General features: G+C 42.5%; 3 protein-coding genes and 3 long non-coding RNA genes across 7 annotated transcripts; 2 read left to right on the top strand and 4 right to left on the bottom strand.

The window, feature by feature from the left end:
- Window positions 1–41,724: 41,724 nt before the first annotated feature.
- LOC130357996 (uncharacterized) lies at window positions 41,725–56,960 on the bottom strand. The gene is made up of 3 exons (XR_008889361.1): window positions 56,855–56,960; window positions 55,279–55,467; window positions 41,725–41,757 (listed from the first exon to the last, which is right to left on the bottom strand). It is a non-coding gene; the product is annotated as an uncharacterized LOC130357996 (long non-coding RNA).
- A 47,843-nt stretch (window positions 56,961–104,803) lies between these two features.
- LOC130357995 (uncharacterized) lies at window positions 104,804–110,546 on the top strand. The gene is made up of 3 exons (XR_008889360.1): window positions 104,804–104,976; window positions 108,531–108,701; window positions 110,084–110,546. It is a non-coding gene; the product is annotated as an uncharacterized LOC130357995 (long non-coding RNA).
- A 33,136-nt stretch (window positions 110,547–143,682) lies between these two features.
- MKS1 (MKS transition zone complex subunit 1) lies at window positions 143,683–215,192 on the bottom strand. Its single transcript, XM_056558639.1, has 18 exons — window positions 215,008–215,192; window positions 214,822–214,931; window positions 201,728–201,795; window positions 198,175–198,330; window positions 197,032–197,129; window positions 188,267–188,395; window positions 188,014–188,118; window positions 183,250–183,358; window positions 178,690–178,746; window positions 176,825–176,867; window positions 173,648–173,710; window positions 165,805–165,875; window positions 165,108–165,177; window positions 164,925–165,029; window positions 161,350–161,483; window positions 155,667–155,749; window positions 153,592–153,689; window positions 143,683–145,870 (listed from the first exon to the last, which is right to left on the bottom strand). The coding sequence occupies exons 1-18, from the start codon at window positions 215,082–215,084 to the stop codon at window positions 145,764–145,766; spliced, it is 1,683 nt and encodes a 560-aa protein (XP_056414614.1). The 5' UTR covers window positions 215,085–215,192; the 3' UTR covers window positions 143,683–145,763.
- On the top strand, window positions 163,076–229,403 carry LOC130356734 (uncharacterized). The gene is made up of 4 exons (XR_008888976.1): window positions 163,076–163,371; window positions 164,916–165,051; window positions 165,133–165,191; window positions 228,598–229,403. It is a non-coding gene; the product is annotated as an uncharacterized LOC130356734 (long non-coding RNA).
- BCL7B (BAF chromatin remodeling complex subunit BCL7B) lies at window positions 225,517–243,195 on the bottom strand. 2 transcript variants are annotated; one of them, XM_056558641.1, is made up of 6 exons: window positions 243,009–243,195; window positions 236,263–236,338; window positions 230,904–230,982; window positions 229,411–229,563; window positions 227,755–227,834; window positions 225,517–226,558 (listed from the first exon to the last, which is right to left on the bottom strand). In XM_056558641.1, exons 1-6 carry the CDS (start codon window positions 243,098–243,100, stop codon window positions 226,469–226,471), a joined length of 570 nt encoding a protein of 189 aa, XP_056414616.1. In that variant the 5' UTR covers window positions 243,101–243,195; the 3' UTR covers window positions 225,517–226,468. The 2 variants fall into 2 exon arrangements, with proteins under 2 accessions (XP_056414616.1, XP_056414617.1); XM_056558642.1 differs by lacking the exon at window positions 243,009–243,195 and adding an exon at window positions 242,599–242,634.
- Window positions 243,196–262,710: 19,515 nt separating this feature from the next.
- TBL2 (transducin beta like 2) lies at window positions 262,711–282,227 on the bottom strand. The gene is made up of 7 exons (XM_056558640.1): window positions 282,099–282,227; window positions 278,608–278,735; window positions 271,774–271,958; window positions 270,654–270,802; window positions 270,222–270,348; window positions 269,345–269,497; window positions 262,711–263,244 (listed from the first exon to the last, which is right to left on the bottom strand). The coding sequence occupies exons 1-7, from the start codon at window positions 282,205–282,207 to the stop codon at window positions 262,788–262,790; spliced, it is 1,308 nt and encodes a 435-aa protein (XP_056414615.1). The 5' UTR covers window positions 282,208–282,227; the 3' UTR covers window positions 262,711–262,787.
- Between the last annotated feature and the right edge of the window lie 6,131 nt (window positions 282,228–288,358).

Raw genomic sequence — 288,358 nt, 5'->3', positions numbered from 1 at the left:
AGATTTTTTTTCTTTTTTATATAAACATATTTATTTTTGTAGGGGTTGTGTTGGGGGTGAATTATTTTATAAATTGTTAATTTTTAACTTTCTTTAGATAGGATCTGTGCAGATTACATTGCCATCTATGGGGGCGGTAATGTACGCTGGGAACCTCCGGCACTAGTTGTTCCAGCTGAAAATTCCTCAGTGTGTACCTAGCCTTTAAGTTTTTTTTTATAAAGGGGACTTTTAACAGCGATCTTTAGATTGCTCACATAGTAGGTTGCACTAGTATTAAAGTGCAGTTTATTATCCCCTTCAGCATTATTTTAACAGGCTATGTGTTATTTTGGCTAAAGTCTTTTTTTTATACATATATATAATTTATTATTATTATTATTATTTTTATATTTATATATTTGGAGCAATAAAAAAACTAATTATTGATTTTTCTTTATAGTACAGTTATGTCCTAAATCTGCAATGTCTGTCTAAAGTAAACTTGTAAACTATTCGGTAAATTGAGTCTATTCTATTAAATATTGATAAAGGGATTCCTACAAAAAAAAAACAGAGATTAGGGATCATAAACGTTCCTAACCTCTGTACCTGAGACATGGTTGTGTTATATATGAAGCTGTCTATAGACGATATACTTATTAACAACACATATATATACATGTATAAGGAAGAGATTATGACATCTCTGCAGGTCTAGATATTACATCTAGCTTGATTGTTATCAATAATTAATATAGATATCAATTACCTGTATCATGCATCCTCTCTTGCAGCTGACGGAAGTATAGGTCCCGTTCCCCTTCTCATCTGGCATCAGTCACCTGTGAAAAGACACAGGTATGATAACATGTTCCCGATACATGCTACAGACGCTAATAGATATAACACTCTAGGGCCAGAACTACTTATCTCAGGGATTAAGAAACCACATAAGGAAAAGGAAAAAACAAACAGATGGAACAAATTGGGATCTAGATGATGGGGATTTTTATTTCTATAGTAGTGCAGTGCATTATGACTCCCAGAAGGATGTTGACAGAGACCATTGACAGGTTTTTGTGGGTTTAGTTTTTGCAATGTTTGAGACATGTGTTAATTTTTATTTATTTATTCATAAATTTTATGGTCCATATATGTTTTTTTATTTTTTGGAGAAGGGGGCAGGAGCAAAATATTTTATAAATTATCCATGTTTTTAGTTTTTCAAAGCATCTTTGCCTTTCTATTGATTTTTTCGGGGGGGGGGGGGGGGGTCTAAACACCATTTTATTACACTTTTACTTCATGGGTTTTTTCTGTTACCCATATTCCCAAAAGAGGGCAACCTTTTACCAGTGATCTGATTGTTCGTATAAAACACTGCACTACCGTTGTAGTGTAGTGTATTATTCTTTTCAGCATTATTCTGAAAGGCAGTTTATGGTTATGGCTATCATGAAGGGCTTTTATAGGATTATAAAGTTGTTTTGAGCATTTTTTATATATTTTATCTTTTTTCTTTATTTTATATTTCATACCAAATATGTTTTTAAAGGGATATTTTTGTAGAGGTGGGTTTTAATACATTTTTTAAATATTATTATTATTTTTATTTTATTACCTTGATTTTTTCTTTTTAGTTTTTAAAGGAAATCTGTCACCAGTGTCAACTGCTCTAACCTGTCGGTACCGACAGATATTGCAGGTGACACTGAAGGCAATGGTACTTACCTTGTTCCGTTCCGTGGCGGGAATCTCCGTTAATCTTCTCCTTTATGCTTTAGCTCCGGCCGGCATGGGCACGGGCGGAGCTTAGTGACATCACCGCTGCTGTTCTCTAGCAGCGGGACCCCGCAGGGAGCAGCACCGGTGACATCACTAAGCTCCGCCCATACCCCAAGCCGCTGCTGCTCTCTGCTGTCTCTTTCAGCAGCGGTGACGTTACTAAGCTCCGCCGGTACCCCAAGCCGGGCCCAGAGTTGAAGCTTAACGGAGAAGATTACCAGAGATCCCTGCCACGGAAGAGGACAAGGTAAGTACCATTGTCATCAGTGTCACCTTCACTATCTGTCGGTACCAAGAGGTTAGTGCAGGTGACACTGGAGTGATTTTCTCCTAGCAACCAATCATAGTTCAGCTTTCACTTTACCACAGCTCAATAGCTGAGCTTTGACTGGTTGCTGTGGAAAAATCTCTCAACTTTTTCTCTCACACAGTTTGATAAATCTGGGTCAATGTTTGGTTACACTATTGTCAGGGGTTTTATTGTGGGTTTTAGTTTCTTTTTCTTTTTTTCTTGTATGTTTTTTAAGGTTTCTCTCTTTAATAATTATTTTTAACTTGATTTTTTTTTGTTCTTTTTTTACTAATACCATGAGAGGGCTTTCACCAGTTATCTTCTGATCGCTCATATAATATATTGCACTAATATTACAGTGCAGTGTCTTATGGCTGTCAGCATGATGTTGACAACCAGTGTTTAATTATGGCTAATGTCAGGGGAGAATTGCGTTATTTTTTTATTTTTTGGGGGTTAGATTTAGATTTTTTTCTTTTTTATATAAACATATTTATTTTTTTTAGGGGTTGTGTTGGGGGTGAATTATTTTATAAATTGTTAATTTTTAACTTTCTTTAGATAGGATCTGTGCAGATTACATTGCCATCTACGGGGGCGGTAATGTACGCTTGAAACCTCCGGCACTAGTTGTTCCAGCTGAAAATTCCTCAGTGTGTACCTAGCCTTTAAGTTTTTTTTTTATAAAGGGGACTTTTAACAGCGATCTTTAGATTGCTCACATAGTAGGTTGCACTAGTATTAAAGTGCAGTTTATTATCCCCTTCAGCATTATTTTAACAGGCTATGTGTTATTTTGGCTATAGTCTTTTTTTTAATAAATATATATAATTTATTATTATTATTATTTTTATATTTATATATTTGGAGCAATAAAAAAACTAATTATTGATTTTTCTTTACAGTACAGTTATCTCCTAAATCTGCAATGTCTGTCTAAAGTAAACTTGTAAACTATTCGGTAAATTGAGTCTATTCTATTAAATATTGATAAAGGGATTCCTACAAATAAAAAACAGAGATTAGGGATCATAAATGTTCCTAACCTCTGTACCTGAGACATGGTTGTGTTATATATGAAGCTGTCTATAGACGATATACTTATTAACAACACATATATCTACATGTATAAGGAAGAGATTATGACATCTCTGCAGGTCTAGATATTACATCTAGCCTGATTGTTATCAGTAATTAATATAAATATCAATTACCTGTATCGTGCATCCTCTCTTGCAGCTGACGGAAGTATAGGTCCCGTTCCCCTTCTCACCTGGCATCAGTCACCTGTAAAAAGACACAGGTATGATAACATGTTCCCGATACATGCTACAGACGCTAATATATATAACACTCTAGGGCCAGAACTACTTATCTCAGGGATTATGAAACCACATAAGGAAAAGGAAAAAGCAAACAGATGGAACAAATTGGGATCTAGATGATGGGGATTTTTATTTCTATAGTAGTGCAGTGCATTATGACTCCCAGGAGGATGTTGACAGAGACCATTGACAGGTTTTTGTGGGTTTATTTTTTGCAATGTTTGGGGTATGTGTTAATTTTTATTTATTTATTCATACATTTTATGGTTCATATATGTTTTTTTATTTTTTGGAGAAGGGGGCAGGAGCAAAATATTTTATAAATTATCCACGTTTTTAGGTTTTCAAAGCATTTCTGCCTTTCTATTGTTTTTTTCTGGGGGGGGGTTCTAAACACCATTTTATTACACTTTTACTTCATGGGTTTTTTCTTTCACCCATATTCCCAAAAGAGGGCAACCTTTTACCAGTGACCTGATTGTTCGTATAAAATACTGCACTACTGTTTTAGTGTAGTGTATTATTCTTTTCAGCATTATTCTGAAAGGCAGTTTATGGTTATGGCTATCATGAAGGGCTTTTATAGGATTATAAAGTTTTTTTGAGCATTTTTATATATTTTATCTTTTTCTTTACTTTATATTTCATACCAAATATGTTTTTAAAGGGATATTTTTGTAGAGGTGGGTTTTAATACATTTTTTTTAATATTATTATTTTTTTTATTTTATTACCTTGATTTTTTCTTTTTAGTTTTTAAAGGAAATCTGTCACCAGTGTCAACTGCTCTAACCTGTCATTACCGACAGATATTGCAGGTGACACTGATGGCAATAGTACTTACCTTGTCCCGTTCCGTGGCGGGGATCTCCGTTAATCTTCTCCTTTATGCTTTAGCTCCGGCCGGCATGGGCATGGGCGGAGCTTAGTGGCGTCACCGCTGCTGTTCTCTAGCAGCGGGACCCCGCAGGGAGCAGCACCGGTGACATCACTAAGCTCCGCCCATACCCCAAGCCGCTGCTGCTCTCCGCTGTCTCTTTCAGCAGCGGTGACATTACTAAGCTCCGCCGGTACCCCAAGCCGGGCCCAGAGTTGAAGCTTAACGGAGAAGATTACCAGAGATCCCTGCCACGGAAGAGGACAAGGTAAGTACCATTGTCATCAGTGTCACCTTCACTATCTGTCGGTACCAAGAGGTTAGTGCAGGTGACACTGGAGTGATTTTCTCCTAGCAACCGATCATAGTTCAGCTTTCACTTTACCACATCTCAATAGCTGAGCTTTGACTGGTTGCTGTGGAAAAATCTCTCAACTTTTTCTCTCACACAGTTTGATAAATCTGGGTCAATGTTTGGTTACACTATTGTCAGGGGTTTTATTGTGGGTTTTAGTTTCTTTTTCTTTTTTTCTTGTATGTTTTTTAAGTTTTCTCTGTTTAATAATTTCTTTTAACTTGTTTTTATTTTTGTTCTTTTTTTACCAATACCATGAGAGGGCTTTCACCAGTTATCTTCTGATCGCCCATATAATATATTGCACTAATATTACAGTGCAGTGTCTTATGGCTGTCAGCATGATGTTGACAACCAGTGTTTAATTATGGCTAATATCAGGGGAGAATTCCGTTATTTTTTTATTTTTTGGGGGTTAGATTTAGATTTTTTTTCTTTTTTATATAAACATATTTATTTTTGTAGGGGTTGTGTTGGGGGTGAATTATTTAATAAATTGTTAATTTTTAACTTTCTTTAGATAGGATCTGTGCAGATTACATTGCCATCTATGGGGGCAGTAATGTACGCTGGGAACCTCCGGCACTAGTTGTTCCAGCTGAAAATTCCTCAGTGTGTACCTAGCCTTTAAGTTTTTTTTTTATAAAGGGGACTTTTAACAGCGATCTTTAGATTGCTCACATAGTAGGTTGCACTAGTATTAAAGTGCAGTTTATTATCCCCTTCAGCATTATTTTAACAGGCTATGTGTTATTTTGGCTATAGTCTTTTTTTATAAATATATATAATTTATTATTATTATTATTTTTATATTTATATATTTGGAGCAATAAAAAACTAATTATTGATTTTTCTTTACAGTACAGTTATCTCCTAAATCTGCAATGTCTGTCTAAAGTAAACTTGTAAACTATTCGGTAAATTGAGTCTATTCTATTAAATATTGATAAAGGGATTCCTACAAATAAAAAACAGAGATTAGGGATCATAAATGTTCCTAACCTCTGTACCTGAGACATGGTTGTGTTATATATGAAGCTGTCTATAGACGATATACTTATTAACAACACATATATCTACATGTATAAGGAAGAGATTATGACATCTCTGCAGGTCTAGATATTACATCTAGCCTGATTGTTATCAGTAATTAATATAAATATCAATTACCTGTATCGTGCATCCTCTCTTGCAGCTGACGGAAGTATAGGTCCCGTTCCCCTTCTCACCTGGCATCAGTCACCTGTAAAAAGACACAGGTATGATAACATGTTCCCGATACATGCTACAGACGCTAATATATATAACACTCTAGGGCCAGAACTACTTATCTCAGGGATTATGAAACCACATAAGGAAAAGGAAAAAGCAAACAGATGGAACAAATTGGGATCTAGACGATGGGGATTTTTATTTCTATAGTAGTGCAGTGCATTATGACTCCCAGGAGGATGTTGACAGAGACCATTGACAGGTTTTTGTGGGTTTATTTTTTGCAATGTTTGGGGTATGTGTTAATTTTTATTTATTTATTCATACATTTTATGGTTCATATATGTTTTTTTATTTTTTGGAGAAGGGGGCAGGAGCAAAATATTTTATAAATTATCCACGTTTTTAGTTTTTCAAAGCATTTCTGCCTTTCTATAGTTTTTTTCTGGGGGGGGGGGGGGTCTAAACACCATTTTATTACACTTTTACTTCATGGGTTTTTTCTTTCACCCATATTCCCAAAAGAGGGCAACCTTTTACCAGTGATCTGATTGTTCGTATAAAACACTGCACTACTGTTTTAGTGTAGTGTATTATTCTTTTCAGCATTATTCTGAAAGGCAGTTTATGGTTATGGCTATCATGAAGGGCTTTTATAGGATTATAAAAAAAATTTGAGCATTTTTATATATTTTATCTTTTTTCTTTATTTTATATTTCATACCAAATATGTTTTTAAAGGGATATTTTTGTAGAGGTGGGTTTTAATACATTTTTTTTTATATTATTATTTTTTTTATTTTATTACCTTGATTTTTTCTTTTTAATTTTTAAAGGAAATCTGTCACCAGTGTCAACAGCTCTAACCTGTCATTACCGACAGATATTGCAGGTGACACTGATGGCAATGGTACTTACCTTGTCCCGTTCTGTGGCGGGGATCTCCGTTAATCTTCTCCTTTATGCTTTAGCTCCGGCCGGCATGGGCACGGGCGGAGCTTAGTGACGTCACCGCTGCTGTTCTCTAGCAGCGGGACCCCGCAGGGAGCAGCACCGGTGAAATCACTAAGCTCCGCCCATACCCCAAGCCGCTGGTGCTCTCTGCTGTCTCTTTCAGCAGCGGTGACGTTACTAAGCTCCGCCGGTGCCCCAAGCCGGGCCCAGAGTTGAAGCTTAACGGAGAAGATTACCAGAGATCCCTGCCACGGAAGAGGACAAGGTAAGTACCATTGTCATCAGTGTCACCTTCACTATCTGTCGGTACCAAGAGGTTAGTGCAGGTGACACTGGAGTGATTTTCTCCTAGCAACCAATCATAGTTCAGCTTTCACTTTACCACAGCTCAATAGCTGAGCTTTGACTGGTTGCTGTGGAAAAATCTCTCAACTTTTTCTCTCACACAGTTTGATAAATCTGGGTCAATGTCTGGTTACACTCTTGTCAGGGGTTTTATTGTGGGTTTTAGTTTCTTTTTCTTTTTTTCTTGTATGTTTTTTAAGGTTTCTCTGTTTAATGATTTTTTTTAACTTGTTTTTTTTTTTGTTCTTTTTTAACTAATACCATGAGAGGGCTTTCACCAGTTATCTTCTGATCGCCCATATAATATATTGCACTAATATTACAGTGCAGTGTCTTATGGCTGTCAGCATGATGTTGACAACCAGTGTTTAATTATGGCTAATGTCAGGGGAGGATTGTGTTATTTTTTTAATTTTTGGGGGGTTAGATTTAGATTTTTTTTCTTTTTTATATAAACATATTTATTTTTGTAGGGGTTGTGTTGGGGGGGGGATTATTTTATAAATTGTTAATTTTTAACTTTCTTTAGATAGGATCTGTGCAGATTACATTGCCATCTATGGGGGCGGTAATGTACGCTTGGAACCTCCGGCACTAGTTGTTCCAGCTGAAAATTCCTCAGTGTTTACCTAGCCTTTAAGTTTTTTTTATAAAGGGGACTTTTAACAGCGATCTTTAGATTGCTCACATAGTAGGTTGCACTAGTATTAAAGTGCAGTTTATTATCCCCTTCAGCATTATTTTAACAGGCTATGTGTTATTTTGGCTATAGTCTTTTTATAAATATATATAATTTATTATTATTATTATTATTATTATTTTTATAATTATATATTTGGAGCAATTTAAAAAACAAATTATTGATTTTTCTTTACAGTACGGTTATCTCCTAAATCTGCAATGTCTTTCTAAAGTTAACTTGTAAACTATTCGGTAAATTGAGTCTATTCTATTAAATATTGATAAAGGGATTCCTACAAATAAAAAACAGAGATTAGGGATCATAAATGTTCCTAACCTCTGTACCTGAGACATGGTTGTATTATACATGAAGCTGTCTATAGACGATATACTTATTAACAACACATATATCTACATGTATAAAGAAGAGATTATGACATCTCTGCAGGTCTAGATATTACATCCAGCCTGATTGTTATCAGTAATTAATATAAATATCAATTACCTGTATCGTGCATCCTCTCTTGCAGCTGATGGAAGTATAGGTCCCGTTCCCCTTCTCACCTGGCATCAGTCACCTGTAAAAAGACACAGGTATGATAACATGTTCCCGATACATGCTACAGACGCTAATATATATAACACTCTAGGGCCAGAACTACTTATCTCAGGGATTATGAAACCAAATAAGGAAAAGGAAAAAGCAAACAGATGGAACAAATTGGGATCTAGATGATGGGGATTTTTATTTCTATAGTAGTGCAGTGCATTATAACTCCCAGGAGGATGTTGACAGAGACCATTGACAGGTTTTTGTGGGTTTATTTTTTGCAATGTTTGAGGTATGTGTTAATTTTTATTTATTTATTCATAAATTTTATGGTTCATATATGTTTTTTTATTTTTTGGAGAAGGGGGCAGGAGCAAAATATTTTATAAATTATCCACGTTTTTAGTTTTTCAAAGCATTTCTGCCTTTCTATTGTTTTTTTTCGGGGGGGGGGGGGGGGGTCTAAACACCATTTTATTACACTTTTACTTCATGGGTTTTTTCTTTCACCCATATTCCCAAAAGAGGGCAACCTTTTACCAGTGATCTGATTGTTCGTATAAAACACTGCACTACTATTGTAGTGTAGTGTATTATTCTTTTCAGCATTATTCTGAAAGGCAGTTTATTGTTATGGCTATCATGAAGGGCTTTTATAGGATTATAAAGTTTTTTTGAGCATTTTTATATATTTTATCTTTTTTCTTTATTTTATATTTCATACCAAATATGTTTTTAAAGGGATATTTTTGTAGAGGTGGGTTTTAATACATTTTTTTTAATATTGTTATTTTTTTTATTTTATTAGCTTGATTTTTTCTTTTTAATTTTTAAAGGAAATCTGTCACCAGTGTCAACAGCTCTAACCTGTCATTACCGACAGATATTGCAGGTGACACTGATGGCAATGGTACTTACCTTGTCCCGTTCCGTGGCGGTGATCTCCGTTAATCTTCTCCTTTATGCTTTAGTTCCGGCCGGCATGGGCACGGGCGGAGGTTAGTGACGTCACCGCTGCTGTTCTCTAGCAGCGGGACCCCGCAGGGAGCAGCACCGGTGAAATCACTAAGCTCCGCCCATACCCCAAGCCGCTGGTGCTCTCTGCTGTCTCTTTCAGCAGCGGTGACGTTACTAAGCTCCGCCGGTGCCCCAAGCCGGGCCCAGAGTTAAAGCTTAACGGAGAAGATTACCAGAGATCCCTGCCACGGAAGAGGACAAGGTAAGTACCATTGTCATCAGTGTCACCTTCACTATCTGTCGGTACCAAGAGGTTAGTGCAGGTGACACTGGAGTGATTTTCTCCTAGCAACCAATCATAGTTCAGCTTTCACTTTACCACAGCTCAATAGCTGAGCTTTGACTGGTTGCTGTGGAAAAACCTCTCAACTTTTTCTCTCACACAGTTTGATAAATCTGGGTCAATGTTTGGTTACACTCTTGTCAGGGGTTTTATTGTGGGTTTTAGTTTCTTTTTCTTTTTTTCTTGTATGTTTTTTAAGGTTTCTCTGTTTAATGATTTTTTTTAACTTGTTTTTTTTTTTGTTGTTCTTTTTTAACTAATACCATGAGAGGGCTTTCACCAGTTATCTTCTGATCGCCCATATAATATATTGCACTAATATTACAGTGCAGTGTCTTATGGCTGTCAGCATGATGTTGACAACCAGTGTTTAATTATGGCTAATGTCAGGGGAGAATTGCGTTATTTTTTTATTTTTTGGGGGTTAGATTTAGATTTTTTTTTCTTTTTTATATAAACATATTTATTTTTGTAGGGGTTGTGTTGGGGGTGAATTATTTTATAAATTGTTAATTTTTAACTTTCTTTAGATAGGATCTGTGCAGATTATATTGCCATCTACGGGGGCGGTAATGTACGCTTGAAACCTCCAGCACTAGTTGTTCCAGCTGAAAATTCCTCAGTGTGTACCTAGCCTTTAAGTTTTTTTTTTATAAAGGGGACTTTTAACAGCGATCTTTAGATTGCTCACATAGTAGGTTGCACTAGTATTAAAGTGCAGTTTATTATCCCCTTCAGCATTATTTTAACAGGCTATGTGTTATTTTGGCTATAGTCTTTTTTTTAATAAATATATATAATTTATTATTATTATTATTTTTATATTTATATATTTGGAGCAATAAAAAAACTAATTATTGATTTTTCTTTACAGTACAGTTATCTCCTAAATCTGCAATGTCTGTCTAAAGTAAACTTGTAAACTATTCGGTAAATTGAGTCTATTCTATTAAATATTGATAAAGGGATTCCTACAAATAAAAAACAGAGATTAGGGATCATAAATGTTCCTAACCTCTGTACCTGAGACATGGTTGTGTTATATATGAAGCTGTCTATAGACGATATACTTATTAACAACACATATATCTACATGTATAAGGAAGAGATTATGACATCTCTGCAGGTCTAGATATTACATCTAGCCTGATTGTTATCAGTAATTAATATAAATATCAATTACCTGTATCGTGCATCCTCTCTTGCAGCTGACGGAAGTATAGGTCCCGTTCCCCTTCTCACCTGGCATCAGTCACCTGTAAAAAGACACAGGTATGATAACATGTTCCCGATACATGCTACAGACGCTAATATATATAACACTCTAGGGCCAGAACTACTTATCTCAGGGATTATGAAACCACATAAGGAAAAGGAAAAAGCAAACAGATGGAACAAATTGGGATCTAGATGATGGGGATTTTTATTTCTATAGTAGTGCAGTGCATTATGACTCCCAGGAGGATGTTGACAGAGACCATTGACAGGTTTTTGTGGGTTTATTTTTTGCAATGTTTGGGGTATGTGTTAATTTTTATTTATTTATTCATACATTTTATGGTTCATATATGTTTTTTTATTTTTTGGAGAAGGGGCAGGAGCAAAATATTTTATAAATTATCCACGTTTTTAGTTTTTCAAAGCATTTCTGCCTTTCTATTGTTTTTTTCTGGGGGGGGGTTCTAAACACCATTTTATTACACTTTTACTTCATGGGTTTTTTCTTTCACCCATATTCCCAAAAGAGGGCAACCTTTTACCAGTGACCTGATTGTTCGTATAAAATACTGCACTACTGTTTTAGTGTAGTGTATTATTCTTTTCAGCATTATTCTGAAAGGCAGTTTATGGTTATGGCTATCATGAAGGGCTTTTATAGGATTATAAAGTTTTTTTGAGCATTTTTATATATTTTATCTTTTTCTTTATTTTATATTTCATACCAAATATGTTTTTAAAGGGATATTTTTGTAGAGGTGGGTTTTAATACATTTTTTTTAATATTATTATTTTTTTTATTTTATTACCTTGATTTTTTCTTTTTAGTTTTTAAAGGAAATCTGTCACCAGTGTCAACTGCTCTAACCTGTCATTACCGACAGATATTGCAGGTGACACTGATGGCAATAGTACTTACCTTGTCCCGTTCCGTGGCGGGGATCTCCGTTAATCTTCTCCTTTATGCTTTAGCTCCGGCCGGCATGGGCATGGGCGGAGCTTAGTGGCGTCACCGCTGCTGTTCTCTAGCAGCGGGACCCCGCAGGGAGCAGCACCGGTGACATCACTAAGCTCCGCCCATACCCCAAGCCGCTGCTGCTCTCCGCTGTCTCTTTCAGCAGCGGTGACATTACTAAGCTCCGCCGGTACCCCAAGCCGGGCCCAGAGTTGAAGCTTAACGGAGAAGATTACCAGAGATCCCTGCCACGGAAGAGGACAAGGTAAGTACCATTGTCATCAGTGTCACCTTCACTATCTGTCGGTACCAAGAGGTTAGTGCAGGTGACACTGGAGTGATTTTCTCCTAGCAACCGATCATAGTTCAGCTTTCACTTTACCACATCTCAATAGCTGAGCTTTGACTGGTTGCTGTGGAAAAATCTCTCAACTTTTTCTCTCACACAGTTTGATAAATCTGGGTCAATGTTTGGTTACACTATTGTCAGGGGTTTTATTGTGGGTTTTAGTTTCTTTTTCTTTTTTTCTTGTATGTTTTTTAAGTTTTCTCTGTTTAATAATTTCTTTTAACTTGTTTTTATTTTTGTTCTTTTTTTACCAATACCATGAGAGGGCTTTCACCAGTTATCTTCTGATCGCCCATATAATATATTGCACTAATATTACAGTGCAGTGTCTTATGGCTGTCAGCATGATGTTGACAACCAGTGTTTAATTATGGCTAATATCAGGGGAGAATTCCGTTATTTTTTTATTTTTTGGGGGTTAGATTTAGATTTTTTTTCTTTTTTATATAAACATATTTATTTTTGTAGGGGTTGTGTTGGGGGTGAATTATTTAATAAATTGTTAATTTTTAACTTTCTTTAGATAGGATCTGTGCAGATTACATTGCCATCTATGGGGGCAGTAATGTACGCTGGGAACCTCCGGCACTAGTTGTTCCAGCTGAAAATTCCTCAGTGTGTACCTAGCCTTTAAGTTTTTTTTTTATAAAGGGGACTTTTAACAGCGATCTTTAGATTGCTCACATAGTAGGTTGCACTAGTATTAAAGTGCAGTTTATTATCCCCTTCAGCATTATTTTAACAGGCTATGTGTTATTTTGGCTATAGTCTTTTTTTATAAATATATATAATTTATTATTATTATTATTTTTATATTTATATATTTGGAGCAATAAAAAACTAATTATTGATTTTTCTTTACAGTACAGTTATCTCCTAAATCTGCAATGTCTGTCTAAAGTAAACTTGTAAACTATTCGGTAAATTGAGTCTATTCTATTAAATATTGATAAAGGGATTCCTACAAATAAAAAACAGAGATTAGGGATCATAAATGTTCCTAACCTCTGTACCTGAGACATGGTTGTGTTATATATGAAGCTGTCTATAGACGATATACTTATTAACAACACATATATCTACATGTATAAGGAAGAGATTATGACATCTCTGCAGGTCTAGATATTACATCTAGCCTGATTGTTATCAGTAATTAATATAAATATCAATTACCTGTATCGTGCATCCTCTCTTGCAGCTGACGGAAGTATAGGTCCCGTTCCCCTTCTCACCTGGCATCAGTCACCTGTAAAAAGACACAGGTATGATAACATGTTCCCGATACATGCTACAGACGCTAATATATATAACACTCTAGGGCCAGAACTACTTATCTCAGGGATTATGAAACCACATAAGGAAAAGGAAAAAGCAAACAGATGGAACAAATTGGGATCTAGACGATGGGGATTTTTATTTCTATAGTAGTGCAGTGCATTATGACTCCCAGGAGGATGTTGACAGAGACCATTGACAGGTTTTTGTGGGTTTATTTTTTGCAATGTTTGGGGTATGTGTTAATTTTTATTTATTTATTCATACATTTTATGGTTCATATATGTTTTTTTATTTTTTGGAGAAGGGGGCAGGAGCAAAATATTTTATAAATTATCCACGTTTTTAGTTTTTCAAAGCATTTCTGCCTTTCTATAGTTTTTTTCTGGGGGGGGGGGGGGTCTAAACACCATTTTATTACACTTTTACTTCATGGGTTTTTTCTTTCACCCATATTCCCAAAAGAGGGCAACCTTTTACCAGTGATCTGATTGTTCGTATAAAACACTGCACTACTGTTTTAGTGTAGTGTATTATTCTTTTCAGCATTATTCTGAAAGGCAGTTTATGGTTATGGCTATCATGAAGGGCTTTTATAGGATTATAAAAAAAATTTGAGCATTTTTATATATTTTATCTTTTTTCTTTATTTTATATTTCATACCAAATATGTTTTTAAAGGGATATTTTTGTAGAGGTGGGTTTTAATACATTTTTTTTTATATTATTATTTTTTTTATTTTATTACCTTGATTTTTTCTTTTTAATTTTTAAAGGAAATCTGTCACCAGTGTCAACAGCTCTAACCTGTCATTACCGACAGATATTGCAGGTGACACTGATGGCAATGGTACTTACCTTGTCCCGTTCTGTGGCGGGGATCTCCGTTAATCTTCTCCTTTATGCTTTAGCTCCGGCCGGCATGGGCACGGGCGGAGCTTAGTGACGTCACCGCTGCTGTTCTCTAGCAGCGGGACCCCGCAGGGAGCAGCACCGGTGAAATCACTAAGCTCCGCCCATACCCCAAGCCGCTGGTGCTCTCTGCTGTCTCTTTCAGCAGCGGTGACGTTACTAAGCTCCGCCGGTGCCCCAAGCCGGGCCCAGAGTTGAAGCTTAACGGAGAAGATTACCAGAGATCCCTGCCACGGAAGAGGACAAGGTAAGTACCATTGTCATCAGTGTCACCTTCACTATCTGTCGGTACCAAGAGGTTAGTGCAGGTGACACTGGAGTGATTTTCTCCTAGCAACCAATCATAGTTCAGCTTTCACTTTACCACAGCTCAATAGCTGAGCTTTGACTGGTTGCTGTGGAAAAATCTCTCAACTTTTTCTCTCACACAGTTTGATAAATCTGGGTCAATGTCTGGTTACACTCTTGTCAGGGGTTTTATTGTGGGTTTTAGTTTCTTTTTCTTTTTTTCTTGTATGTTTTTTAAGGTTTCTCTGTTTAATGATTTTTTTTAACTTGTTTTTTTTTTTGTTCTTTTTTAACTAATACCATGAGAGGGCTTTCACCAGTTATCTTCTGATCGCCCATATAATATATTGCACTAATATTACAGTGCAGTGTCTTATGGCTGTCAGCATGATGTTGACAACCAGTGTTTAATTATGGCTAATGTCAGGGGAGGATTGTGTTATTTTTTTAATTTTTGGGGGGTTAGATTTAGATTTTTTTTCTTTTTTATATAAACATATTTATTTTTGTAGGGGTTGTGTTGGGGGGGGGATTATTTTATAAATTGTTAATTTTTAACTTTCTTTAGATAGGATCTGTGCAGATTACATTGCCATCTATGGGGGCGGTAATGTACGCTTGGAACCTCCGGCACTAGTTGTTCCAGCTGAAAATTCCTCAGTGTTTACCTAGCCTTTAAGTTTTTTTTATAAAGGGGACTTTTAACAGCGATCTTTAGATTGCTCACATAGTAGGTTGCACTAGTATTAAAGTGCAGTTTATTATCCCCTTCAGCATTATTTTAACAGGCTATGTGTTATTTTGGCTATAGTCTTTTTATAAATATATATAATTTATTATTATTATTATTATTATTATTTTTATAATTATATATTTGGAGCAATTTAAAAAACAAATTATTGATTTTTCTTTACAGTACGGTTATCTCCTAAATCTGCAATGTCTTTCTAAAGTTAACTTGTAAACTATTCGGTAAATTGAGTCTATTCTATTAAATATTGATAAAGGGATTCCTACAAATAAAAAACAGAGATTAGGGATCATAAATGTTCCTAACCTCTGTACCTGAGACATGGTTGTATTATACATGAAGCTGTCTATAGACGATATACTTATTAACAACACATATATCTACATGTATAAAGAAGAGATTATGACATCTCTGCAGGTCTAGATATTACATCCAGCCTGATTGTTATCAGTAATTAATATAAATATCAATTACCTGTATCGTGCATCCTCTCTTGCAGCTGATGGAAGTATAGGTCCCGTTCCCCTTCTCACCTGGCATCAGTCACCTGTAAAAAGACACAGGTATGATAACATGTTCCCGATACATGCTACAGACGCTAATATATATAACACTCTAGGGCCAGAACTACTTATCTCAGGGATTATGAAACCAAATAAGGAAAAGGAAAAAGCAAACAGATGGAACAAATTGGGATCTAGATGATGGGGATTTTTATTTCTATAGTAGTGCAGTGCATTATAACTCCCAGGAGGATGTTGACAGAGACCATTGACAGGTTTTTGTGGGTTTATTTTTTGCAATGTTTGAGGTATGTGTTAATTTTTATTTATTTATTCATAAATTTTATGGTTCATATATGTTTTTTTATTTTTTGGAGAAGGGGGCAGGAGCAAAATATTTTATAAATTATCCACGTTTTTAGTTTTTCAAAGCATTTCTGCCTTTCTATTGTTTTTTTTCGGGGGGGGGGGGGGGGTCTAAACACCATTTTATTACACTTTTACTTCATGGGTTTTTTCTTTCACCCATATTCCCAAAAGAGGGCAACCTTTTACCAGTGATCTGATTGTTCGTATAAAACACTGCACTACTATTGTAGTGTAGTGTATTATTCTTTTCAGCATTATTCTGAAAGGCAGTTTATTGTTATGGCTATCATGAAGGGCTTTTATAGGATTATAAAGTTTTTTTGAGCATTTTTATATATTTTATCTTTTTTCTTTATTTTATATTTCATACCAAATATGTTTTTAAAGGGATATTTTTGTAGAGGTGGGTTTTAATACATTTTTTTTAATATTGTTATTTTTTTTATTTTATTAGCTTGATTTTTTCTTTTTAATTTTTAAAGGAAATCTGTCACCAGTGTCAACAGCTCTAACCTGTCATTACCCACAGATATTGCAGGTGACACTGATGGCAATGGTACTTACCTTGTCCCGTTCCGTGGCGGTGATCTCCGTTAATCTTCTCCTTTATGCTTTAGTTCCGGCCGGCATGGGCACGGGCGGAGGTTAGTGACGTCACCGCTGCTGTTCTCTAGCAGCGGGACCCCGCAGGGAGCAGCACCGGTGAAATCACTAAGCTCCGCCCATACCCCAAGCCGCTGGTGCTCTCTGCTGTCTCTTTCAGCAGCGGTGACGTTACTAAGCTCCGCCGGTGCCCCAAGCCGGGCCCAGAGTTAAAGCTTAACGGAGAAGATTACCAGAGATCCCTGCCACGGAAGAGGACAAGGTAAGTACCATTGTCATCAGTGTCACCTTCACTATCTGTCGGTACCAAGAGGTTAGTGCAGGTGACACTGGAGTGATTTTCTCCTAGCAACCAATCATAGTTCAGCTTTCACTTTACCACAGCTCAATAGCTGAGCTTTGACTGGTTGCTGTGGAAAAACCTCTCAACTTTTTCTCTCACACAGTTTGATAAATCTGGGTCAATGTTTGGTTACACTCTTGTCAGGGGTTTTATTGTGGGTTTTAGTTTCTTTTTCTTTTTTTCTTGTATGTTTTTTAAGGTTTCTCTGTTTAATGATTTTTTTTAACTTGTTTTTTTTTTTGTTGTTCTTTTTTAACTAATACCATGAGAGGGCTTTCACCAGTTATCTTCTGATCGCCCATATAATATATTGCACTAATATTACAGTGCAGTGTCTTATGGCTGTCAGCATGATGTTGACAACCAGTGTTTAATTATGGCTAATGTCAGGGGAGAATTGCGTTATTTTTTTATTTTTTGGGGGTTAGATTTAGATTTTTTTTTCTTTTTTATATAAACATATTTATTTTTGTAGGGGTTGTGTTGGGGGTGAATTATTTTATAAATTGTTAATTTTTAACTTTCTTTAGATAGGATCTGTGCAGATTATATTGCCATCTACGGGGGCGGTAATGTACGCTTGAAACCTCCAGCACTAGTTGTTCCAGCTGAAAATTCCTCAGTGTGTACCTAGCCTTTAAGTTTTTTTTTATAAAGGGGACTTTTAACAGCGATCTTTAGATTGCTCACATAGTAGGTTGCACTAGTATTAAAGTGCAGTTTATTATCCCCTTCAGCATTATTTTAACAGGCTATGTGTTATTTTGGCTATAGTCTTTTTTTTTTATAAATATATATAATTTATTATTATTATTATTTTTATATTTATATATTTGGAGCAATAAAAAAACTAATTATTGATTTTTCTTTACAGTACAGTTATCTCCTAAATCTGCAATGTCTGTCTAAAGTAAACTTGTAAACTATTCGGTAAATTGAGTCTATTCTATTAAATATTGATAAAGGGATTCCTACAAATAAAAAACAGAGATTAGGGATCATAAATGTTCCTAACCTCTGTACCTGAGACATGGTTGTGTTATATATGAAGCTGTCTATAGACGATATACTTATTAACAACACATATATCTACATGTATAAGGAAGAGATTATGACATCTCTGCAGGTCTAGATATTACATCTAGCCTGATTGTTATCAGTAATTAATATAAATATCAATTACCTGTATCGTGCATCCTCTCTTGCAGCTGACGGAAGTATAGGTCCCGTTCCCCTTCTCACCTGGCATCAGTCACCTGTAAAAAGACACAGGTATGATAACATGTTCCCGATACATGCTACAGACGCTAATATATATAACACTCTAGGGCCAGAACTACTTATCTCAGGGATTATGAAACCACATAAGGAAAAGGAAAAAGCAAACAGATGGAACAAATTGGGATCTAGATGATGGGGATTTTTATTTCTATAGTAGTGCAGTGCATTATGACTCCCAGGAGGATGTTGACAGAGACCATTGACAGGTTTTTGTGGGTTTATTTTTTGCAATGTTTGGGGTATGTGTTAATTTTTATTTATTTATTCATAAATTTTATGGTTCATATATGTTTTTTTATTTTTTGGAGAAGGGGGCAGGAGCAAAATATTTTATAAACGATCCACGTTTTTAGTTTTTCAAAGCATTTCTGCCTTTCTATTGTTTTTTTCTGGGGGGGGGGGTTCTAAACACCATTTTATTACACTTTTACTTCATGGGTTTTTTCTTTCACCCATATTCCCAAAAGAGGGCAACCTTTTACCAGTGACCTGATTGTTCGTATAAAATACTGCACTACTGTTTTAGTGTAGTGTATTATTCTTTTCAGCATTATTCTGAAAGGCAGTTTATGGTTATGGCTATCATGAAGGGCTTTTATAGGATTATAAAGTTTTTTTGAGCATTTTTATATATTTTATCTTTTTCTTTATTTTATATTTCATACCAAATATGTTTTTAAAGGGATATTTTTGTAGAGGTGGGTTTTAATACATTTTTTTTAATATTATTATTTTTTTTATTTTATTACCTTGATTTTTTCTTTTTAGTTTTTAAAGGAAATCTGTCACCAGTGTCAACTGCTCTAACCTGTCATTACCGACAGATATTGCAGGTGACACTGATGGCAATAGTACTTACCTTGTCCCGTTCCGTGGCGGGGATCTCCGTTAATCTTCTCCTTTATGCTTTAGCTCCGGCCGGCATGGGCACGGGCGGAGCTTAGTGGCGTCACCGCTGCTGTTCTCTAGCAGCGGGACCCCGCAGGGAGCAGCACCGGTGACATCACTAAGCTCCGCCCATACCCCAAGCCGCTGCTGCTCTCCGCTGTCTCTTTCAGCAGCGGTGACATTACTAAGCTCCGCCGGTACCCCAAGCCGGGCCCAGAGTTGAAGCTTAACGGAGAAGATTACCAGAGATCCCTGCCACGGAAGAGGACAAGGTAAGTACCATTGTCATCAGTGTCACCTTCACTATCTGTCGGTACCAAGAGGTTAGTGCAGGTGACACTGGAGTGATTTTCTCCTAGCAACCGATCATAGTTCAGCTTTCACTTTACCACATCTCAATAGCTGAGCTTTGACTGGTTGCTGTGGAAAAATCTCTCAACTTTTTCTCTCACACAGTTTGATAAATCTGGGTCAATGTTTGGTTACACTATTGTCAGGGGTTTTATTGTGGGTTTTAGTTTCTTTTTCTTTTTTTCTTGTATGTTTTTTAAGTTTTCTCTGTTTAATAATTTCTTTTAACTTGTTTTTTTTTTTGTTCTTTTTTTACCAATACCATGAGAGGGCTTTCACCAGTTATCTTCTGATCGCCCATATAATATATTGCACTAATATTACAGTGCAGTGTCTTATGGCTGTCAGCATGATGTTGACAACCAGTGTTTAATTATGGCTAATATCAGGGGAGAATTCCGTTATTTTTTTATTTTTTGGGGGTTAGATTTAGATTTTTTTTCTTTTTTATATAAACATATTTATTTTTGTAGGGGTTGTGTTGGGGGTGAATTATTTAATAAATTGTTAATTTTTAACTTTCTTTAGATAGGATCTGTGCAGATTACATTGCCATCTATGGGGGCAGTAATGTACGCTGGGAACCTCCGGCACTAGTTGTTCCAGCTGAAAATTCCTCAGTGTGTACCTAGCCTTTAAGTTTTTTTTTTATAAAGGGGACTTTTAACAGCGATCTTTAGATTGCTCACATAGTAGGTTGCACTAGTATTAAAGTGCAGTTTATTATCCCCTTCAGCATTATTTTAACAGGCTATGTGTTATTTTGGCTATAGTCTTTTTTTATAAATATATATAATTTATTATTATTATTATTATTTTTATATTTATATATTTGGAGCAATAAAAAACTAATTATTGATTTTTCTTTACAGTACAGTTATCTCCTAAATCTGCAATGTCTGTCTAAAGTAAACTTGTAAACTATTCGGTAAATTGAGTCTATTCTATTAAATATTGATAAAGGGATTCCTACAAATAAAAAACAGAGATTAGGGATCATAAATGTTCCTAACCTCTGTACCTGAGACATGGTTGTGTTATATATGAAGCTGTCTATAGACGATATACTTATTAACAACACATATATCTACATGTATAAGGAAGAGATTATGACATCTCTGCAGGTCTAGATATTACATCTAGCCTGATTGTTATCAGTAATTAATATAAATATCAATTACCTATATCGTGCATCCTCTCTTGCAGCTGACGGAAGTATAGGTCCCGTTCCCCTTCTCACCTGGCATCAGTCACCTGTAAAAAGACACAGGTATGATAACATGTTCCCGATACATGCTACAGACGCTAATATATATAACACTCTAGGGCCAGAACTACTTATCTCAGGGATTATGAAACCACATAAGGAAAAGGAAAAAGCAAACAGATGGAACAAATTGGGATCTAGACGATGGGGATTTTTATTTCTATAGTAGTGCAGTGCATTATGACTCCCAGGAGGATGTTGACAGAGACCATTGACAGGTTTTTGTGGGTTTATTTTTTGCAATGTTTGGGGTATGTGTTAATTTTTATTTATTTATTCATACATTTTATGGTTCATATATGTTTTTTTATTTTTTGGAGAAGGGGCCAGGAGCAAAATATTTTATAAATTATCCACGTTTTTAGTTTTTCAAAGCATTTCTGCCTTTCTATAGTTTTTTTCTGGGGGGGGGGGGGGGGTCTAAACACCATTTTATTACACTTTTACTTCATGGGTTTTTTCTTTCACCCATATTCCCAAAAGAGGGCAACCTTTTACCAGTGACCTGATTGTTCGTATAAAATACTGCACTACTGTTTTAGTGTAGTGTATTATTCTTTTCAGCATTATTCTGAAAGGCAGTTTATGGTTATGGCTATCATGAAGGGCTTTTATAGGATTATAAAGTTTTTTTGAGCATTTTTATATATTTTATCTTTTTCTTTATTTTATATTTCATACCAAATATGTTTTTAAAGGGATATTTTTGTAGAGGTGGGTTTTAATACATTTTTTTTAATATTATTATTTTTTTTATTTTATTACCTTGATTTTTTCTTTTTAGTTTTTAAAGGAAATCTGTCACCAGTGTCAACTGCTCTAACCTGTCATTACCGACAGATATTGCAGGTGACACTGATGGCAATAGTACTTACCTTGTCCCGTTCCGTGGCGGGGATCTCCGTTAATCTTCTCCTTTATGCTTTAGCTCCGGCCGGCATGGGCACGGGCGGAGCTTAGTGGCGTCACCGCTGCTGTTCTCTAGCAGCGGGACCCCGCAGGGAGCAGCACCGGTGACATCACTAAGCTCCGCCCATACCCCAAGCCGCTGCTGCTCTCCGCTGTCTCTTTCAGCAGCGGTGACATTACTAAGCTCCGCCGGTACCCCAAGCCGGGCCCAGAGTTGAAGCTTAACGGAGAAGATTACCAGAGATCCCTGCCACGGAAGAGGACAAGGTAAGTACCATTGTCATCAGTGTCACCTTCACTATCTGTCGGTACCAAGAGGTTAGTGCAGGTGACACTGGAGTGATTTTCTCCTAGCAACCGATCATAGTTCAGCTTTCACTTTACCACATCTCAATAGCTGAGCTTTGACTGGTTGCTGTGGAAAAATCTCTCAACTTTTTCTCTCACACAGTTTGATAAATCTGGGTCAATGTTTGGTTACACTATTGTCAGGGGTTTTATTGTGGGTTTTAGTTTCTTTTTCTTTTTTTCTTGTATGTTTTTTAAGTTTTCTCTGTTTAATAATTTCTTTTAACTTGTTTTTTTTTTTGTTCTTTTTTTACCAATACCATGAGAGGGCTTTCACCAGTTATCTTCTGATCGCCCATATAATATATTGCACTAATATTACAGTGCAGTGTCTTATGGCTGTCAGCATGATGTTGACAACCAGTGTTTAATTATGGCTAATATCAGGGGAGAATTCCGTTATTTTTTTATTTTTTGGGGGTTAGATTTAGATTTTTTTTCTTTTTTATATAAACATATTTATTTTTGTAGGGGTTGTGTTGGGGGTGAATTATTTAATAAATTGTTAATTTTTAACTTTCTTTAGATAGGATCTGTGCAGATTACATTGCCATCTATGGGGGCAGTAATGTACGCTGGGAACCTCCGGCACTAGTTGTTCCAGCTGAAAATTCCTCAGTGTGTACCTAGCCTTTAAGTTTTTTTTTTATAAAGGGGACTTTTAACAGCGATCTTTAGATTGCTCACATAGTAGGTTGCACTAGTATTAAAGTGCAGTTTATTATCCCCTTCAGCATTATTTTAACAGGCTATGTGTTATTTTGGCTATAGTCTTTTTTTATAAATATATATAATTTATTATTATTATTATTTTTATATTTATATATTTGGAGCAATAAAAAACTAATTATTGATTTTTCTTTACAGTACAGTTATCTCCTAAATCTGCAATGTCTGTCTAAAGTAAACTTGTAAACTATTCGGTAAATTGAGTCTATTCTATTAAATATTGATAAAGGGATTCCTACAAATAAAAAACAGAGATTAGGGATCATAAATGTTCCTAACCTCTGTACCTGAGACATGGTTGTGTTATATATGAAGCTGTCTATAGACGATATACTTATTAACAACACATATATCTACATGTATAAGGAAGAGATTATGACATCTCTGCAGGTCTAGATATTACATCTAGCCTGATTGTTATCAGTAATTAATATAAATATCAATTACCTGTATCGTGCATCCTCTCTTGCAGCTGACGGAAGTATAGGTCCCGTTCCCCTTCTCACCTGGCATCAGTCACCTGTAAAAAGACACAGGTATGATAACATGTTCCCGATACATGCTACAGACGCTAATATATATAACACTCTAGGGCCAGAACTACTTATCTCAGGGATTATGAAACCACATAAGGAAAAGGAAAAAGCAAACAGATGGAACTAATTGGGATCTAGACGATGGGGATTTTTATTTCTATAGTAGTGCAGTGCATTATGACTCCCAGGAGGATGTTGACAGAGACCATTGACAGGTTTTTGTGGGTTTATTTTTTGCAATGTTTGGGGTATGTGTTAATTTTTATTTATTTATTCATACATTTTATGGTTCATATATGTTTTTTTATTTTTTGGAGAAGGGGGCAGGAGCAAAATATTTTATAAATTATCCACGTTTTTAGTTTTTCAAAGCATTTCTGCCTTTCTATAGTTTTTTTCTGGGGGGGGGGGGGGTCTAAACACCATTTTATTACACTTTTACTTCATGGGTTTTTTCTTTCACCCATATTCCCAAAAGAGGGCAACCTTTTACCAGTGACCTGATTGTTCGTATAAAATACTGCACTACTGTTTTAGTGTAGTGTATTATTCTTTTCAGCATTATTCTGAAAGGCAGTTTATGGTTATGGCTATCATGAAGGGCTTTTATAGGATTATAAAGTTTTTTTGAGCATTTTTATATATTTTATCTTTTTCTTTATTTTATATTTCATACCAAATATGTTTTTAAAGGGATATTTTTGTAGAGGTGGGTTTTAATACATTTTTTTTAATATTATTATTTTTTTTATTTTATTACCTTGATTTTTTCTTTTTAGTTTTTAAAGGAAATCTGTCACCAGTGTCAACTGCTCTAACCTGTCATTACCGACAGATATTGCAGGTGACACTGATGGCAATAGTACTTACCTTGTCCCGTTCCGTGGCGGGGATCTCCGTTAATCTTCTCCTTTATGCTTTAGCTCCGGCCGGCATGGGCACGGGCGGAGCTTAGTGGCGTCACCGCTGCTGTTCTCTAGCAGCGGGACCCCGCAGGGAGCAGCACCGGTGACATCACTAAGCTCCGCCCATACCCCAAGCCGCTGCTGCTCTCCGCTGTCTCTTTCAGCAGCGGTGACATTACTAAGCTCCGCCGGTACCCCAAGCCGGGCCCAGAGTTGAAGCTTAACGGAGAAGATTACCAGAGATCCCTGCCACGGAAGAGGACAAGGTAAGTACCATTGTCATCAGTGTCACCTTCACTATCTGTCGGTACCAAGAGGTTAGTGCAGGTGACACTGGAGTGATTTTCTCCTAGCAACCGATCATAGTTCAGCTTTCACTTTACCACATCTCAATAGCTGAGCTTTGACTGGTTGCTGTGGAAAAATCTCTCAACTTTTTCTCTCACACAGTTTGATAAATCTGGGTCAATGTTTGGTTACACTATTGTCAGGGGTTTTATTGTGGGTTTTAGTTTCTTTTTCTTTTTTTCTTGTATGTTTTTTAAGTTTTCTCTGTTTAATAATTTCTTTTAACTTGTTTTTTTTTTTGTTCTTTTTTTACCAATACCATGAGAGGGCTTTCACCAGTTATCTTCTGATCGCCCATATAATATATTGCACTAATATTACAGTGCAGTGTCTTATGGCTGTCAGCATGATGTTGACAACCAGTGTTTAATTATGGCTAATATCAGGGGAGAATTCCGTTATTTTTTTATTTTTTGGGGGTTAGATTTAGATTTTTTTTCTTTTTTATATAAACATATTTATTTTTGTAGGGGTTGTGTTGGGGGTGAATTATTTAATAAATTGTTAATTTTTAACTTTCTTTAGATAGGATCTGTGCAGATTACATTGCCATCTATGGGGGCGGTAATGTACGCTGGGAACCTCCGGCACTAGTTGTTCCAGCTGAAAATTCCTCAGTGTGTACCTAGCCTTTAAGTTTTTTTTTTATAAAGGGGACTTTTAACAGCGATCTTTAGATTGCTCACATAGTAGGTTGCACTAGTATTAAAGTGCAGTTTATTATCCCCTTCAGCATTATTTTAACAGGCTATGTGTTATTTTGGCTATAGTCTTTTTTTATAAATATATATAATTTATTATTATTATTATTTTTATATTTATATATTTGGAGCAATAAAAAACGAATTATTGATTTTTCTTTACAGTACAGTTATCTCCTAAATCTGCAATGTCTGTCTAAAGTAAACTTGTAAACTATTCGGTAAATTGAGTCTATTCTATTAAATATTGATAAAGGGATTCCTACAAATAAAAAACAGAGATTAGGGATCATAAATGTTCCTAACCTCTGTACCTGAGACATGGTTGTGTTATATATGAAGCTGTCTATAGACGATATACTTATTAACAACACATATATCTACATGTATAAGGAAGAGATTATGACATCTCTGCAGGTCTAGATATTACATCTAGCCTGATTGTTATCAGTAATTAATGTAAATATCAATTACCTGTATCGTGCATCCTCTCTTGCAGCTGACGGAAGTATAGGTCCCGTTCCCCTTCTCACCTGGCATCAGTCACCTGTAAAAAGACACAGGTATGATAACATGTTCCCGATACATGCTACAGACGCTAATATATATAACACTCTAGGGCCAGAACTACTTATCTCAGGGATTATGAAACCACATAAGGAAAAGGAAAAAGCAAACAGATGGAACAAATTGGGATCTAGACGATGGGGATTTTTATTTCTATAGTAGTGCAGTGCATTATGACTCCCAGGAGGATGTTGACAGAGACCATTGACAGGTTTTTGTGGGTTTATTTTTTGCAATGTTTGGGGTATGTGTTAATTTTTATTTATTTATTCATACATTTTATGGTTCATATATGTTTTTTTATTTTTTGGAGAAGGGGGCAGGAGCAAAATATTTTATAAATTATCCACGTTTTTAGTTTTTCAAAGCATTTCTGCCTTTCTATAGTTTTTTTCTGGGGGGGGGGGGGGGGTCTAAACACCATTTTATTACACTTTTACTTCATGGGTTTTTTCTTTCACCCATATTCCCAAAAGAGGGCAACCTTTTACCAGTGATCTGATTGTTCGTATAAAACACTGCACTACTGTTTTAGTGTAGTGTATTATTCTTTTCAGCATTATTCTGAAAGGCAGTTTATGGTTATGGCTATCATGAAGGGCTTTTATAGGATTATAAAAAAAATTTGAGCATTTTTATATATTTTATCTTTTTTCTTTATTTTATATTTCATACCAAATATGTTTTTAAAGGGATATTTTTGTAGAGGTGGGTTTTAATACATTTTTTTTTATATTATTATTTTTTTTATTTTATTACCTTGATTTTTTCTTTTTAATTTTTAAAGGAAATCTGTCACCAGTGTCAACAGCTCTAACCTGTCATTACCGACAGATATTGCAGGTGACACTGATGGCAATGGTACTTACCTTGTCCCGTTCCGTGGCGGGGATCTCCGTTAATCTTCTCCTTTATGCTTTAGCTCCGGCCGGCATGGGCACGGGCGGAGCTTAGTGACGTCACCGCTGCTGTTCTCTAGCAGCGGGACCCCGCAGGGAGCAGCACCGGTGAAATCACTAAGCTCCGCCCATACCCCAAGCCGCTGGTGCTCTCTGCTGTCTCTTTCAGCAGCGGTGACGTTACTAAGCTCCGCCGGTGCCCCAAGCCGGGCCCAGAGTTGAAGCTTAACGGAGAAGATTACCAGAGATCCCTGCCACGGAAGAGGACAAGGTAAGTACCATTGTCATCAGTGTCACCTTCACTATCTGTCGGTACCAAGAGGTTAGTGCAGGTGACACTGGAGTGATTTTCTCCTAGCAACCAATCATAGTTCAGCTTTCACTTTACCACAGCTCAATAGCTGAGCTTTGACTGGTTGCTGTGGAAAAATCTCTCAACTTTTTCTCTCACACAGTTTGATAAATCTGGGTCAATGTTTGGTTACACTCTTGTCAGGGGTTTTATTGTGGGTTTTAGTTTCTTTTTCTTTTTTTCTTGTATGTTTTTTAAGGTTTCTCTGTTTAATGATTTTTTTTAACTTGTTTTTTTTTTTGTTCTTTTTTAACTAATACCATGAGAGGGCTTTCACCAGTTATCTTCTGATCGCCCATATAATATATTGCACTAATATTACAGTGCAGTGTCTTATGGCTGTCAGCATGATGTTGACAACCAGTGTTTAATTATGGCTAATGTCAGGGGAGGATTGCGTTATTTTTTTAATTTTTGGGGGGTTAGATTTAGATTTTTTTTCTTTTTTATATAAACATATTTATTTTTGTAGGGGTTGTGTTGGGGGGGGGGGGATTATTTTATAAATTGTTAATTTTTAACTTTCTTTAGATAGGATCTGTGCAGATTACATTGCCATCTATGGGGGCGGTAATGTACGCTTGGAACCTCCGGCACTAGTTGTTCCAGCTGAAAATTCCTCAGTGTTTACCTAGCCTTTAAGTTTTTTTTATAAAGGGGACTTTTAACAGCGATCTTTAGATTGCTCACATAGTAGGTTGCACTAGTATTAAAGTGCAGTTTATTATCCCCTTCAGCATTATTTTAACAGGCTATGTGTTATTTTGGCTATAGTCTTTTTATAAATATATATAATTTATTATTATTATTATTATTATTATTTTTATAATTATATATTTGGAGCAATTTAAAAAACAAATTATTGATTTTTCTTTACAGTACGGTTATCTCCTAAATCTGCAATGTCTTTCTAAAGTAAACTTGTAAACTATTCGGTAAATTGAGTCTATTCTATTAAATATCGATAAAGGGATTCCTACAAATAAAAAACAGAGATTAGGGATCATAAATGTTCCTAACCTCTGTACCTGAGACATGGTTGTGTTATATATGAAGCTGTCTATAGACGATATACTTATTAACAACACATATATCTACATGTACAAGGAAGAGATTATGACATCTCTGCAGGTCTAGATATTACATCTAGCCTGATTGTTATCAGTAATTAATATAAATATCAATTACCTGTATCATGCATCCTCTCTTGCAGCTGACGGAAGTATAGGTCCCGTTCCCCTTCTCACCTGGCATCAGTCACCTGTAAAAAGACACAGGTATGATAACATGCTCCCGATACATGCTACAGACGCTAATATATATAACACTCTAGGGCCAGAACTACTTATCTCAGGGATTATGAAACCACATAAGGAAAAGGAAAAAGCAAACAGATGGAACAAATTGGGATCTAGACGATGGGGATTTTTATTTCTATAGTAGTGCAGTGCATTATGACTCCCAGGAGGATGTTGACAGAGACCATTGACAGGTTTTTGTGGGTTTATTTTTTGCAATGTTTGGGGTATGTGTTAATTTTTATTTATTTATTCATAAATTTTATGGTTCATATATGTTTTTTTATTTTTTGGAGAAGGGGGCAGGAGCAAAATATTTTATAAACTATCCACGTTTTTAGTTTTTCAAAGCATTTCTGCCCTTCTATTGTTTTTTCTGGGGGGGGGGGGTGGGTTCTAAACAACATTTTATTACACTTTTACTTCATGGGTTATTTCTTTCACCCATATTCCCAAAAGAGGGCAACCTTTTACCAGTGACCTGATTGTTCGTATAAAACACTGCACTACTGTTTTAGTGTAGTGTATTATTCTTTTCAGCATTATTCTGAAAGGCAGTTTATGGTTATGGCTATCATGAAGGGCTTTTATAGGATTATAAAGTTTTTTTGAGCATTTTTATATATTTTATCTTTTTTCTTTATTTTATATTTCATACCAAATATGTTTTTAAAGGGATATTTTTGTAGAGGTGGGTTTTAATACATTTTTTTTAATATTATTATTTTTTTTATTTTATTACCTTGATTTTTTCTTTTTAGTTTTTAAAGGAAATCTGTCACCAGTGTCAACTGCTCTAACCTGTCATTACCGACAGATATTGCAGGTGACACTGATGGCAATAGTACTTACCTTGTCCCGTTCCGTGGCGGGGATCTCCGTTAATCTTCTCCTTTATGCTTTAGCTCCGGCCGGCATGGGCACGGGCGGAGCTTAGTGGCGTCACCGCTGCTGTTCTCTAGCAGCGGGACCCCGCAGGGAGCAGCACCGGTGACATCACTAAGCTCCGCCCATACCCCAAGCCGCTGCTGCTCTCCGCTGTCTCTTTCAGCAGCGGTGACGTTACTAAGCTCCGCCGGTACCCCAAGCCGGGCCCAGAGTTGAAGCTTAACGGAGAAGATTACCAGAGATCCCTGCCACGGAAGAGGACAAGGTAAGTACCATTGTCATCAGTGTCACCTTCACTATCTGTCGGTACCAAGAGGTTAGTGCAGGTGACACTGGAGTGATTTTCTCCTAGCAACCGATCATAGTTCAGCTTTCACTTTACCACAGCTCAATAGCTGAGCTTTGACTGGTTGCTGTGGAAAAATCTCTCAACTTTTTCTCTCACACAGTTTGATAAATCTGGGTCAATGTTTGGTTACACTATTGTCAGGGGTTTTATTGTGGGTTTTAGTTTCTTTTTCTTTTTTTCTTGTATGTTTTTTAAGTTTTCTCTGTTTAATAATTTCTTTTAACTTGTTTTTTTTTTTCTTTTTTTACTAATACCGTGAGAGGGCTTTCACCAGTTATCTTCTGATCGCCCATATAATATATTGCACTAATATTACAGTGCAGTGTCTTATGGCTGTCAGCATGATGTTGACAACCAGTGTTTAATTATGGCTAATGTCAGGGGAGAATTCCGTCATTTTTTTATTTTTTGGGGGTTGGATTTAGATTTTTTTTCTTTTTTATATAAACATTTATTTTTGTAGGGGTTGTGTTGGGGGTGAATTATTTTATAAATTGTTAATTTTTAACTTTCTTTAGATAGGATCTGTGCAGATTACATTGCCATCTATGGGGGCGGTAATGTACGCTGGGAACCTCCGGCACTAGTTGTTCCAGCTGAAAATTCCTCAGTGTGTACCTAGCCTTTAAGTTTTTTTTTTATAAAGGGGACTTTTAACAGCGATCTTTAGATTGCTCACATAGTAGGTTGCACTAGTATTAAAGTGCAGTTTATTATCCCCTTCAGCATTATTTTAACAGGCTATGTGTTATTTTGGCTATAGTCTTTTTTTATAAATATATCTAATTTATTATTATTATTATTTTTATATTTATATATTTGGAGCAATAAAAAACTAATTATTGATTTTTCTTTACAGTACAGTTATCTCCTAAATCTGCAATGTCTGTCTAAAGTAAACTTGTAAACTATTCAGTAAATTGAGTCTATTCTATTAAATATTGATAAAGGGATTCCTACAAATAAAAAACAGAGATAAGGGATCATAAATGTTCCTAACCTCTGTACCTGAGACATGGTTGTGTTATATATGAAGCTGTCTATAGACGATATACTTATTAACAACACATATATCTACATGTATAAGGAAGAGATTATGACATCTCTGCAGGTCTAGATATTACATCTAGCCTGATTGTTATCAGTAATTAATATAAATATCAATTACCTGTATCGTGCATCCTCTCTTGCAGCTGACGGAAGTATAGGTCCCGTTTCCCTTCTCACCTGGCATCAGTCACCTGTAAAAAGACACAGGTATGATAACATGTTCCCGATACATGCTACAGACACTAATATATGTCACGATGCCGGCTGGCAGGTAGTGGATCCTCTGTGCCAGAGAGGGATTGGCGTGGACCGTGCTAGTGGACCGGTTCTAAGCCACTACTGGTTTTCACCAGAGCCCGCCGCAAAGCGGGATGGTCTTGCTGCGGCGGTAGTGACCAGGTCGTATCCACTAGCAACGGCTCACCTCTCTGGCTGCTGAAGATAGGCGCGGTACAAGGGAGTAGGCAAAAGCAAGGTCGGACGTAGCAGAAGGTCGGGGCAGGCAGCAAGGATCGTAGTCAGGGGCAACGGCAGAAGGTCTGGAAACACAGGCAAGGAACACACAAGGAACGCTTTCACTGGCACTAAGGCAACAAGATCCGGCAAGGGAGTGCAGGGGAAGTGAGGTGATATAGGGAAGTGCACAGGTGAACACACTAATTGGAACCACTGCGCCAATCAGCGGCGCAGTGGCCCTTTAAATCGCAGAGACCCGGCGCGCGCGCGCCCTAGGGAGCGGGGCCGCGCGCGCCGGGACAGAACAGACGGAGAGCGAGTCAGGTAGGGGAGCCGGGGTGCGCATCGCGAGCGGGCGCTACCCGCATCGCGAATCGCATCCCGGCTGGCAGCGGAATCGCAGCGCCCCGGGTCAGAGGACGTGACCGGAGCGCTGCCGCGGGGAGAGTGAAGCGAGCGCTCCGGGGAGGAGCGGGGACCCGGAGCGCTCGGCGTAACAGTACCCCCCCCTTGGGTCTCCCCCTCTTCTTAGAGCCTGAGAACCTGAGGAGCAGACTTTTGTCTAGGATGTTGTCCTCAGGTTCCCAGGATCTCTCTTCAGGACCACAACCCTCCCAGTCCACTAAAAAAAAATTTTTCCCTCCGACCTTTTTGGCAGCTAAAATTTCTTTGACCGAGAAGATGTCCGAGGAGCCGGAAACAGGAGTGGGAGGAACAGATTTGGGAGAAAAACGGTTGAGGATGAGTGGTTTGAGAAGAGAGACGTGAAAGGCATTAGGGATACGAAGAGAGGGAGGAAGAAGAAGTTTATAAGAGACAGGATTAATTTGACACAAAATTTTGAAAGGACCAAGATAGCGTGGTCCCAACTTGTAGCTAGGGACACGGAAGCGGACATATTTAGCGGAGAGCCATACCTTGTCTCCAGGGGAAAAAACGGGGGGAGCTCTTCTTTTCTTATCCGCGAACTTCTTCATGCGTGATGAAGCCTGTAAGAGAGAATTTTGGGTCTCTCTCCATATGATGGAAAGGTCACGAGAAATTTCATCCACAGCGGGCAGACCAGAGGGCAAGGGAGTAGGGAGGGGGGGAAGAGGGTGACGGCCGTACACCACGAAAAATGGGGATTTGGAGGAAGACTCAGAGACCCTGAAGTTATACGAGAATTCGGCCCATGGGAGGAGATCTGCCCAGTCATCCTGGCGGGAGGAAACAAAATGTCGCAAATAATCACCCAAGATCTGGTTAATCCTTTCTACTTGTCCATTGGACTGGGGATGATATGCAGAAGAAAAATTTAATTTAATCTTGAGTTGTTTACAGAGAGCCCTCCAGAATTTAGACACGAATTGGACGCCTCTATCCGAGACAATCTGCGTAGGCAACCCGTGAAGACGAAAAATGTGTACAAAAAATTGTTTAGCCAACTGAGGCGCAGAAGGAAGACCAGGAAGAGGGATGAAATGTGCCATTTTGGAGAATCGATCAACGACCACCCAAATAACAGTGTTGCCACGGGAAGGGGGTAAATCAGTAATAAAATCCATACCAATCAGAGACCAAGGCTGTTCGGGGACAGGCAGAGGATGAAGAAAACCAGCGGGCTTCTGGCGAGGAGTCTTATCCCGGGCACAGATAGTGCAGGCTCGCACAAAGTCCACAACATCCGTCTCCAGAGTCGGCCACCAATAGAAGCGGGAGATGAGTTGCACAGATTTCTTGATACCCGCATGACCTGCGAGATGGGAGGAGTGACCCCATTTGAGGATTCCGAGGCGTTGGCGAGGAGAAACAAAGGTCTTTCCTGGAGGAGTCTGCCTGATGGAGGCAGGAGAAGTGGAGATCAGGCAGTCAGGTGGAATGATGTGTTGCGGAGAGAGTTCAACTTCTGAGGCATCCGAGGAACGAGAGAGAGCATCGGCCCTAATGTTCTTATCGGCAGGACGAAAGTGAATCTCAAAATTAAATCGGGCAAAGAACAGAGACCACCGGGCCTGGCGAGGATTCAGCCGTTGGGCAGACTGGAGGTAGGAGAGGTTCTTGTGGTCGGTGTAGATAATAACAGGAGAACTTGATCCCTCCAGCAGATGCCTCCATTCCTCAAGTGCTAATTTAATGGCTAGAAGCTCTCGATCCCCGATGGAGTAGTTCCTCTCCGCTGGAGAGAAGGTCCTAGAGAAAAAACCACAAGTGACAGCATGCCCGGAAGAATTTTTTTGTAGAAGAACAGCTCCAGCTCCCACTGAGGAGGCATCAACCTCCAATAGGAAGGGTTTGGAAGGGTCAGGTCTGGAGAGGACGGGAGCCGAAGAAAAGGCAGACTTGAGTCGTTTAAAGGCGTCTTCTGCTTGAGGAGGCCAGGACTTGGGATCAGCATTTTTTTTGGTTAAAGCCACGATAGGAGCCACAATGGTAGAAAAATGTGGAATAAATTGCCTGTAATAATTGGCGAACCCCAAAAAGCGTTGGATAGCACGGAGTCCGGAGGGGCGTGGCCAATCTAAGACGGCAGAGAGTTTGTCTGGATCCATCTGTAGTCCCTGGCCAGAGACCAAATATCCTAGAAAAGGAAGAGATTGGCATTCAAACAGACATTTCTCAATTTTGGCATAGAGTTGGTTGTCACGAAGTCTCTGAAGAACCATACGGACATGCTGGCGGTGTTCTTCTAGATTGGCAGAAAAAATTAGGATATCGTCCAGATATACAACAACACAGGAGTATAACAGATCACGAAAAATTTCATTGACAAAGTCTTGGAAGACGGCAGGGGCGTTGCACAGTCCAAAGGGCATGACCAGATACTCAAAGTGTCCATCTCTGGTGTTAAATGCCGTTTTCCACTCGTCCCCCTCTCTGATGCGGATGAGGTTATAGGCGCCTCTTAAGTCCAATTTAGTGAAGATGTGGGCACCTTGGAGGCGATCAAAGAGTTCAGAGATGAGGGGTAAGGGGTAGCGGTTCTTAACCGTGATTTTATTAAGACCGCGGTAGTCAATGCAAGGACGTAGGGAGCCATCTTTTTTGGACACAAAGAAAAATCCGGCTCCGGCAGGAGAGGAGGATTTACGGATAAAGCCCTTTTTTAGATTCTCCTGGACGTATTCGGACATGGCAAGAGTCTCTGGGGCAGAGAGAGGATAAATTCTGCCCCGGGGTGGAGTAGTGCCCGGGAGGAGGTCGATAGGGCAATCATAAGGCCTGTGAGGAGGTAGAGTCTCAGCTTGTTTTTTGCAGAAAACATCCGCGAAGTCCATATAGGCCTTAGGGAGACCGGTTACTGGAGGAACCACAGAGTTACGGCAAGGGTTACTGGGAACCGGTTTTAGACAGTTCTTGGAACAAGAGGACCCCCAACTCTTGATCTCCCCAGTGGACCAATCCAGGGTAGGGGAATGAAGTTGAAGCCAGGGAAGTCCAAGGAGAATTTCCGAGGTGCAATTGGGGAGGACCAAAAGTTCAATCCTCTCATGATGAGATCCGATGCTCATAAGAAGGGGCTCCGTGCGGAAACGTATGGTACAGTCCAATCTTTCATTATTTACACAATTGATGTAGAGGGGTCTGGCGAGACTGGTCACCGGGATGTTGAACCTGTTGACGAGAGAGGCCAAAATAAAGTTTCCTGCAGATCCAGAGTCCAAGAAGGCCACTGTAGAGAAGGAGAAGGCAGAGGCAGACATCCGCACAGGCACAGTAAGACGTGGAGAAGCAGAGTAGACATCAAGGACTGTCTCACTTTTGTGCGGAGTCAGCGTACGTCTTTCCAGGCGGGGAGGACGGATAGGACAATCTCTCAGGAAGTGTTCGGTACTAGCACAGTACAGGCAGAGGTTCTCCATACGGCGTCGTGTCCTCTCTTGAGGTGTCAGGCGAGACCGGTCGACCTGCATAGCCTCCACGGCGGGAGGCACAGGAACAGATTGCAGGGGACCAGAGGAGAGAGGAGCCGAGGAGAAGAAACGCCTCGTGCGAACAGAGTCCATATCTTGGCGGAGTTCCTGACGCCTTTCGGAAAAACGCATGTCAATGCGAGTGGCTAGGTGAATAAGTTCATGTAGATTAGCAGGAATTTCTCGTGCGGCCAGAACATCTTTAATGTTGCTGGATAGGCCTTTTTTGAAGGTCGCGCAGAGGGCCTCATTATTCCAGGACAATTCTGAAGCAAGAGTACGGAATTGTACGGCATACTCGCCAACGGAAGAATTACCCTGGACCAGGTTCAACAGGGCAGTCTCAGCAGAAGAGGCTCGGGCAGGTTCCTCAAAGACACTTCGGATTTCCGAGAAGAAGGAGTGTACAGAGGCAGTGACGGGGTCATTGCGGTCCCAGAGCGGTGTGGCCCATGACAGGGCTTTTCCGGACAGAAGGCTGACTACGAAAGCCACCTTAGACCTTTCAGTGGGAAATAGGTCCGACATCATCTCCAGATGCAGGGAACATTGGGAAAGAAAGCCACGGCAAAACTTAGAGTCCCCATCAAATTTATCCGGCAAGGATAAGCGTATGCCAGGAGCGGCCACTCGCTGCGGAGGAGGTGCAGGAGCTGGCGGAGGAGATGACTGCTGAAGCTGTGGTAGTAACTGTTGTAGCATAACGGTCAGTTGAGACAGCTGTTGGCCTTGTTGCGCTATCTGTTGTGACTGCTGGGCGACCACCGTGGTGAGGTCAGCGACAACTGGCAGAGGAACTTCAGCGGGATCCATGGCCGGATCTACTGTCACGATGCCGGCTGGCAGGTAGTGGATCCTCTGTGCCAGAGAGGGATTGGCGTGGACCGTGCTAGTGGACCGGTTCTAAGCCACTACTGGTTTTCACCAGAGCCCGCCGCAAAGCGGGATGGTCTTGCTGCGGCGGTAGTGACCAGGTCGTATCCACTAGCAACGGCTCACCTCTCTGGCTGCTGAAGATAGGCGCGGTACAAGGGAGTAGGCAAAAGCAAGGTCGGACGTAGCAGAAGGTCGGGGCAGGCAGCAAGGATCGTAGTCAGGGGCAACGGCAGAAGGTCTGGAAACACAGGCAAGGAACACACAAGGAACGCTTTCACTGGCACTAAGGCAACAAGATCCGGCAAGGGAGTGCAGGGGAAGTGAGGTGATATAGGGAAGTGCACAGGTGAACACACTAACTGGAACCACTGCGCCAATCAGCGGCGCAGTGGCCCTTTAAATCGCAGAGACCCGGCGCGCGCGCGCCCTAGGGAGCGGGGCCGCGCGCGCCGGGACAGAACAGACGGAGAGCGAGTCAGGTAGGGGAGCCGGGGTGCGCATCGCGAGCGGGCGCTACCCGCATCGCGAATCGCATCCCGGCTGGCAGCGGAATCGCAGCGCCCCGGGTCAGAGGACGTGACCGGAGCGCTGCCGCGGGGAGAGTGAAGCGAGCGCTCCGGGGAGGAGCGGGGACCCGGAGCGCTCGGCCTAACAATATATATAACACTCTGGGGCCAGAACTACTTATCTCAGGGATTATGAAACCACATAAGGAAAAGGAAAAAGCAAACAGATGGAACAAATTGGGATCTAGACGATGGGGATTTTTATTTCTATAGTAGTGCAGTGCATTATGACTCCCAGGAGGATGTTGACAGAGACCATTGACAGGTTTTTGTGGGTTTATTTTTTGCAATGTTTGGGGTATGTGTTAATTTTTATTTATTTATTCATAAATCTTATGGTTCATATATGTTTTTTTATTTTTTGGAGAAGGGGGCAGGAGCAAAATATTTTATAAACTATCCACGTTTTTAGTTTTTCAAAGCATTTCTGCCCTTCTATTGTTTTTTTCTGGGGGGGGGGTGGGTGGGTTCTAAACAACATTTTATTACACTTTTACTTCATGGGTTTTTTCTTTCACCCATATTCCCAAAAGAGGGCAACCTTTTACCAGTGACCTGATTGTTCGTATAAAACACTGCACTACTGTTTTAGTGTAGTGTATTATTCTTTTCAGCATTATTCTGAAAGGCAGTTTATGGTTATGGCTATCATGAAGGGCTTTTATAGGATTATAAAGTTTTTTTTGAGCATTTTTATATATTTTATCTTTTTTCTTTATTTTATATTTCATACCAAATATGTTTTTAAAGGGATATTTTTGTAGAGGTGGGTTTTAATACATTTTTTTTAATATTATTATTTTTTTTATTTTATTACCTTGATTTTTTCTTTTTAGTTTTTAAAGGAAATCTGTCACCAGTGTCAACTGCTCTAACCTGTCATTACCGACAGATATTGCAGGTGACACTGATGGCAATAGTACTTACCTTGTCCCGTTCCGTGGCGGGGATCTCCGTTAATCTTCTCCTTTATGCTTTAGCTCCGGCCGGCATGGGCACGGGCGGAGCTTAGTGGCGTCACCGCTGCTGTTCTCTAGCAGCGGGACCCCGCAGGGAGCAGCACCGGTGACATCACTAAGCTCCGCCCATACCCCAAGCCGCTGCTGCTCTCCGCTGTCTCTTTCAGCAGCGGTGACATTACTAAGCTCCGCCGGTACCCCAAGCCGGGCCCAGAGTTGAAGCTTAACGGAGAAGATTACCAGAGATCCCTGCCACGGAAGAGGACAAGGTAAGTACCATTGTCATCAGTGTCACCTTCACTATCTGTCGGTACCAAGAGGTTAGTGCAGGTGACACTGGAGTGATTTTCTCCTAGCAACCGATCATAGTTCAGCTTTCACTTTACCACAGCTCAATAGCTGAGCTTTGACTGGTTGCTGTGGAAAAATCTCTCAACTTTTTCTCTCACACAGTTTGATAAATCTGGGTCAATGTTTGGTTACACTATTGTCAGGGGTTTTATTGTGGGTTTTAGTTTCTTTTTCTTTTTTTCTTGTATGTTTTTTAAGGTTTCTCTGTTTAATAATTTTTTTTAACTTGTTTTTTTTTTTGTTCTTTTTTTTACTAATACCATGAGAGGGCTTTCACCAGTTATCTTCTGATCGCCCATATAATATATTGCACTAATATTACAGTGCAGTGTCTTATGGCTGTCAGCATGATGTTGACAACCAGTGTTTAATTATGGCTAATGTCAGGGGAGGATTGCATTATTTTTTTATTTTTGGGGGGTTAGATTTAGATTTTTTTCTTTTTTATATAAACATATTTATTTTTGTAGGGGTTGTGTTGGGGGTGAATTATTTTATAAATTGTTAATTTTTAACTTTCTTTAGATAGGATCAGTGCAGATTACATTGCCATCTATGGGGGCGGTAATGTACGCTTGGAACCTCCGGCACTAGTTGTTCCAGCTGAAAATTCCTCAGTGTGTACCTAGCCTTTAAGTTTTTTTTTATAAAGGGGACTTTTAACAGCGATCTTTAGATTGCTCACATAGTAGGTTGCACTAGTATTAAAGTGCAGTTTATTATCCCCTTCAGCATTATTTTAACAGGCTATGTGTTATTTTGGCTATAGTCTTTTTTTTATAAATATATATAATTTATTATTATTATTATTTTTATATTTATATATTCTGAGCAATAAAAAAACTAATTATTGATTTTTCTTTACAGTACAGTTATCTCCTAAATCTGCAATGTCTGTCTAAAGTAAACTTGTAAACTATTCGGTAAATTGAGTCTATTCTATTAAATATTGATAAAGGGATTCCTACAAATAAAAAACAGAGATTAGGGATCATAAATGTTCCTAACCTCTGTACCTGAAACATGGTTGTGTTATATATGAAGCTGTCTATAGACGATATACTTATTAACAACACATATATCTACATGTATAAGGAAGAGATAATGACATCTCTGCAGGTCTAGATATTACATCTAGCCTGATTGTTATCAGTAATTAATATAAATATCAATTACCTGTATCGTGCATCCTCTCTTGCAGCTGACGGAAGTATAGGTCCCGTTCCCTTTCTCACCTGGCATCAGTCACCTGTAAAAAGACACAGGTATGATAACATGTTCCCGATACATGCTACAGACGCTAATATATATAACACTCTAGGGCCAGAACTACTTATCTCAGGGATTATGAAACCACATAAGGAAAAGGAAAAAACAAACAGATGGAACAAATTGGGATCTAGATGATGGGGATTTTTATTTCTATAGTAGTGCAGTGCATTATGACTCCCAGGAGGATGTTGGCAGAGACCATTGACAGGTTTTTGTGGGTTTATTTTTTGCAATGTTTGGGGTATGTGTTAATTTTTATTTATTTATTCATACATTTTTTGGTTCATATATGTTTTTTTATTTTTTGGAGAAGGGGGCAGGAGCAAAATATTTTATAAATTATCCACGTTTTTAGTTTTTCAAAGCATTTCTGCCTTTCTATTGTTTTTTTCTGGGGGGGGGGGTCTAAACACCATTTTATTACACTTTTACTTCATGGGTTTTTTTTTTCACCCATATTCCCAAAAGAGGGCAACCTTTTACCAGTGATCTGATTGTTCGTATAAAACGCTGCACTACTGTTTTAGTGTAGTGTATTATTCTTTTCAGCATTATTCTGAAAGGCAGTTTATGGTTATGGCTATCATGAAGGGCTTTTATAGGATTATAAAGTTTATTGAGCAGTTTTATATATTTTATCTTTTTTCTTTATTTTATATTTCATACCAAATATGTTTTTAAAGGGATATTTTTTGTAGAGGTGGGTTTTAATAAATTTTTTTTAATATTATTATTTTTTTTATTTTATTAGCTTGATTTTTTCTTTTTAATTTTTAAAGGAAATCTGTCACCAGTGTCAACAGCTCTAACCTGTCATTACCGACAGATATTGCAGGTGACACTGATGGCAATGGTACTTACCTTGTCCCGTTCCGTGGCGGGGATCTCCGTTAATCTTCTCCTTTATGCTTTAGCTCCGGCCGGCATGGGCACGGGCGGAGCTTAGTGACGTCACCGCTGCTGTTCTCTAGCAGCGGGACCCCGCAGGGAGCAGCACCGGTGAAATCACTAAGCTCCGCCCATACCCCAAGCCGCTGGTGCTCTCTGCTGTCTCTTTCAGCAGCGGTGACGTTACTAAGCTCCGCCGGTGCCCCAAGCCGGGCCCAGAGTTGAAGCTTAACGGAGAAGATTACCAGAGATCCCTGCCACGGAAGAGGACAAGGTAAGTACCATTGTCATCAGTGTCACCTTCACTATCTGTCGGTACCAAGAGGTTAGTGCAGGTGACACTGGAGTGATTTTCTCCTAGCAACCAATCATAGTTCAGCTTTCACTTTACCACAGCTCAATAGCTGAGCTTTGACTGGTTGCTGTGGAAAAATCTCTCAACTTTTTCTCTCACACAGTTTGATAAATCTGGGTCAATGTTTGGTTACACTCTTGTCAGGGGTTTTATTGTGGGTTTTAGTTTCTTTTTCTTTTTTTCTTGTATGTTTTTTAAGGTTTCTCTGTTTAATGATTTTTTTTAACTTGTTTTTTTTTTTTCTTCTTTTTTAACTAATACCATGAGAGGGCTTTCACCAGTTATCTTCTGATCGCCCATATAATATATTGCACTAATATTACAGTGCAGTGTCTTATGGCTGTCAGCATGATGTTGACAACCAGTGTTTAATTATGGCTAATGTCAGGGGAGGATTGCGTTATTTTTTTAATTTTTGGGGGGTTAGATTTAGATTTTTTTTCTTTTTTATATAAACATATTTATTTTTGTAGGGGTTGTGTTGGGGGGGATTATTTTATAAATTGTTAATTTTTAACTTTCTTTAGATAGGATCTGTGCAGATTACATTGCCATCTATGGGGGCGGTAATGTACGCTTGGAACCTCCGGCACTAGTTGTTCCAGCTGAAAATTCCTCAATGTGTACCTAGCCTTTAAGTTTTTTTTATAAAGGGGACTTTTAACAGCGATCTTTAGATTGCTCACATAGTAGGTTGCACTAGTATTAAAGTGCAGTTTATTATCCCCTTCAGCATTATTTTAACAGGCTATGTGTTATTTTGGCTATAGTCTTTTTATAAATATATATAATTTATTATTATTATTATTATTTTTATAATTATATATTTGGAGCAATTTAAAAAACAAATTATTGATTTTTCTTTACAGTACGGTTATCTCCTAAATCTGCAATGTCTTTCTAAAGTAAACTTGTAAACTATTCGGTAAATTGAGTCTATTCTATTAAATATTGATAAAGGGATTCCTACAAATAAAAAACAGAGATAAGGGATCATAAATGTTCCTAACCTCTGTACCTGAGACATGGTTGTGTTATACATGAAGCTGTCTATAGACGATATACTTATTAACAACACATATATCTACATGTATAAAGAAGAGATTATGACATCTCTGCAGGTCTAGATATTACATCCAGCCTGATTGTTATCAGTAATTAATATAAATATCAATTACCTGTATCGTGCATCCTCTCTTGCAGCTGATGGAAGTATAGGTCCCGTTCCCCTTCTCACCTGGCATCAGTCACCTGTAAAAAGACACAGGTATGATAACATGTTCCCGATACATGCTACAGACGCTAATATATATAACACTCTAGGGCCAGAACTACTTATCTCAGGGATTATGAAACCACATAAGGAAAAGGAAAAAACTAACAGATGGAACAAATTGGGATCTAGATGATGGGGATTTTTATTTCTATAGTAGTGCAGTGCATTATAACTCCCAGGAGGATGTTGACAGAGACCATTGACAGGTTTTTGTGGGTTTATTTTTTGCAATGTTTGGGGTATGTGTTAATTTTTATTTATTTATTCATAAATTTTATGGTTCATATATGTTTTTTTATTTTTTGGAGAAGGGGGCAGGAGCAAAATATTTTATAAATTATCCACGTTTTTAGTTTTTCAAAGCATTTCTGCCTTTCTATTGTTTTTTTCTGGGGGGGGGGGGTCTAAACACCATTTTATTACACTTTTACTTCATGGGTTTGTTCTTTCACCCATATTCCCAAAAGAGGGCAACCTTTTACCAGTGATCTGATTGTTCGTATAAAACACTGCACTACTGTTGTAGTGTAGTGTAATATTCTTTTCAGCATTATTCTGAAAGGCAGTTTATGGTTATGGCTATCATGAAGGGCTTTTATAGGATTATAAAGTTTTTTTGAGCATTTTTATATATTTTATCTTATTTCTTTATTTTATATTTCATACCAAATATGTTTTTAAAGGGATATTTTTGTAGAGGTGGGTTTTAATACATTTTTTTTTTAATATTATTATTATTTTTATTTTATTACCTTGATTTTTTCTTTTTAGTTTTTAAAGGAAATCTGTCACCAGTGTCAACTGCTCTAACCTGTCGGTACCGACAGATATTGCAGGTGACACTGATGGCAATGGTACTTACCTTGTCCCGTTCCGTGGCAGGGATCTCCGTTAATCTTCTCCTTTATGCTTTAGCTCCGGCCGGCATGGGCACGGGTGGAGCTTAGTGACGTCACCGCTGCTGTTCTCTAGCAGCGGGACCCCGCAGGGAGCAGCACCAGTGACATCACTAAGCTTCGCCCATACCCCAAGCCGCTGCTGCTCTCTGCTGTCTCTCTCAGCAGCGGTGACGTTACTAAGCTCCGCCGGTGCCCCAAGCCGGGCCCAGAGTTGAAGCTTAACGGAGAAGATTACCAGAGATTCCTGCCACGGAAGAGGACAAGGTAAGTACCATTGTCATCAGTTTCACCTTCACTATCTGTTGGTACCAAGAGGTTAGTGCAGGTGACACTGGAGTGATTTTCTCCTAGCAACCAATCATAGTTCAGCTTTCACTTTACCACAGCTCAATAGCTGAGCTTTGACTGGTTGCTGTGGAAAAATCTCTCAATCTCTCAACTCACACAGTTTGATAAATCCGGGTCAATGTTTGGTTACAGTATTGTCAGGGGTTTTATTGTTTATTTTTATATATATGTATATATATATATATATATATATATATATATATTTTTTTTTTTTTTTTTAAGGGTGCTCTTTTTAATTATATTTTTAACTAGTGTTTTATTTTTGTTCTTTTTTTAACTAATACCATGGGAGGGCTTTCACCAGTGATCTTCTGTTCGTCCATATAATACATTAAACTAGTATTATAGTGCAGTGTCTTACGGCTGTCAGCATTATGTTGACAGACAATGTTTAATTATGGCTAATGTGAGGGGAGGATTGGGTTATTTTTTTTTATATTTTTGGGTTAAATTAAAACACTTTTCTTTTTTTATATAAACAAAATATTTTTGTAGGGGTTTGGTTGGGGGCAAATTATTTTTTAAATTGTTTATTTTTAACTTTCTTCAGATAGGACCCGTGCAGAGTACATTGCCATCTATGTGGACGGTAATGTACACTTGGAACTTCCGGCAATAGTTTTTCCGGCTGGAAAAGAAAAAAAAATTTAACATATGACATATTGGTTTTCTTTTGTATAGGGATGTGTAAGGATAGGCAATCATTGAAATTTAAAAAAATCAACTCTTCAAAACAATAAAAATACATAAATTTCCCAAACATAAAAATATGTTTATTTTTAATTTATGCATTTTTATTCTTTTGATTGGTTGAGTTTTTCAAATTTAAATGATTGGCTATCCTTATACTAGGCCATTATTTGCTGATAGGCAGGATACTGACACCCAGCACACCCTTTGATCAGCTATTCAGCTCCCCTTACTACACAGTAAATGGGGCCTGAAGCCCCGGGCCTTTCTTTCTACAGTGTTGGTACCAGCCAACTGCAGCTCAGCTCCCACCTACTTCAGTGAGGGCCATGCTGCTGTTATTCAGCACAACCACTATATAATGAAGAGCGTAAGTCTTTCGTCCCCAGTTACTGTATAGTGCATCGCATTGAACAGCAGTTGAGGGGCTATCCTTTGAATAGACCTGCAATCACAAAAGTCCTGAAAACCCCCATTAATTCCAGTACTGTCTAAAAGTAAAAGGCAAAACAAGAATGTAATGTAGAGAAGTTCCAGAACGTCTCCTCATTATATTCGAACATATTTCTGTTCTGGTATAAAGAAATTTCCGTGTACGCGTTTCTTTTTTTATGAATCAGAGTGAAAATGAACCAAGCAGCAGATTTTATATTTTGTAATGCTTGGCAATGCATTATATGAGCCAAAATCTTTATCCTCGCCATCCCTGGGAGGCGTTTTTTACCCATAGGGATGGTGAGGCTATGAAGTTACTAAGTCCCCCCCGGCCGCTCGGTAAGTAGTCCCTTGGGCAGGGAGTTATACTTACTGAGTCCTTTCACTCCGGCCATGATGCCGCCCCCTCAGCTTGATTGATGGCCTGCATCATCATTTTGCTCACTAAGCAGACAAAGCAGAGTGGTGACATGAGACATCAAGCCGAGGGGGCGGGAGCACAGCCGGATCTACAAGACCGGTAAGTATTATTCTCCTCCCAGATGACTACCTACAGGGCGGCCGAGGGGGACTTTATAACTTCATATCCTCACCATCCCTGGAGGCAAAAACATCTTCCGGGGATGGTGAGGATAAAGATTTTACCATATATAACATATTTACCAAGCGTTAGATATGTTAAAATCTACTGCCTGGTTCTCTTTAACCTGTTGGGGACGAAGGGCGTATGCATACGCCCTTGCGTCCTGGTACTTAAGGACGAAGGGCGTATCCATACGCCTGTGGGAATTTCGGCCCCCACCGCGCGCCGGGCGGGGACCGGGCCGGGGTGACTGCTGATATCTATCAGCAGGCACCCCGTGCAAATGCCCAGGGGGGTCATTAGACCCCCCCATGTCGGCGATCGGCGCAAATCGCAAGTGAATTCACACTTGCGATTTGCGCCGATTCCGGGTCATTACGGGTCTATGGTGACCCGGTGACCCGGAATAGAAGGGGGATCGCGGGTGTCTAAGACACCCACGATCCCCCTAAAGCGATAGGAGTGAGGTGGCAGAGTTGCCACCCCTCCTATCTCTGCTATTGGTGGTCTAGACGAGACCACCAATAGCAGATCTGGGGCGGAGGGGTTTACTTTCGTTTTCCCCGTCCTGCCCTCCCACAATAGGCGGGGCAGAACGGGGAAAACGAAGAGGACCGGGCGCCGACGTCCACTTACCCCTCCGGAGGCAGCGGAGCGACGGGGATCGGCGGCGGCGACGGAGATCTGCGGCGCCGTGCGGCAGAAGAGGACGGCTCCCGGATGCGACAGAAGCCGGTGAGTAGTTGCATAGCAACATCTAGAGGGCTACAGTCTGAGACCACTATAGTGGTCTCTAAACTGTAGCCCTCTAGATGTTGCAAAACTACAACTCCCAGCATGCCCAGACAGCTGTTTGCTGTGTGGGCATGCTGGAATTTGTAGTTTTGCAACAGCTGGAGGTCTGCAGTTTAGAGACCACTGCACAGTGATCTCTATACTGCCCTCTAGATCTTGCAAAACTACAACTCCTAGCATGCCCACACAGCTGTTTGCTGTCTGGGCATGCTGGGAGTTGTAGTTTTGCAACATCTAGAGGTCCACAGTTTGGAGATCACTGTTCAGTGGTCTCTAAATTGTAGCACTCCAGATGTTGCAAAACTACAAATTCCAGCATGCCCACACAGCAAACAGCTGTCTCGGCATGCTGGGAGTTGTAGTTGCGTACCTCCAGCTGTTGCATAACTACATCTCCCAGCATGCCCTTCTGTGATCAGACATGCTGGGAATTGTAGTTTTGCAACAGCTGGAGGCACACTGGTTGGAAAATACTGAGTTAGGTAACAGAACCCAACTCAGTATTTTCCAACCAGTGTGCCTCCAGCTGTTTCAAAACTACAACTCCCAGCATGTACTGACAGACCGTGCATGCTGGGAGTTGTAGTTTTGCAACAGCTGGAGGCTCACTGGTTGGAAAATACTGAGTTAGGTAACAGAACCTAACTGAAGGTTTTTCAACCAGTGATCCTCCAGCTGTTGCAAAACTGCAACTCCCAGCATGTACTGACAGACCGTGCATGCTGGGAGTTGTAGTTTTGCAACAGCTGGAGGCTCACTGGTTGGAAAATACTGAGTTAGGCAACAGAACCTAACTGAAGGTTTTCCAACCAGTGTGCCTCCAGCTGTTGCAAAACTACAACTCCCAGCATGTACTGACAGACCGTGCATGCTGGGAGTTGTAGTTTTGAAACAGCTGGAGGTTTGCCCCCCCCCCCATGTGAACGTACAGGGTACATTCACACGGGCGGGTTTACAGCAAGTTTCCTGCTTCAAGTATGAGCTGCGGCAAATTTTTCGCCGCAGCGCAAATTCCTAGTGTGAATGTACCCTAAAAACACTACACTACACTACCACCTAATAAAGAGTAAAACACTACATATACACCCCCTTACACTGTCCCCCCCAATAAAAATGAAAAACGTATTGTATGGCAGTGTTTCCAAAATGGAGCCTCCAGCTGTTGCAAAACAACAACTCCCAGCATTTCCGGACAGCCACTGATTGTCCAGGCATGCTGGGAGTTTAGCAACAGCTGGAGGCACCCTGTTTGGGAATCACTGGCGTAGAATACCCCTATGTCCACCCATATGCAATCCCTAATTTAGTCCTCAAATGCGCATGGAGCTCTCTCACTTCGGAGCCCTGTCGTATTTCAAGGAAACAGTTTAGGGACACATATGGGGTATCTCCGTACTTGGGAGAAATTGAACTACAAATTTTGGGGGATTTTTCTCCTTTTACCCCTTATGAAAAGGAAAAGTTGGGGTCTACACCAGCCTGTTGGTGTAAAAAAAAAATTTTTTTACACTAACATGCTGGTGTTGCCCTTTACTTTTTATTTTCACAAGAGGTAAAAGGAAAAAAAAATTGTAATGCAATTTCTCCTGAGTACGGAAATACCCCATCTGTGGGCGTAAAATGCTCTGTGGGCGCACAACAAGGCTCAGGAGTGAGAGCGCACTATGTACATTTGAGGCCTAAATTGGTGATTTGCACAGGGGTGGATGATTTTACAGCGGTTCTGACATAAACGCAAAAATATAAATACCCACATGTGACCCCATTTTGGAAACTACACCCCTCACGGAATGTAATAAGGGTTACAGTGAGCATTTACACCCCACAGGGGTCTGACAGATTTTTGGAACAGTGGAATGTGAAAATGAAAAATTAAATTTTTTTGTTTGCACAGCCCACTGTTCCAAAGATCTGTCAAACGCCAGTGGGGTGTAAATGCTCACTGCACCCCTTATTACATTCCATGAGGGGTGTAGTTTCAAAAATGGGGTCACATGTGGGGGGTTCCACTGTTCTGGCACCACGGGGTTCCACTGTTCTGGCTTTGTAAATGCACATGGTCCCCGACTTCCATTCCAAACAAATTATCTCTCTAAAAGCTCAATGGCGCTCCTTCTCTTCTGAGCATTGTAGTTCGCTCGCAGTGCACTTGACGTCCACATATGGGGTATTTCCATACTCAGAAGAAATGGGGTTACAAATTTTGGGGGGCATTTTCTCCTATTACCATTTGTAAAAAAGTAAAATTTGGGGAAAAACCAGCATTTTAGTGGAAAAATATTTTTTTTTTCATTTACACATCCGACTTTAACAAAAAGTTGTCAAACACCTGTGGGGTGTTAAGGCTCACCGTACCCCTTGTTACGTTCCTTGAGGGGTGTCGTTTCCATAATAGTGTGCGATGTGGTTTTTTTTGCTGTCCTGGCACCATAGGGGCTTCCTAAATGGGACATGCCCCCCAAAAACCATTTCAGAAAAACTCACTCTCCTAAATCCCATTGTTGCTCCTTCACTTCTGAGCCCTCTAGTGCACCCGCCGAACACTTGACATACACATATGAGGTATTTTCTTACTCGAGAGAAATTGGGTTACAAATTTTGAGAGGATTTTTTTCCTTTTACCCCTTGTAAAAATTCAAAAACTGGGTCTACAAGAACATGTAAGTGTAAAAAATGAAGATTTTGAATTTTCTCCTTCACTTTGCTGCTATTCCTGTGAAACACCTAAAGGGTTAACACACTTACTGATTGTCATTTTGAATACTTTGAGGGGTGCAGTTTTTATAATGGGGTCATTTATCAGGTATTTCTAACCAGAAGACCCTTCAAATCCACTTCAAACCTGAACTGGTCCCTGAAAAATTCCGATTTTGAAAATTTTGCGAAAAATTGGAAAATTGCTGCTGAACTTTGAAGCCCTCTGATGTCTTCCAAAAGTAAAAACTCGTCAATTTTATGATGCAAACATAAAGTAGATATATTGTATATGTGAATCAATATATAATTTATTTGGAATATCCATATTCCTTATAAGTAGAGAGCTTCAAAGTTAGAAAAATGCTAAATTTTCAAATTTTTCATGAAATTTTTGCATTTTTCACCTAGAAAGGATGCAAGTATCGCCGAAAATTTACCACTAACATAAAGTAGAATATGTCACGAAAAAACAATCTCGGAATCAAATTTATAAGTAAAAGCATTCCAGAGTTATTAATGCTTAAAGTGACAGTGGTCAGATTTGCAAAAAATGCTCCCGTCCTTAGGGTCATAATGGGTCTCCGTCCCCAAGGGGTTAATGGTCATTACAAGATCCAGCATTATAATGGTTAAGCATACATAATGTGAACATAAATTCTTGTTTTATGCTACAACAGGAGGTGTGTGTCTCCGCTGGACGTGTCATGTTGAAAGTTCAGAGATCTCTGATATTACTTTCCTATCACCCCTGTTACTATGTCACATACACTGAAGATATTTTGACATTTAAGTGATTTTACCTTTACATGTATGCCACACTACAAATATGAATATACAATACTTCCACTCCGACCCTTTGTGTAATAGAATTGAATAGAAAGTATGTATGAATAGAGAGGGGTGAACTTGCACTCACCGTCCGTGTAGTTCATTAATTCACGGGACCTCCATGCGGCAGGGAGACGTTAGATGAGAGCGCTCAGACCCTCTGAGCACTCTCATCTAACATCTCCCTGCCGCACGGAGGTCCCGTGAATGAATGAACTACACTGACGGTGAGTGCAAGTTCACCCCTCTCTATTCATACATTGGATTCCACTTCTATTCTTTTCATAACTTAGCACCCCGACACTAGTAATATTTAGCAGCTGTTACGCCGAGCGCTCCGGGTCCCCGCTCCTCCCCGGAGCGCTCGCTTCACTCTCCCCGCGGCAGCGCTCCGGTCACGTCCTCTGACCCGGGGCGCTGCGATTCCGCTGCCAGCCGGGATGCGATTCGCGATGCGGGTAGCGCCCGCTCGCGATGCGCACCCCGGCTCCCCTACCTGACTCGCTCTCCGTCTGTTCTGTCCCGGCGCGCGCGGCCCCGCTCCCTAGGGCGCGCGCGCGCCGGGTCTCTGCGATTTAAAGGGCCACTGCGCCGCTGATTGGCGCAGTGGTTCCTATTAGTGTGTTCACCTGTGCACTTCCCTATATCACCTCACTTCCCCTGCACTCCCTTGCCGGATCTTGTTGCCTTAGTGCCAGTGAAAGCGTTCCTTGTGTGTTCTTTGCCTGTGTTTCCAGACCTTCTGCCGTTGCCCCTGACTACGATCCTTGCTGCCTGCCCCGACCTTCTGCTACGTCCGACCTTGCTTTTGCCTACTCCCTTGTACCGCGCCTATCTTCAGCAGCCAGAGAGGTGAGCCGTTGCTAGTGGATACGACCTGGTCACTACCGCCGCAGCAAGACCATCCCGCTTTGCGGCGGGCTCTGGTGAAAACCAGTAGTGGCTTAGAACCGGTCCACTAGCACGGTCCACGCCAATCCCTCTCTGGCACAGAGGATCCACTACCTGCCAGCCGGCATCGTGACAGTAGATCCGGCCATGGATCCCGCTGAAGTTCCTCTGCCAGTTGTCGCTGACCTCACCACGGTGGTCGCCCAGCAGTCACAACAGATAGCGCAACAAGGCCAACAGCTGTCTCAACTGACCATTATGCTACAACAGTTACTACCACAGCTTCAGCAGTCATCTCCTCCGCCAGCTCCTGCACCTCCTCCGCAGCGAGTGGCCGCTCCTGGGATACGCTTATCCTTGCCGGATAAATTTGATGGGGACTCTAAGTTTTGCCGTGGCTTTCTTTCCCAATGTTCCCTGCATCTGGAGATGATGTCGGACCTGTTTCCCACTGAAAGGTCTAAGGTGGCTTTCGTAGTCAGCCTTCTGTCCGGAAAAGCCCTGTCATGGGCCACACCGCTCTGGGACCGCAATGACCCCGTCACTGCCTCTGTACACTCCTTCTTCTCGGAAATCCGAAGTGTCTTTGAGGAACCTGCCCGAGCCTCTTCTGCTGAGACTGCCCTGTTGAACCTGGTCCAGGGTAATTCTTCCGTTGGCGAGTATGCCGTACAATTCCGTACTCTTGCTTCAGAATTGTCCTGGAATAATGAGGCCCTCTGCGCGACCTTCAAAAAAGGCCTATCCAGCAACATTAAAGATGTTCTGGCCGCACGAGAAATTCCTGCTAATCTACATGAACTTATTCACCTAGCCACTCGCATTGACATGCGTTTTTCCGAAAGGCGTCAGGAACTCCGCCAAGATATGGACTCTGTTCGCACGAGGCGTTTCTTCTCCTCGGCTCATCTCTCCTCTGGTCCCCTGCAATCTGTTCCTGTGCCTCCCGCCGTGGAGGCTATGCAGGTCGACCGGTCTCGCCTGACACCTCAAGAGAGGACACGACGCCGTATGGAGAACCTCTGCCTGTACTGTGCTAGTACCGAACACTTCCTGAGAGATTGTCCTATCCGTCCTCCCCGCCTGGAAAGACGTACGCTGACTCCGCACAAAGGTGAGACAGTCCTTGATGTCTACTCTGCTTCTCCACGTCTTACTGTGCCTGTGCGGATGTCTGCCTCTGCCTTCTCCTTCTCTACAGTGGCCTTCTTGGACTCTGGATCTGCAGGAAATTTTATTTTGGCCTCTCTCGTCAACAGGTTCAACATCCCGGTGACCAGTCTCGCCAGACCCCTCTACATCAATTGTGTAAATAATGAAAGATTGGACTGTACCATACGTTTCCGCACGGAGCCCCTTCTTATGAGCATCGGATCTCATCATGAGAGGATTGAACTTTTGGTCCTCCCCAATTGCACCTCGGAAATTCTCCTTGGACTTCCCTGGCTTCAACTTCATTCCCCTACCCTGGATTGGTCCACTGGGGAGATCAAGAGTTGGGGGTCCTCTTGTTCCAAGAACTGTCTAAAACCGGTTCCCAGTAACCCTTGCCGTAACTCTGTGGTTCCTCCAGTAACCGGTCTCCCTAAGGCCTATATGGACTTCGCGGATGTTTTCTGCAAAAAACAAGCTGAGACTCTACCTCCTCACAGGCCTTATGATTGCCCTATCGACCTCCTCCCGGGCACTACTCCACCCCGGGGCAGAATTTATCCCCTCTCTGCCCCAGAGACTCTTGCCATGTCCGAATACGTCCAGGAGAATCTAAAAAAGGGCTTTATCCGTAAATCCTCCTCTCCTGCCGGAGCCGGATTTTTCTTTGTGTCCAAAAAAGATGGCTCCCTACGTCCTTGCATTGACTACCGCGGTCTTAATAAAATCACGGTTAAGAACCGCTACCCCTTACCCCTCATCTCTGAACTCTTTGATCGCCTCCAAGGTGCCCACATCTTCACTAAATTGGACTTAAGAGGCGCCTATAACCTCATCCGCATCAGAGAGGGGGACGAGTGGAAAACGGCATTTAACACCAGAGATGGACACTTTGAGTATCTGGTCATGCCCTTTGGACTGTGCAACGCCCCTGCCGTCTTCCAAGACTTTGTCAATGAAATTTTTCGTGATCTGTTATACTCCTGTGTTGTTGTATATCTGGACGATATCCTAATTTTTTCTGCCAATCTAGAAGAACACCGCCAGCATGTCCGTATGGTTCTTCAGAGACTTCGTGACAACCAACTCTATGCCAAAATTGAGAAATGTCTGTTTGAATGCCAATCTCTTCCTTTTCTAGGATATTTGGTCTCTGGCCAGGGACTACAGATGGATCCAGACAAACTCTCTGCCGTCTTAGATTGGCCACGCCCCTCCGGACTCCGTGCTATCCAACGCTTTTTGGGGTTCGCCAATTATTACAGGCAATTTATTCCACATTTTTCTACCATTGTGGCTCCTATCGTGGCTTTAACCAAAAAAAATGCTGATCCCAAGTCCTGGCCTCCTCAAGCAGAAGACGCCTTTAAACGACTCAAGTCTGCCTTTTCTTCGGCTCCCGTCCTCTCCAGACCTGACCCTTCCAAACCCTTCCTATTGGAGGTTGATGCCTCCTCAGTGGGAGCTGGAGCTGTTCTTCTACAAAAAAATTCTTCCGGGCATGCTGTCACTTGTGGTTTTTTCTCTAGGACCTTCTCTCCAGCGGAGAGGAACTACTCCATCGGGGATCGAGAGCTTCTAGCCATTAAATTAGCACTTGAGGAATGGAGGCATCTGCTGGAGGGATCAAGTTCTCCTGTTATTATCTACACCGACCACAAGAACCTCTCCTACCTCCAGTCTGCCCAACGGCTGAATCCTCGCCAGGCCCGGTGGTCTCTGTTCTTTGCCCGATTTAATTTTGAGATTCACTTTCGTCCTGCCGATAAGAACATTAGGGCCGATGCTCTCTCTCGTTCCTCGGATGCCTCAGAAGTTGAACTCTCTCCGCAACACATCATTCCACCTGACTGCCTGATCTCCACTTCTCCTGCCTCCATCAGGCAGACTCCTCCAGGAAAGACCTTTGTTTCTCCTCGCCAACGCCTCGGAATCCTCAAATGGGGTCACTCCTCCCATCTCGCAGGTCATGCGGGTATCAAGAAATCTGTGCAACTCATCTCCCGCTTCTATTGGTGGCCGACTCTGGAGACGGATGTTGTGGACTTTGTGCGAGCCTGCACTATCTGTGCCCGGGATAAGACTCCTCGCCAGAAGCCCGCTGGTTTTCTTCATCCTCTGCCTGTCCCCGAACAGCCTTGGTCTCTGATTGGTATGGATTTTATTACTGATTTACCCCCTTCCCGTGGCAACACTGTTATTTGGGTGGTCGTTGATCGATTCTCCAAAATGGCACATTTCATCCCTCTTCCTGGTCTTCCTTCTGCGCCTCAGTTGGCTAAACAATTTTTTGTACACATTTTTCATCTTCACGGGTTGCCTACGCAGATTGTCTCGGATAGAGGCGTCCAATTCGTGTCTAAATTCTGGAGGGCTCTCTGTAAACAACTCAAGATTAAATTAAATTTTTCTTCTGCATATCATCCCCAGTCCAATGGACAAGTAGAAAGGATTAACCAGATCTTGGGTGATTATTTGCGACATTTTGTTTCCTCCCGCCAGGATGACTGGGCAGATCTCCTCCCATGGGCCGAATTCTCGTATAACTTCAGGGTCTCTGAGTCTTCCTCCAAATCCCCATTTTTCGTGGTGTACGGCCGTCACCCTCTTCCCCCCCTCCCTACTCCCTTGCCCTCTGGTCTGCCCGCTGTGGATGAAATTTCTCGTGACCTTTCCATCATATGGAGAGAGACCCAAAAATCTCTCTTACAGGCTTCATCACGCATGAAGAAGTTCGCGGATAAGAAAAGAAGAGCTCCCCCCGTTTTTTCCCCTGGAGACAAGGTATGGCTCTCCGCTAAATATGTCCGCTTCCGTGTCCCTAGCTACAAGTTGGGACCACGCTATCTTGGTCCTTTCAAAATTTTGTGTCAAATTAATCCTGTCTCTTATAAACTTCTTCTTCCTCCCTCTCTTCGTATCCCTAATGCCTTTCACGTCTCTCTTCTCAAACCACTCATCCTCAACCGTTTTTCTCCCAAATCTGTTCCTCCCACTCCTGTTTCCGGCTCCTCGGACATCTTCTCGGTCAAAGAAATTTTAGCTGCCAAAAAGGTCAGAGGGAAAAATTTTTTTTTAGTGGACTGGGAGGGTTGTGGTCCTGAAGAGAGATCCTGGGAACCTGAGGACAACATCCTAGACAAAAGTCTGCTCCTCAGGTTCTCAGGCTCTAAGAAGAGGGGGAGACCCAAGGGGGGGGGGTACTGTTACGCCGAGCGCTCCGGGTCCCCGCTCCTCCCCGGAGCGCTCGCTTCACTCTCCCCGCGGCAGCGCTCCGGTCACGTCCTCTGACCCGGGGCGCTGCGATTCCGCTGCCAGCCGGGATGCGATTCGCGATGCGGGTAGCGCCCGCTCGCGATGCGCACCCCGGCTCCCCTACCTGACTCGCTCTCCGTCTGTTCTGTCCCGGCGCGCGCGGCCCCGCTCCCTAGGGCGCGCGCGCGCCGGGTCTCTGCGATTTAAAGGGCCACTGCGCCGCTGATTGGCGCAGTGGTTCCTATTAGTGTGTTCACCTGTGCACTTCCCTATATCACCTCACTTCCCCTGCACTCCCTTGCCGGATCTTGTTGCCTTAGTGCCAGTGAAAGCGTTCCTTGTGTGTTCTTTGCCTGTGTTTCCAGACCTTCTGCCGTTGCCCCTGACTACGATCCTTGCTGCCTGCCCCGACCTTCTGCTACGTCCGACCTTGCTTTTGCCTACTCCCTTGTACCGCGCCTATCTTCAGCAGCCAGAGAGGTGAGCCGTTGCTAGTGGATACGACCTGGTCACTACCGCCGCAGCAAGACCATCCCGCTTTGCGGCGGGCTCTGGTGAAAACCAGTAGTGGCTTAGAACCGGTCCACTAGCACGGTCCACGCCAATCCCTCTCTGGCACAGAGGATCCACTACCTGCCAGCCGGCATCGTGACAGCAGCTCTGGCCACTGAACATGCATGGGACTGTGTTACATAATATTTGTTAGGTCTGCTAATTTATGACTGTGCCCTCTGTCCAAAATTTTTTTGAATAGAAAGTATATACTTGGTCACTTGTAAACATCAGCAAAGTGTATAGTTAAATAATTAGATTGAAAACAATTTACATTAATAATTTGACACATTATATTTAATAGATCTAGTCTTCAATTGCAAATCTATAAATCAGATCTATTCTGACCAATATTAAGGATTTATTTTTACCTCTCCTGTGTCATTGTATCCTCGTCCTCATCTCCTCCTGTTTGCATGCGCTTCCTCTTTTTAATAACCATGAGCAAACTCTCATGTATTCCTTAGTTTTGTTGGGTCTGTTGGTTTATTTCAGGGTTCTGACAATTTTACATGGCAAGAACCACCCATGATTGTCATGCAGAAAAATTTCTCCTTGATCTGTTGGTAATCAACATTCCACATAATTTAATCCAGTACTGTCTAATAGTCAGGTGTAATACATAAATGTAGGGTGCAAGGAGGCTGATCTAAGCTACTCAAGTGCCACAGCCTGGCACACCCACTTACTTGCTCCCCCCTCCCAGCTCCTTCTTCATTGACAAACAGGGCTCTGAACATCAATCAAGGAGGGCTTGGGAAGTGGGAGCAAGCGAAAAGGTATGGCAGGCGTTGGCACTTTAGCAGTTTAACCCCACCTCTTTGGAACTTGGCTGAAAAATAGAAAACTTATTTTATAAATTTGGCAACTATTATCAGCTCCAGAAAAAGTACAATTTTATTTTATTCCCTGTCAGCTATGCAATAGGGTCTGCAGTTCTTTGGAGCAAATAGAGATGATAAATTCCCTTTAAAGTGGTACTCCGCCCCTGAACATTTTATCCCCTATCCAAAGGATAGGGAATAAGATGTCTGATCGGAGGGGTCCGGCCCCGCGATCTCTGTGCCGTCACTCCCCCTCCAATAGACATGAATAGAGGGGGGTGTGGTTTGACATTATGGACACCATGTTGCCCCAAGTTTTGTGTTCAGATTTCTGCAGAGTCGGCCCGGATAACGCGGGGGGCCCCAGCAGCCAGACCCATCCCCCCCACCATCAGACATCTTATCCACAATTCTTTGGATAGGGGTTAAGATGTCTAGGGGCGGAGTACACCTTTAAAGAAATTGTCCAATTTAAAAAACAAATAAACAAAAGTTCTATACTAATGCATTATGTGAAATTTAACATATTTAAATGTACCAGGATTAAAATATTGTTTGAGAGATATAACATTACTAATCTTCCATTTACCTGCAATGTTTTGATAACTGTTGCCCTTGGTTACGACCCACTATGTCGGGGTAAGGGTGGGTTCAAACCACGTTTTAGCCATACGGAGGACCAAATCCAGCTGGGGGGAGTGAAAACCGGGCACTCCCATATCCCAGCCATACCCGGCCCCCTTCTCATTTATTTGAATGAGCTCAGGGCTGGTGTAAGGATTTTGCCACCCTAGGCAAAACCTCATTTTGCCCCCCTCCCCAACCCTTGTCCGATCTGTAAACATGTGTTCCCCCATTTGTGAATAATACCACCAGGGCCAGACTGGGACCAAAAATAGGCCCGGGCATTTTAGACTAAGCAGCCCACATTGGTCATGGGTGTGGCCGTGTGAAGGTGGAGCCAAAAAGGGGATTATATGCAGAACCATGTAGAGGTACATACCAGCTGTACACAGGATAAATACCATATAAGGGATTATATACAGGACCATATAGAGGTACATAGCAGCTGTACACAGGATATATACCATATAAGTGATTACAGCTACATGAAGGAACTCACAGATCATGTCTTTTCTGATCAGCGTTGTCCTCTTTCCTTTTCTTCTCTGTCCGACTCAGACCGCCAAGATGTCTTCTTTCAGCCAAAACTTTATCTCTCTTCATCTGCAGGACAAACATCTTAGAATCTGCATTTTCCCATTGCTCTCCTTAACACTACACAATCTCCTCATCTATATAATGTCATAATGCCCCCCCCCCCCCCCCGTGGTGTCCCGCTCAGTAAAAGAGCAGGTTGCCAGATATGTAGGTAGGTCACCGTTCCCCAACCATGGTGCCTCCAGCTGTTGCAAAATTACCGCTCCAAGCATGCCCAGATGGCCTCTGGCTGTCCGGGCATGCTGGGAGTCATAGTTTTGCACCCTGGTAGCCAGGAACATAGCTAGTAGGGCTATACAATATGGGGAAACTGTGTGATTGCGATTATGGACCTAAATATTGTGATTTCGATATAATAATGAAATGGTGAAATCCTCCCATTTCATGTCTAATCTCCCCCCATTTCACATCTATCCCAACCATTTTATATCCAACACCCATTTCACATCTTCCCCATTTCATTTTCATCCCCTCCTAGTCAAAATCCCCCATCACATTCTCCCCCCCCCTCTGCTGTCACATACTACTCACCCCCGTTGTCACATCTTTCCCTTCCCATCCCTCCCCCGTTTCATCTCCCCCATGTCACATGCCCCCCATTTCAGATTAACCCCCAATAGGCAGATAGTATCCCCCAATTAACTCCCTCCCAGTAGGCAGGTAGTACCCCCAGATTAGACCCCCTCCAGTAGGCAGGTAGTGCCTCCAGAATAGACCCCCCAGGAGACAGGTAGTACCCCCAGATTAGACCCCCTCCAGAAGGCAGGAAGTACCCCCAGATTAGACCCCCCAGTAGGCAGGTAGTACCCCCAGATTAGACCCCCCACCCAGTAGACAGGTAGTACCCCCAGATTAACCCCCTCCCCCCAGTAGGCAGGTTGTACCCCCAGATTAACCCCCTGCCCCCAGTATGCAGGTAGTACCCCCAGATTAACCCCCTCCCTCCCCCAGTAGGCAGGTAGTACCCCCAGATTAGACACCCCAGTAGACAGGTAGCACTCTCAGATTAGACCCCCCCCCCAGTAGACAGGTAGTACCCCCAGATTAACCCCCTCCCCCCACAGTAGGTAGGTAGTAGCCCCACAATAGACACCCCCGCAGTAGACAGGTAGTACCCCCAGATTAGACCCCCCCCCAGTAGACAGGTAGTACCCCCAGATGAGCCCCCCCCCAGTAAACAGGTAATGCCCCAGATTAATCCCCTCCCCCCAGTAGGCAGGTAGTACCTCCAGATTTACCCCCTCCCCCAGTAGACAGGTAGTAGCCCCAGATTAGACCACTCCAGTAGGCAGGTAGTACCCCCAGATTAACCCCTTTCCCCCAGTAGGCAGGTAGTACCCCCAGATTAAACCCCCCAAGTAGGCAGGTAGTACCCCAGATTAACCCCCTCCCCACCAGTAGGCAGATAGTACCCCCAGATTAACCCACTCCCCCCAATAGGCAGGTAGTACCTCCAGATTAGACCCCCCAAGTAGGCAGGTAGTACCCCCAGATTAACCCCCTGCCCCTCAGTAGGCAGGTAGTACCCCAGATTAGCCCACCCCAGTAGGCAGGTAGTACCCCCAGATTAACACCGCCCCCCCAGTAGGCAGGTAGTACCCCCAGATTAGACCCCCCAGTAGGCAGGTAGTACCCCCAGATTAAGGCCCTCCCCCAGTAGGCAGGTAGTACCCCCAGATGAACCCCCTTCCCCAGTAGGCCGGTAATACCTCCAGATTAGACTCCCCCAGTAGACATGTAGTACCCCCAGATTAGACCTCCCCAGTAGACAGGTAGTACCCCTAGATTAACCCCCTCCCCCCACAGTAAGCAGGAAGTACCCCCACATTAGACCCCCCACTAGACAGGTAGTACCCCCAGATTAGACCCCTGCAAGTAAACAGGTAGTACCCCAGATTAATTCCCACCCCTAGTAGGCAGGTAGTACCCCCAGATTAGACCCTCCCCAGTAGGCAGGCAGTACCCCCAGATTAACCCCCTCCCCCAGTAGACCCCGTTCCCCAGTAAGCAGGTAGTACCCACAGATTAGACCCCCCCCCCAGTAGACAGGTAGTACCCCCAGATTAGACCCTCCCCAGTAGGCAGGTAGTACCCCCAGATTAACCCCCTCCCCAGTAGACCCCCTTCCCCAGTAAACAGGTAGTACCCCCAGATTAGACCCTTCCCCAGTAGGCAGGTAGTACCCCCAGTTTAACCCCTTCCCCCATAGGCAAATAGTACCCCCAGATTAGACCCCCCAGTAGACCCCCTCCCCAGTAAACAGGTAGTACCCCCAGATTACACCCCCCAGTAGGCAGGTATTACCCCCAGATTAACCCCTTCCCCCAGTAGGCATTTTGTACCCCCAGATTAGACCCCCCAAGTAGGCAGTTAGTACCCCCAGATTAACCCCCTCCCCCAGTAGACAGCTAGTACCCCCAGATTAACCCACTCCCCCCACTAGGCAGGTAGTACCCCCAGATTAGACTCCCCAAGTAGGCAGGTAGTACCCCCAGATTAACCCCCTGACCCCCAGTAGGCAGGTAGTATCCCCAGATTAACCCCATCCCCCCAGTAGGCAGGTAGTACCCCCAGATTAGACCCCCCAAGTAGGCAGGTAGTACTCACAGATTAACCCCCCCAGTGGGCAGGTAGTACCCCCAAATTAGACCCCCAGTAGGCAGGTAGTACCCCCAAATTAGACCCCCCCCAGTAGGCAGGTAGTACCCCCAGATTAACACCCCCAGTAGGCAGGTAGTACCTCCAGATTAACCCCCTCCCCCAGTAGACAGGTAGTACCCCCAGATTAACCCCCTTCCCCCCAATCGGGAGGTAGTACCCACAGATTAGACCCCCCAGTAGGCAGGTAGTACCCCCAAATTAGACCCCCCCAGTAGGCAGGTAGTACCCCCAGATTAACCCCATCCCCAAGTAGGGAGGTAATACCCCAGATTAGACCCCCCAGTAGGCAGGTAGTACCCCCAGATTACCCCCCCCCCAGTAGGCAGGTAGTGCCCCCAGATTACCCCCCCCCAATAGGCAGGTAGTATGCCAAGATTAGATCCCCCCCCCCCCCCCCAAGTAGGCAGGTAGTACTGCCAGATTAACCCCATCCCCTCAGTAAGCAGATAGAACCCCATGATTAGACCCCCCCAGTAGGCAGGTAGTACTCCCAGAATAACCCCCCACCCAGTAGGTAGATAGTACCCCCAGATTAGACTGCCCCCCCCCAGTGGGAAGGTAGTACCCCCAGATTAGACCCCCCAGTAGGCAGGTTGTACCCCCAGACCCCCAGTAGGCAGGTAGTACCCCCAGATTAAACCCCCACAGTAGGCAGGCAGTACCCCCAGATTAATCCCCTCCCCCCCAGTAGGCAGGTAGTACCGCCAGATTAACCCTCTCCCCCCTAGTAGGCAGGTAGTACCCCCAGATTAGACCCCACAAGTAGGCAGGTAGTACTCCAAGATTACCCCCCAGTAGGCAGGTAGTACCTCCAGATTAACCCCCCTGTAGGCAGGTAGTATACCCAAATTAGACTCCCCCCAGTAGGCAGGTAGTACCCCCAGATTACCCCCCCAGTAGGCAGCTAGTACCCCCAGATTAACCCCCCAGTAGGCAGGTAGTACACCCAGACTAGACCTCCCCCCTCCCCGGCTGGTACTTCTGCAATTGCCGGGGATTCAGGGCAGCATCTTCCTCCAGAAAAGGGCCTGGTCTGGAAGTAGTGACGCCTCCCCTTGAATTCTGGGCGCTTGACATGAGCGAGCATCAATATGCAGCAGATGCGCATAGGCTGTAAGTGATTTAACTGGGGTTGGGGCTACCCTGAGTCCCGAAGGCGGAGCGGCATTAGTCTCTGCCTCCTGCTCCAGGCTCTCGCACTGCCGGCCTACTTGTGACTGATTTCACCAGTTTCTTTGTATAGGGTAAGATCCAAGGTGAATCTGCAACAAAATCCACAAGTAATGCATGCAGTTTTTGCTGCATATTTGTGACAGATCTGCATTATAAAATAGGGTTTGAGGTAGATTTTCATCAGAAATTTGCTGCCAAAAATTGGGGCACAGAGAGCCTGCCCCCTTTCAAACTCACAGCAGAAAACATGGGGTTGGCTTTCTGGGCATGCTGAAACTTGTAGTTTTGAAACATCAAGAGGGCCACCGTTGGGTGACCGAGTGGCCTGGAAAAAAGTGCAACAGCCAGCAGGAGTGAGGTGGCACAACCAGGGCCGGCCTTTGGGGTGTGCGAGCTGTGCGGCCACACAGAGCGCCATAGCAACACACAGCATGCACTGTAACAGGCCGGCCGGAGCCGCGCTGCGGCTGCTCCGTACTTGCAGTGTGAGTGAGCACCGCAGGAACGCCATCCACGGCAGGCCGGTGGGATGACATCACATCATCATGCCGGCGCCCGTAGATCACGTCCCCGTGGCTCTCACTCACACTGCAAGAACGGAGCAGCCGCAGCATCTGAGAAAGGTGATGGGTGTGAGAAAGGGGGGGGGGGCGCAAATTATAAGTGAGGGGCACATGACAGGGGGCATTATATGTGAGGGGCAGAGGATATGGGGTATTATATATGAGGGGCACATGACAGGCCCACCCCCTGTCATGTGCCCATATAATGCCGCCCTGTCATGTGCCCCTCATATATAATGCCCCATGTCCTCTGCCCCTCACATATAATGCCCCATTTCCTGTGCCCCTCACTTATAATTTGCCCCCTGAGGGGGCAGGACAGGGGACATTATATGTGAGGGGCACAGGACAGGGGGGCATTATATGTGGGGGCACATGACAGGGGGGCATTATATGTGGGGGCACATGTCAGGGGGCATTATATGTAGGGGCACATAGATTAGCTCGCACAGGGCACCTGAACAACTTAGGCCGGCTCTGGGCACAACTACAACTCTGAGCATGTACTTTGACTGTCCATGCATGCTAGGAGTTGTAGTTATGCAACAGCTATAGCACACAAGCAAGTTTTCAGTAAGTTTCCCGATCCGAGTTTGAGCTGCGAGAAATTTGCCGTGGCTCACATTTTTACCAGAAACATGTTGTAAACCCAACTATGTGTACGAACAGAAAAAACACTTACACTAAACTAGCACAAAAATAAGGAGTAAAACAATACATATACACACACCCTTAAACCGTTACCTCACGACACCCCCCCCCCCCAAATAAAAATTCATAACGGCTCATACTGTACTGTTTCCTAAATGGAGTCTTCAGCTATTGCAAAACATCAACTCCCAGCATAGCCAAACTGCAATTAACTGCCCAAACATGCGTTGCAACAGCTGGAGGCATCCTGTTTGGGAAACACTGCTGTAGGGTATTTTTGGTGGAGGAGGCAAGCACAATGCTTGTATACGAGTCCACTCTTATGCAAATCCCTAATTTATGCCTCAAATGAGCATAGAGCTCTCACCGGAGCCCTGTCATATTTTAAGGCAACAGTTTAGGGCCACATATGGGGTATTTCCGTACTCGAGAGAAATTGTGTTGTGAATTTTGGAGGGCTTTTGCTACTTTTACTCCTTATAAAAAAGAAAAGTTGAGGGCTACACCAGCATGTTAGTGTAAAAGAAATTCCCCTATACCTTTTATTTTCACAAGGAGGCAAATGGAGAAAAAGACCCCTTCACAATTTCCCCTGACATGGCTCAGGAGTGAGAGAGCAAATCTACATTTGAGGCCTAAATTGGTGATGCCCCCAGACCCCCAGTGGGCAGGTAGTACCCCCAGATTAAACCCCCACAGTAGGCAGGCAGTACCCCCAGATTAATCCCCTCCCCCCCAGTATGCAGGTAGTACCGCCAGATTAACCCTCTCCCCCTAGTAGGCAGCTAGTACCCCCAGATTAACCCCCCCAGTAGGCAGGTAGTATCCCCAAATTAGACTCCCCCCAGTAGGCAGGTAGTACCCCCAGATTACCCCCCCAGTAGGCAGCTAGTACCCCCAGATTAACCCCCCCAGTAGGCAGGTAGTACACCCAGACTAGACCTCCCCCTCCCCGGCTGGTACCTCTGCAATTGCCGGGGATTCAGGGCAGCATCTTCCTCCAGAAAAGGGCCTGGTCTGGAAGTAGTGACGCCTGCCCTTGAATTCTGGGCGCTTGACATGAGCGAGCATCAATACGCAGCAGATGCGCATAGGCTGTACGTGACTTAACTGGGGGTGGGGCTACCCTGAGTCCCGAAGGCCGAGCGGCATTAGTCTCTGCCTCCTGCTCCAGGCTCTCGCACTGCCGGCCTGGCCGGCCGACAGGGCGAGCGGCCGAACTGCGATAAGGGGAAATGGCCGGTGTGCCCGATGGCCAGTCTGGCCCTGTATACCACCATACAATGACTGAATAACACAGCCATACCAGAACAGAACAATACCGATATACCATGACTGGATAACACCAACATACCAGAACAGAACAATACCACCATACAATGACTGAATAACACCAACATACCAGAACAGAACAATACCGCCATGCCGTGACTAAATAACACTGCCATACCAGAAAAATACCGCCATACCATAAATTAATAACAATGACATACCAGGACAGAAAAATACCCCCATACCATGACTGCATGACACCACCAGAACAAAAAAATACAGCCATACCGTGACTGAATAACAATGCCATACCAGAACAGAACAATACCGCCATACCATGGCTGCATAACACCGCCACACCAGAACAGAACAATACCGCCATACCATGAATGAATAACACCAACATACTAGAACAGAACAATACCGTCATACCATGACTGAATTGCAGTTTTGCAGAAGCTGGAGGCACCCTGGGAAACACTGGTGTGTGTGTGTATATATATATATATATATATATATATACATATCAACATTTCCCAACAAGAGTGCCTCCAACTGCTGCAAAACTACAACTCCCAGCATGCCCAATTGCAGTTTTGCAACAGCTGGAGGCACCCTGGGAAACACTGGCATGTGTGTATTTATATATATATATATATATATATATATATATATATATATATATATATATATATGTAGAAGAAAGAGGAGTCCAGCGTCCAGAAACTCGGAGGAAAATATTTATTCACCAGATGGTCATACAGGAACACAGGGTACAGTGACGCGTTTCGGCTTTACAACAAAGCCTTAGTCATACACAAATTGTACTACAAAAAGACCGGGTTTTGTACATGTGGGTGGGCGGATATGACGTAAAGGCACACCTGTACTGACAGGTGGACGTGACGTCAAGGCCACACCTACACACAACTGGAAGTTTTGTCCCGTGGACTTTCTTTTGCCCCCACATGTAGATTTGATTTATTCCGGACTTTACATTTTGTTAATATTGAGAAAATACCGCATCTGATGTTACTAATACTTTTTCTAGTGATGCTGTTGTATCGGATGTGTCCAATATAAATATCTCTTTGCATTCATCTCAAGTCTCTGGGTTCTCGCATGTATCCCCATTGAGCTCCACGGCCAGTTTTAGTTTTTCTGAACTTGCCCTGGCGTCCAATTTACAGGATCAATGTGATACCAGTTTTTCAACTGACATCCCTGACTTTGTCACTTCCAATAGGGACTTTTATCCCATCATGTCCCGCACCCCAGCACTAGATAATTTTCAAGATGCTGTGGAGTCAGATTTGACTATGCTGTCCATGCAAAACCATTCTGTTAAATATAATTTATCATTCAAACAAAGAAATGCTCTCAAAGAATTGGAAAACATGGACAACATAGTCATAAGACAAGCCGACAAAGGAGGAGCGGTGGTCATATTGGATAGGGGACTCTATAGCAAGTTAAATATGGAAATGCTAAATGATCTAGATACATACAGACCCCTTCCAGGTGACCCGACTCCGAAATTCAAGAAGATCCTAGAGTCCCTTGTGCATCTTGGTGCAGCGAATGGATATATTACAGAAAGTATTGCTAAATATCTAATTATTGATAGCCCTGTTATACCTATATTCCATTCGCTGCCCAAGGTGCACAAGGGGGTATTTCCCCCTCCACTTAGGCCTATCGTGGCGGGGATTTCATCTCTCAATGAACGGTTGTGCGAGTGGATCGACTCACTTCTACAGCCACTCATTCCTACTATCCCAGGTTACATAAGAGACACTAAACATGTGTTAGAAATGCTGGACTCGATACAATGGCATGAGGAGTATCAGTGGGTGACAGCTGATGTCACCTCACTGTACTCTGTCATACCACATCATCTTGCTTCATTAGCCTTATCCTGGTTTCTGGAAACCTATTCTCGATACCCCGGTGGTCTCCGGGAATACATGCTATTGGTAGTAGATTATTTGTTAAAGCATAATTTTTTTATGTTCAATGGCGTGTTTTTCCTGCAGACCACCGGTGCATCGATGGGGGCGAAGTTCTCCCCCTCTCTCGCCAACATCTACATGTGTTGGTGGGAGAGGGGGATTCTCTTCGCCCCCAATAATCCCCACAGTCACGCTTTGGTGTGGTATGGCCGCTACATTGACGATCTCCTCTTTATTTGGAGGTCCGATGTAGCGGCCATACAGGAATTTTCGGAATACCTCAATCAGAATGAGTTGAATTTAAAATTCACTGTAACTGTGGAGACAGAGGTGATCAATTTTCTGGATTTGCGTCTGTGGGGTGACAGAGAAGTCGGCCAGGTTATAACATCTACCTATAGGAAACATACTGCAGTGAATTCCATCCTGCATGCCGATTCCTGTCACCCCAGACACGTTATAGAGAACCTCCCAACCGGTGAGCTCATTAGAGCTCGGCGTAATTGTACCCGAGACGCTGATTTTAGTGGGGAGGCAGTTTCCATAGGCAACCGCCTTAGAGCAAGGAATTATCCACAGTGGACCATTGAAAAAGCCCTTGCGGTTGCCAATGGTAAAGATCGCAAGTCTTTGATGGGTATCACTTCTGATATGCACGGTGAAACACATAATGGTGACGATAGAAATGTCATTCATAGCTATAGTCAAAATAGAAACATTAAGTTTGATAACAGAAACAATTCACCAGTAGTGTTTTCTACCCAGTATAGCATAGAGTTTCACAAAATTAAGAAGGTCATCAATAAGTATATGCCGATCTTAAGTAGTGATCCAGATTTTAAACAGGCTTTGATAGGGGGCCATAGATGTGTGTCTAAGAAAGCACCCACTATTGGCCAACGTCTCTCTCCTAGCCTGTTCCAGGATAAGGCCTCGACTAAACCCACTTGGCTGACATACATTGGATCATTCAAGTGTGGGGCTAAAAGGTGCATTTGTTGCAGCTATATTTCTAATTCTACTACATTTGTGTCTGCAGTTAACCATACTAGTTTTCCAATCAAGCAGTATGTTAACTGTAACACTACTGGTGTCGTATACCTGTTCACATGCATTAGCTGTCAGGTACAATACGTAGGCTGCACTACAAGTTCTCTGAAAATGAGGATTCGGAAACATATTTCCGATGTACCACATTTCCTATCTAGGAACGTCTCAATGGTATCCAAGCACTGCGCGGAGGCGCATGCTGGGGATACCTCCGGCCTCCGGCTTCAGGGGATTGAAAGGGTCACGGTTCCAATTAGAGGAGGTAATCTAAAACATAAGATCCTAGACCGTGAGATCTTTTGGATCCTGAAGCTGGGGACTAGATATCCTCAAGGTTTGAATAAAAGAATGGACACGATCCTACATTACTGATATAATTTCTTGATTTTTTTGTATTTTTTGAGTTCATTACTTTTTTGAGTATTTTTGAGTTTTCTTTTTCCCTCTTTTTCTTTCCTCTTCTCTGGGTCACTGCCCCTTCCCACATTAACCTTTCCCTCCTTCTCCCTTCCCCTCCCCCCCTGTTCGCCCCCCCCCCCCCTTTTTTTCCCACCTCCCTCTTTTTCCCCCCCTTCTTATCTGTTTTTTCTTCAATGACTATCATGGTTCTAGCTGTTCCACTTTTGTAGTGCGATAGCATAATTCCGCACCACACTCATTTATATAAACCATGAGTGTGAATGCTTCATGGATATGCGGTTTTTCTTTTATTACTATGAGAAATAGATTTCTGTATCTTACAAATGATGTTGATATCTTTCTTCTCTTTTATATTTAAGATATTTTTGTAATAAAGAAATTGTCATATTTATGTATGTTAATATATTATAAAATATTTTAATACTGTTTTCATGTAAAAGCGTCCATATTTGATAAATCTTAGATAAAAAATTCTTTTGGTTTATGTTTTGCATGTCTTGCAGTGGCGGTTGCCATTGGTTTCTACATGTGGGTGGTTATACCATCTTGTGTAGGTGTGGCCTTGACGTCACATCCACCTGTCAGTACAGGTGTGCCTTTACGTCATATCCGCCCACCCACATGTATAAAACCCGGTCTTTTTGTAGTACAATTTGTGTATGACTAAGGCTTTGTTGTAAAGCCGAAACGCGTCACTGTACCCTGTGTTCCTGTATGACCATCTGGTGAATAAATATTTTCCTCCGAGTTTCTGGACGCTGGACTCCTCTTTCTTCTGCTGTTCAATTGGGCGAGGTCCGCGCTCTGTCCGTGCGCACCTGGGGTGAGCTGAAGCATTGCTGTTTCTATATATATATATGTATATATATTAACGTTTCCCAATCAGGGTGCCTCCAGCTGCGGTCCTTGCTTGCAGTAGTGGGACGTGAAGGGGGAAATGGAGTTGTGGCAGGTGGGTGTTCTTTGCGTTACTCACAGTATCCACAATTTCGCGCCAGGGCTGGGGGGTGGTCTGGCGGGAGGATTGGCAGGTGTTTGTTGCGTGCCGCATATTATCCACAATTCACAAGCTTGGGGGGGGGATGAGGCTAGCGCACAGGAGCGGCAGGATGGGAGGTGGGGCGGTGTGCCGTTTGTTGAGCGCTGCTAACACAGTTGCGGGAGGTGGGGCGGGGACAATAACTTCCTTGCTGCGGACAGAGCAGCGCCCCCATCAAGAGGGTGCTCTAGGCAGCTGCTTACTCCGCCTATAGGAGGCGCCGGCCCTGAATGAACCATATCCAGTTTTCTCAGCATGCCATGGCTTTCAGTCCAGTCAGAAAACCGATACGGGGCAAAGATAAGCCGACCAGTGTCACCTGCACTAACCTCTTGGTACCGACAGATAGTGAAGGTGACACTGATGACAATGGTACTTACCTTGTCCTCTTCCGTGGCAGGGATCTCTGGTAATCTTCTCCGTTAAGCTTCAACTCTGGGCCCGGCTTGGGGCACCGGCGGAGCTTAGTAACGTCACCGCTGCTGAAAGAGACAGCAGAGAGCAGCAGCGGCTTGGGGTATGGGCGGAGCTTAGTGATGTCACTGGTGCTGCTCCCTGCGGGGTCCCGCTGCTAGAGAACAGCAGCGGTGATGTCACTAAGCTCCGCCCGTGCCCATGCCGGCCGGAGCTAAAGCATAAAGGAGAAGATTAACGGAGATCCCCGCCACGGAACGGGACAAGGTAAGTACCATTGCCATCAGTGTCACCTGCAATATCTGTCGGTACCGACAGGTTAGAGCAGTTGACACTGGTGACAGATTTCCTTTAAAAACTAAAAAGAAAAAATCAAGGTAATAAAATAAAAATAATAATAATATTAAAAAAAATGTATTAAAACCCACCTCTACAAAAATATCCCTTTAAAAACATATTTGGTATGAATTATGAAATAAAGAAAAAAGATAAAATATATAAAAAATGCTCAAAAAAACTTTATAATCCTATAAAAGCCCTTCATGATAGCCATAACCATAAACTGCCTTTTAGAATAATGCTGAAAAGAATAATACACTACACTACAACGGTAGTGCAGTGTTTTATACGAACAATCAGATCACTGGTAAAAGGTTGCCCTCTTTTGGGAATATGGGTGAAAGAAAAAACCCATGAAGTAAAAGTGTAATAAAATGGTGTTTAGACCCCCCCCCCCCAGAAAAAATCAATAGAAAGGCAAAGATGCTTTGAAAAACTAAAAACATGGATAATTTATAAAATATTTTGCTCCTGCCCCCTTCTCCAAAAAATAAAAAAACATATATGGACCATAAAATTTATGAATAAATAAATAAAAATTAACACATATCCCAAACATTGCAAAAACTAAACCCACAAAAAAATGTCAATGGTCTCTGTCAACATCCTCCTGGGAGTCATAATGCACTGCACTACTATAGAAATAAAAATCCCCATCATCTAGATCCCAATTTGTTCCATCTGTTTGCTTTTTCCTTTTTCTTATGTGGTTTCATAATCCCTGAGATAAGTAGTTCTGGCCCTAGAGTGTTATATATATTAGCGTCTGTAGCATGTATCGGGAACATGTTATCATACCTGTGTCTTTTTACAGGTGACTGATGCCAGGTGAGAAGGGGAACGGGACCTATACTTCCATCAGCTGCAAGAGAGGATGCATGATACAGGTAATTGATATTTATATTAATTACTGATAACAATCAGGCTAGATGTAATATCTAGACCTGCAGAGATGTCATAATCTCTTCCTTATACATGTAGATATATGTGTTGTTAATAAGTATATCGTCTATAGACAGCTTCATATATAACACAACCATGTCTCAGGTACAGAGGTTAGGAACATTTATGATCCCTAATCTCTGGGTTTTTTTTGTAGGAATCCCTTTATCAATATTTAATAGAATAGACTCAATTTACCGAATAGTTTACAAGTTTACTTTAGACAGACATTGCAGATTTAGGAGATAACTGTACTGTAAAGAAAAATCAATAATTAGTTTTTTTATTGCTCCAAATATATAAATATAAAAATAATAATAATAATAAATTATATATATTTATAAAAAAAAAAGACTATAGCCAAAATAACACATAGCCTGTTAAAATAATGCTGAAGGGGATAATAAACTGCACTTTAATACTAGTGCAACCTACTATGTGAGCAATCTAAAGATCGCTGTTAAAAGTCCCCTTTATAAAAAAACTTAAAGGCTAGGTACACACTGAGGAATTTTCAGCTGGAACAACTAGTGCCGGAGGTTCCAAGCGTACATTACCGCCCCCATAGATGGCAATGTAATCTGCACAGATCCTATCTAAAGAAAGTTAAAAATTAACAATTTATAAAATAATTCACCCCCAACACAACCCCTACAAAAATAAATATGTTTATATAAAAAAGAAAAAAAATCTAAATCTAACCCCCACAAAATAAAAAAATAACGCAATTCTCCCCTGACATTAGCCATAATTAAACACTGGTTGTCAACATCATGCTGACAGCCATAAGACACTGCACTGTAATATTAGTGCAATATATTATATGGGCGATCAGAAGATAACTGGTGAAAGCCCTCTCATGGTATTAGTAAAAAAAGAACAAAAAAAAAAAAACAAGTTAAAAAAAATTATTAAACAGAGAAACCTTAAAAAACATACAAGAAAAAAAGAAAAAAAAACTAAAACCCACAATAAAACCCCTGACAATAGTGTAACCAAACATTGACCCAGATTTATCAAACTGTGTGAGAGAAAAAGTTGAGAGATTTTTCCACAGCAACCAGTCAAAGCTCAGCTATTGAGTTGTGGTAAAGTGAAAGCTGAACTATGATTGGTTGCTAGGAGAAAATCACTCCAGTGTCACCTGCACTAACCTCTTGGTACCGACAGATAGTGAAGGTGACACTGATGACAATGGTACTTACCTTGTCCTCTTCCGTGGCAGGGATCTCTGGTAATCTTCTCCGTTAAGCTTCAACTCTGGGCCCGGCTTGGGGCACCGGCGGAGCTTAGTAACATCACCGCTGCTGAGAGAGACAGCAGAGAGCAGCAGCGGCTTGGGGTATTGGCGGAGCTTAGTGATGTCACCGGTGCTGCTCCCTGCGGGGTCCCGCTGCTAGAGAACAGCAGGCGTGACGTCACTAAGCTCCGCCCGTGCCCATGCCGGCCGGAGCTAAAGCATAAAGGAGAAGATTAACGGAGATCCCCGCCACGGAACGGAACAAGGTAAGTACCATTGCCATCAGTGTCACCTGCAATATCTGTCGGTACCGACAGGTTAGAGCAGTTGACACTGGTGACAGATTTCCTTTAAAAACTAAAAAGAAAAAATCAAGATAATGAAATAAAAATAATAATAATATTAAAAAAATGTATTAAAACCCACCTCTACAAAAATATCCCTTTAAAAACATATTTGGTATGAAATATAAAATAAAGAAAAAAGATAAAATATATAAAAAATGCTCAAAAAAACTTTATAATCCTATAAAAGCCCTTCATGATAGCCATAACCATAAACTGCCTTTCAGAATAATGCTGAAAAGAATAATACACTACACTACAACAGTAGTGCAGTGTTTTATACGAACAATCAGATCACTGGTAAAAGGTTGCCCTCTTTTGGGAATATGGGTGAAAGAAAAAACCCATGAAGTAAAAGTGTAATAAAATGGTGTTTAGACCCCCCCCCCAGAAAAAATCAATAGAAAGGCAGAGATGCTTTGAAAAACTAAAAACGTGGATAATTTATAAAATATTTTGCTCCTGCCCCCTTCTCCAAAAAATAAAAAAACATATATGGACCATAAAATTTATGAATAAATAAATAAAAATTAACACATATCCCAAACATTGCAAAAACTAAACCCACAAAAAACTGTCAATGGTCTCTGTCAACATCCTCCTGGGAGTCATAATGCACTGCACTACTATAGAAATAAAAATCCCCATCATCTAGATCCCAATTTGTTCCATCTGTTTGTTTTTTCCTTTTCCTTATGTGGTTTCATAATCCCTGAGATAAGTAGTTCTGGCCCTAGAGTGTTATATATATTAGCGTCTGTAGCATGTATCGGGAACATGTTATCATACCTGTGTCTTTTTACAGGTGACTGATGCCAGGTGAGAAGGGGAACGGGACCTATACTTCCGTCAGCTGCAAGAGAGGATGCATGATACAGGTAATTGATATTTATATTAATTACTGATAACAATCAGGCTAGATGTAATATCTAGACCTGCAGAGATGTCATAATCTCTTCCTTATACATGTAGATATATGTGTTGTTAATAAGTATATCGTCTATAGACAGCTTCATATATAACACAACCATGTCTCAGGTACAGAGGTTAGGAACATTTATGATCCCTCATCTCTGTTTTTTATTTGTAGGAATCCCTGCATCAATATTTAATAGAATAGACTCAATTTACCGAATAGTTTACAAGTTTACTTTAGACAGACATTGCAGATTTAGGAGATAACTGTACTGTAAAGAAAAATCAATAATTAGTTTTTTTATTGCTCCAAATATATAAATATAAAAATAATAATAATAAATTATATATATTTATAAAAAAAAGACTATAGCCAAAATAACACATAGCCTGTTAAAATAATGATGAAGGGGATAATAAACTGCACTTTAATACTAGTGCAACCTACTATGTGAGCAATCTAAAGATCGCTGTTAAAAGTCCCCTTTATAAAAAAAAAAAACTTAAAGGCTAGGTAAACACTGAGGAATTTTCAGCTGGAACAACTAGTGCCGGAGGTTCCAAGCGTACATTACCGCCCCCGTAGATGGCAATGTAATCTGCACAAATCCTATCTAAAGAAAGTTAAAAATTAACAATTTATAAAATAATTCACCCCCAACACAACCCCTACAAAAATAAATATGTTTATATAAAAAAGAAAAAAAAATCTAAATCTAACCCCCAAAAAATAAAAAAATAACGCAATTCTCCCCTGACATTAGCCATAATTAAACACTGGTTGTCAACATCATGCTGACAGCCACAAGACACTGCACTGTAATATTAGTGCAATATATTATATGAGCGATCAGAAGATAACTGGTGAAAGCCCTCTCATGGTATTAGTAAAAAAAGAACAAAAAAAAAAAACAAGTTAAAAAAAATTATTAAACAGAGAAACCTTAAAAAACATACAAGAAAAAAAGAAAAAGAAACTAAAACCCACAATAAAACCCCTGACAATAGTGTAACCAAACATTGACCCAGATTTATCAAACTGTGTGAGAGAAAAAGTTGAGAGATTTTTCCACAGCAACCAGTCAAAGCTCAGCTATTGAGCTGTGGTAAAGTGAAAGCTGAACTATGATTGGTTGCTAGGAGAAAATCACTCCAGTGTCACCTGCACTAACCTCTTGGTACCGACAGATAGTGAAGGTGACACTGATGACAATGGTACTTACCTTGTCCTCTTCCGTGGCAGGGATCTCTGGTAATCTTCTCCGTTAAGCTTCAACTCTGGGCCCGGCTTGGGGGCACCGGCGGAGCTTAGTAACGTCACCGCTGCTGAAAGAGATAGCAGAGAGCAGCAGCGGCTTGGGGTATGGGCGGAGCTTAGTGATGTCACCGGTGCTGCTCCCTGCGGGGTCCCGCTGCTAGAGAACAGCAGCGGTGATGTCACTAAGCTCCGCCCGTGCCCATGCCGGCCGGAGCTAAAGCATAAAGGAGAAGATTAACGGAGATTCCCGCCACGGAACTGAACAAGGTAAGTACCATTGCCTTCAGTGTCACCTGCAATATCTGTCGGTACCGACAGGTTAGAGCAGTTGACACTGGTGACAGATTTCCTTTAAAAACTAAAAAGAAAAAATCAAGGTAATAAAATAAAAATAATAATAATATTAAAAAAATTTATTAAAACCCACCTCTACAAAAATATCCCTTTAAAAACATATTTGGTATGAAATATAAAATAAAGAAAAAAGATAAAATATATAAAAAATGCTCAAAAAAACTTTATAATCCTATAAAAGCCCTTCATGATAGCCATAACCATAAACTGCCTTTCAGAATAATGCTGAAAAGAATAATACACTACACTACAACGGTAGTGCAGTGTTTTATACGAACAATCAGATCACTGGTAAAAGGTTGCCCTCTTTTGGGAATATGGGTGAAAGAAAAAACCCATGAAGTAAAAGTGTAATAAAATGGTGTTTAGACCCCCCCCCCCCCCAGAAAAAATCAATAGAAAGGCAAAGATGCTTTGAAAAACTAAAAAAATGGATAATTTATAAAATATTTTGCTCCTGCCCCCTTCTCCAAAAAATAAAAAAACATATATGGACCATAAAATTTATGAATAAATAAATAAAAATTAACACATATCTCAAACATTGCAAAAACTAAACCCACAAAAACCTGTCAATGGTCTCTGTCAACATCCTTCTGGGAGTCATAATGCACTGCACTACTATAGAAATAAAAATCCCCATCATCTAGATCCCAATTTGTTCCATCTGTTTGTTTTTTCCTTTTCCTTATGTGGTTTCATAATCCCTGAGATAAGTAGTTCTGGCCCTAGAGTGTTATATATATTAGCATCTGTAGCATGTATCGGGAACATGTTATCATACCTGTGTCTTTTTACAGGTGACTGATGCCAGGTGAGAAGGGGAACAGGACCTATACTTCCATCAGCTGCAAGAGAGGATGCATGATACAGGTAATTGATATTTATATTAATTACTGATAACAATCAGGCTAGATGTAATATCTAGACCTGCAGAGATGTCATAATCTCTTCCTTATACATGTAGATATATGTGTTGTTAATAAGTATATCGTCTATAGACAGCTTCATATATAACACAACCATGTCTCAGGTACAGAGGTTTGGAACATTTATGATCCCTAATCTCTGGTTTTTTTTTGTAGGAATCCCTTTATCAATATTTAATAGAATAGACTCAATTTACCGAATAGTTTACAAGTTTACTTTAGACAGACATTGCAGATTTAGGAGATAACTGTACTGTAAAGAAAAATCAATAATTAGTTTTTTTATTGCTCCAAATATATAAATATAAAAATAATAATAATAATAAATTATATATATTTATAAAAAAAAAAGACTATAGCCAAAATAACACATAGCCTGTTAAAATAATGCTGAAGGGGATAATAAACTGCACTTTAATACTAGTGCAACCTACTATGTGAGCAATCTAAAGATCGCTGTTAAAAGTCCCCTTTATAAAAAAAACTTAAAGGCTAGGTACACACTGAGGAATTTTCAGCTCGAACAACTAGTGCCGGAGGTTCCAAGCGTACATTACCGCCCCCATAGATGGCAATGTAATCTGCACAGATCCTATCTAAAGAAAGTTAAAAATTAACAATTTATAAAATAATTCACCCCCAACACAACCCCTACAAAAATAAATATGTTTATATAAAAAAGAAAAAAAATCTAAATCTAACCCCCACAAAATAAAAAAATAACGCAATTCTCCCCTGACATTAGCCATAATTAAACACTGGTTGTCAACATCATGCTGACAGCCATAAGACACTGCACTGTAATATTAGTGCAATATATTATATGGGCGATCAGAAGATAACTGGTGAAAGCCCTCTCATGGTATTAGTAAAAAAAAGAACAAAAAAAAAAAACAAGTTAAAAAAAATTATTAAACAGAGAAACCTTAAAAAACATACAAGAAAAAAAGAAAAAAAAACTAAAACCCACAATAAAACCCCTGACAATAGTGTAACCAAACATTGACCCAGATTTATCAAACTGTGTGAGAGAAAAAGTTGAGAGATTTTTCCACAGCAACCAGTCAAAGCTCAGCTATTGAGTTGTGGTAAAGTGAAAGCTGAACTATGATTGGTTGCTAGGAGAAAATCACTCCAGTGTCACCTGCACTAACCTCTTGGTACCGACAGATAGTGAAGGTGACACTGATGACAATGGTACTTACCTTGTCCTCTTCCGTGGCAGGGATCTCTGGTAATCTTCTCCGTTAAGCTTCAACTCTGGGCCCGGCTTGGGGCACCGGCGGAGCTTAGTAACGTCACCGCTGCTGAAAGAGATAGCAGAGAGCAGCAGCGGCTTGGGGTATGGGCGGAGCTTAGTGATGTCACCGGTGCTGCTCCCTGCGGGGTCCCGCTGCTAGAGAACAGCAGCGGTGATGTCACTAAGCTCCGCCCGTGCCCATGCCGGCCGGAGCTAAAGCATAAAGGAGAAGATTAACGGAGATTCCCGCCACGGAACTGAACAAGGTAAGTACCATTGCCTTCAGTGTCACCTGCAATATCTGTCGGTACCGACAGGTTAGAGCAGTTGACACTGGTGACAGATTTCCTTTAAAAACTAAAAAGAAAAAATCAAGGTAATAAAATAAAAATAATAATAATATTAAAAAAATGTATTAAAACCCACCTCTACAAAAATATCCCTTTAAAAACATATTTGGTATGAAATATAAAATAAAGAAAAAAGATAAAATATATAAAAAATGCTCAAAAAAACTTTATAATCCTATAAAAGCCCTTCATGATAGCCATAACCATAAACTGCCTTTCAGAATAATGCTGAAAAGAATAATACACTATACTACAACAGTAGTGCAGTGTTTTATACGAACAATCAGATCACTGGTAAAAGGTTGCCCTCTTTTGGGAATATGGGTGAAAGAAAAAACCCATGAAGTAAAAGTGTAATAAAATGGTGTTTAGACCCCCCCCCCCCCAGAAAAAATCAATAGAAAGGCAGAGATGCTTTGAAAAACTAAAAACGTGGATAATTTATAAAATATTTTGCTCCTGCCCCCTTCTCCAAAAAATAAAAAAACATATATGGACCATAAAATTTATGAATAAATAAATAAAAATTAACACATATCTCAAACATTGCAAAAACTAAACCCACAAAAACCTGTCAATGGTCTCTGTCAACATCCTTCTGGGAGTCATAATGCACTGCACTACTATAGAAATAAAAATCCCCATCATCTAGATCCCAATTTGTTCCATCTGTTTGTTTTTTCCTTTTCCTTATGTGGTTTCATAATCCCTGAGATAAGTAGTTCTGGCCCTAGAGTGTTATATATATTAGCATCTGTAGCATGTATCGGGAACATGTTATCATACCTGTGTCTTTTTACAGGTGACTGATGCCAGGTGAGAAGGGGAACAGGACCTATACTTCCATCAGCTGCAAGAGAGGATGCATGATACAGGTAATTGATATTTATATTAATTACTGATAACAATCAGGCTAGATGTAATATCTAGACCTGCAGAGATGTCATAATCTCTTCCTTATACATGTAGATATATGTGTTGTTAATAAGTATATCGTCTATAGACAGCTTCATATATAACACAACCATGTCTCAGGTACAGAGGTTAGGAACATTTATGATCCCTAATCTCTGTTTTTTTTTTTGTAGGAATCCCTTTATCAATATTTAATAGAATAGACTCAATTTACCGAATAGTTTACAAGTTTACTTTAGACAGACATTGCAGATTTAGGAGATAACTGTACTGTAAAGAAAAATCAATAATTAGTTTTTTTATTGCTCCAAATATATAAATATAAAAATAATAATAATAATAAATTATATATATTTATTAAAAAAAAAGACTATAGCCAAAATAACACATAGCCTGTTAAAATAATGCTGAAGGGGATAATAAACTGCACTTTAATACTAGTGCAACCTACTATGTGAGCAATCTAAAGATCGCTGTTAAAAGTCCCCTTTATAAAAAAAACTTAAAGGCTAGGTACACACTGAGGAATTTTCAGCTCGAACAACTAGTGCCGGAGGTTCCAAGCGTACATTACCGCCCCCATAGATGGCAATGTAATCTGCACAGATCCTATCTAAAGAAAGTTAAAAATTAACAATTTATAAAATAATTCACCCCCAACACAACCCCTACAAAAATAAATATGTTTATATAAAAAAGAAAAAAAATCTAAATCTAACCCCCACAAAATAAAAAAATAACGCAATTCTCCCCTGACATTAGCCATAATTAAACACTGGTTGTCAACATCATGCTGACAGCCATAAGACACTGCACTGTAATATTAGTGCAATATATTATATGGGCGATCAGAAGATAACTGGTGAAAGCCCTCTCATGGTATTAGTAAAAAAAAGAACAAAAAAAAAAAACAAGTTAAAAAAAATTATTAAACAGAGAAACCTTAAAAAACATACAAGAAAAAAAGAAAAAAAAACTAAAACCCACAATAAAACCCCTGACAATAGTGTAACCAAACATTGACCCAGATTTATCAAACTGTGTGAGAGAAAAAGTTGAGAGATTTTTCCACAGCAACCAGTCAAAGCTCAGCTATTGAGTTGTGGTAAAGTGAAAGCTGAACTATGATTGGTTGCTAGGAGAAAATCACTCCAGTGTCACCTGCACTAACCTCTTGGTACCGACAGATAGTGAAGGTGACACTGATGAAAATGGTACTTACCTTGTCCTCTTCCGTGGCAGGGATCTCTGGTAATCTTCTCCGTTAAGCTTCAACTCTGGGCCCGGCTTGGGGCACCGGCGGAGCTTAGTAACATCACCGCTGCTGAGAGAGACAGCAGAGAGCAGCAGCGGCTTGGGGTATTGGCGGAGCTTAGTGATGTCACCGGTGCTGCTCCCTGCGGGGTCCCGCTGCTAGAGAACAGCAGGGGTGACGTCACTAAGCTCCGCCCGTGCCCATGCCGGCCGGAGCTAAAGCATAAAGGAGAAGATTAACGGAGATCCCCGCCACGGAACGGAACAAGGTAAGTACCATTGCCATCAGTGTCACCTGCAATATCTGTCGGTACCGACAGGTTAGAGCAGTTGACACTGGTGACAGATTTCCTTTAAAAACTAAAAAGAAAAAATCAAGATAATAAAATAAAAATAATAATAATATTAAAAAAATGTATTAAAACCCACCTCTACAAAAATATCCCTTTAAAAACATATTTGGTATGAAATATAAAATAAAGAAAAAAGATAAAATATATAAAAAATGCTCAAAAAAACTTTATAATCCTATAAAAGCCCTTCATGATAGCCATAACCATAAACTGCCTTTCAGAATGCACTTTAATGCACTTTAAGTACCATTGCCTTCAGTGTCACCTGCAATATCTGTCGGTACCGACAGGTTAGAGCAGTTGACACTGGTGACAGATTTCCTTTAAAAACTAAAAAGAAAAAATCAAGGTAATAAAATAAAAATAATAATAATATTAAAAAAATTTATTAAAACCCACCTCTACAAAAATATCCCTTTAAAAACATATTTGGTATGAAATATAAAATAAAGAAAAAAGATAAAATATATAAAAAATGCTCAAAAAAACTTTATAATCCTATAAAAGCCCTTCATGATAGCCATAACCATAAACTGCCTTTCAGAATAATGCTGAAAAGAATAATACACTACACTACAACGGTAGTGCAGTGTTTTATACGAACAATCAGATCACTGGTAAAAGGTTGCCCTCTTTTGGGAATATGGGTGAAAGAAAAAACCCATGAAGTAAAAGTGTAATAAAATGGTGTTTAGACCCCCCCCCCCCCCAGAAAAAATCAATAGAAAGGCAAAGATGCTTTGAAAAACTAAAAAAATGGATAATTTATAAAATATTTTGCTCCTGCCCCCTTCTCCAAAAAATAAAAAAACATATATGGACCATAAAATTTATGAATAAATAAATAAAAATTAACACATATCTCAAACATTGCAAAAACTAAACCCACAAAAACCTGTCAATGGTCTCTGTCAACATCCTTCTGAGAGTCATAATGCACTGCACTACTATAGAAATAAAAATCCCCATCATCTAGATCCCAATTTGTTCCATCTGTTTGTTTTTTCCTTTTCCTTATGTGGTTTCATAATCCCTGAGATAAGTAGTTCTGGCCCTAGAGTGTTATATATATTAGCATCTGTAGCATGTATCGGGAACATGTTATCATACCTGTGTCTTTTTACAGGTGACTGATGCCAGGTGAGAAGGGGAACAGGACCTATACTTCCATCAGCTGCAAGAGAGGATGCATGATACAGGTAATTGATATTTATATTAATTACTGATAACAATCAGGCTAGATGTAATATCTAGACCTGCAGAGATGTCATAATCTCTTCCTTATACATGTAGATATATGTGTTGTTAATAAGTATATCGTCTATAGACAGCTTCATATATAACACAACCATGTCTCAGGTACAGAGGTTAGGAACATTTATGATCCCTAATCTCTGGGTTTTTTTTTTGTAGGAATCCCTTTATCAATATTTAATAGAATAGACTCAATTTACCGAATAGTTTACAAGTTTACTTTAGACAGACATTGCAGATTTAGGAGATAACTGTACTGTAAAGAAAAATCAATAATTAGTTTTTTTATTGCTCCAAATATATAAATATAAAAATAATAATAATAATAAATTATATATATTTATTAAAAAAAAAGACTATAGCCAAAATAACACATAGCCTGTTAAAATAATGCTGAAGGGGATAATAAACTGCACTTTAATACTAGTGCAACCTACTATGTGAGCAAACTAAAGATCGCTGTTAAAAGTCCCCTTTATAAAAAAAACTTAAAGGCTAGGTACACACTGAGGAATTTTCAGCTCGAACAACTAGTGCCGGAGGTTCCAAGCGTACATTACCGCCCCCATAGATGGCAATGTAATCTGCACAGATCCTATCTAAAGAAAGTTAAAAATTAACAATTTATAAAATAATTCACCCCCAACACAACCCCTACAAAAATAAATATGTTTATATAAAAAAGAAAAAAAATCTAAATCTAACCCCCACAAAATAAAAAAACAACGCAATTCTCCCCTGACATTAGCCATAATTAAACACTGGTTGTCAACATCATGCTGACAGCCATAAGACACTGCACTGTAATATTAGTGCAATATATTATATGGGCGATCAGAAGATAACTGGTGAAAGCCCTCTCATGGTATTAGTAAAAAAAGAACAAAAAAAAAAAAACAAGTTAAAAAAAATTATTAAACAGAGAAACCTTAAAAAACATACAAGAAAAAAAGAAAAAAAACTAAAACCCACAATAAAACCCCTGACAATAGTGTAACCAAACATTGACCCAGATTTATCAAACTGTGTGAGAGAAAAAGTTGAGAGATTTTTCCACAGCAACCAGTCAAAGCTCAGCTATTGAGTTGTGGTAAAGTGAAAGCTGAACTATGATTGGTTGCTAGGAGAAAATCACTCCAGTGTCACCTGCACTAACCTCTTGGTACCGACAGATAGTGAAGGTGACACTGATGACAATGGTACTTACCTTGTCCTCTTCCGTGGCAGGGATCTCTGGTAATCTTCTCCTTTAAGCTTCAACTCTGGTCCCGGCTTGGGGCACCGGCGGAGCTTAGTAACATCACCGCTGCTGAGAGAGACAGCAGAGAGCAGCAGCGGCTTGGGGTATTGGCGGAGCTTAGTGATGTCACCGGTGCTGCTCCCTGCGGGGTCCCGCTGCTAGAGAACAGCAGCGGTGACGTCACTAAGCTCCGCCCGTGCCCATGCCGGCCGGAGCTAAAGCATAAAGGAGAAGATTAACGGAGATCCCCGCCACGGAACGGAACAAGGTAAGTACCATTGCCATCAGTGTCACCTGCAATATCTGTCGGTACCGACAGGTTAGAGCAGTTGACACTGGTGACAGATTTCCTTTAAAAACTAAAAAGAAAAAATCAAGGTAATAAAATAAAAATAATAATAATATTAAAAAAATGTATTAAAACCCACCTCTACAAAAATATCCCTTTAAAAACATATTTGGTATGAAATATAAAATAAAGAAAAAAGATAAAATATATAAAAAATGCTCAAAAAAACTTTATAATCCTATAAAAGCCCTTCATGATAGCCATAACCATAAACTGCCTTTCAGAATAATGCTGAAAAGAATAATACACTATACTACAACAGTAGTGCAGTGTTTTATACGAACAATCAGATCACTGGTAAAAGGTTGCCCTCTTTTGGGAATATGGGTGAAAGAAAAAACCCATGAAGTAAAAGTGTAATAAAATGGTGTTTAGACCCCCCCCCCCCCCCAGAAAAAATCAATAGAAAGGCAGAGATGCTTTGAAAAACTAAAAACGTGGATAATTTATAAAATATTTTGCTCCTGCCCCCTTCTCCAAAAAATAAAAAAACATATATGGACCATAAAATTTATGAATAAATAAATAAAAATTAACACATATCCCAAACATTGCAAAAACTAAACCCACAAAAAAATGTCAATGGTCTCTGTCAACATCCTCCTGGGAGTCATAATGCACTGCACTACTATAGAAATAAAAATCCCCATCATCTAGATCCCAATTTGTTTCATCTGTTTGCTTTTTCCTTTTCCTTATGTGGTTTCATAATCCCTGAGATAAGTAGTTCTGGCCCTAGAGTGTTATATATATTAGCGTCTGTAGCATGTATCGGGAACATGTTATCATACCTGTGTCTTTTTACAGGTGACTGATGCCAGGTGAGAAGGGGAACGGGACCTATACTTCCGTCAGCTGCAAGAGAGGATGCACGATACAGGTAATTGATATTTATATTAATTACTGATAACAATCAGGCTAGATGTAATATCTAGACCTGCAGAGATGTCATAATCTCTTCCTTATACATGTAGATATATGTGTTGTTAATAAGTATATCGTCTATAGACAGCTTCATATATAACACAACCATGTCTCAGGTACAGAGGTTAGGAACATTTATGATCCCTAATCTCTGTTTTTTTTTTGTAGGAATCCCTTTATCAATATTTAATAGAATAGATTCAATTTACCGAATAGTTTACAAGTTTACTTTAGACAGACATTGCAGATTTAGGAGATAACTGTACTGTAAAGAAAAATCAATAATTAGTTTTTTTATTGCTCCAAATATATAAATATAAAAATAATAATAATAATAAATTATATATATTTATAAAAAAAAAGACTATAACCAAAATAACACATAGCCTGTTAAAATAATGCTGAAGGGGATAATAAACTGCACTTTAATACTAGTGCAACCTACTATGTGAGCAATCTAAAGATCGCTGTTAAAAGTCCCCTTTATAAAAAAAACTTAAAGGCTAGGTACACACTGAGGAATTTTCAGCTGGAACAACTAGTGCCGGAGGTTCCAAGCGTACATTACCGCCCCCATAGATGGCAATGTAATCTGCACAGATCCTATCTAAAGAAAGTTAAAAATTAACAATTTATAAAATAATTCACCCCCAACACAACCCCTGCAAAAATAAATATGTTTATATAAAAAAGAAAAAAAATCTAAATCTAACCCCCACAAAATAAAAAAATAACGCAATTCTCCCCTGACATTAGCCATAATTAAACACTGGTTGTCAACATCATGCTGACAGCCATAAGACACTGCACTGTAATATTAGTGCAATATATTATATGGGCGATCAGAAGATAACTGGTGAAAGCCCTCTCATGGTATTAGTAATAAAAGAACAAAAAAAAAAAAACAAGTTAAAAAAAATTATTAAACAGAGAAACCTTAAAAAACATACAAGAAAAAAAGAAAAAAAACTAAAACCCACAATAAAACCCCTGACAATAGTGTAACCAAACATTGACCCAGATTTATCAAACTGTGTGAGAGAAAAAGTTGAGAGATTTTTCCACAGCAACCAGTCAAAGCTCAGCTATTGAGTTGTGGTAAAGTGAAAGCTGAACTATGATTGGTTGCTAGGAGAAAATCACTCCAGTGTCACCTGCACTAACCTCTTGGTACCGACAGATAGTGAAGGTGACACTGATGACAATGGTACTTACCTTGTCCTCTTCCGTGGCAGGGATCTCTGGTAATCTTCTCCGTTAAGCTTCAACTCTGGGCCCGGCTTGGGGCACCGGCGGAGCTTAGTAACATCACCGCTGCTGAGAGAGACAGCAGAGAGCAGCAGCGGCTTGGGGTATTGGCGGAGCTTAGTGATGTCACCGGTGCTGCTCCCTGCGGGGTCCCGCTGCTAGAGAACAGCAGCGGTGACGTCACTAAGCTCCGCCCGTGCCCATGCCGGCCGGAGCTAAAGCATAAAGGAGAAGATTAACGGAGATCCCCGCCACGGAACGGAACAAGGTAAGTACCATTGCCATCAGTGTCACCTGCAATATCTGTCGGTACCGACAGGTTAGAGCAGTTGACACTGGTGACAGATTTCCTTTAAAAACTAAAAAGAAAAAATCAAGGTAATAAAATAAAAATAATAATAATATTAAAAAAATGTATTAAAACCCACCTCTACAAAAATATCCCTTTAAAAACATATTTGGTATGAAATATAAAATAAAGAAAAAAGATAAAATATATAAAAAATGCTCAAAAAAACTTTATAATCCTATAAAAGCCCTTCATGATAGCCATAACCATAAACTGCCTTTCAGAATAATGCTGAAAAGAATAATACACTACACTACAACAGTAGTGCAGTGTTTTATACGAACAATCAGATCACTGGTAAAAGGTTGCCCTCTTTTGGGAATATGGGTGAAAGAAAAAACCCATGAAGTAAAAGTGTAATAAAATGGTGTTTAGACCCCCCCCCCCCCCCCAGAAAAAATCAATAGAAAGGCAGAGATGCTTTGAAAAACTAAAAACGTGGATAATTTATAAAATATTTTGCTCCTGCCCCCTTCTCCAAAAAATAAAAAAACATATATGGACCATAAAATTTATGAATAAATAAATAAAAATTAACACATATCCCAAACATTGCAAAAACTAAACCCACAAAAAACTGTCAATGGTCTCTGTCAACATCCTCCTGGGAGTCATAATGCACTGCACTACTATAGAAATAAAAATCCCCATCATCTAGATCCCAATTTGTTCCATCTGTTTGCTTTTTCCTTTTCCTTATGTGGTTTCATAATCCCTGAGATAAGTAGTTCTGGCCCTAGAGTGTTATATATATTAGCGTCTGTAGCATGTATCGGGAACATGTTATCATACCTGTGTCTTTTTACAGGTGACTGATGCCAGGTGAGAAGGGGAACGGGACCTATACTTCCGTCAGCTGCAAGAGAGGATGCACGATACAGGTAATTGATATTTATATTAATTACTGATAACAATCAGGCTAGATGTAATATCTAGACCTGCAGAGATGTCATAATCTCTTCCTTATACATGTAGATATATGTGTTGTTAATAAGTATATCGTCTATAGACAGCTTCATATATAACACAACCATGTCTCAGGTACAGAGGTTAGGAACATTTATGATCCCTCATCTCTGTTTTTTATTTGTAGGAATCCCTGCATCAATATTTAATAGAATAGACTCAATTTACCGAATAGTTTACAAGTTTACTTTAGACAGACATTGCAGATTTAGGAGATAACTGTATTGTAAAGAAAAATCAATAATTAGTTTTTTTATTGCTCCAAATATATAAATATAAAAATAATAATAATAATAAATTATATATATTTATAAAAAAAAGACTATAGCCAAAATAACACATAGCCTGTTAAAATAATGCTGAAGGGGATAATAAACTGCACTTTAATACTAGTGCAACCTACTATGTGAGCAATCTAAAGATCGCTGTTAAAAGTCCCCTTTATAAAAAAAAACTTAAAGGCTAGGTACACACTGAGGAATTTTCAGCTGGAACAACTAGTGCCGGAGGTTCCAAGCGTACATTACCGCCCCCGTAGATGGCAATGTAATCTGCACAGATCCTATCTAAAGAAAGTTAAAAATTAACAATTTATAAAATAATTCACCCCCAACACAACCCCTACAAAAATAAATATGTTTATATAAAAAAGAAAAAAAAAATCTAAATCTAACCCCCACAAAATAAAAAAAAACGCAATTCTCCCCTGACATTAGCCATAATTAAACACTGGTTGTCAACATCATGCTGACAGCCATAAGACACTGCACTGTAATATTAGTGCAATATATTATATGAGCGATCAGAAGATAACTGGTGAAAGCCCTCTCATGGTGTTAGTAAAAAAAGAACAAAAAAAAAAAAACAAGTTAAAAAAAATTATTAAACAGAGAAACCTTAAAAAACATACAAGAAAAAAAGAAAAAGAAACTAAAACCCACAATAAAACCCCTGACAATAGTGTAACCAAACATTGACCCAGATTTATCAAACTGTGTGAGAGAAAAAGTTGAGAGATTTTTCCACAGCAACCAGTCAAAGCTCAGCTATTGAGCTGTGGTAAAGTGAAAGCTGAACTATGATTGGTTGCTAGGAGAAAATCACTCCAGTGTCACCTGCACTAACCTCTTGGTACCGACAGATAGTGAAGGTGACACTGATGACAATGGTACTTACCTTGTCCTCTTCCGTGGCAGGGATCTTTGGTAATCTTCTCCGTTAAGCTTCAACTCTGGGCCCGGCTTGGGGCACCGGCGGAGCTTAGTAACGTCACCGCTGCTGAAAGAGACAGCAGAGAGCAGCAGCAGCTTGGGGTATGGGCAGAGCTTAGTGATGTCACCGGTGCTGCTCCCTGCGGGGTCCCGCTGCTAGAGAACAGCAGCGGTGATGTCACTAAGCTCCGCCCGTGCCCATGCCGGCCGGAGCTAAAGCATAAAGGAGAAGATTAACGGAGATCCCCGCCACGGAACGGAACAAGGTAAGTACCATTGCCATCAGTGTCACCTGCAATATCTGTCGGTACCGACAGGTTAGAGCAGTTGACACTGGTGACAGATTTCCTTTAAAAACTAAAAAGAAAAAATCAAGGTAATAAAATAAAAATAATATTAAAAAAAATTTATTAAAACCCACCTCTACAAAAATATCCCTTTAAAAACATATTTGGTATGAAATATAAAATAAAGAAAAAAGATAACATATATAAAAAATGCTCAAAAAAACTTTATAATCCTATAAAAGCCCTTCATGATAGCCATAACCATAAACTGCCTTTCAGAATAATGCTGAAAAGAATAATACACTACACTACAACAGTAGTGCAGTGTTTTATACGAACAATCAGATCATTGGTAAAAGGTTGCCCTCTTTTGGAAATATGGGTGAAAGAAAAAACCCATGAAGTAAAAGTGTAATAAAATGGTGTTTAGACCCCCCCCTCCCAGAAAAAAACAATAGAAAGGCAGAAATGCTTTGAAAAACTAAAAACGTGGATAATTTATAAAATATTTTGCTCCTGCCCCCTTCTACAAAAAATAAAAAAACATATATGAACCATAAAATTTATGAATAAATAAATAAAAATTAACACATACCCCAAACATTGCAAAAACTAAACCCACAAAAAACTGTCAATGGTCTCTGTCAACATCCTCCTGGGAGTCATAATGCACTGCACTACTATAGAAATAAAAATCCCCATCATCTAGATCCCAATTTGTTCCATCTGTTTGTTTTTTCCTTATGTGGTTTCATAATCCCTGAGATAAGTAGTTCTGGCCCTAGAGTGTTATATATATTAGCGTCTGTAGCATGTATCGGGAACATGTTATCATACCTGTGTCTTTTTACAGGTGACTGATGCCAGGTGAGAAGGGGAACAGGACCTATACTTCCGTCAGCTGCAAAAAAGGATGCACGATACAGGTAATTGATATTTATATTAATTAATGATAACAATCAGGCTAGATGTAATATCTAGACCTGCAGAGATGTCATAATCTCTTCCTTATACATGTAGATATATGTGTTGTTAATAAGTATATCGTCTATAGACAGCTTCATATATAACACAACCATGTCTCAGGTACAGAGGTTAGGAACATTTATGATCCCTAATCTCTGTTTTTTTTTTGTAGGAATCCCTTTATCAATATTTAATAGAATAGACTCAATTTACCGAATAGTTTACAAGTTTACTTTAGACAGACATTGCAGATTTAGGAGATAACTGTACTGTAAAGAAAAATCAATAATTAGTTTTTTTATTGCTCCAAATATATAAATATAAAAATAATAATAATAATAAATTATATATATTTATAAAAAAAAAAAAGACTATAGCCAAAATAACACATAGCCTGTTAAAATAATGCTGAAGGGGATAATAAACTGCACTTTAATACTAGTGCAACCTACTATGTGAGCAATCTAAAGATCGCTGTTAAAAGTCCCCTTTATAAAAAAAACTTAAAGGCTAGGTACACACTGAGGAATTTTCAGCTGGAACAACTAGTGCCGGAGGTTCCAAGCGTACATTACCGCCCCCATAGATGGCAATGTAATCTGCACAGATCCTATCTAAAGAAAGTTAAAAATTAACAATTTATAAAATAATTCACCCCCAACACAACCCCTACAAAAATAAATATGTTTATATAAAAAAGAAAAAAAATCTAAATCTAACCCCCACAAAATAAAAAAATAACGCAATTCTCCCCTGACATTAGCCATAATTAAACACTGGTTGTCAACATCATGCTGACAGCCATAAGACACTGCACTGTAATATTAGTGCAATATATTATATGGGCGATCAGAAGATAACTGGTGAAAGCCCTCTCATGGTATTAGTAAAAAAAGAACAAAAAAAAAAACAAGTTAAAAAAAATTATTAAACAGAGAAACCTTAAAAAACATACAAGAAAAAAAGAAAAAAAAACTAAAACCCACAATAAAACCCCTGACAATAGTGTAACCAAACATTGACCCAGATTTATCAAACTGTGTGAGAGAAAAAGTTGAGAGATTTTTCCACAGCAACCAGTCAAAGCTCAGCTATTGAGTTGTGGTAAAGTGAAAGCTGAACTATGATTGGTTGCTAGGAGAAAATCACTCCAGTGTCACCTGCACTAACCTCTTGGTACCGACAGATAGTGAAGGTGACACTGATGACAATGGTACTTACCTTGTCCTCTTCCGTGGCAGGGATCTCTGGTAATCTTCTCCGTTAAGCTTCAACTCTGGGCCCGGCTTGGGGCACCGGCGGAGCTTAGTAACGTCACCGCTGCTGAAAGAGATAGCAGAGAGCAGCAGCGGCTTGGGGTATGGGCGGAGCTTAGTGATGTCACCGGTGCTGCTCCCTGCGGGGTCCCGCTGCTAGAGAACAGCAGCGGTGATGTCACTAAGCTCCGCCCGTGCCCATGCCGGCCGGAGCTAAAGCATAAAGGAGAAGATTAACGGAGATTCCCGCCACGGAACGGAACAAGGTAAGTACCATTGCCTTCAGTGTCACCTGCAATATCTGTCGGTACCGACAGGTTAGAGCAGTTGACACTGGTGACAGATTTCCTTTAAAAACTAAAAAGAAAAAATCAAGGTAATAAAATAAAAATAATAATAATATTTAAAAAATTTATTAAAACCCACCTCTACAAAAATATCCCTTTAAAAACATATTTGGTATGAAATATAAAATAAAGAAAAAAGATAAAATATATAAAAAATGCTCAAAAAAACATTATAATCCTATAAAACCCCTTCATGATAGCCATAACCATAATCTGCCTTTCAGAATAATGCTGAAAAGAATAATACACTACACTACAACGGTAGTGCAGTGTTTTATACGAACAATCAGATCACTGGTAAAAGGTTGCCCTCTTTTGGGAATATGGGTGAAAGAAAAAACCCATGAAGTAAAAGTGTAATAAAATGGTGTTTAGAACCCCCCCCCCCCCCAGAAAAAAACAATAGAAAGGCAGAAATGCTTTGAAAAACTAAAAACGTGGATAGTTTATAAAATATTTTGCTCCTGCCCCCTTCTCCAAAAAATAAAAAAACATATATGAACCATAAAATTTATGAATAAATAAATAAAAATTAACACATACCCCAAACATTGCAAAAAATAAACCCACAAAAACCTGTCAATGGTCTCTGTCAACATCCTCCTGGGAGTCATAATGCACTGCACTACTATAGAAATAAAAATCCCCATCATCTAGATCCCAATTTGTTCCATCTGTTTGCTTTTTCCTTTTCCTTATGTGGTTTCATAATCCCTGAGATAAGTAGTTCTGGCCCTAGAGTGTTATATATATTAGCGTCTGTAGCATGTATCGGGAACATGTTATCATACCTGTGTCTTTTTACAGGTGACTGATGCCAGGTGAGAAGGGGAACGGGACCTATACTTCCGTCAGCTGCAAGAGAGGATGCACGATACAGGTAATTGATATTTATATTAATTACTGATAACAATCAGGCTAGATGTAATATCTAGACCTGCAGAGATGTCATAATCTCTTCCTTATACATGTAGATATATGTGTTGTTAATAAGTATATCGTCTATAGACAGCTTCATATATAACACAACCATGTCTCAGGTACAGAGGTTAGGAACATTTATGATCCCTAATCTCTGTTTTTTATTTGTAGGAATCCCTTTATCAATATTTAATAGAATAGACTCAATTTACCGAATAGTTTACAAGTTTACTTTAGACAGACATTGCAGATTTAGGAGATAACTGTACTGTAAAGAAAAATCAATAATTAGTTTTTTTATTGCTCCAAATATATAAATATAAAAATAATAATAATAATAAATTATATATATTTATAAAAAAAGACTATAGCCAAAATAACACATAGCCTGTTAAAATAATGCTGAAGGGGATAATAAACTGCACTTTAATACTAGTGCAACCTACTATGTGAGCAATCTAAAGATCGCTGTTAAAAGTCCCCTTTATAAAAAAAACTTAAAGGCTAGGTACACACTGAGGAATTTTCAGCTGGAACAACTAGTGCCGGAGGTTCCAAGCGTACATTACCGCTCCCGTAGATGGCAATGTAATCTGCACAGATCCTATCTAAAGAAAGTTAAAAATTAACAATTTATAAAATAATTCACCCCCAACACAACCCCTACAAAAATAAATATGTTTATATAAAAAAGAAAAAAAATCTAAATCTAACCCCCAAAAAATAAAAAAATAACGCAATTCTCCCCTGACATTAGCCATAATTAAACACTGGTTGTCAAAATCATGCTGACAGCCATAAGACACTGCACTGTAATATTAGTGCAATATATTATATGGGCGATCAGAAGATAACTGGTGAAAGCCCTCTCATGGTATTAGTAAAAAAAGAACAAAAAAAAAAACAAGTTAAAAAAAATTATTAAACAGAGAAACCTTAAAAAACATACAAGAAAAAAAGAAAAAAAAACTAAAACCCACAATAAAACCCCTGACAATAGTGTAACCAAACATTGACCCAGATTTATCAAACTGTGTGAGAGAAAAAGTTGAGAGATTTTTCCACAGCAACCAGTCAAAGCTCAGCTATTGAGTTGTGGTAAAGTGAAAGCTGAACTATGATTGGTTGCTAGGAGAAAATCACTCCAGTGTCACCTGCACTAACCTCTTGGTACCGACAGATAGTGAAGGTGACACTGATGACAATGGTACTTACCTTGTCCTCTTCCGTGGCAGGGATCTCTGGTAATCTTCTCCGTTAAGCTTCAACTCTGGGCCCGGCTTGGGGGCCCGGCTTGGGGCACCGGCGGAGCTTAGTAACGTCACCGCTGCTGAAAGAGATAGCAGAGAGCAGCAGCGGCTTGGGGTATGGGCGGAGCTTAGTGATGTCACCGGTGCTGCTCCCTGCGGGGTCCCGCTGCTAGAGAACAGCAGCGGTGATGTCACTAAGCTCCGCCCGTGCCCATGCCGGCCGGAGCTAAAGCATAAAGGAGAAGATTAACGGAGATTCCCGCCACGGAACGGAACAAGGTAAGTACCATTGCCTTCAGTGTCACCTGCAATATCTGTCGGTACCGACAGGTTAGAGCAGTTGACACTGGTGACAGATTTCCTTTAAAAACTAAAAAGAAAAAATCAAGGTAATAAAATAAAAATAATAATAATATTTAAAAAATTTATTAAAACCCACCTCTACAAAAATATCCCTTTAAAAACATATTTGGTATGAAATATAAAATAAAGAAAAAAGATAAAATATATAAAAAATGCTCAAAAAAACTTTATAATCCTATAAAACCCCTTCATGATAGCCATAACCATAATCTGCCTTTCAGAATAATGCTGAAAAGAATAATACACTACACTACAACGGTAGTGCAGTGTTTTATACGAACAATCAGATCACTGGTAAAAGGTTGCCCTCTTTTGGGAATATGGGTGAAAGAAAAAACCCATGAAGTAAAAGTGTAATAAAATGGTGTTTAGAACCCCCCCCCCCCCCAGAAAAAAACAATAGAAAGGCAGAAATGCTTTGAAAAACTAAAAACGTGGATAGTTTATAAAATATTTTGCTCCTGCCCCCTTCTCCAAAAAATAAAAAAACATATATGAACCATAAAATTTATGAATAAATAAATAAAAATTAACACATACCCCAAACATTGCAAAAAATAAACCCACAAAAACCTGTCAATGGTCTCTGTCAACATCCTCCTGGGAGTCATAATGCACTGCACTACTATAGAAATAAAAATCCCCATCATCTAGATCCCAATTTGTTCCATCTGTTTGCTTTTTCCTTTTCCTTATGTGGTTTCATAATCCCTGAGATAAGTAGTTCTGGCCCTAGAGTGTTATATATATTAGCGTCTGTAGCATGTATCGGGAACATGTTATCATACCTGTGTCTTTTTACAGGTGACTGATGCCAGGTGAGAAGGGGAACGGGACCTATACTTCCGTCAGCTGCAAGAGAGGATGCACGATACAGGTAATTGATATTTATATTAATTACTGATAACAATCAGGCTAGATGTAATATCTAGACCTGCAGAGATGTCATAATCTCTTCCTTATACATGTAGATATATGTGTTGTTAATAAGTATATCGTCTATAGACAGCTTCATATATAACACAACCATGTCTCAGGTACAGAGGTTAGGAACATTTATGATCCCTAATCTCTGTTTTTTATTTGTAGGAATCCCTTTATCAATATTTAATAGAATAGACTCAATTTACCGAATAGTTTACAAGTTTACTTTAGACAGACATTGCAGATTTAGGAGATAACTGTACTGTAAAGAAAAATCAATAATTAGTTTTTTTATTGCTCCAAATATATAAATATAAAAATAATAATAATAATAAATTATATATATTTATAAAAAAAGACTATAGCCAAAATAACACATAGCCTGTTAAAATAATGCTGAAGGGGATAATAAACTGCACTTTAATACTAGTGCAACCTACTATGTGAGCAATCTAAAGATCGCTGTTAAAAGTCCCCTTTATAAAAAAAACTTAAAGGCTAGGTACACACTGAGGAATTTTCAGCTGGAACAACTAGTGCCGGAGGTTCCAAGCGTACATTACCGCTCCCGTAGATGGCAATGTAATCTGCACAGATCCTATCTAAAGAAAGTTAAAAATTAACAATTTATAAAATAATTCACCCCCAACACAACCCCTACAAAAATAAATATGTTTATATAAAAAAGAAAAAAAATCTAAATCTAACCCCCAAAAAATAAAAAAATAACGCAATTCTCCCCTGACATTAGCCATAATTAAACACTGGTTGTCAAAATCATGCTGACAGCCATAAGACACTGCACTGTAATATTAGTGCAATATATTATATGAGCGATCAGAAGATAACTGGTGAAAGCCCTCTCATGGTATTAGTAAAAAAAGAACAAACAAAAAAAAAAGTTAAAAAAAATTATTAAAGAGAGAAACCTTAAAAAACATACAAGAAAAAAAGAAAAAGAAACTAAAACCCACAATAAAACCCCTGACAATAGTGTAACCAAACATTGACCCAGATTTATCAAACTGTGTGAGAGAAAAAGTTGAGAGATTTTTCCACAGCAACCAGTCAAAGCTCAGCTATTGAGCTGTGGTAAAGTGAAAGCTGAACTATGATTGGTTGCTAGGAGAAAATCACTCCAGTGTCACCTGCACTAACCTCTTGGTACCGACAGATAGTGAAGGTGACACTGATGACAATGGTACTTACCTTGTCCTCTTCCGTGAGAAGGGATCTCTGGTAATCTTCTCCGTTAAGCTTCAACTCTGGGCCCGGCTTGGGGCACCGGCGGAGCTTAGTAACGTCACCGCTGCTGAAAGAGACAGCAGAGAGCAGCAGCGGCTTGGGGTATGGGCGGAGCTTAGTGATGTCACCGGTGCTGCTCCCTGCGGGGTCCCGCTGCTAGAGAACAGCAGCGGTGATGTCACTAAGCTCCGCCCGTGCCCATGCCGGCCGGAGCTAAAGCATAAAGGAGAAGATTAACGGAGATTCCCGCCACGGAACGGAACAAGGTAAGTACCATTGCCTTCAGTGTCACCTGCAATATCTGTCGGTACCGACAGGTTAGAGCAGTTGACACTGGTGACAGATTTCCTTTAAAAACTAAAAAGAAAAAATCAAGGTAATAAAATAAAAAAAAATAATAATATTAAAAAAAATGTATTAAAACCCACCTCTACAAAAATATCCCTTTAAAAACATATTTGGTATGAAATATAAAATAAAGAAAAAAGATAAAATATATAAAAATGCTCAAAAAAACTTTATAATCCTATAAAAGCCCTTCATGATAGCCATAACCATAAACTGCCTTTCAGAATAATGCTGAAAAGAATAATACACTACACTAAAACAGTAGTGCAGTGTTTTATACGAACAATCAGATCACTGGTAAAAGGTTGCCCTCTTTTGGGAATATGGGTGAAAGAAAAAACCCATGAAGTAAAAGTGTAATAAAATGGTGTTTAGAACCCCCCCCCCCCCAGAAAAAAACAATAGAAAGGCAGAAATGCTTTGAAAAACTAAAAACGTGGATAGTTTATAAAATATTTTGCTCCTGCCCCCTTCTCCAAAAAATAAAAAAACATATATGAACCATAAAATCTATGAATAAATAAATAAAAATTAACACATACCCCAAACATTGCAAAAAATAAACCCACAAAAACCTGTCAATGGTCTCTGTCAACATCCTCCTGGGAGTCATAATGCACTGCACTACTATAGAAATAAAAATCCCCATCATCTAGATCCCAATTTGTTCCATCTGTTTGCTTTTTCCTTTTCCTTATGTGGTTTCATAATCCCTGAGATAAGTAGTTCTGGCCCTAGAGTGTTATATATATTAGCGTCTGTAGCATGTATCAGAAACATGTTATCATACCTGTGTCTTTTTACAGGTGACTGATGCCAGGTGAGAAGGGGAACGGGACCTATACTTCCGTCAGCTGCAAGAGAGGATGCACGATACAGGTAATTGATATTTATATTAATTACTGATAACAATCAGGCTAGATGTAATATCTAGACCTGCAGAGATGTCATAATCTCTTCCTTATACATGTAGATATATGTGTTGTTAATAAGTATATCGTCTATAGACAGCTTCATATATAACACAACCATGTCTCAGGTACAGAGGTTAGGAACATTTATGATCCCTAATCTCTGTTTTTTATTTGTAGGAATCCCTTTATCAATATTTAATAGAATAGACTCAATTTATCGAATAGTTTACAAGTTTACTTTAGACAGACATTGCAGATTTAGGAGATAACTGTACTGTAAAGAAAAATCAATAATTAGTTTTTTTTATTGCTCCAAATATATAAATATAAAAATAATAATAATAATAAATTATATATATTTATTTAAAAAAAAAGACTATAGCCAAAATAACACATAGCCTGTTAAAATAATGCTGAAGGGGATAATAAACTGCACTTTAATACTAGTGCAACCTACTATGTGAGCAATCTAAAGATCGCTGTTAAAAGTCCCCTTTATAAAAAAAAAACTTAAAGGCTAGGTACACACTGAGGAATTTTCAGCTGGAACAACTAGTGCCGGAGGTTCCAAGCGTACATTACCTCCCCCGTAGATGGCAATGTAATCTGCACAAATCCTATCTAAAGAAAGTTAAAAATTAACAATTTATAAAATAATTCACCCCCAACACAACCCCTACAAAAATAAATATGTTTATATAAAAAAGAAAAAAAAATCTAAATCTAACCCCCAAAAAATAAAAAAATAACGCAATTCTCCCCTGACATTAGCCATAATTAAACACTGGTTGTCAACATCATGCTGACAGCCACAAAACACTGCACTGTAATATTAGTGCAATATATTATATGAGCGATCAGAAGATAACTGGTGAAAGCCCTCTCATGGTATTAGTAAAAAAAGAACAAAAAAAAAAACAAGTTAAAAAAATTATTAAACAGAGAAACCTTAAAAAACATACAAGAAAAAAAGAAAAAGAAACTAAAACCCACAATAAAACCCCTGACAATAGTGTAACCAAACATTGACCCAGATTTATCAAACTGTGTGAGAGAAAAAGTTGAGAGATTTTTCCACAGCAACCAGTCAAAGCTCAGCTATTGAGCTGTGGTAAAGTGAAAGCTGAACTATGATTGGTTGCTAGGAGAAAATCACTCCAGTGTCACCTGCACTAACCTCTTGGTACCGACAGATAGTGAAGGTGACACTGATGACAATGGTACTTACCTTGTCCTCTTCCGTGGCAGGGATCTCTGGTAATCTTCTCCGTTAAGCTTCAACTCTGGGCCCGGCTTGGGGCACCGGCGGAGCTTAGTAACATCACTGCTGCTGAGAGAGACAGCAGAGAGCAGCAGCAGCTTGGGGTATTGGCGGAGCTTAGTGATGTCACCGGTGCTGCTCCCTGCGGGGTCCCGCTGCTAGAGAACAGCAGCGGTGACGTTACTAAGCTCCGCCCGTGCCCATGCCGGCCGGAGCTAAAGCATAAAGGAGAAGATTAACGGAGATCCCCGCCACGGAACGGAACAAGGTAAGTACCATTGCCATCAGTGTCACCTGCAATATCTGTCGGTACCGACAGGTTAGAGCAGTTGACACTGGTGACAGATTTCCTTTAAAAACTAAAAAGAAAAAATCAAGGTAATAAAATAAAAATAATAATAATATTAAAAAAATTTATTAAAACCCACCTCTACAAAAATATCCCTTTAAAAACATATTTGGTATGAAATATAAAATAAAGAAAAAAGATAAAATATATAAAAAATGCTCAAAAAAACTTTATAATCCTATAAAAGCCCTTCATGATAGCCATAACCATAAACTGCCTTTCAGAATAATGCTGAAAAGAATAATACACTACACTACAACAGTAGTGCAGTGTTTTATACGAACAATCAGATCACTGGTAAAAGGTTGCCCTCTTTTGGAATATGGGTGAAAGAAAAAACCAATGATGTAAAAGTGTAATAAAATGGTGTTTAGACCCCCCCCCCCCCCAGAAAAAATCAATAGAAAGGCAGAGATGCTTTGAAAAACTAAAAACGTGGATAATTTATAAAATATTTTGCTCCTGCCCCCTTCTCCAAAAAATAAAAAAACATATATGGACCATAAAATTTATGAATAAATAAATAAAGATTAACACATATCCCAAACATTGCAAAAACTAAACCCACAAAAAACTGTCAATGGTCTCTGTCAACATCCTCCTGGGAGTCATAATGCACTGCACTACTATAGAAATAAAAATCCCCATCATCTAGATCCCAATTTGTTCCATCTGTTTGTTTTTTCCTTTTCCTTATGTGGTTTCATAATCCCTGAGATAAGTAGTTCTGGCCCTAGAGTGTTATATATATTAGCGTCTGTAGCATGTATCGGGAACATGTTATCATACCTGTGTCTTTTTACAGGTGACTGATGCCAGGTGAGAAGGGGAACGGGACCTATACTTCCGTCAGCTGCAAGAGAGGATGCACGATACAGGTAATTGATATTTATATTAATTACTGATAACAATCAGGCTAGATGTAATATCTAGACCTGCAGAGATGTCATAATCTCTTCCTTATACATGTAGATATATGTGTTGTTAATAAGTATATCGTCTATAGACAGCTTCATATATAACACAACCATGTCTCAGGTACAGAGGCTAGGAACATTTATGATCCCTAATCTCTGTTTTTTATTTGTAGGAATCCCTTTATCAATATTTAATAGAATAGACTCAATTTACCGAATAGTTTACAAGTTTACTTTAGACAGACATTGCAGATTTAGGAGATAACTGTACTGTAAAGAAAAATCTATAATTAGTTTTTTTTATTGCTCCAAATATATAAATATAAAAATAATAATAATAATAATAAATTATATATATTTATATAAAAAAAGACTATAGCCAAAATAACACATAGCCTGTTAAAATAATGCTGAAGGGGATAATAAACTGCACTTTAATACTAGTGCAACCTACTATGTGAGCAATCTAAAGATCGCTGTTAAAAGTCCCCTTTATAAAAAAAAACTTAAAGGCTAGGTACACACTGAGGAATTTTCAGCTGGAACAACTAGTGCCGGAGGTTCCAAGCGTACATTACCGCCCCCGTAGATGGCAATGTAATCTGCACAGATCCTATCTAAAGAAAGTTAAAAATTAACAATTTATAAAATAATTCACCCCCAACACAACCCCTACAAAAATAAATATGTTTATATAAAAAAGAAAAAAAAATCTAAATCTAACCCCCAAAAAAGAAAAAAATAACGCAATTCTCCCCTGACATTAGCCATAATTAAACACTGGTTGTCAACATCATGCTGACAGCCATAAGACACTGCACTGTAATATTAGTGCAATATATTATATGAGCGATCAGAAGATAACTGGTGAAAGCCCTCTCATGGTATTAGTAAAAAAAGAACAAACAAAAAAACAAGTTAAAAAAAATTATTAAACAGAGAAACCTTAAAAACATACAAGAAAAAAAGAAACTAAAACCCACAATAAAACCCCTGACAATAGTGTAACCAAACATTGACCCAGATTTATCAAACTGTGTGAGAGAAAAAGTTGAGAGATTTTTCCACAGCAACCAGTCAAAGCTCAGCTATTGAGCTGTGGTAAAGTGAAAGCTGAACTATGATTGGTTGCTAGGAGAAAATCACTCCAGTGTCACCTGCACTAACCTCTTGGTACCGACAGATAGTGAAGGTGACACTGATGACAATGGTACTTACCTTGTCCTCTTCCGTGGCAGGGATCTCTGGTAATCTTCTCCGTTAAGCTTCAACTCTGGGCCCGGCTTGGGGCACCGGCGGAGCTTAGTAACGTCACCGCTGCTGAAAGAGACAGCAGAGAGCAGCAGCGGCTTGGGGTATGGGCAGAGCTTAGTGATGTCACCGGTGCTGCTCCCTGCGGGGTCCCGCTGCTAGAGAACAGCAGCGGTGATGTCACTAAGCTCCGCCCGTGCCCATGCCGGCCGGAGCTAAAGCATAAAGGAGAAGATTAACGGAGATTCCCGCCACGGAACGGAACAAGGTAAGTACCATTGCCTTCAGTGTCACCTGCAATATCTGTCGGTACCGACAGGTTAGAGCAGTTGACACTGGTGACAGATTTCCTTTAAAAACTAAAAAGAAAAAATCAAGGTAATAAAATAAAAATAATAATAATATTAAAAAAATGTATTAAAACCCACCTCTACAAAAATATCCCTTTAAAACATATTTGGTATGAAATATAAAATAAAGAAAAAAGATAAAATATATAAAAAATGCTCAAAAAAACTTTATAATCCTATAAAAGCCCTTCATGATAGCCATAACCATAAACTGCCTTTCAGAATAATGCTGAAAAGAATAATACACTACACTACAACGGTAGTGCAGTGTTTTATACGAACAATCAGATCACTGGTAAAAGGTTGCCCTCTTTTGGGAATATGGGTGAAAGAAAAAACCCATGAAGTAAAAGTGTGATAAAATGGTGTTTAGACCCCCCCCCCCCAGAAAAAAACAATAGAAAGGCAAAGATGCTTTGAAAAACTAAAAACATGGATAATTTATAAAATATTTTGCTCCTGCCCCCTTCTCCAAAAAATAAAAAAACATATATGGACCATAAAATTTATGAATAAATAAATAAAAATTAACACATACCCCAAACATTGCAAAAAATAAACCCACAAAAACCTGTCAATGGTCTCTCTCAACATCCTCCTGGGAGTCATAATGCACTGCACTACTATAGAAATAAAAATCCCCATCATCTAGATCCCAATTTGTTCCATCTGTTTGCTTTTTCCTTTTCCTCATGTGGTTTCATAATCCCTGAGATAAGTAGTTCTGGCCCTAGAGTGTTATATATATTAGCGTCTGTAGCATGTATCGGGAACATGTTATCATACCTGTGTCTTTTTACAGGTGACTGATGCCAGGTGAGAAGGGGAACGGGACCTATACTTCCATCAGCTGCAAGAGAGGATGCACGATACAGGTAATTGATATTTACATTAATTACTGATAACAATCAGGCTAGATGTAATATCTAGACCTGCAGAGATGTCATAATCTCTTCCTTATACATGTAGATATATGTGTTGTTAATAAGTATATCGTCTATAGACAGCTTCATATATAACACAACCATGTCTCAGGTACAGAGGTTAGGAACATTTATGATCCCTAATCTCTGTTTTTTATTTGTAGGAATCCCTTTATCAATATTTAATAGAATAGACTCAATTTACCGAATAGTTTACAAGTTTACTTTAGACAGACATTGCAGATTTAGGAGATAACTGTACTGTAAAGAAAAATCAATAATTAGTTTTTTTTATTGCTCCAAATATATAAATATAAAAATAATAATAATAATAAATTATATATATTTATAAAAAAAAGACTATTGCAAAAATAACACATAGCCTGTTAAAATAATGCTGAAGGGGATAATAAACTGCACTTTAATACTAGTGCAACCTACTATGTGAGCAATCTAAAGATCGCTGTTAAAAGTCCCCTTTATAAAAAAAAACTTAAAGGCTAGGTACACACTGAGGAATTTTCAGCTGGAACAACTAGTGCCGGAGGTTCCAAGCGTACATTACCGCCCCCGTAGATGGCAATGTAATCTGCACAGATCCTATCTAAAGAAAGTTAAAAATTAACAATTTATAAAAATAATTCACCCCCAACACAACCCCTACAAAAATAAATATGTTTATATAAAAAAGAAAAAAAAATCTAAATCTAACCCCCAAAAAATAAAAAAATAACGCAATTCTCCCCTGACATTAGCCATAATTAAACACTGGTTGTCAACATCATGCTGACAGCCATAAGACACTGCACTGTAATATTAGTGCAATATATTATATGAGCGATCAGAAGATAACTGGTGAAAGCCCTCTCATGGTGTTAGTAATAAAAAAAAAAAAAAAAAAACAACAAGTTAAAAAAAATTATTAAACAGAGAAACCTTAAAAAACATACAAGAAAAAAAGAAAAAGAAACTAAAACCCACAATAAAACCCCTGACAATAGTGTAACCAAACATTGACCCAGATTTATCAAACTGTGTGAGAGAAAAAGTTGAGAGATTTTTCCACAGCAACCAGTCAAAGCTCAGCTATTGAGCTGTGGTAAAGTGAAAGCTGAACTATGATTGGTTGCTAGGAGAAAATCACTCCAGTGTCACCTGCACTAACCTCTTGGTACCGACAGATAGTGAAGGTGACACTGATGACAATGGTACTTACCTTGTCCTCTTCCGTGGCAGGGATCTTTGGTAATCTTCTCCGTTAAGCTTCAACTCTGGGCCCGGCTTGGGGCACCGGCGGAGCTTAGTAACGTCACCGCTGCTGAAAGAGACAGCAGAGAGCAGCAGCGGCTTGGGGTATGGGCAGAGCTTAGTGATGTCACCGGTGCTGCTCCCTGCGGGGTCCCGCTGCTAGAGAACAGCAGCGGTGATGTCACTAAGCTCCGCCCGTGCCCATGCCGGCCGGAGCTAAAGCATAAAGGAGAAGATTAACGGAGATCCCCGCCACGGAACGGAACAAGGTAAGTACCATTGCCATCAGTGTCACCTGCAATATCTGTCGGTACCGACAGGTTAGAGCAGTTGACACTGGTGACAGATTTCCTTTAAAAACTAAAAAGAAAAAATCAAGGTAATAAAATAAAAATAATATTAAAAAAAATTTATTAAAACCCACCTCTACAAAAATATCCCTTTAAAAACATATTTGGTATGAAATATAAAATAAAGAAAAAAGATAACATATATAAAAAATGCTCAAAAAAACTTTATAATCCTATAAAAGCCCTTCATGATAGCCATAACCATAAACTGCCTTTCAGAATAATGCTGAAAAGAATAATACACTACACTACAACAGTAGTGCAGTGTTTTATACGAACAATCAGATCATTGGTAAAAGGTTGCCCTCTTTTGGAAATATGGGTGAAAGAAAAAACCCATGAAGTAAAAGTGTAATAAAATGGTGTTTAGACCCCCCCCTCCCAGAAAAAAACAATAGAAAGGCAGAAATGCTTTGAAAAACTAAAAACGTGGATAATTTATAAAATATTTTGCTCCTGCCCCCTTCTACAAAAAATAAAAAAACATATATGAACCATAAAATTTATGAATAAATAAATAAAAATTAACACATACCCCAAACATTGCAAAAACTAAACCCACAAAAAACTGTCAATGGTCTCTGTCAACATCCTCCTGGGAGTCATAATGCACTGCACTACTATAGAAATAAAAATCCCCATCATCTAGATCCCAATTTGTTCCATCTGTTCGTTTTTTCCTTATGTGGTTTCATAATCCCTGAGATAAGTAGTTCTGGCCCTAGAGTGTTATATATATTAGCGTCTGTAGCATGTATCGGGAACATGTTATCATACCTGTGTCTTTTTACAGGTGACTGATGCCAGGTGAGAAGGGGAACAGGACCTATACTTCCGTCAGCTGCAAAAAAGGATGCACGATACAGGTAATTGATATTTATATTAATTAATGATAACAATCAGGCTAGATGTAATATCTAGACCTGCAGAGATGTCATAATCTCTTCCTTATACATGTAGATATATGTGTTGTTAATAAGTATATCGTCTATAGACAGCTTCATATATAACACAACCATGTCTCAGGTACAGAGGTTAGGAACATTTATGATCCCTAATCTCTGTTTTTTATTTGTAGGAATCCCTTTATCAATATTTAATAGAATAGACTCAATTTACCGAATAGTTTACAAGTTTACTTTAGACAGACATTGCAGATTTAGGAGATAACTGTACTGTAAAGAAAAATCAATAATTAGTTTTTTTATTGCTCCAAATATATAAATATAAAAATAATAATAATAATAATAATAAATTATATATATTTATAAAAAAAAGACTATAGCCAAAATAACACATAGCCTGTTAAAATAATGCTGAAGGGGATAATAAACTGCACTTTAATACTAGTGCAACCTACTATGTGAGCAATCTAAAGATCGCTGTTAAAAGTCCCCTTTATAAAAAAAACTTAAAGGCTAGGCACACACTGAGGAATTTTCAGCTGGAACAACTATTGCCGGAGGTTCCAAGCGTACATTACCGCCCCCATAGATGGCAATGTAAGCTGCACAGATCCTATCTAAAGAAAGTTAAAAATTAACAATTTATAAAATAATTCACCCCCAACACAACCCCTACAAAAATAAATATGTTTATATAAAAAAGAAAAAAAATGTAAATCTAACCCCCCAAAAATTAAAAAAATAACGCAATCCTCCCCTGACATTAGCCATAATTAAACACTGGTTGTCAACATCATGCTGACAGCCATAATACACTGCACTGTAATATTAGTGCAATATATTATATGGGCGATCAGAAGATAACTGGTGAAAGCCCTCTCATGGTATTAGTTAAAAAAGAACAAAAAAAAACAAGTTAAAAAAATTATTAAACAGAGAAACCTTAAAAAACATACAATAAAAAAAGAAAAAGAAACTAAAACCCAAAATAAAACCCCTGACAATAGTGTAACCAAACATTGACCCAGATTTATCAAACTGTGTGAGAGAAAAAGTTGAGAGATTTTTCCACAGCAACCAGTCAAAGCTCAGCTATTGAGCTGTGGTAATGTGAAAGCTGAACTATGATTGGTTGCTAGGAGAAAATCACTCCAGTGTCACCTGCACTAACCTCTTGATACTGACAGATAGTGAAGGTGACACTGATGACAATGGTACTTACCTTGTCCTGTTCCTTGGCAGGGATCCCTGGTAATCTTCTCCGTTAAGCTTCAGCTCCGGGCCCGGCTTGGGGACCCGGCAGAGCTTAGTAACGTCACCACTGCTTTGAGAGACAGCAGAGAGCAGCAGCGGCTGGGGGCATGGGCGGAGCCTAGTGACGTCACCGCTGCTGCTCCCTGCGGGGACCCGCTGCTAGAGAACAGCAGCGGTGACGTCACTAAGCTCCGCCCGTGACGGCCGGAGCTAAAGCATAAAGGAGAAGATTAACGGAGATCCCCGCCACGAAACGGGACAAGTTAAGTACCATTGCCATCAGTGTCACCTGCAATATCTGTCGGTACCGACAGATTAAAGCAGGGTACACTGGTGACAGATTTCCTTTAAAAACTAAAAAGAAAAAATTAAGGTAATAAAATAAAAATAATAATAATATAAAAAAATATATATTAAAACACGCCTCTACAAACATATCCCTTTTAAAACATATTTGGTATGAAATATAAAATAAAGAAAAAAGATAAAATATATAAAAATGCTCAAAAAAAATTTATAATCCTATAAAAGCCCTTCTTGATAGCCATAACCATAAACTGCCTTTCAGAATAATGCTGAAAAGAATAATACACTACACCACAGCAGTAGTGCAGTGTTTTATACGAACAATCAGATCACTGGTAAAAGGTTGCCCTCTTTTGGGAATATGGGTGAAATAAAAAAACAATAAAGTAAAAGTGTAATAAAATGGTGTTAAGACACCCCCCCCCCCAGAAAAAAATAACAATAGAAAGGCAGAAATGCTTTGTAAAACTAAAAACGTGGATAATTTATAAAATATTTTGCTCCTGCCCCCTTCCCCAAAGAATAAAAAAACATATATTACCCATGAAATTTATGAATAAATAAATAAAAATTAACACATACCCCAAACATTGCAAAAACTAAACCCACAAAAACCTGTCAATGGTCTCTGTCAACATCCTCCTTGGAGTCATAATGCACTGCACTACTATAGAAATAAATGTCCCTATCATCTAGGTCCCAATTTGTTCCATCTCTTTGTTTTTTTCCTTTTCCTTATGTGGTTTCATAATCCCTGAGATAAGTAGTTCTGGCCCTAGAGTGTTATATATATTAGCGTCTGTAGCATGTATCAGGAACATGTTATCATACCTGTGTCTTTTTGCAGGTTACTGATGCCAGATGAGAAGGGGAACGTGACCTATAATGCCGTCAGCTTTAAGAAAGGATGCACAATACAGGTAATTAATATTTATATTAATTACTGATAACATTCAGGCTAGATGTAATATCTAGACCTGCAGAGATGTCATAATCTCTACCTTATACATGAAGATATATGTGTTGCTAATAAGTATATCGTCTATAGACAGCTTCTTATATAACACAACCATGTCTCAGGTACAGAGATTAGGAACATTTATCATCCCTAATCTCTGTTTTTTATTTGTAGGAATCCCTTTATCAATATTTAATAGAATAGACTCAATTTACCGAATAGTTTACAAGTTTACTTTAGACAGACTGATTGCAGATTTAGGAGATAACTGTACTGTAAAGAAAAATCAATAATTAGTTTTTTTTTGCTCCAAATATATAAATATAAAAATAATAATAATTATAATAATAAAAAAATATATATTTATAAAAAAGACTATAGCCATAAAAACACATAGCCTGTTAAAATAATGCTGAAGGGCATAATAAACTGCACTTTAACAGTAGTGCAACCTACTATATGAGCAATCTAAAGATCGCTGTTAAAAGTCCCCTTTATAAAAAAAAAAACTTAAAGGCTAGGTACACACTGAGGAATTTTAAGCCGGAACAACTATTGCCGGAGGTTCCAAGCGTACATTACCGTCCCCATAGATGACAATGTAATCTGCACAGATCCTATCGAAAGAAAGTAAAACATTAACAATTTATAAAATAATTCACCCCCAACACAACCCCTACAAAAATAAATATGTTTATATAAAAAAAAATTTTTTTAATATAACCCAAAACATTTAAAAAAAATAACCCAATCCTCCCCAGACATTAGCCATAATTAAACACTGGTTGTCAACATAATGATGACAGCCATAAGACACTGCACTATAATATTAGTGCAATGTATTATATGGATGATCAGAAGATAACTGGTGAAAGCCCTCTCATGGTATTAGTTAACCCCTTAAGGACTCAATTTTCCACCTAAAAATCCATATTATGGCTTATTTTTTGCGTCACCAATTCTACTTTGCAGTAACATTAGTAATTTTACCCAAAAATTCACGCCGAAACAGAAAAAAAAATCATTGTGCGACAAAATTGAAGAAAAAATGCCATTTTGTAACTTTTGGGGGCTTCCGTTTCTACCCAGTGCATATATCGGTAAAAATGACACCTTATCATTATTCTGTAGGTCCATATGGTTAAAATGATACCCTACTCATATAGGTTTGATTTTGTCGTACTTCTGGAAAAAATCATAACTACATGCAGGAAAATTTATACGTTTAACAATGTCATCTTCTGACCTCTATAACTTTTTTATTTTTCCACGTACAGGGTGGTATGAGGACTCATTTTTTTTGCGCCGTGATCTGAAGTTTTTATTGGTATGATTTTTGTATTGATCGGACTTTTTGATCACTTTTTATTCATTTTTTAATGGTATAAAAAGTGACCAAAAATACGCTTTTTTGGACTTTTTTGCGCGTACTCCATTGATCGTGCAATTTATTAATTATATATTTTTATAGTTCGAACATTTACGCATGCGACGATACCACATATGTTTTTTTTTTATTTACACTGTTTTATTTTTTTTATGGGAAAATGGGGTGATTCAAACTTTTATTAGGGAAGGGGTTAAATGACCTTTATTAACACTTATTTTTACTCTTTTTTTTTGCAGTGTTATAGGTCCCATAGGGACCTATAACACTGCACACACTGATCTCTCATGCTAATCACTGGCGTATATTGACATGCCTGTGATCAGTGTTATCGGCGCTTGACTGCTCCTGCCTGGATCTCAGGCACGGAGCAGTCACTCGTCGATCGGACACCGAGGAGACAGGTAAGGGCCCTCTTGGTGTCCTGTAAGCTGTTCGGGATGCCGCAATTTCACCGCAGCGGTCCAGAACAGCCCGACTGAGCAGCCGGGATACTTTCACTTCAGACGCGGCAGTCAGCTTTGATCGCCGCGTCTGAAGGGTTAATACAGGGCATCACCGAGAACAGTGATGTCCTGTATTAGCCGCGGGTCCTGGCCGTTGATAGCCGCTGGGAACGACCCGATATGATGCGGGGACGCCGCGTGACCCCGCGGCATATCGCGGGAGCCGGCGGAGGACTTAAATATACGTCCTGCGTTGTTAAGGAGTTAAAAAAGAACAAAAAGAACAAGTTAAAAAAATTTATTAAACAGAGAAACCTTAAAAAACATACAAGAAAAGAAAAAAAGAAACTAAAACCCACAATAAAACCCCTGACAATAGTGTAACCAAACATTGACCCAGATTTATCAAACTGTGTGAGAGAAAAAGTTGAGAGATTTTTCCACAGCAACCAGTCAAAGCTCAGCTAACAAGCTGTGGTAAAGTGAAAGCTGAACTATGATTGGTTGCTAGGAGAAAATCACTTCAGTGTCACCTGCACTAACCTCTTGGTACCGACAGATAGTGAAGGTGACACTGATGACAATGGTACTTACCTTGTCCTCTTCCGTGGCAGGGATCTCTGGCAATCTTCTCCATTTAGCTTCAGCTCCGGGCCCGGCTTGGGGCACCAGCGGAGCTTAGTAACGTCACCGCTGCTGCGAGAGACAGCAGAGAGCAGCAGCTGCTTGGGGCATAGGCGGAGCTTAGTGATGTCACCGCTGCTGCTCCCTGCGGGGTCCCGCTGCTAGAGAACAGCAGCGGTGATGTCACTAAGCTCTGCCCGTGTCCATGCTGGCCGGAGCGAAAGCTTAAAGGAGAAGATTAATGGAGATCTCCGCCACGGAACGGGACAAGGTAAGAACCGTTGCCATCAGTGTCACCTGCAATATCTGTCGGTACCGACAGGTTAGAGCAGTTGACACTGGTGACAGATTTCCTTTAAAAACTAAAAAGAAAAATCAAGGTAATAAAATAAAAATAATATAAAAAACAAAATACTAAAACCCACCTCTACAAAAATATCCCTTTAAAAACATATTTGGTATGAAATATAAAATAAAGAAAAAAGATAAGATATATAAAAATGCTCAAAAAACCTTTTTATTCTTATAAAAACCCCTCATGATAGCCATAACCATAAACTGCCTTTCAGAATAATGCTGAAAGGAATAATACACTACATTACACCAGTAGTGCAGTGTTTTATATGAACAATGAGATCACTGGTAAAAGTTTGCCCTCTTTTGGGAATATGGGTGAAAAAAAAAAACATAAAGTAAAAGTGTAATAAAATGGTGTAATGACGCCCCACCACAAAAAAACAATAGAGAGGCAGAAATGCTTTGAAAAACAAAAAATGTGGATAATTTATAAAATATTTTGCTCCTGCCCCCTTCCCCAAAAAGTAATAAAACATATATTACCCATAAAATGTATAAATAAATAAATAAAAATTAACACATACCCCAAACATTGCAAAAACTAAACCCACAAAAACTTGTCAATGGTCTCTGCCAACATCATCCTGGGAGTCATAATGCACTGCACTACAATAGAAATAAAAATCGCTATCATCTAGATCCCAATGTGTTTCATCTGTTTGTTTGTTTTTTTTCTTTCCTTTTCCTTATGTTGTTTCATAGGGGGAGATTTATCAAAACCTGTGCAGAGGAAGAGTGGTGCAGTTGCCCATAGCAACCAATCAGATTGCATCTTTCATTTTCCAAAGGCCTCTTTAGAGGTGACTGATGCCAGGTGAGAAGGGAAACGTGACCTATACTTCCGTCAGTTGCAAGAAAGGATGCACGATACAGGTAATTAATAATTATATTAATTACTGATAACAATCAGGCTAGATGTAATATCTAGACCTGCAGAGATGTCATAGTCTCTACCTTATACATTAAAGGACAACTGTAGTGGTACACTTTTATAAATGCCCGTGGCCGGGCCTCAAAAATAAACAAAATAAACTCATACATTCCTTCCTACGAGCCCCCGTTGGTCCGGCACAGGCCTCACGGTCCGGCAGTGCTGACGTCATTCCACTTCCTGGGGACGCCCCAGAGCCGTCGGCGTATCACCGGCCGTAGCGATGTCCCGCCCCGGTCGGTGATAGGCTGAGCCCACTGTCATGTAAGAGGCCCGCCAGAGCTCCTTACATGACAGTGGGCTCAGCCTATCACCGACCGGGGCAGGACACGCCGACGGCTCTGCGGCGTCCCCGTCCCCAGGAAGTGGAATGACGTCAGCACTGCCGGACCATGATGCCTGTTGCGGACCAACGGGGGCTCATAGGAAGGTATGTATGAGTTTATTTTGTTTATTTTTGAGGCCCGGGCACGGGCATATATGAAAGTGTACCACTACAGTTGTCCTTTAAGTATATTGTCTATAGACAGCTTCTTATATAACACAACCATGCCTCAGGTACAGAGATTAGGAACATTTATGATCCCTAATCTCTGTTTTTTATTTGTAGGAATCCCTTTATCAATATTTAATAGAATAGACTCAACTTACCGAATAGTTTACAAGTTAACTTTTGACTGATTGCAGATTTAGGACATAACTGTACTGTAAAGAAAAATCAATAATTAGTTTTTTTTGCTCCAAATACATAAATATAAAAATAATAATTATAATAATAATAAAAAAACATATATAAAAAGACTATAGCCATAATAACACATAGCCTGTTAAAATAATGCTGAAGGGCAAAATAAACTGCACTTTAATACTAGTGCAACCTATTATATGGGCATTCTAAAGATCGCTGTTAAAAGTCCCCTTTGTAAAAAACTTAAAGGGGTACTCCACCCCTAGACATCTTATCCCCTTTCCAAAGGATAGGGGATAAGATGTCTGATGGCGGGGGTCCCGCCGCTGGGGACCCGGCATTCTACCATGCGGCACCCACCTGTAATGGCTTCCTGAACCGCTGGAGGCCCTCAGGCTAATACCATCCCGACCACGAGAACGGAAGATTGTGACGTCACGCCTCCGCCCCTGTGTGACGTCACACCCGCCCCCTCGATGCAAGTCTATGGGAGGGGGCGTGACAGCTGTACCTACCTACTGAAGAAAGGGCCGTGTTTGACAAATAAGAGCCCTGAAACGCGTCTAGGTACATTCAAGCTATTTTTATACCACTGTTACCTATCCATAACGTATCTACCTGATCATTCCGATCCAGCCTTTTAAAGTTCTTTGCCAAACCAGCAGCACTATCCAAATCCAGCTTCCAGGTAGCATTGCCAAGCCTCTGAGACATCACATGCCATAAGGATACCACGAGGTCTGCACTAATACATCGCTTGATACCATCCACTGCGAAAGATCTTGGGAGCGGCTTCAATTCAATCCTGTCTGTGGCAGGCAGACCGCCGTGGTGACGCATGCCAGCGTCTTATCCCATCCAATACTTGCGGACCTCACCATCTATCCTCAGGTGACGTTTGTTTAAACACACACAAGGGTGGTAACTATATTCTAACTATCCATCTTACATTTGCCATATCGGAATCCCATACTATTTGCGGGACTTTAGATTATTTCTGGACTATCAATTGCCAGATTATTGAAAGTTACATCAATTTCATTTTAATCTACCTGTGTTAGATATATGTTCTTATATAATTTATGCTTTATACTTCTTTCTTCAGCACAAGAGCCCTGTGCTGCGAGGTCAAATTGCATTTAATTTATAATATATTTTAAATAAAAAAGATTTTTAATGATTTGTATCTTATGATTGAAGCACGATCCAGTTTCTCATTACAATTATTCATCTCATTACAATTATTCATCTATGTATCAGGCAACTGATACTAGTCTTGAGGGGTTGGTTACTGTTTAATAATAGATTTGTAAATTACTTCTATTAAAAATCTTAATCCTTCCAGTACTTATTAGCTGCTGAATTCTACAGAGGAAATTCTTTTCTTTTTGGATTTCCTTTCCGTCTGACACCTCTGTTCTTATCAGGACCTGTCCAGAGCAGGAGAAAATCCCCATAGCAAACATATGCTGCTCTGGACAGTTCCTAAAATGGACTGAGGTGTCAGCAGAGACCACTGTGGACAGACAGAAAAGAAATCCAAAAAGAAAAGAATTTCCTCTGTAGTATTCAGCAGCTAATAAGTACTGGACAGATTAAGATTTTTTTTTAAAGAAGTCATTTACAAATCTGTTTAACTTTTTGGCACCAGTTGAGTTAAAAAAAATGTTTTCCACTGGAGTACCCCTTTAAGGGCCAGGCCAATTTTATTTTTGCATTTTTGTTTTTCCTCTTTGCCGTCTAAAAATCCTTCCACAGACCCATATAAGGGCTTGTTGTTTGTGCGACCAATTGTCCTTTGTAATAACATCACTCATTTTACCGTAAAAAGTATGACGCAACCAAAAAAATATTATGTGTGTGGGGAAATAGAAAAGAAAATCGCAAATTTAGCAAATTTTGAAAGATTTCATTTTTACGCTGTTCACTTTATGGTAAAAATTACTTTTTTTTTTTATTCTGTGGGTCAATTGATTAAAATGATATCCATGGTTACACGCTTTTCTATTATTGTACTGCTTTAAAAAAATCTAAAACTTTTAAAGAAAATTTGTATGTTTCACTGTATTTTGACCACCTATAACTTTCTCATTTTCCATATACGGGCTGTATGAGGGCAAATTTTTTGCGCTGTGATCTGTAGTTTTTATAGGTACCACTTTTGCTTATATGTAACTTTTCAGTTGCTTTTTATTAAAGGAGTACTCCAACACTTATTTTCTTCATTTTATCGTGCTCGGGCTGCAAAAAAAACAAACCTTAATTCATCCCATTGCTCCACCGTTGTGCTGCAATCAGTCTTCGGTCCTCCGGTCTGGTGTTCTTCCTGCTTCCGTGTGCACGGATCGTCACACTACGGTCAGCGTATCGCCAGCCACAGCGATGTCCCGCCTCGGCAGGAAATAGGCTGAGCGCAGTGTCATGTAAGGAGCCTAGGCTCCGCCTCTCCCTGCTGCCCAGGCTCCTTACAGGACACTGCACTCAGCGCTCGGGATATTGCTGTGGCTGGCGATACGCTTAACGCAGTGTGACGATCCGTGCACAGGGAAGCAGGAGGAAGACCGGACCAGAGGACCGAAGACCGATAGCAGCACAATGGGGAAATGAAGGACAATTAGTTCAGGTTGGTTTTTGTTTTTTTGCAGCCTGGGCACAATAGGATAAAGAAAACCAGTGTTGGAGTACTCCTTTAATTTTAAAGTTAAGTACTAACGCATAAGGACATACATTTACATTTGTAAATGTTAAAGGTAAACTCACAGCAGGTACACCCATGCTAACCTGAACATATAGGTAGACAGAGTGGGTTCTATTGTTTCTTTCCAAGCAAAAGTTTGTGCAGTCGTTCAGGAGATATTAGTCTTGTTGCCAATATGGTATTATCTTTTTTACACAATGGAGGCTGCTGCTGTATGTGTCATGCTTTCTCCCATCCTCTACAGCGATACCGCCGCCCCTTCACAGACATTCTGAGGTAGAGGGATGAATATTTATGAAGGGGACAGGGTTATCGCTGTTGCGGGTGGAAAAAAACATTACACATACAGTAGCAGCCTGCCTCCTTTACGCAGAAAAATAAATTACCATAATAGGAACAAGATGACTCTCCTGAACAGGTCCACAGATTTTAACCTGGTAAGAAGCGTTAGAAACAAGGTCACCTGGACTATCTACCCGTATGTTCAGGTTAGTGCAAGTGACCCTGCTGTCAGTTTCCCTTTAAAGGGTACCTCTCATCAAAAAAAACTTTTGATATATTATAGATTAATGTATGCAGAATAACTTTACATTTGCATGTTATTAAAAAATATGCTTCTTTCTATTTAATTTTCCACTTTGAAGAAATAACCACTAGGGGTCTCCCTACCAGTTCTGGCAGCAAGCATTTCAGACTCATGCTGGAGTCCTAAACACTACGACCTGCCTGTCTGCTTTGTTCACAAAGGAGAACACTCAGAGCTGCCAGCCTGCTTTGTTCACAGCCTGTTTGGCTGTGAACAAAGCAGGCTGGCAGCTCTGAGTGTTTAGGACTCCAGCATGAGTCAGAAATGCTTGCTGACAGGACTGATCGGGAAAAATACAATAGAAAGAAGCATATTTTTCATTAACATGTTATTGGACAGTTATTCAACATTCATTAATCTAAAATATATCAAAAGTTTATTTGATGAGAGGTACCCTTTAACATCAAGAAATAGGAGTTTACTGTTGGGCACTGCTGTGCTGTCAACTTCCTCATGAATTTGGTGCACATGAAATGCTGGTATTAGTAAGACACTCTATGGGACTAAGCATGGTATTTAAGTTGTATAGTTGTCATGTTTTACTTACAACATGATAATTGGTGTTGGTCACTGTTCTCATTCTTCAGGTTAGACACCTAGAATATAACCATGTTACGCTTAAAAAGCTTTCCCTTTAAAAATATCACTAAAGTATGTCAAATTTAAATATGGAATCTAACTACAGTATTGTATAACACTCATCAGAAGCTAATGTACTGCACAGAAAACTTGGCCTCCTTCTTTGCTAGTTCCACCCAAACTGCTACGATCAAGAACATAACCAAGCAGTCACATCCTGAATGACCAGGCACTTTTTTCCACTAAGCACCACCTATTTTTGGTTCTATGAATAGGGGCTGCCCCTGCTATGTGATAGATTTACTGCAATTACTTTTTAGGTATGCCTTTGTCATTATAAATTGGTTTGCAAAGGATGTCAGAATGTTCATCATCATAGGGAAGGGGGTCATTCACGACAAACAGAAAACATTGTGTTCACTGAAGTCATTGGGAAAGTGAAAGTGATGAATTGAGGCAACAGATGTCATGGGTGAGATCAATACTTTTCCCCTTTTCATCTTTTTTTCCTAGAATTTTCAGTGTATCCACCAAGATCACTGGTGAAAATGTAGATGTTCCCTTTTCTTAGCATTACATATGGCAATTTTAATAATTAATTAAATAATTTTAATCATTTCTGAGGGCTGATGAAAAAGGGAGCAAAGCCTTAGTAGAGTAAAATTCATGGGAACTGTACCATGACTACATTTTACGGATGTGTTTATATTGTCAATTAGCTATATGCAGGGCCGGCCTTAGGGGTGTGCGAGCTGTGCGGCCACACAGGGCGCCATAGCAACAGGGGCGCTGGGCAGCCGACACAGCTAGCACCAAGTGTATATAATTTGTATTGCCCGACGCCCGGGATTTAGCCCTGCTTCGGGAAAGCAGCGTTTAATGTCGGTGTATTGAAGAAAACTGTGCCCCACCCCCCCCCCCGCACAGGGACACAATTTTCTGCTTTGCGGGCCGCTCCCTCTCATTACATTCCCACTACCCTCCCTCAACTGTGTCCCTATGCGGAGGGTCACATTCCACTTCAGGGCACAGTTTTCTTCATTACACTGGAAGGCTTCACTTACCCCGCCCTCCTCCGCGTCTCCGGTTGGCTGGCGGCCGGAGTCTGAAGAGGGACGTTGCGCATGTGACGTCCCTCCGCAGACCCGCACAGGACGTCAGTGACGTCAGGCCGCCGCCGGAGAGAAGAGAAGCGCAGCGCAGGTCAGGTAAGGTTGTCTATGTGTATGTGTGGGTGTCTGTCTGTGTGTGTGTGTGTGTGCATGTGTGGTTGTCTGTCTGTCTGTGTGTGTGCATGTGTGCTTGCCTGTCTGTGTGTGTGAATCAGGGGGGGGGGGGGCTGGGGGATGGAGGAACGACAATGCTACCGAATTTGGGGAACCTGCTACTATCTAATGTGGGGAACCTGCTACTACCTAATGTGGGGAACCTGCTTCTTCCTAATGTGGGGCTATACTGCACCTAATGTGGGGAGCTATACTGCACCTAATGTGGGGAACTATACTGCACCTAATGTGGGGGAGCTATACTGCACCTAATGTGGGGGAGCTATACTGCACCTAATGTGGGGAACTATATGACACCTAATGTGGGGGAACTATACTGCACCTAATGTGGAGAACTATACTGCACCTAATGTGGGGAACTATACTGCACCTAATGTGGAGAACTATACTGCACCTAATGTGGGGGAGCTATACTGCCAACCTAATGTGGAGAGCTATCCTGCATCTAATGTGGGGAACTATATGGCACCTAATGTGGGGAACTATACTGCATCTAATGTGGGGAAGTATACTGCACCTAATGTGGGGGAACTATACTGCACCTTATGTGGAGAGCTATACTGCACCTAATGTGGGGAACTATATGGCACCTAATGTGGGGAACTATACTGCATCTAATGTGGGGAACTATACTGCATCTAATGTGGGGAACTATACTGCTCCTAATGTGGGGGGAACTATACTGCACCTAATGTGGGCGAACTATACTGCACCTAATGTGGAGGAACTATACTGCACCTAATGTGGGGGAACTATACTGTACCTAATGTGGGGGTACTATACCGCACCTAATGTGGGGGAACTATACTGCACCTAATGTGGAGAACTATACTGCACCTAATGTGGAGAGCTATATGCACCTAATGTGGGGGAACTGTACTGCCAACCGAATGTGGAGAGCTATACTGCGCCTAATGTGGAGAACTATACTGCACCTAATGTGGGGAACTATACTGCACCTAATGTGAGGAACTATACTGCATCTAAAGTGGGGAGGTATACTGCACCTAATGTGGGGGAACTATACTGCCGACCTAATGTGGGGGAACTATACTGCACCTAATGTGGAGAGATATACTGCATCTAATGTGGGGAACTATATGGCACCTAATGTGGGGAACTATACTGCTCCTAATGTGGGGAACTATACTGCTCCTAATGTGGGGGGAACTATACTGCACCTAATGTGGGCGAACTATACTGCACCTAATGTGGGGGAACCATACTGCACCTAATGTGGGGGAACTATACTGTACCTAATGTGGGGGGACTATACCGCACCTAATGTGGCGGAACTATACTGCACCTAATGTGGGGGAACTATACTGCACCTAATGTGGAGAGCTATACTGCACCTAATGTGGGGGACTATACTGCACCTAATGTGGGGGAACTATACTGCACCTAATGTGGGGAGCTATGTTGCACCTAATGTGCGAGAACTATACTGCACCTAATGTGGGGGAACTATACTGCATCTGATTAAGGGGGGCAGGGGACTGGTGATACTATACTGCATCTGATTAAGGGGGGCAGGGGACTGGAGCTATACTGCACCTAATGTGCGAGAACTATACTGCACCTAATGTGGGGAAACTATACTGCATCTGATTAAGGGGGGCAGGGGACTGGTGATGATTAAATATTTAAAAAAAATATTTGTTACAAAGATTTTTTTCCTCTTTGTGTATGTTTATGGGGTAATTAGGGGGGGGGGAGCGCCACAAGGTTAGCTCGCACAGGGCGCCTGAACACCTAAGGCCGGCCCTGGCTTTATGCCTTTGGGAAAAATTTTGGTGCAAACAGCAAGCATATCCATAGACTCCAATTACTTGACAGAGACCAGAGAAATGTCATTTTGGCTTCTATTTGGGTGGTTTCTGTCTACGTTTGCGCTTTTCTGCTGGATTGTTGACGGTTTCGGTTTTTTTTAACCTTATGTCAAAGTACCGTTTTAACTCCTTCTAGAATGCACATATCTATCATGGTGGGAAAGTAATTATCCTCTATGATTGATATACCTGAAGCTGAGTGCACAGGATTAATCCCACACAGTGAACATAGTATAGATATAAAATGCAAAATTAAGGATTTTGGTCACCTTGCCTCCGAAAAGGTGGAATAAAATATACCGATGAAATCTACAGCTCGTCACAAAAAACAAGCACTCATATATTGCTGTGGAGAAAAAAATAAAGTTTTGGGTGTCAGAATATAACAACACAAAAAGCTACTGTGCAAACCCAATATGGTTCCTTGAAAAAGACCCCAAGTACACACTGGATTTTCTGTGAGTTTTCCACTAATTCACGACAGGTTGCACTAGGGTCACAAACCTCCCCTTTTCTTTAATTCCTGTGAACCACCAAAAAAGATAATAACGTTTATAAATCCTGTTTTGAATTCTTTGAGATGTGCAGTTTAAAATCAGATGATTTATAGGGGTCTCAAATCCACTTCAGAAATTAATTCAGAAAAAGTATATATATAATTATTATTTATTTATCTATTATTTTTTTCATGTACATTTAAAAAATTGCTGCTGAACTTCTTAGCCCTCTAACAGCCTAAGGGTACGTTCACACGAGCGGATTTTGCAGCGAATTTTCCACTTGAAATACTTTGAAATATGTTGCTGACCTGTTTCTGCGTATTTTCATGCATAAAATCCACACATGTGCCATTTCTATGTGCTGTGGATTTTCTGTTGCGGATTTTTCATCTGAATTTCTTTCCCTGAATTTTGGCTTTTTCGCTTTTTTAAATAAAATGTTGTTGAAACTCCTGGGAAGAAAAATGGGCCTCTTTTAGCTGCACTTGCTTAATTCATACACCACAAACTTGTTTGTTGCATCACCATGCTACCTGCTGTGGCTGCCATATTCGGCTACGCAGGCCAAATTTACGCTTACTTTTAAAATTGGCTCTTAGGATTATTCAACGTTCCTTACACGTTATTTTTTTCTTGTTATAATTTTGTTTTTAATTTTTGGGTTTTCCTGTTATTTTTTTTAGGGGGCTAGGAGAAAAAGATTGTGGGTTCACCCCTTGATACTGCCCCATGATAGTAAGGGGTGTTTTTATAATTTGAATGCTGATTTGAAGATGTAATTTCTTATATTTTTTATTGTTTCGAATTGTTGTAATTTTGTCCCAATTTCCTATTGTCCTTTTTGTTGTTGTACCCTTAGGTACCCTCATAAATTTATAATGTTTTGTCGTTTGACCATTTTTGCTTTTGATAATTTGATGGACCCTGTTCGTCCCGAGCTAACATATGAGGATACCATTATGCATAGTGCCATCCCTGCAGAGGAAAGGCTGCTCATCACCTCGAGGTAATTACATTTTTATCTTTTATTTTTTGTCTTTCCTCTTTATTGTTTTGGTGATGTGATATGTATTTTTAACACCATATGATGTTTTTTTTATTTTAGTCATCATCAATTGCTGCTGTTCTACATTATGGATTGGTCCACGGCTGATGATAGCAGACATAACCTGCTGTGCATGATACCTGCTGTGCTCTGTTACTTGTGTTTATGTACATGACGTTAATGTATGAACTTGTGCGCCAAGTAACGGCACATCAGGCTGACATTGTCGTCCACCAGTCATTATGTTTGCAAATATATGTTTGTCATTAGTCTACCAATAGATTTTGTTATGGTTTTTACAGCTACAGTGAAAGTGATTACCTTTTTTGATTAACTTAACCCCTGCAAATAGTTAATGATATTTTCATTTGATGTTGCCCTTGCAATGTTTCCTCAAACATTTGCTTTCCTGTAGTTCTTCAGGAAGGTGATGTTGCAAATCACGCTTTGAGCACAGAAAAACAATACCCCTCATGTGTCCTATTAGAAGACATGGATTGTGGCTGTTAAACTATGCGTCTGTTTACACATCCTCTTTGTGTGTCCTTTTTTTGGGTACCATGGTTAAATATTGATGTTGCAACTGGTGTTTGACACACATGCATTATGTTTTTTATGCATATATTTTTATTGTTTTTAAATTGTGCTTTTCCATCTGTACTTAATATTGATATTTGTTACAAATTTCAAATATATCTAGCAGCCCCAGGTCTGCTTTTGACATTTTTCCCTCAATTACGCCACTCTTTTTAGGGGTTTATCTTTTTCACACACATTGTCTTGCTATTGTTTATTTATTTGGATTACACAACTTAGATGATAGTGGTTTTTATTATGTTGGGTTTTTTTTTATTTCTGTGCCTTATTTCCATACTTGATTTTAGAAATAATGTTTTTTGTGCATGTTTTTACTAATGTGTTTTGACATTACCACCTTACCTTGCTAATCATCTTTTTTTCCTTTTGTCTTGTAGGTTTCTTGCCACAGGAGAGAGTTTTGCATCCCTTTATTTCCAATTCCAAGTTGGTAAGTCTACCATCTCTGGAATTGTGAAATGTACATGTCATATGATCTGGCAGAAGTTGCAGCCCATGGTGACTTGGCAGCAGGTGGCAGCAGGCTGTCAGACTGTTGCTAATTTCCCCAACTGCATAGGTGCCGTTGATGGCAAGCATGTGAGAGTGCAGCAGCCACAGCACTCAGGATCACTTTTTTTTTATTATAAAACATTTTATTCCGTGGTCCTGATAGCGGTGGCTGATGCACACCACAGATTCATTGCCATCGATGTTGGTAACTATGGCAGTACAGGGGATTCTCGGGTGTTGCAAACATCACAAATTGGTAGGCAAATTCTCCGAGCTTGCATGACACTCCCAGCTCCCCAACCTCTTCCTGGGTCCTCACTTCCAGTACCCTTCGTGATGGTATCGGATGAGGCTTTCCCGTTGCTTCCAAACCTGCTGTGCCCATACCCACAAAGAGGCCTTGATGCCAGGAGGAGGATTTTTAATTTTTATTGGCTGAGCAGGTCATGAAGACCTGTGGAGTGCACCTTTGGCATCATGGTGAGTCAATGAAGGATCCTGAACACAGCATCATTTTGTTGCTTACGAAACTGGTCCCTTACCGAGCGCCAGCGATTTTTCACATCTTCCACTATGGGCAAAGGAAAAAAAGAACATGAAAAGATAAGCAACCTTTAAGTTTATATACAAGAGAAAAAACAAGACCAAAACAAAAAAAAAAGCAAAAAACCAAAAAATTTTAAGCATTTTCTAGAACATAATTGAAAACACAATTACAAAATGCACATGAAGATAAAACATTGCACCAACATAAACAAAACATCACAAACTTACAAATCTGAGTCTGTAATTTTTTGGATAATTAATCCCATTCAGGATAGAGGGTATGACAGATCTGGGTCCATATTTCAGCCTTTACATTCCGATTACTGAAGCCATCAGCAACTGGATCCCACAATGCAGGATCGGCTTCAATCTGGACACATAACAATAAAGATATCCACAATTTTAGAAACACAATAGTTGTTTAATGTATTTTATAATTAAAAAAAAGGTTTTTAGAAGTATTGAAAAAGAAAAACAAATGCCCAAAAACAAAGAATATGTGAAAAAAAGTGTACTACTCCAAATTATTTGGAAAAAAAAAAACACAAGACAACATTAACCCCTTAAGGACTGAGCCTTTTTTCACCTTACGGACTCAGCCCTTTTTTGCAATTCTGACCACTGTCCCCTTATGCATTAATAACTCTGGGATGCTTTTACCGATTATTCTAATTCTGAGATAGTATTTTCGTGACATACTCTACTTTAACAGTGGTAAATTTTCATCGTTACTTGCATCTTTTCTTGGTGAAAAATCCCCAAATTTCATGAAAATTTTTTAAATTTAGCATTTTTCTATCTTTGAAACTCTCTGCTTGGAAGGAAAATGGATATTCCAAATAAATTATATATTGATTCACATATACAATATGTCTACTTAATATTTGCATCATGAAGTTGACATGTTTTTACTTTTGGAAGACATCAGAGGGCTTCAAAGTTCAACAGCAATTTTCCACAAAATTCTCAAAATCTGAATTTTTCAGGGACCAGTTAAGTTTTGAAGTGGATTTGAGGGGTCTTCTTATTCGAAATACCCCAAAAATGACCACATTATAAAAACTGCGGAGTGGAGTGCACCTTTGGCATCATGGTGAGTCAATGAAGGATCCTGAACACGGCCATCCAGCTGAAGACCACTACAGTTGATGCAGTAATCAAGGCCTTTTGTGTTCTTCACAACTACAGTTGGACCTTAAATCTGACTGTAGAATTTGGAGCACAACAGGATACCTTATGTTTAAATGATTTTTATTGAGGATTTTTAAGAAATTACAACATGAAAATCAGGCCATTACAATTTCATGGCCCTACAAGAAGTAACATAGAACTAACAGGATAACTTAGATTCTGCCATCAACTGAAGTGTGTCAGACCTGGGTGATGATGGTGGCCCTGTTCAGGAATCCTTCACTGACTACTTCATGTCTGCCGAGGGTGCCGTGCTCTGGCAATATTCCTGTGTCGGTGAGGAGCATCCTTCTGCAGGGTCTGTGGCCCAATGAGAGGCCCCTGAAGACACCTTTTGTGTTAACACAAAAGAAGATGGCAGAGTTCCACCCCTCTAATTTTTGCAACAGGAGACATGCAGTGGACTCAATTGCCCGCCCTCATGTATGTATCCCCTACCACTGTTTAATATGTTTACCATACTTTTTTTAACCATATATTTCTTCATGAATTTGTGTTGTCTGTTTGATAAATTTTATGAATATATTGTATTTTTATTAAATTTTACATTACATGTGTGTGTCTTTTTGTTTTTACTTATGTCTCTATGTTGACATTTTCATACCAAAAATTTGCTATACCTATGTTTCATTGTAATAAATTTTTTTAATTGTGTCCCGATTTTATGTTTGAGATTTGTAATTTAAATTTTTTTGTGTTTTAATGTTAACAATGTAACGTATGCATATGTTATGCCTTTGGTTTTTTTTTGTCAAAAAATGCACTTTACTTTCAAAAAGAAAATCTTTATTTTGAAAAAAAATGTTATTTGTGTTTATTTAAAGACAAAGGTAACTAAACATGGGTAAACATTTTTGCACATACACACATACATTGCGCACAAAGTTTAAGTTTTGACAAATAAAAAGCTAGGGTCCCTGAAGCCGCGTGACATTTTATAAGGTATTTGTTTCTAGATTTGTTGGATTCCTAGACTCCCTTGTCAAATTTGGAGGCTGCTGACATGGTGCTTCAGTACCTCTACGGCAACATGAGTTATGGATATATTGCAAAATCTCAAGATTATCAGGAAGTACCTCAGAGGATACATATAAATCCATGACTTGAAAAATTGCAGACACATAGCGCCATTGTCGATTATCTGGCATATTTCTTAGACGTGCTGCAAAAGAATATGCCAGATGATCCCAATGGTTTTCCCCATCCACCCGGTGAATTAAAGCTAAGGTTTCAGATTCTACAGTGTAATCTGTAGCTGAGGCAACATTACGGTGCCTTGACCCTATTAGCTGTGTGTTAGTTTGACTGGATGGGGCATCCATCTCCTGGTATGATGTTGAGGGGTTGCTTTCATTTATAAGCTCTCCTGGACCAAATTGTGTGGATGCTTCAAGGTCTGAAGAAGATGCTGTTGTGTTCAGCTAGTTTCCTTCTTGGCTCCCCTCTTGGCTTGGCTGTGGGATGTTTCCAGATGACCTAACATTAAATACATTACAAATAACTTGGCAACGAGGAAAATGGACATAGACTTTGTGACTCCAAAATAAGTAATAAACATAAACATGTCCATGGGAGTTAACACACAGTGAAGTACCTTTATATGTAAAATAACAGACACATTAGTCTTCTCGCATTAATGAAATCAGAATTCAAAAAAGTTTGTGATAACACCTAGACAAGTTTACCTATAGAGAAAGGATAGAGGGTAACACGTATGAATGTGGGTGTGTGAGAAACCAACAATGACAAAATCAACAACACCTAAACATGTAAGTGTAGTGTTTAAGCAAACTTAATTTTTTAAAATCACACACAACCACTATGTTCATATCTAGGTCAGGGGGCATGAAGGCAAGGTGAAGAACTCAACACACCCTACTTTGCCCATTACTCGTGTAACACTCTGCTGGTATTTAGGAACTGCAATTGGTCAGAGTAGGCAACTTTCCCTTTTGATGGAGAGGAACCACTTTTCTCAGCATCATTTTGTTGCTTACGAAACTGGTCCCTTACCGAGCGCCAGCGATTTTTCACATCTTCCACTATGGGCAAAGGAAAAAAAGAACATGAAAAGATAAGCAACCTTTAAGTTTATATACAAGAGAAAAAACAAGACCAAAACAAAAAAAAAAGCAAAAAACCAAAAAATTTTAAGCATTTTCTAGAACATAATTGAAAACACAATTACAAAATGCACATAAAGATAAAACATTGCACCAACATAAACAAAACATCACAAACTTACAAATCTGAGTCTGTAATTTTTTGGATAATTAATCCCATTCAGGATAGAGGGTATGACAGATCTGGGTCCATATTTCAGCCTTTACATTCCGATTACTGAAGCCATCAGCAACTGGATCCCACAATGCAGGATCGGCTTCAATCTGGACACATAACAATAAAGATATCCACAATTTTAGAAACACAATAGTTGTTTAATGTATTTTATAATTAAAAAAAAGGTTTTTAGAAGTATTGAAAAAGAAAAACAAATGCCCAAAAACAAAGAATATGTGAAAAAAAGTGTACTACTCCAAATTATTTGGAAAAAAAAAAACACAAGACAACATTAACCCCTTAAGGACTGAGCCTTTTTTCACCTTACGGACTCAGCCCTTTTTTGCAATTCTGACCACTGTCCCCTTATGCATTAATAACTCTGGGATGCTTTTACCGATTATTCTAATTCTGAGATAGTATTTTCGTGACATACTCTACTTTAACAGTGGTAAATTTTCATCGTTACTTGCATCTTTTCTTGGTGAAAAATCCCCAAATTTCATGAAAATTTTTTAAATTTAGCATTTTTCTATCTTTGAAACTCTCTGCTTGGAAGGAAAATGGATATTCCAAATAAATTATATATTGATTCACATATACAATATGTCTACTTAATATTTGCATCATGAAGTTGACATGTTTTTACTTTTGGAAGACATCAGAGGGCTTCAAAGTTCAACAGCAATTTTCCACAAAATTCTCAAAATCTGAATTTTTCAGGGACCAGTTAAGTTTTGAAGTGGATTTGAGGGGTCTTCTTATTCGAAATACCCCAAAAATGACCACATTATAAAAACTGCACCCCCAAAGTATTCAAAATGACATTCAGTAAGTGTGTTAACTCTTTTGGTGTTTCAAAGGAATAGCATCAAGGTAAAGGAGAAAATTCTCGCATATTCTTGTAGACCCAGTTTTTGAAATTTTACAAGGGGTAAAAGGAGAAAAAGCCCCCTAAAATTTGTAACCAATTTCTCTCGAGTAAGGAAATACCTCATATGTGGATGTTAAGTGCTCTGTGGGTGCACTACAAGGCTCATAAGGGAAGGAGCGACAATGGGATTTTGGAGAGTGAGTTTTTCTGAAATGGTTTTTGGGGGGCATGTCACATTTAGGAAGCCCCTATGGTGTCAGAACAGCAAACAAAACCCAACATGGCATACTATTTTGGAAACTACACCCCTCAAGGAACATAACAAGGGGTCCGCTGAGCCTGAACACCCCATAGATGTTTGACGACTTTTCGTTAAAGTCGGATGTGTAAATGAAATTTTTTTTTTCACTTAAATGCTGGTTTTCCCCCAAATTTTAAATTTTTACAAGGGGTTAAAGGAGAAAATGTCCCCCATAATTTGTAACCCCATCTCTTCTGAGTATGGAAATTCCCCATGTGTGGACGTCAAGTGCTCCGCTGGTGCACTACAATGCTCAGAAGAGAAAAAGTCACATTTGGCTTTTGGAAAGCAAATTTTGCTGAAATGGTTTTTGGGGGGAATGTCGCATTTAGGAAGCCCCTATGGTGCCAGAACAGCAAAAAAAAAAACACATGGCATACTATTTTGGAAACTACACCCTTCAAGGAACGTAACAAGGGGTACAGTGAGCCTTAACACCCCACAGGTGCTTGACAAATTTCTGTCAAAGTTGGACATGAAAATGAAAATGTATTTTTTTCACTAAAATGCTGGTGTTACCCCAAATTTTTCATTTTCACAAGGGGTAATTTGAGAAAAAGCCTCCCAAAATCTGTAACCCCATTTCTTCTGCGTATGGAAATACCCCATAAGTGGACGTAAAGTGCTCTGCAGGCGAACTACAATGCTCAGAAGAGAAGGAGAGTCATTGAGCTTTTGGTGAGAGAATTTGGTTGGAATAGAAGTGGGAGGCCATGTGTGTTTACAAAGCGCCCCGTGGTGCCAGAACAGTGGACCCCCCACATGTGACCCCATTTTGGAAACTACACCCCTCACAGAATTTAATAAGGAGTGCAGTGAACATTTACACCCCACTGGCATTTGACAGATCTTTGGAACAGTGGGCTGTGCAAATTAAAAATACAATTTTTCATTTTCACGGACCACTGTTCCAAAATGGGGTCACATATGGGTATTTATTGTTTTGCGTTTATGTCAGAACCGCTGTAAAATCAGCCACCCCTGTGCAAATCACCAATTTAGACCTCAAATGTACATGGAACGCTCTCACTTCTGAGCCATGTTGTGCGCCCGCAGAGCACTTTACTCCCACATATGGGGTAGTTCTTTACTCAGGAGAAATTGCGTTACAAAATTGTGTTACTAAAGTATGGGGCAACACCAGCATGTTAGTGTAAAAAAAAATTTTTTTACACTAACATGCTGGTGTAGACCCCAACTTTACCTTTTTGTTAGTGGTTAAAGAAGAAAAAGCCCCCAAAATTTGTAACGCAATTTCTCCCGAGTACGGAGATACCCCATATGTGGCCCTAAACTGTTTCCTTGAAATACGACAGGGCTCCGAAGCGAGAGAGCACCATGCGCATTTGAGACCTAAATTGGGGATTTGAATCTGCCACAAAAATACCCTATGGCAGTGTTTCCCATACTGGGTGTCTCCAGCTGTTGCAAAACTCCCAGCATGCCTTGACAGTCAGTGCCTGTCCGGCAATACTGTGAGTTGTTTTTCAACAGCTGTTTTTGGAAACAGTGACGTACAAGACTTTTTTTTATTGGGGGGGGGGGGACTGTGTAGGGGTATGTAGTGTTTTACTTTTTGTGTCGTGTAGTGTAGTGTTTTTAGGGTACATTCACACGTGCAGAGGTTTACAGTGAGTTTCTCGCTGGGAGTTTGAGCTGAGGTGGAAGATTTGCCGCATCTCAAACTTGCAGCAGAACTCGCTGTAAACCCGCCGTGTGAATGTACCCTGTACATTCACATGGAGGGGGCAAACTTCCAGCTGTTACAAAACTACTTAAACTACTTAACTCAGTGTTTCGCAACCAGTGTGCCTCCAGCTGTTGCAAAACTACAACTCCCAGCATGTACAATCTCTCAGTGCAATCTCTCAGTGCAACAATCAGCATGCATTGACAGTCGAAGGGCATGCTGAGAGTTGTAGTTTTGCAACAGCCGGAGGCACACTGCTACAACTCGCAGCATACCCTTTGTTAGTCTGTGCATGTTGGGAGTTGTAGTTATGCAACAGCTGGATGCACACTTTTTCATAGAAAAAATGTGCCTCCAGCTGTTGCATAACTACAACCCCCAGCATGCACAGACTACCAAAGGGCATGCTGGGAGTTGTAGATGGAACTCCAGATGTTGCAAAACTACAACTCCCAGCATGCCCTTTGGCTTTGCATGCCGAGAGTTGTTGCTAAGCAACAGCAGGAGGTAAACAGGCCTCACCTCCTGCTGTATCCTGCCGCCGGGACCGCCGCCGCTGCCGCTACTGTTCCTGCTGCTCCTGTCGCCACCACCGATCCTGAGGGGACCCCCGCTGGACCAGGGTAAGGTAGGAGACCCCTGCCGGCCCCGATCGCCACCATCATCGCCGTCCCGATCACTGCCCAGCAGGGTCGTGATTGGTCACCTCACTCCTGCTGGGTAAGGGTGAATGAGGCTGTCTCGGACAGCCCCATTCACCCTTTTTTTCCGGGTCACCAGAGACCCGATTGACCCAGAATAGCCGCAAATCACTGGACTGAATTGACCGGCGATTTGCGGTGATCACCGATATGGGGGGACCTCAGAAGCCCCCTGGGTGATATGCCGGGATGCCTCCTGAATGATATCAGCAGGCATCCCGGTCCGGCCCCTGCCCGGTCCTTGAGGACTCGGAAACGGGGCATATGGATACGCCCTGCGTCCTTAAGAGGTTAAATGTGACCATGTGTGTATACATCAATACTGGTGACAAATAACTAGTTAAAAAAAAATAGGCTAATTAAAAAAAATTATAATTACAAACAAGCTGCAATAGCAACCCTAAAATATAAAAAAATCAATACACTCGTTGCCACAAATATGCCCCAAGTATACTCCTAATATAACATAGACAGCTCTTATACACATTTAAATCACTCACCAACAAGATTAATTTGGGGACATTCAGGCTCATCCGACTGTAACCCACCATCATCTTAAGGCTAAGTTTCTACTTGTTTTTTTTGTCCTGCGTTTTTTGGTTGGAAAAAAATGCACGAAAAAACGCCTGAAAAACGCAGTATAATTTCCTGCAACTGGCGTTTTTTCATTTGTGTGACAATTGCATTTTTGGCCCCTTTGGCTTTTTTTTTTGTAGTTTTTTGGTACCCAAAAAAAAAAAAAGGATACAGCATTGATGGAAAAAAAATTATTTAACAACATTTTTATATTTTTATAACAAAATTGTAATACATTTTTAATAAAGTGTATGTGTTTAACTTTTTTTCTCAATTTTTTAAATTTTTTAGGTAGTACTACTACTCCCTGCATGGGACAGACTGTTCCATGATGGGAGTAGTAGTACCTGTACTAATAGGCTTATCGCCCCGGGTATCAGTCGTGACACCCGTTGCGATCGTCCATAATATAGCAGAGCGGCTCAATACAGCGCTCACATCTCTGCTCTGTACTCCGGCCAGTGATGTGAATAGAACATCACTCATTCATATTTTCCGCCCAGAGTGGTGATTGGCCGGATGGTTGCAGCCAATCACAGCTCTCAGCGGGAAATATGAATGAGTAAGTGGCCGGGCGGAGTATAGTGCAGAGATGCGAGCGCTGTATAGAGCCGCTCCGCATCTCTGCAATAGACAGGACGATGGCAGCGGATGTCAGGACTGATAACTGCTGTGATCTGTTCTTACCTGCAGGTACTACTACTCCCAACATGGAGCACACTCTGCTCCATGATGGGAGCTGTAGTACCTGTATTAATAGACAGATCACAGTGAGTGTAACTTCTGACACATGTTGCGATCTGTCTATTCATGCAGGTACTACAGCTCCCAGCATGGAGCAGAGTCTGCTCCATGTTGGGAGTAGTAGTACCTGCAGTTAAGGAAAGATCAAAGCGGATGTCACTCCTGACACCCGCTGTGATCCTCCTGTATAATGTATAGATGCGGCCGGCCGCTCTTCTATGGTCTCCTTCACTTACGTATATATACACCTATTCATATTTCCCACAGAGAGTTGTGATTGGCTGGAACCATTGGGCCAATCACAGCTCTATGCGGGAAATATGAATAGGTGTATATATACGTCAGTGCAGGGGACCATAGAAGAGCGGCCGGCCGCATCTATACATAATACATAGTAACATAGTTCATAAGGTTGAAAAAAGACTGGACTCCATCATGTTCAACCTATAACCCTAATGAGTCCCTACTGAGTTGATCCAGAGGAAGGCAAAAAACCCTCATACTAGAGGGAAAAATTCCTTCTCAACTCCAATATGGCAGTCAGAATAAATCCCTGGATCAACGTTCTTTCCCTATAAATCTAGTATACATAATCAGCAATGTTATTATTCTCCAAAAATGCATCGAGACCCCTTTTGAACTCTTTTACAGAGTTCCCCATGACCACCTCCTCTGGCGGAGAATTCCACAGTCTCACTGGTCTTACAGTAAAGAACCCCCGTCTGCTGTAGAAACCTTCTTTCCTCTAAACGTAGAGGATGCCCCCTTGTTATAGATACAGTCCGGGGTATAAATAGATCATGGGAGAGATCTCTGTACTGCCCCCTAATATATTTATACATAGTTATTAGGTCTTCCCTAAGCCTTCTTTTTTTCTAAACTAAATAACCCCAATTCTGCTAATCTTTCTGGGTACTGTAGTCCTCCCATTCCCCGTATTACTCTGGTTGCCCGTCTTTGAACTCTCTCCAGCTCCACTATATCTTTCTTGTACCCTGGTGCCCAGTACTGTACACAGTATTCTATGTGTGGTCTGACTAGTGATTTGTACAGCGGTAGAATTATTTCCTTGTCGTGGGCATCTATGCCCCTATTGGTGCACCCCATGATTTTATTTGCCTTGACAGCAGCTGCCCGACACTGGTCACTACAGATAAATTTACTATTACAGGGCAGGTACAGTGGTAATAATGGGAGATTTTAACTATCCAGATATAGATTGGGGTCGGGGGGCTGGCTAAAAGTACAAAGGGGCGACAATTCCTAAATTTATTGCAGGATAATTTTATGGGCCAGTTTGTGGAGGACCCAACAAGAAGTGATGCCTTGTTAGATCTGATCATTTCCAACAACGCAGAGCTGGTTGGTAATGTAACTGTGCGGGAAAACCTTGGTAATAGCGACCACAATATAGTTATTTTTTACTTAAAATGTAGAAAACAAAGACAGACGGGGAAGGCAAAAACATACAACTTTAAAAAGGCAAATTTCCCTGGGCTGAGAGCTGCACTACAGGACATAGACTGGGGGGAGGTGTTCTCAAATACTGATACAGAAGGTAAATGGGACATCTTTAAATCAACTCTAAATAACTATACAGCTAAATATATACCAAAGGGGAACAAATATAAACAATTAAAACTAAATCCTACATGGCTGACAAATGATGTTAAAAGAGCAATAAACAACAAAAAAATAGCCTTCAAAAAATACAAATCTGATGGGTCAGCTATAACATTTAAACAGTACAAGGAGCTTAATAAAATCTGTAAAAATGTAATAAAAACAGCAAAAATTCAAAATGAGAGACAGGTGGCCAAAGAAAGCAAAACTAATCCTAAATATTTTTTTAGATATATAAATACAAAAAAAACAAGGACAGAGCATGTAGGACCCCTTAATAATGATAATGGGGAGGTTGTCACGGGCTATCAAGAGAAGGCGGAGCTACTGAATGGGTTCTTTAGTTCTGTATATACTGTGGAAGAAGGAGCTGACATTGGCCAGGTCAGTGCTGGTAACACATCATGTAATGTACTGAACTGGCTTAATGTAGAGATGGTACAAGGTAAGTTAAGTAAAGTAAATGTACGCAAATCTCCAGGACCGGATGGACTACACCCAAGAGTTCTTAGAGAGGTAAGTTCAGTAATATCTGTACCCTTGTTCATGATATTTAGAGATTCTCTCGTGTCTGGTATTGTGCCAAGGGACTGGCGCAAGGCGAATGTGGTGCCAATCTTCAAGCAGGGCTCTAGGTCTTCGCCAGGCAATAATAGACCGGTAAGTTTAACGTGCATTGTGGGTAAATTGTTTGAAGGACTTATAAGGGATTACATACAGGAATACATAGGGGATAATTGTATTATAAGTGATAGCCAGCATGGGTTTACTAAGGATAGAAGTTGTCGAATCAATCTAATTTGCTTTTATGAAGAGGTGAGTAGAAGCCTTGACGAAGGAATGGCTGTGGATATAGTGTTTCTGGATTTTGCTAAAGCGTTTGATACTGTCCCTCATAGACGTCTGACAGGTAAGTTAAGGTCTTTGGGCTTGGAAACTTTAGTTTGTAACTGGATTGAACACTGGCTCATGGATCGTACCCAGAGAGTGGTGGTCAATGATTTGTACTCTGGTTGGTCCCCGGTTGTTAGTGGTGTACCCCAAGTTTCAGTACTGGGACCGCTGTTGTTTAATTTATTTATCAATGATATAGAGGATGGTATTAACAGCTCTGTTTCTATCTTTGCAGATGACACCAAGCTTTGTAGCACGGTACAGTCTATAGAGGATGTGCATAAGTTACAAGATAACTTGGATAGACTAAGTGTCTGGGCATCCACTTGGCAAATGAGGTTCAATGTGGATAAATGTAAAGTTATGCATCTGGGTACTAATAACCTGCATGCATCGTATGTCTTAGGGGGGATTAAACTGGCAGAGTCACTGGTAGAGAAGGATCTGGGTGTACTTGTAGATCACAGACTACAGAATAGCATGCAATGTCAGGCTGCTGCTTCCAAAGCCGGCAGGATATTGTCATGTATCAAAAGAGGCATGGACTCAAGGGACAGGGACATAATACTCCCCCTTTATAAAGCATTGGTACGGCCTCACCTGGAATATGCTGTTCAGTTTTGGTCGCCTGTTTATAAAAGGGACACTGCGGAGCTGGAAAGGGTGCAGAGACGTGCTACTAAACTAATATGGGGCATGGAACATCTTAGCTATGAGGAGCGATTAAAGGAGTTACAATTGTTTAGTCTTGAGAAGAGACGTTTAAGGGGGGATATGATAAACGTATATAAGTATATAAATGGCCCATACAAAAAATATGGAGAAAAACTGTTCCAGGTTAAACCCCCCCAAAGGACGAGGGGGCACTCCCTCCGTCTAGAGAAGAAAAGGTTTAGTCTAAAGGGGCGACACGCCTTCTTTACCATAAGGACTGTGAATTTATGGAACGGTCTACCTCAGGAACTGGTCAAAGCAGGAACAATTAGCAGCTTTAAAACAGGGTTAGATACATTCCTGGAACATAATAACATTAATTATGCAGAATTATAAAACTACATCCCTTCCCCTTACACCCTTCCCTTCAATTCCCTGGTTGGACTTGATGGACGTATGTCTTTTTTCAACCATACTAACTATGTAACTATGTAACTAGGACTCCTAAATCCTTTTCCATGTCAGTCGTCCCAAGTGTGCTCCCATTTAATACATAATCCCAGCCCGGATTCTTCTTCCCCATGTGCATTACCTTACATTTATCAGTGTTGAACCTCATCTGCCACTTCCCAGCCCAAACCTCCAACCTATCCAGATCCATTTGTAACAGTGCACTGTCCTCTATAGTGTTTACCGGTTTACAGAGTTTAGTATCATCTGCAAAGATTGCTACTTTACTATTCAACCCCTCTACAAGGTCATTAATAAATATATTAAATAGAACAGGACCCAAGACGGACCCCTGTGGTACCCCACTAGTAACAGTCACCTAATCAGAATAAGTACCATTAATAACCACCCTCTGTTTCCTATCATTGAGCCAGTTACTTACTCACTTGCACACATTCTCCCCTAGCCCCATCCTTCTCATTTTATGCACCAACCTTTTATGTGGCAGATTGCAATGGGCAATCTGTCAATTAGTAACGGTACTACTACTCCCATCATGGAACAGTGTGTGTTCCATGCTGGAAGTAGTAGTACTACATAAAAAAAAATGTTTAAAAAAAAAGTGAAAAACACACACACCCTACATTTTTATTATTGCTGGCTACATTTTTAGGTCCCTGCCCACACACATAAATTGATCCCTGTTTAAAAATGAATACAAATTTTGTAATAAAAAAGATAATATAAAAAAAAATTTAAATGGTACCCTACGAAATTTTATTAAAAAAGGTATCTCCATCACTTTTTTGGATCTCTAAAGTCCAAAAGAGCATGAAAAACACCTGAAAAAACAGCAAAGTTAAAACCCACATGGCATTTTTCTTGGCATTTTTTTTTACTCCCATAGACTTCTATGGGAGAAAAACACCATGATTTCAGGGAAAAAAATGCCAGTGGCTCATCATGCTGCGATTTTGTATAACCACCAAGGAGCTGAAAAACGCCAAAAACAGTGTGAAAAAACACCAAAAGGATTAAAAAACAACACCAAACTGAAAAACGTCAAGTGGAAAAAGAATTTTGCGATTTCTCATTGATTTACAGCTAACATCTGGCCGCAGCGTTTTTTGGCCGAAAAAACGCCATGCGGCAGAATTGGCGTTTTTCTTGGTGTTTAAAAAAAAAAAAAAACAAGTAGAAACTTAGCCTAACAACAAGTTGTGAGGAAAACTTCTCCACACATGCTGCGATCTCGTCTGTGAAGAAATGTAAAAAATAAATAAATAAAAACACTTCCTGCCCCAGCCCATGCAATAAACTTTATTTCAAAACAGACAGAAATGACACAGCGGAAAATCCGCATGAGAAAACGTGCAAATAAAAGTTCAAGAACTTGGCCCATAGAAAAGAATAGGGAAAATCCGCAATACGCAGGAAACACGCAGCAAACTGGACAGAAAAAATGCAACAGCGCTTGAAAATACGCAACAACGGACAAATCAACTGTGTATTTTACGCAACAAAACACACTGTGTGTGAACAACCGAAAGTAAAAACACATTGACTTGGCTGGAAAACTCATCCGCAACGGATTTGACCCCGCCCAATCCACAGCGGAAAATCCGTTACAAAATACGCTTGTGTAAACGTATCCAAAAAAAGTAAAAGAGCGTTTACCGAATGTCAACAGGAAGTAGACCTTTGTATAACTTTGAATTACTAACTCATTTTTGCAGCATAACATTATTACTTGCATGCAAAGAATTTAACATTCAGAAAAATGCTAATTTTTTTTTCAAAATTTTTGCACAATTTTGGAGTTTCTCCACAAATAAACCGCACCACTGCGGTTCTGAACACAGAAGCGCCAAGTTTCCGTGTTTAGAATGTCGTGTGGCCGGACCCATAGACATGAACAGAGGGGATGAGGCATGACGTCACAAACACGGAAGCCCCAGGCTTTCGTGTTCAGAACACCGTGATGTTGACCCAGTGGCCGGACCCCCCCAATCAGACATCTCACCCCCTATTATTTGGATAGGGGATAAGATGTTTAGGGGTGGAGTACCCCTTTAAGCACATAAGCTGTAAAGACAATTGTGAGATAAGTTGTTTGTAAAGTTTCCTTCACAGAACTAAATGTATACTTACTTAATCAGATGGGCTTTAAAAACAATAGCTTTTGAAATCCATGTTGTGGTGAAATATATCTATGGTTGCATCAAGTTCTGTCTCCAAGCAATAATCATATTGCACAACCATATACACACATATATATCACACTAGCTAATTGTAAGTGTGTGTGCAAACAAGTTTACAGGGGATTACTAGCCTAAATACTTAGTAGGAGACAGAAGGAAAACTGCCCGCTACATGCATTTGAGAACAGCATTTTAAAAAAGATACAGAGAAATGTCAAAGGTTTTTATTGGTCAGGGTCTCAGTACTGAGACCTCCACAGATCAGGAGAGTGAGCGGAAAAAAACACACTTTACTCCCCGGTTTTCTGTAATCTTTGTCTTTCTGCTTCATTATAAGTCTATACTCTAGCTATAAGACCTGAGGAATATAGGAATAAAGGGCGCTTATCCCCTCTTACTCTCTTGATCGGTGGGAGTCTTAGCACTGAAATCCTGACCTATAAAAACTTTTGACATGTCTCTGTTTATTGAGATGTAGTAAGGAAAATGGTGTGTTTACAGCTTGTAAGCTTGTGCTGAATAATGCAGCGGAGCAGACAGGGAATAAATACAGCAGGTGCTGCAGACTTGCTTTGTGGAGAGAGAGTCTGCTCTGTAGGTTGGCAGGAGTGCTGTGACAAAGACCTTAGGGAAACCATGCATTCTGGGAATTGTAGTACTGAACAACTGCTGAATCATAAAACACAGTGGTTATCAGGATATTATAACGGGTCTTTAACCCCTTAAGGACCAGGCCATTTTACACCTTAGAACCGGAGCGTTTTTTGAACATTTGACCACTGTCACTTTAAACATTAATAACTCTGGAATGCTTTTACCTATCATTCTGATTCCGAGATTGTTTTTTCGTGACATATTCTACTTTATGTTATTGGTAAAATTTTGTCGATACTTGCATCGTTTCTTAGTGAAAAATTTCAAAATTTGCTGAAAAAATTGAAAATTTTGCATTTTTCTAACTTTGAAGCTCTCTGCTTGTAAGGAAAATGGATATTCCAAATAAAAAAAAAATTATTCACAAATACAATATGTCTACTTTATGTTTGCATCATAAAATTGACATGCTTTTACTTTTGGAAGGCACCAGAGGGCTTCAAAGTTCAGGAGCAATGTTCCAAGTTTTCACAAAATTTTCAAACTCGCTATTTTTCAGGGACCAGTTCAGGTTTGAAGTGGATTTGAAGGGTCTTCATATTAGAAATACCCCACAAATGACCCCATTATAAAAACTGCACCCCCCAAAGTATTCAAAATGACATCCAGTCAGCGTTTTAACCCTTTAGGTGTTTCACAGGAATAGCAGCAAAGTGAAGCAGAAAATTCACCATCTTCATTTTTTACACTCGCATGTTCTTGTAGACCCAATTTTTTTATTTTTACAAGGGGTAAAAAGAAAAAATGTATACTTGAATTTGTAGCCCAATTTCTCTCGAGTAAGGACATACCTGATATGTCCATGAAAAGTGTTCGGCGGGCGCAGTAGAGGGCTCAGAAGCGAAGGAGCGACAAGGGAATTTTGGAGAGTACGTTTTTCTGAAATGGTTTTTGGGGGGCATGTTGCATTTAGGAAGCCCCTATGGTACCAGAACAGCAAAAAATCCCCACATGGCATACCATTTTGGAAACTAGACCCCTTGGGGAACGTAACAAGTGGTAAAGTGAACCTTAATACCCCACAGGTGTTTCACGACTTTTGCATATGTAAAAAAAAAATTTATTTTTTCACTAAAATGTGTGTTTCCCCCCAAATTTCACATTTTTGCAAGGGTTAAAAGCAGAAAATACCCCCCCAAATTTGTAACGCCATCTCTTCTGAGTATGGAGGTACCCCATAAGTGGACCTGAAGTGCATTACGGGCGAACTACAATGCTCAGAAGAGAAGGAGTCATATTTGGCTTTTGGAGAGCAAATTTTGGTCGGGGGGCATGTCGCATTTAGAAAGCCCCTATGGTGCCACAACAGCAAAGAAACACTCACATGGCATACCATTTTGGAAACTAGACCCCTTGAGGAACGTAACAAGGAATAAAGTGAGCCTTAATACCCCACAGGGGTTTCACGACTTTTGCATATGTAAAAAAATATATATATATTTTTTCACTAAAATGTGTGTTTCCCCCCAAATTTCACATTTTTGCAAGGGTTAATAGCAGAAAATACCCCCCAAAATTTGTAACCCCATCTCTTCTGAGTATGAAGGTACCCCATAAGTGGACCTGAAGTGCACTACGGGCGAACTACAATGCTCAGAAGAGAAGGAGTCATATTTGGCTTTTGGAGAGCAAATTTTGCTCGGGGGGCATGTCGCATTTAGGAAGCCCCTATGGTGCCAGGACAGCAAAATAACCACCACATGGCATACCATTTTGGAAACTAGACCCCTTGAGGAACGTAAGAAGGGGTACAGTGAGCATTTACCCCCCACTGGTGTCTGTCAGAACTTTGGAACAGTGGGCTGTACAAAATTTTTAATTTGCACAGCCCACTGTTCCAAAGATCTGTCAGACACCAGTGGGGGGTAAATTCTCACTGCACCCCTCATTACATTCCATGAGGGGTGTAGTTTCCGAAATGGGGTCACGTGTTTTTTTTTTTTTTTTGCGTTTGTCAAAACCGCTGTAACAATCAGCCACCCCTGTGCAAATCACCTCAAATGTACATGGTGCACTCTCCCTTCTGGGCCTTGTTGTGTGCCCCCAGAGAACTTTGCGCCCACTTATGGGGTATCTACGTACTCGGGAGAAATTGCATTACAAATTTTGGGGGGCGTTTTTCCCTTTTACCTCTTGTCAAAATGAACAGTATAGGGAAACACCAGCGTGTTAGTGTAAAAAATTTATTTTTTTACACTAACACGCTGTTGTAGACCCCAACTTCACCTTTTCATAAGGGGTTAAAGGAGAAAAATCCCCCCAAAATTTGTAACACAATTTCTCCCGAGTACAGCGATACCCCATATGTGACCCTATTATGTTGCCTTGAAATATGACAGGGCTCCAAAGTAAGAGCGCCATGCGCATTTGAGGCCTGAATTAGGGATTTGCATAGGGGTGGACATAGGGGAATTCTACGCCAGTGATTCCCAAACAGGGTGCCTCCAGCTGTTGAAAAACTCCCAGCATGCTTGGACAGTCAACAGCTGTCCAGCAATACTGGGAGTTGTTGTTTTGCAACAGCTGGAGGCTCCATTTTGGAAACAGTGGAGTACCGGGCGTTTTTCATTATTATTGGGAGGGGGGGCTGTGTACGGGTATGTGTATATGTAGTGTTTTTTTACTTTTTATTTTATGTTAGTGTAGTGTAGTGTAGTGTTTTTAGGGTACTACAAAATTTGCTGCATCGCAAACTTGCAGCCTGATACTCACTGTAAGCCCCCTGCCCATGTGAATGTACCCCGTACATTCACAGGGGGGGGGGGACCTCCAGCTGTTACAAAACTACAACTCCCAGCATGCACAGTTTATCAGTGCATGCTGGTAGTTATAGTTTTGCAACAGCTGGAGGCACACGGTTGGGAAACACTGAGTTAGGAAACAGACAATGTTTCCCAACCAGTGTGCCTCCAGTTGTTGCAAAACCACAACTCCCAAACATTCTCAGGCATGCTGGGAGTAGTAGTTCGGCAACATCTTTAGAGCCAGATGTTGCCGAACTACAACTCCCAGCATACTGGGAGTTGTAGTTTTGCAACATCTGGAGGACTACAGTTTGCAGACCACTAATACAGTGGTTCCCAATCTGTGCCCTTCCAGATGTTGCAAAACTACAACTCCCAGTATGCCAAAACTGTCCAGGCATGCTGGGAGTTGTAGTTCTGCAACATCTGAAGGGCCAGATGTTACAGAACTACAACTCCCAGCATGCCTGGACAGTAAGGGCATGCTGAGGATGTGTAGTTTTGCAACATCTGGAAGGGCACAGTGGTCTCCAAACTGTGGACCTCCAGTTGTTGCAAAACTGCAACTCCCAGCATGCCCAGACGCCAAGGGCTGTCTGGGCATGCTGGGAGTTGTAGTTTACAGGGTCCCATTACAGCAATGCATGTCGTTTTACGGCCCGACCGCGGCTGAAGATCTACTCACCTGTCGCCGCCGCCACCATCTTCCTCGCCGGGATCCGGGTCTTCAGGGACGAGGTAAGTACCGGGGCCGGTCCCCAGCACTCCCCCGTCCCCCGCCGCGTCCTCCGGTCTTCCTCCCGTCCTCTCCGGACTTCAAGGGGCCGGGCAGGACGGGAGGAAGTAACCGCCCCCCCCCCTTGCGATTGGTCGGTTAGTTAACCGACGGATCGCAGGGGATCGGAGGAGGTGGTAGGCTTGCCACCTCGCTCCTAGGCTCCAGCATGGTCCTGGCTGTCTGTGACAGCCGGGATCATGCGAAATTACCGGGCGGTCGGGTCCCAGAGACCCGATCAGCCCGGTATCGCCGCAGATCGCAAGGGCGATTTCCCTTGCGATTTGCGGCGATCGCCGACATGGGGGGCCTACATGGCCCCCCTCGGCGTTTGCCCTGGATGCCTGCTGAAGGATTTCAGCAGGCATCCAGTTCCGATCTCTGCCCGGCGAGCGGCAGAGACCGGAAATACAACAGGACGTTCTCTAACGTCCTTGGGCATTAAAGCCCAGGTAGTGAGGACGTTAGAGAACGTCCTATGTCCTTAACAGGTTAAACGGAACAATGAAATGAAATAGTTCTCACGGAAAAGGATTGCAGTAACACATGTTTTGACATATACATGTTTATTCCCTTTGTGTGTATTGGAACTAAACCAAAAAAGGGAGGGAAAAAAGCAAATTGGACATAATGTCACACCAAACTCCAAAAATAGGCTGGACAAAATTATTGGCACCGTTTCAAAATTGTGGAAAAATATCAACAATCACAAGATTACAAGTCCATCTCCAGAGATCTAGATTTGCCTTTGTCCACAGTGCACAACATTATCAAGAAGTTTGCAACCAATGGCACTGTAGCTAATCTCCCTAGGCGTGGATGGAAGAGAAAAATTGATGAAAGGTGTCAACGCAGGATAGTCCGGGTGGTGGCTAAGCAGCCCCAAACAAGTTCCAAAGATATTCAAGCTGTCATGCAGGCTCAGGGAGCATCAGTGTCAGTGCAAACTATCCGTCAACATTTAAATTAAATTAAACGCTATGGCAGGAGACCCAGGAGGACCCCACTGCATTTTGCCAAAATGAACTGGAGTAAGCCAAAATCCTTCTGGGAAAATGTTTTGTGGACAGACGAGACCAAGATAGAGCTTTTTGGTAAAGCACATCATTCTGTTTACCGAAAACGGAATAAGGCCTACAAAGAAAAGAACACAGTACCTACAGTGAAATTTGGTGGAGGTTCAATGATTTTTTAGGGTTGTTTTACTTCCTCTGGCACTGGTTGCCTTGAATGTGTGCAAGGCAACATGAAATCTGAGGATTACCAACGGATTTTGGGTCGCATTGTACAGCCCAGTGTCAGAAAGCTGGGTTTGCACCCGAGATTTTGGGTCTTCCAGCAGGACAATAACCCCAAATATACATCAAAAAGCACCCAGAAATGGATGGCAACAAAGCGCTGGAGAGTTCTAAAGTGGCCAGCAATGAGTCCAGATCTAAATCCCATTGAACACCTGTGGAGAGATCTTAAAATTGCTGTTGGGAAAAGGCGCTTTTTCAATAAGAGAGACCTGTAGCAATTTGCAAAGGAAGAGTGGTCCAACATTGTAAGAAGCTTATTAATGGTTATAGGAGGCAACTGATTTCAGTTATTTTTTCCAAAGGGTGTGCAACCAAATATTAAGTTAAGGGTGCCAATAATTTTGTCCAGCCCATTTTTGGAGTTTGGTGGGACATTATGTCCAATTTTCTTTTTTCCTCCCTTTTTTGTTTTAGTTCCAATACACACAAAGGGAGAGATTTGTCATTGACTTTCATTGCGTCTTTTTTGTGCGTCTTATTTGATAGAGCAAAAAGCAGGTACTCTATTTTTTTTTGTGTATTGTGGAATCCATTCTACAGTAGATACTAATTTATCATGTGTGTGTTTTTTGTTTAGATGCATTTTTTTTGCGCAAATGCGCTTTTTGCGCAAAAAATACAGCATCAAAAAGGACACATAGGAAAGTGTTCTACCGAGACAGCCGGGGGATGCAGGAGCCCTCCCTCAACACTGCAAAACTACAACTACTCCCATAATGGGACAGAGTCTGTCCCATAATGGGAGTAGTTGTAGTATCGCAGTGCTGAGGACGGCACTTGCACCTCCCCCTCGGCTGTGGGACTATTTTGGGACAGTTAGGACTACTACTCACATCATGGACAGACTCTGCCCATGATGGGAGTTATAGTCCAGGGGCTGAGGGGCAGATCACACTGGGTCATTCTCCAGAGACCCGCTGCGATCCGCAGTTATTAACTGTAAAATCAGGCGGCACATGAGACTACACTGCGCTCCCCCACGGCTCCTGTATACAGCTGTCACATTTCATAATCCCCACCCGGGAGACGGGAGCTTTGATTGGTGAATTCACCAATCAGAGCTCCTGTCTCCCTGCGGTGGGGATTCCGAATTATGAGTGGTGTATACAGGAGCCGGCGGGCAACACAGCTAATAAATGCAGATCGCAGCGGGTCTCTGGAGAATGACCTGCTGCGAGCTGCCCCTCAGCCCCTGTACTATAACTCCCATCATGGACAGAGTCTGTCCCATGATGGGAGTAGTTGTAATACCACAGCGCTGAGGGATGGCACTTGCACATCCCCTGTCTGCGGAACTTATAGGACTACTACTCCCATCATGGACAGACTCCATCCATGATGTGAGTTATAGTCCAGGGGCTGAGGTGCAGATCGCAGCAGATCATTCTGCTGTTCCAGACTCCTGTATACACTGTGTGATACTGTGGCAAGGAAAGGGTGTATTTCCTTGGCTCACCCTGGAGAAACCTCCACCTGTGGCCTAATGAATGAGGCAGCAGAGAGGGGAGGTGTTTATAAGGAACAGATTCAGTGTAATCTTGGCTATCCCTGGGAAACAGCAGGCTGGCTGTAAGGGGGAGACACGGGCCCTGTTGAGGAAACACACAGCTGTGAGTGGTCTAAGAAGTGGTGTGAACTGTGGTAGCTCACCAGTTAGTAGTCAGGGCATGCTGATATGTGTAGTCAGTGACCAGACGGTCAAGGATTTTATTTTGTTCCTGCGTTATGTGTTTTTTCCTTCTACCTGTCTAAATAAAGCTGGCAAGGTGCCAGACTTGCACGAATAACCGTTGTCTGCCAAATTATTGAGAGGAAACGTGTCCCGTGGCAGTGTCGAGGACGATCCCAGAGCTATCCCAAGGAGGAATCCTTACAACTGTCATAATTCCTAATCCCCGCCGCCGGGAGACGGGAGCTCTGATTGGTGAAAAGCTATTCACCAATTAGAGGTTCGGTCTCCCGGCGGCAGGGATTATGAATTATAGCAGCGCATACAGTATTCCCCGCCTGGAGCCGGCAGGGTGCGCAGTGGAGCCGCACGTGCCATCGGCTTGTTAACTTAATAAATGCGGATTGCAGTGGGTCTCAGCAGAATGACCTGCTGCGATCTGCACCTCAGCCCTTGGACTATAACTCCCTTTATGGATGGAGTCTGTCCATAATGGGAGTAGTCGTCCTAAAAGTCCCACAGCCAGGGGATGTGCAAGTGTCATCCCTCAGCGCTGGGGTACTACAACTTCTTCCATTATGGGACAGACTATGTTCCATGATGGGAGTAGTAGTCCAAGGGCAGAGTGACAGATCGAAAGGGGTCTCACTCCTGAGACCCCCTTTGACCTTTACTGCTCCGCCCCTAGTAACAACGTCATTATGCATTTTGCATAATGGGAACAGAGCCTTTCTGGCAGTGTGTTTCCAAACAGGGAGACTCCAGCTGTTGCTAAACTACAGCCCCCATGATGGGAGTTGTAGTTTAGCAAAAATTGGAGGATCCTTGTTTAGAAACACACTGCATTATGTGCACTCTCCCCAGGGGAGAGCGCAAAAAAATGTACTAACTCATATTTCTTGTTTTTCTTTTCTTCTCATTTCAGATACGTCAATACGGAGGACTACGTCAGATTCGGTGGACTGCGACGATGACCAGTGTTTTTTTTGTTTCAATAAAATGGTTAACTAGGGCTGTGGCGGAGTGTTTTTTTAAATAATTTTTTTTTCCATGTGTCGAGTTTTTTATAATTGAAATTTCAGGCTTAGTAGTGGAAGGCGTCTGATAAACGGAATCCATTACTAAGCCGGGGCTTTGCATCAACCCCAAAATCAGCTAGCACTAACCCCCAATTATTACCCCGATACCCACCACCACAGGGCTGCCGGGAAAAGCCGGTACCAACAGGCCCGGAGCATCTTTAATGGCGCTCCTGGGCCTAGGTGGTAACAGGCTGGCATTATTTGGGCTGGGGAGGGCCAGTAACAATGGTCCTTGCCCACCCTGCTAACGTCAGGCTGTTGATGCTTGGTTGGCATCTGGCTGATACTGAAAATAGGGGGAACTCTATGCATTTGAAAAAAAAACAATGTGTGTGGTTCCCCCATTTTTTCAGTATCAGACAAATACCAACCAAGCAGCAACAGCCTGACTTTACCAGGGTGCACGAGGACCATTGTTACTGGCCCTCCCCAGGCTAAATAACGCCAGCCTGTTATCGCCTAGGCCCAGGAGCGCCATTTCTGATACTCCGGGCCTATTGGTACCAGCTCTTCCCCTTCATTACTAAGCTTGAAAATTCAATTATAAAAAACACATTGAAAAAAAAAATTACGTAAAAAACACTCCCCCACAGCCCATGTTAACCCTTTTATTGACATTTAAAAAAAACGCTGTTCATCGTCGCAATCCACCGAATCTGACATAGTCCTCCGTATTCACGTATCTAAAATGAGAAGAAAAAAAGTTAGCAAATTTTTCCCGCTCTCCCCTTGGGTGTTCCTAAACACGGAGCTTCCAATTGTTGACGTCCAATTGTTGACGATGGCCCCGACATATAATCAAATTGCATTAAGTGCTTTCCGGAAGCGCAAAATGCTTAAGCTGCTGCCGGATAGCAGCTTAATGTTCCCCGTGTGGTGCGGTAAGTATTACTTACCCCTCCATGATGCACCGGGGTGCCCTCCGGGTCCAGCGCTGGTCTTCTGGTGTCTTCTCGGCCCTCTCCGATGACGTCAATACGCTGCTGCGCACGTCATCCAATAGGAATGGCGTACGCAGCGGCGTAATGACGTCGCTACGCAGGCCCAGTAAGGCCTTGCGGAAGACAGCGGAGGACCGGAGAAGACCAGGAGAGCCCAGCGGAGGCCCGGGGTCACCATCGCGAGCGTTGCGGGGACACAATCGAGAGCGGCGGGGACACCATTGCGAGCGGCGGGCACAGGTGAGTACAGCTTCCTCTACTTTACATTGCACGAATCCCTCAACATACGATGGATTCGACAAACGATGGCTCGTTTGGAACGAATTACCATCGTATGTTGAGGGACCACTGTATATACAGGATAGCGCACAGAGACTTAACTCAGAACTGCTCAGCAGCAACGTGGGTTAACTCTTTCCTTGCTGGGCTCCTGTATGCACCCCTGTAGACTATACAGCCGGCGGAGGTAAGTAGTGATGCTCTGCACCCTGTATATGTTTATGCTATACATCACTCCTTGTCTCCTTACACTCTGTGGACCGGGCACTCTGCATTCGACCCATGGAGTTGTACCCTGAAGGCAGTAAAAAATTGCCACAAAAATGACTGTTTCCACACACCAGCAAAAACGCAAGGAAAACTGACAAAACGCAGGAAAAAGCTGTGACAGTTTTTCTAGCGTTTTTAAGGGTGGACAAGGGTGGGGGTGGGGGGGGGTTGTCCGGGGTTGATTGGGGGTGTCCAACTGCTGGAAGGAAGCTTTGTGCAGGGAGTTGGCACGCCCCATTCCTGCGGACTTCCACGGCGCAGGAGAACGTGGGGGGTCTCAGTGGTCGGACTCCCGTGATCTATAATTTATCCCCTATCCTTTGGATAAGGGATAAGTTTTATTTTACTACAGTACTCCCGGTACTGTTTTAATGTTATGTGGTCTACCAAATTCCCAAATCTATATAAAAAGGTCCAAACATGTAAAAACATGTTAAAAAAAACAAAAGTGTCCCTCTTTTTCTTGACAAAGATTCAAATTTGACTGTGCAAACTCATAGTTATACCTTGGATTTTGCTGCAATTGACTTCCATCATAAAAAAAGAACCCTCAGTTCAGTTTGATTTTTATGGGCAAGGAATTAAAAGTACCAAATATAAAATGTTTTTATTAAATATTAAAAAACACACAAAAAAACCAACAGCCTATATACAGATAACAGTGCTGGCATCTGTGAAAAACGGTTTCCACCCTCTTTACACGATTGTAACTCGCAGCGGGAAATCTGCTGTAAGTTACGCTACCATTCACTTTAACAGGTCCTCTGTCAATCTGCAGATCTGCTACTATTGTGGACTTTCGGTGGGCACATTGGAGCAAATGGTAGCTTAACAGGTTACAGATATGACCATGTAAAGAAACCCTAAAAGGTATCTCCTCAGACATCTTAGGATAGATGTGCTTTTTTTTTTGTCAATATTCAGGAGTTCAAATTGCAGAGTTTACAATCCATGAAGGGTTAAAATACATGTGGTCCAGAAGAAGTCACAGCAGAACGATTGCACATAAGGCCGTACGCATATCACATTCCAGCAGTCTTATAGGTTTTTATGATAAAGATACTTTTATAAAATGTATATTTTACAAGTAACATATTTATAAAAAAAAATATGCATAAAATCTAAAACAGCAGGGGAAATTTATGAAAACCTGTGCAGAGGAAAAGATGACCCTTAGCAGCCAGATTGCTTCTGTTATTTTTGAAAGGCCTTTTAAAAAATAAAATAAGTAATCTGACTGGTTGCTATGGGCAACGAGTCAGCTTTTCTTTTGCACAGGTTTTTTGATGAATCTCCCCCAGCATCTTTAAAGGAAATCTGTCAGCTCTATTTGCTGCAATAAGCTGCAGACACAGGTGAATAGCTTTTAGGGTGTAAAAGCTAAATTTACTAATGCTGATGGTAATTGCAAAACATTAAAAATAGCCTTTTTATTTCTCAGTCAAGTGTCAATGAGGCGGGGCCATACCCTGTACATCAGTCAAGAAGGTGCTGTAAGGTGAAGACAGACAGGATGGCGTGCCAGGCAGTGGCACTAGAACAACTCAGCCCCACTCCCTTGACAGAGAAATAAAAAGGTGATTTTATAGGTTTGACAACCACCATCAGCCCCAGGAAAGGTACAGTTTGCTTTTATACTGTAACTGTAACAGCTACACTAACCCGTTGATATTTAAAGGTTATAAAGGCTATGGAGACATTTAAACGGGTTGTCCAGAGACAAACATTTATTTGTCTATAATATAAACGCCCCCAGAATGATGCCAAAATAATAACTTTGGCTAATATAGGGTTTACTCCATAGCTGAAAGCCAGCTGCTGTGTAGATTTATGGCTGTGTTCACATCATATTTGGGGCATCTGGCTGCTGCCGTATCCCCGCCATACCACTTTGATTTCAATGAGCTGGATGGAGCCAGCTAGTGACTCTAGTCATTTTTGGACCGTATAGGTTTTTGTTACCGGACTGAAATCCACAGCAAACCATGTTTTTCAGTCCGGAAAACAAATATTTTACAGCCTAAAAATTAATGGCGATTAGCTGAGTCAGTCCAGCTCACTGAGATGAATGGAGTACGAAATGGGTCCTGCAGCGAACGATTTTCAAATACTCCAGATGGATCAAGTTGCTGTATGCCCCAAACAAGATCTGAATGCAGCCTACCTTTTTGGATCACCCTTGCTATATGCAACCATGTGTATATACATCATAGAGCCACATTATTATGTGGAAAATAACAGCTTTTAAGCTGTTTTAAGCATTAAGCTGTTGACTGCTCAAGCTGTAGGGTTTTTGTAGCGCTCAGAATGTCCTTCGGAAGGCTCTCTCTGGCCTGCTGCATTCGTCTTCTTGCTCTCTGGAAAGCATCTAGAGAAAAGTCAATGTTGCATTAATATAAATGGAAACAAAGATATATCTTTTCTAGCTAGATACAAAGCTCACTGTGTCCTGGTTCCTCTTCAGCAGTGATAGAATCACAATATTACCCTATTTCCCTACCAGTGTGCCTCCAGCTGTTGCAAAATTGTTGGAATGCTGGGAGTTGTAGTTTTGCAACAGCTGGAGGTACACAAGTTGGGAAACACTGCAATAAGGGTACATTAAAGGAGTATTCCAGGAAAAAACTTTATCTATCTATATCTATCTATCTCAACTGGCTCCAGAAAGTTAAACAGATTTGTAAATGACTTCTATTAAAAAATCTTAATCCTTTTAATAACTATCAGCTGCTGAAGTTGAATTGTTGTTTTCTGTCTGGCAACAGTGCTCTCTGCTGACATCTCTGCTTGTCTCGGGAACTGCACAGAGTAGAAGAGGTTTGCTATGGGGATTTGCTTCTAAACTGGGCGGTTCCCGAGACAGGTGTCATCAGAGAGCACTTAGACAGAAAATAACAACTCAACTTCAGCAGCTCATAAGTAGTGAAAGGATTTAGATTTTTTTTTAGAAGTAATTTACAAATCTGTAAACTTTCTGGAGCCAGTTGATGTATATAAAAAGGAGTTTTTTTTTAACACTTACTGTAAAATCTCTTTCTCGAAGGATCCATTGGGGGACACAGACCGTGGCTGTATCTTGCTGTCTCTAGGAGGTGTGACACTATGGTAATAAAAAAAGGTCAGCTCCTCCCAGCAGGATATACCCGCCTTCAGGCTCTGAGCTAGTCTGTTTAAGTTCCAGAGCAATAGGAGGAGACCAATAGGTCAAAGAAAAACCCAAAACTGTCCGAGAACCAGAAGAAAAAACATAACTGAACACACCCTCGGACAGAGAACCAAAGGAAAAAACCCAAAAAGGGCGGGAGCTGTGTCCCCCAATGGATCCTTCGAGAAAGAAAAAAAAAATCTCCTTTTCTCTATCGGCTCCATTGGGGGACACAGACCGTGGGACGTACCAAAGCCGTCCCTTGGGTGGGCAGATAGGTAATCAGGCAGACGGCTGATCCACTGCCGCCTGCAACACTTTACGCCCCAGAGTAGCATCAGCCGATGCGAAAGTATGAACTCGGTAAAACCTCGAGAAAGTGTGCAAAGACGACCAGGTAGCAAATCTGCGAGGCCGAGGCTCTATTCTGGAGAGCCCAGGATGCCCCAACAGAACGAGTGGAATGAGCCACAACCCTGAAAGGAGGAATCCTCCCCTTACAGCGATAGGCTTCCGAAATGGCGGACCAAATCCACCGAGAAATAGTGGCCTTGGAAGCAGGTTGTCCCTTGCAACGACCTTCCGTAAGGACGAAAAAGGAATCACACTGACGAAACAAAGAAGTGATGGAGAGATAAGACCCGAAAGCCCGAACTACGTCCAGCTTGTGTAGTAAGCGATCCTTAGGATGAGAAGGAGCCGGGCAAAAAGACGGAAGGACAATGTCCTCGTTGAGATGAAAGGCCGAGACCACCTTAGGTAAAAAGGAAGGATCCGGCCGGAAGACGACCTTATCCTGGTGGATCACCAGAAACGGAGAACGGCAGGAAAGAGCTGCCAATTCAGACACCCTCCGGATGGAGGTATTACCCACAAGAAATGCCACTTTCTAAGAAAGGAGGCAGAGAGACACCTCTCTAAGGGGCTCAAAGGGTGCACCCTGGAGAGCACTCAGAACCAAATTCAAGTCCCAAGGAGGAGAAGGTAACCGATAAGGAGGAACAGCGTGCGCCACTCCTTGCAGGAAGGTCCGGACATGAGAATTAGAAGCCAGGGGCCGCTGGAAAAGAACAGCAAGGGCCGAAACCTGACCTTTAAGGGAACTGAGAGACAATCCCAGTTCCAACCCCGACTGCAAAAAGGAGAGAAGACGGGGAACCGAGAAGGTCACCGGGGAGAAGTCCTGAGCTTCACACCAACGAAAATAAGATCGCAAAGTACGGTGGTAAATTCTTGCGAAGGAGGGCTTACGAGCCTTGAGCATGGTGCGAATGACTTGGGAAGAGAACCCGCGGGCCCTCAAAACCGCGGTCTCAACCGCCACGCCGTCAAATGCAGCGACTGTAAATTGGGGTGGCAAAGAGGACCCTGAGAGAGTAGATCCAGGCGGAGCGGAAGGCGCAGAGGAACGTCGTCCAGGAGCCTGACTACGTCGGCGTACCATGACCTTCGGGGCCAATCTGGAGCTACCAGAATGGCAGGGACGTTCTCTGCCTTGAGCTTCCTCAGCACCCTGGGAAGGAGCGGAAGAGGAGGGAACAGATACGAAAGTGCGAACCCCGCCCAAGGAATCACTAAGGCGTCCACGGCCAAGGCCTGAGGGTCCCGGGACTTGGACACAAACGGAAGAATTTTCCGATTGTGCCGGGACGCGGAGAGGTCTACATCCGGAATCCCCCAGAGGTCGCAGAGCTGCGTGAAGACCTCCGGATGAAGCGACCACTCGCCGGGGTCGGGTGAGGACCGACTGAGGAAGTCCGCTTCCCAGTTGAACACTCCCGGAATGTGAATCGCCGAAATGGCCGGAACCTTGCTCTCCGCCCAGGTGAGAATTTTGGTCACCTCTGCCATGGCAGCCGAGCTGCGAGTGCCGCCATGTCGATTTATGTACGCCACGGCCGTGGTGTTGTCCGACTGAACGCGGACAGGACGGGACTGAAGACGGGACTCCCAATGAAGAAGACAAAGAAGAATCGCCTGTAATTCCAATATGTTTATTGGAAGAAGGGTCTCCTGGGGAGACCAGAGTCCCTGGACCGTCCAATCCCTGAACACGCCGCCCCAGCCCGACAGGCTGGCATCCGTTGTAACAACCTGCTGGTGAAGGGGAAGAAACGACCGCCCTTCGAGAAGAAGGGGGGAGCGGAGCCACCAGAGAAGAGACTGACGGACCCTGAGAGGGAGAACAATCTGACGATCGAGGGACAGAGGAGACCTGTTCCATCGAGAGAGAATCGCCAGTTAAAGGGGGCGGTAATGAAAATGGGAAAAGGGTACGGCCTCCATAGTTGCCACCATCTGACCCAGGACTTCCATACAAGTGGGGATGGAGACTGATACCTGAGTCCGCAGGGAGCGGACCCCCGCCCGTAGCGTCAGACGTTTGTCCGGTGGAAGACAAATCCGGGCAGAGGCCATGTCGAATCGAAGTCCCAGAAAGGTTACTGGGTAGGCCGGAGGACTGACTTGCCTCAGTTGACCATCCACCCCAAGCGAGTCAGAATGTGGAGAGTGACGTCCAAATTCTCCAGAGTCTGGGCTCTGGTTGGAGCCTTGAGGAGAAGGTCGTCCAGATAGGGTATCACTGAGATTCCCCTTGACCGTAATAGGCCCATCACTGGTGCAAGGATCTTTGTAAAGACCCGAGGAGCGGTGGCTAGACCGAAGGGGAGGGCTACGAATTGAAAGTGCCCCTCCGGAACTGCAAAGCGGAGATGCCGATGATGGCCCGGAAATATTGGCACATGGAGGTAGGCATCCTTGATGTCCACCGATGAAAGGAACTCCCCTTGTTCCAGGGACACCACCACCGAGCGGAGAGATTCCATCCGGAAGTGGCGGATGAGAAGATGATGGTTGAGACACTTGAGGTCTAGGATTGGTCGCACAGAACCGTCCTTCATGGGGACCACAAAAAAAATTTGAATAGAAACCCCGAAAACGTTCCCCTGGAGGGACGGGGATGATCACCCCCTGGAGAAGCAGAGACTGGAGAGCCGCTCGAAATTGCTCCGCCAGGAGGAGGAGACCGGGGGGCCAGAGAACGAAAAAAGCGATCCCTCGGAAGGGAGGCAAATTCGATCCGGTAACCGTTGGACACCACGTCCCTGACCCAAGAGTCCTGAATGCGTGAGGTCCAGATGTCTCGGGAAAACAAGAGACGACCTCCCACCCGAAAAGAAACCGCGGGTGGGGGCCTCACTTCATGCAGAAGTGGGTTTGCGGTTGCCCGATTTGGGCGCAAAATGGCCAGAGCGGTTGGAGTCCGACTTCCAAGACTGGCGAGGCTGGAACGAGGGAGCCTTCTTGTTCCGCGAGGGCGCCTGCCCGGACCCTTTACTGGGGCCAGAGGTCTGAAAGGACCGAAAGGAAAAGGACTTCCTTTGGGAAGTAGGGCGAGCCTTATTTTGAGGTAACAAGGAACTCTTACCTCCTGTTGCCTCAGAGATAATCTGATCAAGGCGTTTGCCAAAAAGACGGCCGCCCGTAAAAGGGAATCTCAGTGAGGGACCGTTTGGAAGCGGCATCCTTATTCCAAGCTTTAAGTCACATTGAGCGGCGGAGGGCTGCTAGGTGACCCACAGCAAAGGCAGAACAACGGGCCGACTGCATGGAAGCTGCGCACAGAAAGTCCCCCGCCTTGGCGCATCTGAGAGCCAGAGCAGATAGATTCTCTGGGGGGGATCCCGCTAAGATATCCTGATGGAGCTTTTAGCACCACTCCGACAGGACATTGGATACCCATGTCGAGGCGAAGATGGGAAGAAGAGAAGAGCCAGCTGTTTCAGAAGCGAACTTCGCTAAAGATTCTACCTTCTTGTCCGCGGGATCCTTGAAGGCAGCGGCATCTGCCAGAGGCAGTGTAGTCGCCTTAGAGATCCGGGAGATTGGTGGATCCACTGAGGGAGGAGAAGCCACCTTAGCGACAAAGTCCTTGTCAAATGGATAACGTTCGTGAATTGTCTTGACTCCCGGGAATCTCTTGTCTGGATGTTTCCATGGGGATTCCAGAATGTCGTCAAAGTCAGCGTGAGAGCTGAACCTTTGAGGTGCTGGCTTAGTACGATGAAAGGATACTCCTGTATTGACATCCCAAGATCCTGGGTCCTCCAAATGAAAGGTGTCTCTTATGGCTGTCACCAATGAGTTCACCGTAGCAATTGAGTCCGAGCGGTCCTCTGGGTCAGATGCCGGTTCGGAAGCCTCATCCACTAGTTCACCAGGAGAATGTGAATGAGTAGAGGCAGTCCTGGAGGGGGGCGACCCAGACCGGGTACGCGGCTCTGGCGTGGCAGAGCGGCGACTCCGAGAACGTCCTCTGGAGGAGCGACGTTTGTGCCCGTCTATCCGAAGACTCAATGGAAGAGTCAGATGTGGCACCCCTAGCACACTTGTGAGAGCGAGAAGTACGAGGAGACGAAGAGCGGGCCCTCTCAGAGGTCCTACGCAGAGAAGACCCCTTCAAGGCGGACACCATTTCCCGGGAGGCCTCAGCCACCGAGCGGGAGACTTGGGTCAAGTCAGCCATATACTGGGTCAGGGAAGAAACCCAGGCTGGAGGAGCGGCTGAACCCACCGGGACCGAAGGGGCATCCGGGGGGAACCAGGGGGTCTGGGGGAGCAGTGTAGCGGGTAGAGCAAGTGGGCTCAGCGGAGCCAGCCATCTTGGTATTAAAGTGCTTACAGGTATAGTAAGTCACTGAATTCCCAGGTTTCTGTTTGGAGGGAGGAACAGCCCTGGGTACGGACATAATGTAGTAAAAAAGAAGACAGGAACTTTCTCACCCTGGTCTGTGTCCCGTCAGCTGCAGTGAGGAGAACTCGCTCCGTGCAGCCAGAGGGACTAACAGGCCAGACAATAGGGAGGGAGGGGTGTGCCTGAAGCAAGGCACACAGCAACCGACCCCCACACATAGAAAAATCGCACCCACGGCGCTGATTGGACGCTGCTTCGCGCCTCTGAGAGCTCCCAGCCCAGTGGGCGGAGCTACAGACGGTCGAAGAAGAACTGTCATGGCGCCCGCTTCTTGTCCCGAGCGCAACTGACTAGCCGTATATGCGCTCGGGGGAACAGAGCGGGCGGCCAGAACGCCGGCAGAGGCTGCAGGCGAAAGTAAGCCGCCGCAGAAGCGCCCGGCTCGTAGCAGCGCCGCGGCTGTCAGCCGCGTATAAGGTGCTGTAGGCATAAGGAAAGTAAACCGGCGCTGAGAGCGCCAGAAGCAGCGCCGCGGCTGACAGCCGCATATAAGGCGCTGGAGTAGTGCACCTAAACACACACACACACACATATTAAAGTGCCCCATAAGTAAGGTGCCTAATAAAATATGCCCCCTCAGGTGCCACTGCTCCCCCAGCATAAGTGCAGCCCCTGTATATCAAGCCCAATAAACTGAAGGTGGGCCAAAACAGGGGGTCTCCAGAGGATGCGAGTCCTTACCTATGGAGAAAAAAAGGGGAAAGTACTTACCTCAGTCAGAAGAACTTACCTAATTGAGTCTTCAGTGAAGTCTTCAGTCAGCTTATTGTCCCTGCATCACGCCTAGCTGCTATGCGCGAGTGAGGCGAGCAGAGAAAAAAGGGGGACCCTGACCCATGAGGTTCCACCCAGGCGCTGACCGTTGGCGAGAGGGGGTTAACAGCGCATATACGCAATGTCTGGCCCCGTACTCGCAATGGGGAAACAGGGAACCGGAGTCCCTGAGCCCCCACCTGAAAACGGAAAAGAAAGGGAATAAAAAACTAACACGTCCTATACTAAGAAAATAAAAAACAGAAGATCTGGAGAATCCAGACCATGTCTACCTCCTTCAGACACTAAGCTTAAACTGACTAGCTCAGAGCCTGAAAGCGGGTATATCCTGCTGGGAGGAGCCGACCTTTTTTTATTACCATAGTGTCACACCTCATAGAGACAGCAAGATACACCCACGGTCTGTGTCCCCACGGTCTGTGTCACCACAGTCTGTGTCCCCCAATGGAGCCGATAGAGAAAAAAAACTTTTTCCTGGATAACCCCTTTAACATGTTCTGTGTTTGAGGCAGAACCCACAAATAGAAAAAGTATTTATAGCCTGATCCTATCCAGAATTATAACTGCAGAAAGTCGTTGATACCTTGTTTGGAATACACGTGGAACTATTACAGTTTCAGAAATAGCAATAAAAAATGAAGTAGTGATATAGGAATAGCTATGTGTCATTGTAGAAGTCAAGTAATGCTGGCACTAGAGCAGAGGTACTTACACTGGGAGCAGTGAACAATAGTGAGACTACATAACTAGTAATGATAGAGGAGAAATAATGAATAAAATGGAATCTTGGCAAGAAAGTACACTGTAGCATCCTGCAATACATGCACATGGGACTCTCTATAACAGTGTTTCCCAACCAGGGTGCCTCCAGCTGTGGCAAAACTACATCTCCCAGCATGCCTGGAGTTGTAGTTTTGCCACAGCCGGAGGCACCCTGGTTGGGAAACACTGCTCTAGAAGTTTAGCTGCTGCACATACAACCTGTATACAAAAACATTATCATTGTCCTCCTAAGAAGGACAGAAATTGAAGGGAAGTATAACTGGAAGATTTATACTTCTCTTCATGCTAGAATCCATTCCCAGTTTGTGCTACAATTAAAACAATGAAAATCCTGCATGAAAATACACACTGAATTAGGCCAAAGAAGATTAGTGCTGAGGTCACTGCTGATCTCCTATTAGTAAGCCTTCTGGCTAGACAGGATATCTAGATCACTAAGTAATATAAAGGTTAGTGTCTTAAACAAACATGTTTTTAACCATATATTAATAATACTTTAAACTGAGCCCCCCAAAAAATAAAGATACATTTGAGACAGATCAAATGTTTCTACTCTTTAAACTGCAATATCAACTGTAACCACTAGGTGGTTCTCTGCAACATGGAAAAGTCTATAAAAAGAAACACGTACCAAGGACATTGAGTATAGAGCTCTGCTGGCTGGAGCCTCCCAGACGATCCAATACACTCTGCATTCTTTTCCTCAGAGAGCTCCTGTCAAGGAAGGATCTGCAGAGCAACACGTACTTTAATGGAGATAAGATACAGCTCGGAGCATCAGTGAATTACATGTCGGTTGGAAAAAAGTGTGCTGGGGAAAACAGTCCGAGAACTTTTAAGTACTCCTTTATTTACAATTTTTACATTTTTTTTTTAACTCCAATCATCAAGTGCCCCGGGATGATTTCATTAGCGTCAATATCAGTCAGTCATGAACACAAGAACACTTTATGGAAAAATCCTCAAACATGACCTGATGGGTGTACTGGAGGACTGGAGTTGATAGCCACACATTGTCTTCTTAAGATAGATCTCTGGTGTGTCACTGTTGAGTTAAGGCTAACATTGCAGTGCTATGCAACTTAACCCCTTAACGACCACGGATGTAAATGTACGTCCTGGTGTGGAGGTACTTACCGCACCAGGACTTACATTTACGTCCTGTGTATGACCCAGAGCATCGGAGCGGTGTTCGCGTCATACTCAACAGGTCCTGGCTACTATCAGCAGCCGGGGACCCACCGATAATGGCCGACATCCGCGATCATGTCCGCCATTAACCCCTCAAATGCCGTGATCAATACAGATCGCAGGATCTGCGGCAATGCGCATGTTAAAATAGATGATCGGATCGCCCGCAGCGCTGCCGAGGGGATCCTCTGTAATGGCGTCCGGAGTCCCCTCGGGTCTTCTGCTCTGGTCTGAGATTGAGCAGACCAGAGCAGAAGATAGCTGATAATACTGATCAGTGCTATGTCCTATGCATAGCACTGAACAGTATTAGCAATCAACTGATTGCTACTGATAGTCCCCTATGGGAACATAAAAAGTGTAAAAAAATAAATAAAAAAAGTTTCACAATTAAAAATAAATAAAAAGTGAAAAATCCCCTCCCCCAATAAAAATTCCCCTTTTTCCCATTTACCCCCAAAAACCGTAAAAATTATTTTTTTTATAAGCATATTTGGTATCGCCACGTGCGTAAATGTCCGAACTATCAAAATATAATGTTAATGATCCCGTACGGTGAACGGCGTAAGCGTAAAAAATAAAAAAGAAAGTCCAAAAATGCTACTTTATCCCCAAAAAATGAATAAAAAGTGATCTAAAAGTTTTATATATGCAAATGTGGTATCGATAAAAAGTACAGATGAAGGGGCAAAAAAGGAGCCCTCATACCGAAAAATTATGTAGTGATAGGTGCTCAAAATAGGGTGATTTTGTATTACTGATTTTGTACGAAAAGTTTGAGATTTTGAGAAGTGGTACAATAAATAGAAAAGTATGTTATCATGGGTATCATTTTAATCGTATTGACCCACAGAATAAAGAACACGTCACTTATACCGTAAAGTGTACAGTGTGAAAATGAAATTGTGGTTTCATTTAAATTTCCTCCCTAAAAAAATAATTATTTGGGTTTGCCATACATTTTTTGGTAAAATGAGAGGTTTCATTACAATTGCAAGTACATTACAGGTAAGTTCATTACAAGTACAATTGGTCACGCAAAAAACAAGCCCTTCTATGGGTCTGTAGATGGAAATATAAAAGGGTTATGGATTTTTTAAGGAAAGGAGGAAAAAACGAAAAACGCAAAAATAAAATTGGCCTGGTCCTTAAGGTCAAAATGGGCTTGGTCCGTAAGGGGTTAAAGGGATACTCCAGTGGAAAACAATTTTTGTTTAATTAAGTGGTGCCAGAAAGTTAAATAGATTTGTAAATTACTTCTATTTAAAAATCTTAATTTTTCCAGTACTTAGCTATATGCTTTAGAGGAAGGTTTGATAACAAGAGAAAGAAGCATTTTCTCTAATAAGATATATTATAAAGTTTCTTATATTTGCTTGTAGTATTGATCTATACAAAGTTTGTTCAAATGACAGTGCCAATTTAAATCCCATGTATATGGCCAAACTTATACCACTGTATACCTATATTATTTGGAGCACTGTATCAACTTAGGTACAATATATCTTCTCATACCGTGACTGATGTATGGAGTGGAATCGAAACGCCACTCTGCCTGTTGCCTCTGTCCTGAAACCAAAGCGACTTATACGTTCTCCCTATGAGACACAAAACACAATCTAGTTACTGTATAATACAGTTTGCGTAGTCAACACATGCCTGGCCTCCTAGGGGTGTATTGCTTTTTTTAATAACTGGTTATTGCGGCTGCTCCAACCCTGCACACACAGTTCCTCTGTCAGGTAAATAATACAATGGATGCTGCTGGAACAGGAACTGGAAGCTGCATGGTGAGCATAGAGGCAGAAGCAGTGAGCTCCTATACCTGGGTATGCTGCTAAAGAGAGTGAAGGGATTGGTGCTATTTACATGGGACTGTATGTTTGAGATGCTAACGGGAAGAGAGTGATGTTACTTACATAGGACTGTATATTTGCGAGAATGCTGGTAGGGAAATGATGTTGTTTAAAAGGGGGCAAAATGGAGTGCTTGTTATGGTTAAAATGCAGCCAAGCAGCATCTTGGCAAACCATCAGCAATTTACAAACCTCACCAATATGCTGAATTGTGCTTTTTTTTTTTTTGGCCTGCATCACCAGGAGCTGCTTCCTAGGGCCATATCTGCAGAAACTGCGATCCACCGTGTAAAAAAAAGTGTGCTGTGTGAAAAGGAACTGCGATTTGCGATTTTTTACTTTGTTTATTGGATTTTCATATCATTTTAAACAATAGCAGTAATAACAGAAAGTGGCAACAGTTGCGTAGAGAGAATAGGAGCAGATAGATCAAATGGAAAGAAAATTCACCTAGCACCCACAAAAGCCTCCACCATCAGACAATCAGCAACACTCAGCCTGACATCAGGAGGCAGAGTCACAGAGATGCAAAGGACCCAGGGTATTTCCCAGAGACGCCAAGCAGTACCATTCAGTGTGGCGGAAAGGGAGCACAAAAGCATCAATCTGATCCCTAGAGTAATGGACAGTCAGAAAATTATGCCATTTAGCAAAGAATTTTTTCGCACAACGTTGCTTATGCCGTTCTGCATCCATTCTATTGACCTCCAAATAGACCTTCAGTTCCTCCATCAAGTCGGCTATGACCGGCATTTCAGGTTTGATTGACTCCTGGAAAAGCACTAGTTTCGCCACTAACAAGATAACATGAAGAAAACGAGGTATACTGTGCAGACCCACATCCTCCGTCTCAGCAACAGAATGGAACAGAAGAGCCTGAGGAGTCAAGGGGACCCACACCACCCAATGTCTGGCAATATAGGAAATGACCTGCTCCCAAAACTCCTGAGTCTTCGAGCATCCCCATATCCCATGATAAAGGTCTGTAGCTGGGCTGTCAAATTTTAGGGCATGAAGTGATTCTATCAGGAAATGAAGAGGAAGCTGGGAGATAAACCTGGATAAGCAAAATGCATGATTCGGAAATAAGTTTCTCTCCACCATTCATTTATCACATTAGCTCGGACCTTGGTCCAACCAGCTAAGATATGTTCACCGATTTCAGAGTCATACAAAATGGCCTCCCAAATAAAGAAGATCTAATTTTTAGAAACCTTTAATAGACGAGCATTGAAGTAGGGATCGACCGATATTGATTTTTTAGAGCAGATACCGATAACCTGTGAACTTTCAGGCCGATAGCCGATAACTTATACCGATATTCCGTGCAGGGGATAAGTTTGAGATTGCGGGGGGTCCAACCGCTGGGGCCCCCTGCGATCTCTCTGTACAAGGGCCAGGCTCTCCGGCCAGATAGCGGGTGTCGACCATCGCACGAAGCGGCGGCCGACACGCCCCCTCAATACATCGCTATGGCAGAGCCGGAGATTGCCGAAGGCAGCGTTGTATTGTATTGAGGGGGCGTGTCGGCCGCCGCTTCATGCGGAGGTCGACACGCCCCCTTCCCGCGGGCTGTCGGGGCCCCGTACAGGAGATCGCGTGGGTCCCAGCGGTCGGACCCCCCGCGATCTGCAACTTATCCCCTATCCTTAGAATAGGGGATAAGTTGTTCACCACTGGACTACTCCTTTAAATCAATGAAATGCAGCGGCTTTTGCGGGGCTAGAGACCGCCGCCGCTTCTCTCCCCCTGCCTGTCCTGGGGTCCTACGTCCAAGCACCGCCGCTGCCAGAGACTGCCGCCGCCACCCGCTTCACTCCATCGCCGCCGCCCCATTGCCTCCCCCATCCCCAGTTTTATAATTACCTGTTCCCGGGGTCCGCGCTACTTCTGGCTCGGGCGGCGTCCTGAGCTGTCACTGTGCGCCGGGCCACTGACTGTGACGTCGCGTTGAGGACGTCAGTTGTCATTGCACAGCGCATAGCAACAGCGCAGGACGCCGCCGGAGCCAGAAGTAGCGCGGACCCCGGGAACAGGTAATTATAAAACTGGGGATGGGGGAGGCAATGGGGCGGCCGCGGACTCCGGACCCCAGGACAGGCAGGGGGAGAGAAGCGGGCGGCGGTGGGCTCTGGCAGCGGCGGTGGTTGGACTCAGGACAGGCTGAAGGAGAGAAGCGGGTGGCGGCAGTCTCTGGTAGAGGCGGTGGTTGGACAGGCAGGGGGAGAGAAGCGGGCGGCGCCAGCGGTCTCTGGCCCTGCATAAGCCGCTGCAGTTCATTGATTTAAAGCGCCCGCATTATCAGCAAGGTAATTGTCGATACCGATAACTTAGAAAATCGTGAATATCGGCCAAACCGATAATCGGTCAATCCCTACATTGAAGCCTCTATATAGATCCGACAGAGACACCTTCCTAGGCAAAGGACCCACTATATCTTCAAAGGCCGAGGGTAACACCTCCGAGGAAGGGTCCTGCAATTGAGACTTGCAAAAAGAAAGCAATTGTGATACCTGAAGGAAGTGAAAGGGCGGCATGGAGAAGGAAGAGAGGAGTTCCTGGAGAGTTAGCCAATGCTTTTCATCAGCATGCATCAGTTGCTGAGCAAACGTAAGGCCCCGAAGGTGCCAAAGGACAGCCAGCCTATTTTCGCGGTTCTGGTGGCCACAGAGGTCAAGGTGCCCGGACTGCAGAAAAGGAAGCCCAAAGGCCTTGTACTAGAGCATGCTTTACATGGGCAGGTAGGCAGGGGATGTGGGTGCGGAGGCATGATACCAAGGTCCAAGGGGAAACCAGATCTTCCATCAAAGTAAGGTTGCAGTAGAAGCTAGACCCATGTATCCAGTCAAGTTCATGTCTAAAATTGCAGGCTAAATTGTAGCCGCGGATATTAGGGAAACCAATCCCATCATCGGCTTTGCAGAGCATCAGTTTTTGCAGCGCAATCCGGGGCCTCTTCCCTGCCCATATAAAGCGCGTGAAAGCCGAAATGAACAAGGTACCATTCTTGTGGTTTGATAAGAAGGGGTAGTGTCTGGAGCTGGTAAAGGAGCCTCCAAAAGCTTATCATCTTTATGAGATTACATTTCCCCAGAAAATAAATAGGTAGATGAGCCCAGCAATGCAGTTCGTCTAACACAGTTTTGAAAAGGGGCGGATAGTTCAGTGCATTGAGGGAGGAGGGCAAGTTACCTATCTTGATCCCCCAAATAAGTAATATGAGGCTTGACAAGATCATTGGATATCCCCATAGAGGACCAATGAGAGGCCGTTTGATGAGGGCCTAGGGGCAAAATCTTGCTTTTGAGTTGATTTACTTTGTAGCCTGAAAAGGAACCGAAATGAGCAAGAGTGGACATTAACCGGGCATAATGAGCACACGGGTCAGCCATGAAAATCAGGATATCATCCGCGAAAAGGGTCAATTTGACCACCTTGCGCTGAATCTTTATGCCCCAGCAGAGATCAGTCTTCCAAATGTCTAGCCAGAGGTTCCAGAGCAATATCAAATAAGAGGGAGGACAGGGGGAATCCCTTCCTCGTTCCTTTAAAGAGGGGGAAAAGGGAGGACAATATGGCAGAAGTATGGACTCGGGCCATGGGGGAAGAATAAAGACCACCCAGGAAGGTGCGGAAACAACACACTATCCCAATTCTGTCCAGCACCATCCCCAGCCAATCCCATTTGATATTGTCGAAAGCCTTCTCGGCATCTAAGGCTATTAAAATAAGAGCTTCTCCAGGCTAAGGACGGTGCTGCACCCTATCGAAGACTGTAAGGACCTTTCGAATATTAGCCACTGCTGAGCGGTGTCAGACAAAGCCTACTTGCGAGGGACCAATTAGAAGAGGTAAGTATTCACTCAGACAGTCAGCTAACAATTTGGACGCTAACTTGAGGTCTTGGTTAATGAGGGAGATGGGTTGATAAGATTGTGGAAAGAAAGGGTCCTTACCTGGCTTCAATAAAAGTTAAATGGTAGCAGTTTTGGAGTGTAAATGATGGTTAAAATATGCTGTCAGGGGAGCCACAATTTGCTCTGCTAGGACTTTATAAAATTTGCCAGAAAAGCCATCTAGACCAGAGGCTTTGGCATTATAGAGCCATTTGATGGCCTGTTGAACCACAGTTTCAGTAAGTCTGCACTCAAGGCAGCACAATGTTCTGCTGACAGCTTAGGTAACTGTATTGAATCAAGAAACGTTGCACCCTATGTAATATTTCCAGGGGAAGATGAATACAAAGTGGCATAGAAATCTCTAAACACTATGTTGATTGTAGTAGGGTAAGAGTGAAGGAAAGGAAAATGTTGGCAAGAGGAGGTCTGGCAAGCAGATGGAAAAGCTCTGCTTTGAAATGAGAGAAAGAAGCAGAGCACCACAAATCAAAAGTAGCTTTCGCCTCCTTCCACGCCTGGCAAGCCGCCTCAGTTGGACAAGAGATGTAGGAGGTATATGCCTTCTGCAGGAATGCACTGCTAACCTGGAAGTGGTGGAGGGATTTCTTCTTCACTATAGACATGTAAGCGATCAGTCGACCTCTTAAAACCGTTTTAGCTGACTCTCAATAGAGAGGGGCATCGGAGGCATGAGCACTATTGTGCCAAGAGAATTCCGTCCACTACCCCCTTCAGGGTTTCAATAAAGTTATTTGACATATAGGCAGGGAACCTCCATTGGAAGTCAGTTCCCTTCGGGTAAGTATCAGTCGGAAATGGAAATTGGGGAGTGATCAGAAATGACCATGGTGTGAATCTCAGAGGTGTCTACACGGGCGAGCAGGGCAGGAATAATTGAGCCTGGACCAAGAAGAGTGACTATGGGAATAATGTGTAAATTCTCTGCTGTCCGGGTTGCGTCAACCTCCAATGATCACAAAGGCCAGAGGCCTCCACAAATCTAGGACACTAGGACGAGCATGTGTCCTGTCCACCATGCCCCCTCTCCTACCCTCCAGAGACACCGCAACCGCATTCATGTCGCCATGAACCCACCTCCGCTCAACATCAACTGCCTTACTGATAACCGTGCCCCCAAAGTTCTTGCGGATAAGGATTAAAGTGCTGCCTTACCATTAACCGCTGGTGCTCCGATCACCTCTCCCACCCACAGTTTAGACATACGGACCATTTGCTTTGTTCTTAATCTCATGGAACATTACCACCGCATTTAGAGATAGAGGTGGAAAACTGAATTTTTGCCCCAGTTACCAGAAAGCCTTGCTACTGTACATCTCTGCACACTATGCTCATCAAGATGACACTCTATTCCTAAGCCAGAAATGTTACTGGGTCTATGTAAGTTAAATACAAGAAGCAGCATATTTAAACAACTTATTTCACCTGGAAGGTACCGGGTATCCTGACATAAGTCAAGTCCTCCAGTTCAGGGGAACCACCTATGAAAAACCTTCTGAGCTCTGATACCGTTCCCTGTTCCACAGGTCGCCATGTTTGCGCTGTAATGTTGTGCATTCCTATTCACAAAGGGAAAATATAAAGTATTATTATAATTTTGCAATGTCCATTTCCCATTACAAGTAAGCGTATTGCTTAAAGAGGTATTCCACTGGCCAGCCTTCTGACTGCATTTGGAACATTTAGTTCTGAACGCTGTGCGTGTGCTGCATGGGTAGACCACGCCACCTCGTGACATCAGGCCACGCTCCCTCAATACAAGTCTACGGGGGGGCGCCACGCCCTTTTCCATAGACTTTCATTGAGGGGGCATGGCCGACCCCCTGCAGCCATGCACAGTGTTCGGAACTAAATGTTCCGAATGCAGCCAGAAGGCTGGCCAGTGGAGTACCCCTTTAATAGGAATATTAACTGACACACATGCATTACACCATACATCAGACAACAGTACATTTATTTAGTCTGTTCATTTAAGTCAAAAGTCGATCATGCAGCCACTAGTAAAAATCTCAGCAAAGACCAGCTCCATTTTAGGGATTGTCAGTGGTCATGGTGGTTGGACCCCAACATTGATGACATATCCTAGTGATATTTAATAAATGATTATGTTAAGACAACCTGTCATTAGCAAAATATACATAAAAAATAAAGTAAGACTCATCATTATTGTGGCCAATACACACATTGGCGGCAATTGTTTGCACAGAAATTTCGAGCTGAACTGCGCTTGCAGCAGCCTCCCATTGTTTTCAATGGGTTTTGCTGCACTCTGCACACTGCAGAATTTTCACTATGGGAATTCCGGATTCTGGACTTCACCAAAAGAATGAACATGTTCATTCATAGCTCAAAATTCTGCTGGAAATGCATTACTATCATTGGGGACGGCACTTAATGTCAGCACTGACATTAGCGTCAATTCCACTGGCACCTGCTGCACACGGACTCTCCTCCTGAAATTTCTCCTGGCGGTTATTCCGTACTGTGCATGGGCCCTAACATGGGTTAACTTGTGAGTGCACTAAAATGTCTTGATCTGCTCTCAATGTGAAAGACAGGTTCTGAAAAAAAGCATTTCCTGGTTCTGTGGAATCGCATGGTGTATCATATGATCCACTCAGCTGCTCTAAAATAGATAATGAAGCAATCTGAAACAGCCATTGTACAGAATACGATACAGCAGTGTTTCCCAAACAGGGCGCCTCCAGCTGTTGCAAAACTACAACCCCCATCATGTCCGGACAGCCTTCGGCTGTCCGGACATGCTGGGAGTTTTAGTTTTGCAACAGCTGGAGGTGCCCTGGTTGGGAAACACTGTGCTACAGGATGCTTTTATGAGCAGCTAAGTAACCAAGCATAATGGTGTCTTAGGGGGAGATTTATCAAAACTTGGGCAAAGGAAAAGTTGCCCAGTTGCCCATAGCAACCAATCAGATCACTTCTTTCATTTTTCACAGGCCTTTTAAAAAAATGAAAGAAGCGAGCTGATTGGTTGCTATGGGCAGCTGGGCAACATTTCCTCTGGACAGGTTTGATAAATCTCCCCCTTTATGTAATATAACATGTGTTTGTACCTAACATGTCTTTATCTGTTTTAAATACTTATCTCTGCATGGATTTAGACCTTTATGTGTTACCTTAGTGACCTCGATCGGTATTTGTTTTCTTACAACTATAGTGTTTCTGCTGTTAAACTGCCATGTACTATTAGATAACAGTTAGCCAAATGTTTGTTTGACTGACAGCTATCTAGCCAATCACGCCATACAAATGCATGTGCATACATTTTCAATAGAAAGGGAGGTGGGGAAAGCCACTGCCAGACTCTTCTAGCAGTGGCTTAATTCGCAGAGAACAAAAGGATTGGGCACTTGTGATCCTTTATGCCTGATCCCTCTCTCCTTTGACATCTGCCATTAGAGGAGAGTAGGGAAGCTCCACTAGATGGTAAGGTAGTCATGTTGAAGTTGGCGAGTTTGGTGAACTTTCAATTAATGTATGTCCAGCTTTAGACTCTTCTCTAGTATTGTTTACTAGAGATTAAACAAAGATTTAGGGGGCTGATTTATCAAAACCTGTCCAGAGGAAAAGTTGATGAGTTGCCCATAGCAACCAATCAGATCTCTTTATTTCATTTTTAAGAGGCCTTTTCAAAAATGAAAGAAGCTATTTCATTGGTTGCTATGGGCAACTCAGTAACTTTTTCTCTGGACAGGTTTTAATAAATCTTCCCCTTAGTGTTGGACATTTCTAGCTGAATTTATTTTATTTACATTACAGACTACTCTACTGTCACGCTACAAGATGTGTATTTTTTATACAATACTCTCCTATTCTGTTAGCGGATCAAAGCACATTGTATGTCATGGACTGCCCCTTTTTTGTATATCCTCAATGCTTAACTAAAGTCCTTTACTGTTTGAAAAGCTACTAGAAAGTTCTCTTAGATATTAGGGATCGACCGATTATCGGTATGGCCGATATTATCGGCCGATAATCACGATTTTGGGCATTATCGGTATCTGCAATTATCTTGCCGATAAGCCGATAATGCCCCGCCCTCCGCACCGCCCCCACCGCACCGCGACCACCACCCCCTCGACCCGCCGCACCGCACCCCCGACCCACCGCACCGCGTCGCACCCCCCACCGTGATGCTAGGCGGTATACCGGTATGGATTTTTTCCCATACCGCTATACCGGTCGGGCCCCTCCCCCACCCTCCGAGTCAATAAAAAAATTAAACTTACCCGTAATGGGGGTGGTCCAGGCCATCCTTCCTTCATGTAGTGTCCGGGGGCGTTCCGGGTGGAGGGTGGTCCGGTCCGGGCTGTCCTTCTCCGGCGGTCATCTTCTCCACTCCGGGCAGGCTCCGGCCTAGTACGCTGCATAGACGCCGCTACGCCGTGACGTCAGGTGCGTCGCTGCGCACGGGCGTCACTGCGCAGCGGCGTCTATGCAGCGTACTAGGCCGGAGCCTGCCCAGAATGGAGAAGATGACCGCCGGAGAAGAAGGACAGCCCGGACCGGACCACCCTCCACCCGGAACGCCCCCGGACACTAAATGAACGATGGATGGATGGCCCGGAGCACCCTGGCAGGTAGGGGAGAGAAGCGGGTGGTGGCGGCGGAGGTCTATGGCCCCGCAAAAGCCACTGCAGATCATTGATTTAAGGCCCCGCTTTAAATCAATGATCTGCAGCGGAGTCGCAGGGGGTTAAATAGCCGATAACTTATACCGGAATATCGGTATAAGTTATCGGCTATCGGCCCTAACCTGCACCGATTATCGGTATCGGCCCTAAAAAAACGATATCGGTCGATCCCTATTAGATATAACATTCGACACCACAGAACTTGAAAGTGACCCAGTTCTGCACTTTGGGGGCTATACAGTGGATGCAATTACACGCCTTTAGTGTGACTCTAAACAGCAATATTTTCTTGAGTTTGAGAATAAAAAAAAAGTAAAAGCATCTTATTTTGTTCAGAGTTCTTGCCTGGGGTTTGTGGAAGCACAACCGATCCATATCCTTCAACACGATATCTCTGCCAAAAGTCCAGAGAAAGGACCTCGAAATACAAAATCGGCCATTGTGGGATATCTGAAATGAACAAATAATAGAGGTACATTTACAACAGGTTCTGAGTGCAGAATAGATTCATTCTTTTTACCAACATACCTTCACACTCCACTTCCTCTGATAGAAACATCTCAAAGCTGAAAGGGTGGCAGAAGTATGCAACATTCTCCTAGAAGATGAGAGGTTGGTGAAACTAGTAAGAAAGTGGCTGCAATGATCTATGAAAGTCTATAAAAATAAAAGAGAAAGCCAGCAAGAGGCGCCAAAAAGTTAGTGTTCAGTTGGCAATGAACTTAAAGGGGTACTCCGACCCTAAGACATCTTATCCCCTATCCAAAGGATAGGGGATAAGATGTCTGATTGCGGGGGTCCTGCCGCTGGAGACCCCCGCAATCTCTCATGCAGCACCCACCTGTCTCAGCTGCATGATCGCTCCGTGTCTGAAGCATCACGACCAAGGGGCCAGAGTATCGTGACGTCACAACTCCGCCCTCTAATGATGTCACACCCCGCCCCCTAAATGCAAGTCTATGGACGGGGGCGTGACTGATAGGGGATAAGATGTCTTAGGGCCAGAGTACTCCTTTAAGTCTTATCTATACATAGCTCAATACAATGGTAATAATTCATATTACAAGTTGTAATAAAAAACATTTTTGGACCAAACTAATGTATAAGTGCCATTAACCATTAATACACTGCTGTGATCTAGGAATCAAACCATAATCCAGCAGGGTATAACGACTAAAAGAAATGCGATATAAAAGAACCGTGACAACTTCCAGCAGGTACTTACCCTTTCATGGGTTTTAGATCTACAGCTTTGAGTAACACCTGAAAGCTCCTGGAAGACAGGACTGGTCCAGTCTGCAAAGGGAATATAGAGAAAACCGAATTATCCCTTCATCTAGATACATTTTAGGTTGAATTTACAGTGTGACCTTTGCCATGCAAGCCCCAGTCCAAAACCAAGAGAGTATGCAGGGTGTATTTCCATTTGGCATGACCATTGCAAAGAATATGGAAACAGAATCACATGATCTTAGATCATGAAATCTAATTCTGAATGACATTATTAAAGGATTTTGGGTCAACAGCAGATGGTCCCTACATTCAGAATTTCAACTATTAGACGGAACAGAGTAGTTACAAAGAGCATCTCTTACTCAGAGTAACCTGACATATCAGTGCATTACTTTCACAGTCCACCGATTTTAATGAAAACTATGTAGTGCTTTTCTTTTCCCTTTGGTAATGCTGCAGGGAAACTAAGCACTTGCAGAATTTAGTGTGTAACCCTAGCATTAATGATCATTATCATCTTTAATAAAGTAATGCAGCAATATAATATGAAAAGATATAGGGGGAGATTTATCAAAACCTGTCCAGAGGAAAAGTTGCTGACTTGCCTATAGCAACCAATCAGATCGCTTCTTTCATTTTTCAGAGGCCTTTTCAAAAATAAAAGAAGCGATCTAATTTGTTGCTATGGGCAACACAGCAACTTTTCTTCTGGACAGGTTTTGATAAATCTCCCCCATACAGAGTACAGTGTAACCTCTCTCCATGACCACCTCTTTGAGAAGACCACCGCTTCAAACCGGATTTTTCATGACAGGTTTTAGTTTAATCCTATAATATGTATACTGGTCACATCCTTTCTTGACGGGAAGACAATTTTGCAAGAGATATCATTCTACTGAGTTCTACTGGATAACCAGACTTTATATTTGAGGAGGCCCTATGGCATAGAAGTGTTTTCAACCAGACCGCATCGTAATTATTTTTATATATATTTTGTAATCCTGTTTATGAATTTGGCAAATTGTTTTATGATATTTTTGATAGTGATAAAACTATGAAAAAAGAAGATTTTCTTGTACTCACTGTAAAATCTCTTTGGGGAACACCTTACTGATGTGACGTACCAAAGCAGTCCCCTAGGGTGGGAAAAACAACCACCAGAGGAAAGGAATCAGTCCAGGGACCGAACTCACGTGTCCACAAGGCCTGAACAGCTGCAGACCCAAAAAACCCTGTCCCAGGGGCCCACCATGAGTACCCGGGAGGCAACAGTAGCCGGGCTGGTGTAATCTGGATGACCTGAACACCCTCTAACTCAGGAGGACATGAACCCCGAAGGAAGCTCTTCGCCCTGAAAAGGGGGCATCCCGGGTACCGGAGAGACAGACATGGAAACTAGAGATGTCCGATGCACCCAGAAGACGAACCCGTAAATCAAATGGCCAAAGAACCTGAAAAGAAACATCCCAGAACACTGGAGCGGCCGACATGGGAATTGGAGGTTCCTGAGTTACCTGGAAGACTCATACGTGAAGAGTAAGGAAAACAGATGTCCGCGAAAACTCTACAAACGACCCGGTGGAAACTTGAAGTGAAGAAGTGCAGTACAGAACGATCGCACATCGAAAGGGGATCGAGGAGGATCCTGGGCTGGATCACTACACATGCCAGAGACCTCAACCATCACCAAGGCCCAAGGACCGGAAGAGCATCCTAGGACAGGACTAACCGGTCTTGGATCCCAGTGGTCCGAGCGGACCAGAGCACTCCGAGAAAACGTCCTGCCAGAACGGAAACAGAGGGGGAAACAAGGGAGGACCCAGCCGGGACTCTTAGGTAAAGGGCACAAGAAGGTAACTCCAGAAGACTATGGTGACAGTGCAGTACAACTGACACAGACAAAAGGGAAGGAAGAACACACCCTTCCAGGGAGATTGCGCGAAGGGAGGAGAAGAGCAATGGCAGGACCCGGACAACAGACGGTGGCTAGACCAGCTGTCGACGGTCATACAAGATAACAGAAACTCCTCCAACAGAGGAGAGAGTCAAGGCCGCATCAGCAGCAGTAGAAAAACAAAAAGAGAGCCAGGCTGCAAGGTGAACAGGAAGCACACAAACCTAGACAGTAAAAAGCCCTGTTGATTGCTCCTAGCACAAAACAAGGGCCCAGCCAGATATCCCACTTGAATAGTGGAACAGAGAGATGGCACCATATTGGTGGTAGAAAAAGTTCAACAAACAATAGTCCCCCTAGAGGAAGGAAAACAAGGGTGGCCGAGATGAAACTTAGGTACTGACTACGTCAAACACCCTGATCCCCGTACCCCCTGGAAAGGGGAGTGGCAAGTGCGCCCGGCACAGAAGGAGCAGGCAAATGTTGCCCCACAGCCATGGACCAGAACTGGGAGGACGTAGCCCCCAGACCCCAGCGACAACTCATCGCTGTATGGAGGAGCCACCTCGTGCCCCCAGGGGGATAGGAATCCTGCACACTGGAGAAGGGCAAAAATACAAGATGTATGGAGAGCCAGTCTGGACGATGATTAAGGCAACAGAGTTGGTGCTGGAACCACCCTGGACAGGAACCCCAGAGGTACCTGGAGTTATAGGGAGGGGCAGAACTGACTGCGTTGCCCCAGCAGGAACCATGCCAGAACCAAAGTGCTCCACAGAACTGCGGAAACAAAATCCCAGGAAGCCCCGAGACACACCCCACCAAACAGAAGGAAAAGTGGGCTCTACATTGACAAAGCGGCTTTATCATATGGAGGGACACAGACATGGTTACCTCATAATAGTAGTGGGGTGCCAAGACTGCAGACACGAAAGAAACCGCAGACATCTAAAAGGCCCTGCAGGAAGGGAGGTATGCTTTTAGCAGCCCAACATTGCAACCTTAGGAAGGGGAACAGAGTGATGCTGCTGTGGCTGAGAAAGTCCCTGGAGCCTGCAGAAAGAAAAAAAAAAAACATGTGATCTCCTAATGGTGCCACACACCAAGATTGCAGGCACAGAATCAAGAGAAGAGGAATTTATGTGGTGCAGGAAACATGCAGACACGAAAAAGGTCTTATGTACCCACCAAGACCCACTTTGCGGAAGGTCACCTGGAAAGAGAGACACCGGACTGCAGCCGTGGCATCGGCAGAAACGGAGGAGGAGACCTGGTGGATTAGAAAAGCATGCAGACACAGTCTGGTTGTGTGCCATGGTCACACCAGGTCCTGCAGACGGAAACACAGTGAAGTGAGATACCAGCCTTCAGACAGAGTAGCAGGCATGCAGAGAGGGACCTGGTAAAGTAGGGAACCCTGCAAACCAGTATGTGGTGCATTATAGAAGGCCCACGGAGCCACCCGAGGGGACTCATTCGGAACTACACCTGGCAGTGGGTTATCTGAACCACCGTCCACGGTGTGGAAAGAGTATGGTAGGTGACCCGACGTAATAGTAAGCCATGCGGAAACCGTTTGGCCGAACCGGAGTCAGTCCATTCAACCACCCACAGAAAGCGGGGAACGTGAGTGCGGCCCATCCAACGGGTGACCTGGAGGCATAGAAGACCCAACAGACGAAGGACTGTCTGACTGGCATCAACCCTATGTAACTATATGGACCCTCCTCCAGATCCCTCACCCAGCAGTGGGGTACAGGAAACCTGTACAGGAAACGCGGCGGAAAGCGTGCGTACCACAGCCTGGTTGAACAAGAACACCTCCAGGTGCTGGAGAAAATGAAACAGCCAGAATAACTGTGCTTATTTGTCATAGGTGGAAGGGCGGGGAGGCCTAGGAGACATGGATAGAAACCCCCGCCCCCCTTAGAGATAGGGGAAGGCAGAGGAGATATGGAATGCATTCCTGTCATCCTAGGGTCCGCGGGACATGCTTGGTCAGGTCTACACATACCGCGCACGGCAGTGGGGCACCAGAACTCCAGCCGCAGATACATCAGCTGATGACAGGCGGTGTAGGAAATCATGCAGACCACTGTCTGGTGTACTGGTACGGGTCCATAGTAGACAACAAGTCATTCCAGCAGGCACCACACACATTAGTGAGGTACCAGAACTCTAGCCGCATCTACATCAGCCATGTGATGTGTGACAGGCGGTGTAGGAAACCATGCAGACCACTGTCTGGCTTACAGGTATGGGACCATAGTAGCCAACAGGGAACTCCATCGGACATCTAGCACAGTAGTGAGTTACCGGAACTCCAGCTGCAGATACATCAACCAATTGATGTGTGACAGGTGGCAGAGGAAACATGCAGACCACTTAATGACTTACTGGTATGGTTCGTGGTGGACAACAAGTCATGCCGTTGAGCACCTAGCAGTAGTGAGGTATCGGAACTCTAGCCGCAGCTACATCAGTCGTATGATAGGCAATGTAGGAAACCATGCAGACCACTGTCTGTCTCACTGGTATGGGTACATAATAGACAATGTGTCACCCCATCAGACACCCCGCTCAGTAGAGAGGTTCCGGAAACCAGCCGCAGATACAACAGCTGTGTGATGTGTGACGTGTGACAAGCGGCAGAGGAAATCATGCAGACCACTGTCTGGTGTAATGGTACGGGTCCATAGTAGACAACAAGTCATTCCAGCAGGCACCACACACATTAGTGAGGTACCAGAACTCTAGCCGCATCTACATCAGCCATGTGATGTGTGACAGGCGGAGTAGGAAACCATGCAGACCACTGTCTGGCTTAGAGGTATGGGACCATAGTAGCCAACAGGTAACTCCATCGGACATCTACAGATCACTGAGCAAGGACTACGATAGTCCGAAACGCATCTGATTACTCTCACACTGCCTGACACACCTCTTTAGAGACCACCACCAGATACCCCACGTTCACAATCTCAAGTCACCACCTACAGCTATCGCAGTGCGCTCCACGGCTATCACCAAGTAGCACCGAGCATTACCAGCATTATCACAAAGACCGAGACCCCTTCAGAGACAGAGACCGACAAAGCCAGGGCACGGACTAGGCGACCGGCCTATCGGCAGACAGACCGCACCACCAGGACATCCCAGCGCAATGGACATCGGGACCCCATCTCGCAGAGCCTCGCTCCACCTACCCACAGGACGGGTAAGCAGTACACAGTACCGAAGACTTTATTTTTACGGCCGCCGAGCCGCCAATTCATTTGCACTATTGCACAGCCGCCACGCTGTGTATGCAGGAACCATCTAACTATACCTTCAGTAGAGACATTGTTATCTATACCACTGAACCTATGGATTAAAGGACTTGTTGTTATTTATCCCCACCACTGTACTCTATTTAAAAACGGCCAAGCCGTACCTGTTTTTCCTGCAACGGTGGGCCCCAGACTGGGGGTCTCCAGAGGTTGCAAGTACACATAAGTGGATCTGCCTCTAACCACCACTGAACTTTCAAACTGAGAGTGTGTTGTCATCTAATCACATATAAGTGTGTTTTATTTCACATATTCATCTGTACCTTTTAATTATAACAGGTGGGAAAAAGTGCAAGGGCCCTGCACTCTTACTCCACATTTCTACCTAACTGTTTAAATTGACTTAACAATTATTTTGTTTTTATTTGATTAATAAATGTGTTGTACCCTGGACATTTAGTACATCAATTTTATTCACACATCTATTGCAGTAGTTATTTCAGCAACACCTGATTCATTTTGCAACATAGTAGACATACACACAACAGTCACCATTCATTTACATATACACTATACATATACCTCTCTATCTTTCCATACTTAATCACCAGCCTTGCATTTAATAAGCATCACACATCCTCTGAGTCATTCTCTAAGCCGCACTATCTATATTCGCATCCATCACTTTGTATCCATTCATCCATTCAACTCCCTGCATCATCTTTTATTCCAGCCACTTCACACCCTTTATTCCCCAGTCCTTGAGATCTCATCCACTACCATCACTACTTTTCCTTTAATTTCAAGGTGGTCTGAGGATTCCACCAGGATAGAGATCTCGGACAATACATACTAAGCAGATTGAGTACCTCCAACTCAGCTTTTTCATTTCCATATAGCATGACCTGCCAAGAACACCCCTAGGATGGGTGGCCGGCAGACCTGACAGATGCGGAATCTCAAAAGAAACCTGAGCATCTGACAGGAACGCAAAAGGGCCTTAGTATTGTATGAGCAGAGTGCTTGAATATATCCCCCGGCAGTATCCAAGGAAAACAGGAAGCCCTGGCAACAACCTGCCATGGCTGTTTGATATGCTCCATGATTGTGAGCAGCAAAGGATTAAGGATGCCTCAAGCGAGTGCAAAAAGAGTATGGGCCACCAGGGGGTGCCAAACTACACCAAAAAAGGTGTGAGTGACAAAGGAATCTTACACACACACACACATTATATATATTTTTATATCTGATAAAATATCATGCACTAAAGGCTGGAAGGGGGAATCAGGCGCAGGGTGCCCTGCAAAGTGCTGCCCGCAGTGCATATGTCCCATATGCAGAAGCCACTGGAGCAGCGATGGCTCATAGCAGCGTGCTATAGAAGCACCTGCTAGCTGTCCTACAGCTCTGCTCGATATCGGAGCGCCGCCGACCCCGCAGCGGGGAAGGAGGGCAGAGCTAGGCATCATGGAGTGAGGGGACGGCCCCCAGAAGCGCGCAAGCCGGAGAGGAGGCGCTGCCTGACCTCCCGGCTCGCGCGTTGAGGCAGAGGAAGAAAGGCGGAGCTACGGCCGCCATGATTCCAATAACCCCCCCTCCCCCCGAACTCCCGTCGGCTGAACACCCTGGAGCGCACTCCCTGCCGGATCCGCACAGCAGACCCGGCGCAGAGGTGAGGAGGAGACGGCTCCAGCCGGCGGGACTGCGGAAGTGAAAGTGAAAAGGATGGCGCAGCTCCCTGGTAACACCCCACCAGATAGGAGATTCAGCCGAAGCTGCATGAATAAAAGAGCGACCCCAAAACCAGCCCCAGAAATAGGGACACAATATGCTCGTTCGCTGAGAGGGGGTGGGGTTGGTGTTAAGGGAGGGAAGGGAGGGGGGTTTGTATACTCACCTCAGCCGCCACATACTCACCCTCGAAGACTTCGACCAGCTAGGGCCACCTGCCTTAAGCCTCCTGCCTTATGCCAGCCTGGCAAAGGGGCAAATGGGGGACCCAGACCCAGGGTACACCACCAGGCGCTGGTTGTTGGCGAGGAGGGGTTAACGGCCCATATCCAGCAATGCACCGTGCGCCTAGCTCGCAGGTGGAGGATCAGGAAGCACCATGCTCCAGTCGCCCCACGCTAGAAAAAACAACAAAAGGAGAGAAAACCAAAACTTTAGACTGAAACTAGGAAAAAAAAACAAAGGGAAAAAAGACCAGGTCTGGGGAGCTGACACTAGCTAAAACTGGTTACCTCACTTCCAGTGGGCGAGTATATCCTGCCTGGGAGGAGCAGACTTTTTTTCCTAGTGTCAGCGCCTCCTAGTGGCAAGATAATAAACCATCAGTAAGGTATCCCCCAATGAAGAGCGACCGAGAAATCTGTAATTCTATCATTGGCGTTCAATTTAGCCTACAGGAATGACATTTCTGTAAAGATTTATATTCTTCTTAACTCCAATGGTACAGGAATTCTATTCCTTGACTAAGGGGAACTTTTTTAATTCATATCTATATCAATCAAGTTCTGCTGGATAATCAGACATTTACACATATTACAGTTCGTGACTTTAATCCACATGAATAAGCAACCCCTGGAATATAAAACCACTGGAATGTTTGTCCAAATGTGACCAACATAATCAGATATAATGAAAAATGCTCTTTTAACCTAGATACCTACGTTTTGGTAGCTCCATGAAGAAATGAACATAGAGATTATCATATTCATATCCTTGTGCAGACACTGGGATAAGAGACAAAATCAGAAACATTGTGAAAACACTAAAAACATGGAAAATGCTAAAAATCTATGCGATTCTAATATTACACAATATTGTCCTGTTCATCAAGAAGATTAAATTAAACTTCATCCATTAGCTGCTCTGTACCATAAGTCATGTGTTCATTCCACTATGTCTATCTTGGAGAGAATGTATTTAAAGGGGTATTCCGCCCCTAGATATCTTATCCTCTATTGAAAGGATAGGGGATAAGATGTCTGATCTCCCGCGATCTCCCTGCTGCACCCGGTGTTCCTTTAGGGCGTCGGGTGCAGTGCCGGTGTGAGGTGGTTTTTTGCGCCCCCGTAGATCCATGCGCCCGCTCCTCCCCCAGCTCTCCGAACATTTCCGAAGCTAGAACTGGGGGAGGGCAGAGCAAGGGAAGGGAGGAGGTTCACGCCCCCTCCCTCATCTCCCCTCCCTGAGGACATAGAGCAGTGCTCCCAATGAGCTCTATGTGTAAAGGGGGACATACTGCACGGGCTAAAGGGGGACATACTGTATGGGCTAAAGGGGGACATTTAGCCTGTACAGTATGTCCCCCTTTAGCCCGTACAGTATGTCCCCCTTTAGCCCGTACAGTATGTCCCCCTTTAGCCCGTACAGTATGTCCCCCTTTAGCCCGTACAGTATGTCCCCCTTTACACATAGAGCTCATTGGGAGCACTGCTCTACATCCTCAGGGAGGGGAGATGAGGGAGGGGACCTGCTGTTGAGATCTATCTCCTCAGGGAGGGGGCGTGTCGTAGAGATTTGCGTCCTCCGAGCTCAGGGAGGGGAGATGAGGGAGGGGGCGTGAACCTCCTCCCTTCCCTTGCTCTGCCTTCCCCCAGTTCTAGCTTCGGAAATGTTCGGAGAGCTGGGGGAGGAGCGGACGCATGGATCTACGGGGCGCAAAAAACCACCTCACACCGGAGGCTCTTGACGTCACGGCCACGCCCCCTCAATGCACGTCTTTGGGAGGGGGCATGACAGCCGTCACGCCCCCTCTCATAGACTTGCATTGAGGGGGCATGGCCGTGAGGCATGAGCGGGGCGTGACCGTGACGTCACAGCCTCAGCCCCCGCATCGGCAGTCATCCGGCACGGAGCGAAGTTCACTCCTTGCACCAGATGTCTTGGGTGCCGCAGCAGAGATTGCGGGGATTTCCCAGCGGCGGGACCCCCGCAATGAGACATCTTATCCCCTATCCTTTTGATATCTGCTGTTTGGAACAATTGACAAATGCAGTCATTTAGCTATTTCACCCTTGTGCTGCACTTGCAGTCATATACATTAAGTTTGTGAGATGACATTAAAGCGGACCTGACAGCATTTATTTAGGGTATAAAGTAAGGGCATGGATGAAGAGGACTTTTGACCCTAAATCCTTACATACCTCTAAATAGTTTGTTGACCCCTCCAGGACCGAGATATAAAAGAGTAAAAGCCCACCAGACGTTCCCCTCGGTCGCTAGAGCAAAGCACAGCCCCTTCACCAGTTAGTTACACTCCTGATCACCTCCTCTAACTCTATATGTTATCCAAAAGGTTGTAGTGTAATCCCCGCCTCTCCTCTGTACTCTAGCATCTGAGGGGAATACCCAATGGCCTCAAATCCTTATTTGCATATCTTTTTAAACTGATATCCTTTGTTGCTGGAGGAGTCATTTACACTAGGTAAATGAGATCCAAGGTAAAAAGCCTAATACAGCCATGGCCTTACTTTACACCCTAATAACCTGCTGACAGGTCCGCTTTAACAGTGACCCTTCTACTTTTAAAATATTTTTGGGGATCAAATAGCTGTATTTATACATTATGTATATTCATATTTTATGTGTATATATATTTTAATTTTGTGACAATGAAAACTGTGATCATTGCTATAACTTCAGACAATTACTTCCCCTCATGGGAAAGCTTTAGGGTGCGTTCACACTACGTAATTCCCGCAGAATTCCACGAGTGGAACTCCGCGAGCGGAATTCCGCGGTGTGAACTTAACATTAGTGTGATGGGGTCTCCGTGAGACCCGTTCACACTGGAATTTTCACGGCGGACAATTCAGCCGCTGACATTGTTCCGCGCAAAGAAAGAACATGTTCATTCTTAGTGCGGATTCCGCGAGCACTGAATAGCCGTCAATGGTGACTGCTCAGTGCCCCGAGGCCCTAGCGCCGAATCACGTACGGTGGCGGCCGCCAGGCGGAATCTCCACTCGCGGAATACAGCGAGCGGAGATTCCGCAGTGAGAACGCACCCTAAGTCTGAAAACGCCTTCAGAAACTGTGCTGGCACCTCATAAGAGGAGTCATCACAGTATTCTCTTTAGAACAAGCGGGCAGAAAAGATTCACGAGTGTCTGCCCAAACACTCAAAATCGCATCAGGGCACAGAAGAGGAGTTCCTGGTCAGAATGAGCCAGTGTTAGGCAATATTTTACATGGCAAATAAGATGTAAATTTACTTTAGAGGGGTACTCTGGTGGAAAACTTGAAAAAACATTTTTTTTTTTATCAACTGGTGCCAGAAAGTTAAACAGATTTGTAAATTACTTCTATTAAAAATTCTTAATCATTCCAGGACTTATTAGTGGCTGTATACTGCACAGGAAATTATTTTCTGTCACGGCCACAGTGCTCTATGCTGACACCTCTGTCCATTTTAGGAACTGTCCAGAGCAGCATATGTTTGCTATGGGGATTTTTGTCCTGCTCTGGACAGTTCCTGACATGGACAGAGGTTTCAGCAGAGAGCACTGTGGACAGACAGAAAAGTAATCCAAAAAGAAAAGAATTCCCTCTGTATTAGACAGCCGCTAATAAGTACTGGAAGGATTAAGATTTTTTTATAGAAGTAATTCAGTTGATTTAAAAAAAATAAAAATAAAAAGTTTTCCACCAGAGTACCCCTTTAACACTGGTGGGTTGCTAAAGGATTTCATTTCAACTTTTTTATATGTTCCAGTGATCTCAATTATTGGTTATGAACTATAGAAATACAATGTCCACTATGTGTAAAATAAAATAATAACTAACTAAGTAATAATAAACCACAAACGCAAATCACTAGTACAAACTAGTAACTGACTCACCAATCTCCCCATTGACAAAAACTCGCAAAGCGCCACTGGGAGGCTGTAAAAAGAACATATTTTTATTATTCATTTATTAAACAAAAGTTATGCTATGTTTAGGTTTCAATTAATATTTTGATATATAATATACAAAGATTAACTGTGCGTTTAAAGTAGCAGAATACAGATTTCTTATTGGCCCCTACCATGTTGTTTCTAGTATTTACAACGTGTGGAGCTAAATGCACATAAGTGCACTGTAAGAATGCAATGTAAGGTTAAGCAAACCCTCTGTCACATGACATGGTACCTCAACAGAGAATTAGCAGGTGACGGTCCTCTATAACCTATTTGTTGGCATCTGCTCGGTGCACGTGGAGACCCATGGAAAAACACCCTCCCGATTTTCTCCCATTAATCCCTGTAGAGTCTGGTCATAACAATTTCTCATTGTTTAAGTACCTTAAAGGGGGTACTCCCACCCTAGACATCTTATCCCCTATCCAAAGGATAGGGGATAAGATTTCTGATCGCGGGGGTCCCGCCGCTGGGGACCCCCGCATTATTGCTTGCGGCACCCACCTGTGTTCTCACCGGAACCGCTGGAGGGTCTGAGTCGCGACTCCGGGGACGCAAGTCCGTGACGTCAGGACTCCTCCCCCGTGTGACGTCACGCCCGTCCCCTCAATGCAAGTCTATGTGAGGGGGCGTGACGGCCGACTGTTTAATGTGCTATTCAACCTTTGATAATTGTCTGGAATTTTGTTTAATTATCGTTCTATAGCCACTTAGTTCCTATGAATTCTTTTCCTCTATATCTCACATGAGGTCTGGAAAAATTACAGTACAGTGGTCCCTCAACATACGATGGTAATCCGTTTCAAATGGACCATCGTTTGTTGAAACCATTGTATGTTGAGGGATCCGTGCAATGTAAAGTATAGGACAGTGGTCTACAACCTGCAGACCTCCAGATGTTGCAAAACTACAACACCCAGCATGCCCGGACAGCAGTTGGCTGCATCTGGAGGTCCGCAGGTTGTAGACCACTGTTAGAAGAAGTTGTACTCACCTGTCCCCGCCGCTCCGGACCGTCACCGCTGCCCGGGATGTCGCTGTCCATCGCTGTCGCAGCGTCCCCGAGGTGTCCCCGACGCTCTGGTAAGGCCTCTGCTTCCCCGACATCCTCGATCTCCGTCGCCGCCATCACGTTGTTACACACCCCGCTCCTATTGGATGACAGGACGGCGTGCGTAGCGACGTGATGACGTCGATGGAGAGCGCCGACGATGCAGAGGATCCTGAAGAGGACGCGCCGGAGCCCCGAGGATAGGTGAGTGAATATCACCGGAGCTCACGGGGCACTGTAAACGGCTATCCGGTGGCAGCTGAAGCAGTCTGCGCTGCCGGATAGCCGCTTATGCGATTGCCCCGACATACAAAACCATCGTATGTTGATGCTGCCTTCAACATGTGATGGCCTCTGAGAGGCCATCGCATGTTGAAATTATCGTATGTCGGGGCCATCGTAGGTCGAGGGGTCATTGTATTGGAGGCTGTGTGAACTGATTTCCCAATTTAGCATAAAAATTAGGAGATATACAAGATGAATAAAAAATGCATGGTCTACCCTCTAGAACAGGTATGGAACACTTAGATAACATCTTGTTTGTTTACATATGCCAAGAGAACATTGCAGATGTTTTTGCAGTCCCATAGACGTTGAATGGCGCAGAAGTGCTTATGCTCTGCAGTTGGACAGACACTTATCCCGTGGGCAGGTGATCAGTATTAACTAAAGGAAATACCCTTCAAACAGAGCTGCAATATGTACACAGATAAATCATTACATGTTACAGTAGAAAGGACACTAGAAAACTTACCATTTCAAAGTCTGAGCCCACCAGGTTGTTCAGGTATTCTTTATGTCTACTATACAGCTGTAAAATAAATCACACACCAGGTTCTATTTAAAAGTTTTGGCTTAATATAAAGGTAAACATAAAATGAACTAGCAGTGTTCTGAAAGAAAAGGTAAGAAGAACCTTAAAGCAAGAATGCAAAGACTACAAGAACTGTGACTTTAACTGAACAGAGAGTTAGACTGGGTTCACCCTACTGAATTTCTTCTGGAAATTCTGGAGCAGCAGAATCTCATTACTGTCAATGGGATTCCACAGCACCATGCGCATTATGGAATTTCAAAATCAGAGCATTCAGCCACTGACATTCATCCGCCAAAAGAATAAGCTTGTTCATTCATTCGTCGGAATACTGCTTAGAATACATTTCCTCTATGGGGACTGGCAATGTATGCATGGTCCTATCTCTGACTAATTTAGTTGGCACCGGATGAACTGAAAATATTTCAGCTCTAGATTGGCTTAGGATCTGTTTACAATAGAGTTGAGGTTTCTGGCATAAACCATGACACATTACTAAATTCAACACACAGTGGACACTGGCAGTGTCTAATGGATAAAGTAAAAAATTTTTAAAAAGTGTTATCGTTTCCATCTGTTATGATGGACCTCCAGCTAAAGTCTGAACAGAGCCAGAGCCAGAGCCTTTTCTCTATAGTAACAAACTACGATTAATTTATTTCTCAGTTTGTAAAAGATTATTATCGGGTCAACATTTACAACAATCTCAATGATTTTTTTCCATAAAAGACATCCTAATTGCAGAAGACAAAAATGTTTTTGTTAAACTGGCCTCATTGCCATTAGCAACCAGAACTCAACTTGCCCTGCTTGTCCTCGGCGCACAGAGCCCTGCTTGTCCTCCGTGCACAGAGCCCTGCTTGTCCTCAGTGCACAGAGCCCTGCTTGTCCTCAGTGCACAGAGCCCTGCTTGTCCTCAGTGCACAGAGCCCTGCTTGTCCTCAGTGCACAGAGCCCTGCTTGTCCTCAGTGCACAGAGCCCTGCTTGTCCTCAGTGCACAGAGCCCTGCTTGTCCTCAGTGCACAGAGCCCTGCTTGTCCTCAGTGCACAGAGCCCTGCTTGTCCTCAGTGCACAGAGCCCTGCTTGTCCTCAGTGCACAGAGCCCTGCTTGTCCTCAGTGCACAGAGCCCTGCTTGTCCTCAGTGCACAGAGCCCTGCTTGTCCTCAGTGCACAGAGCCCTGCTTGTCCTCAGTGCACAGAGCCCTGCTTGTCCTCAGTGCACAGAGCCCTGCTTGTCCTCAGTGCACAGAGCCCTGCTTGTCCTCAGTGCACAGAGCCCTGCTTGTCCTCAGTGCACAGAGCCCTGCTTGTCCTCAGTGCACAGAGCCCTGCTTGTCCTCAGTGCACAGAGCCCTGCTTGTCCTCAGTGCACAGAGCCCTGCTTGTCCTCAGTGCACAGAGCCCTGCTTGTCCTCAGTGCACAGAGCCCTGCTTGTCCTCAGTGCACAGAGCCCTGCTTGTCCTCAGTGCACAGAGCCCTGCTTGTCCTCAGTGCACAGAGCCCTGCTTGTCCTCAGTGCACAGAGCCCTGCTTGTCCTCAGTGCACAGAGCCCTGCTTGTCCTCAGTGCACAGAGCCCTGCTTGTCCTCAGTGCACAGAGCCCTGCTTGTCCTCAGTGCACAGAGCCCTGCTTGTCCTCAGTGCACAGAGCCCTGCTTGTCCTCAGTGCACAGAGCCCTGCTTGTCCTCAGTGTACAGAGCCCTGCTTGTCCTCAGTGTACAGAGCCCTGCTTGTCCTCAGTGTACAGAGCCCTGCTTGTCCTCAGTGTACAGAGCCCTGCAATATTTCAGGATTATTTTAACCTTAAGGACATAGCCCATTTTGACCTTAAGGACACAGCCATCTTTTGCTAATCAGACCACCTTCACGTTATGCATTAATAACTCTGAGTTGCTTTTACGTATGAATTTGATTCAGAGATTGTTTTTTCGTGACATATTCTACTTTAATACAGTGCAAAATTTTCCTCAGAGCAAGTTACGCCCACATATGGGGTATTTGCGCACTCGGGAGAAATTGCGTTACTTATTTTGGGGGGCTTTTTCTCCATTTACCTCTTGTGAAAATAAAAAGTTAAGGAAAAACCCAGCATGTTAGTGTAAAAAAAATATTTTTTTAAATGGACATACTGGTGTAGAAGTGGTAAAAGGAAAAAAGCCCCCCGAAATTTTTAACACAATTTCTCCCGAGTACAGTAATACCCAATATGTGGCCTTAAACTATTGCCTTGAGATTCTACAGGGCTCTGAAGTGAGATAGCGCCATGCGCATTTGAGGCCTAAATTAGTGATTTGCATAAGGGCGGCTGAGGCTAGGTTCAAACGGTGGAATGTGTGCACAGAAAATTTTCGTGTGGACATGGCACCGACAGCGGAGCACTGGCAGAACATTACGGCTCTACGAGTGCTGGGAAGTGCACTGTCTGATAGACGTCAATGCACTTCTGTGTGGACTCCGCAGAAAGAATAGACATGTCTATGCTTACTGCGGACTCCAGGATTAGGATTTCCGCCGCAGAAATATTTGCAGATGATATTCTGCTGTGAGCACAAGAAAGCATCGGGGTGCTGGGCCGTAAAAGTTTGTTTGAGCCGCCATAAAAAGTCCTCACTGAAAAAAACGTAAACTTCATTTCAGTGATGACTTTGGGGTCAATTTGGATTCCAGGGCAGACTACAATCCCAGAAATCCATGGCTCATAACCGTCATGACTTGGGTCCAGATGGCGTCACCTATATGGGGAGACGGGGAATTGTAAAGGGGATTGTTTCACTAGTATGGGGGACCTCTACTGGCATTGCCCTCTGGTGCTGCCTTTTGGGGGATGACGAGGGGGAGGAGGAAATAATGTGGGTTCTTTCTCCTCCCCCTCATTGTCGGTCTTGGTGGCAAGCAAATGGCTTTTTACAGTGCAGGTTTAGTTTTTTTGCACTTTTTGGGGAGCGACTGTTCTGCGCTGTGTGGCAAGACCGTACCCCGTGTGCAGACTGCGATGATTGCTGATCAGTGAATTGTTACTGCAGAGTTTTTTTTTGTGCTTTTTTGTGGGTGTTTGTGGTCCATGCCACCAGCAACCAGCGGCAGGCAACAGACCAGTGGCCGCCAAAGTGTGGCCCTCCAGATGTTGCAAACCTAAAACTCCCAGCATGCCCCGACATCTGTTGGCTGTCTGGGCATGCTGGGAGTTGTAGTTTTCCAACATATGGATGGCCACAGTTTAGAGACCACTACATATTGGTCTCCAAACTGTGGTCCTCCCGATGTTTCAAAACTACAACTCGCAGTAAGACCAGACTGTCGGGGCATTGTGGGAATTGTAGTTTCGCAACTACAAGAGGGCGAGGACTCACCCACTCAGTCAGGACCTCCATGTACCTCTGATCCTGTCGCATGCCCATCGATCACGCCGCACGATCAAGCACACCCGATCGCTGCACGGGTTAATCAAATGGGGTCCTGGGGTGTCAGGTGGAAGTGGTCTCCCGCCGGACACACCAGAAGTCAAGCTGATTAACCCATTGTAAAAATATTATTTAATATACAATTATAACTCTAGGGTATACAAGATGGCTGACAAAAGTCAAACCTAAAATGGATGCCATGACTTTAAACAGTTAAGCTATAGACAGCTAAACCTTTAGATAAAATTGCTGAGGTATACATAACACACTATACTATTCTAGTCACAGGCCTGCCATATATGTGAAGGGTAGTAATGTCCAATCAGTATGCAAGTTAAGCATGACATAATGTATACACCCTTAAGTTAAAGATATACTCAAACCAACCCACTAGGAGGAGATATATAGAGACAAGTATATTTATGGATATAAGACTTAGTATAACCACGCCCACATATGTAAAGAATACACCCATAAGTATGGTATAAAAGAAGACTGCAACACCATGGGGCAGCATCATTCAGGAAGCCTCATTCATGGAGGACGAGGAGGGCATCATTCATGAAGTAACAAGGAAGCCAAGCCAAGCTAAGAGGAAGGAGGCGGAGCCAAACCAGTCTGATGATGGATCCAGCCCACACAAACCTCAGTTGGTGAGAATGTTCTAAGAACATGCCTACACTTCATATTGTAATACTTAAGCAAGGACTGTTATTTACATAAGATTTACTAGTTTGTTCTGTCTGCCATATTTGTCTATGAGCCTAATAATAAATGTCATTTTTGTTTATGTAATCCGAGTAATTTATTCCAATGGTGACTGTGTCAAATGAAATTTGACCAGTATAAGAATGTAACACCCATGCAGCGCCGCAGGAGCGTATTTATAATGAATGCCGTATATATATAAGGCGGAATGCACAAAGGTATTCAGTCATCCGTCGCATATATACAGTGTTCTGCTGGAAGGGGTTAAAATATAGATGCTAAAATGCAAAATTACTAAAACCTCCCAAAAAAAAATTCTTAAAAATTTTGATTTAAGTAATATCAGGTAATTTTCTGATGACACAGTCCCTTTAACATTCACTCACATCTTTGCAGAGTGTCTCTTCTCGCTCCTGCTCTTCTTGCTGGACTGACTCAGAGACGTGGTTAAGGGTGTACCTCCATAGTTCTCGCTTGTGACTTTCTACCTCCAGCCTAAGGACAAGCGAGCGGCAGTTATTGGGTGTAACAGTGCCCCACAAGTACTCTTCTGTGCAACACTAGGACAATTATTTATTCAGGTTCTCAAAATTAAAGAATTTTCCGTGGAGAAAAAAAAACTATCCTATATAAAAACCTCTCTATATACAGAGAGAGCGAGAGACAGACAGAAAGAAGACAGAGAGAGAGACAGAAAGAGAGAGAAAGAGAGAGAGAGACAGAGAGTCAAAGAGAGAGACAGACACAGAGAAAAAGAATACAGATACGGTGTATACAGTAAAGCTTCATCATGTCCAAATTAAACACAAAACCCATTTACAATGTGAACCGCTTTTGGGGAGATATATTAACCCCTTAAGGACCAGGCCATTTTACACCTCAGGACCAGAGCGTTTTTTGCACATCTGACCACTGTCACTTTAAACATTAATAACTCTGGAATGCTTTTAGTTATCATTCTGATTCCGAGATTGTTTTTTCGTGACATATTCTACTTTAACATAGCGGTAAAATTTTGTGGTAACTTGCATCCTTTCTTGGTGAAAAATCCCAAAATTTGATGAAAAATTTGAAAAATTTGCATTTTTCTAACTTTGAAGCTCTCTGCTTGTAAGGAAAATGGATATTCCAAATAAAAAAAATTTTGATTCACATATACAATATGTCTACTTTATGTTTGCATCATAAAATTGACGTGTTTTTACTTTTGGAAGACACCAGAGGGCTTCAAAGTTCAGCAGCAATTTTCCAATTTTTCACAAAATTTTCAAACTCACTATTTTTCAGGGACCAGTTCAGGTTTGAAGTGGATTTGAAGGGTCTTCATATTAGAAATACCCCACAAATGACCCCATTATAAAAACTGCACCCCCAAAAGTATTCAAAATGACATTCAGTCAGCGTTTTAACCCTTTAGGTGTTTCACAGGAATAGCAACAAAGTGAAGGAGAAAATTCACAATCTTCATTTTTTACACTTGCATGTTCTTGTAGACCCAATTTTTTTATTTTTACAAGGGGTAAAAGGAGAAAATGTATACTTGTATTTGTAGCCCAATTTCTCTCGAGTAAGCACATACCTCATATGTCTATGTAAATTGTTCGGCGGGCGCAGTAGAGGGCTCAGAAGCGAAGGAGAGACAAGGGGATTTTGGAGAGTACGTTTTTCTGAAATGGTTTTTGGGGGGCATGTTGCATTTAGGAAGCCCCTATGGTGCCAGAACAGCAAAAAACCCTCACATGGCATACCATTTTGGAAACTAGACCCCTTGAGGAACATAACAAGAAATTAAGTGAGCCTTAATACCCCACAGGTGTTTCACGACTTTTGCATATGTAAAAAAAAAATTTTTTTTTTCACTAAAATGTGTGTTTCCCCCCAAATTTCACATTTTTGCAAGGGTTAATAGCAGAAAAGACCCCCCAAAATTTGTAACCCCATCTCTTCTGAGTATGGAAATACCCCATGTGTGGACGTCAAGTGCTCTGCTGGCGCACTACAATGCTCAGAAGAGAAGGAGCGCCGTTGAGCTTTTGGGAAAAAAAATTGTTTGGAATGGAAGTCAGGGGCCATCTGCGTTTACAAAGCCCCCCGTGGTGCCAGAACAGTGGAACCCCCCACATGTGACCCTATTTTGGAAACTACACCCCTCACAGAATTTAATAAGGGGTGCAGTGAGTATTTACACCCCACTGGCGTTTGACAGATCTTTGGAACAGTGGGCTGTGCAAATGAAAAATAAAATTTTTCATTTTCACGGACCACTGTTCCAAAAATCTGTCAAACACCTGTGGGGCGTAAATGCTCACTGTACCCCTTATTACATTCCGTGAGGGGTGTAGTTTCCAAAATGGGGTCACATGTGGGTATTTTTTGGGGGGGGGTTATGTCAGAACCGCTGTAAAATCAGCCACCCCTGTGCAAATCACCAATTTAGACCTCAAATGTACATGGTGCACTCTCACTCCTGAGCCTTGTTGTGCACCCACAAAGCATTTTACACCCACATATGGGGTATTTCTGTACTCAGGAGAAATTGCGTTACAAATTTTGGGTGTCTTTTTTTTCCTTTTAACGCTTGTGAAAATAAAAAGTAAAGGGCAACACCGGCATGTTAGTGTAATTTTTTTTATTTTTTTACACTAACAAGCTGGTGTAGCCCCAACTTTTCCTTTTCCTAAGGGGTAAAAGGAGAAAAAGCCCCCCAAAATTAGTAGTGCAATTTCTCCCGAGTACGGTGATACCCCATATGTGGCCCTAAACTGTTGCCTTGAAATACGACAGGGCTCCAAAGTGAGAGAGCGCCATGCGCATTTGAGGACTAAATTAGGGATTGCACAGGGGTGGACATAGGGGTATTATACGCCAGTGATTCCCAAACAGGGTGCCTCCAGCTGTTGCTAAATTCCCAGCATGCCTGGACAGTCAGTGGCTGTCTGGAAATGCTGGGAGTTGTTGTTTTGCAACAGCTGGAGGCTCCGTTTTGGAAACACTGCCATACAATACGTTTTTCATTTTTATTGGGGGGACAGTGTAAGGGGGTGTATATGTAGTGTTTTACTCTTTATTAGGTGGTAGTGTAGTGTAGTGTAGTGTTTTTAGGGTACATTCGCACTGGCGGGTTACGGTGAGTTTCTCACTAGAAGTTTGAGATACGGCGAAAAATTTGCCGCAGCCCAAACTTGGAGCAGGAAACTTACTGTAAGCCTGCCCGTGTGAATGTACCCTGTACGTTCACATGGGGGGGGGGGCAAACCTCCAGCTGTTCCAAAACTACAACTCCCAGCATGTACTGACAGACCGTGCATGCTGGGAGTTGTACTTTTGCAACAGCTGGAGGCACACTGGTTGGAAAACCTTCAGTTAGGTTCTGTTACCTAACTCAGTATTTTCTAACCAGTGTGCCTCCAGCTGTTGCAAAACTACAACTCCCAGCATGTACTGATCGCCGAAGGGCATGCTGGGAGATGTAGTTATGCAATAGCTGGAGGTACGCAACTACAACTCCCAGCATGCCGAGACAGCTGATTGCTGTTTGGACATGCTGGGATTTGCAGTTTTGCATCTGTTGGGCTACAGTTTTAGAGACCACTGCAAAGTGATCTCCAAACTGTGGACCTCCAGCTGTTGCAAAACTACAATTCCCAGCATGCCCTGACAGCAAACAGTTGTTTGAGCATGCTAGGAGTTGTAGTTTTGCAAGATCTGGAGGGCTACAGTTTAGGGACCACTATATAGTGGTCTCAAACTGTAGCCCTCCAGCTGTTGCAAAACTACATATTCCAGCATGCCCAAACAGCAGTCTGGGCATGCTGGGAGTTGTAGTTTTGCAACATCTGGAGGGCTACAGTTAGAGACCACTGTATAATGGTCTCAAACTGTACCCTCCAGATGTTGCTTGGCAACTCACCGGCTTCCGTCGGATCCAGCCGCACGTCATCGCCGCCCGCCGATCTCCGTCGCCTGCAGCCTCCGACGCCCGCCCGGATCGGTAAGTGGATCTTCGGCGCCGGTCCCCGTCGTTTCCCCGTCCTGCCCCGCCTATTGTGGGAGGGCAGGACGGGGAAAACGAAAGTAAACCCCCCCGCCCCCGATCTGCTATTGGTGGTCGCGTCTAGACCACCAATAGCAGGGATAGGAGGGGTGGCACCCGTGCCACCTCACTCCTATCGCTTCAGGGGGATCGTGGGTGTCTTAGACACCCGCGATCCCCCTTACATTGCGGGTCACCGGGTCACTATAGACCCGTAATGACCCGGAATCGCGCAAATCGCAAGTGTGAATTCACTTGCGATTTGCCGCGATCGCCGACATGGGGGGGTCTGATGACCCCCCTGGTCATTTGCACGGGATGCCTGCTGAATGATTTCAGCAGCCATCCCGCTCCGATCCCCGCCCGGCGCACGGCGGGGACTAAAACTGACCATGACGTAAATGTACGTCCCTGGTCCTTAAGACCCAGGGTGTCGGGACGTACCGTTACGTCATGGGTCCTGTAGGGGTTAAAGGAGTAGTCCGGCACGCACTTTTCTCATTTTATCCCGTCCGGGCTGCAAAATAAAAGAAAACAAACTTTCTCTTACCTGCCAACGAGCCCCCGGAGCTCCGGTACACTCCGGTACAGGTGTTCGGTCCCCAGGCTATATTCTTCTTACTTCCTGTTAGCCCAGCACGTCACACGGAGCTTCAGCCTATCACCGGAGCTTCAGCCTATCACCGGCCGCAGCGATGTCCCACCTTGGACGGTGATAGGCTGAAGTACCGTGTGATGTGCCGGGCTAACAGGAAGTAGCCGGGTGTGACGTGCCGGGGACCGAACACCTGTACCAGAGTGTACCAGAGCTCCGGGGGCTCGTTGGCAGGTAAGAGAAAGTTTGTTTTCTTTTATTTTGCAGCCCGGACGGGATAAAATGAGAAAAGTGCGCGCCGGACTACTCCTTTAAGATCTGTGCAGAGGAACAGTGAAGCTGTTGACCAAAGCAACCAATCAGATTCCAGACTATAAAAGAAGATTTCAGAAATAAAAGAAGCCATTGGACTGGTTGCTATGGTAAACTGCTCCACTGTTCCGCTGCACTATGTTTTGATAAGTCGCCCCCTCTCCCTTGTGTTTTATTTAATATAACCATTTCTTTCTGCTCTTCGGTTACCTGTATGGACCTTTAGTGCCAGTGACATCAGGTTTTAAAGTGATGACGTTATTGCTGTCTACACGTATAGTACAAAGAACATGTTCATTCTCCTTTAATCCTAATCTGTAAAGTGAACACAAATAAACTGAACATTATGATAGCATAACACTTTATGGATTTGCAATATGTAACTTTGGACTAAATGTAGAAAAATATACTATTGTTCCTAGAAATGCACAGTAAACACAGCTATGATGGTAGGTGAACTCACCTTTCATTGGGTCCTAGATCTGCCATGATGTACATCGTCTGCACAGGAGTATTAAGAATATGATTAATCTTTATGAACTCCTCTGAAGGTTTCCACGTGACAAGACGATTGCGGATCCCAACGCCGTCCCTTTCAAAAGAAAAAAAACTCAGATTAATAGTAAACAAAGCACTGGTGGGCACAATATTGTAAGCTTTTTAAAGAAGTATGTTGCCCCTATTTTCAGAGGGATTTTCAACAATTAAAAGAGAATCTGTCATTTTTATCACATGCACCGTAGTGAGCGCACAGCCTGTATAACAGTGTTTAACCCCTTAAGGACCCATTTTGGCCTTAAGGACACAGCTAATTTTATTTTAGCGTTTTCGTTTTTTCCTCATCGCATTCTAAAATCCATAACTCTTTCATATTTCCATTCACAGACCCATATGAGGGCTTGTTTTTTGTGTGACCAGATGGACTTTGAAATGACATCATTCAGTTTACCCTAAAATGTATGGTAAACCCCCCCATAATATGTAAACGAAAATCATAATTTAGCAAATTTGGGGGGGAGGGGGTTCGTTTTCACACTGTACACTTTACGGTAAAAATGACATGTTTTCTTTATTCGCTGGATCAATACGATTAAAATGATACCCATGGTTACATAAATTTATATTATTGTACTGCTTTTAGAAAATCAGTACATTTAAAATTGCCAAATTTTTACCACCTCTAACTTTCTTATTTTTCCGTATTCAGGGAAGTGTGAGGGCTAATTTTTTGCGCCATGATCTGTAGTTTGTTTAGTACTACTTTTGCGTATATGTGACTTTTTGATCACTTTTTATAATTTTTTTAGTACTACTTTTGCGTATATGTGACTTTTTGATCACTTTTTATAATTTTTTTAGAAGTTTAATGTGAAATAAATGCTGACTTTTTATTTTTTTATTTTTTTTTACGTTTCCGCCGTCTGCCGTAGGGTGATCATTAACATTATATTTTTATAGTTCAGACATTTACGCATGCGACGATACCAAATGTGTTTATTATTTATCTTTTTTACGCTTTCTTGTATTAATATGGGGAAAAGGGGTGATTTAAAACTTTATTGGGGAGGGGCTTGTTAAAAAAAAAAAAAATCACTTTTTTACATTTATTTTTTTACTTTTTTTAGCCCCCCATAGGGGACCATTTATAGCAATCATTAGTGATTTAAAACTTTATTGGGAAGGGGCTTTAATAAAAAAAAAAAAAAAAAAAAATTTTTTTACATATATTATAAACTTTTTAGCCCCCCATTAGATTGCTAATACTGTTCAGTGCTATGTATAGATATAGCACTGATCAGTATTAACGGTGATCTTCTGCTCTGGTCTGCTGGGAGGCAGTGATTTAGCATGCTGAGATTTGTAGTTTTGCAACATCTGGAGGGCCACAGTTTAGAGACCACTGTCAGTGATCTCTAGCCTGAACCCCTCTAAATCTTGCAAAACTACAACTCCCAGCATTCAGGAACAGCAAATGGCTGTCTCGGCATGCTGGGAGTTGTACTTGCGTGCCTCCAGCTGTTGCATAACTACATCTCCCAGCATTCCCTTTGGCAATTAGTACATGCTGAGAGTTGTAGTTCTGCAACAGCTGGAGGCACACTGGTTGGGAAATACAGAGTTAGGTAATAGGTTCTATTACCTAACTCAGTATTTTCCAACCAGTGTGCCTCCAACTGTTGCAAAACTACAACTCCCAGCATGCACGTTCTGTCAGTGCATGCTGGGAGTTGTAGTTTTGCCCCCCCCCCCCCCCCCCTCCCATGTGAATGTACAGGTTACATTCACACTGGCGGCGGATTACAGTGCGTTCCCTGCTTCAAGTTTGAGCTGCAGCAGCCGCAGCTCAAACTCAAAGCGGGAGACTCAGTGTAATCCGCCGTCAGTGTGAATGTAACCTAAAAACACTACACTACACTAACATAAAATAAAGAGTAAAACACTACATATACACACGTAGACTGACCCCCCCACCCACCACCACCCCTTCCCCCCCAATAAAAATGAAAAACGTATCCTACAGCAGTGTTTCCAAAACGGAGCCTCCAGCTGTTGCAAAACAAAAACTTCCAGCATTTCCGGACAGCCATTGACTGTCCAAGCATGCTGGGAGTTTAGCAACAGCTGGAGGCACCCTGTTTGGGAATCACTGGTGTAGAATACCCCTATGTCCACCCCTATGCAAATCCCTAATTTAGGCCTCAAATGCGCATGGCGCTCTCACTTTGGAGCCCTGTCGTATTTCAAGGCAACAGTTTAGGGTCACATATGGGGTATCGCCGTACTCGGGAGAAATTGCCTAACAAATTTTGGGGGGCTTTTTCTCCTTTTACCCCTTATGAAAAGGTAAAGTTGGGGTCTACACCAGCATGTTAGTGTAAAAAAACCCATTTTTGTACACTAAAATACTGGTGTTGCCCCATACTTTAAAATTTCACAAGCGGTAAAAGAAAAAAAGCCTCCAAAATTTGTAACGCAATTTCTCCTGAGTACGGAGATACACCATATGTGGGCGCAAAGTGTTATGGGGACGCACAACAAGGCTCAGAAGGGAGAGTGCACCATGTAAATTTGAGGTCTAAATTGGTGATTTGCACAGGGGTGGCTGATTTTACAGCGGTTCTGACATAAGTGCAAAACAATAAATACCCACATGTGACCCCATTTTGGAAACTACACCCCTCACGGAATGTAATAAGGGGTACAGTGAGCATTTACACCCCACAGGTGTCTGACAGATCTTTGAAACAGGGGTCTGTGAAAATGAAAAATAAAATTTTTAATTTGCACAGCCCACTGTTCCAAAGATCCGTCAAATGCCAGTGGGGTGTAAATTCTCCCTGCACCCCTTATTACCTTCCGTGAGGGGTGTAGTTTTAAAAATGGGGTCACATGTGGGGGGGTCCACTGTTCTGGCACCACGGGGGGGGGGGCTTTGGAAATGCACATGGCCAAATTCTCTCTCCAAAAGCTCAATGATGCTCCTTCTCTTCTGAGCATTGTAGTTCGCCCCCAGTGCACTTCACGTCCACTTATGGGGTATTTCCATACTCAGAAGAGATGGGGTTACTAATTTTTGGGGGTATTTTCTGCTATTATCCCTTGTAAAAATGTAAAATTTGGGGGAAAACAAGCATTTTAGTGTAAAAAAAATTATTTTTTTTTACATATGCAAAAGCCGTGAAACACCTGTAGGGTATTAAGGTTCACTTTACCCCTTGTTACGTTCCCCAAGGGGTCTAGTTTCCAAAATGGTATGCCATGTGGTTTTTTTTTTCTGTCCTGGCACCATAGGGGCTTCCTAAATGCGGCATGCCCCCAGAGCAAAATTTGCTTCCAAAAAGCCAAATGTGACTCCTTCTCTTCTGAGACCTGTAGTGCGCCAGCAGAGCACTTTTCATCCCCATATTGGGTGTTTTCTGAATCGGGAGAAATTGGGCTTCAAATTTTGGGGGGTATTTTCTGCTATTATCTTTTTTTTAAATGTAAAATTTTTGCTAAACCAAGCATTTTTGGTAAAAAAAAATATATATTTTTTTACATATGCAAAAGTCGTGAAACACCTGTGGGGTATTAAGGTTCACTTTATCCCTTGTTACGTTCCTCAAGGGGTCTAGTTTCCAAAATGGTATGCCATGTGTTTTTTTTTTGCTGTCCTGGCACCATAGGGGCTTCCTAAATGCGACATGCCCCCCGAGCAATATTTGCTCTGAAAAAGCCAAATATGACTCCTTCTCTTCTGAGCATTGTAGTTCGCCCGTAGTGCACTTCAGGTCAACTTATGGGGTACCTCCATACTCAGAAGAGATGGGGTTACAAATTTTGGGGGGTATTTTCTGCTATTAACCCTTGCAAAAATGTGAAATTTGGGGGGAAACACACATTTTAGTGAAATTTTTATTTTATTTTTTTTACATATGCAAAAGTCATGAAACACCTGTGGGGTATTAAGGCTCACTTAATTCCTTGTTACGTTCCCCAAGGGGTCTAGTTTCCAAAATGTTTTTGCAAAATTTTTTGCTGTTTTGGCACCATAGGGGCTTCCTAAATGCAACATGCCCCCCAAAAACCATTTCAGATAAAACGTACTCTCCAAAATCCCTTTGTCGCTCCTTCGCTTCTGAGCCCTCTACTGCGCCCGCCGAACAATTTACATAGACATATGAGGTATGTGCTTACTCGAGAGAAATTGGGCTACAAATTCAAGTATAAATTTTATCCTTTTACCCCTTGTAAAAATTCAAAAATTGGGTCTACAAGAACATGCAAGTGTAAAAAATGAAGATTTTGAATTTTCTCCTTCACTTTGCTGCTTTTCCTGTGAAACACCTAAAGGGTTAAAACACTTACTGAATGTCATTTTGAATACTTTGGGGGGTGCAGTTTTTGTAATGGGGTCATTTATGGGGTATTTCTAATATGAAGACCCTTCAAATCCACTTCAAACCTGAACTGGTCCATGAAAAATAGCGAGTTTGAAAATTTTGTGAAAAATTGTAAAATTGCTGCTGAACTTTGAAGCCCTCTGGTGTCTTCCAAAAGTAAAAACTCATAAATTTTATGATGCAAACATAAAGTAGACATATTGTATATGTGAATCCAAAAAAAAATATTTGGAATATCCATTTTCCTTACAAGCAGAGAGCTTCAAAGTTAGAAAAATGCAAAATTTTCAATTTTTTCATCAAATTTTAGGATTTTTCACCAAGAAAGGATGCAAGTTACCACAAAAATTTACCACTATGTTAAAGTAGAATATGTCACGAAAAAATCTCGGAATCAGATTGATAAGTAAAAGCATTCCAGAGTTATTAATGTTTAAAGTGACAGTGGTCAGATGTGCAAAAAAGGGCTGCGTCCTAGAGGTGAAAATGGGCTGTGTCCTTAAGGGGTTAATTCCTCAAAAGTGAGCAGTCGGGGTTCCGAGGCATGGAACAGATGTCCAACCTTGAGAATACCGACCCCCCTCCATCTATGGTACATACTATTGTCTGTCCCCTGCAAAAATTCTGGGTGCCCCCATAATGACATATGTTTGCTTAAAGAAAAGGGAAGATTAACTGTAGGCAAGCCAATTTTCCAGGCGGCAATGGTGTCCCGTAAAATGACGCTACGTCTAATAGGGCGTACAATAATAAAAAAAAAAAAAATACAATAATTTCGAAAAGCTCAACATTTTGAGTAGGTGGCTCCGGGCCAATAGAGGGAGAGGCAGCGATTCCCACCTTCTCAGCTCAGCCATCACTTTTTGAATCAATGGGGGGAAATTTAAGGAATATAAAGAGGAGGCCATCCTACCTATCTTCAGACAAAAGTATTTAATGCAATCCGTGGACAAGGATATGGGTAAAGGAAGATCAGCCTCCCTGAGAGCGCAGTGGTTAGGAGCCAGATCAAGCAGTACACTCTTGGAGATATTGACCTTGTAACCAGATGCGGTCCCAAAGTCGGTTAAGAGATCAAAGATGAGCGTTAGGGATTCCTTAGGGGCGTCTAAGAAAAGAAGCAACTCGTCTGCAAAAAGGGCATGGGTGAGCTCCTGTCCCCCTATTTTAACACCTCCAATACCCTCCACCGAAGAAAGCACTCTGGAGAGAGGTTTGATGACTAAATTGAATAACAACGGGGAAAGGGGGCACCCCTGCCTGGTTCCTTTATGCGGGGAGAAGGGCGAAGATAGAAACCCAGGAGTGGCAATCCTAGCAATCGGGGAGGAATAAAGCGAGCGTATGTATGCCATAAAAGGACCTTCAAATCCCATCCTCGCCAGAACCGACCACATCCACTCCCAGCGTACATGGTCAAAGGCCTTTTCCGCATCAATTGATAACAGTGCTGGGGAGGGGTGGGCAGCCGGGCGAAGATGTATTTCATCAAGGACAGAGATAACTTTGTGAATGTTGCTTACTGCCGACCTTCCCTTAACAAATCCTACCTGAAGTGGCGAGATGATCCTAGTAAGGATCAGTGCCAATCTGTCAGCCAGTATTTTAGAAACAAGCTTCAAGTAAATATTGATTAGGGATATCGGACGGTAGCCATCTGGGGATGACCAGTCCTTTCCAGGCTTTGGCAATACCTTAATGTATGCCGTATTCATTGTCTGCGGGATGGGGGCGCCCTGCAAGTATGAATTAAATAGGGACAACAGAGGAGCAGTTACTTCCCCTTTCAGGATCTTGCAAAAGTCACTGGTGAACCCATCGGGTCCCGGTGCTTTCCCTGTCACCAACCCCTTGATAGCAGATTCCAAGTCATCAGTTGTGATAGGAGCATTTAAGTGAGAAAGTTCATCGGCAGACAGAGTAGGAAGATTCGCCATCCCTAACCAATCTCTAGACGCTGGAGCAGGTGAGGGCTACCACGTGTAGAGATCCATATAGTACGAGCGCAGGATATCCGAAATAGTTTTAGGATCCCTGTGCAACGTGCCAAAATTATCCTTCAATACTGGAATCTGAGATCGAGGCATCGCACCCTTCGCAAATCTGGCCAACAGTCGGCCAGTTTGTTACAGTGTCTGAATAGAGACGCCTCAAACTGACTCCTACGAAGGTTGTCTCTTTTTTCAAGCCACGTGCTATAAGCCAATTTAGCTGCTTGCCAGGCTTCTTTATTGACTGGAAATGGAGATGCAACAAAGGCAGTATAGGCCGATCTAAGGGCTGTCCCTAGAGTAGTAATCTGTGCATGGACTTTATGTTTGAATGTAGCCGTATAGGCCAGTATCCGACCCCTCAAGACAGCCTTCGCCGCATCCCAGTACAATCGGGGGGGAAGAAGTGTGTGCCGCATTGTCTGCAGCATATTCAAGCCACCATCCCTTAAGCAAAGATTGGAACTGCTCTTCTCTAGCCATCCCTGAAGGAAACCTCCATATAAAATCAGTGCCCCGGGGAATTAAATCAGTCAGGTGTAATGAAATTGGGGAATGGTCAGATATCACCATGTCTTCCATGGTCAAGTGCTGCACCCTTGGAAGCAACGATCCAGACAGAAAGCAGTAATCAATCCTGGACCACGAGTCTTGTGCGTGGGAGTAGTGGCTAAAATCTCTCGCTTCGGGGTGCAACACTCGCCAGGCATCCGTGAGAGCAGTACGAGTCGCCCACCCAGTCAAAAGAGAGTCACCCGAACGTCGTACAGGAGGGTGCGGTCGGTAGCTACGTCGATCCTCCAGGTCATGCATCACAGCATTGAACCACCAGCCACTACCTTCAATGGCACATCACTAGTGCCCAGTCGTCGTTCTAAACTGTCAAGAAAAGAGGAAGTATCATGATTAGGACCATATACATTTACAATGTCGATATCTGCCGATGCTGTCCTAATAGTAGCAGAGCAAATACGTCCCTCATCATCATTGGAAACTCGCAGTAACTCCCCTTGGAAGGCCTTGTGGAATAATATCAAAACCCCGCCTTATGATTCACCGCAGGTGAGCCTTCCACTCTCCCTACCCACCATTTGCACATACGGAAATAATCAGATTTGTCAAGGTGAGTCTCTTGAAGAAGAGCAATATCAACAGATAACTTTTTGAGGTACCGTAAAATCATGCTTCGCTTCTGAGGGGGATCTAAGACCCTTGACATTCCAAGTAACAATGCGCATTGTCAGTATACTCAGAGAACTGTAAAAAATAAAAAATAAAGAACCCAAATAAGAAACTAAGCTACTAGGAGCAAGTCTGTGCTCAAGTCCCGGCAGTGTAGACTTCTCACGGGCGTTGCGCAGATCAGGGCCAAGACAGTGGGCCCTCTCCACCTTGCAGGGCCGCATCAGACCCAGAGCTTTCGGTAAGGCAATTTCACAGATGTACCCCAGGTCCCTGGATGGGACCGACTCAGGAAGCCCCACAATTTGCAGGTTACTTCGTCGGGACCTGTTTTCCAGATCCTCGACTTTATCGCTAAGTCTTTTACATTCAGACTCAAGGGTAAGAATTCGGCTCACCGCGTTAGAGGTAGCATCCTCAGACGAGCCCACCCGGTCTTCGATCTGCGTCATGCGGGTCTCATGCTGTGTGGCTTGCTGTTGCAGTTGGGCCAGTGTCGTCTGAATAGTGGCAATAATGGCTTCCTGCACTTTAGGGGCAATCGATTTAGCCACCTCAGTCGTCAGTTTGGCGTAGTCCAGCTGCGGGAGGTCATATTCTTCGCCCCCGTCCATAGACCCCGTTTCAGAAGGGGACGGGGAGGTAGCGCGGCTGGAAGCGGGAGATGCCGCCATGCGTGCAGCCGCGGGAGCCCCCAGGTTTCTGCCTCCTTTTCAGTGAGTTTGTGCGTCCCATAGTCATCAGGAACTTGTCCATATAGCTAGCCACCCCGATAATTGGCCAAAGAGGTTGCAGCCTCGTTGTTTGTGGGTAAATAGAGCCGTGGAACGGTATGTGGGGAAGGAGCTAGCTCTCCGTGCGTCTTCACTGCATGGCGCCGGAACCGGAAGTCCGTCTGGCAGCTTTTTATGTCTCTTTCCTTATTAATATAAACATATATGCTAGAACAATCAATTATGCCTGTCAGTGGGGTTCTGATGGGTAACAGGAGCCCCCTTCCTCTGTTAACCATCTAAATCCTGTAGTCGCCATTGACCATGGATTTAAGAATTTTAATGGCCAGGATCAGAGGAAGCTCAGCCTCTAGCCATTGCAGCAGGATGTTGAAAACATCAGAATAGTTCATCAATATTAGATCAGCAAAGAAAACTTTACAGAATCTGATCACTTACAAAGCTCTTTTGTCTTGCCGTCTTCTCCTGACATTTGCCATACGTTCAGCCAAGAATGTGGGTGTCTCTTTTGCAGAGGTAGTTACTGACTGACAGTGCTGTGCAATGAAAGAATGACGGTTAGTACAGACCGTAGCTCAAGGTGAACATAAGAACAATGTATGCACCCTTAATCACATGAATGCTTGAAACTACATCCACACAGTTATGTTGCTGTACCCTCATAGTTTTGCACCATTTTTGCGATGATTTGGGAAAACTGCAATGTGTGAACAGCCTTAGGACTAGCATTTCCACTTGTTATAAGCAATGTACTTTTGTGTGATCTGTCATTTTAAATAATGACATCATGTTATTTTTGTTATCACATTTACGCGTGTTGTAAATTATAGGCAATTATCAGCTGAGCTTATAAATAACCTGAGGATTTTCTTTATAGTATGCCGATTTAAATGGGTATTCTCATTTCAGCTAATTTTCCCTATGCACTGGATAGGGGTTAACTTGTGAATCTGTGAGGGTTGAACCACTGAGACCGCCACCAATTCACAGAACAGAAAATTGTTTGGAAGGCTCATTGTCCAACATCATTACTGATGCATGCTAATATTTTGAAGAAGGTTGCTCCATTTGAACCTGCTGGTGATCCCGCAGCTATAACCCCCAGTGATCAGCTTTTATTACTGAGAGCAGCAAAGGAGAATTGAGGTATTACATGACATCCATTTAAATACATGGGCAATCATGTGATATAAGACTTGGACATGTTAAAACAAATTTAAACCTTCTCTTCCATAATAGAGGATAGTTTCTGGGGATTACATTTTATATTAATACCTTTTATGAACATGTAATTTGGGGTATATTCACATGGGCAAAAGAAGTGCTTTCTTAAAAAGGAACGGGTACAGATTTCCACATCAAAAACAGTGTGTTTCACTTTAGAAAAATCCTGATCCCACTGACTTCAATGGGAGCTGGGGAAATGCATGGAAAAGAAGAAATACGTCAATGAGAGATTCAGGGCAAGAACTCCTCACCCTCCGTCCCCCGTACTGATCACGGCTCAGAGAGAGCCATGGCACAACACTTTACATGCGCATATATTCTGCCCATCTGAACATACCCTTTATTTATGCCTACCTCTTCTAGGTTGGTGTATCGATCATAGTCTGTGTAGGTAAAGATACGTAGATTCTTTCTTCCTCCTCTTCGCTCCAACGATAAAATATCCTGATGATACTGGCGATCAAGAGGTGTGCAACAAGCCGCCTCATTTTTGTACAGCTCATATTCAAACTGTTTAAAATGTATGAAAATAGCACAAATGAATAAAAAAAACACCAAGAATATGATATTCTATATCTGTAAATATACAATTCAATGAGTGTGTGTGTGTGTGTGTATGTACGTGTATATGTTCCAGCATGACTTACAAATGGCTGAATATTAGGGATGCACCGAAAATGAAATTTTGAGCCGAAACCGAAAATTTAGGCTGTGCTTGGCTGAAAACTGAAAATGCATTGCCCTGCCCCCCCCCCCCCCCTTTTTTTTTATATAGTTTTTGTTACATTGTATTAACTTTTTGGGGGGATGTGATGTGACCAAAATCAGCAATTTTTGCGTAATTTTTTTTTTGCATTTACGATGTTCACACGGCAGGATCAGAAACAAAATAATTTATATATATATTTTTTATATGAAAATTGGGAAAAGGAGGGCGATTTCAACTTGTGGAAGGGGTTAACCCCTTGGGGACCGAGCCCAATTTCACCTTAGGGACCAGAGCATTTTTTGCCACTGCCACTTTAAGCATTAATAACTCTGGGATGCTTTTACTTATTAATTTGATTCAGAGATAGTTTTTTCGTGACATATTCTACTTTAACATAATGGTAAATTTTCGTAGATACTTGCATCATTTCAACTTTAAAGGGGTACTCCGCCCCTAGACATGTCAGATTGCCGGGGTCCCGCTGCTGGGGATGCCCGGGATCTCCGCTGCGGCACCCCGCTATCATTACTGCACAGAGCAAACTTGCTCTGTGCGTAATGAATGACCGGCGATACAGGGGCCGAAGAATCGTGATGTCACGGCTCCGCCCCCTCGTGACATCATGGCCCGCCCCCTCAATACAAGTCTATGGGAGGAGGCGTGGCGGCCATCACGCCACCTCCCATAGACTTGCATTAAGGGGGCAGGCTGTGATGTCAAGAGGGGGCGGAGCCGTGACGTCACAGTGCCCTGGGCCCCTGTACCGCCGGTCATTATGCACAGAGAAAGTTTGCTCTGTGCAGTAATGATAGCGGGGTGCAGCAGTGGAGATCCCGGGCGTCCCCAGCAGCGAGACCCCGGCGATCTGACATCTTATCCCCTATGCTTTGGATAGGGGATAAGATGTCCATGGGCGGAGTACCCCTTTAACCCCCCCTCCCCCGCCCCCAACTGCGATTGGTCGGTCAGTCCTAACCAACCAATGGCAGGGGATAGGAGGAGGTGGAACCCCTGCCACCTCGCTCCTATCCTTTAGGATGATCGGGGCTGTCTCTGACAGCTCCGATCATCCCTATTTTCCAGGCAATTGGGGCATCAGAGACCCCCTCAGCCTGGAATTGCCACAAATCGCCCATCTGAATTCATGGTCTCAGGACCTCCCCAGGGGTTTGCACGGGGTGCCTGCTGAATGATTTCAGCAGGCATCCCGATCCAGTCCCTGCCCAGCGTGCGGCGGGGACCGAAATTCCCACGGGCGTACAGGTACACCCTTGGTCCCTAAGAACCAGGGAGCAAGGGCGTACCTGTACATCCTTGGTCTGCAACAGGTTAATGGATGTTATTTTAACTTTTATTTAACTTTTTACGCTTTATTAGTCCCTATAGGGGACTTTTAGGAGGAATCAATAGATTCCTCATACAGATAAATGGAATTCCATAGAACTCCATTGATCTGTGTGCTCTGCAATCATTTGGTTGAGTCTGTTTAGCCAGACTCAATCAAATGAAGAGCCACGGATCCCCGGGGATGCAGAGGATACCCCACTGGACCACCAGGGAGTGTTTAAATCACCCTTTAGACGCCACTATAGGCTTTGACAGTGGTGATCTAAAGGGTTAATAGGAGCAATCATTGATGTCCATCATTAGATGGAGATATGAGCTGCTGATTGCAGGAGGCATCTTCAGGTTATGACACGGACCTGCGGCCCGCGTCATGTCCGCACCTGATCCATGACGTACACATATGTCATGGGTCAGGAAAGGGTTAGCCACACCCACCAAAATTATTGGTGGAAAATTCACTCACACAATTTTCGTCGGCCGAAATTTCGGTGCATCCCTACAGAATATATTTTGCTAAAACTTGGTACATGTTACTTATGTCAACTAAAAATATAGGAGAGTTAAATTAACCCTAACCCACCCCCATTTGCAATGGTGGGTTTCTTTGTATGATATTTTATACAAGTCTATGGGACTTCTGGTACATCACCTAATTGCATTATTCACAGGCTGCTGAGATTGCCCAGGACTTCAAAATATCCTGTCAATTGTCCGGCAGGCAGGTGCAGAGAATAGTTAGTGCGGGGGACAGGACATGAAGTCGGGTGCATCATTTTTGCTTTTATTTTCCCAGCAAGGTTTAGGCAGGAAGCGCCGGGTACTCTGCTAGTATTATATTAAAAACAGTTGTAGTTTCTACAAGTGAACTAACTGGGCAGTCAGTGTTTGCAAGCTTATCATCAACACACAGTAAATATATCAACTTCTGACAAAGGCAGGAGCTCAACAAGTAGTAAATATAGTATATAACTGCAAACTCAGAATTGGCCACTCCACCTTACCAACAGTGAGGTTATTTAAAGAGCCTTTTCCACTATAGAGACACTTATCCCTATTAACAGAGTATAAGGGATAAGTGTCTAATTGGAGGGGGTCGGACCACTGAGCATCCCCCCCAAATCTAAAAAAAAAATAAAAAATCTTAAAACTCCTGTCTGAATGGAAAATTATTTACATGCTCAAACACTTTTCTATTCAATGTCTATTTTACTGCCAAAGATATCTTGGCGATCTTTTAGAATCGAATATACAATGAATGAAGGAGCAACTGGACATGCGTACTGTTGCTCCATGTAGTGACGCAGGATGGATAATAGTGGTGCGTCACGACCACTGCCCGAAGTGAGGGCCGCCATGCCCCCTCCATATAGCTGTATTGGAGAGCTGAAGATTGACGAACGCTCTCCCATACAGCTATATGGAGGGGGCATGGCGGCCCCCGCTATGGGCGGGAGTTGTGACGTGCCACTGTGAAGGAGAGCCGGGGCTCCAAACAGGAGATCGTGGGGGGTCCCAGGGTTCGGACCCGCCGCGATCTAAAACTTATCTCCTATCCTTCGGATAGGGGATAGGTTTTTTACCATGATACTTGTCCCTTAAATGCAATCTGTAACTAAACTAGTCAGTGGATGCAAAAAAAGTGTGCCCTCTATATAAGGGGTATAAGTTGTGTAGAAAGACCTAAGCTAATAGGAAAGCTTATTTTCCAAAGACAGTGGACTTTCTTACATATGTCACTAATGGGAGAATGTTTGGTGGCTCAGTTGGTATGGAGGTGATTTCGGATTCTACATTCTATCATATTTAGGATACAGAAACAATGTGGACCTCATATACTGCTGTGAAGATTACCTCACTAAAAAGCTTCTCCTGCCAGGATATCACAACTTCTTCCTCATCATCACCCGGACGGTTTCCACCTATTTTATTATGTAGAGAAAAAAAAAACAAGACAAAAAAGCATTGGAGAACTGCTCTTAGACGTGAAATACATCTACATGTGGCATTATCAATCTATCAGCGCGACACGTTTTATTATGTGGAAGACAACACAAAGATACTGGCCTTCAAGATCCTAATGGATATAGGAGTAGTTGATATAGTCGATACAGTACTCCTATATCTATTAGGATCTTGAGCATCAGGATCATCCAGGGGAGCGTTTCCCAACCAAAGTGCCTCCAGCTGTTGCAAAACTACAATACTCAGAATGCCCAGAATGCCCGAAGGCTGTGGAATTTAGGAAAAGGGGGGGGGGGTGATTTTAACTTTTAAAGGAAGGCGTAAATGCGTTTTAAAACTTTTCTTTTAACCCCTTAAGGACGCAGGACGTAAATGTACGTCCTGGTGCGGTGGTACTTAACGCACCAGGACGTACATTTACGTCCTGTGCATAACCGCGGGCATCGGAGCGATGCCCGTGTCATGCGCGGCTGATCCCGGCTGATCGCAGCCAGGAACCCGGCGTCAATGGCCGATGCCCGCAATCTCGCGGGCGTCCGCCATTAACCCCTCAGATGCCGGGATCAATACAGATCCCAGCATCTGCGGCAGTACGCGATTTCAATGATTGATCGGATCGCCCGCAGCGCTGCTGCGGGGATCCGATCATTCAGAACGCCGCACGGAGGTCCCCTCACCTTCCTCCTTCCGGCGTCTTCTGCTCTGGTCTGAGATCGAGCAGACCAGAGCAGAAGATGACCGATAACACTGATCTGTTCTATGTCCTATACATAGAACAGATCAGTATTAGCAATCATGGTATTGCTATGAATAGTCCCCTATGGGGACTATTCAAGTGTAAAAAAAAATGTAAAAAAATGTAAAAGTAAAAGTGAAAAATCCCCTCCCCGAATAAAAAAGTAAAACGTCCGTTTTTTCCTATTTTACCCCCAAAAAGCGTAAAAAATAAATTTAACCCCTTCATGACCCAGCCCATTTTCACCTTCATGACCTGGGCATTTTTTGAAAATCTGACCACTGTCACTTTAAACATTAATAACTTTGGAATGCTTTTACTTATCATTCTGATTCCGAGATTGTTTTTTCGTGACATATTCTACTTTATGATATCGGTAAAATTTCACTGATATTTGTATCCTTTCTTGGTAAAAAATCTAAAAATTTCATGAAAATTTAGAAAATTTAGCATTTTTCTAACTTTGAAAGTCTCTGCTTGAAAGGAAAATGGATATTCCAAATAAATTACATATTGATTCACATATACAATATGTCTACTTTGTGTTTGCATTAAAAAATTGACAAGTTTTTACTTTTGGAAGACACCAGAGGGCTTCAAAGTTCCGCAGCAATTTTCCAATTTTTCTCAAGATTTTCAAAATCGTAATTTTTCAGGGCCCAGTTCAGGTTGGAAGTGGATTTTAAGGATCTTCATATTAGAAATCCCCCATAAATGACCCCATTATAAAAACTGCACCCCCCAAAGTATTCAAAATGACATTCAGTAAGTGTTTTAACCCTTTAGGTGTTTCACAGGAATAGCAGCAAAGTGAAGGAGAAAATTCTAAATCTTCATTTTTTACACTCGCATTTTCTTGTAGACCCAATTTTTGAATTTTTACAAGGGGTAAAAGGAGAGAAATCACCCTAAAATTTGTAACCCAATTTCTCTTGAGTAAGGAAATACCTCATATGCGTATGTAAAGTGTTCGGCGGGCGCAGTAGAGGGCTCAGAAGGGAAGGAGCGACAATGGGATTTTGGAGAGTGAGTTTTTCTGAAAGGGTTTTTGGGGGGCATGTCCCATTTAGGAAGCCCCTATGGTGCCAGAACAGTGGACCCCCCACATGTGACCCCATTTTGGAAACTATACCCCTCATGGAATTTAATAAGGGGTGCAGTGAGCATTTACACCCCACTGGCGTTTGACAGATATTTGAAACAGTGGACTGTGCAAATCAAAAATTTTATTTTTCATTTTCACAGACCACTGTTCCAAAAATCTGTCATACACCAGTGGGGTGTAAATGCTCACTGCACCCCTTATTACATTCCGTGAGGGGTGTAGTTTCCAAAATGGGGTCACATGTGGATATTTATTGTTTTGCGTTTGTCAGAACTGCTGTAACAATCAGCCACCCCTGTGCAAATCGCCTCAAATGTACATGGTGCACTCTCCCTTCTGGGCCTTGTTGTGCGCCCCCAGAGCACTTTGCGCCCACATATGGGGTATCTCCGTAGTCGGGAGAAATTGCGTTACAAATTTAGAGGGTCTTTTTTCCCTTTTACCTCTTGTGAAAATGAAAAGTATAGGGCAACACCAGCATGTCAGTGTAAAAAATTTATTTTTTTACACTAACATGCTGGTGTAGACCCCAACTTCACCTTTTCATAAGGGGTTAAAGAAGAAAAAGCCCCCCAAAATTTGTAAGGCAATTTCTCCCGAGTACGGCGATACCCCATATGTGTCCCAAAACTGTTGCCCTGAAATACGACAGGGCTCCAAAGTGAGAGAGCGCCATGCGCATTTGAGGCCTGAATTAGGGATTTGCATAGGGGTGGACATAGGGGTATTCTACGCCAGTGATTCCCAAACAGGGTGCCTCCAGCTGTTGCAAAACTCCCAGCATGCCTGGACAGTCAATGGCTGTCCGGCAATACTGGGAGTTATTATTTTGCAACAGCTGGAGGCTCCGTTTTGGAAACAGTAGCGTACCAGACGTTTTTCATTTTTTGGGGGGAGGGGGGCTGTGTAGGGGTATGTGCATATGTAGTGTTTTTTACTTTTTATTTTAGGTTAGTGTTAGTGTAGTGTAGTGTTTTTAGGGTACAGTCACATGGGCAGAGGTTCACAGCAAGTTTGCTGCTGGAAGTTTGAGCTGCAGCGCAAAATTTGCGCCATCTCAAACTTGCAGCACTCACTGTAAACCTCCGCCCATGTGAGTGTACCCTGTACATTCACATTGGGGGGAGGGGGCAAACATCCAGCTGTTGCAAACTCCGAGCATGCCCTTTGGCTGTCCGTGCATGCTGGGAGTTGTAGTTTTGCAACAGCTGGAGGAACACTGGTTTGGAAACACTAAGTTAAGTAATAAACTTTCAAGTGTTTTGCAACCAAACTTAGTGTTTCCAAACCAGTGTGCCTCCAGCTGTTGCAAAACTACAACTCCCAGCATGCATGGTCTGTCAGTGCATGCTGGGAGTTATAGTTTTGCAACAATTGCAACAGCTGGAGGCACTGAGGTAGGAAACGGACAATGTTTCCCAACTAGTGTGCCTCCAGTTGTTGCAAAACTACAACTCCCAGCATGCCCAGACTGCCAAGGCATGCTGGAAGTTGTAGTTCGGCAATATCTGAAGGATCAGATGTTGCCGAACTACAACTTCCAGCATGCTTGGGCAGTCCGGGCATGCTGGGAGTTGTAGTTTTGCAACATCTGGAGGTCCACAGTTTGGAGACCACTGTATAATGGTCTCCAATCTGTGCTCTTTCAGATGTTAGAGAACTACAACTCCCAGCATGCCTGGACAGACTGAGCATGCTGAGATTTGTAGTTTTGCAACATCTGGAAGAGCACAGATTGGAGACCATTATACAGTGGTCTCCAAACTGTGGACCTCCAGATGTTGCAAAACTACAACTCCCAGCATGCCCAGAAAGCCAAAGGCTGTCTGGGCATGCTGGGAGTTGCAGTTTTGAAACTCTCAGAGGCAGCAGTGAGATCGCTTTACGGCGATCTCACTGCTGCCAATGAAGATGCCGCCCTGCTGCTGCAAACTCACCTCCGGGACGCAGCGCAGCCAGGACCGCATGGAGGACGCCGGGACCGCCGGGACCGCTCGGGACACCGCTCGGACGGGTAAGTGACGCCGGGGGACGGGTCAGGGACAATTAGCAGAGCGGTGTGTGTCCCGATCCCCGTGATCGGGACTCACACACCGCGCTGCTAAGTATTTTCATAGCGAAACGCTGCTATTAGCTAGTCAGATTTGACCAGCTGATAGCAGCGATCGCTGGGGGGGGGTGGGGGATGAAACCCCCTGTGGTCGCACGGTAAGATGGCTGGCTATCAGTGATAGCCACCATCTTTCCGGGCGCTGCGGGATGCCGCGAGTAGCGGCAGTAATGTCCATGACGTACCTGTATGTCATGGGTCGGGAACACCTTGCCACCCATGACGTACAGGTATGTCATAGGTCGGGAAGGGGTTAATAGACATATTTGGTATCGCCGCGTGCGTAAATGTCCGAACTATTAAAATAAAATGTTAATGATCCCGTACGGTGAACGGCGTGAACATAAAAAAAAAAAAGTCCAAAATTGCTACTTTTTTAATACATTTTATTTAAAAAAAAATTATAAAAAATGTATTAAAAGTTTTTTATATGCAAATGTGGTATAAAAAAAAGTACAGATAATGGCGCAAAAAATGAGCCCTCATACCACCGCTTATACGGAAAAATAAAAAAGTTATAGGTCATCAAAATAAAGGGATTATAAACGTACTAATTTGGTTAAAAAGTTTGTGATTTTTTTTAAGCACAACAATATAAAAGTATGTAATCATGGGTATCATTTTAATCGTATTGACCCTCAGAATAAAGAACACACGTCATTTTTACCGTAAATTGTACGGCGTGAAAACGAAACCTCCCAAAATTAGCAAAATTGCGTTTTTCTTTTTAATTTCCCCACAAAAATAGTGTTTTTTGGTTGCACCATACATTTTATGATATAATGAGTTATATCATTACAAAGGACAACTGGTCGCGCAAAAAACAAGCCCTCATACTAGTCTGTGGATGAAAATATAAAAAAGAGTTATGATTTTTAGAAGGCGAGGAGGAAAAAATGAAAACGTAAAAATGTAATTGAGTCCTTAAAGCCAAAATGGGCTGAGTCCTTAAGGGGTTAAAAAAAAATTATTTTATTACACTTTTAGTCCACTTAGGGGACTTTTAAGAGGAATCATTTGATTCCTCATACAGATCAATGTGGTTCCATAAAACCACATTGATCTGTGTGCTCTGTGCTCGATTGATAAAGCCTGGTCCTGCCAGGCTTTACCATTGTCAGAGCCGCAGCAGCAGCAGGACAAGAGGTAAGCCTTCCGGCTACCTCAGCAGTGGATCGCCCCCCGCGATCGTGCTGTAGGGCGATCCACCCCACTGGACCACCAGGGACGGGATAAAGGCACCTTTAGATGCCGCTCTCAGCTTTGACAGAGGCGATCTAAAGGGTTAATTAATGCTGGCCCACAGCTATAGGAGTCAGCTCGAGTCCGGAGCCCGCACCATAACCCGTTAACAGCACATGGACAAGTATACATGTCCATGGTCGTTAAGGGGTTAATTTTCTTGCAAAAGTTGATTAAAAAAATTTTGGAGTACCGGTGTCTATTATTTACATTAATATATATATATATATATATATATATATATATATATATATATATATATATATATATATATATATATATATGGCATCTAGAGGAGTAGTCGCCCAAATACCTCTGCATTTTTAGATCTCTCATTAGCCTAGCGTGTGTTACATCTAGCTGTTGTGTTGATTTTGCTAATTTTTCTCCCCATTGTCTCTAGTGGGTGTGTTTTATTGCTGTATTATGGGGTTTACACATACCTTGTATATGTCTGAATACATATAAAGCAATATAATTTTTTCTACATTAAATACTTTATTTTTTGCACCTTGCACTTTCATATGCACATTGATATCTTTTTACATGGTTATTATTGCATGTTTGTGCATTTGGTGGTTTACCTGCAGCTACACGCTCAGTGTTTTTGCTTAGCTGTATGGTAAATAAATTATATATATATATATATATATATATATATATATATATATACACACACATATACACACACAGTCATGGCCGTAAATGTTGGCAGCCCTGAATTTTTTCAAGAAAATGAAGTATTTCTCACAGAAAAGGATTGCAGTAACACATGTTTAGCTATACACATGTTTATTCCCTTTGTCTGTATTGGAACTAAACCAAAAAAGGGAGGAAAAAAAGCAAATTGGACATAATGTCACACCAAACTCAAAAAATGGGCTTATTGCCAACCTTAATTTAAAATTTGGTTACACACCCTTTGGAAAAAAATAACTGAAATCAGTCGCTTCCTATAACCATCAATAAGCTTCTTACACCTCTCAGCCGGAATATTGGACCACTCTTCCTTTGCAAACTGCTCCAGGTCTCTCTTATTAGAAGGGTGCCTTTTCCTAACAGCAATTTTAAGATCTCTCCACAGGTGTCAATGAGATTTAGATCTGGCCACTTCAGAACTCTCCAGCGCTTTGTTGCCATCCATTTCTGGGTGCTTTTAGACGAATGTTTGGGGTCACTGTCCTGCTGGAAGACCCAAGAGCTCAGACACAAACCCAGCTTTCTGACACTGGGCTGTACAGTGCGACCCAAAAGCCGTTGGTAATCCTCAGATTTCATGATGCCTTGCACACATTCAAGGCACCCAGTGCCAGAGGCAGCAAAATAACCCCAAAACATAATTGAACATTCACCATATTTCACTGTAGGTACTGTGTTCTTTTCTTTGTAGACCTAATTCTGTTTTCGGTAAACAATGTGCTTTACCAAAAAGCTCTATCTTGGTCTCATCTGTACACAAGACGTTTTCACAGAAGGATTTTGGCTTACTCAAGTTCATTTTGGCAAAATGTAGTCTTGGTTTTTTATGTCTGTGTCAGCAGTGGGGTCCTCCTGGGTGTCCTGCCATAGCGTTTCATTTCATATAAATGTCGACAGATAGTTTGCGCTGACACTGATGCTCCCTGAGCCTGGAGGACAGCTTGAATATCTTTGGAACTTGTTTGGAGCTGCTTATCCACCATCCGGACTATCCTGTGTTGACACCTTTCATCAACTTTTCTCTTCTGTCCATGCCCAGGGAGATTAGCTACAATGCCATGGGTTGCAAACTTCTTGATAATGTTGTGCACTGTGGACAAAGGCAAATCTAGATCTCAGGAGATGGACTTGTAACCTTGAGATTGTTGATATTTTTCCACAATTTTGGTTCTCAAGTCCTCAGACAGTTCTCTTGTCCTCTTTCTGTTGTCCATGCTTAGTGTGGCGCACACAGACACACAAGGCAAAGACTAAGTGAACTTCTCTCCTTTTTATCTTCTTTCAGGTGAGATTTTTATATTACCCACACTGGTTACTTGCCCCAGGTGAGTTTAAAGGAGCATCACATGCTTGAAACAATCTTATTTTTCCACAATATTGAAAGGGTGCCAATATTTTTGGCCAGACCATTTTTGGAGTTTGGGGTGACATTTTGTCCAATTTGCTTTTTTCCTCCCATTTTTTGGTTTAGTTCCAATACCCCCAAAGGGGGACATGTATCAAAGATTTTACCCCTGTTTTGTGTTAAAATTTTTGTGCAAAATTTTGCGCAAGCTTTTTTTGCATGCATTCTGGTGGAGCATATCCTCGTTGTACCTTGGAGTGACATATTTAGTACGCACAAATTTATTAACTGCGTACATTTCATTTACCTGCAGAAATCTTGCGCAATGACCATATTTTTTACGCAAATATAAGCCATCTTGGGCTGCATGTAACAAGATGCTCTAAATCATCGATTTCATTTATCAAAGAGTGGAGGTATGAGGAGATTACTATATTTGCCCGCAATTTATGAAACTCATTGTGCTTGATTGATAAATTTAGCGCATCTGCGCATAATTTAGAATTTGGCAAAAGGGGTAAACTGCTTCTACCATACACAAATAATGATACATGCCCCCCAAAGGGAATAAACATTGGTATATCAAAACATGTGTTACTGCAATGCTTTTCAGGGAGAAATGCTTAATTTTCTTGAAGAAATTCAGGGGTGCCAACATTTATGGCCATGACTGTGTGTGTGTGTATATATATATATATATATATATATATATATATATATATATATATATACACACACACACATATACACATACATATGTATATACACACCTCAGGGAGATTTCTGGGTAAGAAGTATGCAAAGTTTTTCATCACACCACCATATAAGGTAGCATGCCCTCTGATCAGCTCTGGCTCTGGTTACAAAGTCTCAAAAGCTGATTGGGATTTATGCCAAGTCAGTGTTCTCCCCAGAAGGGAAGGGAATCTCCGTTTTACACCGGAAGCGGTGCCTCTCCCTGAGGAAAATACTCGTCCCTTTTAGCTAGTCGCTACAGGTCTCTCATCCTCAGCTAAGCCAGAACACCCTGCTCTGTACAGACAAGGGGCAAGCACCAAGGTGTACCAGGGCTTTTCGGGGCTGGTTTTGAGGAATCAGCTCGACGGCTGCCCCGATGTGACCTGTTTCCTCCGGGTCTTGCCACAAGGCTGAGAGGGTCTAGAGCCGAGGTACTTTTGTGCCTCGGGGAGTGGTGACCCCGAGGTGCCGAAACTCACTGGGAGTACCGGCTCACTGAGTTGAAGCACGGGCACCATGATCTCTTCACCTTGTGGCACTCACCTCTTGATTCCCGGCCTTCTGGCTAGGATCAGAGAAATTTTTATAGATCCGGCCGGATGTCCGGACAGTATATCTGCACACATTAACTTATTTATTTATTTTTGTCTCACTGTGTCACTTTTTGCGTGTTGTGTGTTCACAGGATTTGTCAGGATGCGGTAGCCCTTCTGGGTGTCCCTCCTGGCTGTCTAGGGGAGGTGTGTGTGGCCATTAGGTTCCGCACCTCCCTGCAAACACCCCGGGTACTCCTGCTTTGGCAGGGTACCTACCGTTATTGGCTCTGCGGGCAGATACCTTGGCTAACGCCAAGGGGGATGCCGGGAGCATTTGTGGTCCCCTAGTAGCTTCGGCGAAAAGGGACATCGAACCTGGAACCTCGCAGGTACCTTTTGGTCCGGAGGCGAAGGGTAAGGTTTGTTGGGGGGCCTCTCTCCTATCGGAGAAGGGCTTGTGATAGACCGCATCCTTTGTGCACTTTTTTTTAGTGTAACACGTTTGCACTTTTTCTTGCACTTTGGGTGAATCGAGAGCACGTTCCTCGGCTTTAGAAAAATAAAAAGCACCAAGTATTGTATCTGTTCTTATCAGTGGTTTAGTCTCTGCCATTGATGTAGGATGGATGCTGCATGGAGGAGCAGGTGTTCCGGGGCTGGTGCCACGTAACCAGCTCAACGGCTGTCCTGATGTGACCTGTTTCCTCCGGGTCTTGCCATGAGGTAGAGGGGTGTAGAGCCGAGGTACTTCTGTGCCTCGGGGAGTGGTGACCCTGAGGTGCTGAAACTCACTGGGTGTTAACTCACTGAGTGAATGCACTGCACCATACTCTTCACCTTTGGCACTCACCCTTTGTATCCCGGCCTTCTGGCTAGGATCAGGGAAATCTTTATAGATCCGGCCGGATGACCGGGCAGTATATCTGCACTCGTCCACTTATTTATTATTTTTTTATGTTTGTCACTGTGCCATGTTTGTGTCTTTATTTGTACACAGGATTGTCAGGATGCGGTAGCCCTTCTGGGTGTCCCTCCTGGCGGTCTAGGGGAGGTGTGTGTTTGCATCAGGTTCCTCACCTCCCTGCAACCCCTGGGCATCTTTACTTAGGTCAAGATGCCATCAGTATACGGCTCCTCGGCTGATACCTTGGTTAACGCCTAGGTTGAAGCCAGGTGCATTTACGGCCCCTTAGTAGCTTCGGCAAAAAGGGGCATCGAACCTGGATCCTTGCAGGTGCCTTTTGGCCCGGAGGTGAAGGGTAGGTTTGTTAGGGGGCCAACAGGAGAGACTGTTGGAGAAGGGCTTAGCGATAGACTGCATCCTTTATGCAAGTTTTTTTTAGTGTGGCACGTTTGCACTTTTTCTTGCACTTTGTGATAGAGAGCACTTGACTCGGCTCTTAATTAAAAAAACACCCCGAAACAGCTGTCTGCAGATGGGTCCTCTTCCCTTCTGGGGAGAACTCTGACTTGGCATAAATCCCAGTCAGCTTCTGAGACTTTGTAACCAGAGCCAGAGCTGATCAGAGGGCACGCTACCTTATATGGTGGTGTGAAGAGAAACTTTGCATGCTATATAGAGATATATATATATATATATATATATATATATATATATATATATATAGTAGTTAGGAGTAGTGATCGACCGATATCGTTTTTTTAGGGCCGATACCGATAATCGGTGCAGGTTAGGGCCGATAGCCGATAACTTATACCGATATTCCAGTATAAGTTATCGGCTATTTAACCCCCTGCGACACCGCTGCAGATCATTGATTTAAAGCGGGCGCTTTAAATCAATGATCTGCAGTGGCTTTTGCGGGGCCATAGGCCCGCCGCCGCCGCCACCACCCGCTTCTCTCCCCCTACCTGTCAGGGTGGTCCGGGCCATCCATTCTTCCTTCCTGTAGTGTCCGGCGCCATTTCGGGTGAAGAGTGAACCGGTCCGGGCTGTCCTTCTTCTCCGGCGGTCATCTTCTCCACTCCGGGCAGGCTCCGGCCTAGTACGCTGCATAGACGCCGCTGCGCAGTGACGCCCGTGCGCAGCGACGCACCTGACGTCACGTCGTAGCGGCCTCTATGCAGTGTACTAGGCCGGAGCCTGCCCGGAGTGGAGAAGATGACCGCCGGTGAAGAAGGACAGCCCGGACCGGTTCACCCTCCACCCGGAATGGCGCCGGACACTACAGGAAGGAAGGATGGGCCGGACCAACCCCATTACGGGTAAGTTTAATTTTTTTATTAACTCGGAGGGTGGGGGAGGGGCCCGAACGGTATAGCGGTATGGGCAAAAATCCATACCGGTATACCGCCCAGCATCACGGTGGGGGGTACGACGCGGTGCGTCGGGGTGCGGTGCGGCGGGTCGGGGGGTTGCGGTCGTGGTGAGGTGGGGGCGGAGCAGGGGGCGGGGCATTATCGGCTTATCGGCAAGGTAATTGCCGATACCGATAATGCCCAAAATCGTGATTATCGGCCATACCGATAATCGGTCGATCCCTAGTTAGGAGTAGCCGTATTAGTCTATATATATATATATATATATATATATATATATATATATATATATATATATATATATATATATATATATGGGACTTGCTTCACCATTTCTTGCTATTGAGCGAGAGTCAGGGGGTTGAATTTTCCAGGGAACATTCCTACACTCTGTGCACTAATGTGTTTTTAACTTCTTAAGGACCCAGCGAAATTTTCACCGTAGGACCCGGCCATTTTTTGCACATCTGACCACTGTCACTCAGTTTTTTCGTGACATATTCTACTTTATATTAGTGGTAAAATTTTGTCGATACTTGCATCATTTCTTGGTGAAAAATTCCAAAATTTGATGAAAAAATTGAAAATTTTGCATTTTTTTTTATTTACTTTGAATCTCTCTGCTTATAAGGAAAATGGATATTCCAAATAAATTATATATTGATTCACATATACAATATGTCTACTTTATGTGAGCATCATAAAATTGACATGTTTTTACTTTTGGAAGACATCAGAGGGCTTCAAAGTTCAGCAGCAATTTTCCAATTTTTCACAAAATATTCAAAATCAAAATTTTTCAGGGACCAGTTCAGTTTTTAAGTGGATTTAAAGGGCTTTCATATTAGAAATACCCCATAAATGACCCCATTATAAAAACTGCACCCCTCAAAGTATTCAAAATGACATTCAAAAGGTATGTTAACCCTTTAGGTTTTTCACAGGAACAGCAGCAAATTGAAGGAGAAAATTCAAAATCTTCATTTTTTACACTGGCATGTTCTTGTAGACCCAGTTTTTGAATTTTTGCAAGGGGTAATAGGAGAAAAAGCCCAATGGGGCTCCCTTTCTTCTGATCATTGTAGTTCGCCAGCAGAGCACTTTACATCCACATATGGGGTATGTTCTTACTCAGAAGAAATGGGGTTACAAATTTTGGGGGGCTTTTTTCCTATTTTCCCTTGTGAAAATGAAAAATTTAGGGTAACACCAACATTTTAGTGAACATTTTTTTTTTTCATTTTCCAATCCAACTTTAACGTCAAACACCTGTGGGGTGTTAAGGCTCACTGTACCCCTTGTTACATTCCGTGAGGGGTGTAGTTTCCAAAATGGGGTCACATGTGGGTATTTATTTTTTTGTGTTTATGTCAGAACCGCTGTAAAATCAGCCACCCCTGTGCAAATCACCAATTTAGGCCTCAAATGTACATAGTGCACTCTCTCTCCTGAGCCTTGTTATGCGCCCACAGAGCATTTTACGCCCACATATGGGGTATTTCCGTACTCAGGAGAAATTGCGTTACAAATTTTGGGGGTCTTTTTTTTCCTTTTACCGCTTGTGAAAATAAAAAGTATAGGGCAACACCAGCATGCTAGTGTAAAAGTTTTCTGTTTTTTTTACACTAACAGGCTGGTGTAGACCCCAACTTTTCCTTTTCATAAGGGGTAAAAGGAGAAAAAGCCCCCCCCAAGTACAATTTCTCCCGAGTACGGAAATACCCCATATGTGGCCCTAAACTGTTTCCTTGAAATACGACAGGGCTCCGAAGTGAGAGGGGCGCTAGGAAATACCGTTATATACCGTGGAACTGCCAAAAGTTTAAAAAATACCATGATACACACATTTGGTCATACCGCCCAGCCCTACTTCTATGTAACCAGTGGTCAAGTACTGGGGGAAAAAAGTGCAGGAACTCATCCAAGATTTTCACTCAAGGGCTGGTCCAGCAGACCTCCTACTAATGGGAACGGTGTTCCTGCTGTGGAAAAAGTGCAGGAACTCAGTTCCTACACGTTCCTGCAGGACTTGAGCCCTGTATGTAACTGACCTGCAATACCACATACAAACTAGGACAGGTGTGGCGCTGTTTTTTTTGGAGGGGGGGGGGAACTGCCATTTTCTAAATCTGGATAGGTCAAGGCTTATCTACTAAATAACCTAATAGCACAGAATCCTCCTATATACTCACTGGTGCCCAGAGTCCGGAGCGCGACGTCCCCTCTTCCTCCGCCCTCTTCCTGCTGCCCCTGTGCCCGCTGTACCAGGGCACTGACCGGCGACACCCGCTGCAACTTCACCCTGTACACACAAACGCGTCATCATATGCGATCACTAGCAATGGCGGCATCCATCCAGGGTCACGGCGCGGCCTTACCGGATCTTCAGGTTCTTGATGGGGTCCCGGGACCTGTATACCGCCTCCCCGCTGTCTTGGTTCCATTCCTCCGCCATCACCGGGCCACGCGTCCTCGTCTCCCAGGTAACCGCTACGTGCGTGTTCCCAGGCTCAGCGTCATCACGTTTTCAAATCGGAATCACGCGCACGACCTGGTCGTTGTGTATACCAATTCGCCCCCTTGAGGTAGAAATTGGAATGACTGTAACAATGTAATACTGTTCAGGGCTGAGATGTCTATCAAAGTTTTTTTTTTTCTTTTTGTTATTTTTTTTTACTTTATTTTATTATAAAACTTATCAAGGAATCCCATTATGTACAGTATCCCTGAACTAATATACAAAAATCAGAACATTCCCTACTGAATTCAGTGTCTTATTCACATTTTAACCCCTTAAGGACCTTAAGGGTTTTTCTGTTTTTGCACTTTCGTTTTTTCCTCCTTACCTTATAAAAATCATAACCCTCTCAATTTTCCACCTAAAATCCATATTATGGCTTATTTTTTGCGTCACCAATTCTACTTTGCAGTGACATTAGTCATTTTACCCAAAAATTCAGGGCAAAACGGAAAAAAAAATCATTGTGCGACAAAATCGAAAAACGCCATTTTGTAAATTTTGGGGGCTTCCGTTTCTACGCAGTGCATATTTCGGTAAAAATGACACCTTATCATTATTCTGTAGGTCCATATGGTTAAAATGATACCCTACTTTTATAGGTTTGATTTTGTCGTACTTCTGGAAAAAAATCATAACTACATGCAGGAAAATTTATACGTTTAAAAATGTCATCTTCTGACCCCTATAACTTTTTTATTTTTCCAGGTGCAGGGCGAAATGAGGACAAATTTTTTGCGCCGTGATCTGAAGTTTTTATCGGTTTGATTTTTGTTTTGATCGGACTTTTTAATCACTTTTTATTCCTTTTTTAATGGTATAAAAAGTGACCAAAATACACTTTTTTGGACTTTTTTTTGTAATTTTTTTTACGTGTACGCCATTGACCGTGCGGTTTAATTAATGATATATTTTTATAGTTCGGACATTTACGCACGCGGCAATACCACATATGTTTATTTTTATTTACACTGTTTTATTTTTTTATGGGAAAAGGGGGGTGATTCAAACTTTTATTAGGGAAGGGGTTAAATGATCTTTATTGACACTTTTTAAAAAATTTTTTTGCAGTGTTATAGGTCCCATAGGGACCTATAACATTGCACACACTGATCTTTTACACAGATCACAGGCGTGTATTAACACGCCTGTGATCAGTGTTATCGGCGCTTGACTGCTCCTGCATGGATCTCAGGCACGGAGCAGTCATTCGTCGATCGGACACCGAGGAGGCAGGTAAGGGCCCTCCCGGTGTCCTGTAAGCTGTTCGGGACGCCGCGATTTCACCGCGGCGGTCCCGAACAGCCCGACTGACTAGCCAAGATAGTTTCACTTTCACTTTAGAAGCGGCGGTCAGCTTTGACCGCCGCTTCTAAAGCATTAATACCGCACATTGCCGCGATCGGCAATGTGTGGTATTAGCCGCGGGTCCCGGCCGTTGATGAGCGCCGGGACCGACGCGATGTGATGCGGGGTCGCAGCGTAAATATGCGTCCTGCGTCGTTAAGGGATTAAAGGGGTAGTCCAGGGAACTGAACTTGTCAAATGCTTATCACGGGGAATCTGACCAATGGCACCCTCCGTGATCACTGTATGAGGCCTCGTCTACCCATTCTTGGCGCACTCCAACCCGGTGGTTCGGCAGGCGTCAATTGGTTGAGAGGGCTGTCACTTGCGCTTGTCCAGGAAGATGAGGGCCGGAGTGCACTGAGAACAGGTAGACAAGTATGCGTACAGGAGATCACAAGGGGTCCCTGTGGATAGGGAATAAGTGTCTGATAAGTTCAGTTCCCCTTTAACCCCTTAAGGACCCAGCCAATCTTCACTGTAGGACCCAGCCATTTTTTGCACATCTGACCACTGTCACTTTAAAACATTAATAACTCTGTGATCTTTTACCTTTCATCCTGATTCCGAGATTGTTTTTTCGTGAAATATTCTACTTTATGTTAGTGGTAAAATTTTGTCGATATTTGCATCATTTCTTGGTGAAAAATTCCAAAATTTGATGAAAAAATTGAAAATTTCGCTTTTTTTTTTTTTACTTTGAAGCTCTCTGCTTATACGGAAAATGAATATTCCAAATAAATTATATATTGATTCACATATACAACATGTCTACTTTATGATTGTATCATGAAGTTGACATGTTTTTACTTTTGGAAGACATCAGAGGGCTTCAAAGTATAGCAGCAATTTTCCAATTTTTCACAACATTTTCAAAATCGAAATTTTTCGGGGACCAGTTCTGTTTTGAAGTGGATTTGAAGGGCCTTTATATAAGAAATACCACAAATGACCCCAATATAAAAACTGCACCCCTCAAAGTATTCAAAATGACATTCAAAAGGTTTGTTAACCCTTTAGGTGTTTCACAGGAATAGCAGCAAATTGATGGAGAAAATTCAAAATCTTCATTTTTTACACCAGCATGTTCTTGTAGACCCAGTTTTTGAATTTTTACAAGGGGTAAAAGGAGAGAAATCTTCCTAAAATTTGTAACCCAATTTCTCTCGAGTAAGGAAATACCTCATATGTGTATGTCAAGTGTACGGCGGGCGCAGTAGAGGGCTCAGAAGGGAAGGAGCGACAGTGGGATTTTGGAGAGTGAGTTTTTCTGAAATGGTTTTTGGGGGGCATGTTGCATTTAGGAAGCCCCTATGGTGCCAGAACAGCAAAAAAAAAAAAAACACATGGCATACTATTTTGGAAACTGGACCCCTCAAGGCACGTAATAAGGGGTCCAGTGAGCCTTATCACCCCACAGGTGTTTGACGACTTTTCGTTAAAGTTGGATGTGTAAATGATTTTTTTTTTTTCACTAAAATGCAAGTTTTCCCCCAAATTTTAAATTTTTACAAGGGATAATAGGACAAAATGCCCCCCAAAATTTGTAACCCCATCTCTTCTGAGTATGGAAATACCCCATGTGTGGACTTCAAGTGCCCTGCTGGCGCATTACAATGCTCAGAAGAGAAGGAGTCACATTTGGCTTTTGAAAAGCGAATTTTGCTAAAATGGTTTTTGGAGGGGATGTCGCATTTACGAAGCCCCTATGGTGCCAGGACCGCAAAAAAAAACAACACATGGCATATTATTTTGAAAACGCAACAAGGGGTACAGTGAGCCTTAACACCTCACAGGTGTTTGACGGCTTTTTGTTAAAGTCGGATGTGTAAATGAAAAAAAAAAAAAAATTTCACTAAAATGCTGGTTTTCCCCCAAATTTTACATTTTTACAAGGGGTAATAAGAGAAAATGACCCCCAAAATTTGTAACCCCATCTCTTCTGGGTATGGAAATACCCAATGTGTGGATGTCAAGTGCTCTGCTGGCGCACTACAATGCTCAGAAGAGGAGGAGCGCCATTGAGCTTTTGGAGACAGAATTTTTGGAATAGAAGTCGGGGGCCATGTGTGTTTACAAAGCCCCCCATGGTGCCAGAACAGTGGAACCCCCCCCCACATGTGACCCCATTTTGGAAACTACACCCCTCACAGAATTTAATAAGGGGTGCAGTGAGTATTTACACCCCACTGGCGTTTGACAGATCTTTGGAACAGTGGGCTGTGCAAATGAAAAATTTAATTTTTCATTTTCACGGACCACTGTTCCAAAAATCTGTCACACACCTGTGGGGCGTAAATGCTCACTGTACCCCTTATTACATTACATGAGGGGTGTATTTTCCAAAATGGGGTCACATATGTTCTGGCTCTATGGGGGCTTTGTAAACACACGTGGCCTTCAATTCCGGACAAATTTTCTCTTCAAAATCCCAATGGTGCTCCTTCTCTTCTGAGCATTGTAGGTATGTTCTTAGAAGAAATAGGGTTACAAATTTTGGGGGGCTTTTTTCCTATTTTTCCTTGTGAAAATGAAAAATTTGGGGTAATACCAGCATTTTAGTGAAATTTTTATTTTATTTTTCATTTTTCCATCCAACTTTGAAGAATTTTCATTAAACACCTGTGGGGTGTTAAGGCTCACTATACCCCTTGTCACGTTCCGTGAGGGGTGTCGTTTCCAAAATGGGGTCACATGTGGGTATTTCTTTTTTTGCGTTTATGGCAGAACCGCTGTAAAATCAGCCACCCCTGTGCAAATCACCAATTTAGGCGTCAAATGTACATACCGTATATACTCGAGTATAGGCCGAGTTTTTCAGCACGATTTTTCGTGCTGAAAACACCCCCCTCGGCTTATACTCGAGTGAACTCCCCCACCCGCAGTGGTCTTCAACCTGCGGACCTCCAGAGGTTTCAAAACTACAACTCCCAGCAAGCCCGGGCAGCCATCGGCTGTCCGGGCTTGCTGGGAGTTGTAGTTTTGAAACCTCCGGAGGTCCGCAGGTTGAAGACCACTGCGGCCTTCAACATCATCCAGCCCCCTCTCACCCCCTTTAGTTCTGAGTACTCACCTCCGCTCGGCGCTGGTCCGGTCCTGCAGGACTGTCCGGTGAGGAGGTGGTCCGGTGGGATACTGGTTCCGGGCTGCTATCTTCACCGGGGAGGCCTCTTCTAAGCGCTTCGGGCCCGGCCTCAGAATAGTCACGTTGCCGTGACAACGACGCAGAGGTGCGTTCATTGCCAACGTACTTCTGCGTCATTGTTAAGGCAACGCCTCTATTCCGGGCCGGAAGCGCGGAGAAGAGGCGCCCCCGGTGAAGATAGCAGCCCGGACCACCTCCTCACCGGACCACCTCCTCTCCGGACAGTCCTGCAGGACCGGACCAGCGCCGAGCGGAGGTGAGTACTCAGAACTAAAGGGGGTGAGAGGGGGGCTGGATGATGTTGAAGGCCGCAGTGGTCTTCAACCTGCGGACCTCCGGAGGTTTCAAAACTACAACTCCCAGCAAGCCCGGACAGCCGATGGCTGCCCGGGCTTGCTGGGAGTTGTAGTTTTGAAACCTCTGGAGGTCCGCAGGTTGAAGACCACTGAGGGCGAATGATGAGAAGAGGATGATGAAGGGGGGGGTGTGGGGATGATGAAGGGGGGTGGGGATGATGAAGGGGGGGGTGTGGGATGATAAGGGGATGATGAAGGGGGGATGTGTGGGATGATAAGGGGATGATGAAGGGGGGATGTGCGGGATGATAAGGGGATGATGAAGGGGGGATGTGTGGGATGATGACAAGGGGATGATGAAGGGGGGATGTGTGGGATGATAAGGGGATGATGAAGGGGGGATGTGTGGGATGATGACAAGGGGATGATGAAGGGGGATGTGTGGGATGTGTGGGATGATAAGGGGATGATGAAGGGGGGATGTGTGGGATGATAAGGGGATGATGAAGGGGGGATGTGTGGGATGATGACAAGGGGATGATGAAGGGGGATGTGTGGGATGATAAGGGGATGATGAAGGGGGGATGTGTGGGATGATAAGGGGATGATGAAGGGGGGATGTGTGGGATGATAAGGGGATGATGAAGGGGGGATGTGTGGGATGATGACAAGGGGATGATGATGAGGATGTTAATGACGGGTCTGGATGATGACAGGGGGGGATGAGGTATTTCCCACCCTAGGCTTATACTCGAGTCAATAACTTTTCCTGGGATTTTGGGTTGAAATTAGGGGTCTCGGCTTATACTCGGGTCGGCTTATACTCGAGTATATACGGTAGTGCACTCTCTCTCCTGAGACTTGTTGTGCGCCCGCAGAGCATTTTACGCCCACATCTGGGGTATTTCCATACTCAGGAAATTGCGTTACAAATTTTGGGGGTCTTTTTTTCCTTTTAACACTTGTGAAAATAAAAAGTATGGGGCAACACCAGCATGTTAGTGTAAAATTTTTAATTTTTTTACACTAACAAGCATTTCATAAGGGGCAAAAGGAGAAAAAGCCCCCCAAAATTTGTAGTGCAATTTCTCCCGAGTACGGAAATACCCCATATGTGGCCCTAAACTGTTTCCTTGAAATACGACAGGGCTCCGAAGTGAGAGAGCGCCATGCGCATTTGAGGCCTAGATTAGGGATTGCATAGGGGTGGACATAGGGGTATTCTACGCCAGTGATTCACAAACAGGGTGCCTCCAGCTGTTGCTAAATTCCCAGCATGCCTGGACAGTCAGTGGCTGTCCGGAAATGTTGGGAGTTGTTGTTTTGCAACAGCTGGAGGCTCCATTTTGGAAACACTGCCATACAATAAGTTTTTAATTTTTATTGGGGGGGACAGTGTAAGGGGGTGTATATGTAGTGTTTTACTCTTTATTATGTGTTAGTGTAGTGTTTTTAGGGTACATTCACACTGGCGTGTTACAGTGAATTTCCCGTTAGGAGTTTGAGCTGCGGCGAAAAATTTGCCGCAGCCCAAACTTGAAGCAGGAAACTTACTGTAAACCTTCCCGTGTGAATGTACCCTGCACGTTCACATGGGGGGGGCAAACCTCCAGCTGTTTCAAAACTACAACTCCCAGCATTTACTGACAAACCGTGCATGCAGGGAGTTGTAGTTTTGCAACAGCTGGAGGCACACCGGTTGGAAAACCTTCAGTTAGGTTCTGTTACCTAACTCAGTATTTTCAAACCAGTGTGCCTCCAGCTGTTGCAAAACTACAACTCCCAGCATGTACTGATCGCCGAAGGGCATGCTGGGAGATGCAGTTATGCAATAGCTGGAGGTACACAACTACAACTTCCAGCATGCCGAGACAGCTGTTTGCTGTTTGGGCATGCTGGGATTTGCAGTTTTGCACCATCTGGAGGGCCACAGTGATGTCCAAACTGTGGTCCTCCAGCTGTTGCAAAACTACAAATCCCAGCATGCCCAGACAGCAAACAGCTGTTTGGGCATGTTAGGAGTTGTAGTTTTGCGAGATCTGGAGGGCTATAGTTAGAAACCACTGTATAGTGGTCTCTAACTGTAGCCCTCCAGCTGTTGCAAAACTACATATTCCAGCATGCCCAAACAGCTGTCTGGGCATGCTGGGAGTTGTAGTTTTGCAACATTTGGAGGGCTACAGTTAGAGACCATTGTATAATGGTCTCAAACTGTACCCTCCAGATGTTGCCAAGCAACTCACCTGCTTCTGTACGATCCAGCCGCACGACATGGCCGCGGGGATCACCGTCGCCCGCTGCCTCTGATGCCGGTCCCCGACATTTCCCCATCCTGCCCCGCCTATTGTGGGTGGGCAGGGCGGGGAAAACGAAAGTTAACCCCCCGCCCCCCAATCTGCTATTGGTGGTCGCGTCTAGACCACCAATAGCAGGGATAGGAGGGGTGGCACCCCTGCCACCTCACTCCTATCCCTTCAGGGGGATCGTGGGTGTCTTAGACAACCGCGATCCCCCTTATATACCGGGTCACTGGGTCACCATAGACCCGTAATGACCCGGAATCGCACAAATCGCAAGTGTAAATTCACTTGCGATTTGCCGCGATCGCCGACATGGGGGGGTCTGATGACCCCCCTGGGCATTTGCACGGGATGCCTGCCGAATGATTTCAGCAGGCATCCCGATCCGATCCCCGCCCGGCACGCGGCGGGGGCCGGAATTCTCCATGAAGTACGTGTACGTCATGGGTCCTTAAAGGGGTTGTGCGCTGCCCTGACTTTCGGAGCTCCGCTCACAGCGTCCGGAAGTTCATTACTCCGAACGCTGTGTGCGGGCTTCCGTGTTCACAGCCGCCGGGCGTGACGTCACCCCATAGACTTTCGTTGAGGGGGCAGGCGAGACGTCATGGGGGGGCGAGACGTCACACCCGGCGGCCGCGAACACGGAAGCCCGCACACAGCGTTCGGAGTAATGAACTTCCGGACGCTGTGAGCAGAGCTCCGAAAGTCAGGGCAGCACACAACCCCTTTAAGTACCAGGGTGTCATGACGTACGCGTATGTCAAGGTTCCTTAAGGGGTTAAAGGGGTGTGCCAAAAAGTTAAACAGATTTGTAAATTATTTCTATTAAAAAATCTTAAACCTCCCAGTTGTTCTTTTCTGTCTGACCACAGTGCTCTCTGCTGACACCTCTGTCCATATCAGGAACTGTCCAGAGCAGGAGCAAATCCCCATAGCAAACCTATCCTGCTCTGGTCTGTTCCTGACATGGACAAGTACTGGAAGGATTAAGATTTTTTAATAAAGGTAATTCACAAATCTGGTTCACTTTCTGGCACCAGTTGATTTAAAAAAAAAAATGTAAAAAAATTCTCCGGAGTACCCATTTAACGTTATTTTATTGACACCAAAAAAAAAAAAACAAGTGTGTGATTATTTGTAAAACGTATGTGTGTGTGTATATGTTTAAAACATATTGACAAAAAAGTATACATTTAATACGTATGCAAACATGTATGATAAAAATGTATTCAACAATGAGCTAAATAAATATTGTTTTGGTACATATATTTGTGGTATATGATAGATGTTTGTGTGTGGTACAGATGTGAACGTACCCCAAGGCAAGATTTGTGATCTCACGTTTCCATAAAAGGGCACCTGTCATAAGATTTTACCTATATAACTGGTGGCAACACATTATGTAAGGTAAAATCTGCATCTGAGCAGAGCAGTGACTTTGGTGGTGCCTTGACTGTCAATCACACCTAGTAGGCATGGTTACAGCCCAAGTGGTGGTGACTACATGAAGATAAGATGCTCATGACCCTGGCACTACTTACACAGAGCTGGACCATTTGAAAAGTGCTTATCCTCACTACTGCTGACGAGCTGGGACATGGTAAAAATGCAAATTTTACCCTATATAACATGTTGCCATCAGTTATATAGGGTACAATCTGATGACGGTTCACTTTACGACCAGTTTTATATTAATGTGCTATACAGCTGTCAGTATGTGTCTTCAGACCTGAGGTCACAAAATATCGCTTCTCGGCCTTTTGGCTAAGATCAAGTGTAGTACCTTTCCTGTTAGTTGGCGGTGTGGAAGACCACCAAGGCAGGATGGGGAACCACACAGTAGGACAGGTGTACCAGGGATGGCTGTGGAGGGCAGCAGTCATCTCTTATGAGACATGTTCCTGCTGGATCTGGCCTTAAGGTCCGGGTAGAGTGAAGGCCGAGGTGCACAAGTGCACTGGGAGTGGTGACCTCAGGGTGCCGGAATTCACTTGGGATTGGCAACCCCACTTGAAGGAAAGCACGTAGCACACACTTTTTCTCTCACTCTTCTGGGCACTCACACTTAGTATCCCGGCCTTCCGGCTAGGATCGGGGAATTTTTATAGATCCGGTCAGATGTCCGGGCAGTATTACAAACTGCGCCCATCCACTTATTTATTTTTGTCACTGTGTCCTCTTCTTGTGTTCTGTTTGTTCACAAGGAAGTGGTAGGGTGTGGTAGCTCTTTTGGGTGTCCTTCCTGCCGGTCTAGGGGAGGTGTGTGTGGCCATGAGGTTACTCACCTCCCTGCTATACCCCGTGGCAACCCGGCTTCCTCAGGATGCCAAACCGGTTTTACTGGTTCCTTGGTGACAACCTGGTTAACACCTAGTTGTCTGCCGGGAACACTTTCGAGTAGCTACGGCGAACGGGGACATTGCATCAGGAACCTTGCAGGTGCCTTTTGGCCCGGAGGTGAAGGGTTTGGTTTGTTGCGGGGCCTCTCTCCTTTCTGAGAAGGGCATGCGATGGACTGCATCCTCCTGCACGTTTTTTTGTGTGAACACTTGCACTTGGGTGATTTGAGAGCACGTACCTCAGCTCTTCAATATAAGGCCACAAAATAAGAACACATAAAATACACATTTAACACTTTCGTGTGAAACTTGCCTAAAGGAGTGAGAAGATGAGGAGCGGTTTTTATCTAATGATCCCAGTATCCCAGTAAGATCATTTGGAGATTCTAGAGTGTTCTGTTCTGGTACTTTTGTAAAGATATGCTTGTCCATACATAACATCTTGAACTTTAGGAGGTGTTGTGCATGTCAGCTTAGGTCAAACATTTAGCCACAAACATTCATTTTTATGCATATATATTTTTTTTTTATACAAAACTTTGGAGCAGATCGATCAAACCTTGTGCAGAGGAATAGTGGGGCAGTTGTCCATAGCAGCCAACCAGATTTCAGCTTCCATTTTTTAGCAACCTTTTTAATTCTGATTGGTTGCTATGGGCAACTGCTCCACTATGATGTTTGAGAACTCCCCTTTAGGTCTTGATGTAAAATTGCATGGTGTTCATGACTGTAATCTGCCAGATGGCATTTTTTTACTGTGTCTCCTCTATCTGAAAGCATATAGGTTTGAGGCGCAATGGGGTAATGTAAGAAGGTGAGTTAAAGTTGTAGTTTTTTTAGTTTTTTGCAGCCCAGGCACAGGGAAAATTAAAAGATTTGTGCCACATTTCTCCTTTAAACACTGTAATTCTTCAATTGTCAAATAATCACAGACCACAAAAAAACAGGTCGGTCCATTTATTAAAAATATCTTTCTGGTAATGAAACACATCCAACATCCATTGTCCTCAATACTAGAAAAGAACATGGAATATAAAACATAGCATAATAGAGAAGTTTTCTATAAGGAATGGAGCAGTGTAATCCTATTCTAGATTATAAATTTTATAATTTATAAGTGCTTGGTAAGGAAAACCATATTTTTCTGGTTAATGGAAATAGAGCCATGGCCACTGAGTGTGCTTCTGTCAAGTGCTCCAAGATCATTCCCTGGCTAAGAGCTGTAAGGTTGGCATCACACACACAATATTTTTCATTCAGTTTTTCAGTCAAAGTCACAAGTAGAAATATAAAGGAATGCCTTATAATTCCCCTTACTGCTGGACCAATTTCTTGCTTTTGCTGGAGGATAAAAAAAAAAAAAACTGCACTGTCTCTCTCCCCCTCCCCCCCCCCCAAAAAAAAATGTGTGTTACTTTGGGAGCTTTTAGTTTATGCCAGGGAACGGTGTAATATATGTGCTTTACAAAGGATTTATCATTTCTTTTTTATATATCAAATCAAAGATATCTAAAAAGCATTAGAATTATCCCTTAGGGAACCTGTAATGCATTTATACACTATGTAGACTTCATATAAGAATAGGTAAGCCATGATATTGTACATGTAGTAATGGGCAACTGTCAAAAAGCAGAAATAATGGCACAATAAGCTATGGCATTTTATGTAAATGATCCAAGCATTAGTACCCTATGGTACTAGTGACGAATGTGATTAATGGAGTAGAACATTACTCTCACACTTTGCATTCTGGACTGGGCCTCTATGAGGCAGGTCATCGTTCCCTCACTTTAAAAAGGTAATTGCACAACTTCCAGCCTCCAGTGCAAACATTGTCATCTAAGGCTTTCAAATGCTGTCACAGCAATAGGTTGAAATATATATTCATTTGGCACTAGCTTTTCAATGCAGTGGGGGGATTGGAAGGCACATCAGGGCACACTCTCTTCAATGGTGGTGCTCCAGACTCATCCGGATCTTCTGCCTGGGGTATGAAGAACATATTTGACAATCAGATTTTATCCTGTAGTAAATTCATAAGCAGGTGCTTGTAAAGCAAGGTATTTATTTGTACAAGTGTTTGCTTACATGTACAACTACACTCATGCATCCATCAACCTCCTGCTCTGCACACTACTATCAAGATAAATAATAAAACAGGTTGTCCAGGCAAAAACTAAATGTACTATTGAGCAGAAGAAGCTGGTCTCTGCTTCTTACAGTTAGTGTGCTGTTCCACCCTTAAAGGGGTACTCCCATGGAAAACTTTATTTTTTAAATCAACTGGTGCCAGAAAGTTAAACAGATATGTAAATTACTTCTCTTAAAAAAAATCTTAATCCTTCCAGTACTTATTAGGGGCTATATACTTCAGAGGAAATGCTTTTCTTTTTTGGATTTCTCTTCTGTTATAATCACAGTGCTCTCAGCTGACCTCTGCTGTCCATTTTAGGAACTGTCCAGAGCAGGAGAAAATCCCCATAGCAAACATGCTGCTCTGGACAGAACCTAAAATGGACAGCAGACAGAATTTCCTCTGTAGTATACAGCCCCTAAAAATTACTGGAAGGATTGAGATTTTTTAATAGAAGTAATTTACACATCTGGAATCAGTTGATTTAAAAAAAAAAAAAAAAAGTTTTCCACGGGAGGACCCCTTAAAGAACCCAACCGCTCGGCTAATCACCAGCCCCTGTGGTGTCCCACCTCAGTCACTAATTGGCTGAAAGGGCAGGTCCTTTGTGATGGGACCGCACACTACCTGGAAGTTGGCACACCAGCTGTGGAGGATGAGAGGTGAGAGTATAATATCTTTATTATACAACCTTAGCCTGGACATCAATTTAAAGTTTACCAAAGAGCTCTATGGGAAAATTATTTCTACTGTAGCAAAATGTGCAGGTGTTTAGAAATAAATATCCGACATTGTTGTAATGTTTTCTTACCATGGAAAAACACGCAATAGATTCTGAGTATACAAAAAATGTAATACCGACATCAGGGAACTATATACCGCTCTCAAGATGGACTTTAACATCATGGTCAAGATGAAAGTGCACACAAGAACACATTAAGACTTTCCTTCCATTGATAGAATGATACTGTGTGCTGCATGTTACAAATGCAGTTGAAATGACCCAAAGAATTACTCATCCCTTTAAAATGAGAAACAGCAAGTACCTGAGCAGCAGTTAAAGCAGGTTCCTCCTTAGTCAGAGTAGGGGGTTCATCAGCTACCTCAGAAGCAGGCACAGAGGGCTCTGAAAAATATACAAAGGGTGTCTACTAAACAATAGCCACAAAATTACCAATTAGAATAAATGGACATTTAATATTCAGGAAAAGTATTGACTTTTCTGGTGGAAAAATACTGTGGATAGCAGGAAAACAACTGGATCTATGACTAAATAAAGCCTGTTTCTGTACTCATTGCAAGTTAAGCTTGTTCAAATGAAAAAGTTATAGAAGTTTTCTGGGACCTTGTTATTAATGCCCTTTTCTCTGGATAGGCAATCAATATATGATGGATGAGCCACTGGCGCCCCCACCAACCAGCTGTCCAGCAAAGCCACTGCACCCAGATGTAGAGAGTGAATGGAGTGAAGAACACAACTGTTTGTTGAGTAGTGGTCATGCTGGATAACTTCAGCTTTGCTCCCAATCAATGGAATGGGAACAGAATTAAAGTAGCCGGCCACAAATTCTACACAACGAATACAGCTGTGTGCTTGTTTATTCTATAAGTCTGGGCACAGGGGTTCTGCCTAACAGCTGGTCACTGGAGGTTCTGACTGTAAATGGCTGATCCATAAGATATTGATAGCCTATTGTGAAATAAACTCCTATAGGAAAGATCATTTTGTTGCAGTTTCTATATTTAAATGGTTATGTTTTAACAAACTCTTTAGAAGTGTTTGTGTTTATAAATGAGAAGTAGCAGTATTTCTGGCCTTTATATAACTTGCATGTTGCACAGGTTTTTCTATCTACAAGCTCCATCTCTAATTTTCTTTTGTCCCTTAGAATAACTGCACACACAGAAGAAGATTCAGCTTTTCTATAACATGCCCCAAGAAGCAGCAGAAACATTGAGGCCATTATAGAGCAGAGCAAGCTGCGAAATGACCACTGAAGTGAGAGAGAAGGCATACTAGATTATTTTAGAAGCATCCGGGTTTCCCCCCCCCCCGTCCCCCTTTGCAGATAAAGCCTTTTTCCCCCCCTCTTCATAAACTTCTAGGGGCAGAATGTCACCTGATCCCTCAATGAGCTGATAACCAGTGTCACCTCTCTCAAGATGGACTTTACCATCATGGTCACATGATATTTTTCCATGAGAACCTAGATGCAAAAAACACAGCATAACCGCGGCTCAAATTCACACTATGATGATGCATATTTTATTTCTGACACAGATTTTTGTTTTCACTAATGATTCATACAAAGTGTTATTTACTATTTAAATAGAGAATAAGTTTCCAGAGCTGCTCTACAACACATGTATGGGTAAAAGGTGATGTGTCATCCTTCCTTATTGGATTCTGTATTTTGGAAAGACAGTTACATTGTTAAAAACAAACAAAAACAGAACACAGCAAAATATCTGCTTATTTATTAAACAGTCTACATTTGGCAATAAACATGAGCTAAATTTAACTGCTTGATAATTTACTAATGTGCATTAATAGAATTATATTTGCATTATTTTTTACAAACTTTCTGTGTACGTAATATACAAAAAAAAATTGACACAGCGCCCATCTCTCTCGTAATACAGCAGAGCAATGCGATTCAGATGCTTTTCCGTTTTCTGGCCATGGTCTCATGTATCCTTACCATCAAGACTCTCTTGTCCCAGTGTTGGAGGTTGTGAGTCAGCTGTGTGCACTGGACTGGGGGACTCGCTATGTGTGGGGCTAGGGCTGGAGGTGCTGCTTTCCACCTTTGGTTGGTATACATCTGACAAGGAGCTTTGGTTACTGGTTTCATCTGTAGGGAAACAAACGATTTCATGAATAAAATGTTAAAAGGGGTACTCCAGTGGAAAACGTTTACATTTTTTATTTTATTTTTAAATCAACTGGTGCCAGAAAGTTAAACAGACTTGTAAATTATGGTGGTCTGATGAAGCGCCAGATAGGGCGCGATACGGCTGTAACCACGGCTCTAACCTGATACTGCGCTGGCATCCCACTTATGTCTTAAAGGGGTACTCCGGTGCTTACACATCTTATCCCCTATCCAAAGGATAGGGGATAAGATGCCTGATTGCGGGAGTCCCGCCGCTGGGGACCCCCGGGATCTTGCACGCGGCACCCCGTTTGTAATCAGTCCCCGGAGCGGGTCTGATTACCGGCAACCACACGGCCGGCGGCGTGTGAAGTCACGCCTCCGCCCCCTGTGTGATGTCACGCTCCGCCCCTCAATGCAAGCCTACGGGAGGGGGCGTGACAGCTGTCACACCCCCTCCCGTAGGCTTGCATTGAGGGGCGGAGCGTGACGTCACACGGGGGGCGGAGGCGTGACGTCACACGCCGCCGGCTGTGTGATCGCCGGTAATCAGACCCGCTCCGGGAACTGATTACAAACGGGGTGCCGCGTGCAAGATCCCGGCACTAGTTTTCCACCGGAGTACCCCTTTAAATGTTCAGTCAATTTAACATTACTGTGTGGTGTAGCATTACAGCTACAAACCCCACTATCATCTTGAATCACTAAAAGAAACTCTGGAGGACCTGTCCTGTATTACAAAACCCAATGATTTGTGGCTGACTTATGGCACTGTGTAATAGTTCATTTGCCCAGTAGTGGTGCTGCAGGACAAATGAATGGAAACTAGAACTCTAGACTTGCAAAGCAGAGTGCTGTATTATAATTACTACAATACTTGCTAATTCCAATGTTCATTTGTGTACAGTTATAAAAGCACTACAGACACGTACGTTTACAAACCTCTTAGCTGGCCTAATTGTATAGTCAAATGCTAAACTCCATTAAAATATACATTAGGGGCGACTTGCTATCACTAGTACTGGGTGCGGCGCAGCACAGTGATCACGGAGTGTCAGGACAAGGGCATGAGCAGCCCTGCAGTTCCTGACATGGATGCTGGGAGTCCACTGTTGGCTTTTACTGCTGACAGACAACATCTAAATAAAAAAATGTAAATTTTTTAATAAAGTTATAACTAATAAAGCAATTCATTTAATTTAAAAAAATTGTCACCGGAATACCCCTTTAAAAAGACACTTTTCTTTAATATTTTGAATGTTAAAAAAAAAGGCTCAGTTTCTTTTCTTTTTTTTAAATTATTAGTAGATATATCTTACCTTGAAAATCCAGCAGAAGCGAGGAGTTGGCAGTGGATGAAGTATTTTCTAGATTGGCATTTCCTTTCACTTTTTCTTTCTGATAAGAAATACAGAAAACCCTGATTATGTAAGTATGTGACAATAGATAAATAGACATACACCTATCACACATAACATTAAAGTGTCTGTGTAATTATAAAAAAAAACTTTTGAAGTTGCAGGGACATGTTAGCAGTTTTGATTGTCTCTAGATACAATCGGGGGGAAAAATACACTTTAAGAACCTCACTCCATAAGACAAGCACTATTTTAAGTCTACGGGGCCTGCTTTATGCAGCCAGATGGAGATCATCAGTCAAGGAGAGTCTGAGCAGTGAGTGTATGTAATAATCTGACACTTGAGCAATGCCGCCCCTCCTCTTTGACAATTGGCTGGGAAATAAAAATCTTATATCCACCATCAGCTCCATCAGTGTCTGCAGCTCTTACTAGTGAATTCAGCTAACAGATTGCCTTTAACCGGTTGCCGTCTAAGTACGAGCCGGCTTGTCCCGAGACAGCAAGCGGTGTATGACGTGGGCTCCTGACTCAACTCGGCATACCAGCCGGCCCCCAGCTGATTCCTGTAGCTGAGGGCCGGCATTAATAGCAGACGTGCGGCGATCAACGCGGCCGTCTATTAACCCTCTACATCGCTGCTGTCAAAGCATTTAAACCATCCCTGGTGGTCCAGTGGGGTGGATCCCGCCCCTACCCCGCAGCGCAGTCGCAGGAGGGCCATCCCCTGCTGAGGTAGCCGGAGGCTTTACCTCTCTTCTGTGCTGGATGATGCGTTGAGAATGATGGCAGGACCAGCTTTATCAATAGAGCACAGAGCATGCAGATCAATGTGGTACAGAACCAAATTGATCTGTATAAGGCAGAACCACACTGATCTGTATAAGGAATCTACTGATTCCTCCTAAAAGTCCCCTAAGGGGAATAAAAGTGTAAAAAAAAAAAAAAAAAAAGTTGAATGAAAAGTTTAAAAACACACACACATTAACCCCTTCCATATTAAAAGTTTGAATCACCCCCCCCTTTTCCCAAATTCCATATAAAAAAATATGTAAACATAACAAAAATAAGACTATGTGATAGCACCGTGTGTGTAAATGTCCGAACTATAAAAATATAATGTTAATTAAACTGCACGCGTAAAAAAATTCCAAACTCCAAAATTGCGTATTTTTGGTCACTTTGTATACCCCAAAAAAATTTAAATTAAAATGTATAAAAAGTGATCAAAAAGTCCCATCAAAATAAAAATGGTACCAATGAAAACGTCAGATCATGGCGCAAAAAATTAGCCCTCATATAGCCTAGTATATGGAAAAATTTAAAAGTTATAGGGGTCAGGAAATGACAATTTAACACATACTAATTTTGGTGCATGTAGTTATAAGGAGATTTTTTGCACTCGCCGTAAAATCTCTTTCTTGTAGCATTCATTGGGGGACACCTTACTGATGGGTATATGCTCTTTCCACTAGGAGGCGCTGACACTAAGAAAAAAAGTCAGTTCCTCCCTGGCAGGATATACCCCACCCCACTGGAAGTAAGGTAAATCAGTACAGGAAAAAAATAAAATAAAATAAAAAAAAAATAAATAAATAAAACACAACTCCTTTTCTCGGTCGCTCTTCATTGGGGGGACACCTTACTGATGGGACGTACCAAGAAAGTCCCTGGGGTGGAAAAAAACAACCACCAGAGGAAGGGAGTCAGTCTGGAGACTGAACCCCAGTCAACCGGAAAGCTTGTGGATGAGACCCCGGGCCAAAAGTCAACCAAGGCCTGGAACTCAGCGTCTGGAAGTTCCCACCGTCCATGGAGATGGACCAGGATGCCAAAAGGAAGGGACCGTCCTTAGTAGAGACTCAAAACCTAGAGTCTACATAGGGAGACAAGAAAGAGTCGACTCTAGGGCCCGCTGGGCCGCAACCAACCTGGAAGGAGGTAGGAAACCAACTCCAAGGGAAGCACAAAACCAGACAGAGGGTTATCCCTGCTGGGAAACAAGAATGTAAGGGGAACAACAAGAGAACACCAGTCAGAGAATCAACCGAGTTGAGACAAGATGGCGAGAAAATGCCCAGGAAAACTGTGCATGCCTACAGAAGGCAAGCACTGAAAAAGGAGGAGACTAGAAACCACTGGAGAGAAGTAAGAGACGGAAAACCGGCTCCAGAGAGACCTGTTGCACAAGAGCAATAACCAGAACAAAAAAACTACAGACTCCAAAAACCACTGTCCAAAGGGGTACTCCGCGAGCACCCTGGAGAAAGAACGGATGTCAAGAGGAAGACAGAGCCTGAACAGCAGTCATAAATGTGACGAGGAAACCCTGTCCACAGATAAGGTGAAGTAGGCCAGAAGAGTGGCTGCCAGAACGCCCGCAATCCCAGGAGTACATGGACCCCAGAGGAGAGAGGAAAGTAAAGACGGCCACACAAGGAGCAGAAGGCCTGGGAAAGGAGAATCACAGAACACTGGAGCAGCTGACACAGGAACTGGAGGATCCAGACTCTCCTGGAAGTCCCACACCTGTAGGGGGAGCAAACCCAAAATCCACAAAATGCTCCAGGAGACCCCAGTCCATATTGAGACAAGAATAAGCGTGGTACAGAAGAGGGGGTGTCGCGGAGAAGACTGGGCAGGAGCAAGACACCTGTGAAGGCCGCAATCACTAAAGCCCAATGACAAGGGGTCCGATCTAGAGAAGAAGGCCCGCCACAACCATCAGAAGGTTGCCCAATACAAGGAGACCCTCCAGCACACCCAGAAATAAGTGAAGAGGGGGAAGGACAAGGAAAACCAGCTTTGAACCCAGCGGTCCGAACGGACCAGAGTACTCCGAAGCAACATCCCACTAGGATGGGAGTGGAGAGGGAGACTAAGGCCACCCAGCTAGGACCCCAGGTTCTGGGCACAAGAAGAATACTCAAAAGACTGTTGCAGCAGGGTAGCGCAACTGACCATGACAAAGGGAAGGAGGAACACACCCCACCAGGGAGACCACACCAAGGGAAGAGGAGAGCAACTACAGAACCCAAACAACTGATGATGGCCAGACTGGCTGCTGCTGAGCTACACAGAAGTGTGAGAGCAGCTGTAGAAAATGAAAATGGGGGAAGCCATAGTTTGCAAAATGCCCATCTGATTGCTCCCAGGAAAACAAGGACCCAGCCAGGTACTCCACCTATGTAGGGGGGGGGGGGTGAGATGAAGATCAGTCGCCCCCCTCCCCGGGAAGGAAAGACCACACGGGACTTTGCAGGTGACTGACCGTAAGGTACAGACCTCCGAAGGGGTCCCCAGCTTGTGCTAGAAAGGCAAAGGTCAGTTGAGGCACCCCATTGGAACTCGGTCAGTGTAGAAAGGGACCGGCAAATAGCCGCGGGTGCGGCAGACGTAACATGGCAACAGTCGGTAAGGGAAAGGCCATATTTTCATGTATTCCCAGGTTCGAGGGACCAGGCGTCCTTGTTGAGGGCCCGCCACGTCGGATCATAATTACTCCATGGAAGGAAGATGCCTAAGGAGAGGGGTCTGAAGAGACTGCAGGCATGCAGTACAGAAAGTTGCCACCAGAGGGAGCTCCTTGTTAAGAATCAAACCAAGAGCTGAGGAGATACATATTACAACCACCAGAGGGCGTTGTAGTATCTCTGCTGATTATATATATATATATATATATATATATATATATATATATATATATATATATATATATATATATATATATACGGTATATATACACATACACACACACACCAAAGAAGCAGTCCCCTCAGGAGTGGGGATGCAATGACCCCCCGGTTCCTGCCGGCAGGAGAGGGGAAGGGGGCAGAGCCAGCCCCACAACCAAGGGGCCCCGTCCGACCTGGCACGGAAAGACTAAATTAGAGGGGAAGGGAGGCAGCTCTAAGTCTGCTCACCGTCAACTAAGGAGCCCCTGTCGACCTGGCAGGAGTGTACAAAAAGAGAATCCCTGGTACCCGCGCTGCGGGAAAGGGAAGGAGGGCGGAGCTATGTTACTACCCCTAGCCCTGATTGCTGCCGGCTGGGGAGGAGGAGACTGATAACTCCTTGGTCCTGCGCTGCAGGAGAATGATGGGGTTTGGAGCGATGCTCCGATACTCCATCCCAGGATGGTCGCCAGCTATGTAACTGCCGGAAGGAGGGGAGCAGCGCTGGGAAAAGAAACTGCCCCAATCCCCACTGCTAGAAGTGCTCCTGTGGGCACCCGTGCATAAGCTGCCAGTGCCAAAAAGGCTCCCCGTTGTGCGGTCGCAAAGATCCAGAATAGAACTGAGCCTGAATAGCTGAGCCTGACACAGAGCCAGAGCCTAAACTAAGGTGGCAGTTCTAGAGACCCAGGGAATGATTAACTCCTTAAGTCCCCCACAGGCCCAAACAGAAGTTCATGTGAAAGAGAGAAGAGAGGGAGGTAGGAAGGGAGGGGGGGCGATTTGGGGGTCGTAAATACTCACCCACGGATTCCATCTTCACATACTCACCCAAACAGCTTCAACCAGCTTATGGCTACGCTGCATCATACCAGGCTAAAACAGCAGGGCGAGCAGGGGCAGTGGGGGACCCGCACCCAAGGTACAACCTCCAGGCGCTGGCAGTTGGCGAGAAGGGGTTAACAGTACATACTCCTGAACCCCCACCTGAAAAAGGGAAACAAAAGGGAGATGAAAACCTAACTAAACCGCCCTTACTAGAAAATAATTAAAAAAAAGACCAGGTCTGGAGAGCACCAGACCTGTGTCTTGCCTCTTACTGACACTAGCTAAAACTGATTACCTCACTTCCAGTGGGCAGGTATATCCTGCCAGGGAGGAGCCAACTTTTTTTTCCTAGTGTCAGCGCCTTCTAGTGACAAGAGCATATACCCATCAGTAAGGTGTCTTCCAATCAAGAGCGACAGAATTTTTTTTTTAAGTTGTAAAATTAAATAAAACCTATATAAATTAGGTATACTTGTAACCGTTTGGACCTACAGAATAAAGATATGGTGTCATTTTTACTGAAAAGTGCACTGCATAGAATCGGAAGCCCCAAAATTTACAAAGTGGGGGGGGGGTTCCAATTTTGCCCAACAAATATTTTTTTCTGGTGAAATGATTGATGTAATTAAAAAGAACAATCGGTGGCGCAAAAAAAAAAAAAAAAGCCCTCATATGGGTCTGTATATGTAATATTGAAAAAGTTATGATTTTTAGAAGGTGATGAGGAAAAAAAACGAAAATGCAAAAACGGAAAAACCCTGTGTCCTTAAGGGGTTAATGTTATTTTGCCATCAAAAAAATATTTTGTGTATACGCACATCTCTTCCATCAATAACAGGAACCCACTTAAATATCCGCAGGGATGTGTCGCCAACTGTCACCCATTTCTTCTCCCTGAAAAAAAAAGATGGCACAAAAAGGAAAAAAAACATATGATCATTAACAATGGTAGAAGTTCAGTAGCCCATGCAAAATATTAGTGACAAGAGAACTAAGGGAAAGGAACTACAGTATTAGGGTATGTTCACACTACATAATTAGCGTGGAATTGTGCATTGGTGTGAACTGCTAACATTAGTGTAAATGGGTCTTCCGCGGACCCTTTCACACTGCGGAATTTCAGCGGCAGACAATTCCACCGCTGAAATTGATCCACCCAAAGAAAGAACATGTTCATTCTTTGTGCGGAAGTCCGCAAGCATAGCCATCAATGGTGACAGCGCAGTGCTGTGCGGTCCTACCACCGAAGTATTTCGGCGGCCGCCACTAGATAAAGTCTCCACTTGTGGAATTCTGCAAGAGGAGATTCTGTTCAAAATACATAGTGTGAACATACCCTTAGAGTGCCAGGAGAGCCCTGGCAGGGGATAGAATAGAAGTAATGAATTACAGTAGCTTGCAGCAAAATGGCACTGACCAGAAGGCGATAGATGGGATGGTGGGAGGAGAGGTACTGTTTCACCCGAGAAAGGTGTAAAAATGGGTAAAAGATAAAAAAAAGGAGAGCTGAGGAATGTGCTCTCAATCACCCAAAGTGCAGAAAAAAGGGGCAAACAGGTTACACCAAAAAAACGTGCACAAAGGATGCAGTCTATTGCAAGCCCTACTCCGAAAGTAGGAAGGCCCCCCCCAAACAAACCTTACCATTTTGCTCCCTGTGAAGTTCCAGGTTCAATGTCCCTTTTCGCCAAAACTACTAAGGAACCACAAATGCTCCTGGAATCAACCTAGGCGTTAGCCAGGGTATCAGCCCACAGAGCCATTAAACAGTCCATGCAGGAGTACCCTGGGTTTTTGCAGGGAGCTGCGGGACCTGATGGACACACACATCTCCCATAGACTGCCAGGAGGGACACCCAGAAGGGCTACCGCATCCTGCCAAAAAGAACAAAAAGAAATAAGTGGATGTGTGAGGATATACTACCCAGACATCCGGCCAGATCTATAAAAATTTCTCCGATCTTGGCCAGAAGGCCGGGATATAAGAGGTGAGTGCCAAAGGCGTAGAGGTTGGTGCAAGTGCGTCAACTCAGTGATCCCATCCTCTCAGTGAGTTTCGGCACCTCGGGGTCAAAAGTACCTCGGCTCAAGACCCTCCCAGCCTTATGACGAGACACCACAGACTGGAATAGGCCTACTGTGTAAAACGTGCAGGGGCAGTAAGGAGGCACTAGTAACATAAGCTCAGCTTTCACTTTACCAGAGGTCGTTAGCTGAGCTGTGATTGGATGCTGTGGGAAAATTACTCAATTTTTTCTCACACACTTTGATAAATCTGGGCCATAGAGAGGACACTAGGCACTATTGCTGTGTAGGGCCAGTTCACAGAGCAGAACATACGCCAGGAAAGTTTATGTGCAGACATTCTGTGGGCAGCAGGGCCGCTCAGAAATGCGCAATCTCCATAGACAGCAATGCATTTGTGAGTGGATTATTCAAAAAGAATGAACATGTTTATTCTTTCAGCGGAGTCCGGAATTTGAATTTCCACGGCATATGTTTTTGCTACTGAAATTCTGCCATGTGCACAATGCAGCAGAATCTCATTGAAAGCAAGGGGAGGCTACTGCCACGTAATTTCCAGAAAGGGAGCACTATTAGGCTATGTTCACACACTGGAATTCCGTTCAAATTCCGTTCTGCATAACTGGATTTTTATGGCATTGCTAAATTCTGCCAAAATTCCAAGCCCTGTCAAGCTCAATGGAATTCCACCCACAATTCCACAAAATTAAAAGAGGTCTGAATGTGAATGGGACAGAAGAATCCCATTGAATATAATGTGCCTCTTCCAAGGAATTCCGCCATGTGAACATAGCATCAGGGCCAGGGATATAAAGGCAGGGTGGGTGATCCACTCCACTGGACCACCAGGGACTGTTTAACCTCTTAAGGACCCATGACGTATGCATACGTCATGAGTCCCGGTCCTGCGATATAACGCGGGGTCACACGGTGACCCCGCATCATATCGCGGTGGGCCCGGCGTCATAGTGAAGCCGGGACCCGCCTCTAATAGTGCGGGGCACTGATCGCTGTGCCGCGCGCTATTAACCCTGAAGCTGAGCCGCGCGGCTAAAAACGAAAGTAAAAGTGCCCGGCTAGCTTTGAGTCCTCAAAGCACCCTGAACACAGAAAAATAAAAAAGTTATAGGGGTCAAAAGATGACCATTTTAAACGTATAAATTTTCCTGCATGTATTCATGATTTTTTTATGAAGTGGTACAAAATCAAACCTATACAAGTAGGGTATCATTTTAACCGTATGGACCTACAGAATAAAGATAAGGTATCATTTTTGACAAAAAATGTACTGCGTAAAAATAGAAGCCCCCAAAACTTACAAAATAGTGTTTTTTCATCAATTTTGTCGTACATTGATTTTTTTTCCCGTTTCACCGTAGATTTTTGGGTAAAATGACAATTTTAGGTGAAAATTTTTAAGAGTTATGATTTTTTAAAGTTAAGGAGGAAAAATTTAAAATGAAAAAACGGAAAAAGCCCGGGTCCTTAAGGGGTTAAAGGGGTATTCCAGGAAAAAAACTTTTTTTTTATATATCAACTGGCTCCAGAAAGTTAAACAGATTTGTAAATTACTTCTATTAAAAATATTAATCCTTTCAGTACTTATGAGCTTCTGAAGTTAAGGTTGTTCTTTTCTGTCTAAATCCTCTCTGATGACACCTGTCTCGGGAAACACCCAGTTTAGAAGCAAATCCCCATAGCAAACCTCTTCTAAACTGGGTGTTTCCCGAGACAGGTGTCATCAGAGAGGATTCAGACAGAAAAGAACAACCTTAACTTCAGAAGCTCATAAGTACTGAAAGGATTAAGATTTTTTAATAGAAGTAATTTACAAATCTGTTTAACTTTCTGGAGCCAGTTGATCTATATAAAAAAAAAAGGTTTTTCCTGGAATACCCCTTTAAAGGTCCCTTTAGATGCCGCTGTCAGCTTTGACAGCAGAGATCTGATGGGTTAATAGCCTGCCACGGCGAGTAGCCGCGTGTCGGCTATTAACGGCAGGCTTCAGCTACAAGAATCAGCTGAGGGCCGCCTGGTACAGAGCATGCTCAAGTCAGGAGCCCGCACAAAGACATGTATACACAAGGAGATTGGACATAAATGTAAATCCTAATGCCCTGGTTCTGTACATGAAGGGAGCACAGGTGCTGTAGGCACTGTAGGTATTGGCAAACATCAGTAATCATGCTGATTGATGCCGACCATTAACCCTTCAATACTGATCACAGCATTTGCAGCGGCTCTATATGGCTCATCGGACCATCTGCAGCACAACTGCGGGGATCCGGTCAGCCAAGATGTTGGCCGGAGGTCCCTCACCTGCTCTCAGAGCATCTTCTTCTCTGGTCTGCCTTCTAGGATAGCACTGATCTGGATTAGCAATCTAATGATTGCTATAAATTGTCCCCTATGGAGACATAAAAAAGTGAATAAGCCCCTACGCCAATAAAAATGAAATTTGCTCCTTTTTCCCTTAAAAAGTGTAAAAAAAAAATAATTTACAAATATATCTGGTATCAGCGATAAATTTTATGGTAAAATAAGTGATGTAATTACAAAGTACAATTGGACACGCAAAAAACAAGCGCTCATATGGGTCTGTAGATGAAAAATAAGAGTTATGGCTCTTAGAAGGCAAAAAACGAAAATGCATAAATGAAACTGGCAAGGCCCTAAGACATCTTATCCCCTGTCTTTTCTGATTGCGGGAGTCCCGCCACTGGAAGAATGTGACAAGGGGGGGAGGGCGGGATTATAATGTGACAAAGGGGGGGAGGGGAATGTGATAAGGGGGGGGGGGGGAATGTGACATGGAGGGAGGAAGAATGTGACATGGAGGGAGGAAGAATGTGACAGAGGGGGGAGGATGTGACATGGAGAGGGGGGGGGATGTGACATGGAGAGGGGGGGGGATGTGACATGGAGAGGGGGGGGGGATGTGACATGGAGAGGGGGGGGATGTGACATGGAGAGGGGGGGGATGTGACATGGAGAGGGGGGGGATGTGACATGGAGAGGGGGGGGGGATGTGACATGGAGAGGGGGGGGGATGTGATAAGGGGGAGGAGAATGTGACGGGGGAGGAGATGTGACGGGGGGGGGGATGTGACATGGAGAGGGGGGGGATGTGACATGGAGAGGGGGGGGGGGATGTGACATGGAGAGGGGGGGGGATGTGACATGGAGAGGGGGGGGGGATGTGACATGGAGAGGGGGGGGGATGTGACATGGAGAGGGGGGGGATGTGACATGGAGAGGGGGGGGATGTGATAAGGGGGAGGAGAATGTGACGGGGGGGGGATGTGAAATTTTAATGCAAAAAATTGTACCGCTTTTGGTACAAATTTCCACACAAAATCATACCGCCAGGGAGGTTAACCCCTTAACGACGCCGGACATAAATGTACGTCCTGGTGAGCTGGTACTTAATGCACCAGGATGTACATTTACGTCCTATACATAACCGCGAGCATCGGAGCAATGCTCGGGTCAAGCGCGGCAGGTCCCGGCTGCTGATAGCAGCCGGAGACCCGCCAGTAATGGCGGACATCCGCGATCCCGCGGATGTCCGCCATTAACCCCTCAGATGCCATGATCAATACAGATCACGGCATCTGCAGTATCGTGGTCACTAAAATGGATCGGATCACCAGCAGCGCTGCCGCAGCGATCCGATCATCCAGCATGGCAGACGGAAGTCCCCTCACCTGCCTCCGCTGCCTTCCACGGGTCTTCTGCTCTGGTCTGCGATCGAGCAGACCAGAGCAGAAGATGAACAATAATACTGATCAGTGATTTGTCCTATGTATAAAGTAAAAAAGAAATATGTGAAAAAAAAACCTCCCCCAATAAAAACGTAAATTGTCCCATTTTCCCTATTTCACCCCCAAAAAGTGTAAAAAAGAAATATTTTATATACATATTTGGTATTGCCACATGCGTAAATATCCGAACTATTAAAATAAAATGTTATTGATACCGTAGTACAGTGAACGGCGTGAACGCAAAAAAAAAAAAAGTCCAAAATAGCTGCTTTTTTTTTTTACATTTTATTCCAAAAAATTTTATAAAACTTGTATAAAGTTTTATATAAGCAAATATGGTATCAATAAAAAGTACGGATCACGGCGCAAAAAATGAGCCCTCATACCGCCGCTTATACGGAAAAATGAAAAATTTATAGGTCTTAAAAATTGTTGGATTTTAAACGTACTAATTTGGTTAAAAAGTTAGCTTTTTTTTTTTCCGCAACAGTAATAGAAAAGTAGGTAATAATGGGTATCATTTTAATCGTATTGACCCAAAGAATAAAGAACACACGTAATTTTTACCGTTAAGTGTGCGGCGTGAAAACGAAACCTTCCAAAATTACCAAAATTGCGGTTTTCTTTTTCATTTTCCCACACAAATAGTATTTTTTTTGGTTGCGCCATACCTTTTATGGTAAAGTGAGTGATGGCATTACAACAGACAACTGGTCGCGCAAAAAACAAGCCCTCATACTAGTCTGTGGATGAAAATATAAAAGAGTTATAAGACGAGGAGGAAAAAAATGAAAACTTAAAAATAAAATTGTCGGAGTCCTTAAGGCCCAAATGGGCTGAGTCCTTAAAGGACAACTGCAGCGGCATTAGACTTATCCCCTATCCACAGCGCGACCCCGTACAGGAGATTGCCGGGGGCCCCAGCGTTCGGACCCCCGCGATCAAACACTTATCCCCTATCTTGAGGATAGGGGATAAGTGTTTGTAACGCTGCAGATGTCTTTTAAGGGTTAAAAGTAGTGTAATGGGGTTTTGGGGGGTGTCCACCCATGTCTCTGCGGCCCCCAGGGGTTACACTAGTTTGAAAACTGAGAAGTGTTCTGTGTGGCACTCCAGCTGTTGCAAAACTACAATTCCCAGCATGCCCATGCAGCTGAGAGTTGCAGCAACAGCTGGAGAGCCACAGGTTAGAAATCACAGGCTCATTCCCTGGAATAGGGGCCCCATGACTGATGTTTATGTGACACAGGCCCAGTCTAAATCAACTGTAATCTGTACAGTCTGTAAATGTTCCGCCATATGGTCGCCACGACCAAACCTCTGTGTAGAAAAAAAAAAAAAAAAAAAAAAAAAAAAAAAAGTTACGTCATCAACATGCAAATTCTATCGAAGCTATACTGTCCCCTCATTTGCATCTCTGGCCCATTTCCATGGCAACCACACGCAGCGGATTACTTTGACAGGATAAACCTTCGCCCAGTGATCTGCTTATCCAATCAGGGAACTCGTCGACCTGCTCACGTCTTCCAACCAGATCGCCGTTACCTGAACACGCCCCGACACTACTAACAGGAGGGCCGCTGACAGCTCAGCCGCAGAGACGGCATCCCATTGGCTGCTCTTCACGTCACTCAAGCGCTCGACCAATCAGCTGATTTCCCTTTGGCAAGTTATTTGCCGGCTCCGGGGCTCCCTATAAACGAGCGAGTCCCCCCACCCTCACCCACCCAGTGCTGTAGTGGCGCTCACTTTACGGACTCTGAACTCGCTCTCACCATCTGCGGACTTTCTCGATGGCCGCCATCACTTTTTTGATGTCATCTTTGGCCCGGCTTCGGGTCTCGGCTCTCACTGAACGGCCTGACATTTTCCTATCGACACACCGCGGCGTGACGCCTGGAGGGGCGTGGCCTTATTGCATCCCGCTAGTGACGTCACGCAAGCTGTGTGGTTATTTAGCGGAGAGTGTGGATGGTGAATGGGCGGGAACTTTGTGCGAGTGGGAAACTTCTTTGGAATGATCGAGCGGGAAAGTATGTGTGTGAACGAGGCCTTACAAGCCGCTACCTCTGTGTGGGAGGAATTCACACGCCTCATTGTGCGCGGACTTGCGGCACCACTTGTCCTCTACACAGTACCATATTAAGTACGAGTCGTGCGCTTCGACATTACACCTGTTCATGTTTACCATATCACCTTGGAATTTTTTCCCTTCTTGCAGCTAAACCATAACCTTTTTATTTTTTGATCCATGGATCCAATATAAGAGCTACCATTAACACCTTAAATCAACTGGAGCTAGAAAGTTAAACAGATTAGTAAATTACTTCTATTAAAAAATCTTAATCCTTTCCACTACTTATTAGCTTTCGCGTGTCGCATTCAGGAATCCCCCAGGGTGCCAGGACAGCAAAAAAACAGAAAACTCGCATGGCATACTATTTGGAAAACAACACTTCATGAGGAACATAACAAGGGGTGCAATGACCATTTACTTACACCCCTGTGTGCATATGAAAAATGTAAATTTTTAATTTTCTCGGACCCCTGTTCCAAAAATCTGTCAGACACCTGTGGTGTGTAAATTCTCATTGGACCCCTTGTTACATTCCTTGAAGGATCTTCCAAAATGGGGTCACATGTGGGTGCTTTTTATTTATTTATTTTTTTTGCATTTATGTCAGAACCGCTAAAACTATCAGCCAGGGCCAGCCCAAGATATTGTGCTGCTTTGGTCCAGGAGTAAAATGCTACTACCACCCCCAAAAAAAATTAATGTACTATGCCATTGAATAGCAGGGGGACAAAAAAAAAAAAAAAAAAAAAAGTACTTTTACATAATTTACCTTATGGGATTTATAATGTTAGATTTTAATAGTTTGGACAATTACGCACACGGCGATACCTAATATGTTTATTTTTATTTGGCTTAAAGGTTTTTTTTTATATGGAAAATGGGGAAAAAGGGGGTAATTGGAACTTTTAACCCCTTAAGGACCTAGTTAATTTTCACTGTTGGACCCGGCCATTTTTTGAACATCTGACCACTGTCACTTTAAGCATTTATAATTCTGGGATGCTTTTACCTTTCATTCTGATTCCGAGATTGTTTTTTCGTGACATATTCTACTTTATGTTAGTGGTAAAATTTTGCCGATACTTGCATCATTTCTTGGTGAAAAATTCCAAAATTTGATGAAGAAATGTAAAAATGTTCCTTTTTTTTTTTTTTTTACTTTGAAGCTCTCAACTTATAAGGAAAATGAATTCCAAATAAATTATATATTGATTCACATATACAATATGTCTACTTTATGTTGGCATCATAAAGTTGATGTGTTTTTACTTTTGGAAGACATCAGAAGGCTTCAAAGTTCAACAGCAATTTTTCATAAACTTTCCAAAATCGAAATTTTTCAGGGACCAGTTCAATTTTGAAGTGAATTTGAAGGGCTTTCATATTAGAAATACCCCATAAATGACCCCATTATAAAAACTGCACCCCTTAAAGTATTCAAAATGACATTCAAAAGGTTTGTTAACCCTTTAGGCATTTCACAGGAATAGCAGCAAATTGAAGGAGAAAATTCAATATCTTAATTTTTTACACTGGCATGTTCTTGTAGACCCAGTGTTTGAATTTTTACAAGGGGTAAAAGGAGAGAAATCTTCCTAAAATGTGTAACCCAATTTCTCTCAAGTAAGGAAATACCTCATATGTGTATGTCAAGTGTTCGGCAGGCGCACTATAGGGCTCAGAAGGGAAGGAGCGACAATGGGATTTTGGAAAGCAAATTTTGCTGAAATATTTTTTGGGGGACATGTCGCATTTAGGAAGCCCCTATGGTGCCAGAACAGCAAAAAAAAACACATGGCATACTATTTTGGAAACCACACCCCTCAAGGAACGTAACAAGGGGTACAATGAGCCTTAACACGTCAAAGGTCTTTGCCGACTTTTTGTTAAAGTTGGATGTGTAAATGAAATTTTTTTTCACTAAAATGAAATTTTTTCCCCAAATTTTACATTTTTGTAATGAGTAATAGGAGAAAATAATGCACAAAATTTGTAACCCCATTCCTTCTGAGTGTGGAAATACCCCATGTTTGGATGTCAAGTGCTCTGCTGGTGCACTACAATGCTAAGAAGAGGAGGAGCGCCATCAAGCTTTTGGAAAGAAAATTTGTTTGGAATGGAAGTCAGGGGCCAGTGGATCCCCCCCCCCCCCCACACACATGTGACCCCATTTTGGAAACTACACCCCTCACAGAATTGAATAAGGGATGCTGTGAGTATTTACACTTCACTGGTGTTTCACAAATCTTTGGAACAGTGGGCTGTGCAAATGAAAAATTTAATTTTTCATTTTCACGGACCACGTTTCCAAAAATCTGTCAGACACCTGTGGGGCATAAATGGTCTCTGTACCCCTTATTACATTACATGAGGGGTGTAGTTTCCAAAATGGGGTCACATGTGGGGGGGTCCATTGTTCTGGCACTATGGAGGCTTTGTAAACACACGTGGCCTTCAATTCCGGACAAATTTTATCTTCAAAAGCCCAATGTTGCTCCTTCTCTTCTGAGCATTGTAGTGCGCCAGCAGAGCACTTTACATCCACATATGGGGGTATGTTCATACTCAGAAGAAATGGAGTAAAAATTTTGCGGGACTTTTTTCCTATTTTCCCTTGTGAAAATGCAAAATTTAGGGTAACACCAGCATTTTAGGGAAAACTTTTTTTTCATTTTTCCATCCAACGTTGAAGAATTTTCATTAAACACCTGGGGGGTGTTAAGGCTCACTATACCCCTTATTACGTTCCGTGAGGGGTGTAGTTTCCAAAATGGGGTCACATGTGGGTATTAATTTTTTTGCGTTTATGTTAGAACCACTGTAAAATCAGCCACCCCTGTGCAAATCACCAATTTAGTCCTCAAATGTACATGGTGCACTCTCACTCCTGAGCCTTGTTGTGCGCCCGCAGAAAATTTTACACCCACATATGGGGTATTTCCGTACTCAGGAGAAATTACGTTACAAATTTTGGGGGTCTCTTTCCTTTTACCGCTTGTGAAAATAAAAAGTATGGGGCAACACCAGCATGTTAGTGTAATTTTTTTTATAATTTGTAGTGCAATTTTTCCCGAGTACGGAAATACCCCATATGTGGCCCTAAACTGTTTCCTTGAAATACGACAGGGTTCCGAAGTGAGAGAGCGCCATGCGTATTTGAGGCCTAAATTAGGGATTGCATAGGGGTGGACATAGGGGTATTCTACGCCAGTGATTCCCAAACAGCTGTTGCTAAACTCCCAGCATTCCTGGACAGTCAGTGTATATGGAAAAATAAAAAAGTAGTATGGGTCAGACAATGACTGGGGTGTTGCAGTATGTAGCAGGGTCTGGTGGTATTAACCCTGGGGGCAAGATGTTAACCCCTTAGTGTTCGTGTCCCCACTTTTATTCCTAAATTACCTTTATCATGATATTTCCATTATCTTGAATTGAATATATTAGGCCTGTCTATGGTCCATCCTAGTGGATTATATATCCAAAAAATGAATGTGAGGGGGCTTTGTCCGGTCTCTTCTGTGCGGCTGTGTCTGGCGCCCCCCCATCCGGAGATTGGCCCGGCACCCAGCTGCTCAGCTTTGCGGCTGTCCATTTGTCTCTTATTCCACACTATTGAGACTGCCGGTGTTTATAGGCATTCACTATCCCTGCCCGATCATATGTATGCCTTTCTAGACTTATCGGACTACAAGTTTTTATTGTTAGATAATTTTTATGAGTTTTTTTTACTAATCTTTCATGTATGACATGCATCTATGACCTACACTCTGTATGTAAGTGTTTCTGAATATTAAGTTTGATTATATGATTCTCCAATTTTTCCCGTATTTAAATCACAGCCCGGCCCACTAGTCCTTTAAGGATTGGACCTGAGGAAGAGGGGAGCGCGTCCCTTCTTAACGCGTAGTCCGAATTTATGATTTTGAATAAAGTATGCCTTTACTTACCATCGGCTTTTGAACTCCATTCCTGCCCACGGGCGAGCGCCGCAACAGGATCGCTTCTTTTTCATCACTGAATACTCCTTACAGACCATCCAGCTAGACGGGAGGATCCAGGCAGCACACCGTGACTCATTACCCACATCAGTTGGGCCCCCAAAGCAACTGTAGATGTTATGCTCTTAGCATAACACTACCAGGTGAGCACACTCTATTTGTGATACTACACCCTCCTGTTGGTTGGATTTACGGCACATATACGGGCACATTGTCTCTTTTTTTGTATTTCATATTCATTATTAGTGTTGCTCGCGAATATTCGCAATTCGAATATTATTCGCGAATATCGCATATTCGCGAATTTCGCGAATATAGCGCTATATATTCGTAATTACGAATATTCGTTTTTTTTTTTTTTTTTTTTTTTCACAGTACACATCACAGTGATCATCCCTCTCTGCTTCCAGCTTGTGTGGTGTAAAGAAGGCTGTAATACTACTGTGCGAGACTGGCGCGCGAAAATTCGCATATGCGAAGATTAGCATATGCGAATTTTCGCATATGCGAATTTTCGTGTATGCTAATTTTGTATATGCTAATTTTCACATATGTTAATTTTCGCATACGCGAAGTTTCGCATGTGCGAAAATAAAACGAGGATATAACGAATATGCGAATATTCGCGAATATATGACGAATATTCGTCCATATATTCGCGAATATTCGCGAATTCGAATATGGCCTATGCCGCTCAACACTATTCATTATTCCCTTTGTTATACACTGTTTGCGGATTGGGTTGCCTGAGGCTTTCTGTCCAATGCCTTAGCTGCTATGGTCTATCCGTACTACACACTTACCCCTAGAACTCTTTATTTAGATAACATTTACATATACTGTTACCTTTACTGAATACGTGCGTTTAGTTAGCTACAGGAATACTTTCTGGCCACAAAAGCATCCTGGACATGTGGAGACAAAAAGAACACATTAGTACATGACATTTTGTGCTTAACAGTGGTATGGACTGGTATAGAACAGGTTACAGTCCCTAATACAAATTGGGGGGAATTTATAATTGGCTTTACCCTGGTTTTGTGGTGTACATTTGTCTCACAGTTTTTCCCAGTTGCTGTTTTGAGACTTTTCATTGCGACTTTTGCTTTAGAAGGTTTTTCAAAAGGAACATACCAAGTCATGATTTCAGTTGATATCATGCAGTGGTAAGGAATTCATCATGTGCGACTTTTCAGTTTGTCGCATCTTTTGTCGCAACTGTGCTGACTTGGCTTACAGAACTGACTGTGGACAGCATTTTTAAAAAGTCGCACATTTTGTCGCACGGAATAAAAAGTCGCACCAAAAAGTCACAAAGGAATCATCATACAAAGTGTTGTACTGAAGTAAGAAATGTGATCAGCACCAGATTTATCACTTGCTCTGCACCATGTAATAAATCTGGTGCAGGTACACAGTTTCCACCACATGAATTAATGGGTAAAAAGACATTCTCCTACACCACTCTTGATGAATTCCCCCCCCATTGACTTGTTTACTGGTGAAATAGATATATGAATTTAGTGAATTATGTGTTCTAGACTTTGTAGATGTACACTACTTGGATTTTGTATGTACTGAATTTTATGTGTACTGAGTTTTAGGTACATGTGTAAAGTCAGTCTTGATATCTAACTGGTATTTGGCATTAGTGGGAAGGTAGCTTTTCTTGTTTCTCCCAGTGGAGCTGGGACAGCACCTAAGTAGAAACACTATAACACCTTTATATAATTGTATACTTCTGTACAGGGATTTTATACTTCTGTACAGGAATTTTGTACTTCTGTACAGTAAACCATTTACCTTTTTTACATTTTTGGTAAACATAACTTTTATTTGTTTAGAGACACAAAAGCTACATGCCAGCAGCAGAACAATTGAAACAGTCAGGCTACATTTACCTGACATTTTGAGTGCACAAAAATATATTACTATTATCACATTTACAATAACTGACATGTAAGGCTCAACAGTCCACCTACATTATGGAGTCGTTGGTTAGGAACACGGCTATAGCCGGGCACAAAACTTAATAGGATTTCCTCAAGCAAGGAGTCTCGGCCCGAGCCGGGCATAAACTTACGAAGGTGGTTGCATTGCTAAACCGTAGAACTTCATGGCATAGTCCTGCCAGGCACTTAGCTTGAACTGTTATAGAAACTGATGAATCGGAACAATAAAAAAGGTACTAATGTACCATACAGTTAGTAGAATGCCAACAATACTTTTAGAAGTTGGATCTTCTTGCTTCCCAACCTCGCCTGTCGGTGTGCTTCCTGCTCTGGGAGATATATCTAGGAGCACGAGGTTGGGTTTCCTTCATGGGGTTGACAATAGTGTTCCAGACTACATGGGTCAGCCGGGACTGTGCCATGGTTGGATTTACATTGACCACAACATTAACTTCAGCAGCTGAGGCCACTGGTACAACTGTAGGTGCTGGCTGTTTCGGCCACACCTTAGGTGGAGTAGGCCGCGGCACATCAGTGGGTGCCTGCTGATTAGGCCACACCTCCTGGACTGGAGTAGGCCTAGGCACATACGTTGGTGCCCGTTGGTCAGGCCTCACCTCCTCAGAGGGAGTAGGCCTGGGCACGTTGTTAGAGAAGACGCTGAACTTGATCTCTTCATGAATTTAGGTGCCATGATGGGTACCTCGGACAAATACACTTCTTCTTCCAGGGCAGTGTCTGGAAACCTCATTGGCCGAATTCCATGGGGATCTGCATCCCAGTCGTCCGATGGAAAGTATATGAAGGGTATTTGAGTGGGATTTTTGGGCCTGGTTATGGCTGCTGCCCATTCACCCAGCAGACTTTTCACTGGGGTGTATTCCATCGCTCGCTCTAGGGAGTGATATTTTGTAGGTAGGTAGCCCTGCTGAACGGCCCTTCTGTTGACTAGTATGGTCCCTCCATGCCGGCAGTCCTGGAGGGTACCAAGATAGCTCGTCGGCACTCTGAAGGTGGCTCACCCTCTCGTGGATAGTCCAGCCTGCCTGAATATATGGGGCCTCCAATCTTTTGGTATCTCGCTGCTGCTCTACTTGAACTTCATAGGGCAACCGTTTAGGCTCATACTTCTCTCTGTGCTGGGCTTTCAATTTTTCAATGATGCCGGATATTTCAGCCTCTTTGAGGGCTCTCACAGTCTGTGCTGTGGGGACCGGTGGATGGGACTTCCCTGGCATATGACTTCCCATATGTACTGGATGAGCGCAGGCTTGTCACCGAATACCCATTGAGGAAGAGGGATGACTGCGGGCGTGCGCTAACTGGACCAGACTTCTGCACTGGGGGTTCCCTGTCGGGGCTGGAGGAGGAAGAAGGCGTAGAAAATGCGGCGGTGAAGTCTGCGGTGATTCTCCTTTTGGGGGGGCTGGCCACTCATCGTCCTCTGGAAGTGGGGGCAGGTTGCAGGCCTCCGCGGCCCCAAGGGACAGCTGCTGCAAGTGGTCAGCTAATTTGTGGAAAAGTTGCACTGCGGGCCGCAGCAACTTTCCGCTGTTTTCCGGCGCCATCTTGTTGCTCTCCTCACATGCTCCAGTGGGCTCCGCCATCTCTGTACACCTTGCTGCCATCTCCGGACTGTAGAGGGCTGGCCGCATGGTCTCTTTTAAATGAAGCTTCAACAAAATGGCTGCAGGCCGGAAGGACATCATCGGTGCAGCACTTACTTCCTGTCTCCCGGCAAACGCAAGCAGACAACAACAGTTCCACTTCGGCATAGAGAAGGCTACATGATGTCCACGCCCAGGGGCGGGACACAGACCAGTGCGGGACATTTTGGCGCGCTTCTCGGGTTCTTCTTTAACCCCTTCAGGTACTTTTTGTAGCCGAGCACGTAACATGGCTTTGTTCCTGATTTTACACATGGCCACAATACAGTATTCTTCACCTCCCCCTTACTTTTTCTAGCACCCCAGCAAAGCACAATTTCAGCAACAATGTCCTGTACACTTTTGGACGCAATTGCGGTTGCAACTTGCGACAATCCTGGACAGTTCTCTATACACATTCCTGCACAGGGGGAGGACTAGTGGCACTTGTTATAAAGGTATACACCGTTTTTTTTTTTCTGTTGCGGGTGGTCTGGGTAGTAATTAAAGGAACACACCGGTATCCTGTCTGTGGGATGCCAAAAGCTATGTGGTGACTGGGGTGTTGCAGTATGTAGCAGGGTCTGGTGGTATTAACCCTGGGAGCAAGATGTTGTTAACCCCTTATTGTTCGTGACGCCAGGGCGTGGTTATTCCGGTATGGTAACCGCCGTCAACCAACCCAAAACGGTTTTGTAATAAAGGAATGTCCACAGCAGGGATTCTGAATAAACTGGAACTTTTACTTGAAATGCTTAGGAAACAGTCTTTACAATTATGCAGTTCCTTCAGCGGCGACCAGGAAACGGGATATCTTGCAGGCTTGCTGGGACTTGTTATGAAGATATTGAAGTGGGACATTGTGCTACTTATATATTCTTTAGCTGTGTAGTAGTCACTGGATTTGTAGAGATAATTGATAACTCATGTTTAAGAAGTGGCTGCTGTTTCTTAGACTTTGGCCTAGATGCAATTGTGCAGGAATTTATGCTGCTTTAGTGTACGGAATGAGAAGCAGGAACTAAGAGAGCTAACTGAGATACTACAGCCCCTTATATACTAGGGGGCTGGACTAAAGCCCATTAGTTGTTAAGCCTGTAGGTTCTGTACCCAAGGAACTCTGGGTATGTTACATGACAGTGGTTCACATGACTAACACTTCTATACATTTGTACAAACTTTATACATATTGACAATGCATACACAATATATACAATGCATTTAAATAGAACAATAAGAAGGTGAGCAAGGGGGGGTATCCTGCAGGAGAGCCCTATGGATTCAAGGAACTCTTGCTGAGGGGACTTAAGGATGGTACAGGACTAGGTCCTGTACCGGGATACCACATATCCGTTATTACTTCTGAGCGTGCTCAGAAGAGGTGACACCAGCAGACTCCTGCAGTGCTGAGGGACTACTACTACTCCCATCATGGAACAGACTAGTTTCCATGATGGGAGTAGTAATTCCCCGGCTGCGGGAGTCTGCTGGTGGCTGGGGAGGCTACATTAGTGTTTGTACTACCCACATCATGGAACAGACTCTGTTCCATAATGGGGGTTGTAGTGCAGGGGCTGAGGGATTGATCGCACTGGGTCTCACTTCTGAGATTCCATTCGATCAGAAGTTATTAAGCAGGGGAGCGGGCTGCATGGTCCGCTCTCCTGCGATGTACGGTGTATTTTACTTTCACTTTTAAATCCCCAGCGGGGAGACCTGAATGGCCGGTACTGAGGAGCCATTCGGGGCTCCCAGCGGGGTTTTTAAAATGAACATTGTGAGTGGCAGCGGGGGCCATATCTATATTAAAAGTGCTGTGGGGGGAGGGGGGCAAGATATATAGCGCTGCAGGGGGGCAGACATACAGCCTATAAATCTATCTATTTCTATATATCTATCTATTTATCAATATCTATTTACCGCCAGCACATTTATAAATATATACCCCCCCCCCTCCCCCGCCAGCACATTTATAATCTACCTCCCGCAGCGCATTTGTCATATTATGCCACCGCAGCTCTACAACAGGCCAGTAGCCGGCCAGCCCGATGATGCTGATACAATACTTTTCATTCATAGCGCTGCGGCATATGTACATAGAAGCACTGGGGGGAAGACATATAGCATTATCTGCCCCCCCCACAGAACTTCTATATACATATGCCACCGAAGCGCTATGAATGAAAAGTATCATCGAATGCTGATAGATATACTTTTCACATATAGCGCTGCGGTGGCATATGTATATAGAAGCGTATATTGTGACTGGAGAAAGAACGGAATAAATAGTGCATGCACTATTTCTCCCATTACTTTCTCCCATCACAAAATAACGTCCATTATTAACGGGCTATGAAGGGTTAAAACAGATAATGTAAAAATCCCATAGACTATAATGGGATTTTGTAACAGCCGTATGGGATTTTTTTTTACAGCCGTTTAACGGCCGATTTTAACCCCTTAAGGACTGAGCCCTTTTTCACCTTAAGGACTCAGCCGTTTTTTGCAATTCTGACCACTCTCACTTTAAACATTAATAACTCTGGAATGCTTTTACTTATCATTCTGATTCCGAGATTGTTTTTTCGTGACATATTCTACTTTAACTTAGTGGTAAAATTTTATGGTAACTTGCATCCTTTCTTTTTAATTGAAAATTTTGCATTTTTCTAACTTTGAAGCTCTCTGCTTGTAAGGAAAATGGATATTCAAAATAAAAAAAAATTTTGATTCACATATACAATATGTCTACTATATATTGACATCATAAAATTTATGAATTTTTACTTTTGGAAGACACCAGAGGGCTCGATATTTTTCAGGGACCAGTTCAGATTTGAAGAGGATTTGAAGGGTCTTCATATTAGAAATACCCCACAAATGACCCCATTATAAAAACTGCACCCCCCAAAGTATTCAAAATGACATTCAGTCAGTGTTTTAACCCTTTAGGTGTTTCACAGGAATAGCAGCAAAGTGAAGGAGAAAATTCAAAATCTTCATTTTTTTACACTCGCATGTTCTTGTAGACCCAATTTTTGAATTTTTGCATGTGGTAAAAGGAGAAAATTTTTACTTGTATTTGTAGCCCAATTTTTCTCGAGTAAGCACATACCTCATATGTCTATGTAAAGTGTTCAGCGGGCGCAGTAGAGGGCTCAGAAGGGAAGGAGCGACAAGGGGATTTTGGAGAGAACATTTTTCTGAAATGGTTTTTGGGGGGCATGTCACCTTTAGGAAGCCCCTAGGGTGTCAAAACAGCAAAAAAAAAACACAAGGCATACCATTTTGGAAACTAGACCCCTTGAGGAACGTAAGAAGGAATTAAGTGAGCCTTAATACCCCGCAGGTGTTTCATGACTTTTGCAAATGTAAAAAAAAAATAAAAATTACCTAAAATGCTTGGTTTCCCAAAAATTTGACATTTTTACAAAGGGTCAAAGCACAAAATACCCCCCAAAATTTGAAGCCCAATTTCTCCCAATTCAGAAAACACCCCATATGGGGGTGAAAAGTGCTCTGCTGGCGCACTACAGGTCTCAGAAGAGGAGAAGTCACATTTGGCTTTTTGGAAGTAAATTTTGCTCTGGGGGCATGCCGCATTTAGGAAGCCCCTATGGTGCCAGGACAGCAAAAAAAAAACACATGGCATACCATTTTGGAAACTAGACCCCTTGGGGAATGTAACAAGGGGTAAAGTGAACCTTAATACCCCACAGGGGTTTCACGACTTTTGCATATGTAAAAAAAAAGAAAAAATTTTACCTAAAATGTTTGATTTCCCCAAATTTTTACATTTTTACAAAGGGTTAAAGCAGAAAATACCCCCCAAAATTTGAAGCCCAATTTCTCCCGATTCAGAAAACACCCCATATGGGGGTGAAAAGTGCTCTGCTGGCGCACTACAGGTCTCAGAAGAGGAGTAGTCACATTTGGCTTTTTGGAAGCAAATTTTGCTCTGGGGGCATGCTGCATTTAGGAAGCCCCTATGGTGCCAGGACAGCAAAAAAAAAAAAAAAAAACACATGGCATACCATTTTGGAAACTAGACCCCTTGGGGAACGTAACAGTGTTACAGTGAGTACTTACACCTCACAGGTTTTTTGAACAGTGGGCCGTAAAAGTGAAAAATTTTATTTTTTTGCACTATATTGATAGTGTTAGCCCAAATATTTCATTTTCACATTGGGTAATAGGGCAAAAGGCCCCCAAAATTTGTAGAACAACTTTGTCTGAGAAAAAAAAATACCCCATATGTGGATGTAAATTGCTCTGTGGACGCACTACAATGCTCAGAATAGAAGGAGGGAAATTTTGTTGAAATCTAAGTCGGGGGTCATGTGCATTTATAAAGCCCCCAACAGAAAAAAAAAAAAACACATGTGACACAATTTTAGAAACTACACCCCTCAATGAACGTAACAAGGGGTACAGTGGAAAATAACACCTCACAGGTTTTTTGAAAAATGGGCCATAAATTGAAAAATAAGATGTTTTTACACTAAAATGCTGGGGTTACCCAATTTTTAACATTTTCACATGGGGTAATATGAGGAATTGGGTTACAAATTTTGGAGGGCTTTTTCCCCTGACTATGAAAATACATCCACATATGGGGTAACGTGCTGGACGGGCGCACAACAAGGCTCAGAAGTCATAGAGGTCACTTTGTATTTGTGACCTATGGCATATCAGTAGCTGACGGTTACATACATTCCGAGGAAAATACAAAAATGAAACACCCAAATGTGACACCATTACAGAAAGTACCCACCCTGAGGAATGGGTATAGGGGTAAAGAGGACATTTTTAATGCACAGGTGTTTCCTAAATTTATTTTCCAGGAATGGATGAAGGGTAGCTTTTGAAAATTGCAATTTTCAACCTATACTCTGCTTCATCTTTCTGGGAACAGCTAACATGTGACTCCGAATTGTCGCCTGGAAATACGACAGAGCTCAGCGAGAACTCTTCGCATTTGAGGCGATTGTTTGTTACGGACCTAACAGTTACATACATTCAGAGGAAAATACAAGAAAGGAACACCCACATGTGAGAATACTATAAACAGTACACCCCCCTAGGGAAGGTGTATAGGGTGAAGTGGAGATTTGGAACAGACGGGTGTTCCCTTCATTTATTTTCCAGGAATGGATGAAGTGTACTATGGGGGGAAGAAAATTACAATTTTAGTACTGATATGCCAATTATTTTCCCAGAATGATGACCCAGAGTACAGCCAAAAGTAAAAATGATGCCCGCCCCAAACCCTATACTCCGAATCATCATTCTGGGAAGGGGATGTGTGGGGCCGTCCCTATTCTGTTACCTCAAATGCGCAACCCGCTCAGGTGGAGAGAGAGAGCGTTGCGCATTTGAGGCAACTGCAAACCTCCAATGCTGTTGACTCTGTGACCCATGACCCATTTTTTAGGGGGAAGAAAAAAAAATATTGGAGTAATGGGAAAAAGGTTTTTTTTTTTTTTGGGGGGGGGGGGGGGGGTAGGGTATTTTGGTATAAAATTTGGAAGTCAATGTACCCTGGACTGGTACATTGGAGCCGAATTCTGGGGAATGAAAATTAGGGCAAAGGATGGAAAATGTAGTACTCCATGGAAGTGTGATACTCCCTGAAGCAGCCTATGCAGAGGCCCGGATTATCTGGGCAAGTGTCACACTGAATGGTGGTGTCCCTCCGTCTCCCCTTCCTGTGACACACTCTGCATTTCTTCTGGGTTCGTCCCGACCTTCTAGTGTTGGGGATCACACCAGGAAAGTGTTGGCCCGGGACGATCCGGGACACTAAAGTTCCAGAGGTGCTCTGACCCGCTCCTTGGCGGTCACCAAAGATGAGGGCCTTTAAAACTACCTCTTGGAACTCCAGGTATGTCCCTGTGTTGCCAGCGTTCTGGTACAGTATAAAAGAGTTGTACATGGCAACCTGTACCATGTAGACCGCAATCTTTTTATACCATACACGTGTTTTCCGCATGGCATTATATGGCTTGAGGACTTGATCAGAAAGATTAACTCCCCCCATATACCGATTGTAGTCCAGAATACAATCGGGCTTGAGGACCGGTCCCGCGGTACCTCGCACAGGGACAGGGGTGCTGCCATTCCTATGAATTGTGGTGAGCATAAGGACATCCCTCTTGTCCTTATACCGGACCAACAACAGGTTCTCATGGGAAAAGGCACGGGACTCACCCCGGGGGATAGGAGCATGTAGGGGATGGGGCGGAAGGCCTCTTTGATTCTTCCGGACTGTCCCACAAGCGACCGTTGATCTGGCGGCAAGGGATGTGAAGAGAGGGATACTAGTATAAAAGTTATCCACGTAAAGTTGGTAACCTTTATCTAGCAATGGGTGCAAAAGGCCCCAAACGATTTTCCCGCTAACACCCAGAGTGGGGGGACAACGCGGTAACCGAAAAAAGTGCCTTTACCACCAAAAAAAACGCTGATCAGTGATAAATCACTGACAGCGGTGAGGCACGCCGCACACACAGATACGGTCCAGCCTATGGGTGCAAAAACACGCTAGAAAACCCGAAAAAAAGCGCCGGCACCACAAAAAAAAAAACGCTGATCAGTACTACGGGACTGATCAGCGGCGGGTGGGCTTTAACAAACGGTGGCGGACCGCTCTTTTATAACTAAGAGGGTCCGCACACACGCTTAGGAAAAAAAAATAAAAAAAAAGATCTGCGCCCAAAAAAAACGCTGGCAGCAGACCGCAGCGACCCAGCAGGGCCGGGGTCACGCAGCTAAAGGTGCTACGGACCCACGGACACCCACTGAGGTACGCTGGAAAAAATAAAAAATACTTTTTTTTTTAACCCTAACCTGTCCCTACCTAATCTAAAGCTATCTCTGGGGATTTCTGTGCCAAGGGGCCACAGAAAGGGGGCAAGGGGCACTTTTTTTTAACTGAGGGGATGGTGGGCAGCACGGGGCTCCGTCCTGCACACCAGATCTCTCTGAAATGGCGGGCAGAACGGAGCAACATGCTCCTAGCCCACCAGATCCCCTCCCATTACATTGTGATTGGTATGGCCACTTTGGCCACCCAATCACAGCTGTACTGAGGGGGGTGGCCACAATGCCAGCCCCCAGTACAGCATGGATGGTGATTGGTGGTGTATACTACACCACCAGTCACCATCTATATCCGGGTCACACGTGACCCTGATGACCCGGAACCGCTGCAGAACGCCGGTTAGTAGTTACTGATAGAAATAAGCAGACATCCGGCTCCGATCCCCGCCCGGCGAGCGGCGGGGAACAGAATCGCAGCGCATCGCTCGTCTGAATTGGCGAGCGATGCGCTGCGATCGCCGACATGGGGGGTCATCATGACCCCCCTAGGCAATATGCCGGGATGCCTGCTGAACGATTTCAGCAGGCATCCTGCTCCGACGCCCCTCCGGCTAGCGGCGGGGGGCCGGGATATGACAGGACGTACTCAAACGTCCTGAGTCCTTAAGGACTCGGAAAAGGGGCCGTTTGAGTACGTCCTGCGTCCTTAAGGGGTTAAGGGTTTTCATAACGGAACATTAAGCAGATCTTTCAAACGGATGAATTTTATAGTGTGAAAGGGGCCTATCTGAGATCAGTTCATGTCCCCTTACATTGTAGATTATATTGTATGAGATACAGCTGCAGTCTGTCTTCATTTCTTCCTGTTACTGTAGCTCCTACACATACAATGTTCAGATCTCTACAGAGCACCCACAAGGAACACTTCTACAGGTTGCTTACAGAAACAATCTTACTCATAATACCATAAAACACCTAGAGCAAATAAAGTACCACCAGATCACTAAAAAAATAAGAAAAGCATGGCACACACCATGCTTTCTTACTTAAAGCGTACATGTCAGATGACCCCAAACTTTTTTATATATATGCTGCTCAGTACCTCATCCTGATCACGTACATAAAGGGGGAGATTTATCAAAAACTGTGCAAAGGAAAAGTTGCCCAGTTGACCAATCAGATTGCTTTTTTTTTTTTTCATTTTGCAGAGGTCTTGAAAGAAGCGAGCTGATTGGTTGCTATGGGCAACTTTTCCTCTGGACAGGTTTTGATAAATCTCCCCCATAATTTTTATTATGTGTCTATGACATACATTTCTCTCATATATATATATATATATATATATATATATATATATATATATATATATATATATATATATACATACACACACACACAGTGGGGGGGGGGATTTATCAAAGGATTTGTTTTTTTTTTCACGTAACTTTGGCGCAATACTTTGGCACAGTGTCTTTTTGCGCCAAGGTTTGGCGCATTTTCTCCACTGTCATTTTTACAACTTTCTCAAAATAACACGGTCCTGTGTGTAATTTTAACTTTAGTCAGTAATTCATCATTTGCACCAATCGATTGGCACAATTTTGCGCCTTTTGTTTTTTTTTTTGGCGCAATTCACCGCCAAGAAATTTTGCACATGGAAAACACACTTAGCAATGTCAGAAAATGTAAAAGGAGTCAAAATACATAAAAAAAATTTTTGGTGAAAACAGCGACGCCTCCGGGGATGTGCAATACTATCTTGCGACATAGTTGTCTCTGAGGGACCTTCACCCTCCGTTGAGCCAGCATCAGACATGGCCACACAGGTTCAGGAAAAAAAAAAAAACACTCAAGTTAAAAATAAAATCCATTTCACATGGTGGCTATAAACCCCACAAAATAAAATAACTCATGACGCTTGCTGATATACTGCAGGAGGGACTCCGAAATGGCTGCTCTACAGGGTAAAATACGCTGTCCTCTGTGGTAAGTTCTGTGTAAAAGGCGCTATGAACAGCTGATTTCAACATTTGAGCCAAAATTACTAACAACTTGCACCAAATGATAAATTTGGGGCATGTCCACGAAAACCAAAGTGAAAAAAAAGGTAAAAAAACTTTCAACAGGTAAAATTGATAAATACCCCCCCAGTGTGCCTACCATAGGCGTGTGGAGCCTATTGCATTAGGGTGTGCACCCTAAAGCACAAACTCACACCGCACGCGTTTGTTTATTTTTATATATATATATATATATATATATATATATATATATACACATACATACACACACACAAATACACTCTTGCTTGCATGCACACATACATAAACAGACCTGCACTCATATAGGTGCAGTATAAGTTCCTGCACATTAGGTTGGCAGTACAGTTCCCCCAGAGACATACAGCCTTCAGCCATATACAGTGTAAGCTGTATGGCTGTGTACTGCCCCACTTCAGTGTTCCGACCACCGCTCCGGGGGTCACGATCTACTGCTATGGCCTATAGACCATAGCAGTAGGTCGGAACACTAAAGATGATGTGCTGCTAGCTGGTGCTAGTGACTTACCATGACGGCACGTGTCCTTGTCAATGCTCCGCTCCTCTGTTGCTATGGGCGCACGCACGGGACGTCAGTGACGTCCCTGCATGCGCTACCTCCTGGTGGCCCCTGCGTTTTTACAGTTAAAGCAGGGGCCGCCGCAGAAAGATAACCAGGAGATCTTTTCGGGACACAGGGTTGTCCAGAATGTGACAGGGGCACCCTGCGGGCTGCTTAGTGGCGGCCGCGGACCCCCCCCCCACCCCATGGGCTTGATTAGGGTGTGCACGCCTATGGTGCCTACAGCTTTTGCAAAACTACAGCTCCCAGCATGCCCACACATCATTTGGCTGTGCAGGCATGCTGGGAGTTGTAGCTTTGAAACAGCTGGAGGCATATGATTGTAGTCCCTCTGTATTACACACACATTCACATTACATAGACAACACAGATATACACATATATATCCACACACACATATATTTACATTCAAGGACACTTTTTAAACAAAATATCCTCCAGTCTTCTTTCATCATCTGCTTACAGTCACAGGCAGCAGTGTGCTGCCCCTCCCCCCCCCCCCCCCCCCTTCTCTCCACACGAGGACAGTAAACTAAACACAGGCCGAGTGAGGGAGCGGAGCAGAGCAGCTTTAGACCTGTTAATCATGAAGTGGGTCCATGACGTATGTGATGACCAGTGGACACTGCAGGACTGGTATGTATCCCATGAGACGGGGGGGGGGGGGGGCAGTTTTTTGACTGGGTTTTACAGTATGAAATAATGCATTTTTTCATAAAAACAATTGCAAAATCTATTGGTTTTGCGAGCGTTACAACATATCAAAAGTTTGACAGTGCCCATTTAACTCTAACACACACAGTGGCAGGAGGTGAACAGACAAGGAGGGCATATTAAGATAAATGCCATGCTTTCCTTTCCCGTTTCTTTGCAGTGTTGTGTTGTACTGTCAAACAGCATATGCATTGGAGCACCACCTGAATATGTGCACACAGACTGTTGTTCCATTCTTACAATGCCAGCTAAGTGGAATGGGTTCAATAGGTCTATGCTGTGCAAGGTGCGTTCTTCCATACAAGAGACCTTATCTTCAGAAAAAAACTCAATTGTGAATGTAGTTCAAATTACTTTCTCCTCTTGCCATTATGTCAATAACAAAATGCACTTTGAATTAAAAAAAAGGCATCAAAACTGCATATAGTGTGGACTGAAGCCAACACAGTTCACATAATTACTGTATAGGCTGCTGGTGTCCAGACAGGTGAACTGCTGAGAATCATAAGTGGTTTGGCTTCAATTCACATTATATGCAGTTTTTAATGCATCGTTATTCAAGTGCATTTCTTAGGGAAATATTGCCATGAGGGGGAAAAAAAAAGAAGAAGTGATTTTCACCTATAATAGCAATTAAAGGGTCACTGAGTTTTCAAAAAACCTTTGACATGTCCTAGGGACATGTAAAAAGTTTTGATTGGACCCCGACAAATTATTAGGCCTATTTGTGCCAAGTGACAGTCTCTTTCACACTACTGTCATGTTCCTGCAAATCTCTCATCACGAATTTCCGTCACAAAGTCCAAAAATCAGCCCTTAAAAGAGTTCCATTCATTTCAATGGGATTTTTTGACCATCCTTTGTGATCAGTTACAGCCAGTTATGACTAACGTCCGTTATTTTTGACGGGGCAAATAACGTTGCATGCACTCATTTTTGTCCCGTCAAAAATAACCTTGGAATAACAGATGTTAAAATTTTAAAATTAAAGTTTATGGGTGATTGATGTTCTGTTATGATCCATTTTTGCTACGAAGCATGCTTAGTACAGCATCATAACCAGAAGGGGTTAAAACAGACATAAAAGAACGACTATAACGGTGCATGACTGATTAAATAACGGGTGATAACGGATGGAACATGTCCGTTATTTTGACAGAATGCCTGTTAAAATAACGGACATTGGTCATCCGTTAAGTTCAGTTATTGTATCTATTTTTTCATGACCTGTTTTTGCAGAATAACGGGTGTCAGAAGGCAGGAACATGACGGTAGTGTGAAAGAAGCCTCAAAATGTAAATCTTTAACACTCAGGTATCTTTTAAGGTGTTTTATGAACATTTTAAGTATTCAGGTGTGGCATATATATCCTAATCTCATAAACATAGCTGCTCCAGCATACAGATAGAGCAGGGAGGGGTCTGATAGGTTAATTTTTTGGTGGCCTGAGTGCTGGCCACTTGATACAGTAATGAAACGCATGGATGCAGCTAAGCTAGAATGAAACAGATGGCACTGTAGAAATAGTGGTGGTATGTACATTATACAGGTGGGGAAAAATTAAGTGCTTCTTGAAAAGAAATACTTCCCTTTTAGCCATTGTAACTTGAGGGACCACAAAAAAAGAAACACTTGTAAGGCAAATATATTTTTTATATTTCCGCAGAAATATTTTAATTTTAGAAAACAGTTGTTTTGTATCAAAACAATTGTAAAAACAGTCTTAGTTCTTCTTCTTGTACACAGCATCTAGTGCCTTTTGGGCATTCTTTATTTGTTGCTGTAGCCTGTCCTTTGTGCCCTTGTTAGTGGATTTCCTGAGCATGTCCTTCATGTCAGCAATAGCTGCTCTGTATCCAGCTGAATTATGAAAGACACGAACTGCACGATCTCCAGTAGAGACCAAAAATTTGTTGTTAATATCAAAAGCAAGATCTGAGATCACGTCTCCGTGTACAGATTTGAACTCTTCCTCTATTTCCCCAGTTAGTGCGTTGTACACTGTGATATCACAGACACTGGCTATAGCAACAATACGACCATCAGGAGACAATGCAATACGACAAGGCTCTTTGCTGGACCATTTTCCTGTAAACAGCAAGTAGGGGTCTTGTTGCTTTTTATATTCAACATCTGTATTCCAGAGCTTCCAGGTCCCATCTTTCGAAACAGTTGCCATCCTGCGAAAACAATAAATAAATTTTTACTAAGAAAAAAATAATAACATATTTAACAAATATTGCTAAAATACCTGATAAATGCTTGGGGAAAAAATAAATAGAAATAAACTTAATGGTAAAGTTATTTGACCACTTCAAGACCAAGACTTTTCTATTTTTTTTTTATATCTAATCATCCTGGAACTAATTACTTTTACATTTTTTGGGTTGCCTCCATATCAATCGATGGTACTAGTGGTATTCGCCATGTAAACTACTGCAATGAAATCTCAGCAGTCACAGTGGGAGTGTGGCTCTACATTACAGACCCCTCCCCCTGGTGATCACTGTCAAGGTGACTAAGCTGCCTAACGCACTTGATGAACACCAGGCTGCATTAGGGTAGGGTCACACAAAACTTATTTAATGCTGCAACAAATGAAATATGCTGCATATGCGCTGTGTGTGACTACCGTTAAGGAATAAATACACGAAGTTCAACACACAGGCATAGAATCACGGGCTGGGCAACAGGATGTACTGCTACTGAGTGTGGAAGAGCATTGCTGGTACCACTAGCCCCGAGTTTAGGAATATCCGAAAGGTATATCCTAACAGGCATTATTTACTATATTGGGAAAAAACTTTATACCGTATTTATCGGGGGGTATACCACGCACCGGCCTATAACACGCACCCTCATTTTACCAAGGATATTTGGGTAAAAAAAGTTTTTTACCCAAATATCCATGGTAAAATGAGGGTGCGTGTGTGCGCGTGTAGACCCCGATATACCCCCAGGAAAGGCAGATGGAGAGAGGCCGTCGCTGCCCGCTTCTCTCCCCCTGCCTTTCCTGGGGTCTAGAGTGCTGCTGTCGGCCCTTTTCACCCCCTGGTTATCGGCGCCGCTGCCCGTTCTGTCCCCCTGACTATCGGTGCCGGCGCCGATAGCCAGGGGGAGAGAAGCGGCGCCGACAGCCAGGGGGAGAGAAGGGGCAGCGGCACCCATTGCCGGCGCCGCTGCCCCGTTGCCTCCCCCCATCCCCGGTGGCATAATTACCTGAGTCGGGTCCGCGCTGCTGCAGGCCTCCGTCGTGCGTCCCCAGCGTCGTTGCTATGCACGGCGCGGCGCACTGATGTCATGCGCCGCGCCGTTCAGCGCATAGCAACGACGCCGGGGACGCACGCCGGAGGCCTGCAGCAGCGCGGACCCGACTCAGGTAATTATGCCACCGGGGATGGGGGGAGGCAACAGGGCAGCGGCGCCGGCAATGGGTGCCGCTGCCCCTTCTCTCCCCCTGGCTGTCGGCGCCGCTTCTCTCCCCCTGGCTATCCGATAGCCAGGGGGAGAGAAGGGCCGACAGCAGCGCTCTAGACCCCAGGAAAGGCAGGGGGAGAGAAGCGGGCAGCGACGGCCTCTCTCCCCCTGCCTTTCCTGGGGGTGTATCGGCGTATAACACGCACACAGACTTTAGGCTAAAAATTTTAGCCTAAAAAGTGCGTGTTATACGCCGATAAATACGGTATTCATCATAAAGTTGACATGTTTTTACTTTTGGAAGACATCAGAAGGCTTCAAAGTTCAGCAGCAATTTTCCAATTTTTCACAAAATTTTCTAAATCGGAATTTTTCAGGGACCACTTCAGTTTTGAAGTAGATTTGAAGGGCCTTCATATTAGAAATACCCCATAAATGACCTCATTATAAAAACTGAAAGTATTCAAAATGACATTCAGAAAGTTTGTTAACCCTTTTTACAAGGAGAAAAAGCCCCACAAAATTTGTAACCCAATTTCTCTCGAGTAAGGAAATACCTGATATGCGTTTGGCGGGCGCAGTAGAGGGCTCAGAAGGGAAGGAGCAAAAATGGGATTTTGGAGAGTGAATTTTTCTGAAATGGTTTTTAAGGGGCATGTCACATTTAGGAAGCCCCTATGGTGCCAGAACAGGCAAAAAAAAAAAAAAAAACACATGGCATACTATTTTGGAAACTATACTCCTCAAGGAAAGTAAAAAGGGGGCCAAGTGAGCCTTAACACCCCACAGGTGTTTGACGACTTTTCGTTAAAGTCAGATGTGTAAATGAAAAAAAAAATGTTTTCACTCAAGTGCAGTTTTTTCCCCAAATTTACCATTTTTACAAGGGTTAATGGGAGAAAATGCCCCCCAAAATTTGTAAGCCCATCTCTTCTGAGTATGGAAATACCCCATGTTAGGGCGTAAAATGCTCTGCAGGCGAACTACAATGCTCAGAAGAGAAGAAGGAGTCACATTCGGCTTTTGGAAAGCAAATTTTGCTGAAATGGTTTTTGGGGGGCATGTCGCATTTAGGAAGCCCCTGTGGTGCCAGAACAGCAAAAAAAAATAAAAAAATAAAAACACACATGGCATACTATTTTGGAAACTACACCCCTCAAGTCACGTAACAAGGGGTCCAGTGAGCCTTAACACCCAACAGGTGATTGACGAACTTTTGTTAAAGTTTTGTTAACAATAAAATGCTGGTGTTACCCCAAACTTTTCATTTTCACAAGGAGTAATAGGAGAAAATGCCCCACAACATTTTTAACCCCATTTCTCTTGAGTAAGGAAATACCTCATATGTGGATTTGGAGAGCGAATTTTGCTGAAATGGTTTTTGGGGGCATGTCGCATTTAGGAAGCCCCCATGATGCCAGAACAGTAAGTGAGCATTTACACCCACTGGCGTTTGACAGATCTTTGGAACAGTGGGCTGTGCAAATGAAAAATTACATTTTTCATTTTTACGGACAACTGTTCAAAAAATCTGTCAGACACCTGTGGGGCGTAAATGCTCACTGTACACCTTGTTACATTCCGTGAGGGGTGTAGTTTCCAAAATGGGGTCACATGTGGAGGGGGTCCACTGTTCTGGCACCATGGGGGGCTTTGTAAACACACATAGCCTTCAATTCCAGCCTAATTCTCTCTCAAAAAGCCCAATGGCGCCCCTTCTCTTCTGAGCATTGTAGTTTACCCGCAGAGCACTTTACATCCACATATGGGGTATTTATACACTCAGAAGAAATGGGGTTACAAATTTTGGGGGGCTTTTTTCCTATTACCCCTTGTGAAAATGAAAAATTTGGGGTAACACCAGCATTTCAGGGGGAAAAAACTAATTTTTTATTTTCATGTCTAATGTTAACGATAATTTGTCCAAGACCTGTGGGTTGTTAAGGCTCACTATACCCCTTGTTTAGTTTCGTGAGGGGTGTAGTTTCCAAAATGGGGTCACATGTTTTTTATTTTTTTATTATTGTGTTCATGTCAGATCCGCTGTAACGATCAGCCACCCCTGTGCAAATCACCAATTTAGGCCTCAAATGTACATGGCGCTCTCTCACTCCTGAGCCAAGTAGTTCGTCCGCAGAGCATTTTACGTACACATATGGGGTATTTCCGTACCGTAATTGTATTAGAAATTTTGGCGGTCTTTTTCTCCTTTTACCTCTTGCGAAAGTATGGGCAACACCAGCATGATAGTGTACATTTTTTTTTTTTTTTACATTAACATGCTGATGTAGCCCCCAACTTTACCTTTTCATAAGGGGAAAAAGGAGAAAAATCCCCCCAAAATTTATTAGGCAATTTCTCCCGAGTACGGAAATACCCCATATGTGGCCCTAAACTGTTGCCTTGAAATACGACAGGGCTCTGAAGTGAGAGAGCGCCATGCGCATTTGAGGCCTAAATGAGGAATTTGCAATAGGGGCGGACCCCGATACAAGGATGGGGCTTGTCTCCACCAAAACCCTACAGCAGTGTTTCCCAAACAGGATAGCGCCAGCTGTTGCAAGACTCCCAGCCTGCCAGGACAGTCTATGGCTGTCCGGCAATACTGGGAGTTGTGGTTTTGTAACAGCAGGAGGCTCCATTTAGGAAATACTGCCGTATGAGACGTTTTTCATTTTTATTGGGGGAGGGAGGGGGGGCGGGACGGGGACGTGTAAGGGGGTGTATATGTAGTGTTTTACTTTTTATTATTTGTTAGTGTAGTGTAATGTAGTCTTTTTAGGGTACATTCACACAGGCGGGGTTCCCAGTAAGTTTTCTGCTGGGAGTTTGAGCTGCGACGGAAAATTTGCCACAGCTCAAACTTGTAGAAGGAAACCCACTGTAAACCCGCCCGTGTGAATGTACCCTGTACCCTGTGAATGCACCCCAAACCTTCAGCTGTGGCAAAATGACAACTCCCAGAATGCACTGACAGACCGTACATGCTGGGAGTTGTAGTTTTACAACAGCTGTAGGCACACTGGTGGGGAACCACGGAGTTCGAAAACAGACTCTAGCTCAGTGATTCCAACTCATGTGCCCCCAGCTGTTGCAAAACTACAACTTCCAGCATGTACGGTCTGTCAGTGCATTCTGGGAGTTGTAGTTTTGCAACAGCTGGAGGCGTACAGATTGGAATCACTGAGTTAGGAAACAGACTCTAGCTCAGTGTTTCCCAACCAGTGTGCCTACAGCTGTTGCAAAACTACAATTCCCAGCATGGGTGGTGGTCTCTCTCGGTAAGGGTTCTCCCAGATCACACTGACACTGTGCTGCATCTTACCTACCAGTGCTCTTGGATTTCAGCAGATGGGCGTTTTGCTTTGGCTGGTAGTTAGCCTGATGCACTTTGTCCCTTGCTTGCACTCAGCTGATATTGGCTTGGTGATGCAGCACCGTGTCCAGCATGTGAGTACATGTCTCTCCCGTCTGTGTGTGACCCTAGACTAGTGTTTTAGTGGTACCCTCTATTGTTTTGTCCATATCCAGGTGTATCAGTGCTATTTATCCTTTAGCTAGTATATTTATACAGCATTTTGGCCTGCGATTCATACCTGGCAGGACAGGTTTATTGTGGTTTTCCCTCACTGTCTTCTTTTATATGCCGAGTTGAGATGCCTGTTTGTCCACCTGTACCTGTTCCCATTTTAAAGGTTTTTATGATTGTTTGTGTCTTTTTGTAAACACTTTAATAAAGTTTGTACACTTTTGCATTTATATTATTGTCTTAGTGCTTCTTAATAGGTTATCTATTATTTTGGTATTCACACTTAGACACTTGTATACGATTATACAATACAGTGCCCTTGTATTTTTGGTTTAATTCCCAGCATGGCCAGACAGTCAGGGATGCTGGGCGTGTAGTTCTGCAATATCTGGCCCTTCAGATGTTGCAGAACTACAACTCCCAGCATCCGACTGTCTGGGCATGCTAGAAGTTGTAGTTATGCAACAACTGGGGAAGAACAGTTTGGAGACCACTAAGAAGTCCAGTCCAGGTATGCTGGGAGTTGTAGTTCTGCAACATCTGAAGGGCCAGATATTGCAGAACTACACACCCAGCATCCCTGACTGTCTGGCCATGCTGGGAATTGTACTTTTGCAACATATGGAGGGCTACAGTTTGGAGACCTTCGGCTGTGTGGGCATGCTGGGAGTTGTAGTTTTGCAGCTTTTAGAAGGCCACAGTGAAGGTCACTTACCGCGATCTTCACTGCAGCCTTCTCCACGCCGCACTTTCCGGCTGCACTCCTCCTGCTGCAGCCGCTGCTCCAGGATGCAGACTCTGCCGGTCCGGGTAAGCCAGCCATGCTCCCCCCTCGCCACCCGTGTTCCCCCCCGCTCTGCCCCGACTTCGATCGGTGGGCAGAGCGGGGGAAATGAACTCTAACCCCCCCCACCAATGACCCGATTGGCCCAGATCCCGGCATGGGGGGCGATCGCTCAGCAGTCATCCCGGTCCGATCACGGCCTGGCGTCCTTAAGTGACGGGACGCCCTCCGTCCCCAAGGAGTTAAAAAATGAAATATTATTATAAATGCAATACTACTGTCTGAACTAGACATTCTAAAGACGCACCTGTTGAAGATCTGGCACTCTTAAATTGTCTAGTTTCAATTTATACACAGTTTTTGATTATCTCCCACAGTTTATTCTCACTGGCAGTATGGCTGTACCCAGACAACATTCTGTTTTTACTTTCAGGTATATTACAGGATTATGTTCTGTATACCAGTTGTAAACTTAACACAAAAATAAAGCTTCACTTTCATATTTTGCTCTACATCTTCCTTCATACCCACAAAATAAATAAATACTGACCTGCTGGAATCATTGGAGAATGCAAAGCCACAAACACCGGCTGAATGGCCTTTCAATTCAAATGCCCGGGCTACTTCACGGAACTCTCCTGATTTACCAAAGCAAACCTCCCAAATCTTCACATCTGGTGTGAAACCACAGCTTGCTACAAACCTATGAAGACCAAAACATAGAGAAAACTAAATGATCCTCAACCTAGAAACAACATCATTATTTTCAAAATCCCCTGCATATCCTTATATGAGTAGACACACAGGGCTACCCGGCGGCTCATAGGAAAATACCAACGTACTTCCCGCTGCTCAGAGTGAAATACGCCACATATACGTTATGAGTGACCTAAAAAACATTTCATAGGAGGCCTGGATAAGCGGGCTCAAGTAGCAACAAAAGAAGTTCAATGCTGATACACCTTAGGTTATATATATATAAATATGATTTATATTACATTTATTTGATAAATTCAGACCTGAAAGGATGTTTCCTGTAGGAGACGACATGACTACTTTATAGCCTAAATGGGGCTTTCATATAAAAGCTTATTAGAAAACAGGAGAAAGTATATACAGTAGAATCTCAAATAAATTAACATGATGTATATACATATATGTCCAGGGACAAAACGTAAACTTTTTACAGCTATAGAGATAAAACGACCTTTGTCTTTATTGGGTGGTTGTTTGTCTTGTTATGGATCAATTATTGTTTGTATGAAAGATTAAAAAAAAGGTTATACTGGATATAATACAAGACTTAAGAACTCTTAATCTTTATAGTTGACCCTTTCATGAGTAAATTTGCAAAGAATATGAACTTTAAAATTAGTCAAAAAGTAAACTAATAAATAATGGAAATAGAAATAAGAGGTAATTGTTACCTCCCACATGGAGAAACACAAGCATAGGCATTTGCAACCTGGTTGGTATTGATCGTTGCCAGTACATCACCCTTCAGACTCCAAATAAATATTGTGGTATCATTGGATGCACTCATAATAAACTTCCCTGTACAAGAAAAGTAGTGAGACAAAAACATCAATTACTGGTCATGTTAAAAAAGATAATACTAAAACATTTAGCCTAATTTGGCTAGGAAGACAGTGGCCAGGAATGGGCCTTTATGTCACTTTGCCATTCTTCTTTGGGCAGCCACCATGATGATCTTTTAGAATGAGCAGCACATGTTCTACTTTTTTTTTTCTCACATATGGTCATCAAATATGGCACAAGTATATATAGTAAATTACAAGTATATATTACGACACATAATTTGTCTTGGTTGCTAAGTTGATACTTCCTGCACAACACACCTGTATCTGCTATTCCAATATTAACGACGGTGGCTTTATGGCGCTTTGGGAAGTCTTCCTGAGCAGCAGAGAAGACCGCCACATCGTCTTTCTTTGTCATCTTAAACACTCGGATTGTATCCCCATACGCTAAGTATACAATGAAGGCTCTGAGAAGGAAGAGAAAAACAGATAGTATTGCTTATGTGGTGAACAAGGCTTTGAAGTAATAATAAAATCACCTGGACTCTACAGTACATCTGCTGTAACAGAGTTTCCAGTTTTATGTAACAGATATAACTCAATATAGACACTTAAAATAGTGAAGAACTGATACTTAAAGGATAGTAGAAAGTTAAAGAACATTTCAGTAAAGTAAGTCAGCACAGGCTGAGTGTCAGGTAATCCTGACAGCTATACTGTAAAAAGCGAAAAGGATAAAAATAAAAAGATTTTTCAATAAAGTGTAAAAAAACAAAGCCCTGTTATATCACACACAAAAAAAAAATCCAGAACCTATACATAATAGGTTTTGCCATGTCCGTAATGACTTGCACAATAAAGAGATCCTGCACGGCTTTCAGTTTATCATGTTCATGTAATATCATTTTTGAAAATTCTATAAAAACATGGAGCTCAATGAAAAATAAAAGTTATGCCTGTCAGAACATGGCAACAAAAAAAACAAAACAATATTGGGGGGGGGGGGGGGGTTTGGGAGGATTTTGTTGTAAAAAGTAAAAAAAATAACAAGCTATATAAATTGGGTGTTACCATACTCATACCAAACCACAGAATGAAGATTTTTACCACACAGTGAATGCCATTAAAAAAATGTAAAAAAAATTCCCGAAATTTTCAAATTTTTCACATTATTTTGGAGTTTTTCACAAAAAATGCTGCAAGTATAAACAAATATTTACCACTACCATGAAGAACAATCTAAGAATCACGTTGCTCCGTAAAAGCATTTTATAGTCATTACAACTTAAAGAGACACATGCCAGATTTGCTAAATTAGGCATGGTCATTTAGTTAAAAGCAGGAGGCGTCCTTAAGGGGTTAATAATACTTAGTATTGGTTCTATAGAAATGTTGAAAAAATCCATATAGATGGGAAATAGACAGAATTACATGTTACCTGCCATTAGGACTGAAGCGGACATGTGTAGCATGGTCTAGCTCCACATTAGCTCTCGTACAGTGGTGCTCCCGTTCAAGGAAGTCCTTAGTACTCCATATCCTGACAGTCCTATCGTCCGAACATGTGGCCAAATATTTACCGTTACTACTAAAATCTAAACAGGTAATGTTCCCGCTGTGAGCCTGGAAGAAACAATGAATAAGTTAGTTATTAATATAGTATGGCACATAACAGCACAGCCTGTAAATCAACATAGACTGGGTATTGATACTTTAGGGATGTGGAAAAAAAGTTTCAAAAACACACATTGACCCCTTCCATATTAAAAGTTCACATTAGCTTTATATGGATTGATACATTACTTGATATGATTCACTGTTAGTGGGATCTTAGTATGTGGGGTTTAGATGGACTGTTTCTGTGGGGGGGGTGAGTTGTGGGATGTTTAATTTGTTTGTATGCTTAAAAAACACTTTCTAAATTTCAATAAAAAATCTCATTTAAAAAAAAAATAAATAAAAAGGCACCCACCTTTTCCCATTTTCAATGTAAACATAATAAAAATAAACATATTTGTTATTGGCAAATGCGTAATTGTTCAAACTATTAAATTATAACATTATATATCCAGTTCGGACAATGGCGTTAACGTAAAAAAAAAAATACCAAACCACAGAATTGCGTTTTTTTATAACAGTTTCCCAGAAAAAAAAAATGATGCAAAAAGCGATTAAAAAGTCTGATCAATACCAAAATGGTACCTATACAAACAGCAGATTACGGCACAAAGAATTAGCCCTCACACAGCCAAGTATACGGGAAAAAAATAATGTTCGGCTAAGTTTCCACTTCCAGACAAATAAATAAAAAAACACTCATACGCGTTTGTAGATTGGAAAATAAGAGTTATGGCTGTTATTGGGCGAGGAGGAAAAAAAAACAAGAATGCAAAAACGAAATAAATTATTTTGTGTACCAGATCAAATGGATTGTGCTCCGTTTTAGTCCCTTGGACAAGTATTTTTTTTTTTTTTTTCCCACCCCTGCATTTACACAGCCATGACACAATGCAATACACTGCTGAAATGCTGCAGATTTCAGCAGTCCCTTAGGGACTCCCATTTTCAACTTAATGACTTAGCCCTTTTTTGCAATTCTGACCACTGTCACTTTATGCATTAAAGGAATTTTTATTTGACTATGCTACAGGAGCTGTAAAGTTAGTGTAGTCCATAATATAGTGTCTTATGACTGTTGTCTCAGTTTTTTCGCAGGTTGCAATACGGCCGAGACCTGACTCACTAGTCAGCTGATGACAGGGAGCCTGTCTGCTTCAATGGGTGGAGGGATCAATCTGCAACTAATGCAACAGCTGTAGGCACCCTTATTGAAAACCACAGGTCTTTTGAATGGATGCAGCTCATTTATGTTTCAATGGGTGGGGTGGCTGATGTGTGGAAGGGAGGAAAATGGAATTATGGGATTTGAGATGCTTTTACCTTTTATTCTGATTCCAAAATAGTTTTTTCGTGACATATTCTACTTTAACATAGTGGTACATTTTAGTCCTTACTTGCATCTTTTCTTGGTGAAAAATCCAAAAATTTCTTGAAAATTTAGCATTTTTTCTAACTTTGAAACTCTCTGCGTGTAAAGGAAAATGGACATTCCAAATAAATTATATATTGATTCACATATGCAATATGTCTATTTTATGTTGGCATCATAAAGTTGACAACATGTTTCTACTTTGTGAAGACAGAGGGCTTTAGAGGACATGAGATTAGCAGCAATTTTCTAAATTTTCACAAAAAAATTCTAAATCTGAATTTTTCAGGGGAAGTTAAGCATGAAGAGGATTTGAGGGGTCTTTCTGTGAGAAATACCCCATAAATGACCCCAATATAGAAACTGCATCCCCCACAAAGTATTCAAAATGATGTTCAGAAAGTTTTTTTTAACCCTTTGGTGTTTCACAGGAACAGCAGCAAAGTGGAGGAGGAAAATCTAAATCTCCATTTTTTTTTTACACTAACATATTCATGTAGCCCCATTTTTTTGTTCATTTCTACAATGGGTATAGGGCGAAAAAGCCCCCCAAAATTTGTAGCCCCCTTTCTCCTGAGTATGGAAATATCTCTCATATGTTGACATAAAATGCTCTGCGGGCTTACAACATGGCTCAAGAGGGAAAGAGCAACTGTGGGATTTTGAAAAGCAAATTTTGCGTTCATGGTATTTGGGGGCATGTTGCATTTAGGAAGCCCCATTGGTGCCATAACAGCAAAAATAAACTCCACATGGCATACTATTTGGGAAACTACACCCCTCAAGGAACATAACAAGGGGTACAGGGAGCCTGAACACCTGACAGGTGTTTGACGGGTTTGTGTTGAACTTGGGACGAGAAAATGAAAAATTAGATTTTTAACACTAAAATGACAGTGTTACTCCTAACTTTTCAATTTCACATGGTGTAATAGGAGAAAATGGACCTCAAAATTTTAAGCCCAATTTCTCCTGATTAAGAAAACGCCCCCTATGTGGACGCAAAGTTCTCTACTTAGGTCTACAGGTCTCAGAACAGAAGGAGCACCATTGAACTTTTGGAGATAGAATTTTGCTGGAATTGAAGTCGGGGGCCATGTGCATTTACAAACCTCCCATGGTGCCAGAACAGCAGAAACCCCCCACATGTGACACCATTTTGGAAATCACACCCCTCTAGGAACGTAAAAAAGGGTTACAGTGAGTACTAACACCTCACAGGTTTTTTGAACAGTGGGCCATAAAATTGACAAATTATAGATTTTTAACACTATAATGATAGTGTTAGCTCAAATGTTTTATTTTCACATGGTGTAATAGGAGAAAAGGCCCCCCAAAATTTGTAGTGCAATTTTGCTTGAGAAAGAAAATACCCCATATGTGGATGTTAAGTGGTCTGCGGGCGCACTGCAATGCTCAGAATAGAAGGAGCTCCTTTGGGCTTTTGGAGAGAGAAGTTTGCTGGAATTAAAGTCGGGGGCACTGTGCGTTTACAAAGCCCCCTTTCTGCAAGAACAGCAGTAACCCCATTTTGGAAACTAAACCACTCAAGGGTTACAGTGAGTACTTACACCTCACAGGGTTTTTGAACAGTGGGTCGTAAAAGTGAAAATTTCATTTTTAACACTGAAATGCTAGTATTAACCCAAAGTAGTAATAGAAAAAAAGCTCCACAAAATTTGTAGCAGAATTCCTCCAGAGTAAGAAAATACCCCATATATAGTATAGTAAAGCACTATGCGGGTGCAAAACAGGGCTTAGGAGTGAGACAGCACCAATGAGATTTGAGGCCTAAAGTGATGCTTCGCACTGCAATGGTTGAGGTTCTGACATAAAATATAATAAAAAATAAAAAAACAGCAAGTGACTACAATTTGGAAACTACACCCCTAAAGGAAGGTAGCAGTTGGTGGTAAAATGAAAATTTTTATTTTTTACACAAAAATTCCAATGTTACTCAATTTTTTACTAGGGGTAATGGGAGAAATTGGGTTAAATATTTTGGAGGGCTTCTTCCCCTGACTATGGAAATACATGCACATATGGGGTAACGTGCTGGTCGGGCGCACAACAAGGCTCAGAAGTCATAGAGGTCACTTTGTATTTGTGACCTATGGCATATCAGTAGCTGACGGTTACATACATTCCGAGGAAAATACTAAAATGAAACACCCACATGTGACACCATTACAGAAAGTACCCACCCTGAGGAATGGGTATAGGGGTAAAGAGGACATTTTTAACGTACAGGTGTTTCCTAAATTTATTTTCCAGGAATGGATGAAGGGTAGCTTTTGAAAATTGCAATTTTCAACCTATGCTCTGCTTCATCTTTCTGGGACGAACTAACATGTGACTCCGAATTGTCGCCTGGAAATACGACAGAGCTCAGCGAGAACTCTTCACATCTGAGGCCGATGTTTCTTACGGACCTAACAGTTACATATGAAAATGATGGGTTGAAAATTGCAATTTTAATACTGATATGCCAATTATTTCCCAGAATGATGACCCAGAGTACAGCCAAAAGTAAAAATGATGTCACCCCAAACCCTATGCTCTGAATCATCATACTGGGAATGTGATGTGTGTGGCTGTCCCTATTCTTAGCAGGGGTATTGGAAAGAGGTATTTTTTTATTATTATTTTTTTTTTGGGGGGGGGGGGGGCTGGTTGGGTTAAACATTTTGAAGACAATGTACTCTGGACTGGTAGGTTGGAGTCGAATTCTGGGGAATTAAAATTTGGGAAATGGATTAAAAATGTAGTGCTCCACGAAAGTGTGACACCCCCTGAAGCAATCCTTAATGCAGAGGCCCAGATGATCGGGGCAAGTGTCACACTGAGTGGTGGTATCCTTCCGAATCCCCCCCCCCCTCTTGCGACACACTGCATTTTTTCTGGCATTGTCCCTTCTTTCCACTGTGGGGGGATCTCACCTGGAAAGTGTTGGCATGGAACGATCCGGGCGCATGCCATTCCAGAGGTGCTCTGACCCACTCTTTGGTAGTCACCAAAGATGAGGGCCTCTTGGAACTGCAGGTATGTCCCTGTGTTGCCAGTGTACTGGGACAGTACAAAAGCATTGTACATGGCAACCTGTACCATGTAGACCGCAACTTTTTTGTACCATGCCCGTGTTTTCCGCACGGCATTATATGGCTTGAGGACTTGATCAGACAAATCAACTCCCCCATATACAGATTGTCGTCCAGAATACAATCAGGCATGAGGACCGGTCCCTCGGTACCTCGCACAGGGACAGGGGTGCTGCCGTTCCCATAAATTGTGGTCAGGATAATGACATTCCTCTTATCCTTATACCTAAACAGCAACATGTTTTCATGGGTAAGGGCACAAGACTCACCCCGGGGTATAGGAGTCTGGAGGGGATGGGTCTGAAGGTCTCTGATTCTTCCGGACTGTCCCAGAAGCGAGCGTGGATCTGGCGGCGAGGGATGTGAAGAGAGGGATACTAGTATAAAAGTTATCCACATAAAAGGTGGTAACCTTTAACTAGCAATGGGTGCAAAAGGCCCCAAACGATTTTCCCGCTAACACCCAGAGAGGGGGAACATTCTGGGGGTTCAAAACGGGAATCTCGTCCCTCATACACCATAAACTTGCAGGAATCACAGGCTCATGGTCCGCTGGCTGAGTCCAGACAAGTTGACCGTTACCAGTAAACTTGGCTGGGGGATTTGACTAGTATTAGCGCCAGGGGGACTCATACCAGCATGGGGCACAGCGTCAGGAGCAGAGGTTTGCGGTCCCGCATGGTGGCATCTCAATCACCTTGGTGGCTGAAGATGATGAGGAGGTCGAGGAATAAATAAGGAAGCTGGGTTCTTCCTCGTCATCACTGGCACTTTCAGTATGGCATATGCCTCCTCCACTGAAAATGCCCTGTGGGCCTTTCCCTACTCTAATGGGGGGGGGGGGGGGGAGGGATGCATGTGGAGGAAAACTTTATTAGTGTGTGTGCTGTGGTGCGATACTTCCTACCCTAACCCGCCCTAACCTAATACCTAACCTGCTGTAATAAAAATCTAAAATAAAACTAAAAAAAAGGAAAAAATTTTTGTTTAAAAAAAATATATTTTTCTTTTACTCCTAACAACTGTCCCTGCCTAACTAAAGCTGTCCCTGCAATCTAATGTGCCAAGGGGCACATAAAGGGTGCCAGGGGGCACTTCTCTTTCACTGAGGGGGGGAGAAGCAGCACAGGGCTCCGTTCTGCTCAACACCTGGAACAAAATGGTACAGAGCAGAGCGGAGCAACGAGCTCCTCCCTCTCCTCCCCATACTGCTGTGATTGGTCTGAACAACCCGGAATCGTCGCACATCGCCAGTCTGAATTGACCGTTATGGGGGGGGGGGGGGGGGGGGGGAAGAGTCCCTCTCGACGATGTGCCGGGATGCCTGCTGAATGATTTCAGCAGGCATCCCAGTCCGCAGGGCGTACAGGGAATGGGGATGCAAGGCGTACTCATATGCCCTGCGTCCCCAAGATGTGTCTGATCGCAAGGGGTCCAATTGCTGGGACCCCCGCAATGTCCTGCACGGTGACCCACTCTCCTGGTGCGCGTAGCGATTTCCGCTCCATGCAAGGAGACTGTCGTCCCCCGGATGAAGCAGGGGACAACACGCCCCCTCCATGTATCTCTATGGGAGAGATGGAGATACGGCAATAATGTATCTCTGCCTCTCCCATAGAGGTACATGGAGGGGGCCTGTCGGCCACCACTTCCTGCGGTGGCTGACACAGCTCCTTCCCTACAGAAAGTCAGGGCGCCGTGCAGGAGATCCCAGCAGTCGGACCCCCCGCAATCAGACCCTTATCCCTCAAGGCTTTTAACATTTTAAAAGGTCCAATTTCCGACTTTTTTCGATGTTTGCCAAATTTGCAAAATGACTAGAAAAGTAGAAGTGGCCTTCAAAGATGACATCTTTCGAGGGAGATTTTAAAATACAATAGGTTTAAAAATAAATACAATGCTAATGTCAATTGTATGTTTTTTTTTTTTGCCACATTATTTTGCTGGAAACAGAACAACAGTATACTAATATTTTAACAGATTAATATCAACTTTATAAGAGAAGGCTTTTTTTCCTGGAATTCTGAAAAATATCCTGTAAATTTGTTCATGTTAACAAGTGAATGTGTTTTTATTTTATTTAAAATAAAACATTAAGTAAATGTTTATACAAGTATTTATAGAGTAAGAGGAGCCCTTCACCTACATAGAAGGAAATAAAGGAGAGAATTATTTATAAGGATACCTTGAGAGCAGCTGCCAGTAGTGGGTGGGAGAAGGTGTGTGCCTGTGTTTTTTCTTTGCGTGGCCTCGGTTGTTTCTGTTTCTTTGTTGGCTGCTTCTCTGGGACTGCGTGACCATTTGCTTTCTCAGCTAAGTATGCAAAAAAAATAATTTGTGGAAATTGTAAATATATATGTCATTTTTCCAGAAAGAAAAAACATTTATAAAAATAAGTAGTTATTGTTAGGCTGGATTCTCATGTAACATTTGACAATTTTTTATGCAAACAAACTGTCAATGACTGAACTGGTGAACAACTGTTCACCATTAAAGAAGTACTGCAGTGTAAGGGTGCGTTCCCACCTGGCGTATTTGCTGCTGCGTATTTTCCTACCCATTGACTTCCAAGGGAAATAAAATACACAGCAAAATAAGCCAGGTGGGAACGTACCCCAAGACAGCTTATCTCCTATTTACAGGATAGAGGAAAGGTTTCTGATCACAGGGGGTCCAACCGCTGGGACCCCTCGCTATCTCCTGCCTGGCGCCCAGCTCTCTTTGTGCGCAAAGTGGTCTCCACTCCATGCAAGGAGACTAGGGCTGGGTGATATACCGGTTCATACCGAATACCGAAATTTTTGGGCGGCACGATATGAATTTTTCCCCATACCGCAATACCGGTTTGGCCCCTCCCCCTTGGGAATGAATTATCAGCCCAGTGCAGCGCTGTCCCCACATCAGGGAACTAATTATATGTGACCCGCCAGCGCTGTTCTGCTCCCCCCCCACCAAATCATGTTACCCGCCAGCGCTGTTCTGCTCCCCCCACCAAATCATGTTACCTGCGAGCGGTGTTCTGCTCCCCCCAATTAATTATCAGCCAAGCGGGGTACTACTCACATGTGTCACCCGCAAGCACTGCCCTCCTCCTCTTTGTTGGGGGCCGCTGGCGATGGAACTCTATACTGTACGCCAGTGGTCTCCAACCTGCGGACCTCCAGTTGTTGCAAAACTACAACTCCCAGTATGCTCGGACAGCCAACGGCTGTCCGGGCATGCTGGGAGTTGTAGTTTTGCAACAGCTGGAGGTCTGCAGGTTGGAGGCCACTGCTGTACGCTGTATCCCTATGCCCGGGCTGCAAAAGATAAAGAAAATAAACTTTAACTTACCTACGTCGGCCTTACACTGGGGACGGGAACGTCGGACAGCCGTCAGCCTATCACCGGCCGCAGCGATGTCCCGCCCCGGCCATTGATAGGCTGAGCCCACTGTCATGTAAAGAGCTATGGCCGGCTTCTTACATGACAGTGCGTTTAACCTATCACTGGGTTAAACTGCGTTTAACCTATCTCAAACCTGCGGACCTCCAGCTGTTGCAAAACTACAGCTCCCAGCATGCCCGGACAGCCGTTGGCTGTCCGAGCATGCTGGGAGTTGTAGTTTTGCAACAACTGGAGGTCCGCAGGTTGGAGAACACTAGCGTACAGTATAGAGTTCCATCGCCAGCGACCCCCAACAAAGAGAAGGAGGGCAGTGCTTGCGGGTGACACATGTGAGTAGTACCCCGCTGGGCTGATAATTAATTGGGGGGAGCAGAACAGCGCTGGCGGGTAACATGATTTTGGGGGGGGGGGGGAGCAGAACAGCGCTGGTGGGTAACATGATTCGGTGGGGGGAGCAGAACAGCGATTGCAGGCTATATGATTTTAGTGGGGGGTGGTGTTGAAAGAAATACCGTTATATACCGTGGAACCGCCATAAGTTACAAAAATACCGTGATACACATATTTGGTCATACCGCCCAGCTCTAAAGGAGACTATGGACGCCCACACAAAGTGGTGGTCAACACGCCCCCTCCATATATCTCTATGGGAGAGCGGGAGACACATGAACACTGTATCCTGGGCTCTCCCATAGAGATGCATGGAGGGTTTGTGCGGTGATCACAGCTCCGTGCATGGGAGAGTCGGCGCCCCGGGCAAGAGATCGCAGGGAGTCCCAGCGGTCGGGCCCTCCCTACCCCCCGCAATCAGACAAACTAGGTTATAAGTTGTCTTACATTGCAGATCCCCTTTAACTGAACGGTTTATCTGTTTTTTTGTAAAAGTGCTAAAGCAAATATTTCCCATCTCTGAAAGAAATTAATAGGATTGTATAATAAAAATAACAATATGCACGATCCCTTAAGCTGGTTTAAAATAACAATCACCACAATACGCTGTACAATGATTGTTATCACTCACATCGTTCCCCAGGGGCGCACAATGGCTTTCATAATGTAATGTGGCGCACAATGGCTTTCATGTAATATGGATGTATTTTTGTGTCTGGATTACCGCTGGGAGTTCCATCCTGAGCATCGTCTTGTGACCGACTCACAGCTAACAGTATTAGTCCTCAAGCCCCCAGCCAGGCTGTACTTGTGGCCAATATTCCAAGGCAAAAAACGTGCCCGTATTAAGAGCCTTCTACACAGAAGGGGGGGAAGGCCGGCCTTAAAGTGTACCTGTCATTAAATAAACTTTTCTAAACTAACTCAGGCTATGTTCCCTAACTACAACTACCCCCCCCCCCTTAAATCGGGGGTCAGCCGCAGTGACTGGGAGCAAGGTAAATAGCCAAGTTGCCTGATTGACAGGCAGGGAGCAGCAATCACGTGTCCCGGCTGCAGTCTGAGATTTCGGACTCATGCCAGGCCAGCATGAGTCAGAAATCAATAAGAGACTAGTGGCCGGGACATGTAGGGAGACCCCTAGTGGTTGGTTTTCAAAAATGAAGATAAACATGGAAATATATATATATATATATATATATTTTTTTTTTTTTTTAATAACATACATTTATAAACTCGTTAGTAATAGCTTCCTTTGCAACATATAAAAACTTTTTTTCATGACAGGTACTCTAAGAAAACGCTTTCAGGGCCCAATTAGAAGCTCTATTAACCAGCATAGAGAGGTGACTTGCTGTTGAGGACTTCATGTGCTGTGTAAGCCTTGTGTAAAGATGCCTGCGAAAGCCCTTTGCAGAGATGACCCCCATTTTTTTTGCAGAGATGACCCATTATTTGCATATCTGAGCTATTGCTTAGCGATCAGATGGTGTCCCTAAGTGGTTGGCCAGACTTACGCAATCGTCCAGTCGGTCATCCACAACACTTTTCGGTCAGGTTGCGGGGAGAGAATGTTCTAATACACTGATTCCCAACCTGGCCCTGACCAGGTGTTTCAAAAAATTACAACTACCAACTGGAGGCGGGCAAGGCATGCTGGGAGTTGTAGTTTTGCAACATCTGGACAGCCAGGAGAGTATGTCTGGACAAATCCTTCAGATTGCAACCTATTTCTAGGAGTAAGATGGTAGTAGCACATATTCTATATGAACTGTGTATTTTCGATCGTGCATTAGTTGCATTACAAGTAATGTGCGGTGCGGACAGGATCATGAAACATGAATGGACGCTGTTCTATTACTGCCCCTCTATACCCGCACATACTGCTATCACACTCACCGCCCGTCTCCAGCTCGCTGCCCTCCTTCCCCTTTCTGCCCCATAGCGCCAGCAGCACGACTATTCCCCCCAGCACCACAGTCACCGCCACCAGCGCCACCACCTCCATGTCCGCCGAGCACTCACTGAGCCACGTAACATCACGGGAACGCGCAGGCTTTTTTTTTTCTCTGTCTCTCTCACTATAACTTTATTGTTCAACAGAGACAGTAACAGAAGAATCCCGTAATCAGCCGCCGCCACGCACTGAACGTTCCCACGAAAGAGGAAGACATGGAGGCGCTATTGTCTCTGGATGTCATTGCCCCTGGCACGTGACACGTTCCAGGCCCCAGAAAGCCCCGCAATTTACACAGACCTGCGGCTGCTTGATGAGCCGAGGGAGTGTGCGTTATTTTTCCCTGAGTAAAATAAGGCTGTGTTCACACGTATTTGTGGGTGTATTTTTAGCCTGCGTATTACTTTAACCCTTTAAGGACCAGGCCCATTTTGGCCTTAACCCCTTAAGGACGCAGGGTTTTTCAGTTTTTGCACTTTTGTTTTTTCCTCCCTACCTTTTAAAAATCATAACCCTTTAAATTTTCCACCTAAAAATCCATATTATGGTTTATTTTTTGCGTCACCAATTCTACTTTGAAGGAACATTAGTCATTTCACCCAAAAATTCATGGCGAAACGGGAAAAAAAATAATTGTGTGACAAAATCGAAGATAAAATGCCATTTTGTAACTTTTGGGGGCTTCCGTTTCTACGCAGTGCATATTACGGTAAAAATGACACCTTATCATTATTCTGTAGGTCCATACGATTATAATGATACCCTACTTATATAGGTTTGATTTTGTTGTACTTCTGGAAAAAATCATAACTACATGCAGGAAAATTAATACGTTTAAAATTGTCATCTTCTGACCCGTATAACTTTTTTATTTTTCTGTGTATGGGGCGATATAAGGGCTCATTTTTTGCGCCGTGATCTGAAGTTTTTAACGGTACCATTTTTGCATTGATAAGACTTATTGATCGCTTTTTATTCATTTTTTCATGATATAAAAAGTGACCAAAAATGCACTATTTTGGACTTTGGAATCTTTTTGCGCGTACGCCATTGACCGTGCGGTTTAATGAATGATATATTTTTATAATTCGGACATTTCCGCACGCGGTGATACCATATATGTTTATTTTTATTTACACTGTGTTTTTTTTTTTTATGGGAAAAGGGGGGTCATTTAAACTTTTAATGGGGGAGGGGTTAAATGATCTTTACTCACTTTTTTTTGCAGTGTTATAGCTCCCATAGGGACCTATAATACTGCACACACTGATCTTTCACATTGATCACTGGTTTCTCATAAGAAACCAGTGATCGATGATTCTGCCGCTTGACTGCTCATGCCTGGATCTCAGGCACTGAGCAGTCATTCGGCGATCGGACAGCGAGGAGGCAGGTAGGGACCCTCTGGCTGTCCTGTAAGCTGTTCAGGATGCTGCGATTTCGCCGCGGCTATCCCGAACAGCCCACTGAGCTAACTGGCAGTTTTTACTTTCACTTTTAGCCGCGTGGCTCAGCTTTGAGCGCACGCGCTATTTGCGGCCGGGTCCCGGCTTCACTATGAAGCCGGGCCCACCGTGATATGATGCGGGGTCACCGTGGGACCCCACGTTATATCACGGGAGCGGGACCAAGGATGTACTCATACGTCCTTGGTCCTTAAGGGGTTAAAAAACACTCCCCCACAGCCCTCGTTAACCATTTCATTAAGATAAAAAAAAATCCAGTTAATCCGTCGTAATACATCGAATCCGCCATAATCCTCTGCATACACGGATCTGAAACGAGAAGAAAAAAAAACACAAAAAAATGGGTTAGGACATTTTTTGCGCTCTCCGCAGGGGAGAGCGCCCATAATGCAATGTCTGCCCAAACAGGTAGCCTCCAATTGGTGCAAAACTACAACTCCCAGCATGCCCAGACAGCCTTTGGCTGTCTGGGCATGCTGGGAGTTGTAGTTTAGCAACAGCTGGAGTCTCCCTGTCTGGGTAGACACTGGCAGAAGGGTCTGTTCACATTATCCAAAACGGACAATGTTAACAGAGCTTCAGACTTACTAACCTGGATCCAGTCTGTAGCTCCACCCCCTAATGACGTCATCGCTAGAGGGCGGAGCTACACGGGGACTTCTCCATCTTCTGTATACACTATATACAGCTATCTATAGATAGCTGTATATAGTGTATACCGCCCAAAGGGTTAACCTACAGTGTCCAGCAGTGTAAGTTAAAGGGGTACTCCGGTGAAAACCTTTTTTCTTTTAAATCAACTGGTGGCAGAAAGTTAAACATATTTGTAAATAACTTCTGTTAAAAAATCTTAATCCTTCCAGTACTTATTAGCTGATGAATGCTACAGAGGAAATTCCTTTCTTTTTGGAACACTGACGACATCACGAGCACAGTGCTCTCTGCTGACATCTCTGTCCTTTTTAGCAACCATGCATAGCAGATGCATAGCTGATGTATGCTAAGGGCAGCATGGTGGCTCAGTGGATAGCACTGCTGCCTTGCAGTGCTGGGGACTTGGGTTCAAATCCCACTAAGGACAACAATAAATAAGGAGTTATAATTATTATAACGTCAGCAGAGAGAACTGTGCTCGTGATGTCATCATAGAGCATTCCAAAAAGAAAAGAATTTCCTCTGTAGTCTTCAGCAGCTAATAAGTACAGGAAGGATTAAGATTTTTTTAATAGAAGTAATTTACAAATATGTTTAACTTTCTGCCACCAGTTGATTTAAAAGAAAAAAGGTTTTCACCGGAGTACCCCTTTAACTCTTTCCTTGCTGGGCTGGCTTAGCAGCACAGCTCGGCAAGAGGTTAAGTGAGCCAGCAATGTGAATACGGTATACACATTGCAGGCTCACTGTAAGTTCTTGCTGGGCATCAGCTTTTCACCCGGCTCTGTAGCCTTGAGAACAGCTGATCCCGACAGTCACTTCAGGAGGATCGCAGCGGGTGTCAGGAGGAGTGACATCTGCTGTGATCTGTCCCTTACTGCAGGTACTACTACTCCCAACATGGAGCACACTCTGCTCCATGCTGGAAGCTGTAGTACCTGCATTAATAGACAGATCGCAGCGAGTGTAACTCCTGACACCCACTGTGATCCTCCTGTATAATGTATAGATACGGGCGGCTGCTCTTCTATGGTCCCCTGCACTGACGTGTATATATACACATATTCCTATTTCCCACAGAGTTGTGATTGGCTGGAAAATATGAATAGGTGTATATAAACGGCAGTGCAGGGGACCATAGAAGAGCGGCCGCTGCATCTATACATTATATAGGAGGATCGCAATGGACCCGGCGATCTTTCAATTAGTACAGGTACTACTACTCCTATCATGGAACAGTGTGTTCCATGCTGGGAGTAGTAGCACTACCTAAAAAAATGTTTAAAAAAAAGTTAAAACACACACACACTACATTTTTATTATTGTCGGCTACATTTTATGTGCCCTACATAAGTCCCACATAAATTGATCCCTGTTTAAAAATTAATAAAATTTTTCTTATAAAAAAGATAAATTTCGTTAAATATAATTTTTTCCATCACTACTGTATCTTTTTTATTATTACTTTTTAATGGTACCCTACTAAATTTTAATAAAAAAAGTATCTCCATCACTTTTTTGGATCGCTAAAGTCCAAAAGAGAATAAAAACCGCCTGAAAAAATGCCAAAGTTAAAACCCACATGGCGTTTTTCTTGCCGGTTTTTTTCACTCCCATAGACTTCTATGGGAGAAAAATGCCGAGATTTTCCCGAAAAAACTTCAAAGTCTCGACAAGAGGTCGTTTTTTAAAAACTGCCAAGGAGCCCAAAAACGCCAAAAGGATTAAAAAAATGCCAAACTGAAAAACACCAAGTGGATTTGACATTTTGCAGTTTACTATTCACTTGCAGCTAACATCTGGCCACAGTGTTTTTTCACAAAAAAACGCCATGAGGCAGAATGGGCGTTTTTATTGGCGTTTTTGTCAAAAACAAACAAGTGGAAACCTAGCCTAAAGATCTGATTCTGTATTGTCAGTAACACACAGTGTTTGCTCTCTCAGCGAAAAGTCCCAGAAATACCTGTCTTGAGCAATGGCTGCCGATCACAGGGCTGGCTGGCTGGCTGCTGATAGGGTGGATGCCACCATGTGATTCAGGGTGATCCCTCCTACCCACCTTCCCAGAATTCCTTGCCCCATGTCCTCACACGTGTAGCTGTCATTTTAGCCCCCGGCCTGCACAAAATGGAGTGAATGAAGCGATTAGTTTTATCGAATGGATTTTATCGAAATTCGGATTCGTTATGAATTGAATTTTCCAGGAATTTCGTAACAAATTCAGATTCGTCCGATTCGATTCACTCATCTCTAATTGTCATGCTAAAAGACCCAGCCATGTTTCATCTTCAATGCCCTTGCTGATGGAAGGAGGTTTTCACTCAAAATCTCATGATACATGGCCCCATTCATTCTTTCCTTAACGCCTTAGCAGAAAAACTGCCCCAAAACATGATGTTTCCACCCCCATGCTTCACAGTAGGTATGGTGTTCTTTGGATGCAACTCAGCATTCTTTCTCCTCCAAACATGACGAGTTGAGTTTTTACCAAAATGTTCATCATCCAAATGCTCTCTAGCAAATTTCAGATGGGCCCGGACATGTACTGGATTAAGCAGGGGGACACGTCTGGCACTGCATGATTTGAGTCGGGCGGCGTAGTGTGTTACTGATGGTAACCTTTGTTACTTTGGTCCCAGCTCTCTGCAGGTCATTCACTAGGTCCATCGTGTGGTTCTGGGATTTTTGCTCACCGTTCTTGTGATCAATTTGATACCACGGGGTGAGATCTTGCGTGGATCACACCAAGTTGCTTGCCTATTGCAGATTCAGTCTTCCCAACCTGGTGCAGGTCTAAAATTTTGTTCCTGGTGTCCTTCGACAGCTCTTTAGTCTTGGCCATAGTGGAGTTTGGAGTGTGACTGTTTGAGGTTGTGGACAGGTGTCTTTTATACTGATAACAAGTTCAAACAGGTACCATTAATACAGGTAATGAGTGGAGGACAGAAGAGACTCTTAAAGAAGTTGTTACAGGTCTGTGAGAGCCAGAAATCTTGCTTGTTTGTAGGTGACCAAATACTTATTTTCCACCATAATTTGCAAATAAATTCTTTAAAAATCAGACAATGTTATTTTATGGATTTTTTTTTCTCATTATGTCTCTCATAGTTGAGGTATACCTATGATGAAAATTACAGGCCTCTCTCATCTTTTTAAGTGGGAGAACTTGCCCAGTTGGTGGCTGACTAAATACTTTTTTTAAGTATTAAATAGAGGAAGGGGGATCCCTGAGTAACCCTACTGCCACTAATTTGTTTTTATGGCATCCAGGGCGCAGACCACTATAGATTGATCAGAATTAGGCTTCTTTCGCACTGCCATTGTGCCCTCTCAGAGATCGTCTGTCAGGCACTTATTTTTTTTGTCTTCAATGGCTGTTAATCTGGATGGAGCACAACGGGTAACAACCGCTCCCATTTATTATTATGGGATCCGTTGTGTGCCGTTGTTTTTTGATGGGAGTAGCAGGAGAAAAAAAGTCACATGAGTTTTCTCCCACTATTCTCCACAGGTTTCCCGTGCCACAATGGCAGTGTGAAAGAAGCCTTACACTACAAGCATAATACACTGAAGGACATCAAGAACAGTATATGAGCACAGTGTATTACATCAGAGATTAAGCAGTTGCACGCTTAACTTCCCTAGTGGCATTAAAAATAGATAAAAGTTTAATAAAATATCCTAAAAAATAAAAGCAAAAAATTTACCTAAAAAAGTAACACTTTCTTCTAATTTGCATAAAAAATATGTATATAAAAATACACAAGTACAGTACACAGTTACATTTACATAAATAAGAATTCTAAAAGCACTATTTTTCACTAATCCTACCTTCTAGAATTAACATTTAAAAACATGTTTTGTTTACCGTATATACTCGAGTATAAGCCGAGTTTTTCAGCACGATTTTTCGTGCTGAAAACACCCCCCTCGGCTTATACTCGAGTGAACTCCCCCACCCGCAGTGGTCTTCAACCTGCGGACCTCCAGAGGTTTCAAAACTACAACTCCCAGCAAGCCCGGGCAGCCATCGGCTGTCCGGGCTTGCTGGGAGTTGTAGTTTTGAAACCTCCAGAGGTCCG

The sequence above is a fragment of the Hyla sarda genome, chromosome 2 (assembly GCF_029499605.1).
Source record: "Hyla sarda isolate aHylSar1 chromosome 2, aHylSar1.hap1, whole genome shotgun sequence".
Lineage (NCBI taxonomy): Eukaryota > Metazoa > Chordata > Amphibia > Anura > Hylidae > Hyla > Hyla sarda.
This window is presented reverse-complemented; position numbering and strand designations above follow the sequence as displayed.

Bases quoted from the DNA above. Each gene is read 5' to 3' on its own strand.
- MKS1 (XM_056558639.1), bottom strand. From the start codon at position 215,084: ATGGCGGAGGAATGGAACCAAGACAGCGGGGAGGCGGTATACAGGTCC. The intron at 178,747-183,249 runs GTGAGTGAATGT...TTTATTTTACAG, and splicing joins AAGAGACACTCTGCAAAGAT to CTGTATAGTAGACATAAAGA. The intron at 165,178-165,804 runs GTAAGTACCTGC...CTCATCTTCTAG, and splicing joins GATCTAAAACCCATGAAAGG to GAGAATGTTGCATACTTCTG.
- BCL7B (XM_056558641.1), bottom strand. From the start codon at position 243,100: ATGTCAGGCCGTTCAGTGAGAGCCGAGACCCGAAGCCGGGCCAAAGAT. The intron at 236,339-243,008 runs GTGAGAGCGAGT...TTTTTTTTTCAG, and splicing joins ATCGAGAAAGTCCGCAGATG to GGAGAAGAAATGGGTGACAG. The intron at 230,983-236,262 runs GTGCGTATACAC...ATTTCTTATCAG, and splicing joins CTGTTATTGATGGAAGAGAT to AAAGAAAAAGTGAAAGGAAA.
- TBL2 (XM_056558640.1), bottom strand. From the start codon at position 282,207: ATGGAGGTGGTGGCGCTGGTGGCGGTGACTGTGGTGCTGGGGGGAATA. The intron at 270,803-271,773 runs GTAACATGTAAT...CTTCCTTCTCAG, and splicing joins CGCTTCAGTCCTAATGGCAG to AGCCTTCATTGTATACTTAG. The intron at 270,349-270,653 runs GTGTGTTGTGCA...TTTCTTGTACAG, and splicing joins TATTGGAATAGCAGATACAG to GGAAGTTTATTATGAGTGCA.